The sequence below is a fragment of the Paralichthys olivaceus genome, chromosome 12, assembly GCF_024713975.1.
Source record: "Paralichthys olivaceus isolate ysfri-2021 chromosome 12, ASM2471397v2, whole genome shotgun sequence".
Classification (NCBI taxonomy): Eukaryota; Metazoa; Chordata; class Actinopteri; order Pleuronectiformes; family Paralichthyidae; genus Paralichthys; species Paralichthys olivaceus.
This window is the reverse complement of record NC_091104.1, coordinates 12,529,162-12,785,340: the sequence shown is the minus strand read 5'-3', so window position 1 is coordinate 12,785,340 and position 256,179 is coordinate 12,529,162. Positions and strand designations below refer to the sequence as shown.

Below are 256,179 nucleotides of genomic sequence, written 5' to 3'. Positions count from 1 at the left end.
AAGTAAAGTCGACAAGAGTAAATAAATGACACTGATGTAAACCACCAGAAACTAGGCCAAGCCAAAATCATCCCTCTGCAGCCGGAGCACCAGCAGTTTAAGACTGACAGCTATTGTCCAACCAGTGCCACCTATAGGCCTTCTTCACAGCATACATTTTGACCTGTCGTGACAGGAAAGGTGTCACTAATAACAGGACACTGTTTGCATCAAGTGTCCCAGTGAGTCCTGAGGTGTGACAGTGACTCAGCAGAACTATAACAGGATCCTGAAACAGAATCCAGCCATCACTCATGTCGAATTGAAGCCTGTGGCTTGTCTACGGTGATATGTCACAAAGTAACTGCAGCTTCAGATGTGGACACAGATGTTGTGCCACCACAAGGTAACATTTGTGCTGCACTGAGGTCAGGCGGAGCAGGAAGCTGATTTATTGCTTCTGCTATTTGAGCATGGGGTCTTTTGTGCAGTCGGGGGTTTAATTCACCCCCAAACAGCCAGTGTGCCGGCTGTGCTGACATTAGCCGTAGCTAACTAGCAATGTGTGCACCAACTGTGTGTGTGCTTGTGTTCAGCTCAGACAGACTGATCTCAGAACTAACTCAATTCTGTCTGTTATTTCCCTCCAGAGTCGCCTTCTTTCCTTTGCCTCTGTATGTTTATGAAATAAATTTATGAAGATCCAAGAGGAGAACAAAGTTACGAAACCATTTCAAATCACAGGATGTTTTAGCCTCTCTTCACACCACTTAGAGCAAATTTGCTTCTATTAGTGCCCACTTGTGACTTTCCTGTCTGTAAACACCCCACATCTTGAGTTAGCTTTGTGAAGTACACTTTTTGTCAGAGCATTTTCTCCGACATGTTTGCAGCATCCTTTGTGGCCATTTACTAAAAAAGCTGTTTTGTTGCAATTAAATTGTTAACAAGATGAGATGGTGTCGTCTGTAATATACCTACAACGGATCAGGTGTCTTTTTTTTTTTAGATTTGTCTCAGGCTGGTGCTTTTTTCCTGACGGACAGATATAAACTCCTCCAATGTTTATTTTTGTAACTTTATCATGAACCCTACAGCTACTGTACAGACATCGCAGTGCCAACACAGTGACTAAATGTATAGTGTGTCAGTATCAGTAACACCTTGTACTTCTCTCAGGATAGGATCTATTTGGCAACGCTTACAGATTCCAAATTCCTTCACTCAATTTAGAAATACCTCACAAGGGCAGTTGTATAGAAATTTGTTTAGCTTAACGGCTAGTTATTTGGTTTAGCTTGTCGTAGCCCTTAGCAGTCGTACTAGCTGCTCTGACGGTGAAAGGAAAAGTCCTGAGGTGTAACTCGGAAAAGTCTCTCGAGTGACTGGCAAGATAAAACAGATTGTTATAACATGTTAGTCCACCCCTCATTGGCCCGCCAGTTGCTGAGATACGAACAGCCCACAGGGCAGGCAAAAGCAGTTCATTCAAGTTGAGCATGAACACTAGTGCTCTTTGATTTAGATGGGGTCGTGGAAGGTGAAGCAGAGGATGGGAAAGAGGTAGATTTTTATCCTCTTTTCTATTCAGCGGCAAGGAGAGAGATATCAGTGACTTGAAAGAGAAAGAGCCAGCATTGAAACTTATCATAAATCTGTTTTCTGGGTTAGTGTTTATGATATTCCATCAGTTGTGGTCTCTGGAACCCTGCCATCTCAATAAGTAAGCAGCAGAAAAAGGGCTGTTTTCCCAGTTCTGCATTGTCCTCAGATGAACCTGGCGCTGCTGCCAAGAATCCAGCAACGTTTATAGGAGGTAAAAAGTAAGCAGGTTAGAATGCAACTCTGGTTTTTCAGCCACAACAACAAAAGAGTAATTCCTCAAAGCAAATTTAGGCACAGCAGGTGAGCCTTTTTTCCATCAAAGCACTTCTGTTTTCTTGCTGTGAGAGAGTAAAGAGGGTTTAGATAATAGAGTGTTAATACTGTTTCTGTGCGGCGGAGAGAAAAAATGGAAGGGTAGGGATTGGAGGAGGGCGAAACTGCCTCAAAGTGAAAGAACTGCAGGACACATTAAAAAAAGATAACGCACATGTTAAAATGTCTTCCGAAAAAATAAAATGGCAGAACCAGGAATGATGAGTCAGCTGTTGAACTCATTACAGCCACAACGTTCATCTCTCTGCCTCCCAATCTAAATGAGCTGCCCTCATAAAGAAACAGTCTGTCATCAAATGCACTAATGGTAATAATGAAGCAGACTCAAGCAACCTCATTTAATGTTGTGTAAAGCCAATGCTCACACATGCAAACACATTGCAACCAGCTGAAACATATTTAAATGTAAGCTTAGGGATTAGCTTTACAGAAAATTGTTTATTAAACATGAGAAGATTATGAAAAATTCTTTTGTCCAGAGTTTTGCCTGAGCTGACATCCTGAAATTGCTATGAGTAATAACAGTATGCAATTTCTCACATTTGATGCTAAATTAGATGATTAGATTAGACGCTAAATCAAGGGAAGGTTTGACATTTTAGTTTGATGAATGACTTCATAGATTTACCAATTTGCTGTTTCCAGATTTTTGTTTTCAGTTTCTGTCTCTCCGTTGACTCGTTGATTAACTGACTAATAGTTTCAGTAATAATGACTAATGAGACTAATGATACAAAAAGGAATCCTGACAAGTCTAATTTTAATCAATTTAGTGATTAGTAGTTTAAATTTTAATCTGATATTTCAGCGAAATTGGTAAAAGAAAATGTAAATGTATCTAATGTACGTTTATGAGAACATTAGGAGCTGGTTCATCAAGATAACACTGACGCTAATTATCCAGCAGGGTACAATCAGACCATTGAGGAGGAAGAGGACTGAAGAAAATTACATAATTAAAAGAGCAGCAGGAAAACTCAGAATAATTTTTTTTATACATCCTAATTTTTTTAATAGCTGCATGTCAATATATTATTTTGTAAACACACTTGCTTTCCTACCTTGGTCGAGAATTTTTTTTTTGTGTGCCTAATTTCAAGTTTTTTTCAAAGGTTAGCTTTTATAATGTGCTTAATAACCAGAAGATTAAAATGCACTAAATTATTATTAAAGTGATTTTTTAAAATCCAAAAGTAAATCAAAATGCAAAGAGAACTATAGGAAGTATAAAATAGAAAATAGAGCCTAAAAGTACGACCGCAATCTTTGTATAATTGTTTGACACATTGTTGACTAAAACATTCATGCTTGTTTTGGAGTATTGCATTACTGTAGTACTATGGGTAATCTATTCGTTTAATTCCGTGTTTTGGATACAGCTCGTAACTTCATCTGCAGGCAGATGAACCGAGACAAAAGTTTGACTGAGATATCACTTTACTGTGTAACTCCTCCCGTCGTCTGCTCTCTGAGTCATGGCATTGTGGGCTGCAGACGAGTGACATCTCCCCTACATGTCTTGCGGCCACCCTGCAGTCAAACATGACAAGGATTTACTGTAACAGGAGATTAGGGCTTAACCAATAAACTACAGTGTATGCTCACTAAACCTGGAATGCTTTTGTTGAATAGGCTCGACAGGCCAGTGAATGGCATTGAGCCAGTAATGTGCGGCCAGATGTAGCATCCCTGCTGAGCACAGACACAGACCCTGAACACAACACTGCAATACACAAGACCACAACCATGGATTTCTGAACATCAGTCTGTGTGTGCATGTGTGTGTAATGACGATATACTGCGTGTGTGCTACATGCAGTAACATCATTATCTAATGTGTAGCTTAGCCCTCCTCAGCAGTAATTGAAGTAATGACTATAATTTTCAGCTTTGGAGTTTTACTGTTATTTGATTATTATCATTTCAATTTGCAGATCTGATTCAGTTAGATTTGTTTTTATTTGCATTGAAGTCCTCACTTTTCTCTTCCTTTGGATTCTTCCACCCCCCCCCCACCCCTTTTTTTGCTCATCCGATTCGATGCTGTATCCAATTCATATCTTAAAGCCCCCTGAAGCAAGTTTGTGATATTGAGCTGTATAAATCAAACTGAGCTGAGATGTTTTAAAATTACCCTTTGTTTTGTTTTCCCGATCGTCTTGAGACTGTGAACTCTCACACTCAATCTAAAGAATAACGCAGTCCAAAGTGTTGACTTTGTAATTGTAATCAGAGATGCGTGAAAATACGCAATACAGTCAACACGCTACCGGCTGCCTGCGCTGTTGCACGTCAACACAACCAGCCTCAGGAAACCATAAAGGAATCATTTGGAGAGTAGAAGAATTTAACATGGAACAGAGCCATCATAAATACAATTAATACATGGTATGTGATGGATCTGACAAAAGTCGAGCTATAATGACTGTGGGGATAAAAAAAATAGAGTTTACTTTGAGAGAGGTGTGGCAAGACTTTATTTTTTGACTTTTAAGTCCTTGGGCGACAAAATGATTATGAAAGTAGTCCGTAATTGAAGCACTCTAGTCTCTGTGTTTTCAGACAGCTCACACAACGATAAAAAAACTGACTTGATCTCCGGTCTCAAAAGGCAAACGGCTCAGTGAGGTGTTTTTTTTTTAACATTTCTATGGTATATATCTTTAAAGTTAGTGTATACAGTCAATTTAATACAGTGGATGAATGGTTATCCTCCCAAGACAAACACAAGCGTTATTCACTTCCACCAGCCCTGTAGTGATAATGCCCCCCCCCCCCCCCCCCCCCCCCCCCCACCACCACCACCACCACCACCACCACCACCAACATATGAAGGAAGTGGTGTTATAATAAAAAGACTTTTGGCTTCAACAATCAGAGAGCATTTGTTTCTGGTTTCTGACAAACATCAACATCTGTCTCTGTTAACCATGATGACGATTGTTGACTAATTTTAACCCAAAATGTCTGTTTTCACCGCAGAATTATTCAGAACGCTCAGACAAGTTCAATCAATTCCAGAGAGATTCTAGAGAAATAAATGAGAATGATGACATTAAGTTTATTGTCAACAGAGAAATAGACGTGGATTCTTGGATCCCAGCAGGAAGTAGAACACCATAGAAGCAGTGCCTTACCTTAAGTGCCTCAGATATGAAGGCGGCCTCTCCCTGCAGCACAGACACTGGTGATGAGGAATGGAGCATGAAGTTGGGGGTGTCTCATAAAGAGCTTCTGATTGGACGGTTTGAAGGGAGATGACCTGGTGTCTAGAGTTGAGGTGGTGTAGGGGAGGAGGTGGGTCTCTCATTGATCGCAGCACAGAACTGACTGTTGAAAGTCAGGGGGGAGAACTTTTTAAACTCTTGACAGCTCAGAAGAGAGAGATTGTTAAAAACATGAGAGGAGGAGAAAGTCTGACAGAAGTTTGGCTTCGCTTCATTCAGCAGCCACGAGCCCTGACTAAATAAACCTAAAGACAACAGTGTGTTCTTGATGAAAACAAGGCACTTTAATGTATTTTCCTGAGATCACATTGTCAGTTTTATTCCTACATATGTTTCTATCTTGTCATATATTTGAGCAGTGATATTGGATGTTGTTGTCGCTGGCCTCACTGACTGAATAGCCGTTTTTCAGACATGTCCTGCGGGGGATCTCCAGAGATTTGAGTCTGGACTCACTCTGCAGTTTTTCGTTCACACATGCACACCGCAGCGAGAGATTCTCTGCTCAGAAGCGTTCACAGCAGCAACCGATCCTCAAGAGGATTCCGGTGAGGATTGGTTCCGCAGGCAGAGGCAGGATGTAACATATCAATTCCACAATGTTGTTTACATCACGTCGGCTATCATCACCACAACCTCTCTTGACATCTTCATCAGTGTCCTGTCTCCACCTGAGATATATATTCTTTTCTTTCTTTTTTTCATCTTTGCGTCTGTTGTGTGTTAGAAAAGTCATCAACTGCCCCCTCGCTCAAGGTGAATTCCACAGGGAACCCTCCGCTGTGTTCTCACATCAGAATCTGCGGACTTCATACTAGGTGGCCAGGCGGAGGAAGTCTGCACAAACTCCAGAGTTCAGTGCATGTCTGAAAGCAGCCTCACTGATATTATTAGATTGACATGGTGTTGCAGTTGTGGATGTGATCCATGTGGATGAGTTACTGATTTGCTCGGCATTGTTGTTCGTTAAATGCTGACTCATTTTGTACTGTTGACTGTTGTAGCTTTGCATATCCCATTTTGATCCATCATTTCTTTTCCTGCCATAATTATTTACTCTGACATGTACAGCATCACCCCAATACAATGTCTTAAGTTTCACATGAGGAAGGCTGTTTAAAAATGTCTTCACCATTTTTCGATACAAAGCGAAACTTGAAAATAAGCTTGTAGTTCTCAGATGAAGATAGCTCACATGATCGGATGTCAACGAGCCATTGATTATAGATTTTATAAAAAAATGTCAGAGAAATAAGAAGAGGATTTAACCAGTCTGGTGAAAAATGGTGCAATGATGTTTGCCTGTTTGTCATTTATCTTACCAATGAAGAAGAGAATGTTGTTGCAATCATGACCTGAAAAAGGTGGAGAAACGACGTTGCTGATGGTGTTGAGATTACGTTGAGTGTTTAACTAATCGGAGATTAGAGAAATATGTAACTCTCATTTGGAATACTGATAATGAACTTGTTATTATTAGAAACATTATCAATATATGAATTTTTAAGTCTCCTACAATCCCAAAAATAGAGATTACGCAACAATAACGTCACTGAATTGAATTTTTAAAAATTGGCTGTTTGGGTGAAGTACGAGGTGTCAAAAGTTTCGGCCAAGTAAAGTTCAACAACTCAGAAACGTTCAGCGCCTATGTACGATGTCTGAGATCACACCAAACCTCTGATGAACACTATAGACCCACAATGGAGACACAGGTGTTGGACACATGACGTACATGTCACGCTGGCCTGGGTTTGTTTCTCACACATGTGGCGTTCACATAAAATGCCAGGGTGTTGTAAAGTATGCTACACATGATTTAATGGAACAAACGCACACATGTACATGTAATCTACACACATGTACCACATCAACATACATGGCGTTATAGTTTGAGTCAGCTGAACTGGGAGTTAGCATCAAATGTATGAGGTGTCACATGATTTTATGAGGTGTCTAACGATTCAGCCAGCGCACACTATACCTTCCCTGCGTACCTACTGCACTGCTGAAGTACACGTGTACATGTTCTATGTTGAGCTGTAGCAAATGCCACATCAACACACAGTTTGATCGATATTACGGCAAAATCTGGGACATTTCTATTTCTTTTTTGCCCCAAATGTTTTTCGTACAGATTCATATCCTGAGGTGCTTGAGTGCTACATGAGCTGCTGCAGAGGACTGGTATTCCCTTACCCCAACAGGAAGCTTAGTGTGTCTGTGTGCGTGTTTTGGAGGATTTTTTTTAAATGTTACTTTAGTTGACACACCAGAGCACCTGAGGAAGAGGATTACGGCCACATGGGAAAAAAAATAGTTTAAGAGCTGAGATTAATTTGTAATCTGAGAACTCCCGATTCTAAGAAAGAAAATTTCTGACGTCACCAGAATTTATCCTGGTCGAAATAATTCCTTTTTACTTTCTCTCCAAGTTTAATTAAATGTGTCACTCCTGAACAGACCACACTGTCATGTAGTATTAATTATAAATGCGTTAAACATGAGTTTCGGCCTCTTTATATACAGTCTATGGTTTCGGCTCATGTAGATGTGATATAATTTGAGTTATACTGTATCTCTCACGTGAGCATTGTGGTTGATTAATGTGAAGTGGCATCAGGACAAACCATGTTGGTGACTGGATGAGTTGAGGACAATGAAACAGGCCAGTTCTTTAATTGGAGTAGATTACAAGAGTGGCAGCATCTGCTCAAATGTTCTGCACTCATTGTTGTTGCACCAGCACCAACTTTAGGCTCCTCTCACACATGACGCACAAGACATGGTTGAAAACTTTAACGACTTGATCACACCTCCATCATGAGAGTATAGTTTTAAAAAGTACAAATTTAACAGGGTCCTTGTTTAAAAAAAAACCTCATACCCGGCAGAGTCTAAACGACGCACTGCTGTGGCGCACCCTCGGCTTTTGGCTGTGACTCAAGAGCTGTGGAGTTGACAGAAGGTAATCCCCACCATGTGAGGCCTCGGCCCCAGTTTGGAGGCGGGGTGTGATTCATTCAAATCTGCCGGTGCTATAAAAAGAGGGGAAGTTGCAAGTAACCCAACTTAAACCCACAAGATCGTGCGCAGCGCAAGACCACTCGGGTTGTCAGTGTGGTGATAATGAATACTATCAAAGCTATTAAAAATGCCATAGTCTGCCTGGTGCTGCTGCCCCGGTTCCTGGTGGCAGCGGTCATGTTTTGGCTGCTTGACTTTATTTGCATTAGGAAAAGGGTTTTCTTCAGGATGAAGGAGCAGGAGGGCGATGCCATTGATCCTCCTCTCTGCATATCCGACTCCAATCGCCTGTTCAGCCTGGAGTCCCTCAAAGCCGTGTGGCACGGCCACAAGCTGGACTTTCTGAAGGCGGCGCACCTCGGACACGGAGCGCCCAACACCGAAGTTGTTCAGCTGCAGGATCAGCGGCGCAGCCGGATTCTCGATTACGCGAAGGACAAGAGACCGCTCATCCTCAACTTTGGCAGCTGCACCTGACCACCGTTCATGGCGCGTCTCAAGGCTTTCCAGGGAGTTGTGCAACAGAACGGAGACATCGCAGACTCTTTAGTTGTGTACATTGAGGAAGCGCACCCCTCCGATGGCTGGATGAGCACCGACGCGCCCTATCAGATCCCCAGGCACCGGTGTCTGGAGGACCGGCTGAACGCGGCGCAGCTGATGCGCCTGGAGGTGCCCGGCTGCCCGGTGGTCGTCGACAGCATGGAGAACTCATCCAATGCCGCGTATGGAGCTTATTTCGACAGACTTTATATTCTACAGGAGGGAAAGATAGTTTACCAGGGCGGGAGAGGACCTGAGGGCTACCGGATCTCAGAGCTCAGAGACTGGCTGGATCAATACAGAGGGAGGCTGGAGAAATCCAGTAATCTAGTTATTCATGTGTAGATTCATTTCCATCATTCCACAGATGCTGTGAGAAAACAGAAAGAAACAATGCTGCAGAATTTTCAGTATTATAACTCCAGATAGATAGACTGTCTCTTCATTAATGGTTTATTAAGTGTATTTATTTTTTATATGATTGGATCAAAGTAATTTGTTTAACATTGTCGGATGTACTAATGTAGGCTCCTTCATGTCGTGTTGGACACATGCATCCTGTTAGGATCCATTCAGAAAAAAAGCTTTGTTTAGACAATTTGTTTGTCTGTGAACAAAAGTATTTGTGTGTCAAAAGTTCTGTTTTTATTTCTTCTCCGTGTGTAAATGCGCCTTCATTGAATCCTCGGGATGGTGAGTCTTGCGCATCACTGTGCTCCTCAGTACTGTTGTGAAGTTCGGTTTTTAAACGGGCTGAGTCCAGAGAACCGATACTGATGTTTTTCATACTGGAGATCACAGTGAAGCTGCTGCTCTCAACTGTTTTGTACATATTGTTACGTTTTATGGATATATTTTTCATACAATAAAAAGCTTTGATCTACTCCAGCTTTTTTTTTTTTAATTTTTCATATAAAATATTCCCATTTTTATTGTCTGCGTGCAAGGGAGCTGCTGTGTTCTTTATTTTGTTGTTGTAATAAGAGCAATGCAGTGTATAGATTTCACAGTCTCATACATGTAGCAGAGGAACAGGGTGAATGTTTAATTTCCTGAACAGTAAAGGACAACTGACCTCCCCTGGGTTCCTGCAGAAAAATCCCCTTTTCAAATGCAGCATCTGAAATTTGTGCATGAAGCAGAACATATGAAATAACTTTAAAAATGAGAAATCCTCACTGAACCTTCAAACATATCAAAAGTATCGGGAAAACTTCAATTATAGCAATATTCTAACGCTGATTTGTGGCAAAATGAACATATTTTCAAAGGGAAGAGCAACAGAAATCTTTTTTTTCAACAGTATTGTCTTTTCATGTGACACAGTTTATTCTACTCAATGTCTTTTTCATTCACTGAGGTTTGTCTGAAACAAAAAATCTGGTTTGGTCCCTGCAATCAGGCTGAAGTGTGTCGTATCTAATTAGTGGTCAGCCTCTTTTAAAACTGTATAGATGGTGATTATAGGTCTCCGGTTAATGCTGCAGCGAAGAAGCCGCGCTTTGTTCACCACAGCCCCTTCCTAAGCCTTTGACCTCCTACAATTAAGTGAGGATAATCACACTTGATCCTATTATGCTGAGTGATATATCCACCTATAAGGGTCTAAACACACAAATGTTTTCACAGCTTAGCGCTCCAAGTGTTACGAGTGGAGGCGTTTAACTGTGTTCAGAATTCCCATGGAAACGAATGCATGTAACTGCAGTGATTTAATGCTGACCGATCGCTCCCATGAGACTTCATTATATCTGAAATCATACAATCAATACCATGAGTCACAACCCTCAGATAGGAGTCATGACACAGTGAAGACGCAGCAGGGAAGCAGCGCCTCAGAAACCAGATATGTGACACAAACACCGACACAACCTGTGTGTGGACCAACATCTCATCAGATGTTTTGGTCCCCCCCGCCTCCACATATGACATTATTCATGGTCGAGTCTGGTGCAGTTTACCCCCACCAAGGAGGCACATTCACAAATGGGGCATAAATCAGTGTAGACACAACACCACAGGGTTTTAAGACTCTCAAAGGATGCTCACTGTTAGTAAAGTGTTGGGTTTTTTCTTTTACCAGGAAAAACGCTGGGTATGAATCACAGCCTCGTCTGCTGCAAACTGGATGTCACGTGATGTCTGTAATGTTGGAAGGGAGAAGCTTCTCAGGTTTGGGTTGAAAAGGATCTCATCCTTCCAGTGTTCAATCCCTGATTGTCAGGAAATCTTATCTTCTGCTGCAGGTTCACACTCAACATTGGTGCTCGGTGAGGTAACATAACAGTATGTTTGAATAATGTTTAATAGCACAGCAATATAGAGTTATGACTTTAAACCTATGTCATTAATCACCTAGTCAGTCCATAAAAAGTATTTTGATTATCAATTCGTCTTTCAGTCGTCAATTATCAAGCAAAAATACCAAACATCTGATTCATCTTCTCAAATCTCATTATTCTTATTGATACACTGCATTTTGATGTTTCACTTTTGGTTGCTCAGGTAAGACCACCTCACCTTGTGTTTCACTATTTTCACTATGTTCTGATTATTTGTGTAATGATAACCATCTAAATGTAGATCAAAGTCAGTTGCTGGCCTAAGTGAGTCCATTTAAGAAAAGAAAGCAGAAATTCATGATGCACCACAAACCTATATGCATTTTGAGATATTTTCTTCAAATAAACTCTAATTTTCTGTATATTAAAAGTTAAATTATCTCTGTTATACTCAGACCAGGCTCTAACTGTATTCATATAAACAGGAAAAAGGAAAGAAGATTGCTTTGATGGACCTGATCATAAACAACAGATCTGCAGAATGCAATTGGTCACAAGGCAAAAAGACAGGGAACCAGTAAGAGAGTGTTGAAGTACATTGTCATCAGAGCTGTCTGGGTTTCACAGTGAGCTCATCTGGAACACATTAAACACATTGAACATATTGAACACACGAGCGCAGAGTGTTTGCTGTGTGTGGAGCTGACAGATTGACCGAGTGGTACCTGCCTCTGTGAAATGTTGTGAAACTTCCAGTTTGTCCAGTGTGCACCCCTGAAACCAAACCCTGACTGGAACATTTTGGATCTGGATTCTTTCCATATGTGATTTTCCATGGATATTAGGTCTCATCCGTCAGTGGTGAGGCGCACAGGAACTAAGGGTTAAAGGGTCTCAGGCTTCGGGGAGAGATTTCACTCTTTTTTTTTTCCTGATTATGTTTTATGACTCGAAGGGAACTCAATGGGTCTGCTGAGGTGTATTTTTTTATAGCTTCTCTGGTCAGCTTTGAAGGTGAGGGCCCTTTCCCTCCTCAGGGCCATAACTCCGCAAATGAATATCTAGTGGTGGGAACCCTGGGGCCTCAGCACAAAGTGAAACCTCATTTAGTTAATTTAAAAACTATGCAAACAATCATCTTTTTACTGGTATAAACAAACATAAGAAGACATTTTGAAAACCATGGACATTTTTTCCTGGAATTGAGAGAACTGTAGGTGTTCATCTGACAAAAGTTATTCAAAAACCTTTATTTGAAGTTCTGATTTAACCCTGAAATGAAGCTTTTAATGCCCAGTTACAGCATTTAGAAAAAGACTAATACATGCACTACCCATGCTGATTAAATACTAATACGCAGTCTAACATTGTAACTCCTTCTACCTATGTAACTGATCCCTGTTGTGCCGAGCTCCTCGACCACCAGAGATTTTTAAGGCTGCTTTTGAAGGTCAGGGACTTGCAGTAACGCAGCAGGAGTCCCAGAGACGTTTTCCAATAATGTTCAGTCTGGAGTGAGAAATGGTTTTATGTAGTGTGGCAGAAAACAAAAAAACCCACTAAAATGTCACTCGAACGCTGAACTGAAATAGCCCAGCAACTGATCCTCATCTCCTGTTACAGTTTTTGCATCATTGTACATAAGGAAAGCAGCAAAATTGGAAATGAGGAAATTGTTATCACATCAATTCAATTCAGCTGTTCCTCTCATACGTTATAATATCATATTTTTTTAACACATGATACTTGTAGAAAATAATAATCTGGAATTTGAATACAGCCTCTAGAAACCACAGTTGCTGCAATTGTGTGTGAAAACAGTCAATTAGTCACAATTAACTTCAAAATCCAGTGTTTCCACAGAAGTGACACATCACACCACAGCATTTCCTCCATCCTCTGTTGGATGGATGACACCTCGTGGTCACACTGAGCGATGACATGCATTTTCTAGACTTTTTAAATCGAGCCTGAAGCACAGCGGGCAGAAACCTACCTGCTGCAGCACTGCTCTCTGTTGGCTTCTTTGGAGAGTGACATGAAAGCAGAAGAGCTGACTCACTCGCTTCTGCTTTAAATAACATCGGTGAGATGCAGTTTATGGCAAACTGTGTTTTAAATGTAAAGGTTTCAGATTAAAGCACACACAAATAAAACCTCAAAAACTGTAGTTATTTCAATCAACAGCACTAAATTTGAATCTGGTCAATAGGCGATTTGCACAAAAACAAAAAAGTGACTGATATGAGTCATTAGTGCTTTAGTGTGGTACATATTTATCCTACAACAGCAGCCAGAGGAAACAAATATTCATGTTTTAAAGCCCCTGTGTTCCTGTTATCCACCCACACAGATGTTCTCACTGACGTTGCCTCATGGAGCTTCTTCTCAGGACAGCGTGGGTGCGTACAAACCAAACTCGATTAACATCCTCCTCAGCATTCTCTTGGTTTTGTTGCGCTCGACAGGACAAGACAAGTTAAAGGGGCCGTCACATCACAGTTCTGCTCAACAGTAGTGTGTTCTAACCACCTGACATCACCACAGATATCATCTGTCTTTCTCCATAGAGATGTTTGTGTGCTGCAGTTCTGTCGATGCACCGCAGATAACTCGCACCACAAGGTGGAGACAGAGACTGTTGTCCGAATCTGTATCTTCCACTTGGGGACAGTGGATGTGTAAACCTCAGATGTGTTAGCAGAACCAAATATCAGATTTTGTATTTTGTGTGGAGACAGCAGCAGAAGGAGATCAGTTTAAATCTGGTGGTCTTTAAGATGTTGATATCAATCAAAAACAAGACTAAAGTCACCTTCACAAAAGGGAATAGTTTTGTTATATATATATTTATTAAAAACGTAGAATAAACATCATACAATATTTGGCACAACAAGAATCGCAGACTTGGAAAAAATACAAAAAGGTTCTGCACAGTCTCCGCCCTCTGTAGAAATGCCACCTGTAAATGTTTTTTTGACCTAAGTCTTTTGATGCACAGTCCACAGGTTGATGAGCACAATGAAAAACACAACCTGAAATGTAACTCTGATGTTAACAGCACAAGATAAACAAAGCTCACCACATTATTTACAGTATCTGCTTGCAGGCTGAATGTGAGCTGAACATATGCCTCACAAATCCTCATATCACAGTACTGAATATTTTACAGTTTGAAAAGTGTGACACTTGTTTAACGACATATTTACTGGGTAACAGATGCATGGTGGTTTATCTGTGAAACTCTCAATCTCTAAGTAAGAAACAGTGTTGGAAAAATCTTACTAGAGCTGATGAAGAGATGAAGGCGTGAAGACGTTCATAGCAGGGATACAAACAGATTAATTAAGACAGGAAGTGGCATTTCTCCAGGAGCTGTGAAATATCTAATAAAACGATATCAACAATTCTTGCAATATCATCAATAGCAATATAACAAAAGGTCACTATATTTATGGATATATTGCTTTGTGCAAGCACAATGAGGAGGTATAACACATACTTCATCTGCCTCAGATTTGTAAAATGTTTTAAAGTGTTGGTCATTCTCTGCTCATAAAGAGTTTAAACCAAAACCTTCAAAATTCTTTGAACTTAAAATAAATAATAGGAAATTATTTTATAATTTTGGCCATATTGCTCAGTCCTACAAATAATCCATGTCTTTAACATCTACGTATATCCCTTTAAAACCAATATCTAAAGTGATGCATCTACAAAGCAAATTCAATAGTATATGGGGAATGACTTCCAGGTACATAAATACAGCAACACTGTTATTAGTGAGTTATTACATTCAGTATTTGAAAGTCAAGCTGTTTTTGGTGGAATGTAGTAATACACGTTTTTATTACACATATCTACAAACTCACTATGTGTATTAATGAAATGGAAAATTCACAGTATGTTGTATGGAGATTTGTTAGGACTGCAGGACATTTTAATTATTCAAATTGATTGTGGTTTTCTCAACTTGTGATTTTATCTCAGAAATAACAGAAAAAATTACATAAGTTCAGTCAAATATCCTACAGCCTATTGTGGTGTATTTTAAAGTCCAATACCAAAAGACATTCAGTTTCATCATCATAGCAGCAAATGTTTCACATTTTCACAAAAGACTGAAATTATTCATATATAATCAAAATAGTTGCCAGTTAATTTTCTGGAGGTCTACTCTGATCAATCATTGCAGCTCTAGAAATGGTAATAAAATCTGACCTTTCATTTGTGAACAAATGAAAAATCATTGGTATCATTACTTAGTTTAATTTGAAATACTGAAAGAAGTGTCATCCAGTTTACTTCCAACTCTACCTGTACATTCAGTTATATTCCACTGTCGTCCAGAATCTCTAACCTTACAAACACGACTGTACAGCATATTTCCTTTGTTGTTATTTTAACACATTCATATTAAGCTCCTTCCAGAGGGAGCAGGGAACAGACAATTCAATCAAATGGATGTGTAGTGTCTCCCAAAGCTTGTGAGTCTAATCTTCTCCGGCAGGATGATGTTCACTGAGTGCTCCGGCTCTTCCTGATTACCGCCGTTGTCCCTCAGCAGGTGTTCCCTTTGCTGCCGAACAAGCTGGTTGTACTTGGCGTTAGCCAGCCACGTCTCGCAGCGGCCAAAAAACACGATGCCCGTGGTACCCAGGATGACCAGGCAGGTGAGCAGGGCCAGTATGCCGAAGCAAATGAGCTGACCCTGGGTGACGAGCACACCGGGGGAGTGGACGGTCTCCTTCAGGGTGATCTTAAGCAGGTCTCTCTCAGGCGGTCTGAGGAGCCTGTGGAAGGCGTGAGCAGGAAGGGAGTAATGCTGCGGGGTCAGTGCAAACGCCTTGTGGTCCGCAGGCCTGGCAGGCTTAGGCTTAGGCTTGGCTTTCGGTCTGTGCTGCAGGGAACATGTGGGACCTGTAAACCGTTTCTGGCAAACACACCGGAAGGTTCCGTCAGGCTGACCAACACATGTGCTGCCGTTGGCACAGGGCTGGCCGGCGCAGGGCGACAGGCTGCTGGTGTTGTTACACGTAAAGCCGGTGAAGCCGTGCGGACAGAGACAGGTGAAGGCCAGGCCGTGATTTGTACAGTTGCCACCATTAAGGCAGGGGTTAGGCTGGCAGCTGTCAACGCTGATCTCGCAGAAGTCTCCGGAAAATCCAGGGGGACATAAACAGGAAGTGGAGGCTGCTGAACCGCTGGTGTCTGTACACGTGCCTCCGTTTTGACAAGGAGAGCTGAAGGACAGAGCAGCACAATATGAATGTACAACAGGGTTTTAGTAGTTTTAAATACAACTTTAAAACTGAGAATTTTACACTGTGGTCGTAAAGCATCCATGAAATGGGTTTGATCCTATTTTACAGTTAGATTTGAAAAAGAAGATGTTAGGGACGGAAGTCCTTAATTTGTGATTTGTGGGGTCCCCCAGGGGAGTTTCCTGAAGCCATTATTTTTTAAAGTGATCTTTTTTTAATGTGCCCAATCGATAATAACGATCAATAATGTGACCTCCATGAGAATCATGAATATATAACTATGGTGGTTTTGATTTATAGGGATGACTCTTACCGTCATTTAGGAAAAACTGAGGACAAAATGTATGGATTACTAAACAAGCTCAGGAAATATTGAGTTGTTAAATATGGCAGGTCAGGCTGTAATTGCACAAAAAGCTCCTGTTAATTATTCAGATTAATTTTTAGATTTCAGCGGTCACTGGTGGCCTTGGCTCACACACTTCATTTGTCAGGACTAGATTCATGCTCAGGAAGGCAGCCCTGCCACAGTAGATAGTGCAACATTAATATTTGTCGGGGACCAAGTTCAATCACACTGATTGCGGTGCCACGGTCTGCTTACACAGATCCCCAAAACTTATCAACATCAGAAGTCAGTATATTTATATTTCTGCTCTGTAAATATTGCAGTTCCTGGATAGTTTCCTGAGTGCTATGGGTAAAGTTTCACACTCAGGCCGGTACACTGCTGTTTTACAAAACAGGATCATTACAGCAACATTAGACTGAGACAGGTTTTATATTATGGTAAAGAAGTAGGTGCCAATAACATATGCCAAACATGTTTGTTTATTATTTCTCTAATAAGACCATGATGGAAATAATCGTTCAGCTTTCATCTGTTTTTACACGTGACTGTTGTACGTCATGTTTGCAGCATTGACTATATATAAGCCACCTGGTGGCTGGCTGCAGTATAGTCATAGACCCTGTCTTCTCCATGTTAGTGGATGGGACATGGGCCAATCTAAAAAACTAAAATACACGTCAAATAATCAAGAGCACCATCCATCATTATATACTATGGTCTGCAGTCTTATATCTTATATCATATATTTGATAGATAATACATATATTATCATACTTCCACTGGGTCACAGTAATTGAATTTAACATTAATAAGATTGAGTAAATGCTGAGGACAATTCTTAATTATTGTATTTTAAGCTTATATTCTTAATTCTTTCACATTTTCTGAATGGGCGGATGCTTTTATCCAAAGGGATTTTAAACTAAAGGACAACACTAAAGCTTCAGTACAGTAGGAGACCATGAAGATATGCGTGATAAAAATGTAGAAATAAAAAGTAAATGCCCATTTGAAACTGGAAAAGTGTTGTGCCTGACAAATTACTAACTACTAACAAACAATCAATGAATCCTCTGTTTGAGCTTTAGAACAATTCATTATTCTGGTATTGATTGTTTTCACGTCACCCAGATCTAATGAAAAACACTACAGCTCATTTTCTGCATATTCAAAATCTCTACCGGTAAAATGAATAATAATAATGATACAACTATTCTGATCTTTGCCTCTGTACCTGCAGCTGGTGATCAATGCGTCCAAGCGAGTGAGTGCACTGATAAAACCAATCAATGTCTCTAATAGTAGCTGATGTAATTATTCAACTTCTTCACTTCCTGTCTGATTAGAAGTCTAAAGACTGATATTATATTTTGTAGACGTCTCTGTTGGCTGATTGAGGAGCTGATTATAAAACCTTGAGCAGGCATTTTATTTAGGGTAGATCAAGTCCACTGGCGTACGAGTGAAGCTCCAGTCATCTCATCGTTGAAATAATAAGACTCAAAAGATCATATTTTTTTTCTGTGAGAGAGGAGATCTGTCAGTTCACTGACACTAAGCTGAAGGCTATTGAATTTTAGGTGTGTCGTTCAAGTCAATAACAAGGCTGCCTGACAGAACGAACATGGTGGGGGTGCGGTGTCTGGAGGGGCTGTGTCAGCTCGCTGCGTCTCCAGAGTCTTTCATATTCATCTGATGGGTAGAAGGAGGATCGCTTCATGGAGCAGCCCTGTCTGTAATCCAGTGGTGGGATTTGTTGTGGACATTTAGTCAATATTGAATCTAATCCGACAGCAAAAAGAAATCCAGATGATTCATTGGTCCTTTTTGAATTTCATTCAATACTGATACCAGCATCGGACATGCGGATATCGGACATTGGCGAGTATACCGATCCAATTCCATGTCTTTAAAGTATATTAGTTTTATCCAGATAAAACTGCAATTTTCTGTTCCTGGAAGTCACTTATTCTTTGCCACAGACCAGCAGCAGCCACTGTCAAGAGCTGTTTTGAGAGTGGCAAAAAGAAGTGATATCTAGTAGTGTACAGTTCCCAAGAGCTCGTTAGAATGTCAACGATTCTGCAATATTTCATGCCGGAGAGTCCAACAAGTAAAATAGTGGTTTCTGCTGTATGCAAGACTTGAGATTCATGGGATGGCACTAGTGTTTCCATTTACAACACTATCAATGAGCTATACACCAATAACAGCAATCATCCCTTCAATACAGGGTTAGTAGCATACGCCTTTTTTAAATAAGTTATTATTTTAAATGCACTGTTTAATGTGTGCAAATTCCAGGTATAGGTATTTGAAAGGGATAAGTTGGTATTAAAAAACATCTCTTTTTTATTAACTGTATTTTCATGCTCGAGCTGTGTGCCAATTCTAGCGAGACACTTTGAAGGAGGCGGCCCGTGACGGTGGGTCCTTTCAGATGTTCCTGAAGGCCTCACTGAGCCTGTGCCCCAGCCCTCCAGATGAGGACAGAGCTACTGGTGCGTTCAGGTTTTCACCATCATCTCATGAAGTCAAACATGGCGGGAAATGCCAACAGACAGGCGTGGTTTCCCTGGGAAAAATTAAATTGCGGTCTCCTGATTACAGATTGTTTTACATTATGTGCTTCAACCCTTCAATTCCACCCCACAGTGTAGAAATGGCTCATGATGATTACCAGTTAATGGTGACTTCAGTTTATCTCTGACGCTGGTAACACATCCAGGCTCTTAACACACATCAACAGTGTTATTTATTCCTTCAATCGTTTCCATCCTCCTCTGACATTTTACAATAATTGGTTCTGTTCATGTGATATATTTGTCAGTAAGTGATGAGCACTTGAAGGCAAATTCACAAGGACTACCTGAATGTATGATTAAACTACTGCCTAGGGGGCAGTGGATTGTGGGATATGTGAAGCACACATCAATCGTGTCCTACAAATCCCGACAAAGGACGTTTGATTTTCTTGTCATATACTTTATAGAGGAGAGTTTAAAAATGTGTCAGCCTTGTTGAGTGATTCAGTTTTGAAATCTTGACGTTCAGAGCATGCTTCCTCTGAACCGGTACGCAGCTTACAATGCTGCCCGGGTACACAGCGCTGGCTGCAATATAAAGGTGTCTGCTTGTCAACAATGAGGAGCACAAGAAACACGGCTCCCGCTGTATTTGTGACAAGAGGAAGCTGGGGAATGAATTTTCTGAAATTCATTCTTTCCACATCAGAGGATTCCTGTGCTCGGCGTGAAAGCAAAAAAATGTAAGCCTAGCACAAATCTTGTGTTTGTTTTGGGGGATGTAAGCACAGTTATGTCCCGTTCTGTTATAGCATCGTTTGCTACGGTATGTTTTACTGGTATAAAGAAAATATTGGCCTAAACATGCAGGAAGGTATTGTACATTTTATTGTAGGTTTCTACAGTAAACATATCTATTCTAACCACTTAAAATGGAGGTACCAACATACAGTTTGCTACAACTTTACTGCTTCGACTCCCTCTAAACGCTCTTTTGTCAGCACACATTAAGTCACTAAGACTCAGTACCGGCTCAGTGGACACCAGTTAATAACTCACTGGTGAGCATTAGTGGAGCATTAAGCAACTGAAGAGGAAGAGATTTCCCTCTGGAGTTCGTAGGAGAGTGAATATTAGATTTTCATTTTCCAGGTGGACAACATCACGACTCCTAATAAGTGCCAAAGTTGATTTGTAACTGCAGCTATTTTAATATGCTACCTCTATTAGAGCCCATTATTATCATCAGATGATGCTGGGTAACGGACAATATTTTGGGGCCTCCAGTTTAGACAGTTGAGCCATAAAGTCAAACGTCTTCTGTTCACCGTACAGTCCAACGAGTTCCAGGTTTCTCCACAAATCACAAACAGCGAATGTTTTTGTATGTGTTTTAGGTCCAGACGACATTTTGGCTCATCTCTCACTCTCATTGTGATGAAGAATTGTTACATATTATATCTTAAAGTTAATTCCAAGTTGCAGCAGGTGCTTGGATCTGATTTATATACATTGTAGGTGTAGATTTTATTGCTGTTCTCCACAGCATACACCGTGTTCTTCTTTGCCTTATTGGATTTCATAGAGACGTCAGTCGTAAAAATGAAAGTTGACTTTCTGACCATGATTAATGAGCCGAAGCTCCATTCAAGCTTCGTTCGCAGCCCTGGAAACTTGCCAGTTGTTCATTTTTAGTATGTTTTTTTAGTATGTGCGTGTTTGTGGGGGAGCTGTATCAAAGCCAGTGTTTCTCTTTGTCTAAAAAATACACAAACAACACACTGCCTATAACAAGTCACAACAGACTGTCTCATTTGTGCAAACCATTATTTCTCCCTCTAACTGCCGACCCTAACCAGCACACTAGTCACAGTGTGGGTGGTTTCGATTGGCTGCCCCGATGATACAGAGAGAGCTGACATAAATTGTACCATGTATTGATTATTGCTCCTAATGATGAAAAAGGAATTTAGGCTGTAAAGCCACTGATTTATTTTCTTAGCTTACAATATAAATGCAGATTAAAGATGCTGGTACCTGTTTGTCAGGCACGCTCCTCTCTTCAGGTGGCAGTTTTCTCCAGCGTAGCTGTGTGGACAGATGCACAGGTATCCGCCCTCTCCCGTCTCTATGCAGGTGGCATTACTGACACAAGGCCTGGATGAGCACAGGCGCGTATCTGTTGTTAAAGAAAAAAAAAGAAGCATGCTGTTTTTGGACCTTTCTTGTCTCTCTCTTGATGTGTGACTCTGTGTCTCTCTGCCTGTTTTTCCTCCCCCTCCTTTGTTTGCACTTTCTCACTCACACTCCCCCACCGCAGCATACTGTCACCAGAAGCAAAACCGAGAACATAACCATCGACATTTACACAGGCGAGCAGCTTATATGCTCCAACAGAATAAGAGATGCACAGAGAGGGAAGATAAGTAGGTGAATCTGAGCCACAAGCCAAAAAAAACCTTCCTCTTTCTTTCTGTCCTCCTTTGATTGAGAGGCAGCAAAACATTTCCATTCAATAATATTAACTGTAGATATTATAGGACTTATTACTCAAGTGCTACATTTAAATAGAGGCATCTACAGAAATGTGACTTTTGGAAAGCTTTAACATTTACATTCTCTCTGCCACAACACAAACCATTTGAGGTTTATTAAAATGTGTCTTCCTTAATTGGGAAGCAGGGGATGGCATTTTATAATGAGGATTATTTTGTGGCTGCAGCTTTCATTGTCCTAGATTCCTCCATCCTTTTTTCATCCTCCACTCTAACTTTCTCCATCTAAAAATAGAATGAAACCGTGTTACCCAGACTTCATTTGGTTGTGTGTGTGTGTGTGTGTCTTTGTTCCTGAGGCTCTGTGACTCACCCTCGCCACTGGTTTTGTCAGCGAGCGTTTAGAGGCAGACACAGATAGGAGTGCGTCTGAGAGCTTAATGACACTCACCTTGGTCACACAGGCTGCCCACCCAGCCCTCCTCACACAGGCACTGCCATGCCCTCTTGCATGTGCCGTGCAGACAGCCGGGGAACGGCAGGCACCGGTCACATTTGTCTCCTTGCCAGCCCGGTTTGCACCTGAAGGAGAGGAAAAGGGAACAATCCAAACCTATTAATACACCACGCACAGATCTTCTCAGGTGTGTGGCTGTCCCTGCTGTGGCTGCCTCCACAGCAAAGGTGAAACTGAACATTATCTTCCATTAAACAGTAATTGCTTAAATTCTTTTCCAATCATTTTGGCTCAGGAGTGCATAGCAGTAACCAAAAACACTTGATGTGTAACCAGAAGTATTTGAGCTGTATGTTAGGATAACAATGCTTTTTACTGTTCAAACAGATGTCTGATTTGGCATTTTGCACAATAGGAGGGCCAAACAGATCCAGAAAAGGCAGGGGGATCCAGCTGGCTGGATTGTTATTGCATTTCTCAGACATTAACAGCTCCAGCAATGTATGGAAAAGAGGCTCCATCGTCCACACAGGAATCTGAGGCGGTTTTGTAGTCATACCTGCACTTCCCCGGCTTCTCACAAAACCCATTTTCTGCGTTGCACCCTCTGCAATCCCAACCTGTGAGAGAGACAGAGAGACCGGGAATCAAAAATCAAAAAACAGCCAAAACTCAGAGCAATGAAATATTCATCTGTTATAGTTTCCTTCCGGGCAGAGAGTAAATCTCTTCAAAGGGAGAGTTAGTTTTTCAGATGTCTTCGTCGGTGCAATGATAAAAAAAAAAAAAAAACTCTGATTACCTTTGGCGATGCCTGTCACGGCCAGAATTAAGACCACCGCTGTGAGATGCATCGTGATTCCCAGCAAAGACCCTCTTTATCCTGCAACACACAAAGCGAGTAAAGTCGATAAAAAGGTGCGCTCAGTGTCTGCACGTAACTCTAAAGTTAATGGGACGAAAACAGCATCACAATGAGGATGGAGAAAGGTGCTTCCCAGATATGACACATTCTCTAAGGTGCATGGGGACGAAGACAAACATCTGTGAAATGATAACGTTATCAGAATGAAAACCACGCTGCAAGGTAAATCACTGTAATATTAGTGTCTATGGGAATATAATAGAATTGGCGCACCTGAGCCATATGCGTATGCCATTACGCACGGCCATAGAGTAAAAAACTAAGCCCTTATTCTCAAAATTACCAGAATGTTTGATTCAAAACATAATTAACTTAAATGATCTCGAGGCTTCTTCTGGAAAAAAATAGACCTTACCTTATGTGGCACCGGTGCTGTGTGTCCCAGCGTCTGCGCTCATATTAGATGCATTTGGATTGTTGTGTTAATCCGAGCGACGTGTCATGTAAGAGTGACTTCCAGGTGCGCCCGCGGTCCGGCTGCTGCTGCTGCTGCAGGTGGACCTGGAGGTTTGGACGGGACTGCAGCATCGAGCATCGTCCCAGTGCAACACGCTCCTCCCACCTGAGAGACAGAGAGGGAGAGAGTGAGCACCAAACTGAATGACCCCCCCGAGAGAGAGAGAGAGAGAGAGAGAGAGAGAGGGGGGCTGGATGGTACTGTACATTAACAAGCTACACCAGATCCCAGCAGGTCGTCCCAGCCTCAAACAGCTTGTTTCTGCCCATTCCCTCTGTCTGTGTCTCCTTCTCTCTTTCTTTTGCTTTTAATTCTTTATTCATGCATAATCATGTGTTTGTATGTACAAGTAAGTAGCTGTTGTTTTCAGTTAATGTAGTTCACCAAATTAAAAAAAAAACATTGTATCTCCCAATGTTAAAGTCAAGGTGTTCCTCCTTGATTTGAAGTTTGAAGAAAATTGATTTAGTAGTTTTTGTTTAATCCTGCTGAGACGAGCATAAACCAGATCTAACTAAGTAACTCTGTCCTCTTCATCGTTATAATTAGTGATTCCCTTTCACACACACTGTCTTCATGTCATCCATAGTAATGCCCTTCTCTATTCTTAGTGCACTTATTGCCATCCCCAATCTCCTTTTATCCCCCTCCAAGAGCAGCGATTGGTATTTTTCTTTCCACTAACAATACGAGTCTAATTCTCTTATTACGAGTTGCGCTTCTCGCAGACAACATAAGATCAGAAATAAAGATGTTGAAAATGGTGGCGAAGCAGCCATCAGGGAAAATGTACTCCACTTTCCTATTTATCACCTTCATTGTTTATCTCTTCTCGTGCACAATTGTAAGATGCGGCCCGCGTCTCATCCAGAAAGAAAAACGGCTTGAATATGTTGGCTCAATGACAAATGACAGATGAACACAGATAAACATGTATCATGCTGTCTGGAGGAGGCATTTCTGGATAAAGCAGGTGTGTGGGTTTGCAGTCAGGAGAGCAAGAGTAGAAGGGATACATATGCAAATGATCCGCAATTCTATTTCTTTTACTTGTCCCAGTCGCACGAGGCCAGAAAAGCTCCCTTTTGTTCTCACACTGGAACAAGGACACACACATTATAAACAGACAGGCCCGAGCAGATGGGAGGAGAACTGCCTCCTCTGATGTGATATAATCTTTTGAGAGGCCTCCAGTCTCATATCCCCTGGCTCGGCTTTTGCTTGCGTGTTTATTTTCGAGCCTCCAGAGACTGAGCTCAGAGTCCGAGCGTCGCATAACAGCAGTGATGTGATTCTCTCGCCCAAGATCCACATCAGTCAGTCCTCTTTAATGAAGTGTCTCAGGTTTGTATGAGCCTAAGGATCAAAGTGAAGGAGTCATTCATCGATTTAATTTCTTTTTCTTCCCGCTGCATTGATCTCATCTGGTCTTTGGGTTTTTTTGTTTTTTTACCTGCTCAGGTTGCTTCCTGTTTAAATCGTATCTTGTACGTACGTGTGTTTTGGTTTGAGCTCTTGGAGCTGAAGAGATTATTCGAGTGTATAGCTGAAGCTGATGTGAATGTCATAAACTAAAGTAGTAAAGTAATACTTCAGATTATTTTGTATATGAATTAACTAACACAATAAATTTGTGATTTTGTAGACTTCGCTGAGGATTCAGATGAAATTATTTCTAAGCTCTAGTGGACGTGAAATGAAATAATCTGCAGTGGTAACGTGTAGATCTAACAAGGCCTCTGTAACTCGTGCTGTCTCCTCACCTGTGTGTCTCATTTCATCTGAATCCTCAGCGAAGTCTACAAAATCACAAATGTAAAAAGAAACTCAGTATCAATCGGTCGGTCAGTCAAAACAAACACACTCAATTTATGAATAATCAAAATTTGAGGCTGACAGATTCATCGGTTTTTAATAATACTCCCTAAAATCGACATCGGTCCCCAAAAACCTACATGGTCCGACTTTGATGAAATGAATCAAGTTTCAGCTCCAGTCTGTGTGCATGTGATTGTGTGTGTGTTCCTGTACATGTGTTTGTGACCTCGGTGCAGTCAGACCTCATTTCCAGTAATTATGCATCTGCAGGGAGCGATCTCAATAACATACAAGTCTTACCTCTAATCTCCGTGAAGGTTCGTCCCACGCTGAGCAGAGGAGACACGCAGGTGAGGAGACAGCACGTGTTACAGAGGCCTTGTTAGATCTGCACGTTACCACTGCAGATTATTTCATTTCACGTCCACTAGAGCTTAGAAATAATTTCATCTGAATCCTCAGCGAGGTCTATCAGTGCACTCTAGAATCTGATTAAAGAAATCCCCCATTCTGTCGATATGCAGCCGCCATGCTGCGGGTTTGATACAGATCATTTCATTTCAAATCTCAGCTGGCAAACAGTGGCTCGCAGGAAATGAATCTCGAGTATTGAATTCTAAACACAATTAGCTGGATAATAACGCGTGGTGCGGCTGCTCGGGCGGCTCTATGGTGGATCATTAGACTGGATCAAGCCCGGTGGAGCGTGATGTGGTTCACTTACTGACATGGTACACAACAGTACATCTGCCATTACACAAGAAATATAGACAAACACACACATGCATACAAATGGTTTAATGGCTTTATTTCATTACAGGTCACAATATGTGGTTATACTTTGGATTAGAGCATGCACCAATGGAATGCTTGTGGGGCATCTTCCAGTGTAAATGGAAGAAGAAGGTCTGACTTAAGATTTAAATACCTGATGCATAGGTAAGTACGTGATTAATACCGTTATATGTTATTATGTCTTCTTGCGGTAGTTAGGTCATAGAAAATAAGTTGTCAAACTGCATCTTTTTCTCAGTCAAGAAAATTATTATTAAAAATGAATTGAAGTATCATGTATTGAGTTTTACTCTGTCCCTGAAAGCCTCACTACTTTTAACTGCATGCAGTAAATCTTGTTTATGAGCTGATGGTGTGACAGGACGGAAAGACTTGTCTTCATCTTAAGCAGTTTTTACTATGTGATAACTAAAAAATATATTACTGCAGTATCTTATAATCATTTTGAATCATTCACCCAACCCATTTATTACATTCTCATAGTGGTACATCTTTATTTCCATCACAATAGTGTATTCCATGTTAGTAATGATCATTTGAAGTATTTACATTTTGGTGTACATGATACCATATCTAATTTCATTGCAGTACTAGGACTTTTTTTGTCAGTACTTATAGTCCAACAATGATGTCACTGTTCGCTGTACATCTGTTCTCAGCTGATAGTCGATCAACAGCTGTTACGATGATCATATGATTTTTGAAGTCAAAGCAAAAATGGCCAAAATTAACAGTTTTAAATCTTTCAAATATGAAAAGTTCCGTCTAACTGTTTGACAAAACAAGACACTGGAAAACTTCATCAAGACATTTCCTGACAATCTCGATGAAAAGAATAGTCAAGAAAGAATTGTACACTGGATTTACAATGAAATAAATGTCAGTTGCAGCTCTGCTGGTGATTAACACTGATGTGGCAGCTCATCACTTAAAAAGACTGAATCATTCATCAGTTTAGTCTCTTGACAGACATTTTCGTCCTCACAAGGATTTCATAAAACCCCCTGACTGTAGCTAAGTGTCATTAGCTTCACTAATTCTCTCTCTGTGGGTGACAGGAAGAGGAGAAGAGCTGACTGCTATATGCCAAATCGGGGGCTAATTCTATTTTCTGGCTTTTCAACTTCCAAACGCAAGCCGTAATTAATCACAAAGGAGAGACCTGTGTGTGACTTTGGAGATGAGTGTTCTATTTAATTGGTGAAAGGTGAAAGATAAAATGGTGCTGTCATTTCCTCAGTGATTTGGCTCCTCACCTCTTTTCTCTTTGCTCTGTGTCTCGTTACATTGATTTCAACAGCTGGGATACCTGTGGTTATCGGAGAGGATGCAGGAGTCTCCGTCAATGAGGCGCTTAGGAAACTCTGCAGTTCTCATGAGCACAAAACGCCTTCAGCTCTGCATGAAAGATGCTTTTAGCAGCAAATCACGCTGCAGTCTGGGAGCATACGGACAAGACATCAGTCTCCTCATCCTCAGCGTGCTGACGAGCACTCCTGCATGAGTTTTCCTCGCGCTGTGCTAAGGGCGAAGAGCTCTGCCTCGGACTACGTATTGGCAGAACTTCAAGCACATCAGCTCAGGTGGTAGCACATCGTGCAAAATCTGCTCCAGAAAATCTTGTAATGAGAAAAGAGAAAAGTTATGAGGGAAACACTTGACACTCCTGAATGACAACTGGTGCAGTTGATGGTATTGGCGACTCACCGACAGCCAATGAGCCGTTTGATTGTTACACACAGGATGATTCATATCAGCCGTCACGTCCTTTGCCTCCTGACATACAGGTCAGACCTACTGTCTTGTTAATGGTTTGAGTCACCCCTGTGTACCGGACTTCAGCTTATTCTTCCTCTCTTTATTATTCCTGCAGGGTATGTTGTGGCCCATGCTACTGTTTTACACTGGTGTTACATCAACTCTGTGCAGAGGAGCGTGATTCTTTTTTTTGTAAATGTAAGTAGTTTTTTCCCCCCAGTGGCCTTTTTTCAGCCTCCCTCGGATCTAACTGTTCACACAGCTGCAAACTCAGGAAACTCTGTAGATGTAAAATGTAGATGAATTTTTCCTGCAACCCGCCCATTAATCTGCAGACGTTTAAAATGCAGAAAGTGGACGATCATCTGGCTTTTAAAATGTTAAAGGTACAGTGTGTGGAATTTTGTGATAGTGTTGAAATTGCATGTTGCAGCTGAACAGCCCTGACCTCACCCTCCCCTTCCAAACATGAAAGAGAACTTGTGGTAGCCTTTAGTTGTCATAAAAACTCAAAAGAGGGTTAGCTTGTCCAGTCTGGACTAATGTAAAAAACAAGACGACCTCCGTAGAGAGGACCCCCTCAATGTAAATATGCAGTATTTAAATATTCAGGGCCTTTTCTGGGCTAAAGAAAAATACAATTCATACAATTTAGATCCATACATATTGATGAAAACATCATGAGGATTATTCTACATTTAATATCTGATAATAATTCCTTTTCACCCAAACCTTACACACTGGACCTTTAAGGATGTATATAAGAGTGTTCCATTGATTCATGGTGTGTCCCTTAATCTATTCTGTTCACAGTGAACACATCAACATGATGTAGCAACACTGCTGTATTTGGAAAAGACTATTTAACCTCAGTCAAAATGGTGGTTATATAATAATAGTATAATAGTATTGTATTCGGGGGGGTTTTGATGTTGCATGGCCTAATTTATTGATTGCATAAAAACAGCAACATGACAATGTTTAAGTCCTCCAATCACATGTAGTATTGATACCTGCAGCTATTCAGTGCCTCTTCAGACGTTACGTAGCTGCTGAGCACAAACACTGCAGACGTGCCGAGGTAGAAACCTAAACCATATTTGTGGAATTTGCCATCTGCTCATTTTGTGAGCCAGAGTGTTGAGATGTTGACTTAATTTCATTAATGGAGCTAGTGTGCTTGTTATCTCCATGGCAACTGTAACCTCTCGTTGTCAGGAGAGCTCTAAGGTCGCGGAGGAAACAGATGGATGAGACTGATAGTTTACAAAAGCAAGGCAGAGGATGAAGACAGAGTTTGAGGCAGGAGGGAGAGGAAATGGAGGAGGAGGGAAATGGCAAGTGTACAGGAATGACTTCACCTGATGACAGTTATTCCTGTCCTGTTACCATGGGAAACAGGAGGAAGATGCTGTCTTTGTGCGTGTATGTTGCACACTGCTTTAGGCTTGCATCATCAAGATATAACAAGTAGATCACCTTTTCACCCTGAAAGTGTGATATCAAAAAGTGATCCAGACACAGAAGGCTATCAAAGTGTAAATTAGTACTGAATCAAATAACACAGACACCGCCGCTGCTGCCGCTGAGCCGCTCTGTGTGGGTTTTAGTCACGGTGCAAATTGATGGCCTGTTAGCAGTGATTTAATGCTTCACTGGCTCCAAGTTAAGAAACTGAATCCCAGGGTGAGCTGGAGCGCAGAGAGTTGGTTTTACCTTCTCCATCACACTTAATGCCTCCATTTGTTTTTAACCCTCATTGACTTAAGATAGTATGTATTTCATGACACTAGTGCAGTGACTGTTCTAAACCTGCCTGTTTGGAATGGGCTGTTTTCTTGGTCCGTGTTAAAGCCCTGTATTCTACTTCACAATTATTGCTGCCTGTAACAGTTCTACATCATACTGTCACTTTACATTGTCTGTGTGGTGGAAGTTGTCTGCAGAGCTTTTTACAATTAATCTGTGGTGCAGAATGAAGTTAGACAACTTTGCATTCATCCTACCAGGTTTATTTGCAATAAAGATTTTTCATAAAATGATAATGAATTAGTTTTTTTACTATTGAAATCTTTGCTTAACTGCTGTTATTTTTTTCAAACATTACGCAGTATGTCGGCTATTTCAGAAATCTGTTAAGCATTCGACGCAATCTTCAGACCCAAGTTAACAATTTAAAAAAATCAAATATCTGTAATTCAGATGAATATAAATTGCAGTGACAAATCACAAGCTGTGCTTTTACTTGTTCTGTGAGTGTTGTTGCCATGACGGAGATCATGGAATAATGGAGATATGGTCAAATGAAAATAATCAAATTCTCAAAATGACATGGCGGCAACCCGTGGTTTTTAGTTTGCAGAGCACCGCTGTAGTTTATCAGAGGACTTGGAAGAAACCATGCTCAACCCGGTCCACAGCCTTAAGGCATACTGCCCCTCCCCCACTGCTAGAACCTTAACGCTGGTCGCCTGTTTATTCAAAGCTTCAACAATAGTAAAAACTAGTTAAATCGTTAACTTCTCTCAAATGCTGCAACCTCTCTCTTGAAAGCCTCTTTTTCAGACAGGTTGGTGATTGTGTGCGTGTATATCTCTCTATGCCTGCGTTTCTGTGTACAGTCCATATGTGAGCGTTCTTTCAAAGGTGCATGTACGTTAAAGCGTGTATCTCTTCAACTGGTCCCCAAAGCCCTTTCTTGCTGACCTATCAAAAAACCCAAAGCCAAGAGCGAAAATTGCCCAGGCGCTGTAGAGAGCTGATAGCCGAGCACTGAAGTAAACAAATACCGGGACTGACACATAGAATAGGTAAGTAGTCCACAGCACTTGCTGACGGAGTGCGCCTGCTGGAAACTGGTTTTCCCCAGACACAGATTAAATGCAGCCCTTAAACCCAACCTCCAGCGGTACACGCTATGATTTATGTAGTTGATTTGTTGAGGTCAGTTAATTTGTTGTTGAATGCATTAAAACTTTTTATGACTCTTAGTGCAATAACATAACTCTTGCTCTGTCTATAAAGCTGGCACCCCTGTTTTTATTTTATTAAAGGAATCCTGTTTATGTGTCTCTGAGCTGCTCTGCTGCCGCTGTTGTGTCTATATGTTTGCCTCAGAATATAATCGAGATTAATGGTGTTGTTGTAGTGTTCTCTTTGTCCCCCAACCACTCTTTGTCATCAACTTCATCACCAACCTGCATCCTATTGTGCCACACGTACACCGAGTATTAAAAGACCGAGCAGAGTGGGAGGAAGGCAGCCAGACTGAGGGGGAGGATGCGCAAGACAACAACAGCAGGGAGCCTGCATTTATCCAACCTTTTCACCCGTTTACCTGCATGATTCATCTCTAATAAGCTGACACCTTTTCTCACACACAATTCAATGCAATTATTGCTCAGCCTGGCAAAGTCCATATTTCAGTTCAACACATCCTCAGGCATTAGAAGCGAGATCAACCCTGTTCCTCCTCAGAAAAACAACATGTCACGTGCGTCCTGTCCTCCTCTGTCACCTGATTGTTGGGGACCAGCACCTGTCACTCATCTTAATGAGGATGATGTCCTCTTTGCAGCTGCTTGACAGCGTCCTTAAAGCCACCTGCAAGTGTTGAAGCCAGCAGTAAATGAGGGCAATCAGGAATAAACTGAGATTGCACAGTTTATTCCTGATTGCCCTGGGTGAGTGAGGACTTAAAGAGCAGCAGTGGTTTGGTCTGTGAAGCTGATCAGAAGCAGCTTCAAGTGTAAATCTGAATCATTCAAAAATTCTGCATTTTTTTTTAACTCAAATGAAATAACAATCAAAACTAGAAGTATACAACATACTCTGCCAAGGCAGTCCCCTTTATCAAGCCACACCATATTACATACAATCCTAATTATTAGTCCCATAAATATTTTTTTTCATCACGATCCATGAATTGTTCCCTTGGTAAAATGTTTAAATGTCAAAAAACATAATAAACAAAATCCTGGATCTGCTGTTTGTCCAGATCTGCTCCGAAATTGGTCTTTTCTTGGTCCATGTGGCATCTTTCCATCAAGTTTCATGGAAATCCTTTCAGATGACAAACAAACCAACCAATACATAGATGGTGACAAAAACACAACCTCCTCATCAGAGGTAATAAAGATATGATAGTTGTGCTGTTATTCTAAATGACCATAGAAATCTCTGGTAACTAGCCTCTTCTACACAGCCAGTCTGTAATGTCTCTTCAACAAGCTTTTTAGGGCAAGTCATTGTAATCGTTGATCACTAATGCATTTTATTGGCTTTTTTCACAGATTGCCCTAAATCAATCAGCCTTCAAGTAGAAGTCATCAGAAGACAGAAAATAGAGCTCAAAGCCTTGATGAACAGATTGACTTAAGACATTTCCAGACATGAAAAGTGTGTTTGCCGTTCACAGACCTGTTCACAAGAACAGGAAAATATTTGTTCAGACAAGTGGTGGTGCCTGATTACAGCTGGAGGCAGGATTTGATGAATCAATTCTGCTGCCGACATCACATGTTTTTGTTCACAGCACATCGACACCTGCATCGGCCCTTATCGCCAAAAGACAATCTCTCTGTCTTTCCGAGTTGATGTCTTCATCTGAGTCTTCTACGTGTTGGAAACCTGAAATATTTGTATCCACATTTTACCAGGGATGGTAGCAGCAACTGACTGGGACATTTGCATTCTCTCATTAGCACTTCAGAGTTCAGAGTATGTCTGACAGCAGTGAATAAAACACCCAAAAAGGACAATAAGAAACTATATATTGTAACAAACATATTTAACAGTAGTAGGTTAAATGTTCAGTTGGAGCATAAACATCTCTGCTTTTTAATTGTTAAAACGTTCTCATGTTATCAGACAGGAATCACATTGTTATTTTTAATGTATTTAAGCACCACTGCAGTTAAATCAATCACACGATTCCACATTCCCATGTTGCTTGTGTGCTTCTCGTTGTGATGCACTTCAGAACATGCTCATTATTTATCATCGATTATCTGCTGCCACCGTAAACCCCTCACGATGGCCTCCTGTGCTCCGCTGAGCCGCGGGGGAGGAGGGTACATGCGAAGGATAAGATATGACTCACCTTTTCTAATTGAATTTGACTTTTCGACGGAAACCTGTGGCTGCCAGTCTCAAGGTTAAGACAGTGTTGATATTGCTTCTTCTCTGCTCCCTCTCAGTGACTACAGTCCCCAGCTATGAATTATTCACGCGCACAGCTGAAAAGAGGCCAACGCAAGGAAAGATAAACTCAGCCTCTTAGATCAAGCCACCATTTATAAAACATTCCTGAGAAGAACACATTCGCCCATAGCGCTCGTGGTGCATTCTGTGCTTTATGAGGCTGCTCCGCCAGCTCCACGACATACTGTACTTATGAATGAGACGACATCTGCTCCAGACAGTTACGTGTGAACCGCTCCGGTTCACTGACATTTAGAGATCATAGTCATAACCTTCTTGAAATTTTCCATCACTTTCCTCCTCACACAGACCGGCTCCAGATAATGAAAGTGTCAACGCTCCTCCAACTATGACTGACGTGATGGACCCAATTTCCTCTGTCATTTCCCATCTCCCGTGTTGCAACAGGGCAGCCATCCTGTCAGATTCTGAGCGAGGGTTATCATTTCAGCGTAAATGATACAAACCCTGCCCTGAATTCATTTTTTCAACATCACCTGTGCAGTGAGGATACTCAGCGTGAACAAATTACAAAATCTGTACAGTGAATATAAAGATTACAGTGGAAATAACATCATATATGAGAAGAGGAGACACATTCCACACACTGGATCAGGTTTATTCAGTGTCTCAGGGACACTGAATAAACCTGGGAAACAAGACCTTAAACATAAATTGCAAATCCAAGGAGAAAACTGCACTTAATTGACAGGAACCCACAAAGAGACGCATACAGATGTGCATAATAGTGAAGGCACAGTTCGACCTTGCTCTTTTTATTCTGATTTTGTCTTCTTGCTGTTTCTATCTCACTCCCATTTTTCTTTTCACTAACAATTTCTTTCACCACTGCTGAAAAGAGGAGAAGCATAGACAGACTGAAAATGGACTCCGGTGAATGGACCGAAGCTAAAAAAATGGGTTGAAAAGGTACAGGAGGAATTAGTTGTCTAACACCAGAGGGGCGGGATGTTAATGAGGAAATGAATATGATGAAAAGAAGGAGATGAATGGGAGCGAGGAAACAGAGAGCGAGGCTGCTGTTACTATAAGGCTTGTTTAGAGGAGAATGGTGAGAGCAAATAAAGAGTAGTCACAAATCCCCAGGCGGAAGAAAACTACACTATCACCACACTATAAGGGGCAACAACACAGGGGGGGGTCACTTCCAGTATGGATGTGAGCGAGGTAAACATGGTGTGCACAGAATGAACAAACACACCTCTTAACTCTCTCTATCTTGCTGATGCCGAGTGATTTTAAGATGATTCTATTAGAATTTGTATTGAGACCTGCAAAACAAATCTGAGCCTCAGGAAACAGTATCACCTTCAACAAATACTATAAATACTATAATCAAATACTGTGCAGCTTTTTTTGACATTAGATTTAGTGAAACTAACAGAAAAAACTATTTGCACGTGTTTTGGCTCTTCTCCCCTCAATCACAGCCCAATGTATTTAAAGTGTACTTTGACTTTTTAGTTTGGCATCTATCACAAGATGTAGCAGGTCATCCACCAACCAGAAGGTCGTTAGCTCAATCTCAAACTGCTCCAATATACATTATGTTTCGTCCTTGTGAAAGACTCTGTCCCTGTGCTGGAGTGGATGTGTAATAGAAAAAGCACAGCATATAATAATGCTTAATACGTGTGAATGGGTGATGTTGTGCGTACAATAAAACACTTTGAGTGTTAGAAAAGCTCTAAATTTACCATTTCACCAGTTGCATGACAGTTTGTATGTACTACTTAACATTTCTGCAGCTGACCTGCTGTGTGCTGATTAAAAGACTTTACTATACTAATCAAATACCAAAAATGACAAAATCAGAACTCAACCTATCACTGTCTCGTTATAACCATGACTACTGCCAGATGATGATGAATCTGATGAATTTATGGACAAACATATAAAAACAGCATGAAACTTTGGGAAATGTAAAAGAAAAAACATTTACCTCGGCAGGATAGAAACATGAATTGCATTTTTAATGGCATCTTTATTTTCTGTCACTCTCAAGAATAACTCACAGTCTTCACAGCTTTTAAAGTTTGAAACATTTTCTTTTTGTTACTCGAAACTACAGGGGGGAGAAAAATCCACTCAACGATGACTCATGCTGGGTTTGATGTTCATGCCAGCAGTCGTCTTTCCAGTGAAGAAGCCATCTTTTCCAAATGGCATTGGGAGTTTTGCAAACCTAATGTTCAGCTCATTTCTCCCTCATTATTGCTGAAGCTCCAGTGAGGCCTCATTGGTTATGAAGGAACGCACATCCATCAGGTGCTCGCTGAGCTTGTTGGTTTTCGTTTCTGTCTCTGCACTCGTGTTTTCCTCGCAGCGAGCAGTGCAAAGCTTTGGCAGTGCGCCTGCTGAGTGACCTTTGAGTGTTTCCTCAGTTCTGGAACAGAAATGCTGAAGAATCACTGACACTGCTGTATTTTTTAACAAATTCGTGTCATCGCACAACGTGTGGAAAACACGTTGCATTGTTTATATCTTGCCTGTAGATTGTATTGATAATCAGCAGAGAAAACACCCTGTTAGCAGCAGTAGTTGATGATATTAAACCAGATCTGAACCGTTTTCAGGATGAAAGCTGCTTTTCATCTCACCATGAAAGCAGGAACACAAAGTCCATCGCAGCAGTAACTCAGTCAGGATCCTTCTCCACTGTACCCAGCATGCTTCTTTCAATTTAAATTCTGCACACAGTTTGTAATCCTGCACTACACAACATTGGATTAATGTGATGATTGTCTTTCTATTAATCACAACTGAAGATGAAACACAGAGCTCAAGGCCAAATTAAGAAATCTTGAGTCAGCGTGTCATTTCCTTTGTTAAGTCCATGTGCTGCGATGGGAAGGAAAAGACTGGTTTGATTGACGTACAACCTAATTATAATTCCTGTAAAGTTGAAGCCGTATCACTTTGTTGCTTGGAAACAGCTAGCTCTGCAACCTAAGAATGCTTCCTCAGCTCTAATAACTGTATACAGTGGCAGAGATAATTGTGAAGGCTTTAAATTACACCTGTGTGAAAAGAGAAGGTGTCATAGTGGCAGCTCCACTGCATCTCATAAATATACTGTGAGGGTGGGAGTTTGCCCTCTCCTCAGTCAAGGAGCGCAAAAAAAAATCCATTGTTATTCACATGAGCGGTCCGTGGTGATTTACCTCGGAGCGTTTTATTTCTCAAGAAAAGGTGAGAAATTATTTGAAGTTGGTCAAAAGATTTAGATAAAGTTGTGCCTCAAGGAGAAATGTGTGAGAAACTCTACCTGCCAAGCTTCAAAGATTCAAAGCAGGTTTACCCTCACTGCTGAGACAACACATTGCAAACAGGTTCCACTGTCACAACATTAAAGTTAGTGATGCCAAGAAAAGGTTTCTTAGAAACACATGTATCAGATTACACCTTAATGCAGTTCGTCGCCTGCTCTCTGCTTCAGTGCTGCTGTTGTATTTGTGCGATTGAGTGTCACAGCACCGCTGCTTTGTAGCTGTTGCTCTGCACCTCTTGAGAATTTGAATCAAAGGGGAGTGATGTGGAATAAATGTCTCCATTCTTAATGGAAGTTCCTCCTGTTTCAGTGCTGAGGGACTGTATGGCACATTATAGTTATTTTTAAAGCTAAATCACTCCAGTAGAGAGGAGCAGGTTTATCCACTTTTATCTGAATTTGCATGCACACAGAATCAGTGTATTCAGTCCCATGAGGGGAGGGTGGCCTGTTTAAAAAGGCCACACCGCTCCTCGTGAATATCATAAATTGATCTTAGCTTTTAGAGTTCTACAGTTTCATTAGTGTCAGCAGAGGACACAGATGGATGATGACATCAGAAGATTGTCACATCTTTGTTCGTCGCAGTTGACATTCAGTGGGTGGAGTGTAATACCAACAATAGTGGGACAGCATCCAGTGATTTTCTTCTGTGGTTCCACAGAGAAGCGAGGTCCAGTTTGGGGGCAGCTCTCCTGAGTCCCGCCTGTCTGTCCCTCTAATAGACTGAATGCTCCTGCTCGCCCTTTCAGAGATTTCTTCACCAGGGCAGCATGTGCCTCCCTATCAGTCAGACAGCTACGACTATCAAACAGTAATAAAGTTGGCTTGCGAGGCCCCTGCCTCCCCCTGGCGCTCAGTGCCGGGTCAATTGCCTCTGCAAAGGACCTTATAGCCCAGAGGAGTCAAAGTTGTTAATTCTCTGATCCATCAAAGTCACGATGTATGTGCAGTGGTGGTGCGTCCATAGGCCTCTCAAGGAAAGAGTTCAGAGTGTGGCGGCTTTGATTTCATCTGAGGAGCATGAGGTTGATGATTTGCAGCAGGAATTCCCACCAGTTAACACGATTCTGATGGAGTTCATTCCTGCATCTATGAAATAGTCAGGAAGTCGGAAACCCCCTGCAGGTTGAGTTGAAAGCCGTTTTAAAACATGAACACCAGAAAATTGGGTCCTGACATTTTTAGAGTTCTTTCATATATGAAGAACGCAGCAGGAAATTGCACGAACCAGACATGCTCACAACAACAGGAAAAGGAGTGAGGGGGTGAGCCCTGGGTTTACCATGAAGGAACCAGGACCATCACGTGTTCATGTTAACAGTTCATCAACACCAACATCAGCCCTTATCACCAAAAGCTCTTAAACCTTGTTGTCTTTCCAAATTCATTGGTGTCTTCATTGGTATGTAGTTCTTCTGTTTCCTGCTGAGATATTTGCATTCTTTTGGGGATTTTGTTCAGTTTTACGTCCCTCGTGTGTTAGCAGTGTCGTCCACGCGGCCACTGGCTTGCTCTGCTGCGCTTACTTTCCCGCTGTATTCCCACACTCTGAACTTTTACTTGGTGTGATGGCAGGAAATGTTCCAGAAAATGTCTTGAGTAACTGACTTACATTACAGGAAAATATCTATATTCCAGTGCATGTGTGTAAGCAGTTGAAGAGGACACTTGAATATCACATGACAGCTGACAACAACTCACCACACGCTGTGTGTGTGTGTCCCTGACTCTGAGGGAAAAGCCTCACCCCAGCAGCAGCAGAGGATTTTCACACTGAGCCATGTCATCACTCTGGCCCCGGTCTTTTGTGTGCCACAATGAGCCGTCCAGATGCCCTCTAGGATAACAGCAAGGAGGTTGTCTCTAGGTGTTCCATTAACTCTGGTGAGCGAGTGTAGTCATCACAGTTATTCAAAGCTGAAGAAGTCGTTTATTTCTCATGTCCTGATTCTCTTACTGGGGCCTTGCTGTGGTAATAAATAAATATACCTAAATTTCCTCCAGATCTCAGCTGCAGCCCAGTCAGCCAATGGCTTCTGAACCAAACCATTAATTAATCTGTGCACTATGTTGTTCTAAAACAGCAGTTGTGCTGTTCTGCCACTGGCAAAACTGTGCCAATTAAAGGATGTGTTTTCTGGTAGCGTAGCATTAGCTAGAGAAAATGTCAGCAATATTTCAAGGCAAACAAGGAGGAACAGAAGCAGACGTTTTTTTTTAAAATCTTAGCCAGGCCAACAATGACAGCAATCATCACCTCCATACAGGGTTCGTAGCATTCAGCCGTTAAAATATGTTATTTAAATAGTTATTTATTTTAGTCCAGGAATTGGAATCAGGAAGTGAAAAAGAATATGTTATAGTACGTCTTCACAATTACATGTAAATTCAAGTAAAAGTCTAATTCTGGATTTCTAGTCACCACACAGTAGAAAAAGACTCCTGGGTTTAAAAGGACGGACTCAGCAGAACCCTGAGCTCTATTTGAAGAGTTGCAGGCCAGCAGATATTGCAGGAGTACATTGGTAACTTTAAGAGGCACCTACTCACTTAGTCTGGACAAGGACCTGCCGGGAAAAATGTACCTACTCTTTAAAATTAGTCTCATGTCTCAGGTTTTTAAAGAGCGACTGTCAAAATATGACAAGCAATTTTCCACAAAATGCCCATGGAGATAATTACACACACACACTTCCTCCTGAGTGTTTCCATTCATGTTCATCATGTTTCACCGACCAGTGTTAAATGAGGGTTGATTAGTGTCTGTTTGCTGAATGTAATGTTCTCTTACTAATGTACAGCCATGAATTTATTTTAGCTTTATTTGACCAGCACATGCAAATGACACAAAGAGTTGATTTTGATTAAGAAGAGAGAACATTTTGATGAACATTTTTTTGAATCAGGTCATTGACAGAAACATAATGAACCTCTTCTTTCAAGTACAACCCACTTCAGTTGTCTCGGTGACAAAGGCAGTGATTCAATTGCACCATTGCTTCCATCATGGTAATGGTCATTCACAGTCTGGTAGAGGAAATGAAGGAAAGAAAGAGGAATGATTATCTAAATGTTCATAATCTGCACGTACCTGAGAAAATGACATCGCTGCTACAGCTCACACTCGTGGTTGAATAGGTTGAAAATAACAACGCTAAACATTTGAGTAGAAGATAAATGCTTAATTCACTTGCTGTAGCACTATAGATCTAGTAATAGCATTGTTCAATGATTTTATTTATACTGAACCGATTGTACAACATGACGTAACTCGTGACAAACTCGGTTCATTCATGCTCCAATGAAGGACGGACACCTTCGTTCTAAACTACCATCCTCCATTTGTTCTCTGCATCATTCTCATTCCACTAACATCCTTACAATCTGCACAATTACAACTTATGACCTTCACTTTACATGTATCTGAGGCGCGGCGAGGAATATGGCGTACACCACCTTTATTCAGAGAGAGATAATTGGTCCCTCTGTGGCTTCACACCAGTCGTCACACTACATATGCACAGAGAGGATCGGCTGTAGCCATGGCAACCGGGAGATGCATTGATGTACCAATTTTATTTGAGCAAAAATACATTAATAAGATCATGAGGCTGCTAGATCTTTCCTTACAGCTCGCCCACTCACTGTGTCCGTCCTTCAAATTTTCCTCTCTTGTAGAGACTCCTGTTTAAAACATGTTTGTCCAACAACACAAAAAACACACTATGGAGGTTTGAGTTTAAATCTGGATATTAATGACTTGATGATGCAGGTTGCACCAACTGTGGAGTTGAAGGTCACTACTGAGAAAAATCCTCTAGTGAGATGAGCATTGTTTTTGAAAACAATAATTTTTTCTAAAATGGGCAGAAATCAATAAAAGTAATACAAATATATAAATGAATAAAAATGAAAAGAACATAAATTAGCCCAAGATAGAACCAGAAATCTGCAACAGAACAAAAACATTTTCTTGGCACCAGATGCTTCTAAATTAGAGAGAGAGAGTGCTCACTTACTGCCTTGTTTACTCCAGGTGAAACAGGACATAAAATTTACCACACTTTTTTTCTTAAACATAAAAAAATATGAAGTTAGAATATCAATGTGCTTTGTTGTGGCAATAAAAATATGCTGCGTACTTTTCTCTCCAGAAATCTAGAAGTTAGGGAACATTTTGATTTATGTTTCAGTCAGATCCATCTACATTATCATGCACAACCAGGATTTATGACCAACCAGCTCGTCTGGCGCTCTGAGTAAGGACAATGTAATTAAAAATCCAGTTACAAGGGATATTAGTGAAAACCTGAGCAGACACACGAGGATGTCTTCTCAGCTCCGGTGTCTTATTTGATCTTCAAACCATCATCATCATCACTTTACTGCGCTTAATGTGGAACACGTCCAGAATAAATGACAGAATGCTTGTGGAATATACTGCATATTATTCTAAAAACATAATATACAGGTTTCAACAGGTGTTAATCTACCTTTCTCATTACCCCCCCACTGAACATGTAAATCTCAACGACATGCAGATTGGGGATTAGGTTGACTGGAGACTCTGAATTGACTGTGTTAATGTGAGCGTGAATGGTTGTTTGTCTCTGTATGTCGTCCCTGTGATGGACTGGGGATCTGTCTACCCCACCGCTCAATGTCAGCTGGGATCGGTTCCGGTGTCCCCCGTGACCCGTAAAGGATAAAATTGTGTAGATATCGGATGGATGGACTGTTGTCATAATATAAAACCAAAAAAGGTTAAAATCTCCTGTAAAATCAAAATTATCAAAATGTTTATTCAAATGTAGAAGTCAAGTTTCTCTATTTGAATGGCACACTTCTAAAAAACTCTTATGAAGCACTGCCAGTTTAAATAACTTTTACTCTATAAGAATATAAAGGGAACATTATGATAATTATTTATGATCATTATTATTATTAATAATAATAATTCCTGCAGCTTTTATAAAACAATGATTCGTTAATGACTTGAGATCAATAACAACCTGTAAAAAACGGAATGTGGTGTTTGAGCTCTTCCTCATTTATGGTGGAATTTAATGACAACAACACACATAGAGAGTCTCATCCGCAGCTGCCTTCATTTTCCTCAGTCGTTTTGTCTCTTTAATGCAGATAATGATTATGAAGCTGAGCCCCTCAGAGGTGGTTATTAGTTAATTAGTGATAAACACACTCTCCCATTTCCTGCCCCCAGTGTGTAATTCACTCTTTGTAGTTGTGCCAGATGATTCCAGATGCCCCCAGGACTTGTTTACAAAATGGAATTCGCAGTAATATTCGAATCCAGTGAACTTTCATATCAAACCGTGAGATTAGAAGATAAAATGTCTCAAATCTAATCACAGAGTTGATAATAAATGAGGTAACCTAGTGGCCTTTAAACTTGGAATCTTAGCTGGAAACATGTTTTGAATTTTAACACTGAAATATCTTTATATTCAAATTGCTCAGCGTCACTCTCTCCAAACTAATTTTCTAATTAGTATTGTCTGATTGTCTGAGTCATTCGAGAAAGCATTAAAGATAGTATAAAGAAGGAAAGAGAAAATTCACAAGACCTTCTTTCATTTACAGCTCGTTGTTTTGGTGGAGGTTCTATAAGGAAATCACAAATACATTTTCATAAATCCAAACTTGAATTATTTCCTTTTGCACAGAATTAAACAGTGAACCTGATTCTTTTATAAATGAGGCCCCAGTGCAATTGACAGACTAATGAAATCATCCTTAATCTCAGTGCTCCCACGAGCATTCGGGCTTAACACTGTTTCCGTGCATAAAGTAACAATCTGTCCTCTTCAGATTGTCGTCCAAGCATTATCATTTTCTATCTCCACCGCTCTGATTTCTCCTGTGTGGTGGTAATGTGCTGCGTGTGGGTTCCTTGTTGATATTCATGAATCATGCTCAGACATATAAATTGACCATTAACGGCTGTGCAGATCTTATAGTTTTAAACTTTAAACTAAAACATATTGTGTTGTCTAATATGCATCCTGCAAACTACTAATTAAAGCAACATGATGGAGAAGGAGGAGTTAAAAATATCACATGAAGTGAGAATGCAGTGGGTTAGAGCTCCCCATGCTGTTGTGCATTTATCCTCCTACATTAGAACTGTTCATACATCCACATATACAATGTCACTATATGAGAATAAGTGTTGAATATTGTAAGCCTACTATATAATGGCAGAGCAGATAAATCATACTCATATGCACATACCTGCAGTTAAATGGCTATTCCCCATTTTTTGTCACATCCGACAACATATGAGATGAACTGCCACTATGGTAGAAACAGACAAACACACTTTAGATTATTTTATTGTATTTATCTATTATGAATAGAAATCAGTGGCACATTTTAAAAGGAGGGATATTTACAATAATCAGAGGTGTAAAATGAGTAAACAGATCTATTGAATTCGACCATAATTTCATAAGCAAACATAATATAGTTTATGCATTTTCAAAACTTTGGCAAATTTATTCTGTAAATTATTCCGTGGAGCATCTGGGAATCCATAACTGTCACTCACACACTTTTTATTCTGCTATCCATCAAAAAGTTGGTTCCCCTCAGACTTCAGTACTCAAAGTATTTCATTCTTTCAAAACCTCCAATGCCAAACCAATTAAAAGTCAGCCTATAATGTAAGAACAAGCCTTGTGGTAAGATTCTATTTATAGACCTTTTTAAATAGAATTTCACAGCATGAAATAGGGCACTGGCCACACAACTCTAATAGAAAATATTTAAACAACCAACCATAACTATATATTTGAATCATTCAAAAACTCTTTCTTATCACTGTTATCATGCAGCAGTTTTGCCCCCATCTGACTGTGTCTCCGTCAATGAGCAGTAGTACAGGTGGATGGGCAGAAGCTGAACAAAGATGATCTTATAATTCTGCTTTACCATCTGTAGTCACCAGAGAGCGCTGTTGCATACATAAACAATGGCCATGTCTAATAGATAAAGGAGGTACTCTGCACATGCACGGAGTGTTTTCAGTGAGCATGTGCATACACAAGTATGCGCAACAGTAAATTAATCTCATATCCAAAGCTTTCAGCGCAGTGTCATTCATTTCAATTGTCTTGTCTCACTTAAATGGAAAAGATGCATCACCACAGGGTTCGCCTTGACATGGAAATGAAAAATACTGCTCGGCATGGCTGTCAGACTCCATATCCTCCGTCAGACAGCCCTGCTGACATTTCCTATAGGTGTCTGTTTTATTGCCTTGGCATTTAGATGGAAAGCTGTACAGATCTCTACGGCTCATAGCGAGACATGGAAAAGATGCATCTGGATCACAATCACAGTTTCCATGACAACATCAATGTTGACACTAGAGGGAAGTGAGGGGGTCTGCCAGTTGTTTGAGTGTTCATTAATAAGAGGAGAAGAAAACAACATGTGGGTACCGACTGAAAGTGGCTCAACGACGTTACATTTCAACGAATGATCGTTGCTACGCTCACAATCTGCCATTTTTTCTCGGCGAGCATTTGGGGAGAATCGTCTCACGCTGAGTTGAGCAGACGGTCTTGATAGTATTAATGCACACAGGCCTGAATGTGTTTGCCAGGAGAGGGCTCACAGTGGGTCCTAATGCAGATTCCTGCAGGCTTCTGTAAACACGTCATAAAGCCAAAGCAAATTGCCACCTCTTGATTTTAGCTAAAAAAATAAACTGCCTTGTGTGAGTTATAATAACAGCAAACATATCCTGAGGATAAAATACTCCCTGACAAAAAATACAGGAAGATAACTCAAAACCATTTTCATGCTCAGCAACGGAATTAACTATTAATCACCCTAAAGGCAGGTTTGACTTGTAATAAACAAATTTCACAGGAAACACCAAATACTTATTTCCAGTGAAGAGTGAATCTAAAGTGTTAGCAAGATGGAGAAGCATATCAGGCAGCCGCTTGAGGGGATGAAGTGAAGAATCTTATCTTTTTGTTTTACTTCTAAAGGCTTTAGGGAATCAGGGCATAGTCAGAGGATATGGGAAGTCGGCAGAGATCTTATTAGCAACCAGTGTCTATTATTCAAAGAGCTGGGGGATGCTTGCGTTGCTGCATCTGATTTAAGTTTTATCATCCAAGTTCATTTTAGTTTTGACAACTAGCGGCAGGTGTTACATGTCAAGACGCAGCGGAGGAACAGAAATACTTCACTTAGGCTCAAAAGTGATGGAAGTGTTTCATTTGTTATAAGATGCCAATAGGCTGGAAATAATTGCGTTTTGTTTTTACAATGGTTAAAGACAAAATGTATAAAAAAATACACACTGTGGTCTTTTTTTTATATGGAACGTTTATTTATCCTCTTTAGGAGCATGAATATCTGTAGCAAATGCTGTTACACAAATATTCAGGAGTTACTGAGATAATTCAGCCTTGATTAAAGGGAGATCAACAGACCATTGCCATTCCTAGCATTTCTAAAAGTAGACATGAATTTTAAATAGAATACAAAATCCTCAATATCTCTCATCTTAGAAAAAAGCATTAGTCTCCAATCTTGCAGATTGTTTTCATTAAAGCGAAAACAATACTGGCTCAGCTACAAACATGCTGCAGAAGCTGTTTCTGTTTGGTGTGAAGGTTTGAAACAGGTTTTCACAGAGTAGTTGCTCTGTGTATTGGTGATAGTTTATTAGCAGATCTGGACTTATCCACTTATCAACTTCACTTTATATAATTTATTCCTACATGTTAACATGCTCCAAGGTTTACTTTGTTCCAGCCCAGGTTCTGTCTCTGCATCATCACTCAGCATGTCTCCTCTTTCAAATGCTCCTTTTTTACATTTTATTAAAAGTGGTACAGCTGTTGAGAGTAGTGTTTTCTTTAATACATCTGCCGTGTAGCTTCACACTGTTCACTCACAGCGAGCCAGTCCTCCACCTCCTCTTGTGGTGTAATCAAACCCACACAGTTTGTTAGAAACCATACACGTAAAACAATCACATGAAAATAGGGACAAACATGTTGTGTTCTTTATTTTTTGCCATAGCCATGATGCTAAGATACAAAACTAGAGGTACAGCAGATTCAGAAAATTCACAGATTGAGGGGCTCGGTCTGTTCTGTTATTAACTCTTTTTTTTGGTCTGTCCTTTTCTACTTTATTATTCTATGTCAATTTAGTTATTTCTGCTCTTTGTGCAAATCAAAGTTTTTGATAATAATTGTTTGGGAATAATTAATCATAACGGACGTGAGTATTGTTGAACGAGACTTCAGGGCATGATATGTTCATGGGGAAAATACTGTCATACTTCAAAGTGCAACCAACCTGTATTACCCTTTCAGCTGGAGAGCTGACACCTCTACTGGCCAGGTGTCTGGACAAGGAAACATCTGCTTGGGAGGCTCCTTTTCATCCAAGTAAGAGGCAACAGATGCTGCTCCTGCACCACCAACAGAGACATGTTCTACCTTTAGATGAAAGCAAATATGGAAGTGGCTAAATTAATAGAATGCCATTTTGGGACAATTAAAAAAATAAAGTTAATGAACATGGTATTTAGTATGCTTATCCATGCACCCCAGCATAACAAACACAAGCTAACTACCATGAGTACCATGTGTGACCAATCGATATGCAACCACTTTGCTTGCCTGCTACCAACAAAGCAGATTTCACGTGGTAGCCGTGGTCAATATCTCTGACCTGGATGCAGCTGCTTTCCAACACTATTCGTGTCAATACACAAATTCATTACAGATGATGCCCACAGACAAAGCACTGGGGATGCAGCTGTTAATCTATAAAGCTATCTTAAAAAGGAAAAAAATAGAACGGAGTGTCAGCATATGAATGGTAATGAATGTAGGTTGGTTGACATCCAAATGACTATCCGACTCTAACCTCTTTAGGATCGCATTGTGCGTTTTGCTGGCGCGGTGAAAGTGTGTCACACTGCAACAGCTGGGGTGCACTGTCAGTGGGCTGGACAACTAGGGCAGACAATTGAAATTGGGGACAGAAAAATCAGTTCTCCTGAGCCTGACATGGTCCACTTGTGTGTGTCCATTTCAAACGATGGTCTTAGGCTCGAGTCTGTACAGAGAGGATCACCGAAGACAGTGCGAAGGAGGGGAAGGAAGGCAATTGACATGGCAACTCTGCGGCGGCAACCAAGATCTAGAACATCCTCAACTCGGCAGGATCGTGGCTCATGTTCTTCCACTGCATCTTGCCCTGTTTTCTCTGGACCATACAGCGACCATGAAGAAGACCCGCCACTGCGTCGCCTCTCCTCTCCTCTACTTAAGGGTTCTTTTTCCAGTCTCCACAAGTCTGCCAGTCCAAGCTCCAAAGGTTCCCTATCAAGCTTACAAGGGTCTATTGCCTGCCTCCAAGGATCATTACCAAGTCTCCAAGGATCTTTGCCCAGTTTCCAGGGCACACCCAACCTGAGGGGATCAGTGTCTCGAATGAAGAGGCGATCTCTTGGCAGCCTTGACAACTCAACACCCAGCCCCACTGAGTGGAGTCCCAGCCCAAGCCTACAGAGTGGCAATGGCAGCTCCAGTGACGATGATGGAAGTTGGGACACAAATAGCTGGAGCTCAGGAGCTACCTGCCTGTTAAGGACGCCTGTTAAGCAAGATAGCCCTGAGTCCACAGGGGAATTGGATGGAAAGTCTTGCACCTCTAACCAGGAGTCCAATACTATGATTACTGAGCCTGAAATAATTTACCAAAATCTTATCTTCTCACATCCTGTCAATAAAGCTAAAAGCAAAGATGAATCTGTTCCAGAGAGGGCTTCCACAGCACAAAGGAAAGACACAGGAACGCCGAGTCTTTCCTCATCTTGTCTGAGTAAGAATATTGCCACAGTTTCATGTCATCACAGAGATGAGAAGACTGACAACAGACGCAAGTTTACACAGTTTCTGAATGAGGTTACCTGCAGGGTGCTAAAATCTAACGGTGGTTCTCAGCAGCAGAAATCTACCCTCCGACATCGCTTCCCATCTCCTCCACCACCACCACCATCAACCCCATCTCACCTGCCAATGACAACTGCGATGCATTCAACACCAATAAACCCACAACTACCACCATCTGCATCAGTATCAAACCTATGGTACAGCCCAACAAGCTCAAACCTCCACACCATCAAGGAGTATGATTCGAAGGACGTTACCACTTCCATCCAACAGTGGAGCAAGACATTGCCGAGCTGTAAAATCTTGGAACCTGGGGATGCATTGAGGAAAGTGAAAGGGGACAGTAACTCATACCAAGAGCATGACCTGGAGCTATGTACAAAGGTCCAGACTCAGCCCTCCACTGGGAGACTTTATTTAGAGACAGACATTGACAGAGTGAGGCAACTTGATGAAATGGTAGCTAATGGCACCCTGGGGAAAGAAAGGAATGAGAAAGGACTAGAGAAGGGTATAGGGAAAGGGATGGAGAGGGAAAACAGGATTACATGGGAGAGAAATGGAGGTGTGGGGATGGAGATAGGTAAGGAGGGTGAGAAAAAAAAAGATAGCCCCTGGGAGAGAGACAGAGGAGGTGAGAAACCAAAAGAAAGGGTTAAAGGGAGAGAAAAGCCTGGCTGGGAAGATAACCAAAGAACTGAAAGAGGGAGGGAGAAGGAGAAGAAAGTGGTACCTACGAGTTATGACCAGACTCCGTCTCAATCAGGATCCAGTGGATGGGGTGACCCCTGCCCTGTCTTCAGCTGGCCAGATGGATTTCCCAGAATGTCTTACAGGTCTACCTCACTGCCCAGACCTGTCAATATCCCTGTGAGTACCCTGAAGTGATGGTGAACCTAAATGTACAAAATACTTTTTTTTTTCCTTACCTAGAGCGGGGAAACAGTTTTGGTTGTATTTTTGAATCTAATTTAATTTGCTCACAGCAATAGAAAAGTAAATGTAAAAGTTTGACAGCTAAATTCCTTTAGGCAGCGTTCTTTTCCCATTGATAACAGAATTATCTAGACTGTGGACAATTTGACACAGTCAGATTTTTTTTACTGGTAGCAATGAGTTTTAAAATCCAAACTTGCAACATTACTGGCTTATTGACAGTGGAAAAGGGGCAAGCAGGGATGCATGCACATAAACGTGTTTAAAACTCTTTTCTCTAAGCCAGACACAGACATATTTACAGACTTAGTTTAGTTTCTTGAACAAAGTTAGAAGTTGGTCAACATCTACATTTGGATATTTAACCACATTTTAAAGAGTGTACTGGTTAGAAGGAGAGCTGCAGGCTGGTACTGCAGTTCCACTATAAATCTTCTCCATACATAATCAAACTGCAGCACATATGCACCACACGTAGCTGAGATTTTACTACATCATATGCAGTTATTACATCATGCACGGCTGCTTCATTATGTCTGATTGGGAGTGTAATTCTAAGAAATGATTTCAGAAAGAAACATACACTGTGCAGCTGTTTGTCATGTTTCCTGGTAATTCAGGAAGAGCAGATGTGAATTGCTGGAAATTAGGATCTAAATGAATAAGATTACAGAAGCCTCTGATGATTCCACTCAATCTTTATTCAAGGCTTTGAGATAGTCCATTGCCACACATTTCTCCTTGTTAGCTGAATATTGCTCTTCTCAGATTTATTAGACGTGAATCATTTATGTTTGGTGTTTTGCTTAATTGCATCTGACACATCACCCACTTGCCATACAAAATCAAATCTGCAAACATGATTATTCATTAACGTGCTGTGAATGGGGAACGAGAATTTATTGTGTGCTGTACATGCACAGAAATAAAAAGAAAAGTGTTTTATTTACATAGCACCTTTCAAAAGCAGAGATATAACAAAGTGATTCACAAAAGAAATAAAGAAGAATATAAATACATACAGATGAAGAGCATAATCACAAAAATTCTAATAAAAATGCAAATCTAAGCCTCAACATGTAGGTCTTGATCTGTTGGTGTCTGGAGTGTCTACTGCAACATTTACACCAAATTCCATTAAAATTAGTTCCAAAGTTTATGAGCATGTTTGGCAGGACCTTGACAGTATAGAGATCTATAGATGACCACAAGGACTTTGAATGGGATTCTGAATTTAATTTGGAGCTAGTAAAAAGCAAATAGAATCGGGGTCACATAAGATGTTTTGGAGAATCTGGTCCAGAGTCTATCAGCAGCATTTTGGACATTTGTGTTGCCCAGGTAGATAACAGAGAGTTGCATGGATTCCATCTCTACTGGAGACACAATGGACCTGAGTTCTGCAATGCTCAGCTGGAAAAAGAGCAAATCAAACACTTAAGATGATAGTGCAGAGTCAAAGCCTGGTATGTAGAAACACCCAGATTTCTTATGGATGATTTACCCAACAAGCTGAGAGAAGAAAGACCATTCATCATTTTAGGGACAATGCCAAGAGGTGCAGAAGTTAAGATTTCTGTATTTAAAGCATGTAGCTGTATGGCATTAGAGGCCATTCAGCCTTAAAGGTTGTAGACAGTTATTTAAAACATGCCTATAATAATCGATAATTGTCCTATTAACTGTTCAGAACCAAACAAATAGGACCAAGGATACCACAATACAGAGTTTCAGATGAGGAAGCGAAACTGCAAAACATCTATCAGAACTGCAAGAGGGAAACTTGTCAACAACATTTAAAAAAACAACGTAAAAATGGATCTATGTGGTTTTTGTTTGCATGAGCAGTGACACAAACATCTAAATGAACCGTTGATTGTGGAGTTTCAGGGCAGAACATATCCTCACTCTAACTTGTTCTATTTGTAGAACCTGTAAAGGTCTATTCACTTCTCATTTAAATGCATTAGCATCTTTCTGCCCTCCAACCAGCCAAATCCTAGATACCAAAGAGAAAGTATTGATCCCTTTGGCATGTCATATATTTAGAACACATCCTCCCTTGTTACTTTTAATTTACTCAGACCTGAGAGTAAAAGCAGAAGATGGCTTGGGTTTCAAACAAATATATATAATATATATATATATTAATAATTCAGACACTCTTCTCCACCTTTTTTATTTGTTATATTTGTATTTTATTTAAGAGCTCCAGGCTTAGAAATGCACACATTGTACTACCCTCTCACACCATGCTGCACTGCTTTACTAATACTGTGATAAATGGATGGACCTTGACCAGTGTCCAACAGTGAGGAAACAGAGAGGTGTTTGGGTGGAAGCTTCCTGATCAGAATAAATTCCCTGGCCGTCAGCTCCCTAGCAACTGTTGAGCTGTGTGTGCAGTGAAAGGAATATTTTTGATATCAATAGAGAAAACTGCATATGGCAGCTTTTCACACATTTAATAACTGGAGAGCGGGTCATTCAATAGACAAGAGGTGTGATTCTTTCAGGGAAGGAAGGAGGGAAAGAAAGAATGTTGTGCAGTAAGGATGTGTGCAGGCAAACTAGAGGACAGAAATGAAACACGTGTTTGTTTTATGTTGATAAATCCTATTCATTCACTAGTTTCAACATTTACCATGTCATCCATGCCCCTGCAGTGTTTACATTTTCAAATCAATTTTATTTGTATAGCACCAGTAATAAATATATATTTATATAACTGGCAGAAACCTCTAGCAGAACCTGACTCAGTGTGGGCGGCCATCTGCCTCGACCGGTTGGGTTCGAGTGGAGAAATGGGGACGAGAGGTGAGGTGGGTGGAAAAGAGGTAAAAGAAGAGACAGATCTAGGGGCAGAGTTGTATGTCTAATCCTAACCTGCCCCCCAGGTTGATAACCACTGTTGAGGTTTCACAACCTTGCAGCTCAGAACATGTCCAACATCACTGATGGGTGCGGTTGCCTTTGGTTGGTGCGATACCTTTCTGATAAATTCAGCAATATACAAGCCAACACTTCTCAGTGAATGAATGTACATATGTAGTAGGTGCGGCTGCAGTGTGTCATTCAGTGATGCCTTCCAGGAATGCCAATTCGCCTACTCCCTCTCTCTAGGCTTGCCCTCCACGCACAGAGGGATGGAGGGATGGACAGAGGGGATTACTGAGCGTTGTCTCATTCAGTAGCTGTATGAGTCATCCTGCTGTATCACTTGCACTGTTTGTAACACCCACACAACCACACAACACCACAAAGCCAAGCATGCACGTGCTCATAGCAAATACAAAATGCACTCTCACAAACAGCACATTGAAATCGAATTTGCAACTAAAAATCCAGAGGCTGGATAGAAACCAGACCTCCACCAGACACACTGAAACAATGTCTGACCCTCTGACATCTATGTAGTTCATGTTCAGATATGACCACTGCAGTGTCAGTAAACTGAACTTATTTTCATTCTTTGTTTGTTCGTTTTTTCGTTCGCTCTTCCACGTAGTCTGAACTCCAGAGACTGCACTGAGCAATTGGTTCTGCACCAAAGAATTAAGCCTAAGTGAAAATGTAAATGTAAATGGTAAATTCTCCTGAGAAATCCGAGTCATGAATAATGCATATGTAACCAACAAATGCAACGGGGACCCTTTCTCTGATTCATCTCCGTTTGAGTTTGCACATGAGACAGATGTGATGAAATATGTGTGTGTGTGTGTGTGTGTCATGTTGTTTGTCGACATTGTTGGAAACATGTTTCTGGTTTAACACAACTTTCACGTTTGTACCATAAACATGAAGCTAACACCAAAAGCCACTTAGCTTAGGTCAAGATAAAGACTGGACGCAGCTAGCTGCTACTCAGATATCCTTTTAAACTCGGATTATAATTTATACACTTCACTTTTTGCGAAGATTAAAAGAGAAGTTGTAATTAAGACTTGATGAAGTGGGAGGTTGCCTCTATTTAGTTTTTAAATTAACTTGTATGTCGACATTATGGAAAAGATTCAATTGGTTTTCTTGCCATCACACAGATGATAAGTTTCACACCACTCTCGTGTCTCTACGATAAATGGATGAATCTAATACCTGAAGCTACATAGCTTAGATTAGCATGAAGAGTGGAAACATGGGGATACGATTAGCTGCGACACAGAAACCCCCTGTAACACTCACTCTTTATTCTTTGGGAGGATTAAATGGAGAAGATGAAACATGATCATTCGTGAGCTCTTGCGGACGCTGCTCGGCAGATGTCCGATATCTTTGGACAGAGCCAAGCTAGCTGTGCCACCTTGTTCCCACTCTTCATGCTACGTCGTGACCGAAAACACCCAAGCAGCTGTGAGTGTGTATGTAATTGTCTCCAAACATCTCAGTTTCTGCTCGTCCAGACTAAAACGGGTCCAGCAGCGTTTCCACACTTCTCAGTTTCAGTGGCTCTAAATTCCGCAGTAATGTGGACGCCAAGTGTATCCATCAGAGAGCTGATGTATTTTCAAACAAAAAGGTAGTTCCTAGCTGCCTTTGCTAGCTTCATATTTACCATTAAACTGAACAAATCTTTCAAATTGACTTTCCCACATTGACTCTGTGTACTTTCTTACATTATTCAAGTTCTATCGTTCGACTTTTTCCATTTCCCTCACCAGCATTTCAACAACTACACTATGCGAATCTGCCTCTCTCCCCCTTGGGCTGTTTCTCTCCATTTCTGCAGTACGCAGCATTTTTCTGTACCTCTGCTAATCTGTCATTTCTTCTTCTGTCTTCCTCCTCTCTCTTTCCCTTAATGCTCTCAATACTGATATAGTACGTGTGCCGAGAGTGAGAAATAATGGATATATTTGTTTGCCGAGACATAGTCACTCTGAGAGCTCGTTAAACACTAGATAAGAGGCACTCCGCAGCGTGCAGTGGCAGCGGCGGCGCCAGATAAATCTGCTTGATGAATAAATCTAATCATTTCGCCCTCTCTCCTTCTTCTTCTTCTCTTCCCACCAGAACTCTGATGGAGAGATGCAGCATGACACGAGGTTTGCCACTTTCACTTTTACCTCATCTTCTTCTTCTTTTTCACTCCATCACTCCCATAACCCCTCCTCTTCCTATACACCTCCTCCTGCTCCATTCAATCCTCAGCTCCCTCTCTCTCTCTCTCTCTCTCTCCCCTTTGCTCTCTCGCTCTCTCTGCCTACCAGCTTGTCTCCAGTCAGAATTAGAGGAGCCTTTTTCTAAATGCATGCTGCTCTGAGGGGATGCACAGGCACATGAATATTGTGATCTTATCTGCTGAAAATGAGGCGAAAAGCATATAAACGGTAAGGCGAGAGAGAGGAGAAGTGCATGCCTGGTCCTATTAGCAGTTCTGTGATAAGTGTGTGTAGTGGCTTTGTCGCACTTGTGAAAATAATGACTGTTGTGAGTTCTCTTTTGTTGCTGTTGTGCCATTGTGTCCATATGTTGCATAGTCTGAGGGCTTTGGCACAAAGGGTTGGGCAGACAGTTGTGCATTCAACAGTACAGTATGTCAAGAAAATATCAATACATGTTGTTCTGTGTGTGTGTGAGTAAACTGTCAGTGTTATCTCTGCAGCAAAGATGTGCTCAAGACTCTGATTTAGTTTAGGTAAATCTGTGGTTTTCTTTTTACTCAGTCGATCCAATTGTCATTTGGATGTTACTGGTGTGGGAATAATGGGTTACCAAATGTTCAATGTGTTGTCTATTACTTGATGACTTGAGAAAAGTGATTGCTTTATAATTCAAATCATGACGTATTCTTGCATGTGATGCCTTTAGGTGGCTTTTTAATCTGCATGTCAGCATAACATTATCAGAACATCTGAAGTTAATTGCTTTCACCTCCGGTCTTAACCCCCCAGCAAGTGAGGCAACATTGATTTTTGGAGATGATCCCAGCATCTTGTTACCTAATTAAAGCAAACAGCACTTCGGATAAGATCCTGTCCAGAGGGAAACTTTGAGTTTCAAACTTCCTGCAGGACAGAAAGAGCTTTAGGTAATGTGGTGGGATACAAACAAAAGAAAACTGAACAATGGCTGCTAACCCTTTCAGCACTTTGAGTTATGTTGGATTGTAATGTATATGCTGAATTAAAACATAAAGTTGTGGTGAATGTGGAGGGTTTGGCATTTTAAGCTTTGGCTTCCATCTACTCCTTCCCCTCTGATTCAAGATAATATCACAATAAAGTGTTCAGTGTTAATCTTCCAAAGATAATAAATGTAAGATGAACTCCTATTCAGATCTAAGTATTTGACATAAAGATGTGTTCAGGTCTTAAAAAAAAGAATAACTCACTGTGCTTAAAATAACCAGCTATGATCATTTCCTGTTTTTTAAATATCATGTGTCAATAAAACCCATCATAAAAGTAATTATATGAATAATTCATTATGGGGTTTATTTTAGTGATTCAAACGAAAGCACCACAGACATACAGTATGTGACTACTTCAATGGCTAAATACTTCAAATGGATCCAAAGATGTGATATAATAAGTGTTGAAGGCTGTCCAAACAAATCATTAGCTCCATCAACCCCCAGCAGCACAGCACCGCTCCACCTCACTTCTCTGAAATGGTTCTTGTCATAGACAATAAGCCAGAGCTTTACACTGAGGGCTGTTTAGTTGATCGATGTAACAAAATTGAAATTATCACGCAGTGAAAAAACATTTCACATGCACTGTCTTCACATGAACAATACGTGACAGCGTAAAGTAATAAAAGTCAGATTTATGAGTTTTTGATAAATGTAGATAATTGAAACTTCATATTGATGCTCACATTTTCTACCTTGTGCTAATTTTCTGCTCCAAAGTTCCATGTAAGTTCTATTCTTCATTTATTTCTTAATGATTAATAGTAGGTGATTTGCTGAGTGTGTTCACCGATGCCAGTCACACAAAAGAAATGCTAAACTTTCCGAAGACTGCAATGCAAACATCACTGTCAAACAAAAATGTCAAGCTGTGACAAACCCAGTGAAGCACATTATGTACAGGGACATTGTGCGGTCCAAGGACAAAACTAAACAAATAATAGCAATAATAACTCTTAAGTTACATCTCTAGAATTTTTACAATTTCTGTAAACATCAACCCTTTCCCAAAAAGAAATCTAGACTTTTTCTGTGGGTCTGTCATACAGTGTGTAAAGACAGACGACATTACTGCTCATTACTTACCCCTGGCTGCAGTATAGGCCATAAAAATGTCATGATTGACAGCTGAGACTGACTCGTGATTGGTTGAGCACATGCTATCGTGGCTTTATCCCCTGATTGCTGCTGCACAGAGTGCAAGATTCTTATGTTTTGGTTACATTTCTGGACAAACGGAGGAAGTGGAGACAAGTAGTCTATATACAGTCCATGGTCCATGTCTAGTGGAATTGTCTGTGGGAACATATGAGTAAACAAGTGTACAGTCGTAGCTGCTGAGATTAGTTGTGGAAAAAACATGGACAGAAAAGTGATTAAAACAGTACAGTGAATTTGAAATTTGGAAAAACACATGGAAAAAAGAAAGTTGTTCTGGCTTCACTTGACTTCATGTGACTTTTAATTAGGTTTCTACAAATCTTTCATCCCACCTTCATCAGCTGCATCTTCCAATGATCCCTTTGCCTCCGGCACCAGCCGCTGGGAGACATCACTAGCCCACTCTGCTTCAGTCAGACTTTGAGGAATGTGCCTAAAGAGGCTTTGTTTGTTCATCTCTCATCTGTCCCTAAGCTAGGCATGTAGCATCCAAAAGCAGATGCTATACGAAGGCTCCCTTCAGGTTAGCCCGGAGCACTTTACCACCTCCCCGCTCGTCTAATTATTTCCAAGACAGTGAAATCAGAGATTTATGCAGGAGCCGTTTGTGAGGGTGGACTACTGTAGCATCTGGAGGTTGCTGTTGAGGGATCTGCCTTGGAGCTTACTCAAGGGGGTTGGCTTTGTCTTTGAGTGTCTACATGTGTCTGTACTCTCTAATTTAGACCCCTGTGAATCACATGTCTAAGTCCTAAGACTCTGTCTCTCCTTGACTTCCCACTTCACCACCCTCATGGCTTCTCGGACTGTTGGAGATACGCAACTCTGCCACAGAGCATTTCTACGGCTCTGTCAAAGCCAACAGGACAGGGTCAGCTGAGCAGCTTAAGCCTCTGGAATACACATACTGTAGACCTCTGGAGTCGTATAGCACAAAGTCCATGTGATGTATGTCAGAAGAGAAGAATGTGTATGGAATTTTAATGTCACATATAAAATAAGAGCTTTAACGTGATCTTGTTGTATCAGCGAAGGCCATTTTAGCTCTGAATAGTAATTTTTTAGTTTGCTAATGCAGCTCATTAGCTTCAGTCCTGATCTCTCTTGTTCAGTGTCATGGTTAAGAGACTGTTCCTATTATAGCAAAAATAATTTGTTGATACAGCCTCTGCTGTGTTGGGCTGAAGAAAACATGCTGTTTCAACAGACAAAAGCCTTTTTGTGAAACACATACAAACAAGCACACAGCGCTGTTACGAGCTACATGTTGAACAAACTGTGCAGCTATTGCACCCATTACACCTCAATAAATACTTTATTGCACCCTGGAGGGCCGTGCATGCCGCCGTATGTTCAGCCTACATGCACAGTCTCACTTACCACTGGTCCCCTCCCACAGAGTAAAGCATGGTGGATTTCCAGATGCCCAATCTGGGCTGTGTTGATAAAGAGAAAAAAGTAGGGATTCTTTTTTTCTCAATGTGGTCTTCATGGCCCTTTGTACCTCTTTTGATCTGCACTGCTGAGCTCAGCCACTGTTCAACATGTACTGTGCTCCACAGGAGGGAAGGTATCATATAAACTTTAATTTTCGATGCAGGGGTTGATGATTTTGATATATACAAAAAAGCAAAAGTGATTTTTTATACATATATATATATATATATAATGTTGTGCATAGATGCATATAGATAATTTTTTGTAGGTTCTATTTGCAGATGACGATGTGGGTTGAGTTGCTGTTTGGGAATTCCCCATTTAACCCAGTCATATAATTTTATAGCATTTTTGTGGACACTAGCAATGTCAGCAAAGACTTCTGTGTTTCTGCAAACAAACACAGACTGAATCCTCCTGGAACATACGTCTGGAATTTCATCGTTTTTTTGTTCAGTCCAAATTTGCCTGCAGCTGTTATCAGCAAAACGGCTCTAAATCCACTGTTCACTACCTGTTTGGCACCAAATGACACAGTTAGCATCTAGCTGGTGAACATAGTGAAACATGTGGCTGATAAATAGCCAGATATTTTCCTTTGGAGGTTGTGCAGAGCTAAATGGAGAGTGTTAGAGGAAGAGAATATTGAGCCTAACATTTATTATGCCACCAGAAACACCAGCAACTCCAAATGAATGCTAATGATGTTCTGTATCTGCTGAATGATACGCTGCCCATGAAATCTTAAAGGTGATCATACATCAAGGTTCACACCAAAATATACATATTTAACAATATCATAGGAGATCAACAACTTGATGTTTTGCTTCATTGCTGCTTTGTACTGTATATAGCTGTGTGCAGTGCTACTTAAAGTCATATTTGCTGCACCTTCACCCTTTCATCCATAAAGTTGTTAGCGTTCACACAGACAGTCAGACTGCATTTGTGCACATACCCACACCCGCAAGTGTTTACCAGTCACTTGGAATCTGTTCCTTTTGAGAGCTAATACCATAGATTGAATGAATTCTGAGGAAATGCTGGGTTTACCATCTTTAGAGTTAGCCATGTGTTAGCATGACAAAAATCAAGTATAAAGCCTTTTAATATAAACTGCACTTTATCACTGTGCTATACATTTACTATCCCATTAACTATATTCTGAATCTAATTCAATTTGGTGAATAATAGTTACCACTCTGTCAGAAACAACAATTTCTTTACAGCTTTTTTCTTCTCTCTCGTATTTTAACAGTCTGCGAGGCGAGCAACTCTGTTCCTCTGGCAGGCTGGGTACACAGGTATGTCACGACTGTGTTGTCGTGGCAACCTCAGAGAGGACTGAACCCATTCTCTTTTACAGAATTTTAACAATTGAGAAATCTTAACCCAGGCTGTGGTCTCGTAACACAAAAGTATAAATTGTGTGAATCATACTCTGAGTGCACTGCCTCTCTCTGGGTCTGATTATTGTCACTTGTTCGACAGGTTATGCAGGGGTGAAGGGCACAATGAAATGTGTCACTGTGTAGCTATGAAGACATTGTGATTTATGTCTGAAATCAGTTAGAAATATAGACAGAGAATATACAAACGCACATATATATACATATATATATATACAGCAATATAAAACACAAAGTCCTTCAGCTTTTCAAATTAATCCTTTGTTTTTACTACCAGGAAGATTTTGGGAAAATCAGGTTCATATTTGAAAGAGATCTCACGATTGTGTTCTTGTCTTTAAAAAAAAGGACTCCTTAATGAAAGAGTAAATCATCTTTAACTTCATTTGACCTGATAAATCTGAAGGCTATACTTGGCCAAGTTACTGCACAGAAGGTATTCTGAGAAATATGTATATATTTGCTTAGTTTTGCTTTGTCATCCTCAGCATATTCTGAAAAGCTTTTCATCCTTAAAGAATGACAGTGTTACTCCTTTATGTTACTGAAAAAAGGTAAAATCAGGACAAGCAAGTGGTTCAGCGGTACCGACATTGTCCAGCTATCCAATCCCCCTTGTTGTTTGTTGTGCATTCATTTTTTTTCACAGTCGTCTTTGTATTCTTAAGAATAAATTGAGAAAGATAATTGAAGAGGATGTTATTTTTTAAATAGGGCATACGCTCTCTCCAATTTCCTACTGACTTTAAATAAACTCAACAGAAGTTAAAAAATGAGGCATCGAGAACCTGGCCAAAACCTGACTAAACCAAACTGGTACTGCCAAAGTCGAGACTCAAAGAGACCCTGCAATCCCAAGATATTCTTTTATTTTTTTCATCCATTTCAGTTTCTCTTTCTGTCTTCCCACACATGCATTTCCCTTTGACATTGGCAGACTCAAAAAGAAAAATAGACATTTTTAAATAAATGAAAATAGTCAAACCCAAACAATAAAAATGTAACCAACAAAATCTGATCAATGTGAAAGTCAACTCTCCACAAACTGGCAGTCAACCTTTGAGTTAACCAGTTTTTTAAATCCCTTTCCCTTTAAAAGTTGAAACTCAGGTTTGGAAAACAAGTTTACTGAAGAAAGTTGCTCCAACAGTTTAGTATTTCATGGCTGAAAATAAAACTAAAAATGTCATGGGTGACTTGCAAGAGACAGAATAGAAACGTTTTTTATTCCTGGTATTGGTCAAGGTCTAAAAACACAAGAGTACCCACAATGCACCTACTGTGATAAGACTGTCCATGTTAAACAGAAATGTCTTCCAAACATTGTGCCCTTGATTTGTACTCCTTAAAAATTGTTGTACCTATCAGAAATTTGTGCTGTGACAGATGGAGATCCATTCAGTTCAGTTCACAGTGCACACACTCACCACAGCATTACATGAGAAAGATCCCCTGTAGTGACTCCTGCTGGGGCCCCCTGCTGTCATCTGATCTGATCAGGAAGAGTGTGAAAGCTGCCTACAAATTGTCATAATTGATTGACAATTCTCTGTTTCCTCTGAAGGTTGTTACACACATAAGATTCTACTCGCACAAATTAAACTTCCTGGCTCTGACTGACGTACCCTTTAAAGGAGGATACATCAAGGAGCTGGAGGGAGTTTGATGAGTCATAGTGCAGCAACGGAAACTATTCATTATCTGTTAATTTATCCCCATGAGCTTTTTTGTGTTGGAACATGGCATTATGGTTAAAAAGCAGTGGCCTTGGCCATGAAGTGTGTTTGACATCACCTACAACATGGTCAGGTTTGATACCTCTGTCTAATACTGTACATCAAGTTCTAGACTCATACTCTCATCACAACACAGTCCGTCAATCAATGCAAATGAAACCAGGGATGTTTAAAGTATTTCAATTCAACCTCTTGGGCTTTAGTTGTAAAACTGACACTTCAGGTGTTTGTACGAGCTCAGTGCCCACTCAAAATGTGCCTCTCAGGAGTGTTGGTATTGAATATTTCCCATAACATGAAAATACAGCATGTATGGGGGTATGGAGAACCCCTGGGGCTGGTGGGGAAAATAGATGTAAATGGTAAATGGAAGGACATCTATATAACGCTTTTCCAATCTCATTAACCACTCGGAGCGCTTTACAATACAAGTCACATTCACCCACACATTCATACAGCACTTTTAGATCAGTTATTCTATCACATGTCATTCAAACATGGTTGGCACAGCTGTCAGGGGCCATTTGGGGTTCAGTGTTTTCCCAAGGACACTTCAGAATGCAAAGTGGAGGTGCCAGGGATCGAACCACAGGCCTTCTGGTTACTGCACGACTCTCTCTAATTCCTGGCCCTGAGCCTACGCAGAAAATCTGTGTGTTTGAAAGCCGGGCTCTTGGATTCATAATCCATGCCCTCATATTTGTAAACACTGCCTGCAAATACATCTGCTCAAATATCTTGGAATTTGAAAAGCACATGAAAATACAAGGTAACCCAGTGAAAGAGGTGAGACGTTTGGTGCGCAACACATTATAGCACACAGCTGCGTTTCTTAAAACCCTGGTATGTGCATGAGTGTTGCACAAAGGCAACCAGAGCTACAGAGCAGGGCATCTGAGAGCAGCCTCACTGACAGGGGTACCTCACAGAGATGAAGCTTTCATCATATGAGTCAGTGGTAGCAATAGTGAGTCAATGAGTGAATTAAACAGTTGTCATGCAGTTGGTCTTGGGCATTTATTTAATGACCACAGCCAACACAGTACTTCTGCAGCTCCTCAGCAACACACCCGTAAAGTTTGAAGTCAATCGGATAAATGGTTGACTAAAAAATTGAAATATAAAATAGATGCACAGAGATTACTTAATTTCTGTCAGAAGTTAGCACTAGTGTATTGGTACTTGTATTTTTAGTTACTCTTATTTTCTGACACTATTGCATGTGAGTTGCTTGAGGTGCCTGGGATTTAAGATTTTCATTGCCGACATGTACGCTGTATCTGTTGTGCAGATGACAATAAAACCTTTTAACCTTGAAGTTAAAGTACTGTATAAGTTTTATAAGTTTCAAGGCAAATGAGTACTTCCTCTTAGACACTTAAGTTTGATTCTCTTTTGATATGCAGATAGAAATTAAAGGAGGGATAAACAGTGCGGTGATCATGCCACAGTTGACGTTCTTTTCTTCGGGCAGTAAAATGTGTTGACGAGTCATCATCATTGCTCTGGTGACTTAATCCACAGAGCTGTTTTTCTGGCCGCTGGTAGTGAAGCATGCACAAGAGACTGTTGTATTTCTGGAGTCTTGCATCAGAAGAGACACTCATACTCATGGCTCCTAAGCAAAGCTTCATCCACTGTGGTACAGCCTATCAAGGGAACACATTAAAAACCAAAAATAGTGTCACCACTTCTGCTTATGTTTGGTCACTTTTGGATTTTGTGCTTTCATTCTGAGTCGTGCAACCGAGGGAAAATTCTGGTTAATTAAAGCTCAGATCTTATTTTGTAGTTTTCGCCACCAGTAATTTAACATTTTATTCATCGTGTTAATTGCTGGGATCTGTGAATTGGGCAAGAAACATGGCAAGTCAGTTATTTGACAGAAAAAATAAATATAAATTGTAATTCTAACCACAGCTGTCACAGCTTATGACATGGTTCCACTTTGGTTTCCAATCTAATCACGCAATAGTCCCCATGTTTTGCTAATTGCTTTGATACTTTCTGTTGTTCCACTTTTTTCGACATTAATGAGAAAATGAGCTAGAGCTTGTTAATCATGGACCTTTAAATGTATAAAAAGGCAGATTAAGTTTTCTTCGGACAGAGCCATGCAGGCTAGCTATTTCTCCATCCTCTGTTCTAAGTTATGCAACTTGGCTGTTGGGTGTAGCCTTATTGTTACTGTACAGTAGACGTGAGAATAAATATTTTCGTCCTCAACAGGAAAGAGAAGAAGAGTAGAAGTGATTCGGAGAACTCGTTGAGAATATGGCCTGTTGCCTTATTTATCGTGGACCTCTCTGGTCTATTGCCCTGGCAGATTTCTCTGCAGCGATATCACTATTTTTCTTGAGCTCAGCAAGTACTTTGGTTAATACAGTGTCATCGTGTTCCATAGAGATTAGGGGCTAAAGCTTAATAATAATAATTATACCTGTATATGGAGTTATCTTCCAAACTGTAACATTAAGTGCTTATTGTTTACAGTAGATGGGTTGCTTAGGTCTCTGTGTGCCGTTCACTTAGTAGAAGATTTTGTAAGGGATGGCAACATGGCCGTTAAAGTATAATGCCCTTGTTTGATCACTGTGAATAGTTTATTTGTCAGGTAATACTTTTGTGTGAATAGTATATTTGGCAGGTAATACTTTTGTGCGAATAGTATATGTGGCAGGTAATACTTTTGTGCGAACAGTATATGTGGCAGGTAATACTTTTGTGTGAATAGTATATGTGGCAGCCTGTAGCTCTTCCCTACCTCCAATGGCTCATTACTAGTAAATCAACCAGCAACCACCACACAGGCTCCTTGTTGTAAATCTAAGATGGATGATGGCTGGTAGTGACCTTTAGTAGGTTTTACATTTATGTAATTTTTTTAATTAAATCTAAGTCACTTATTAGATTTAAGATTCAAGATGTTTATTTGTCATATACACAATAACAAACACAGCGGTTTATTATTGGGTAATGAAATTCTTATTTTGCAACTGCCCGATCAAAGAACTATGCTCACTAATATAAAAGGAAAAAAAGAAGAAATATATATAAAATACGAAATATAAAATATGAAGTGCATATGCAATTCAAAATATATATCAGTCTCATGAATGAGAAAAAGTATGGTGGTAGTTGGAAGCGTCGCCCAAAGTAGGTATAGTCTTTGTTGTGCTCCCTGTAGTGATCATAGTCTGTTTTTATGGCAAGTTTGAACTCTTGGGGAAAGTGTTTCATGTAAAGAAGGTTTATGTGTTTTCATCTTTAGACGTCTCTCAATACTTATGAGGGAACTCTGAAGAGACGAACGTGTGTTCGATTTACTTATCTTTTACTGTTTGGAGTTTCTCTGTGCGATGGAGAAACAGCAACTTTAGCGTATCATGAGGTTCTCTGAGGATTTCAGATTTTTTCCTTCATGTGTTCACCTTGCCCAACAACACCAGAGGCACTGAGATCTGCTGTTTATCCCCCTATAAGATGTTGTGATACAGTGAGGGTACAGTACTTCATAGCCACTGCAGGGTGTGTGTTTGTGCGTGTGCATGTGGGGATGGATTCAATACGGCTGCACTTCCTCACCAATTCAACAACTATTTCTGTCCTCGTTTCCCTCTCTGTGACTTGCAGATAAGAAAATGGCTGTAGCAACCATAACTGTGTTTTCAGAAACCACCATTGTTTCCTGAGCTAGTGTTGAAGGGAGATTAAAAATAATAAGCACCGGTGCCATTAGATATTGCAGCAGGCGACAAAACATTCATTCCAGTTTGTTGTTGAACTGCTACCCGGCCACTCTGCAGGGACTGATAAAAGTTACGCTGCAGGCAACCTGTCTGTATTTATGCATTTGTGCTTACTTAGCTATTAAGGATGGGATATGGTGGGCTTATAAAGCCAAACATGTGGACTTACTGAAATGTTTATAGTCCAGATATAGTTGGTGATATTTGGGGAAGATAGAGGGTGTGAATCTTACTCGATGGTATGATTCTATGTACCAAGTTAGATACACATCACGTATCTTCTCTAAACATGATGTAGGGGCAATATGGGTCTTTGACTTCACTCTGTATTTAAAAAACCAAACTATAGACTGTAGATTAAGATGGACCATATGCTAGCTCCAAAAAGTGAAGCAAAAAATGTTGATCGCCCCCTTGTGGTTGGCTGCAGTATAGATCATAAACTTCCTATGTGTCATGAGATGGGGCATGGACCAAATTAAAAAGTCCAAGTAAACGTCAATCGGTAGCTAATATGTGTTGAAGGTTATAAAGTAAAGTGCAGTGGCACAGGATGATTGCACGAGAGAGCAAAAAAAACATGTAATGAAAACAGTAAAAACAAGAGGAAATGATTGACAGCTGAGACTGGATCGCCATTGGTTGAGCACACATAACGGCAGGACCTCGACACAGTGGCTCCACACCACGATCACTACTGTGCAGACAGCACAAGATGGCGGCACCAGAGTCCGAGATATTTTAGTGTAATTTTTGTACAACAAGAGGGAGTGGAGCTGCATCATCCATCTTTATCCAACATACACATCCCAGTTAAACAGGCAGCAATCTTAAAAGTTGATGGACCAAATAGCAGACACGAAAAAAGACGAGATGTCAGATCAGATTGGTATTTTGTTTTCACGCTGTTTTGCTGTTTCTCTTCAACTAGAAAGCAGAGATTAGCAGAGTATTTGTTTTTTCAAACACGTTTTTCAACAGTACAAGAGGAAATATTTTCAGGGTTTCGCTGCTTCCTCTGGAGTGAAAACTTTCCCAAATCCAATAAAGAGCAGGGCAGAGACACAAGCCCAAACTCTGATAGCATCGTTGGATACCACAGGACTTCTTTTAATGTAGCCTGTATTGCACAATCACTGCTTGAGGATGGGCTTAGAGAACATGTGTCGCAATTATATCAATAAGACTTGTCAAATGCAGCCGCTGGAAGAGAGACGTGCACCTAGCTGGGTTTTATTTTGGCATTTTATGATTGCCTGTGGCAGGTTATTAAGTTGTTACGATGCAGGCGAGACCCGAGTTCAAGCCACAGCTCCACGAAGCAATGATGAAGGATGAAAATGGAAACGCACACCTATTCATCATAAGACTGATTTATCGAGCAGTAACCTCTGTGGTCAGCTGGTAAATACCTCTCTATTCTATAAGGTGCTGCAGTTTGTGGTGACCACGTTCAATTACTGTTCCCAACAAAGGAAAATTGATGTTTTTCTTTACAGTTTCCTTTAGGCAGTTATGTTTTAGAATTCAAATGAGCTTCTATTTTGGGATGATTGATTTAAAGGGAAAAATATCCTTTAATGGGAAGGGCAAAGTTTAACTGGAGATTCAATCATTCAAACAACCGCATACTATTTAAGTTTGTTTACAGAACTTATCTAATTGATCCCCCAGCTCTGCTCCACGCTGGCTTATTTTCTGAATGCATACGAAATCTGTGTTTTTTCTCTGGGAGTCAACAGAACTAAATGTGCTGCTAAATCTGTGGGACTTCAAAGCTGTTTTTCTCTGCTCTCTTGCCAGGGTCAACACAGATAGCCAACTCCTATCTGCCTCCCCAGGCAAGACTTAGAGCTTTGACTGTTGGTTTGTGGTTAGTGTTCAAACTTGGCTGCAACATTCAGCCGGCCAGCGTCAGCAGCAGCAGCAGCAGAGGCAACAACGATACACACATGAGAGCTGTGGCAGAGTGAAAAATATGAAAAAGATATATATTGGCAAAACTGCCCTCAAAACCCAGAGAAATGGTTGCAAACATCAGAAAAGAAGGTGAGTCAATCTGGGGATTTTCGTTTTAAAACATCAGCCTCATTATTGGGGAATTCATTACATTCAGTTTGACTAATGAAAATGGATTCTCATTGGGAGATCATGGCCATTAAAAAGCTATTTAAAACATAATGTGGCATGTATTCATTACCATCATTCATCTTCATATCAGTTGTCATGTATCAGCTGACATCTACATCAAAGTTAACTCCGCTCTGAATTTTAACGACAGTCTTGTGATACCCTAAAAAAAAAAAAAATCAATCCCTGTGTTCTCAAACTTAATTAAACTGGCTTTACTTAGTGATAAGAGCCCAGAGCAGTTTTCACATGCACGTACAACAGCTCCAACAGCTCTCTGGATCTCTGCCATGTGACTTTACAACATCATTTGCAGCAGTTAGACAACAGAGAGGCTGTAAAGATTTGGTTTAGTTGTAAAGTCAGGCGAGCAGAGTGCGCTGAAGCTGTAAGTATCTTTCCATCGAGCTTTCATCTAGAATGTTATCTGGATATCTGTCTAGAAATTGACCAGATTCTAGTATGACTGGGCAGGAATAGCAGAATAAATTGGCAGTTGTAAGCTTTGAGAAATAGAGGGTTGCACCAGCCACAGTTTTCTGGCCGAACCTGACCAAGCTCTTTCTGAGCCTGACAAACATTCTGACCAGACAACATTTTCACAGATTACAGGAACAGTGTGGTGTAAAGTAATGAAGTATGTAGCATGAATATCATTTTAACATTTTGGTTCACTCACATATACATACACATATTCAGTTTCTTGCTGACAGTTAGATGATTGATGTCTGGATTCTGTAAGAAATTAAACTAACAACCGGTGGAGATAGCTGGTGATCGTAGACTTCTGCCTTGAAAAGTGAAGTCAATGCGGAAGTGCGTGAAATTTCTCTGGAGTAACAGAGGCCTACTCCACTGGTTGCAAAAAGAAGTCTGTTTCTATGGAGGTCTATGAGAAAATGGGCCTGCTCCTCATTTGATAATAATAATTTTGTGAATGATGGTACCATTAGAGGATACCATGTTATTGGTGTAGTGCAGTCCAATGGTTGCAGGTGTAGGTGGGACCAGAGTCTATAAGTCTTCCTGTGGAAAACATTGCCTCCTTCTTTGGTGCCAGCTTCTTAATTGAGGCTCTGGGCTGAGGTGAACATGGAGGTGCTCTTGTTGTGCCTGCCAGACAGCAGCACTGACGCAGCCACGCATCCATCAGTCTGGCAAAATGCTAAATATCCCAGAGCGCACAATGCCCCTGCTCGCCATCTCTAGTCTTTCATTACCACATCCATTCTCTCAGTGTGTGTTCATCCCCCACACTCAAACATGCTTCAAACGCACAACAGAAATATAGCTCTGAGTGTGGTGAGTTGTTATTGATGATGGTGGTGTTGGTGAATCTGTCTTACTCTGGCCTCGCACACTTTCATCCTCTTTCTTTGCTTTTTCTCCCTCTGTTAACGCTCGCTCATACACAAAGATGTGGTTCATTCTCCCATTCTCATATTTCCACCTCTTCTTCAATGAATCACACACAGTCTGTATCTGGGAGCAAAAGAATCCTTTCCTTTTCTTTCACAGATTCGATGGGGAGGGCCGTATAAACCAATTCACCATTTCAGCGATGGGAGCTCCTCTCCCAGCTCTGCTCTCTCTGTGAATGGGACATGATTAGCATTCCTCCTCCATCCATCTCCTCCTCCCCATTGGCCCCACAGCCTTCCCCCTGCCTGGGACCTCTCTTGCTCCAAACAGAATTACACTCCAGCTACTTCATCCCTTTCCCTCACTCCCTCCCTCCCTCCCTCCCTCCCTCCCTACCTCACAAACACATGCACACTTCATTTTTCACTCTATTGCCTATTTGTTTTCTCCCTCCCTCTCTCTGCTCGGCTCTATAAGTCTGACAAACTTTGGTAACATCATCGATGTGATTGTGTCTTATCAAATCCTGTATTCTAAACTCTACCTTCTGTTCAGCTCATTCCACGACCACAAGGACGACCTCCGTAAGCGCCTGTCGTACACCACCCACAAACTAGAAATGGTGGAATCGGAGTTTGACTCAACTCGGCAGTACCTCGAGACGGAGCTGCGCCGGGCCCAGGAGGAACTGGAGAAGTTTACAGAGAAATTACGCAGGTGTGTGTGTGTGCGTTTACACATGACTCAATGGGCTGGTTTTGTATGCATGTGCTGTGAAGATGATCAGATATGTAAATCTCTAAAGTTGTGCTGTAATGTTAGTTACATTAGTTCGATCAGGTGAAAGATAAATGGTGGTTTCAAATGCTTTGACATTTAAAATATGCGACAGCTAAACAGCAACATTAATGCTGTTGTTTACTTGAAGCTAAATAGTTTGTTTTCCAACCACATTTAAAAGTGTTCATTAGAGACAACATGCCATCAGAGTAACTGCTAAAAAAGGGATGATGGTGCAGACAACCTGTACAGTGGCATTCATTGTGTTGTACTTGTTTTTATTCATGATAGGGAACAGAAATAGCTGCATGAGGAGAATTATAAGTTCTAATAAAGAGAAATAAATTATTCTCCCCTATGCGTCTGTGCTAGTGACCAGAGCCCAGAGGTATGTTTTTGGATTGTCCATCCGTCCATAAATGTGATCATGATATCTCATGAACGCCTTGAGGGTGTTTCCTGGAATTTAGTACAAACTTTCAGTTGTTCTCAAGGATGAACTGATTAGAATTTGATGGTGTCAAAGGTCAACGTCTCAGTGGCCTTGTGTTCATGTGAATGTGCTGTATCAGGAGCACCTGTTGGGAATTTCATTACATCTGGCACAAACATTGACTTGGACTCAAGGACGACCTGATGTGAACTGAGTAGTCAAAAGTCAAAGGTCAAGGTCGTGTTGACTCATTTGTGACTCGTTATCTTAAGAACGACAGAATCCTTTCAGATTTGGCAGAAATAATGCTCAAACTTTCATATTATCTAAATACATGTGGCTGGTCAGGGTGGCCATGTTATTGTAAAAATAAAGCATTATTATAATTATAGTCGTCTAAGGACATTACTACACTTTATGGCAATGACTGAAATGTGGCCTAATGCCAGTAATACTTTACGACAATATGTTTTTAAAGAAAAACTAATTCTGGCATCATCTTTGAAATAAATCTTCATTTATTATAGTAATAAATGGTTGGGTGGCCTCCAGATATGACTTTTAATTTAGTGTGATGATAACCTCACAGCAAATACTTAGAACTCTCTGGTCAGACAGACCCGTGCTCTCTCTGTGGTCATGTTATAAATAAATGTGATAATTCTAATGGTTAAATAAGCTTGAAACTGTTCTTTGAATCTTTGGAGAAAAACTTTGAAACTTAGAGAGCAGAAGTCTGGAGCATTTTTAGATTTGCCCACGAGACTTTCTCACCCTGAGATTGATCCTCTCAAGCTGTTTTTTTCCAAATCCCATCCCTCTCTTTTTCTGTTTTGATTGGCAGAGCCCAACCCCTGCTCGCTGCCTAATTTTAACCATCTGAATGAAATTGTTGTTCAACTGAAGCGCTGCTTTATTGGCGCTTATTTGCTCTTGAAGTAAAACATATGTTGTGATTTTAATTTTTTACAATTTCTTCCTTTCTTTTGGTTCTAGGATCCAGAGTAGTTATGCAGCTCTGCAGAGGATTAACCAGGATTTGGAGGACAAGATGCACAGGACGGTAAGAGAGTCTCGCTGAAGTGTTTACAGTTTTAAACATATCAGTGTCAAAATGCTGCCTGGCACAGACTCAACCAAACGTATGTCGTGATTTGTAAAGTGATGGTGCAGGGAAACAAAACAACTTTGAATTTGTTAAGTAATATTTTTATTTTTATCACAACAACTTCACAACCCCCCTTTTTACTCAAAAGTCCATGTGCTAATTTCAAACTAATTTATAGCAGGATAAAAGTAATAACATTTTATATTCAGAGTCAAAGGTCAACTTAACTGTTGAACACATTGCAATATAATGTGCACTCACATAAGCAAACATCATTTAATGACTGTATTAAATATTAGGAGCTGTGCTTAGAAGGAAGTTATCTGGTGTCAGACTGGAGACAGACAGAAAAACAAGATATCAATAAACACACACTCAGATTCTCAAATACAGTGATCGTAATAAACAATATGATGATGAGCTATGATCTCACACATGCCAGGAAATGTAAGAGCGATGATGACGTCTTCCTCTCCCTGCTCTCTCTTTTCATTTCTTGTCTGAGATATGAGAAATACACTGACATCGATCTGAACACACCTGTTTAGCAGCAGAACCACTCTCATCTCTCTCAGAGCAATTACATGATCACAGGCAGGGAGCACAATCAATGTCCAAAGTAATTGGTCTTTTCTGCCATGCAGCCCTGTTAGAAAACTATTACAACTAACTGCTGTTCTGATCACCTCAGCAGCGGCTGTCCAATCACATCAGGTTGAGAGGTTCCCTGAGAGTCCCCCCCACCCCTCTTACAGCCTCAGGTTTAGGACTCATCAGCCAGAATCAGTGAAGATGTGCCGGCTGTACAGCGACGGCCAACCTTATGACTTACACTATCTCGATGAAAGTGGATCGTAATCTCATCAGGAGTTTGATCCACGGAGCTTGTCGTCTCAACACACACACTGATGGAAGGAGACTGTGTGAAGATAATAGAGAACAAGCTGTCAGTTGCTCGAGTATTGACTCATTGTGCGATAAATGCATTTCTGTATTCAGCTGATTTTCATGGAGCCTATTACTTTCTTGTCTGTTTATATAAAACGCTGCAGGATATTTGCATATTTATATCTTAAATATGAATGTGTAACTACTTTATGAACAGTTTTTCCTGCTGGTTGCATTGCGACATTACAGTGCCTGTACAGTGCCTGTCTGTCTGGAATGGGCTGCTTGTTTGGCCTGTGGTGATGCTGGTTGCTGCTCTCTCTCTGAAACTGTATAAGTGACCTGCAGTAATTGAGTCGCATCACGTAAAGACCGACTGCACGACTCAGTCCACTGAACCATGAAGCTGCACCACTGCTGCTGCACAAAGAGCTGTTCACCTGTTTATTCAAAGTGCTGTGAAGCTTGGCTGAGTTCACTCAACCCTGAACGGAGGATTAGTTGTTGTTGCCGTTGTTGTGAATGATGACGTCACCTATGCTGCCATTGCTACAGAACACTGGTCGCCAGGTTTATTAACCTTCAACGTATCACATGTTGTAGTTGTGCTAAATGTGACGCTGTACTTCCTTAATACATTCAAACAGACAGAATTACTATAGTCATGACAAGACTAAGGAAACCAACATCAGACCCCCCACCAAGAAATACAACAAGTTACTCCATGAAACCTGCTTTTTTTGTCCTTTCCATTTTTTTCTCTTATGTTTTCTATACTATATAATTTCACACATTTCATAAAGCTGGAAATAGTTTTCTCTTTATTAAGCAAGGTGGAAAGGATGTGGAGGGGAAGGTGGTGGATAGGCAGATTCTCAAAGCAGTTTTTACTCTTCAGTCTTTTTGAACCCCCGAAGAGTTTATCGTCTCCATGGCAGCAATACACATTACAGGAAACATCTGTAGGTTAAACTTGGATTCTAAACTTTTAGTTCTGGCTACCTGTAAAGATAAACAATAGACAGCGATATAAACTTACAAGTCTACGATGACTATAAGAAATCTACAATGCGACTTCGTCTGCTTGTGCTGGTGTTTGGCTCTTTACGCAGAAAAACGTACTCTCAGGCCGGCACGATATTTTTAGAAATCTGGATATTTTTAGAATTCTTATACTGATCCCTAAGATATCGCTGTGAGTGATTGTTTGGCAGAAGCTGCTGTGAATACACATTTTGATTGTGGCAGATAATAGAGATTTTTGTTTGGATGGATTTTTTTCTGGGAACCTGTGCATGCTAGAGAACCAGTGAGGTGTGAAAAATGTAATAAATCAACCCGGACATGGAATTCAGTATTGTACATTCAGACGACAGCCATTCACAACACCATCTGTCTTACGGTATTTGCCGCCTATTATTTGTGATGTTCCAATGTAATCCTTCTTGCTTTGTCATATCATGGGCAGACTGAAAGCCTGGAATCCCCCCCCCCCACATGGCTCATTCCTCTCATATGCTACAAGCATACATCAATGTAAAAACTGGTAGCTTCTCAAAAGGGGATTGTCTGTCTAGCGGAGAGTCTCTGTGAAGCATGTCGGTCTTCATGGCTTCAGAAAATGTGCTTTTTTTACTTTTAGGAGGCAGGCCTCATTGGGATTGCCATTTCTTTTGATGTCATGTCATGCAATGGCATTTCAAGTGGAGGGCGGGGGTGTGTGTGTGGGGGGGTATGTTCCTTTGTAGAAGACAGTACAGTCAGTCAGGCAGCGACAAAGGCAGCTTCAATCAAGTTTGACGCGTAATTAAAGGTTCTGAGGGGCCTGGACCAGCAAGGTCAACGGGAAAACAGCGAAAGAATAAACCTGCTTCATAAAGAGCAAAGTCAGAGATTAACAACGGGAGGAGCTGACAAGATGCATGTTGTGATGACATTGAAGTACTCGCTGTCAGCATGGATCTGATCTGCAGATAAACTGTGCAGCAGAGGAAGCAGTTTGCACAGACAGAATAAAACCTTATCTGACTTTAGCTTGTAGCCTTTTGTTCCAAACAGACAGGAAACATCAAGGATTCACACTGAACACTGACTGAACACATAATTAACTACTAAAAATGTAATTTACAAATTCAACCTATACTTGTGATAGATTTAATATGACTCGTTTATGTTTGATGTTATCTTCATCTTTTTTTTAACAAGACGTTAACTGTAGTCCTTCTGCGGTGAGGGAGCTCTCCGTGGTGCTGAAAGCCTTTGTTTTTCTGAAGCCTAGTTGCAATCCGTCTTCCGCAGGGTCAGTGAACTAACTCCGCCCTGGAACAGGCAGGAAACCAGAGTCTGACCCGGGGACTGCCCTCCTAACAAGGATAATGTCCCGTTCACCAGCAGCTGTCCACCGCTAACCACAGACCTGTTGTTAATTTTCAGGGGTTGTTCTCAGTTACCTAGGCAACTGGACTTGGTTGTGTTTCTTGAAGGCTTTGATTCATTAACTTCAGTTTCATCTTTTTGTTTTCCATTACTTTTGGTGGGTTTTTATCTTTTTTGTAAATCTGGTAAATCCCATTCAGATTGATATAACTACATAATTTCTTCATTATAACTAAAATATTCACTAAGCCATAATAGAAGGAAAGATTTGCAAAAACAACACAATGATCAGAATAAACTAAATCGTAGCCTATTTTAAAATATTGAGATTTAAGACTTGTTCCTGTTCCTCTGGGGCTAGAAAGTGGAAACTGATGCTGAACTATTAGTCTGAATAAAGAAGCTATTTTAAGATACCACTCTGGACTCTAACTTGTGATGACGGGCATCTGTCGTTATTTTATCAATATTTTACAGACGAAATCATTTCTCATTTGAAAGACTGATCAATAGGATAATCAATTATGAAATATGACTGCTAGTGGCAGCCCTCCTCTAAGCATCCTTCAGTGCATTATATGATCCTGTTGTATGAATCTATCACCTGTCATAACCAACAGTGAATTATTTAGGTTTATTTATAAAGCACAAAGGCTCAGTCTAATCTCTGGGGCCTCTGATCTGTTCTTTTTATAAAAAAGCATTAAATGATTCATATTGTTCGATCCAGGATCAATGCATTTGAGCTGCTCAGTTTCATGGATGGTAGAATCGGTCCAGTAATTGTTTGTAAAGTGAGACATGAATACACTGGTGAGAAAAACAAAGGAGAAATAAACAGAATATGGAGGTTTACGGTCATAAATACTGTATGTGTCGTTCTGTTCCAAATATGTGGTCGGTGAAAAAGAGTAGTCATGGAAACCTGAGGCAGGGAGGCATTTGTTGTTGTTTTGAAGTCACAGATTCCCCAAAGAAGGACAGACCAAATAGCAAATGATCGTTCGTCCGTCTATGCTCATCTTTGTTTACCGGTGTGAGGTGTGTGAGGGGAAGAACAACCTTGGTGGGAAATGAGAAACATGTGAGAGGGTCGTCTGTGTTAATGTGTCGCTCTGTGATTGTACCTCCGCGTGTCGTTCACTGCTCTTCAGTGAGCAGCAGCGAGGCCAACCCGCGGCGCACTAATTACTTCCATTCACACTACAGTCGTAAATCATAACTCTTCAAGACGAGGTGAAAACTACAGACAGGACAGAAGCTGTGCTTCAAGTGAAACCAGGCCGATGTAAATGCACATAATTACCAACTCCCCGTTTTAATGTTGTATAATTTAGTATTTTACACACAACTGCGATAGCGATTTATCCTTTTATTTTAGTTCATGCTATAGCTGGTGTGGCAGTCAGTAGAACGCATACCTCCAACAAACCCCAACAGTCTCCTTAAATTCAATCAAGCTGCACCTTGTTTAGATCTGCACTCAAATGTAAGGGAATCTTTCTCGGCCAATATCCCACCGTTCTAACAAGTTTCAAGAAAATCAGTTCTGTAGTTTTTGTGTAATTGTGTTAAAACAGTGACAAATGAGACGTGAAGATAGATAGACATAGACTTTCAATTTCTTTCCAACCTCTTATTTTTTCTTTATGTCTCAGCCTCCTCATTCTCATCAAATGTCTCTGAATTATCATGAAGATAAAGACGGACAGGTTTATATATGTCGGCATTTTCACAGTCCGATTTTAATCTCATTTAATATTTCACCATGGGGTCGTTTTTTTTTTTATGAGCAGCACAAGACAAATCTGAGTTGTTGCAGTAAAATATGTAAAACGAGCAGAGCAGAGCAGCAACAACTTTATTTCTACATTCAAACAAACATGCTCATTCAACATGTTCTTTACCATAAGGTATTTTTACTAAAGTGTAATTACTGACACATAATCCCACTATATAATCCTCTACATTCTACATTTAAGTCCCAGTCAGTGAATTCAGACACAGACAGTCCATGTCCATGTCTGCAGCCGATGCTTTTTGGCAATAGAACATAATTTAAAAAATAATATACAACTACTATTGTCTGTGTTCACTCCTGCGTCATTTCCAACAATATCACTCACCTCAAGAAGAGGCCTCATCAGGTGAAGTACATATTGATCATGATCGATTACATATTGTGTAGCGAGGTTTACGTCTGTCCAGTTGATAATCATACTGATCCGAGAGCTTTCATTAAATTACAAACTCACATTGTGAGCATCACATGGGAAGTTATATATGGATAATACAATATAACGCTGTGTCTGAAAACTGCTGATAGTGATAAATGATAGTTATCATTTGCATATTCATTTCCCTGATGCTGTTCTCTTCACCAACTGATAAGAACGTCTTGGTGGCAGCCTGTGTATCCAACGCAATGTGACTGAAGGAGAAAAAAAGTCAGTGTGCACTGTGATTCCTCCGCTGTCCATATAACGCTGTATTTAGAATTACACTTCCTCGATCGTTATCATCTCATCAAGCCCATTTAAATTTCCCTCTGTTCATTTTTAATCTATAGGTCGACAGTTTTGCTTCTAATCATGTGCAAAAGAAGAATCAGCACGTTAGAGAATCCGAGCAATTACTTGATATTTGATATCAGAGTCAGAAGGTGGAAGGGAAAGATTTTTAGACTTGACTTCAAAGTGGTAGACATCAGTGTTTTCACATGTACATGTGTGGTCAGTTCCCACACATCACTTCATATTTGAAATATGTTTATCACAAGAGACATGTTAGGTGAATTTTGAGATGAAGAAGGAAACAGACACTGTCATGCTTGTTTCTCATATTCAAGCTACTCTAGTTAAAATTGATAAGATATATATTCCTACAACTGGTTTGAAAATGACCTCATTGTTGTTTTAATTTATGTGAATTAAAATGGCCAATGAACTCAAACATATATTCATACAAACATTAAGAGATTTTAAAGCTGCAACAATATTTTTTATAAATGCTAAATCAATGATGATGTGTGATATGAAAGAGCTTTGCCAGTAGGTTTGTGTGTGAATGTTGATGGTTGTTTGTCTTATTGCTTCTGAGCAATTCTGACTGGAAAGACAGAACAGGGAGCGATTACATATTTGAGCGTTAAAACATCCTGATGTGGACGTGTGCACAGTCAGCATCACAAAAATACAAATAGAAATCCGGAGTAATGAGCTGGAGAAGGAGCGCCACAGAGCCGCTTGTCTCCATGGCTGATTAATGAGACCCTAACAGAATTAGATTTGAATATCAAAGCTGGCCTACTGCTTAAAGTGACATTAATTGCCACCTATCAGATTAGCTATGTACCCCTGTATTTCAAAACAATCACCGCCATTGAGAGATTAGAAGGGAGAGGAGTGGGAGGCCAAGCCGTGTGTTCAGAGCTGTATCATTTGTCAGCTGCTGCCGTGTGGCAGGTTTCACAATTACTGTCGTTTGTGGGTGTGTGTGTGAGTGTGTGAGTGTGTGAGTGTGTGAGTGTGTGTGTGTGTGTGTGTGAGTGTGTGTGTGTGTGTGTGTGTGTGTGTGTGTGTGTGTGTGTGTGTGTGTGAGTGTGTGTGTGTGTGTGAGAGAGAGAGAGACTGTCTCTTTGCCAACAGAACCCATTACTGGCCCCTAGAGGCTGTAATTTCATCTGCAGAGTCCAGTATTAAGTAATAGGGAAAAACCATTTACAAACTAATGATAATAATTAACTCAAGGTCCACTTCCTCTGGAGCTTTCAACTGTGTCACACAGTCTTCTTCAGCAGTTAGAGTTTGCTGCCATATTACTTTGCATTGTAAATTGAATATCCATGATTCTTAGCATCTGTAAAGGACGATTATCAACGATATGTTTATCGAGACTTAAGTCTCATTATATTACAGAAACCAGATTTGAGAAAACTGTATTTGCCGTATTGACTTTGACTTTGTAGTTTGGTCCATGTCGTCCGTGTTCATAAGCAATTTATGGTCCTGTTTCACCTCCACATTTGGGCTGATTGTAGTGGATGAAAGGTCAGGGCCATCAAAATCATCACAGGAACGTTTGAGATAGATGTGGACACACAGAAAGACCGACCACCAGACGTCAACATCACCAGGCGCCGCTGTTGGTGGATCTAAAATGTCACTGCAGCACCATCACTTTACATTTCTTTGACAGAAATCACAAAAAAATGGAACAAGTTCTTCATTTGTCTTTTCTCTTCCCTCATGTTTCTCCCTCTTTTCTTTCTCTCCCCCTTAATTTTTCTTCCTCTTACATCCAGAGTAATTGATATGATATGAACTCTGGCAAGTGTAATCTTCTTTTAATTAAGACCTGCTGCTGGCACTGTCCTCAGACTGAGAGTAACTCACAGCTCTCTTCCTCTCATTTTTCTCCCCCCCTCTATATCATCCTATTTTTCCACCAACTCTTGCTCCCTCTTCCTTCTGTTGTTATCTCAACACTCAACTCTTTCCTCTAACCCTGTTCCCCTTTTCTTATCGTCTATTCTGTTTTCCTCTGTCATCCTTTGTTTTTATTTCTCTGACGTCTCCGCTCCCTTGCTGATTCTTTCTTTCTTTTTCTTTTTACTGCAGTCCCAGAACCATGAGGAGGAGAAGAGAGCCCTCAGCCGGGAGATCATCGTCCTCAACAACCACCTCATGGAGGCGAAGATCACCATTAATAAACTCAGAGAGGACAATGTGAGTTCTCAGGGCTGCGTCATATTTATCACTGTTTACCCGTTAGCTTCTTTTTCCCTTCCACTGTACTGGTCACTGGTAATGCATCCCGATTATTCATTGCTGTTTGCTGCACGTTGCTGAAGCTCTTCCGGTAAAGCGCAAGCAGTCATGAAGACAACTCCCATGATCCCACGCTGCTTCACGCCATCATCCAACAAGGTCTTTTGTTATTGTTGAGATGGAGACACCAAAATTACATATTGTATGCTTAAGCAGCAGCCTGGACCATTAAGGCTAGGGATGTTAATCCTGGAAAGCTAGCAAGAGCAGCTCACACTTTGAAAACGTGCAACCGACACATCCCACCTCCTCCCATCAGCCATTTCTTCAAAGCTACACCCTCAAAACACAGGAACGTGCACTGACTGACAACTACTGGAGGCCGAGTTTATTGCAAGAAATAAGATAAAAAACTGTTCAGAAAGAAACGACCAAACCTTTAATGGCTGCAGAAATCTGGGGCCTTGGGAAGCTGCTTTCCTTGCTTGGTTAGTAACCCGGCCCCATCCTCACCCAAACAACACTTGGCTCTCAAGTCTGAAGTAACAACTCTTCAAAAAGTTGTTTGTCCTGATAGAAACACGTTCTCCTGCCACATTGGCAGCAGCCTGTGTGAACCAAATCTTGCCAAAAGTCTCATATCGACCGTGTTTCTGCAACATCCTGGATATTTGTGCTTCAAGGAGCCCCAGCAGATAGAGGAATTAATTTTAAGCCACTGGGTGTTTTATCGTGATTATCCTGAAATCAATGGGCATCCTCAGGGCTGCCACAAGTTGGAGCCGGGCCTGTGTGGATCTGAGCTCAGGGGCCATGAGGCAATCTGGTGCCTCAATTTCTTTTCAGTGATTTTACTGATATTTCTACTGAGGGCTCCGGGTTAGGTTAGATTCTTGTCTCGTTAGGCTACGGTGCTTCTTAGCACTTCTGAGCTACTGAGTATTTTGACAATCCCTCCAGATCCATCCAGGCTGATTGGAGTCAAGGTTCATTTTGAGTGGGTGGAGAACTTGTCCCATCAGAGCGGGCAGAAATGAGACGGCGCGTTCTCCAGAGAGCAAGCTTTGATTTTTTTTTTTCTGCTTATAACATGAAGAAATCAAGTAACCTTTCATATGTGTTGAGCCTGAGATCCATGAGAAGTGAATACATCCTATCACATTACATGTAGGACATTTGTTTTACAAAAGACAATCAAAGACGACAAAGAGATTTATTCAAAAGACCAAAAGGAAACACAAACTGACAAAAATGTAAAACGACAAGAGAGAGATGCAAAACGACATAAAGGAAGTTATATCCTCATCTTCAGACGACAAAATAACCTGCTCGCCACAAAGCTGATGTGTTTCCCAGCAGAAACGCACACAACACAACTGACGCTAACTAAGACATCGCTGAGGACTCACAAGTCTATTTGAACCATCCACAGAAACTGCAGGGAGCAAGAATGTCCCCTGGCTACAGAGTGAAAAGAAATAAAGCGATTGAAAAAGTGGTCACTGTTAACTGGTGGGGGAGTTGAAACTGTCAAAGAGAAGGCTTTGATGTGATTGGAGGTATTGTCAGGAGGAGGCTAGCACTGACCTTTATATGTGCACGGATTGAACAAAGGAGAGAGAAGGAAAAGAAACCAGCTAAACCGGCTAACCACCCACACAAACACGTGCATGCACAGAGACACAGAAAACTACTAAAGTATCTGCCAGAAGAAATTTAACAAAAAAATCTAAAAATCATCCGTTATGGGAAGAAGGCGCGGAGAAAGAGATAAATGACGCTGCAGCAGCTTCGTAGACTGGAGGGTGGAGATAAGTGAGCGCACTGTTTCAGACGACTCTGTTAAAATTAGCACAGAGTGTGTAGACGGAAGATATATTACAAATGAAAAAGTCTGGTTATTAAGATGCAAAACCCTTGATGTCAACCGTGACGGTGTCGCCTAAGTGAAAAATACACGTTTACTAATTAATCTCGACCAGCTTCAATGGATGAATGTGTTCCGTTGATTTGACGGGCCACTAAATCTATGATTTTCTTTTTTCCAAGTTAGTTAACAATGTTTTCAGGAGAATTTGTCTTCCAAGAAACCTGTGTATTCCTTATACATTTATAAATCTCATATAATTGTTACCCCCGTCATGCCAGGTTCCTTTTTTGTCTCCTCATGACCCATAATTCATTTATAAGAACCTCATAAATAGTAAATTGATATGATTTATTTTTAGACCTATTGTTGCTACTGCTCAGTTGTAGCATTACAGTCCATGTTCCTGAAATAGTTTCCCCTACAAGTCCTACATTAGTACGCAATAATTAAACCACAATTAGAGGGGCTGTGCTATAAAGTGTTACAGATTTTTCCCAGGGGCTGCTCCGACAAAATCCCCTCGGTCAAAATCTTACTTTAACTTCTAGGTGCCAAAATAAACAAGTTTGCAAACCATGATTTTAGTGATTGATCTTTTTTCCTCTTGCAGGACCTGTACAGGAAAGACTGCAACCTGGCCGCCCAGCTGCTGCAGTGCTCCAAGTCTCACTACAGAGCACACAAGATGTCTGAGGTGAGCTCCCCTGCACTGCTGCATTAATGTGTCAGCTCAGATCTGTGCTGCAGCAACAAACCTTTGAATTGGGATTTAAAACCAAAATTCTCTGTTAAAACTTTTTGTTTTCATGTTAAACAAACTCATTCCAGAATGATTAGATTAGATCTATACTCACATCTGTGTTGAATAAAGAATAAATGGATAATAGTGTATAACAGAACATTTGTTTGATTTAAACAGATTAAAAAATCTGATGATACAATAGATTTATATTCCCAGCCCATCCAAGGTTCAGCATCTCTGCAGAATTTTATTTCTGACTGTTTGGAAAAAGGCTTTTAAAATTGTTAGGTTTGGAAATATAATTTATTAAAAATCACAGTTTTATGAAACCTATTCAAATAGTATAAAGTTTGATAGGGTGAGGTAACTATCTGAAGCTGGACTCAAGACCTCATTATTTGAAAAAAATCCTGGCTGAAGACCAGAATCGATAAAACCACATCTTCCATCACTGACCTTATGCTGCTTATAATAATGTATTATCCCTGTAATGGAGAGATGTTCCCTGCGTTGTATGGCTGTACCATTTAAAGCCTGGGCGAGTGGTTTTCACAATAAGACACAGTGCTCATGCCTCTTCAGTCAGACTGATGAAGGTCTGCTGTCTGAAGTACCATCTGTCTGCATCCTGGCTGTGCATATAATGAGAGAGCGGATGAATGGAGGCTGAACTGAAATGACACCTGATGCACAAAGGAAGAAAAGTTATGCTGTGAAACAGGGCTGATAATTGACTTGAGTATTGAATACAGACACAATCTGCATCGTTAAATTTCCAGTAGTTATCAACATGAGATAAATCAATTAGTTCAACTCGTTAGATGTACAAAGACATTATCTTTCATGTTTTTTTTATTATAATATGCATTTTTTTACTTATATATGAAATTGAAGACTCAAAACTTTTAAATGTGGAATGATAACTGCCACTGTGATAAATCTACCATGTTATCATGAAATACATATTGCAATGGTAACTGAAGCTGCTTTGGATATTTTCCTGATCTTCTCTGGAGCTTTTTCCTGCCAAACCCCAATAAAATGTAAACAAAATGTCCAAGTGAGCCCATGTGAGAATAGGAACATTTTCCAGAAAATTCCCAGTGGCCTTGTTGATGATGTTCCTGACACACAACGGTCGTGAAAGAGTAGAATCCTTTCAGAATGAAAAAGAGAGGCCATACTTACTTGAAGAAGATTCCGACAAAGATGTCAAGTTGGAAAGATGAGATTAGAGAACTTATAGTGATAAAAGTTGACACGATGCTCATGTAAATGTGGTGGAAACGAAAACACTTTCTGTAAACGTCATGTCCTGCCTCCTGCTGCTCTGCCCAGACACCACCCCTCGCCTGAATGTTTCCACATTTTCCTGTCGGCGTGAACATGTCTGACTCAGACTATCTCTGGAAAATGTCCTGACACAGTTTTCTGGATATGAAAACATCTTTAATGGGGATAGGCTTAGAACTGAGGGTCTGACTTGAGAGTGTGAAATGAACTCATTTGTAAGAGGATTCCTCTTTTCTGAAGTTACATAGTTTCACTGTGTTTAAAATGAAATGTAAAATTGCCTCTAATGTGTAAAGTATTTTGAACCTTTTACATTGAACCACTGGAACCCCTAAAATAGCAAACGCCAGTTCCATTATACACCATTAACCCACTTCCTTCAATCAGACCTGTGGACACTGTCACATGGATTAACTCTGCAGAACTATGTGACTGTTAATTAAGATTTGCCTCATATAGCAGCTAATGCTGAGCTAACTGACTTGACTTGTCTCCCCCCACAGCCTCACCTACTTTCCATCTCTAGTCCCTCGAGGAGGCAGCGGCTGCTAAAAATAGCCTGGACTTAAAAGATACAGGTTATTTTATGTTGAGGCGAACTTCTATTTCTTAACAAAGCCAAGTCAGTATTTTATGTGTTTTTTTCCTATTCCCAGCTGGAGACCCAGAGCACTGGTTTAATTTAAATCTAAGCCGTTCCCTGTGGAACTGATACGTGTTTGATGGTAAAAGAAGACGGAGGCACTGGAAAAAAGACAGGAAGAGAGAGGAAATGAGGGCTCTTTGGTTGAGAAGGCAAGAAGAGAGAGATGAAAGATAAAGAAGGGGAGGAGAGAAAAGCTCCCTCTGACCCCGACCAGCTTTAATAGGCACAAAGAGGCCGTCTGTAATTGACAGGAACAGTTTCCTCAAACGTGAGCCAATCAAACCAGATTATGTGTCTGTGTGAAGAAAGAGAGAAAGATAGCAGGAGAGGAAAAAGAGAGAGAGAGTCCTTGAAAGAGAAACAAGACAGGGAACATTTGAAAAGAGGAAATGTTTAAGTCAAGTAGAGATGTGACCGTTTTGTTGCATCATTAATCAATCTTCCTTTGTTCTGTTTTATGGAATGACAATTCTGAGATAAGTAAACAACAGAAAAAAACCATTAAAAATTTTAAATGCGATAGTGTCGGGAATAAGGCAAATAAATAAATGAACAAGTCATTTTCTGAAAGGTTTGTTACAGGGAATGAGTTGTGCATTTCCCCTGAGATACATGACCTGTCTGGACTCTGTGGGTGAAGGAAGAATTAATTATTTTCTAAACCATGACTATAGATTGAAATCCTTGAGGAACAGGTCACAGAATATGTTTGAGGAAGAGTTGATTGTAAAAATAACTAGAATGATGCTCAGAGAGCATTTACCTCTGCCAAGACCAAACATGAAACCCCCTCAAGATCCATAAAATCAATGAAAATGTTGAATCTCACAAAAAAAATCCAGATCCTCAACAAAATTTTATAAAGAAATGCAGAATAAAACTAAAACTTGATTTTTTTATCAAATCTGAAGACAGCATCCAAGATTCAACAACAAACCTCTGTGTAGATTTTCTTTGACTTCATTTCTTCATCAAGCTTCTTCTTTCTTCTGTCTTCTGTCTTCCAGCTGCCAGTTGATTTTCAGGAACGCATCAGTTCCCACATGGAGAAACATAATCGGGGCAGCGGCGCCACCATGGCAATGTGCCACACCAATTACACTGACGCCGTGCCCGCGGCTGTAATTGCCAAGGTCCTGGAGAAGCCAGAACCAGGAAGCAGTTGCCCTGTGACACGCTCGCCAAGTCCACTTCCGCCAGACGGAGTCTTTCTTACAGGATCGGGAAGCACTGATCACCTGAACCGTCGCATTTCATATAAATCCTCGGACTTGTACTGCAGCGATACTGCTCTCTACTGCCCCGAACGATGGCAGGATACGGAGCGCAGGCAGAGCGTTGACCTACATGGCACCGCGCTGCTTCAACTCCACGCCCAGAACTCCACTGACAGCAACCCGGAGGAAGAGGCGTACAACTCTGGAAGTTTCTCCCATGAACCTTCAGCCTCCTTCCACCACCATCACGAGTTTGGGACTGGTAGCCTCCCTGCTTCCAGTTCTTACTCCAGCTTCAGCCTGGCATCAGACGAGAAGGGTGGAGTGAGTGGTGGATGCGGGCGCACTGCCAGCAGCACTTTATCCTCCTCTCACCAGGGGCTCTACATGGACTGGCGAGATGGTGGCAGTGGTGACTATGAGCGCAAAAGCATGTCTTCCTATGACAAAGACAGCCCAAGTTTCCCAAAGTCCCACAGCATCCAGCACATGGCGGCCCCCAGGAGCCCGCAAAAGGGCACGTCACCAGCCTACACGAGGACGGCTTCTTGCTTCAGTGAACCATACCACTCCAGCTCCCTTCGACTGGCCTCTTCCCAGAGTATGGGATCTACAACCGGACTGGGCCCAGTTCGTGACCGAGTTATGGACAGTAGGGGTGACATCCAGGTCCCGGAGGACGACCTGAGCAGCCGTTGGAGACAGCTCAGTGTGGAAGACATCAACACCTTCTCATCTTCCTATCGTAACCTCACAGGGCGGGTCTCTCCGTACAGCTTCTCTGAGCGCCACTTTGCCATGGGCCCCTCCAGTAAGGTCAAGGGATCTCTCTACAGCAGCTTCCAAGATGGAGATGACGTCTTCCATAGCCACATGCTGGACCAGTGTTTTGCTGTGGGCCCCCCTTCGCCCAGCCGCAGTCCTAAACCGATGGAGCACCATAAGCCGGAGAAAACGTCTATGCTGTACAGAGCCAAGGACGACAGTCAGGACTCAGAGTGCAGTCTGTTCCTCTCAGGGAGCTCAAAAGACAAGGAGAGCAGCATGGGGGCCAGCAGCGCCAAGAAGGACTACGTAAATCTGAGCGCGGACAGCTCGGCCGAGTCCTTACATCACAGCTCCCTCGAGGCCTCGAGTCTTCAACACTACCCGAGCCCCCGACCCAGCGTCCGGCCTCGCCCGAGCTCCAGCTCCGCCCTCAGCGTCGGCCCCGCACTCCCAAAGAAGACCTCTCTAAGATACCAAAAATTTGGCAGCACGGGACTGACGAGGAAGGACAGTTTGACCAAGGCACAGCTGTACGGTACACTGCTGAACTGAACCCAGGAAGAGAGCTTTTCATTTTATGCATGACGATGATGATGATTCCTAACTTACTGTACTGTATGTCTCCCTGCAGCAAACATACTTGGTGTGATGGGATATTAAGATGTTGCTGTTTCATGTATCTCTTAGCCAAGGCACGTTTCATACAGCCTGCAACAATTTTTCTATTGTGTGTCACACGGTGTAGCTACCTGAGACCAGCTATTCAATGTTTTTAACTGAGGAGGATGATAAGAGCCTCTCGGATAAAGTTCACTGAGACATTCAACGCAGACCTGTGGACAATTTACTCTTATTTTGGTGTAAAGTACTGTTAGTAAAATCAGCAAAAGACCATTAACTCTTGCTCTAGTATACACAGAAAAGATAATAAATAAAGTGCATGTAATGGACGAACATTAATTACTCATGTTTGGGAGAGTTTATCTGATACATACCCTGCAAATAACCTGTTAAAAAGATTTATCCTAATTCTGTTAAAGATGCTGTACAATGCACATAGGTGAGATGAAAAAAAGTTTTTTAGCTAAATTGTTTCTCATGGGAACATTATCTGAAAGGGAAGGGTATGTTTCATGAATATTTTTCTAAATTGGCTGCTTAAAAGATATTACTAATGATGGAAAATAACACATAACAAGACACAAATTATACTAGTGTTAGATTTCACAGGTTGAAAGTTCAAAAACCCTAATTTAGTTTGTTAGAATAATAGATCTGAATATATATAAAGTCTATATATTAATTATAGTGTTGCCAGAAATGCACAAATAAAACAATGTACATTCAGTAGAAATGAAACCACATAAATTAAAGCATAATAGATCCAGATATGAGCTGCCAAGATTTTTAGCAAAACTCAGCTGTAATTTTTTTCTTATTTTTATATCAGAATAAGTTGAAATGTGAGACTGAAATTTCTCAGTAGTTACAAATATACAAATAAACCAGGACACTTGTGAAATTGCCTTAATCCTGTTCAGTGGACTGACTGGTCTCCTTTACAGCATCTAACAACTGTGCACATATGGTCTTTATCTGCTGTATTGTTAATGTACGTGTACAATTACTGCTACTGTTACTACATACAGCGTACGTTCTTCCTGTCAGATAACACACACGTCCAGTTTCTTGGAGGATTGAGTCTTGTTCGTAGACTGAGGGTATTTTTCAGCGGAGATCTCATCTGGAATCTGTTTCGTTTCAGAATGACGAGGATTAATTCCCGTCTACAATTCATGCAGCCGAGTTTCTGCAGACTCCTCGTCATCGTTGGCCCTGGTAACACAAAAACTAAAGTGCTGCTTCTTGTTTTCAGCAGAAATTACTAATAGGGAAAACTCACCAGGTAGATCTGCAAAGTCTGCATAAAAAGGAGCCGAGGAAACTGAACAGGTTGTTAAAAGAAAAAACTAAACAAAGCTTATTAAAGAGAATGTACAGTTGGTGTGTTGTTGTTACACCAGCATGCTCAGTTAGGCTATTTTAGAGAAAACACTGTGAAAATAGACAAAGCGTGTGTATCTACAGTTCGTACATAGAAAGTTTGCCCTGCTACTTCACAATAACGTCACTAGTCCCAATGGAGACAAAAGTACAATATTAAAAACAATATGTCAGTGCTGCCTCTTTCAGTGTGACAGGTGTTGAAGGTTTTCTTCCCGCCTGTGTAGCTCTACAGATCTGAGAGGAACGGTGACAGGAAGGAACTCAGCTTTGCCCTCGAGTGTTCTTTCTCTGAACGCCGCCGCGCTCCTACCTCTCCCGTTCCTGCAGATCTGGAAACTGGCTCGAGGTTGTTTATTCAGATTTCAGAACTGCTACTCTTCTCATTGATCTTGTGACATATATGAAGGTGAAACTGCAACACACAGGCCACTAACAGTCTCAGATAATATTTGGTTCACTGTAAAGGTTTGAATTGAATCACTGTACAGATAAGGGGGGTGAGGTGAGGATATATGGTATTTTTGTCGTGGACATAATGTATAAAAAGAGATGTAGATACTGCATACACAGTTATTACACTATGACTATTTTTATGCAGTTTTCAGTTGATGTTCTATTTATCGAATGTTCTGACCCTGAATGATGAGGCTGAAGTGTTTTTCTGTCCTGTCCTACCTCCAGCTCTGTTGCATGACAACAGGCCAGCTGTCCAAATGTCAACATGTGTGTCTGTCTGATGCATGGTTATATATTTTTTCTGTATGTTTATTTACTTAATAAAGACGGGTGTTGGGAAATACAGTGCACAGCTCCAAATATTATTTTATTTGTGTAATGTGATTTCAGGGTTCTAGTATTTACAGACCTAAAACCTTAACAATCTCTTTACTTTTTAAATAGATTTTATTTATCTACAACTCTTGAAATACTGATTATTACAAGAGTAACATAAAATGATTTCTGGACTTTATTTATTTATTTATAATAATCCAAAAACCTTGAAAGTCGGAAATCTAATAAAAAAATGTTTGCATGATTGAATCTAAGTTTTGAAGCAGTGCATAATGTTCAATAGGCTGAAAAACAATCTTAACTCTTAAAACATGATTTTGTGATTGAGTTTTCTTCTTTTTACACATTTTCAAAAATTCTAATTTTTACCAGTTTGAAACCTTGAAAACTCTCGATCTGAAAAAACTGGTTAGTACGTTAGAGGAAACTCGTTCTAAAGCGTTGAAACTTGAGTTTTGAAGGACAAATCAATATTTTGAATCTCTGTGGATGTTCGCCTGCTCTCCTGCAGTCTGAGTTTACACCCACTCAGAGATTTTTTGAAATTTTTGCCATTTTCCAAGGAAATAATTCATGGATCTTGATACAAAAAGTCAGGCACATTCAGGCCACTGATATCTAAGAGTGTCGTTTGGTGCAGCTTGATTGAATTTAAGGAACTACTCGGCCTTGGCAGAGGTTTCAAGGCCTTTTTTTTATTCTCTCCTGATATGTCTGATAAAAACATTTAACAAGGATCTTCTACTACATTTGCAAAGCAACTAAAACGCAGTAACTACTACATAAAAACTGCAGTTTCACAGTGGGAAATTTGCTAAGTCGTCCTTTACAGTGTTAATTTAACTCTTATTGACTAATAACAACTGCAGGGGCTGGGAAAGGGAAAAAAGTATTGAGCCATTAGAAGTTGCCTTTCCGCTTAACAGCTGTGTGTATTTTAAGGCCTATTCCACTTGACAGTGAAAAAAGATCATGAGCTTCTGTCTGCACAGCTCTGTTGTCGACTGGCAGGATTGTGGAAGAACCTGCCAGAGCTTTGACAGACATCAGCTTATTTTTTTTGCCTAAAGTTTTAAGATCTGTGGTGGTTCTCAGTGATTCTCTGAGCTGTCAGAGCGAAAGGAAGAAATCGTACCATGGCCGGGGAGAACAAACAGAGGAAGAGGGATTTGTACGCAGGATGCACAATAAAAAACACTTGTGATTAGAAAATGCCCAAAGACATGTTTTTCTTTTTGTTTTGACAAAAACTAGATGAACATAATAACGATGATGATGTCCCCTGGCTGTGTTTGGAGTGGAAAGCTGAGAATAAAAGCACTGACTTTGTGTGTGTGTGGCGAGACGGTTTTGCCATCGCCTACCACTTTAGATAAAACTCTAATAGTTCACTCTTTGAACTGTAAAGAAACTTCCTTTGATCTAATGCAGAGCGACTCTTCATGATTTCAGGATATTAAAACAATACAAGTTGGACCAAATATAAAAAAAACATGTAAACACAATAGTTTCATTTCATATCAATGGGAATGAGAGTGTGGGAGGTTTTAAAATACACAGTGTTAAAAAACTGTTTTCCAAAGGGAGTGGATAAGGTTCTTATCATCTTATACCAGGGGATTAAGGAGGATAAAGTCTCGAGGATGGATGTGCACATGAGTTTAATACAATCTTCATCTTGGCTAACCTGCTCCGTCTTAATTTTTTTTCTCCCCGCTTCATATTCTTGTGTCGTCAGTGCCAGATCTTGATCTCGCCGGCCCAGTCGCAGGTGGCAGCAGTTGCGGGCAGGACGGGATGCTGCGACACAGACAGACAGGGCTGGCTGTGTGCGTGGAGAGTGTGCAGCGCCCGGGCGTTGTGGTAGTCGTAGAAGTGAGCGGAGCCGGTGGCGCTCCCCGAGGCAAGGATGGTTCCATCCTGAGAAAACTCACACTGCACCGCATATCCCTCCACCTAGGGAACAAAAATATACACTATTTAGTTATAATTTATTAATACAAAATTGAATAAAATGTCAGCAGAATGGATTATAGCAGACATGTTGGAGAAATGAAGTGCATGTGATCAGACGTTTGTCAGTTCAATGCTTGATACTCTAGAATAAAAAGAGATTCACTTCCACATCCCTAATTATCACCTCTGGTGTGCCCTTGAGCAAGGTTCTTAAACCCCAACTACTTCAGTGGGTTGTGACAAGACTGTACACTTCAGATTCCTGGTGTGAATGTACTGGGAGCACGGTGTTCCTGGCATAAAGCACATGTGCTTAGTGAGTATTTCAAACACAAGTGGAACTACGCAGCAGTTTAATGGAGTGGAGGAGTGAGATGGTGTCGTTTTCTCTTCAGTGAAGCAGCAGCGAAGTAAAAACAGTCTGAAGAGGAAATTTGATCATGAGAAGATTTTTTGAAGATATCAACTTTATTTGTTGAACTCAATCAGCTGAAGCCGAAGATATTTGTTCTTGATCTGTGTCGCTGTATATAAAGAAAGAAATGATGCATGTAGAGAAGAGAAATATTACATGGAACTCTTTCATGAACCTATTTTATGTTTTCAGTTTTATTTTGTGGCAAATAAAAGAAAGAACAGGGGATTCAGTGCAAGATATTATTTTTGTTTACTGTTCATTTCTGGAATTTTCTAGAATCAACAATCTGGACTCCAGTGATGTTTATAATCTACAGATATATTCTGTTAAAATACTGTGTTTCTTTTGGGGTGAGGAGACTGAAAAGAAAACTCTGCAGACTGTGGATCTACATGAGCTGCAGATTACGATGAGTGTTTCTGTGCGTATACGTTGTTCTGCCTCTACTGTTTTGTGCTAAAGTTGTGTGTTTACATCCGATGGTGTTTTATTGATCAAGCCCCCACATGAATCCTCATCCCAGAGGCAACAGTCGTTACTGACCTTGTGTCCTTCGTATCGTCGCCTCTTGTTCATTCTATAGGGCTGCTGGGAGGAGAATGCCGCCATGTAGTTCCCATTGGTCTGGGCCACAAAGGAGTCCTCCAGCGGATGGAGAGCCAGGCTGGGGCACGTGTATCGCTCCTGATGGCAAAATGAGAGGAAGGGAAAAATCCAATGGGTGATTTTATTCATTGTTTGACCTTTTCTTGCTAATACAAATCATCGAGTCAGTCACATGTTAACTAGTCTATTAATCTGCGGAAGCCTTACGCTCTGAGGCACAGTGGACGAAACACTATCATGTAATTCAGTGAGGACACTGTTCTAATAGATTGAATTATATTGTGTTGCATGAATTTTCTGTTACTTCATGTGTCGACCTTCTTTATTTACAGTCTTTGATTCAGACTAGTTTGAAGAATTTAAGGTCGACTCAGACTTCATCTAACATACAATAAAATCTTAGTTCAGCTGCAGAAACACTGATTTAGAAATGTGAATTTATTCAACACGAATAGCAGAAAGGTTATTAAAAACATATTTAAAACAGGAGGCAGTTACTTCCTTCAACACTGTTGTAACTGTCAAAGTCTGCCAGCTCCTCATGCCTCATTACCAACACCAGGAGGTTCACACATTTTCAGGAATCTAGCTTAGAAGGAAAATGTGATTTGCTTGTTAAAATTCAAACAGTTTCTTAAAGGTACAGTGTGTAGAATTTTGAGATATCTAGTGTTGAAGTTGCATGTTGCAGCTGAACACCCCTCACCTCACCCTCTCCTTCCAAACATGAAAAAGAACCTGTTGCAGCCTTTAATTGTCATAAAAACTCAAAAGGTGTTTAGTTTGTCCAGACTGGACTAATGTAAAAAACATGGCAGCCTCCGTAGAGAGGGTCCCCTCAATGTAAATATAAGGTATTTAAATATAAAGGGTCTTTTCTGGGGTAAAGAAAACCACAATTCATACAATTTAGATGAAACGAACCAGTGAAAACATCATGAGGATTATTTTACATTAAATATCTGCAAATAATTCCCTTTCACCTAAATCTTACACACTGGACCTTTAAGTTTTTAAGCAGACCATTTTAATGTATTGTGCAAATCAGCACTGAATGTTTTCTTTCTCATTCACAGAGAGATTTCTCTTACATGGTAGATCTGATTGGAGAGCTTGGCTGCTGTCTGGTAGTCCCAGGCGATGAGGGTTCGGTCCGCAGAGTCTCTGCTCACACAGTCAGAAGTGGTTATGAAGTCCTGACCGCCTCTGAGAAACAGGATGTCCAATGTCTGCTGGATCCCTGCTTTGTACATTTTAACTATCTGGAAACACACACACACACAAAACACAAAAGAAATTAGCATTATCAATCAACAATGCAGTAGGAAGGGTTAAAAAGTTATTGTACCACTCTCAGTATATTTAGTCTAATTTAACAGAACATGTGCTGACAGTATTTTCTTAGTTTGAATGATGTCCATGACTCTCAGCTCAGAAAAAGCAATTAACAGAAAGAAGAGAAACTTCTGGACCAAACTAGAACCAAGTGTTTGTACTTCTTGCTTTGAAAGACTCACAATCACTTGACCTGATGTCACTTAAAAAATCAGTACAGTACATTAGTAGAACTAATGGTCTATCAGATGAGGTGAGTTGCTGCTGTACAGGTAATTAGTTACAAATATCACTTAGGACTTTTGTTGATTACAGATAAAAAACAGTAAGTTGTTCACAGACCTGTGATTCGCTGCCAGTGTCTTAGATTTTTTTCAGCAATTAATTCATATATAAGAAAGTCTTGTCTTGAGCATCTTAAAATGAACAACAAAAGCTTAAAGAGACTTAAAACCAATAAAGCAGCAGGAGAAACAATGTATGGTTCAACTGTAGTAAATGAGAGAAGACATCGAGGGAGAGTCGGTGTTGATGTAGAGAATGGTTTATTTACACCCGTCATTGCTCAGCCAGTCTTATCAGATCAGATTAACTCAGGGTGCTTGATCGGATTAGGTTTAATTTCAGAGCTGCAGAGCGAGTGGCAAGAAACTACATGGTACATTACACCATGATGACTCTTCAGCCCAAACTGTCTGCAGCTGCTCTAGTTCTGCTGTGTAACCTGAACTTAATAATCTTTGCTCTTTACAAAGAACTTCAACATGAACATCATGCATCCAGTTCATGAGGCTTTTTAGACAGACTGTTTAACGTTGTGTCTGTGAGTGAGCTGGTCAAGTTCTGTTTTGGGGACAGGGGTGAAAACATAACCTGTGCATGGTGCCAAAACATTTCTCTTAAAGAGAAAAAATATTTTCACAGCACGACAGAGGTAGCGTTAAATGAACTGACCTAATTTAGACCTAATATTTTAACATATACAGGATTTAAGGCCTAAAATTCAGATGACTGCATGTAACTTTTTAAGACCCCATGGAAAAGACCCTGCAGGGAATAATTCATGAAATGTGTGTATTTTCCACTGCTTGATTGAATTTAAGGCCCTCGGAGGAGATATGTGCACTTACTGAACAACATTCTAGATTATCTAGTGGGGGTAATTACACACACACACACACACACACACACACACACACACACACACACACACACACACACACAAACACACACAGGGCTAAGACCTCTTTATATACAGTCTATGGCTAAGACTGACAGGCAGCTCAGACTCTCCAGCATTAACAGCCTTGCTGAGCACAGGTCTGTGTGCACACTGCAATTCACACATACACAAACAGGCAGAGGCATTCCCTGCTGTATTAAACATAAAACCCTGCTGGGAGACGATTCAGTTTGCCACAGAGTAGAAATTACATGTGAGCCTTCAGATTCTGAGGAAGTAAATAGGATTAACATATAAAACAGTCCATTAGACTTAATAGCAATATTATGCTGCAGTTTCATAGGAACAATTTGAGAAATTTGCTTTGAATAATTAGTGCGATAACCTGCAGTGTTCCTCCTCTGTATGCAGCAGTATGATCCTCAAAGTGAAATATAGCACAGTTCATTGCACAGGGCCAAACGTGGACTACCTTGTTTGTACTGGTGTGTAACTGTCAGTGTGTGCAGGAGGGAGTTGTGAATGAGGAGCTTGTGTTAAAATATACAGCTCACATTTATAAAAGGTCAAACAACATTCGGTGAACCAGAGTCAATAAGAATGATAAACTGATAGCAGGTTAATAAGTTTGACCTTGCAGCTGCGAGAGTCCCAGGCCTTGACCACTGAACTGTGACCTCCGCACAGGAACACATCTGGGCTGCTGGGATGCAGGACCGCACACATCACCTTGAACTGGTTGTCAAATTTCACTTTCTGCTGCCCTGCACACATAGAAACAAGACGGGAGAATAAGATCGATGCTTCTTTGAAAGAATAAATCTTTCATCAGCACTGAACTTTTAGATGATGTACGACTAACTGAAGTATGGTTGGAATAAGACATACATCTTGTGATAACAGCGAAAATTCTTATGATTAAGAGTCGTTTACTAATTTTAACTCTGATAAACAATACCGCGGATTCAGAAAATAGTCAGATCCTTTTCAATTTTCCTGAAACAGGAAAAAGAAAGATCAACTGAAAGCAGAAAGATTACCACCGTACCGTTAATATTTATAACTCAGGAACACATCCTTCACTTGAGATTTAAAAAATCCAATGGACAGTATTAAATGAAATAATACTGTCTCCACTGTGTGATTATTTAGCTCCTGTAGGCACACATTTTGGATTTAATGTGTATCCAACCAGTCGAGGGTTATATATAAAACATATGAGACACCTTGTAAGTGAGTGTGTCTGTGAAGTGATTTCACCTGAGTGTGTTGCCTACTAAGCTAAGGAACAAATCTTTAGCTCAACTCTGACCCCTGGCTCTCCAGACTGAACTGTACACAACATATGTTTCAACTACATTTCCTCTGTGATACATATTCTTTTGAAACTTCTCTTTGTTTAGTTAACTGAGCTCGGTGTGAGGATACACACCGATACACTGCCTTTGCTGATAAAGAGAACGATTCAAAAACAAACTCACTAATAAAAAAAGATACAGTAAATCTGCTGCTGAAGATAGTGTTCTCAACTCAGAGCGATGCTTGAAATTCATGAAGGAATGAAATGAAACAAGGAGACGCCTTCTCTGATCATATCAGGTCAGAGGAAGGATCCGCTTGTTTAAAGGCTTCAGTTTCTGATCAAACATGTTCCTGTCACAAGAAGGAACTTTAGATGATTTCACACAAACCTGTGGAGAGTTTCTTGTGATAAAACACATCTTTTACTCTTTATCATTCGATGTCCGAGGTCTGTTCAGCAGCTGAACTGTGAGCCTAACTCTCTGATGATGGGAGGTAATAGGACTGACCGAGAGGACTGCATGGCTGTTGGTACTTAGTGTGCAGGTTGCATTATATGTGCCAGCGCCTGTCTGTGTTTTCCAGACAGAAGCACTTCATAGACGTCAGCGTCTGAAAAGCTGCTTGACTTTAACACTCAAGACAAAAAGATAATCTAAACTGACACAGTGACGTCGATAACTTAAACACAAAAACAATAAAATATCAAGCCTCAGTTACTTTTCTCTGTCTGTATTTGAAAATGACTTTTTTCGTTTTATGTATCTGTCCCAAAAAATCCACATCGGTTGGGATGTAACGATTGCACCTTTATATACAGTTTATTTTATTTTGCACACACACAATAACCTTTTAAACAAAGTACAATCAACCTACCCATCTTTTCCTTGATTATCTGAGCTTGTATAGTTTTATACTATATGTGGTTAATTAGCATTAAAACCAAAAAGTGTAAGCGACAAGAATCCTTTTTTTAGGAGTTGTGGGTGACAGCATCACTTCATGGACATCAGCGTCTGAAAAGCAACTTGATTCAAACTCAACTAAGATAATCTAAACTGACACAGCGACGTCGAAAAGAAGAAAACACTGTTTTGGCTACAGGCGGCTTTATCTAAATCAATTAAAGGATGGCACACTTAAAAACAAAACAAAAACAGTAAGGGGATTAAATATAATTAGGGCTGACAGGGTGCGACCAAAAAAGTGTTTTGTGGGAAACCACGAAGACAGCTACACGAGGAATCAGACGACGAGCCGGCAACTCTGTCGAAGGCTATGCAAAGCAGCACCCCTCAGGGCTCAACGGCTCCTCATTAATTCTCTGACGAAACAACCTCCAAAACAGGCTGAGGCCGCAACTGAAACGCTCTTTATTACACACGTGTTCCAGGATTTTCCAACAAAGTCTGGTTAAAAGGATGAAACCTAATGCAGGAGCAGCTCGCTCCCAGATTCAACTGCATTGATTCCAAGTTATTATGTGTAATTTCATCAGACTCATGCATCCCGCTTAATTGGCTTACCCCTAGCAATGACGGGGAAGATCTGTCATCAAGGGTTTAAACTCATGTTTGGCAAGATGACGAGGAACCAACAGTCCCCTCATAATAACTGGGGCCTAGTCGTGTTTTAATTAAGTAAGATTAATTAGTTGGCTTGAGAGGGGTGATAAGGGAAGACTGCAGTGATCTGTCCCTCCCTCGCTGTGGTCGACTTTGTAGTTGTGAAAGAGCTGTGATCGCACTGCAGAGCTGACACACAGCGGAGGAGGACAGAGACGAGGACATTAAGGGTGATTGGGACAGCAGGGATGAGCGTCTCAGAGCAGAGGGAAGCAGATGAAATGATATTCTGCCTCATTACCAGATCCCCCAACACACTGTGCTGTTGCAGTACAAGAGGAAAGGTTAGGAGCACATAACTTGGTATTTTTGAAAAGCAATTTGTATTTGTGTTTCACAATAAGTATGTGCAGAGTCATGGTAAACAAGAGGGTAAGAAATATTTTTTATGTGTTTGCATTCGAGAATGTTACAGAAGGTTTTATAAACCAAGGAAACTCCACAAATTTTGGCAACAGTGAGTTTTTTTATGGCTAATGATCACGACCATAGACTGTAGGTAAAGATGGACGATGCGGTTGCTCATCAAAAGTGAAGCCAAAGCATCTCAATCAGATGGAAGCATCTCTTTCTGATTATTTGAGCTTGAATAGTTTTCAAGTTTCATGAGCTTAATTAGATTCCATTCAAAACAAGCAAACAAAGTCTAAAAGTGTAAACAAGAGGAATCGTCACTCTTTTTTTCCCAGAGTTGTGGGTGACAGACGTGACTACTGACAGACTTATGTGCTGAATATAAAAAAGTCCTGGAGGCAGTAGGGAGACAGGACAGTTGAGAGGTAAAATGACATTAAAAAAATTGTATAAAGCTAAAAAATCACTGCATTCATAAACCTCTGAGAACCTCTTCTATTTCATGTTGGCTGCTTCTTAGATCACGTTTACTCTGTTGTCGATGATTGGCACTGATAGAAGTTATAAATGAACCCATCATCTTTTTGAAACAAGGGTCTGTTTCTATTTTCTGTCACATAACAGGGTAAAGGCTGTTTCAATCGAGCAGGTAACCATTGCAAAATGAAGCTTTCAAACTAGGTCACAATGCAGATCTGCTTTGCCGGTGGCATTTGGAGTAAAAGCTCCTGTGTGTGAGCTGCTGCTGCTGCTGCTGCATCGTCTCCGGGCGAGCTACGCTTAATTCTCCTGAGTCCATACAGCCAGAAGGTGGGGATAAGGCAAAATGAAAAATGTGTTTGAAAATGCATTCATTGTGCACACTGTATTGTTTCAGTGTTTATGAAAAGTATTGTTCAAACTTTATTGGCTGTGGAAAACAGTGGCTGCAAAAACTGAGTCAAGCTATTGACTCATTCTTTTAAATACAGGCGGCAGGTTTTGCAAACAAAAGTATCCAAAGATTGATGTTTTCCTGTTAACCTGATAAAATATTACACAATAAATGACTCAACTTATGTGCACACTTAAGAGAATTATATTGTACTAATATCTTAGTTAAGTTTGTGCAAGTTAAAATCACTTTATTGTAGCAATCTATAAATCTAAACGCTGCCTGTCCATATGTGGAATGCATATCTTAAGAACTGTTCCTCGTATCGACGTCACACTTGGAATGTGTATCGTTAAGGACCGGAGGAAGTCAAATGTTGAATTAAGTGGAATCTGGACACGTTGTTTGTTCAATAAACTTTAAAAGGATGACTAACAAGCACTGCAGTAGTAAAATACATAAAACTATGATGTATAAAATACTTTTTTACAGTGTTGCATCTGATGTAACTGCAGCAAAACCCTTACCCATTTATTAAACAAGAGGCCTATAACAAAAATACAGTGCAAAAACTAACTGAATATAAGTTTTACTGTGTAAAGGAATAAGGAACTCGTGGGTTGCACAGCCGGCTCAAACATATGTTTTAAACAAATCTTTTTCTGTGAAATGACCCCAGACTCAGCACCACACTGTGATTTATTGTTTTGCCCTTGTACAGCTGCCACGTGTAGCTCGTGGCTCATCTTTCAAAGTAATGCAGTGCAAGCTCCACCTCAGAACCTAACTATTGTTAAAGCCTTTAGCAACATTCATCAAATATGATTCAGCAGAGGCAAAGTGAGGTGAGGGCTAATGCCCACTCCAGCACTGCCACCATCTTTGTGTATTATTGTTTGTTTGGTTTTTTCTGAAAAAGCAAGGACAGTCTTCTATCTGCCAGCGCCTGGAGGGATCTGGACAGATGACTCGAGTCCTGCATACACATGCATGATCTGACACGCCAAACTGTGGGAGCCCGTGGGGGTATATGGGAATATTTTCCTATGCCAACCTCCACCAATCAGCTTTCCCAAGGACAGCAGGGAAAGCATTGGACAACAGCTGCCACTTCACACTAATGCCCTACAGATGAAATTCATTTATTCCACTCCCCAACTCCTACTCTCTGCGTCTCTCATTCTCTGGATTTATTCTGCCCCTTTTCATTTCTTCCTCCAGCATTCTTGCTCTCCTCTTCCATTCTCTCTTTCTCTGCATTATGCCTTTTAACCTACACTCCCTCCATATATCTTCCTCTCCCGCTACAATTGCTATTCAGCTGTGGCCCACGAGCAGTGGAAATAAGACTCTACAAACTAAAGCAGACACAGGGATAACTGCCGAGATGCCCACACACTATTCTGAATGCAATAGGTCTCAAATAATTGCAATTGTGTGTAAACATATAGAGCGCTGCAGCATTTAGTTGGGTACACTGGTGAAATAGGGGGTCAGGTGTCCTACAAGACTCCTGCTGATCATTAAAGGGCCTGCTGCCTCTAGTGAACAAGCTGTGTTCTTTGTTAGAGCTGAGAGACTCTACATTACTGTGAAGAGTGTAAAGATCACATTAACTCTGATTACACTCCGACATGGAAAACACTCAGCCCTCTCAGTGTCCCATCAAGCTTAGTAGAGAGAGTGATAGCACACCTGCTGCATCAATGTCGGGAGCTTCATCAAATTTTTAAATATCCATGATTATGCCAACACCTGAGTAGCCCGATCGTTTTTGTCAGGAATGTAAATCCTCTAAAAAGAAGAGATTCGCAGCTTTACCATGTTGTGATGAGGACCAGAGTTAGGCTGTATTTAAATTATTATGAGACAAATTATGCATCTAGCCTGGCCTCTGTGTTCTTTATACTCATCAAGTTTGATTGGTTTGTGTCAAAACATGACCTCCTCGGCAGAGTGAGGGAACAGGAGTATGAATAATAAAACGTCATTAAAATAAAGGACTGTGATTTACATGTGAGGGCTTTACTTTGTGACTTTACTTCAAAGCTGTAAGTCTGAACCTACTTGGACGTCCTACTGTGCTGAGCAAAGCACTGGCAGCTACCAAAGTGTAAAGTACCTAAAATAAACACTTGTTTGTTTATGGTTGTAGTAGGTGACGTTGCAGTATAAGGTCATAGTGGCTGCTCCTGTGGTGATGTATCCATTATTGATCTCCTTCCTGGAGCTGCCTGTGTGTTTAATGGGCTGGCCAAGCTATTATCCGTAGGCTTTATTGGCAGTATTGACAGACATGCTGAGAGGGGAAGTGCAAACGGCAGCAAGTCATCACAGCATCGTGTTGACCCTGGAGATGTAGATGCCACAGGGCTTCAAAACAAGGTCTGTTGTGTGCTGTTGGGCTCATTTTGTCCAGCTTCTCTGCGGTGGTTTTGAACTAACTGTCACCGTCACATGATGCACAAATACGAGGCTGTAAATTATTCCTTCAATCTGATCAATTTTGCAAATAATTCTTACACATATTTTGAATTCAGGTGTCTAGAATTCATTCTAGTTACTGAACAAGAATGTCTACGTGTTGTTGACTGTCGGAATGAAATGCTTCCATCCTAGCTTTGCATAATATAAGCTTTACCTTGAAAAAGCTTGGTATGATCACGCAGAAGCAAGAGCAAACATAATGAGCCTGTGGATTTGACTCCAAGTGGAGGTTGTGTGGACAAAAATGTCACAAAATAAATGTTTTCAGAAAGTTAAGTGTGGAGAAAGAGAGAGATGTGGCCCATTTAGCGTCCGTCTCCACTGAGGCACGTTGCTTCCATCCAACCTAATTTAGAGGCTTCTCCCTACATGAGACGGATGATTCCCTACAGTGTCACTGGATTTTTTTTTCAGGTCTTCACCGCACACAATGAAATGAAGAAATGAAAATACAATTGCAAGGTGTAAATATATATGCTCATCCAATCTTATCTTATCTTAAATATAGCAAATAACAATAATAAATGCCAATATTTGATGAGTATTTGATAATAAAATAAAATAATATTATTCTGTTAATGCTTAAACAGAATAATGTTAAACCGTTAAGATGCATTGTGATAAAGTACTGGCAAACATTACTATAGCTGCAAATGTTCAAAAGTGGCTGGGCTCAACAAGAATGGTGGCTTCATTTTCATTTAGAGGAAAGTATTTGTCATTTCTTGGCTGAGTCTTTGTGATGTATTCTCTTAAGAAATGTGGATTTAGAAAGTGGTGATGGATGAAATGGGTCATGGCTACAGAGAGAGAGAGCTTTGCAATTTATACAATAGGTTTAAACAGGTTTTGTGACCCAAGGCAATTTAAAGACAATCCACACATTAATTACTAAACTAACTTTAAATTTGCAGGAAGTCAAGTTTCCAAGGAGCTCTGCTTTCCCACAACAACAGCAATCTGCTCGGAGACTGTTTGTTCAAGCTGAGTTTAAATTAAATAAATGTAAATCGTTCATTATTTGAAGAATAAAGGCACATCACAGCTGTTCTGGTGAGAAGCAGAGGACTGTGGACAAATGCGTTGTTGTATCTGATGTCGAGTTCAGTTTAGGACAAAGTCACAATGACACACTTCAAAAAGTAAATCTAGTGCTTTGCTTCATTGTGTTCTCGAAACCTGCAGAAAGAAGAGTGATGCCGCTCACCCGTCTCCACGTCTGTGATCACAGTCGTGTTGTCAAATGACCCAGTGAGGAGGTGTCGCCCGCAGGGGGTCCAGCAGGCATCACGCACGGCTCCCGAATGGCAGGTGTAAACCCTGAGGCACCGTCCGCTCTCTGCTCCGTCCCACACCTGCCGGGCACAGACACATCGCATCGAGCCAGAGTCACAAACACAAATCGACAGCAGCAACAAAGTCATTTTTTTTCACTGACGGTGCACAAGCTGGAGTAGATTTTATTGTTCTGCTCCCACTGCATGGAGTCACAGCGTGTGCTTCAATGAAGAGAACTGGCGCTGCTAAACAATCCAATAATTCAAAGGATTATTTAAGTAATTTGTTCTAAGTCTTTGTAAGATACTTTTTACCAAGCACTGTCGTGTGAGAGGAAAGGTGCTTTCTGAAACAATGACACTGACCCTTGTTTCCTTTACAGCAAACCTGATGTTTGCAGTCTGACATAGAAGCAGTGGAAAAGAGCAGAAAAGTCAGACATGCTGTACTTTCCTCCTCAAAAAACAAGTGGAAAGGACTGTTGTGCCCTGGACGATTTTTCAAGGCAGTTTACACGCGGAGGTCAGACTTGGCCACTGCTCTCGCCTCTGAACAGAGACAAAATTGATGAATAAATCAAAATTTTCTACCGAGCTGTCACAAATGATGCAGGTAATGTGCACTCCAGCTCTGAAACTCTTTCCTGTGTGAACAAGAACTAGTGAATAGAGGCTGTCTGGTTTTCCATATGAGCCTTCCTCTCCTAAAGTCTACTGTTATTAAAGAAAATGAAAATACTGAGCAAAAGTGCTGCTGGATAAAATGACAGAATTGATAATGACTGTGATTACCCATGTTTACAGGGGCATTGCTTTTGACCAACCCAACGCACCATAGTTTTTCAGATTCTTAGCATTATCTAAATTTTATTATGTAGATTCTCAAGCTGCTGGATTATCCTATTTGATGTATTGTAAGGTATCTAATAAAAAGGATTTAAAAGCAAAAGAAAACTTTGTAATTAAGTATTTTGACTAATTTCATTTGAATATCCCCTTAAATCCATTTCGTGTGAGTGCTATGGCTTTAATGGTTTTACATACAAAGAGCAGAAGAGATCAATAACTCAATGTAATGCTGGTTGAAAGTGTGATATCATGGAGCCAATAAAGTGCAATAAGAAAAAAAGACCTTATTCAGCCACATTGATAGTTACTATAGTTACCTGCACCATAGAGGTTATTTTTTCACCACTGTCCACTTGTTTGTTAGTTACAAAATAAAATCAACTCAACCAATTTCGATTTTGACAGGGTTTTTTCCAAAATGTTTCAAAAACAATCATTTGGCAAACAAGCTGGTCAATATTGTGACATTTTTTCATTGAAGCCGTGTTGATATAGATGAAAGATTTTCTGTCAAGGCAGGTTAAAGCACAAAAGAGTCTCCCTGAAGCCTGGCCTGAAATTCAGTGGGTGGTCTGGTGCCCACTGTGGTGAGATGTGAGATTTTACACTAATGATGATTTTTTGCATCACAGAGGAACTTTGAAGATTTTTGCAACAGCTCCCTCTCTGCCTTTTTCTGTTTCATTATTAAAGATGACTCCTCCATACAGCATATGAAATACACAGAGCAGTGCTGTGGCTCCCACTGGAGTCTGACAGGGAAGAGAGATAGATGGAGGGGACAGTGACATATCAATCCAGCAGGCAGCGGTTTAACAAACAGAATGCCAGAGATGCCTCCAGGGTGAAAAAAAGAAGTAACAGAGACGAGAGTATAAACTTTTGCTATCTAAAAAGATAAATATCCATTAAAACTATTTCCATTCACTGTGGAACAAAAATTGAATCTCCATTGTGTGATCTTGGGGAAACGCTGCCACCTCAAGGTAATTTAAAAATCTGTTCAACAGCAACTGATGCTCAGATCTATTGTCACAAAACAAAACATTAAACTTTACACAGACTTGGTTGTTTTGACTACACAGTCTCCAGGCAGCTGTGAATGACGACATAAACGATATACACCCTTAACAACACTATTCAATGCACACACAATTGCAATAATTTCGTACAATGTGAGACCTGTGCATGGGTGTGAACGAGCGCTTGTTGATTTGCATCCCCTTTAATTTCACCGGCCACTTAACAGACACGCCGAGCGGATCCCCGGCGATGACTCATTGGGGTAATCTGCTTTCTCTTGCTTGCTTACTCTCTGTAATTAAAACTAAATTGGTATTTGTGTTATCAACCTAAAACCGCTGCCTTACACCTGCCGTAGCCATGGTAACATGAGGCTGCAAACAGGCTGGAATGATAATAGTCTGCCTCTGCCTCTGAGGGACTGACAGACAGGATGGAAGAAGAGGACTCTGAAGCCTGAAGGATGTCTGTGAAGAAGCACATGGGCGAGTGTGTAAAGATTTCATTGTGTGTGTGCCCCCCGCTCCTCTGAAAAGCTTGTGTGCTGAAATACATAATTAAAATCACTATGAAGAGATAGTAAAAGAATAATGTATGACAAGCTGTAATGAAGCAAGAAAACAATGTCACCGGAATTTCCCCTCATCAATTTATGTAAATAAATAATCATTAGCTGCACCCCTAAGATACTCTGGGTTGTGAGAAAATGTTAAGGACATTTTTATGGACGTTATTTGCTGCCTCACCAATAGGTTAATAAATGAATCTACAAATGATCAATAATACTGCTAATTGTTAGTTACACATATATATACATATAGTATAATATAGTAAAGTAAAGTATAGTATAGTGCATGGTTAGGTCCTATTAATAGTTTACTGGTTTCAACCATTGACTGTATATAAAGTTGGATGAGACGACTGCTCCAAAAAAGTGAAACCATAATGAATTGATTGCCCCCAGATGGCTGACAGCAGTACATGTCATTGGCCTGCCTCCTCCATGTTAGTGGATGGGACATTGACAAAACCAAAAAGTAAAAATACATGTGAAATAAAATGTTCTTAAGGACGGTTTCTGTCATTTATGTATGTCCAATTGTTCATTTTCTGGTCAATTTGGCTTTAATAAGTTATGTAATGCTATTAAAACAGGCTGAAACTTGATTGGTCGAGAATATGAATCAGCAGGCTCCACCCTCCCGCTGTTCAGACTCAAACAAAATGTGGAAAATGTCAGCGTCCAGGATACTTTGCCTTTATTTCTGAATAGTGGGAAAAAGTGAAAACGTGTTGTCCATCTTTATATACAGTCTATGGTTAACACAGTGAGAAGCTACAACATTGTTGCTATGGTAACCTGCACTTTCTTGTACTGTGTTTTCTGAGCTAAATGTGTTTTTTTTTTTTAAATCATTTTAGATCAAACATGTCAGATCTGAATCACATGGTGCTTTCATAACTGACACTTCACAGTCGGAGTGCATGGCACAGAGAAGTAAGAGCATATCACATGCACCTCTGTCCCCTGGTTTCACAGAGCACAGGTTCAGACAGAGAAGAAGACAAATCCCTGCATGCAAACAGTCTTTTCTCTCCCTCCCCTCTCTACGGGTCTCCACCATCTGCTCCAAACAGCCCTTTCCAGGTGGGAAAGAGGTGGCTGCCATGCTGCTGCTGCACTTGTATAGTTATGCAAATGACCTGATGAATATTTAAATTGTTAATTATTCAGATCCATCTCGGGATATGGGAGGGCTGGGAGATTTCGTACAGGGGGAGAAATATCTTGTCACAGGCAGACACCTGCACTGCTTGACCTTTACAGTTGGGAAATGAGGGATTACTTTTTCTGGTGTGAAATACAAAAAAGGGAAACAGGAAGTCCCACAGGTCTTGGCATACATTCAACTGACAATGACAGATATGATTCTAAAGAAAGTGGTTTATGGTGCACTTATAAATGGAGGCAGCAGGGCAGATATTATCCCCCTGCTTGTAACACCATGCCAATTAAAGTCAGGTAAAGTGATTATCCCCTCAGACCTCCCCGATGCACTTGGCACCTGCCTGGAACTGTGTTGATAGATGGATTTTCGTGCTCCAGACCACCACGCTCACATATTATGTAGCACGCAGCATGAGAAAGCATTTTATCACAAGAAAAAATACATCAGAGAGATCACTAAAACTTGAATTGCATAAGCCAGTTTGAATTAAGTAAGAATTGCGTGTGCAGACATAACAGCACAACAGAAAACCCTCTTTCTGGGCTTGCATCAGTCTAAGCAATCTTAAGTATCATTGCACAACATTTCTAAAGACAGTGATACCCTTGTTGCTGCTGTCATTACCTTGAAAGTCTTGTCCATGGAGGCAGAGAGCAGCAGATGACTGAGATGAGGCACAGGACACCACTGCACAGTGTTGACTGGGCCCTGGTGTCCTCCCAGACTCATCAGAAGCCTCCTCGGGATCCCTGCCGCGCCGGGTTTCTGAGCGAGATACGGCTCAACTCTTGCAGACACATCAAAGAGAACTTGGTTTTCCCCGGCCCGTATCCCTGGGACATGCTCTGCTGAATGCTTTGGGTCCTGAGTCTCAACTGAAGTGGCAAGTCTCTGTCTCTTAGGGATGTACGGTCTGATACCAGACGGGACACTGTGGTGTCTTTTGGCCTGGTTCAAACCATCACCAAAGCATTGTGGCATGTGAGGAAGAGACTGGAGTGGAGAGATCTTCTCCTGAGTTGCAGGTAAACTCAGAGGAGCTGCAGTATCTCCAACACGATTATGCTGTGCTGCCCTGCTTCTGGAATATTTCATCCCCTGATCAAAATGGGGTTGTGGGTGGGGGTGTAATGAGGAGCTGCTTCTTTCTGAGATGTTTCCATGATGTTCCAACAATGTCCAGTCAGGGTCTGGGTGAAAACCCTGAGCGCTGGGTGTCACCTTTGAGTTATTATACAACACAACGTCCTGGCTTTGTTCACAGGATCCAGTTTGTACAGAAGCAGGTGATTCATCCTCTGACTCTGAATCCTCGTAGGACACTAATGAAGACATCTTCTCATGACTCTGTCAAACACACAGGGACAACAGGTGAGAGGCACTTATTCCATCAGATACCCGAAGGTGACATCTAGTGGTGGCTTGGAGTCATGCACCAACAAGCAGCAGATTCACGAGTAACTTTAAAGTAGATTTGTTGACATAAACATGACCTGACCTGGAAGATTAACCAGCAATGTATAAATGTTTTATTTGAGTATTTATTGTCACTAGTGAGGTGAAATGTAAAACTTCCAGGCAGAGAAATGTCAAAAAGGAAAATCCACTATGTGATGTCATTGTGATCAAAATAATAACAATAAAGACAGGATCATTTTCTTGAGAGCCCGGAATTTAGAGTTACGCACATAACGCAGACAAACTGCGTAGTTCCCTTGCCAACAGACATAACAGCGTAAAATTAGCCAGCTAGGTCATTTTGTTAGCTTCATACAGAGCAAACAAACAGCTGCAGCTATCGTTGTTGTGTTTAGTGCAGTTAAACCACATTTAAACTCTGGACGCTGTCACTTCAAACCTTTGCTTTAACTTTAACAGCACGTTTACATTAGTGTTGCAAGTGCTACCAGTATAGCAAATTAAGCTAACGTTGTTCATAAGCTTCTCTGACTTCAAGTTTATTTAATGCTAAAAACAGAGTAAAGTTACCCGGTGAGTCTGTTTGTACCTGTTAGACCTGGAGTCCGTGATAACACCGACAATCTGTCCAACTTCGGAGTCCATCAGTAACACGCTGCTGAAAACATCCCGCAAAACCATCTGACCGCTTTCAACGTTTCAAAATAAAGCATTGTTTCCGTTTTGCCCACTCGCGTCTCAATCATTTGCCGCGTAAATACTTTTATTTTGAAAGTAACCGGTAGGAACACAATAACTGTCCCTCACTTCTGACACGTAACATCAGCTTTACTCACGTGGGATTCTAACTGTTTGGTTTCATCTGAAGGGAATATGATAAAATATGAGAAGTCCAATTTGTAATTAACGCAACTTTTGAAGTGGCGTTTGTTTGTTTTTTGGGTCAGTCAAATCCATAGCGGAACCATTGAGGGAGCCTGGGTTTCTCGGGAAGAATTTGATCCGAGTACTACCTCAGTCAGGCTGATGCAAGCTGTCAGTCAGTCTGTGTGGAGTTGATTTCACGGTAGGATTTTATTTACTGTTACGTCAGCCACCCAATAAGCTACAAGAGTTTCTCTCGCTGTGTCGTTTATGGGAACTATCGCGATAAGATAAATGTAAATGTAGATACTAAGCGCTTAGCTGCTGGGTAGCTAAAGTTAGCAGCTGTGTGAGTCTTCTCACACTCAGTCTCAGTGAAAACCTTACACCTGGATCTGTGTGCTTTTCAAATGTGTCTGTTTTACTTCACTGATCATTTCATGCGACCCCTCGGACAGTGAGCAGAAGATGACAGACAGTCCAATGGAGCTGTACGAGAAACTGACAGCTCAAGGAGAACAAGTCAGAGCCTTGAAAACAGCCAAAGCTGAGAAAGTAAGTAAAATAAACAGAATTAACCTGTGGGTAAAAAAAAGGATGATCCCACACATGTTGTATTTCTAGTGTGATGGTGTGTATGTGTCTGACCATGCACCGATCACTGACTGCTGTTCAACAACATTCTAATGAGTTAGTGATGTGTGACTCTTCAAGTCTTATCTCAGCAACGACCCAAAAACCAAAGAACAAAGTTTCTGGGGTCCTGATGACATTATAAACCAACTTTGGTGAAACCCATTTTTAAAATAGAGTTTTTTGTGCAATAAAATTTCAGTTTATAGATATGGAGCTGGAAAAGATCTGTAAATGATATGAAGACCACTTCTCCATGATCTGTATTAACGGAGATCTGGGATGGTGTAGCCTAAAATTGTGATGATCTGACATGAAATGAAAACAAAGTAAAAAAAAAACACATCTAGTACTTGCAATTGTAGTAATTAGGATTTTCCTTGACTACTCCACAAATTATAGTTCAGTTAATATTCACTGCAATAGGTTTGGAAGTGGGGGTGGGTGAACTGGTCCTTTTAAAGAGATATTTGATTCTGTTGGGCTTTGCTGCTTTTATTCGTTGGGTTCTTCTGACTGCAGTGTGTTTGTGTTCTCCAGGCTGAAATCGATGCTGCTGTCCAGATGCTGCTAAAGTTGAAAGTGGACTACAAACAGACGACGGGTCAGGATTACAAAGCAGGATGTCCGCCCTCAGAAAACTCTGCCGTCACTGACAATGGGCCAGCAGCAGATGGGGACGGTGGCGGCGACGACACAGTTGACCCGTGGAACGTTTCCACCACCAACGCTAAGGGGGTAGACTACGACAAACTCATAGGTGAGAATTTTTGGTGTGGCTCTCACCTAAAGAGCTGAATATGAATAATTCACACTGTGCCATGTCTGTCTTTAGTGAGGTTTGGCAGCAGTAAAATTGAAAAGGACCTGGTGGACAGAGTAGAAAAAGTCTCTGGACAGAAACCTCACCGCTTTCTAAGAAGAGGAATCTTCTTCTCACACAGGTCAGTTTTTTAGGAACTGGTAAATATTTAATCCCAGTACAGGCTTGGATGTATTGATTCTGAACCTAAACCTTCACATTATCGTTCAGGTCTTCTTGTATAGTTAATCAGATGGTGTCAGAATAAAGAGAGTTAGTGGGAAAACGACTCATCGATAAATCACTTTCCTCTTATTGCTGTTTTTTGGCAGAGACATGCATCAGGTGCTGGATGCTTATGAGAAACAAAAGTCCTTCTACCTTTACACCGGTAGAGGTCCGTCCTCTGAAGCCATGCATGTCGGCCATCTTATCCCCTTCATCTTCACCAAGTGAGTTCTCTTCTCCCAAATCCTCATTTTAGTCCTTCACTATTTTGCACCAGATTTTTTACTGATGGCTTCTCCCTTGTTCCAGGTGGCTTCAGGATGTATTTGACATCCCGCTGGTGATCCAGCTCACTGATGATGAAAAGTATCTGTGGAAGGATCTAACACTGGAAGACTGCCACCGCTTCGCTGTGGAGAACGCTAAGGACATAATCGCCTGTGGTTTTGATGTCAACAAGACATTCATCTTCTCTGACCTTGAATACATGGGGTAAAATGTGACAGGATACAATCTCACATTACTTTCTGGCTGACTTTGCTGCTGAGGCTTTTTAGGATGAATGTTTAGCCATTAAAGATCCCTCTTACTTGTTCATGTAACCTGAGTGAGCAAACAATGTCTAATTAAAGTGTTTTTTGTTTGTAATCTGTTAATTTCAATTTCTTTTCCACAGTGCCTCACCCGATTTCTACAGGAACGTGGTTAAGATCCAGAAGCATGTTACATTTAACCAGGTCAAAGGCATCTTTGGCTTCACTGACAGTGACTGCATTGGTAAGACAACTGAAAAGTGGCTTAAGAAAAACCAACCATATGACTTTGAACAGTCATTCAAATATTCTCACATCCCTTTGGAAAGAGGAAGTGACATGTAATAAACTGTTTAATTCAGGGATCACAGTTTCCATTCTGTCTTGTAGCTTCATGTTCCCATATTAAAGTGAAATGATAATTTTGTTTGTTACAGATAAATGAATTATATTTTGTTTAATGATTTAATCATAACTAGTTGGTTTTAACTTCATTCTGTCCTGATTCTGAAGTGTGATTGTAAGAATTCTTTGTTCATTTTAAATTATGTTTATAATTTTGTATCCATCCAGGAAAAATCAGCTTCCCGGCCATCCAGGCAGCCCCGTCGTTCAGTAACTCGTTCCCACAGATCTTTGGAGGCAGAAAGGACGTTCAGTGTCTCATCCCTTGTGCCATCGACCAGGTCAGAACAGCATTGCACTAATACGTGATAGTAATACTTGAGCCATTTTCAGACATGAACTCTGGAGAATGTCCTCACAATTGGGTCTGGACATTTTCCGGAGTTTGCCTTTCCCTCATAACCACTCAGGAAGAGATTCTGAGCTCAGATGTGTTTTTACTAGGGGGAAGGCAGGAGAACGTCCAGAGCATCTCAGAGGATGTCTAAAGGCAGCTTTACTGACATTCATGGTTTACAATGACATGATGTGTTTGGACCCGTCCTCTCTCTCTCATGCAGGACCCTTACTTCAGGATGACCCGTGACGTAGCGCCAAGGATCGGCTATCCCAAACCAGCTCTGCTGCACTCCACCTTCTTCCCAGCCCTGCAGGGCGCGCAGACCAAGATGAGCGCCAGTGATGCCAACTCCTCCATCTTCCTCACGGACACACCCAAGCAGATCAAAAACAAGGTGCTGCTGTTAGTAGTTATTACAAGTCTATAGTTATCAGTCAGATGATTATGGCCTATAGTTGATAATTTCCTGATCTGACCTGTGTACATTTTACTCACAGATCAACAAACATGCGTTCTCCGGAGGGAAAGACACAGTGGAAGAGCACAGGAAGTACGGTGGAAACGCAGAGGTAGACGTCTCCTTCATGTACTTGACCTTCTTCCTGGAGGATGATGAGCAACTGGAGAAGATCCGACAGGTGAGGGGGGAGAGAATTTCACTTCCTTTGCTAATCACACTCTTTTCTGTGATTTGTTTTCCCTCTTCTTTGTACAACAAGCTCTCTGTCTTTCATTTAACCCTTCATCTTGTTAATCATTACTCTCTGCTCATTCATCCTCCTCTTTTACTTCTTTTCTGCACACTCACCCCATCTCCTCTCGCTGCAGGACTACACAAGTGGAAATCTTCTCACGGGAGAACTGAAGAAGATTTTGATTGAGACCCTACAGCCAATGATCACGCAGCACCAAGAGAGACGCAAACAAGTCACAGATGAGACAGTCAAGCAGTTCATGACTCCGAGACCTTTAAATTTTAACTTCTAGCCTGGGTTAGCTTCCGAAATGTCAGGGATCTTCATCCTATGAATCTCAAGACAAGAACAAATAATGCATCCATCTGTTGCCCATTTAAAATCCACATCATTACTAAATGGAAGGTGGACATTTGCTCATAGTTTGCATCAGAACTGGAGAAAAAGTGTAAATGTAAATTACTGGAGATGATGTCCTCTGTGTTAAAACTAAGCATGGCATTGTCCACAGCTTCATGCTAAACGTTATGCCACTTGTTAATGTTCATGAAGTGTTTGTATTTTCGGTGCTGCTGTAACATCACGCGAGTCCTGCTCCTCGCATTGAAATCAGTTTGAATGGAAGATGATTAAAGTGAAGTACAAATGTTGTTGTGGCAAAATCTGCATTGTGATCTACAATAACACAGCTACACACCCACTTTTCATCATGGCAAGTATTTCATTCGGGATGAAAATAGATTCAGAACAATAGCTGTCATCACTGTGAGTATGAAAAAAGGTGTGTCATCAAAGATGATAATAAAGATTACGAAGAGTTAATCTCTTATGAGTTAGAGCACATACCAGTAAGTCTCCATCTCTCCTCAGAGAGAACAAAAGCAAAAGTGACTTCAGTCAAACCTTTTCATTGACTCAACATTAAACTGCACTTCAACAGAAACTCTCTCTTTTGAAAGCTAGTTGATATTTATGATTTCAACCATCAGATGAAAGGAATGTTTCAGTAATGCTCAGAGGGAATTTCATAACATCTGGGACAAATGTCCACTTGGACAGAAGAAAGACCTGATGAGATGTAGGTGTTCAAAGGTCCAAAAGACCAGTGGTTAAATTGTCACTGTGACATCATAATGTTTTACAAAATCAATATTTAACACCATAACTCAGGAACACAAGGGGATATTGTGAGGCGTACAAACACAAGGTGGTGATTCTAGTTTTCTTTCTATTTCTATGGTCGTACATTGAAAGTACCAATTTTTCCCACTATATCCCAAACATCAAATATATTAAAACATGTATTTAGTGATACAGTTGCTGCACAGGTGTGTTTGGATTGACCAGGTCAGGTCAGTCTTTGGACCTGACAGCTGTTTACAGATGATATGACAGCTAGTGTGAAAGGTTGGTACCTGAGCTCCTGTGTAGAGGAACAGCTTCTACATGGTGCACAGACAGTGGATGGGCCCAGAGTACTTTAGTTCAAGGCCTTCTGCTGGAAGCTCCAAAAGCTGAGGACACAAGTAAAACCTGAGAAAAAGAAAAGAAGGAACGAAAGCATCTGAGAATGAATCCACTTGAAAAACAAAGACAAGAAGTCAGAATAAATATGCAATAAAAACAATTTCTAGGATTACTACAAATTATACTGAACAGGTTTTTAGTGTGCACATGATTGTTGGAAATTGTCCTCCAGTCATTTAAAGCAGACACATATTAAAGTCTCTTTGCAGCCTCATGTCACCATGGCTACGGCAGGTGTAAGGCAACGGTTTTAGGTTGATAACACAAATACCAATTTAGTTTTAATTACAGAGTCATTTAGCCAGCAGATTACCCCAACGAGTCATCGTCAGGAAAATCATTCATCTATATCAGCACAGCTTCAACGAAAAAATGTCACAATATTGACCAGCTTGTTTGCCAAATGATTGTTTTTGAAACATTTTGGAAAAAACCCTGTCAAAATCGAAACACGGCCCTCAGTAGAGCACATACCTCTGAAACAAGGGTTTGGACTTTGAATTCAATCAAACTGTACCAAATTGCACACATCAGTCACATAAGTAGGCCTATTTTTATCCATACAGATCCAAGAATAAATGGCATCCCATTATTGAGAGGCATGACCAAAATATAATGGAGTCTTCCTTGGGGGGGTAATGCTCCACACCTCCACAAAATTTCATGTAAATCAGTTGAGTAGATTTTTTTTATTTTGTAACTAACAAACAAGTGGACAGTGGTGAAAAAATAACCTCTATGGTGCAGGTAACTATAGTAACTATCAATGTGGCTGAATAAGGTCTTTTTTCCTTATTGCACTTTATTGGCTCCATGATATCACACTTTCAACCAGCATTACATTGAGTTATTGATCTCTTCTGCTCTTTGTATGTAAAACCATTAAAGCCATAGCACTCACACGAAATGGATTTAAGGGGATATTCAAATGAAATTAGTCAAAATACTTAATTACAAAGTTTTCTTTTGCTTTTAAATCCTTTTTATTAGATACCTTACAATACATAAAATAGGATAATCCCGCATCTTGAAAATCTACATAATAAAATTTAGATAATTCTAAGAATCTGAAAAACTATGGCACAAGTTCCCTATTTTGAGAGTTGGTCAAAAGCAATGCCCCTGTAAACATGGGTACTCACAGTCATTATCAATACTGTCATTTTATCCAGCAGCACTTTTGCTCAGTATTTTCATTTTCTTTTATAACAGTAGACTTTAGGAGAGGAAGGCTCATATGGAATTAATTCCTTAATGATTAGGGAATAGGCTACGATCTGCAAGTACTTCTACTTTTAATGCTTAAAGTACATTTTAAAGGAAAGTAGTTAATTTTACTCAAGTAGAAACGTGATTGTGATACTTTTATTTTGTTCATTGTCTATTTATTTGTACTTTTACTTCAGTAAAATGTTAGAGTACCTACTCCACCACTGCTTCTTTATCACCTATGGATGCAAACGACTGTTTTACCACAGATATCTTTACATTCCATTTGTGCATTTTATATTTATATCGTGTGAAATAAAGAAATGAATCAATCTATCAAATTCGACCTTAGTGATGTGGAGTAAACCTGGATCCTCAGGAGGCCCTGGGTGGTCTCTCACTTCACTTGTGATCCAGTTCAATAAAAACCTCTTTATCAAATGATCTCTCCTCCAACTTGGTTTTAAAAGGTGTTCAGTGAATTGCACCACTCTGCACAGGGGTCCCTGGTGTTGTGACCTGAACTTGGCACAACTCTGTGCCATGGAAAGCGAAGTCGGTCTCTCGGTTGGACAGTGAGACAGTGACACATGCCGATGACGACCACCGCGATAACACTGTTGATTTTGACGATCGGCACCGGCCGAGTCCTCCGCGGCTCTGCCCGGCTGCAGCAGCCAATGGGCGCGGGGGGCGGACAGCCGCCGCTGGGTGTTGTCTTCCTCCGAGTGTCCCGATTGGGCTTCTTTAAAAAAGCCGAACACGCTCCTTCTTTTTCACCGGGAGCCCCCGCCTCCACCGCGGCGGGTACAGAAATAGAAAAGAGCTTGAGCAGTGGGAGACAGAGCGCGACACATCAGCGGAGAGTTACAAACCGGTTAGCCTGCTCCGAAGCTCCGAGTCCGGGTGATAATCCGCAGCCGACGGAGACCCTCTATCTTCCGCCTGCTTGGCACCAACAACGTCCGTAACCCAAAGAGAAAAAGAGAGGGAGGGTACCAGCTCGGCTCGAACACAAGCCGGGGGTTTGTCTTTCAAAAAAAAACCGCATCAGTCTGAAATCAAGACTTCCCTCTGCGGGTGAACCGAGCCACAGGTTGTCCACCGCCGAGTTAGCTCGACCCGTACCGGCCGTGAGGGTGTCTCTTGGGGGGGAATGGCATTGGACTTCGCCGCGGGCTGCTTGGGAGGTAAGTCGTTAGCCACGTTAGCAGCAGCCCCGGGTTAACAGATTGGAGGTAGCATTAGCATTAGCTGCCTCCTGTATTTTTCCACCCAAGTCAGTGAGTTGTGATCTGAACCGATCGATCGTTGTAACAGAAACGAAGAAACACGTCGGGTTAGTGGAGTGTGGGTGTTAGCAGCAGGTCTGAAGAACCAGGATCAGAGAGTTGAAGTTAAACTCCTCACCTCACACAGGGAGGGGTTTTCTCTGCATGAATGAAACCTGCAGGAACGCGTGTGTGTTAGCCACGTTCACTTCCGCAGAAAATATTTGGAAAAAAGTTTTTGGGTGTTAAAAAACTTATAACAAGATCAAACTGTTGCATCATTGTTTTCATAGTTATCACCTGTTTCGTTAAATCACTCTGGAAAGGAGAAGGAGTCAGTGTCTTCCTGTTTGAATGGTGGTTTCCAGTTTAATCTCAAACCCTTTGGGAAACTTGTCACCTGTTTTGTCTTTGCTCAAGGCCACATCATCCCAAACCAAAACTAGAGTATGCTACTCAAACCCAGGTTGTGATAGTATATATTCAGTATGATTAACCAGATCGCAGAGGTATGAGTGCACAAGATTGTAAACATGTGGATGAGATGGATTACAAAGCTGACATTTAACTTCATTTAACTGATAAATATATATATATATATATATATATACCTCAAAATCTGCCATCATGATAGATTATACAATGAAGAATTGGAGCTTCACGTGTGGAGAGATGCCTCTGATGATTCTGGGCTAATGTGACCTGATAACACTCTTTCTCAGATTGGTCAGGACACTGTGTTGCAGTGTATTGGAGTTCTGGCTCCCTGGAAAAGGTCAAGGACAGTCCACTGAGCTTTCATCCCTGCGTACAGTGACCAGCTGATTAGTCCCATGATGGGTGGGCTGTCGGCGGTTTCGAGATGATCCAGTTCACTAGATGATCATAAGATGTTTTCCTTCCCCAAAACCAAACCTCACTGTTTTGCAATGTTTCATTGTGACAGCTCGATAATCGCATGACATCGTGTGTGGTTTTAGATATGTATTGTACTGGTGTAGTGCTATCATCAGGTCAAACGGATAATAGCAGATCAGATTAAAAGTAAATATTTATGAATATATATTTTCCTTTCCACTAAGTAGGTTATGTTTTCATCTTTTAAAGCAAAATTACACAAAAAACCACTGAACTGATTTCCATGAGACGTGGTAGAAGGACGTGGTCTGGCTCAGAAAACTGTGGATCTGCAGCAGATCCAGAAAGTTTTTTTTCCCCACATTCTTTAACTTTGCCAGATTCAGGCATTTCTCAACACTTTGCTTTTTTCCCCAGAGAATAATCAAGGAGCTTAATTTAGGGAACTGATATCTATGAGTGTATTTAGTGCAGCTTGATTGAATTGAATGGGGCTGTTGGGTCTTGGCGGAGGAATTTGGGCCATTCCAGTCTGAATATGTTTTTAAATTGAGTCCCCTGTTCTTCAGGTGCTGCTGGTGTTTTGGTTGGACATCCATTTGACACTGTGAAGGTGGGTATTAAATATTTACTTCTGTTAGGCAACGACATGATCCAGTGCTGTGCTGTCAAAATGTTGTAAGTCCGCCCACTCTGTTGGCAGCCTGGATTAGCACCTAAAGCTACACCTAAAGTTACACAGTCAACAGGAGTGCCAGAGTTGAGCGAGAAGAATTAGTCGTCTGATCACTATAGCAACATCAGGACAAACATATTTGTAGAACTAAACTGTTAAATTCTGTACATGTAAATGTGTTTTAAGTTGTGTTTATATTTCTGTTTCTTTATGACGATCAAATCTATTTCTATAGTTTAGAGAGAAAGTAAAACCTCTTATTAGATACATGTTACTTAGCTATTTTTATTATTATTAAACATGCGTCCTCCATAGATTTTAGTGCCTTATCCAATGCTGACATCTCTTTCAACTAACTGCACCTCAAAGAAGGTGGCATTAAAGCTTTTTATTTAAGTCAAAAAGAAACATTACAGAAAGATTATCATTTTGGATTCCCTGTTTTTCACTCACTTGATTTGTTTTAAAAAGGCAGGGACATTTTAAATGTTTAAATATAGCATATGATTGTGCAAATCTGCAGCTTTCACTTTCTAAATGCACAAAGATGGTGAAGGGTTTGGTCATAGCTCTTGTATGCCTTGCTTTTAATATCATTTCTGCCTGAGCTGGTGTGTATGTGTGTGTGTGGGGGGGCCAGGGGCGGCTGTCTTTAACAGCAACAGTGTCACTGTGTTGTAGATGAGAGAGAGAAATAAACAACCTCTCCACGGAAATGTGACCTAGTAAGTATGGTCCAGGTCTTTCTTCTCTCACCCAATGTCCTGTCTTGAGCAATAGAAATGTAAAGAACAGAAAATAATTTATTTTTTAAACGTCATTTGTTCTTCTTCATATTGCACCCCCCCCCTTTAAGCATCCTATTTTTTAAACCCTAAACTGAAACCATTTCAAAACACTGTTGCCTGTTTGTTTCCCTTGTTAAAAATGTATGTGGCTTGTTGTCGGTCTCTTAGGCCTCTGTACTCCGTTGCACGACTCTAACTCGAGCGTTGTCATCAACAGGTACGGCTTCAAGTTCAAAATGTGGACAAACCTCTGTACCGTGGAACATATCACTGCTTCCAGTCCATCATACGCCAGGAGTCGGTAAGATCATACCCCTTGTGAATGCCTCCGGATGTCGTACCAGTCTGTTTCCTGGATTGCGTTTAGACCTGTTTGCAGCTTCCAACATGTGCTCTACTATGGGAGGGGTGGCTGCACTAATTAAAGTGTCCAGTTACTGTCCCATCAGCTCGACACCAGCCAGTGTTCCTAACATGGGATGTGAGGGGTGAAAGGGAGGGGCAGTGTGTCTGTTAGTCAGGGTCAGCGAGGACCTTATTCCTGCGTGGGCTAAATTAAGATTTGGACGTCGTGCCATTTAAGTGGTGTATGCTTGGTCTTGTTGGATTTCTCATGGAGGTGTCGGGTTGTCTTCCTCCCACAGGTACAATATACACATTTTTAAATTTGTGAATGGTTTCTTAAGTTAACTTGAAAGTTTGATGATTAAGGGATCAGGGCTTTGAGAAGTGATTTATTCATAATTTCTAGCATCTGTTACTGTAACTGCAACAAAAGCACTCTTAGTTTTCACTCTGAATACAAAACATTCAGCTTAGTCGAGAATAGTGTACTGTCATTTTCTAAACCAATACATTTTCCACGTCTTGGCCGATGTATAATGTCATTCCAATGAAGGACACCAGCTGAAGCTAGCAGCTAACGGTGTGGAAGTGATTTTAACTAGATATAATCAAAATAAAGAGTAAAAAATACAGAGGGGGCATTTGGAATAAATACGACACTAGTGGTTGGAGTTATTTGACTCCACCTTAACAGCTGCTAATATTTTACTAAAACCTCTTTTATACCAAAATGAGTATCAGTTACTAATTTGTGTACTTGAAAGATCACAAACAGTGATTTTGATTGACCTGCATGGATCTGCAGAGGTGTTGATCTGACTCTAAATGTTGGTGGTCCCAGTAACTTGTCTTTGTGTCTGTAGACGCTCGGTCTGTACAAAGGCATCGGCTCACCAATGATGGGTCTGACCTTCATCAACGCCATCGTCTTTGGTGTCCAGGGCAATGCCATGCGCAAGCTTGGCCGCGACACACCGCTCAACCAGTTCCTGGCCGGAGCCTCAGCTGGAACCATCCAGTGTGTCATCTGCTGCCCGATGGAGCTGGCCAAGACACGCATGCAAATGCAGGGGACTGGAGAGAAGAAGTCTAAGAGGAAGCTGTACAAGAACTCCCTCGACTGTCTGGTGAGAATCTACAGGAAGGAGGGAATCCGAGGTATCAACCGCGGCATGGTGACCACCTTGCTGCGCGAAACACCTGGTTTCGGTGTGTATTTTCTCACATACGACGTGTTGACACGTGCCCTGGGCTGCGAGCCAGAAGAACCGTACATGATCCCTAAGCTGCTGTTCGCTGGTGGAATGTCAGGCATTGCTTCCTGGATCTCCACCTATCCCGTGGACGTGATCAAGTCACGCCTCCAGGCAGACGGGGTCGGCGGAGTCAACCAGTACAGCGGCATCGTGGACTGTGTGAGACAGAGCTTGAAGAAGGAGGGGTGGAGGGTGTTCACACGTGGGCTCACGTCCACTTTGCTCCGCGCGTTTCCGGTGAATGCCACCACGTTTGCCACCGTGACTCTATTTTTAATGTACATGCGCGAGGGACAAGAGTGCAGCATTCAGGACCCTGAGCCACAGTCCGTCCAGCTGCAGCCTCTGCAGCCACAGGCACAGACGACCAGCATGTGAGCCACGTTTCATCCGTCAAATACAGATGGAACTTTCAGCTCCTCGCAGGTCTGATCCATCAGCTGGTTTCCATAATAACAAACATGAACTGATCCTGATTAAACATCTGTCCACTGGGCTCCTGCAAAGTGACCATGGAGTATTTAATAATATATAGTGTATTTTAAGATAAAATCCGCACTTGTAAATATGGCCTCTTTTTTAACATCCTTGGATTTTGTTGAGTCTTAGGAGTCAGGAACCTCAACAGTTACAGAGTTGTGCTTGCAGATGTCCCAAATATTTTGAGTCAAGGAAACACTGTCATTGATGCTGTTTTCAGGTCAAAACGAGTAATACCTGGAATTTAAATCAACAACTGGTCTAATATTCTCTCCATCTATTTTGTTCAGGTCAATAAGTCCCGATTACTCTTTATCCTCATATGAAACACAGCATTTTTACATTGTTTTGTAGTGGTTACAAGAACATAGAGAGCTTATACATGTACATTTATGTAGATATTCATTTTCTGAAATTACAACGGTTTATGTAGCTTAACTTTCCTATGAAACTAACGTTTTAGTCACCTACCGTCTTTTTACTTTGGTTCTTTGTCTACGATAATGTCTTTAAAATGGTTAATTGTTGGAAAATGATGGTTATAGGTTATAATCTTGTTGTTTTGGAGATTGTATTGAGTCCAAAGAAAGCACCTTATGGTATGACATCATTAAGCATACGGTTACATTTTTGCCAGTCACATTCTTTTTAATTTACACTCAGTCAAATGTGTTTGTTGTATTTACCACTAATGCAAGAATCTGTGTTCAGCAAAAGTGGTGACTTGTCAAGTAAAAGGGATTTTAAAGTACAAAATTATGTATAAAATTCCTGTGATGGGAGGTTTTGTTGTTTATCAGGCGCCATGTTGTCCACAAGAGGGTGATGTCTACAAACTAACCTGAGACAGAGAAAAGGCCCCTATAAGACTCGGAGCTGCAGATTTTCTGTCCTTGATCAAGCTTCTTATGTGATCTTTTTGAAAGTCTTACCACCTGTAAGCTAAATGAAACTGATCAAACACCTCCAGAGGAAATGAAATAGTCAAGTAGAAATACAACTCCTCATGAACTTGATTTTAATTATTTACTTCTGTCTGTAAATTGATGAACCTGTAACATTATGACATTCAACCCTTAGAGACTAAGTCACTTGACATTAACTTTGAATCTTCTGCCAAAAAAACTAAACGATTTAAGTCCAAATCTCTCTTCTAATGGTTCTGTTTTCTGTTAGCTTCTTCTTTTCTTTTTAATCAAAAAAGACCCGTCTGCTCTCCTCTCCATGTTAACCTACAGGACAAAGGGCACCCACAGTGTCTCTCAGTGCAGTGTGGATTCTGTCAACAGTTGCACTACTGAAAACCTCTTCGCAGGTTTAAAATATCAACTGAGACACAAGTAAAAGACAAGCAATCATCAACCTGCCTGCAGGTGGTGCCACACAGATGTTACAACTGTAGAAGCTGTTACTCTTCCTGCACATCTTCATGTTTTCACTGGGCCTGCAGAGTCACAAACTGCTCTGGAGTTGTTCAAGTAATGTACACACTGTGAATTTGGCTTTTTTTCTGTTCTCGTTTTTGTTCAACTTCAGGCTTTGATTTTATTTACACTTCTGTATTAAGACTAATGTGTATATATTCTGGGTTTGCCTGACTTTGTTGGTGGAGGATATGATTACAGATATTTTTGTGAAACGACTGCGTTAATTGTGTTCTGTACTGTATGTGCACGTCTTGTACCAAAGCAGCATGTTCTCTGTTGAATGTTGAAATAAAAGCCACTTTCCCCTTCACATTCTGAAACACACAGTTCTTGGTGCAGCTATAAAATTCAATGTTAATCCTTGGAAGTTTTTAGATCTCAGGAATAGAGAATTAATGGATGTTTGCAACATGCTCTGACCCACATGTTCCATTAAGTAAGTGAAGGGCACTCAAAGCGTATACTTCCACCCGGTCCCAACATTTAAATTCACTAGATCCAGATTTTTATTTGGATCTGCACCAAAGTGCACTCACTCATATCAGTCCTTTAAACATGACTTTTCTTTCATTAAGATGAATTCATTTTCTGAGAAATCAATAATGAAAAAATGTTTGGAAAGAAAGTGGAAATAAAATTGAATTGCCCCCTAATTCGGATCACCATGAAAATAAATTGGTTTATTTCCTGATATTTTCCTCATTCCACATCCTTCCACCAAGTTTCATGGAATTCCTTCTAATAGTTTTTACGTAATCCAGCTAAATAACAGATAAACAATCTAGAAGGGTGCTCAGAGAGTGTATACAACAAGACCGACATCCTCTTTCATGGAAAAGAAAGTGAAAACTAATTCCTGGATCTGCCCTGTGATCTAGAGTCCCTCCAAACTTTGATGGGTTCTTTTGGTCTTGCCCAACCCCTCCACAAAATTTCATGGAAATCAGTTCAGTTGTGCATAATCCTGCAAAAACAAAAAACAAACGGCAGAAAACACAACGTTCTTGGATGAGGTAACAAAGGGCTGGACTGTAGTGGTTGTAATATCACAGGTTTTACACAGTTTTGCTTTTTCATTCATATTTTAAGCATAAAAACAATCACGTACAAATATATCACTGTTTATTTTACAAATTCAACACAATATCTGTATGTGTCCATTATTTTAACATAAACAATAAGTTATTCAAGTGTCAGATGCAGATCTTGGTTCTTATGATCACAGTGTTGCTGACAGGATTACTCCCAGTACGACAACATAAATTAGACAGTAGGCTTTATGTATGTCCCATTGTGTTACATAAAGTATTAAGCTGAGCGGGGTTTCCCCTCAAGTTCTTGTGCAAAATGGTTGAGTCATTATCCTGAGGCTCTTCTCTCAATCAGACACAACAGCAGATTGTGCGGCCACCGTATGCAGCTGATCTACTGTCGTCCTCTGGTCCCTGGAGCGTAAATAAGGAAGGAAAAACAAAGGGCAGAGAAAAATGATGATACTGTGGCAGAAAGGAAAGATGATGGACGAAGTGGAGAAACAGGAAGAAATAAAAGGAGCTTGTTGGTGATTAATGATGGAGAGGGAGGAGTTCCCACAGTCTGCCTGCCCAGGCTGCTAACTGGTTTTTCCTGCTTTTGATGTGTTCATGAGGAAAGTGTCACAAGGGTAGCGCAGGAACCGGTAGATCTCCTCAGCTCTGGATGTGCTCATACAGCCTCCTTTCTGTATCGCTTCAATGGAGCTGCAATAAGAGGAGCTGTTATGATGAGTAAACAAGAAGGAAAAGACGGCATCATGATATGAAAACACGCTCTTCTTTTACCTGTTCATTAGTTCTGCGATGGACCTGAAGTTGTGGCTCATGTTCAGAGCGTGGACGAAGCTGACTGAAGGCAGGCTCAGGTACAGCTGCAGGGCTTGCTGCCTGTGCTGCCCTTTGACCTCCAGCGGAACACTGATGCCCTGACCTTTACGCTGCTCCAGCCGAGCCAGGTCCGCCAGCAAGCCGGCGCTCTCTTCGGCGCCGTTGCTCCACAGCAGGCGAACCCCGGTGCGCACCAGCCCCGCTAACGTGCCGTCATAGAAACGCGTGCGCTGAAACGGTCGTGATGCTTCACCTGAGAAAGTGACGGTTATCACATGGATGAGAAACAAACATTATCCCACACAGTGTTTCAGACAAAAAAACAGCATTAAACCTCCCATAACACCACAAACTGTCGCAACTACACCTGGGTATTTATACAGATGAACAAACAAGAGCTGAGCTTCATGTTTGGTCCAACAAAATGAGAGTTTTATCAATCTTTTCATCCTCCTCTCTGTAGAAAAGCATATAAACTAGTGCTTTTAATATTTACAAGAGTTGCCCATTATAAACCACGAATGAAAGAAGACAAGAAATGTCTGCGTGCCAGTTTTGGACACAGGCCCTTTCTAAGTGAGGTAATTCAAAATTTTGTGGTAGCCTCAGCTGACATTTCTTGTCTTGATTTTCGCTCCTGCCCAGCACTGAGTCTGTGGATGTACATGTTTTCCAATACTATCTCGAAAAAACATAAATAAAAGTCTTAAAATATAGATTTTATACAGTATTAAGATCCTTGACACAAACTGACCTGGTTTACTTCGGTCCTTCTCCACAATCAGACAAACGCGCTCAAACAATCCCTGTAAGCTGTTCACTCTTTCGACCAATCGCTTCCGGTTCTGCATTGCTGCCAGATCGGACTGGCTGTGCCTCTCCACCGCCATGCGGTTGCTGACGATGAAGTAGCTGCCGTCCAGGGAGCAGACGTGGACGGTGGCTGCGTGGCGCTGACGCAGGCTGGTCATCAACTCCACTCCGGTACTGATGCAGCGACTGTCCACAAGAATGCAAACAGGCCCAGGAGGAGGAGGGGCCTCGCTCACTGATGCACCCTGACAGACGGACTCCTGGGGCTGAGGCACTGAGGAGGGGGTGGGTGGGGCCTGGACAAAGGAAATCAAATGTATATGTTTACTTTGAAGTTTTTAAGAAATAGCTTCAGTGCACAGGTTCTAGCGATAATGCACCTGATAAAAAATGAATCAGCACAGTGTGTCTATGTACTGCATCTTTCTCTCCCACATGTACGGCACTGTGGACAGGTGTGTTAACCATAGACTGCTTATAAAGATGGACGACATGACAGCTCCGCTGCAGCGAAGCCAAAGGCGCTCACCATCTGTTTTGGATGGGACATGGACGAAACTAAAACATCAATGTACAAGTAAAATCAATTTTTCAGCCCATCGTTACTCCGCCTCCTCTGGCTCCAAATGCGCAAGATGGCAGCGATTTCATTCAGGATATTTTGGCTTCATTTCAAGATAGGGGGATGAAATGGAGACGCGTTGTCCATCTTTACACACAGTCTGTGGTGTGTACGTTCGTTTTGTTTGCTTTTACCTTGGGCGGATTCTTGGAGGTTATCTGCGACACTGACTTCTCAAAGTCGAGCTCATCAGAGAGGAGATGCTGATTTTCTAACCTCCGGCGACACCTGCAGGAGAACACAAACAATTCTCTAATAGCTGCTAACTGAAGATCTGTGCGACTATATGACAGTTTCCATACCTCTCATTTAGCTGTTCTTCACTCTCCGAGCTCCTTTGTCGTTTACTCAACAGTGAGACCTTGGTTGCGATGGTTGAAGATGAGGAGAAGGGGCCTTTCTGCTGCTGCTGATGTCTGCTGGGCTCCAGCTGTGCTGCCTTTTGCTGCGAGGTGACAGCAACACTGCCCCCTGTGGTAAGGCTTCTCTCTTCGCTAACTTCACCTGTCTCCTCATCACTGGAATCATTCACACGTATGATCCGGGTACGCTTGGTTTTCTCCTCAGCTCTCTGCTCTGAAGAAGCTTCGGCCCCGGTCTTAGCGCCGGGTCTGTCTCTCGCCCTGACGTTGTGCAGGAAAACACGCCGCCTGGTGGCATACTGCCTCCTACCATCTACGTACGAGTCCTCAGGCATGAGCTCGATGTCCTCAGCCTCTTCCACGCTGCTCTCCACCTCCTCCACCTCACTGCCGACCACAAAGCTGTCCTCGGCATACGTTTCATCCAACTCAGGCACCTGGGCATAAGAGGTCAGGCGGATAGATACATGTTTGTTCGGAGATTTTTCATCTGCATTGGGTAAAGAAATGCTTGGTATAAAATAGAAAGTATACCTGGGAAAAGATGTCAGTGCGATGGGTTCTGTAAGACATTTTGAATTTGCCGTGGACTGCAGGGCTTCTCACTGACTTCAGGTAAACCCCATGCATCTCTGAGTCTGACAGACAGGAAGCACAAGTCTAAGTGTCACTGCAGGACTACAGCTTCCTAAAGCACTCAAACACAGCTCAGGGAATCTGATTTGAATAATCCACTTATCCAGATATAGCATAAGCACATTCATTGGTGCTGTACCATTCAGTCCCTGAGAGAAGTGTGTGTTGTTGACCACAAATCCATCAAGAGACTGGTTCTGATCCTCTCCATCCTCTTCATCAGACGACACGTCTGCCCCCTCCTCATCCTCCGACAGCTCCGCTTCCTCCTGCAGGAACTGACGCACTTTGTGACACACGGCGTGCTGATAAAAGAAACAATGGAAAATGTCAACGCTGAAGGTGTCAACAGATATAAAAACATGGTCTGAAATTTTGCAGTGACTGTATTTTGAAAAAGACGAAGAGCTGAAAGAGGTCAGGGCTTAATAATGGAGCCAGAAAACCTGTCATTCCCTGCATGAAGCTACGAGTAAATGAAGAACTTCAGATTCTGATCACAGCTTCACACTGAGCAATCTGTTGCTGCACAGACCTTGGCTTCGGCCCGTTTGACTCGTTTCCTCTCGGCTCCCTGCGCTGGGGTTCTGTGTGCAATCACTTTCTCGTTCTGGAAATCATCATCAGAAACAGCTTCGCCCTCTGTTTCATCAGACTGGAGGACAACAAGCAGAGCAAATTAGTCCAATACTGTGCACCGTGAATGCTTTCTGATGCTGCACATGAGGACATGCAGAAAAAATTGACGAGGTAATATACTTTCGTACTAATCGAGAAATTCTCACAGTGTTAAGAGGAGCTGCCCGTTTCCTGTTCACAACCACCGGAGAGTCCACGTCACTGATCTTGGACTAACAGAGAAAAAACATTATCATACATACATACATAGATGTGTTTTCTTACTCAGGAACATTGTCTATTATAAGAATGCTTCTTTTTCTTCTTTAATGAGGATATTTCTTGCTGTGACATTTCATTCACATTACTTCTTGCAGACTGGTTGTCATGACAACCGCATGTACCTTTGGAAATGATGGACAGAGGCAACCGCAGTCGTCTGAATCAGAAATCTCCTATCTAGGCTGCTGTTTTTGTGGCATCACACAGATGTGTATCAATGTGTGACTGTGTTTTGTTGACAAGACTGAGCAAAACTCAAAAAGAGCCACAGTTTAATCTAAACTGTTAAAAATATAATAATTTTAGTTTAGTAGAAAACTGAATATCTTTGGGTTTTTAGACCAGGTCGGTTGGTCAGGGATTTAGAAAAAGAGGTCACACAATGCAGGATACAAGAATCTGATGGACATTTTTTCCGAATTTTATAGACCGAATAATAAATCAATTAACTGAGTGAACACAAATGACCTGAGACCTACCCACCTGGTCCAGGAAGCAGATTAATAAAATAAGATAAAATAAAAATCATTAGGCCTTGCTAACCACTTCTGGGGACGACAAAGTGTTGAACACATCCTGATGTCTTCTTTTAAGAACCACAACTTCCTCTTCACTGTCACTGTTGGACTGCTCTAAGAAAGGTGAGACAGAGAAAAGCAGGAACATTGACACCAGGTTTCCCCCAGTAAAAATCTAAAAGATTCAATATGAGGAAATCAACATTCACGATTCATATTTTTTAAGGGTAAACAAACCTGGATGAGGGGGTGAGTCAGAAACACAAACCGATTTCTGAAGTGACCTGTTCTCCGCACCTGACCCTCCCTTGACCTCGGCGGGGCAACCTGCTGGTCGTTTACATTTCGAGCTGGAGAGCAAAGAGGGTGTGTGCGGCCTGGCTGGACCTGGCATGAGCGTCCTCCTCACTCCCACTGATGTGATGGGAGAAGGGAGAGCACCACTCTTAAACATCCGAAAAGGCGACATTTCTCTGTTCCTCTGCTCTGAAAAAATTTGGGGTGTGGACAATTTAGATTCACGGCACTGTGCAGGGATTCTCTGTGCAGTGAAGCTGTTATAGGGAGTGGAGGAGTTAGAAACGGTCAGCAATGACACTGGGGAGTCAGCTTTCTGCTTTTTAGGCTCTGGAGAGGTCAACGTACACGAGGCAGGAACGGCCTCTACGTCTGCTTCGTCTCCTGAGTCCTCCAGGGAATAACCAAGGTCAAAGTTGACAGAGAAGTAGTCATGGGAACTATCACATGACTCAGCGTTTTGTTGCACTGTGGGAGATTTGCAGTGAGCTGAAATTATCTTATCTCCAGTGTTGCAAGCGGCTGCATCATGAGTTGTCTGCTTGGCATGCAGAGTTTGAGTTAGTTGCTTTGTGCATGCTAAATCATCCGTTTGCATTGTGTTTAATCTTTGTCTGCTGTCTGCTGTGTGCTCAGTGCTAAACGGTTGTGTTGTGTTCTGCATTTGTGACGTGTCAGACTTCCTTTTTATGCTGTTGGGAACGTTTCTGGCACAAGGGGACGTCCTGGGTGTGACTCCAGGAGTGGGGATGTCGGGGATAGTCATTTGCAGGAAGGCTTCGTCATCCCCAAACAGATCCATGCTGTCGTCCATGTGAGGGCTGCACCGAGAGGCCCTGTCGTCGTTCACACCTCCATCCGTCGAGTGTGGCGTTTCCTCAGTCCTCACATTATCCCAGCTGACCTTTTCCTCGCTCGTGTTGTCTGAGTTATTCTTTATTTTCTGGCTCTTCTCAGCTTCCTCGCCAATCTGTTGCTTCTTGAAGTTATTGTACAGTTCCTCGTCTGCCTCGATGTTGGCTTCTTCCTCCCCAAACACCTCATCCCAGGTTGGACTGTTGGCTGCTACACGAACAGGCAGATGCTCCTCATGCAGCAGATCACTACAGTTTTTACTGACCTCCTGACCCGCTGGAGGCTGGTTTGAGTCTGCCCTCTGGGAGGCATTGCCGGCGTTGCTCATCATCATTTCATCATCATCGTCTATGTCCAAGGTAAAGCTGACCTGAAATGGTTGATTAAGCTGCTGATGAAAGGGAGGAAGTGACGGAGTCGCCATATCAGCCTCTAACTCTGCAGGCGGCAATGAAGGAGATCGAGAGAGGAGCTCGGCCACGTGAGCCAGAATGACCTTCAGACTCTCACTTGTCCCCGGAAGGAGCTCAGCAGAGGAGGGAGGAGGAGCTGAATCCCACTTTGGAAGGTAGAACATGGCCTGAAGCTCAACATCTTCTTCCTCATCAACTTTTGTACTCAGCCGTGAGATAATGTCTGAATTTATGACACCTTCGTTAATATTGACACAGTCATCATCCATGTCTGCTTCTGGACAGTCATTTTTTGAAGGGAGAGGACAAATAGCCTCAAGCCCTGGGTGATCTGTGAAGTCGCTCTCAAGTTCCTCGATACACTCCAGATCAGACGATGTAGAATGAGAAGGTTTGAGTGTTTTAGCGCAGGTGTTTACGCTCTTCTGCTTCTTCTGTCCTTTCCTCATGTCGCCATCTTTGTCGGCTTTGTGGAGGTAAGGAAGAAGCTCCTGTTCGTAATGGCACTCCCCCTGAATACACACACACACACACACACACACACACACACACAAACAGAGGGAGTTGTATAAGAAAAGATCTCACAGCAGGAGGACCAAGGTAAAGGAGCTGCTATTAACTATGCCAGCCTGTTCTACGTCAGCTGTGATGTTGAGGCCGTCCAATTCGCCAATCAAACTCTAATATAATCAGAAGTGTCCGAGGAAGAGATGTCACATGGCAGCCACACATGGGGCACATACAAGTCTGATTGCCCAAATTAGTTTTGGTAAAGCATGGAAGAAGACAGACTTTGTCTTGTTACAATTAGCTGTTGTTCAAAGCTCCGCAGGAAAACAGTTTTAATAGACATTAAAACTAGCAATAAAGCTCCAACAGAATTACGTAATCTCTCTATCTCTGCGGATAAACAAGCGGATAAACATCGTTACCATCCAACAGACCATTTGACCTGGAAATGATTAATTGAGAGTGGTATCCTGCTTGGGCCAGCAGGGTGTCATCCAAACTGTGAGCACCAGGACGAAGACGCTCCATGAGTAAATAAGAGACCTTATGTGAAATGAGAGCGTGCTTGGAGAGCAAAATACAGGTTTTGTCTCAGAAGAGGGTGATAAAAAAGGACTGAGAGGAGCCCTTATGTCATGGTATTAAATAAAGCTTCATACTTGAGTGGGCATGGTTTAATGTGAACAAATGGCCCCTGGAGTTGCTAAAAATGAGAAACAGTGCGTAAAAGACCTTCTTGTGGTGAGGAAATGTATCCTAGGTCACACAAGAGAGAACTGTGGTCAAAGAATATCATATATCAATGACCTGCATTTCTCAATGTTTGCCCTCCAACATACTCTCCCTTGCTAAACCCTATAGAAGACTTTTTGAGCAGTGGAATGACAGATAATAGCAATGAGAAACTTAGCAAAAGGGGTTTTTGATTCCTCTTTTGTTTGTTTGTTTTTTAAAATTTACATTTGAAGAGTTTGTGTTTGTGCAGTTTAACTGGCATCAGCAGGTGGTTTTGGAATTCATACAAGAACGTTGGCCCAGTTTTCTGTATGAGGAATGAACTCAGTCAACTGTCTCACTTCCTGCTTCAACAGGTAGGAGATGGACAGACGTGTATTTCAGTCAGTGTTGGGAGGGAGATGCAGCCTTTACAGAGGCGTTAAACCAAATATACATTTGTTTAGAACAATAAACGCTATGTAAACTAGAATGGTGCTCAGTGGAGTGCATTGTACAAAGAAATAAAGGAAGTGTTCTCATAACCTAAATAAATTATGAACAACACCCATAATTGTATTTCTCTGCAGGGCCAGTTATTTTAATCCTTTAGTTAAATGATTTGTCTTAAGACAAACACTAAAACACTAAAACCCTGGAGGCGGGACAGCTGCAGCCAAAGCATGAGAGCTGTAGACGCTCAGCAGCTCCAGCAGAGGGCTGAATACTTTCCTCTGAAATATGTCATCTGATTCCTTAATACATTTCTATTTTATCAGTTTCTGAGGAAAAACACGAATTGTATTTTACTAATCCACTCAAAAATATAACATTTTTAAATTTCAGCATTTTTTTCACCAAGTGAATTACTCACATTTAAGAGTGAAATTACAGGTTAAATTTGGATTTTGGATTTTTCTTAGCTGATCAATGTGAAAGATATATGTCTGTTAACATTAACATTAAGTGTTTTACTTTTTTGATCACGTAAATTACAAAAATGTTAACACAGAAATTGTGTTTTCTTCAGAAGATGATTAAAAAAAAAGTTTTTTTACACCTGTTTGTCTTCGAGCATTACTTTTTTAATCAAGAGAAGCATCGGTAAATATACTAATAATAATTGATACCTATATTAACTGATGTATTTTAACATCTTTTTTCCGGTCAGACGTTCTGAATTTTGACACTGATGCTTCCTTTTGTTGACATCACACACTGTACACTGGCTTTCTGGGTCACTTAAATTATACAGAGCCCTCACAATGTTTCCAGGAACATGTTTGCTGTTTCACCTGCGTGACAAGTCTAAATGTCAATCAAGAAAATTGGCCTTAATTACTAGGAAAATATTGGATAATTACTGGGCTGCAACTCGCTGCAGTCAGTCAATACAGGCCGTAACACAGCCCTGAATGTGGAGAGGCGAGGTTTGAATGATGGAGCAAAAAATGTGAGTGCATGTCCTTGTAAAAGGTTTGTGTTGCAGGGTTGCCATCATAACTGGCTGTGTCTGATGGTCAAAGGAGTACATGGGTGTTGATAAGTCCAGAACTTCATTCAAAAACTCTCACAAAATGTCTCAGGCTCTCTCTGACGCATCCAGAATGCACTTGTAAAATATAGAGTTTACCCTACATCTTTTTTAGGGTAATCCATCTTTAAACCCATCCTTAAAACTCCCATGACCCTCAGACACAGCTTTGCTCCGAGCTGTCCACTCTGCACAAAGACCAAGTTCAATGCACGTACTTTAAACGTCAAAATCCCACTGAAAAATGGAACACAGGCTTTTAGGAATTCACAGATTAGAGACACTGAGCTTTTGAGGGAATCTATCAACATCGTCCTTTTCTTGAAGACATCGGAAAAAAAAGTTTCAACGCTGTTCATTGCTGAAAAAATGAACTAAATTCGCACTAATCTTAACCACACACAATTCATTAATGGTCAGATTAAGCCTCCAGATCTAGAGATGTGGCCGACCGAAATAAATTCAATGACGAGGGTAGGACGGAGGGAGTGTTTTCATGTTGTTCGGTCTGCATGAGAAGGAGGCAGCGAAGTGAACACTTCTCCTTGCTCATTATCTCATTGCATTAAAACAATTACACGGATTTGATGCTCATGCACACGTACAAAGAACGCCTCAGCCTTATTATCTGTCTGCATGAGTTTGTTTCAAAACATGCCCCAGCACAGGTCGACAATCACTTGCGTTTTCTTTGTCCTCAGATCGGCTGACACTAATTCAAACAATACTCCCCTGCAGACACTGAGGCATTTTAATAACAGTTGCTATGAAGACGCTACTCTGCAGAATCAGCTACATTTCCTTTCTGCACACAGTGTGAATTCACATACAAATTTCAGCTTTTTTAATGAGAACAAACCCTGGAATCTGAGTATAACTTAACAAATCTAAGAGGAAGGAGAAGACACGAGCAGAGGGAAAACTTTCAGCCAGTGAGTGACGAGATGACAATGACGCAACTTTCTAAGATGTGTTTTTTCTTTTTCTAGGGTAAAATAAATGAATTTTCTCAGCTGAATTTTCTGTTTTTGTTTAGCTCAATGTAAAACTGTGAATTATTCATTATTAAAAATTGCTTCTTTCATTCTTATCAAACTACTTTGTATTTGTCTGCCTCTACTATGTGTTTTATTTGTTTTACATCAGTCCCTGATCTGCGGCTCAGCCCTCGTCAGCCTTGCACACTTCACATCTATGTCATTACAGCCTGACCTACTTCCAGCTTCCTGGATTTATGTAACAGTTCAGAGAAGCGTTACATAATGGCAGGAGGAGGCGTGTCTGCCATGTGTCTCCACGTGTCTGACAGGCCGAGCGGCAGCACAATGAAAGACATGGCATGGTTTTGAACTCTCCTCGACATAAACAACCCTAAAATGAGGACGTGTGTAAGATAAAGTTAGGGCTTTGATTTAGCAACTTGAATTTTCTTCTTTTATTCCTTCTCTGAGGTTTTTGGAGGAAAAGGTCAGAACGCCTCTCGGCAAATACCGGTCGAGCTAGTAGAAGCTGTGATGTCCCTGATAGGGCGCAAATGAATATGGGACATGGCTGCTGCATAAAAGGCTTTAAATCAGCAATGAATGGAGAATGAATGTTCATCAAACCATGACTTACAATATGTTTTTAGCAGGATTGTGGATTTGTCAAATTTAGGGAAAAGACAATGAAGGAGAAGACAAATTTGTTTACTGTAATTGCTTTTCAAAGTTTTGAGACGAAAATCAACAGGCTTTAAAAAATACTGAAATAAAGAACAGACAAAGACCAAAACAGACTTGCTCATCTAATTCAAAAAGGGCTTTTGCCTGGAAATGTTGAATAATAATGACAATTTTAAACCATTTACCTTGTATACAAAAGTCTGTTTTGGTGATCTGTATTATTTAATCTTTGTATTTTTCTCTTATCTTTTAGTATTTCATCTTCGTGTCTCTTTGTTTACCAGCTTTCGAAATTTCCTCTTTGCAATTTTATGAGACTTACAATAGCATTTCCTCAGTTCCTGTCGTCATTGTTTTGGTCCTTGCCATGAGGGTGGGTGGAGTGGTGCGGACAAGATATATATTGTTTTTATAGCTTTTATTCTAGGAAGCGCTTTGTGTTACACTGTTTGTATTGAAAGTACTCTTCAAATAATGTGAGGAAATAACGTTAGGCCATGAATCATGGAGAAAAAGATTTCTATTGCAGAGCTGGATGCACGTATTTCAAATAAGGTTTCAGTTATGTTGTAAATTCAATTTATTTCAAATAATAAATTCCAACAAAATAAAAGGTTTCATGGGAAGAATCATATAATGTTGTTCTTGTTTTCTTACAGGTCAGCTGGACATGTAAAATGTGACGTCTCAACAAACAATTCAGCATTAACGAGGAATATGTTCTCCATAATATTTAATATAAAATATATTAATATATGTTTAGATGAAACAGTTTCTTTCCTGGAAATCCAACTAGAAGTATTAAACATAACTAACTGTATTAAAGGTTAAATTAAGTCTCAAAACTGTCAGAATTATTTTTCCTATAATTAGGCCAAAATAACTTAATTGTGATTTTCAGGAAACTTACAAGAAATTGTTAGGAAATAATGGACCTGTAAAATAAATGAAAACCAAGGTTTGTCAATGTTGTAAGATTTGCGCATCTTTTAAAAATATTTTTAGAAATGATGCTCAAACTACAGCTCACTTTAAATAGACAAATCATGAAAAAATATCTTTATATTTAAAAAAATCTAATTGATATATATATATATATATATATATATATATATATATAAATATTAAAAAAACACTACATTCAATATTATTAATATACATTTAGAAGCGTAGAAGTGGAGGTACAAGGATCATTTATTGCATATGTCAAATAGAGTGCAAAAGCTAAGTAGAAAAACTGCCTGGTGATGATGTATGATGTATGAACAGTCTGCACCTGAACAACTGCAGTTTGAAAATATTATTCTCATCATCCCGCTGCCATAAAACGAGCCTGGGCCCTGCACCGCCGCTGCCTAACGCCTCTGTGTTCTACGGCAAATTGTTGTTTTTACTTTCGGACACTGAGTAATGTTGTTTTTTCCATGTACAAGTGGATGATTGAAAGTTAACTCTGTTTGGTTCGCTGGTATATTCATGACCTGAATTAATCCACAGAGGCATGCAAGACGTTGGCTGTCATCTCGCCCTGTAATCCTGTTTTGTTTTTGAATGTGGGCTAATTCTCTCCTTCCCTTGTATGGTCAGACCCACAGTGGAAAAAACCAGGTAATAAGAACCCACTCGTATGTTCAGCCAATCATCAGTTTTACCATAATCTCAGACCCAATCCCAGACCCGAGGATTGGACCAATTCAAGGGTCTTACTGATAACAATCTTGTGAAGTAGCAGATGGTGAGACAAGGAGGCCTTGTGGTCAGATATTATTAAACCGCACCATAGCAACAGAGTTGTTGCACTGCTGGGACTACAGATCTGTTAACCTTGCTAATATAACAAATCATACAAACAACGACAAACACACAAGATGGCTGTCACACAGCGGCTAAGACCATGAACCAGGCTGCTATTAGGTAAGCACACAGAAAAAAGTACGAGATGAAAAAGAGGAGAAAGAAGAAGAAGAAGAAGAAAAACGAGTTAAGGTCTCTATAACTCTATAAACGTAAATGTAAGTTTGCCTCGAAAATGATCATTAATATGAAAAAAATATAAAGAGTTATTTGTTAAATTGAGTTTAAGAGGAAACTAGAGGAGAATCCGCTTGGAAGCACACAACTGAATACAAATAAACTTTTTTTTTTTTTACCAGGACTGCAATTTCACCATGGATCCTTTTTTTTTTATGCGAAGAATTTGCCTTCCAGGTCAAAATGATGAATGTAATAACTAAACACAAACCACAATCATATTTTCACATGCACCTCAGCTGACTCCTTTTAGTTGAGTGACTTTATTAGGTTTGGTTCTCCCTTGCATGAACATAAGTACTTTCTTTCTTTTAAAAAACCAAGCGAGAGATTTTGGAATATGTTTGAAGCCCTTTTTTTTTTTCAAACCATTTGGCAAACACCAGAGACCTTTGGTTAACTGATCTACACCCTTAACAAGTGCGTACACTGTCATCTGGTTAACTTATTAACTTGATGACGCACTGGAGGCTTAACTTCTGATATTTTTCCCTTCATGTCACACAGTTCATTCACTTCTGCCTCGATCCCTAATAACACAAACCAGCTGCTCCTCTGCTCACCTCGTTCTCCTCCTTCATGCCGTCTACGAGCTCCATCACCTGGATGAAGTGGCGACAGCGGAGGGAGTGATCGACGACATGGGTGGGCAACACTTTGTGCTGCCAGTGTCTCCATTCCCACAAAGACAGCTCTCTGGACGGGGGGCAGCTTTTGTCAAGTTCCTCCTTCAAGACATAAAATCACATACAAATAGAAGGTGTTAGAGAGTATTAGTGTTATTCTCCAGCCACTGAAATGACACAGAGGGGATGATGGCAGGGTTCCTGCACGTATTCTTCTTTTCAACTCCTGACTTTTCCATATGTAATTTTCCAACTTCGGGCAGGAGATTTTTCTCACTGAGGTAATGGCAAATTCAGGGGGCGGCCTTCACACACAGCTGAAAACTGGAACCACAGTATGATTGATTTAGGGATGCTTTATACGAAGGGTGCCAACAAACGCATATCCATCTTCCAGAAATCTCTGTCTGTGGCTCACATATCTCAAGAACCACTCATCTCATCGTCTTCACACTTGGCATGTGTATTGTTGAGGGCCCAAGGAAGTTCAGTGTTGAATCTGGTGCGATTTGGACACACGGTATGTTCAATATATTTGAATAAACAGGAAACCAGCGCTCTGTAGCAGTTTTACTTAATTCTTATCATCTACATCATGAGAACAGTTTTAAATGGAACCTCTTGGCTAACTGGTAACTATGGTACTATTTTTCAGTTTCCGTTTGCAATTTTGACTATTGGCCAATTGTTAGAATTATCAAAATGCCAACTAGTGGTAACCTCAAATCTAGTATGTTTCTCTTAAGTGTTTGTATACTAAGACAAAAAGTTAATTTCACTGTTTATTTTTTTGTACAAAAACATATTAAGTCTGCTTTATTTTCTTCTACATTGTCCTCCCTACCTCCAAGACAGAAACAAACAAACAGAAATTCAGACAGAATGATAACCTGAGGCGGTCGATCACTGGGTATGGACACAAAGTGTGACTGCTTCAGGGTCGGATGGGCGTCATCATCTTGCAGCCTCATGGTGGACGCCCACAGGGAATATTCCGCACTGCTCAGAAACCCGTCAGATGTTGACCTGCTCTGCTGAACTACAATATTGGACACACACAAACTCAGACACCAATTTTTCTCTATCTCCATTCTGAATAATCAAAATACTCTTCACTTCTTCCTTGCTGCTTACATAAGTTCTGAGGGTGGATGAGGGAGCTCCGTCTCTCACAGTGGGACCGTCGACCGCCGCCGGACGCCCTGCTGCTCTCCCTGATTTCAAACTGGCCACAGGTAATGTGCATCTTGTGCAGGGTGGGGTTCACTCCCTCTGGCAGCATGCGGGGACTGTTGGGATACATGTGGAAGCCACTCTTGTTGCCAGTGATGGACTTGTAAACACTGCGCTTGTTGCTCTGGCTCTGGTTGTACGTCTGAAGGTGAATGAAAAGTTCAAATTTAGGTCATTTTGTGCAATTGTTTGTGAGACGAGAAAATTCAATTCAAATTTAATTCAAGGATCACATGTTTTTTTTTTTTTAAACACTCACTCTCTCCTCGCGTCCTTCAGCCAGGATGACAACGATGCGTCCCTGCCTTTTACGGCCGGTACGTCCCATCCGCTGCACAAGGCGAATGGGATTCTTCTGCGCATCGAAGCAAATGATGAGGTCCACCTCTCCGATGTCCAGCCCCTCTTCCCCCACGCAGGTCGACACCAGCGTGTTGAAGCCTCCCTGACGAAACCTGTGCACCACCTAAAACGTGACAATATATACAAAGATATAAATATAGAGGCCTTTTTATAATGCAGTGTCTGGTCTATAATGCAGTGTCTGGTCTATATTAACACATAAAGTGTGTGCAGCAGTCAACAGTAGGCTATGTACATTTACATTATGAGCACCATTCCTGCATTATTTAGTCAGAGGAGGTTCCACGTACTGTCTGTACAGAGATATATATTTTTATATATATATTTTATTATATATTTATTTATTTTCTCTCTCTTTCATTACCAACTGAGCTGGCTAAAATTAGGAATTGGGATTCAATCAGGTTTTTGACTTTATATTAAGTTTATTTAGGTCATTCATGTGTTTCACTAAAGAATCTATGTTTAGAAACTCTTCGGCTACATCCACAATACAAGGTTTCGTTTGAAAACGCATCAACTCAGCTACAGAAATACCTGGCGTCCACACTACTCCAGAGTTTTAGAGCCGCTAAGACGGAGAAGTTTGGAAACGCTGCTGGCTCAGTTTTAGTTTGAAAATTACAGTGCTGCATTTTAGTCTGGGCGCCAGAAACTGAGATGTTTGGAAAAGATGAAGTAGGTGCTCACAACCACTGGCTGATTGTGTCTTTTTGGTCAGGACGTAGCCTTTGCTTGTTTGTCAGGCTCCTATCACATGACCCCCTTCTGAAAGAACGTTTTCAGGTATGTTATTAAAACACATGCAAATGTAGTAGTTTAGACGTAGCCTTAGTGCTGGCAAAGGTTATGGAATAGTTTCTACAGTTAAAACCAAATCCACAACACTGACAAATCACTTGCAGTTGCAGTTTTAGCAGCACAGTATACGTACCTCCAGCTGTTCCTTCTGGGTGAAGCCTTTGACCCCCTTCCCAGCCGAGGCCTGGCCCATAAAGGTCATGACCTTGATCATCGGAGCGTGGCGGTTCAAAATGTCGGCGATCTCCTGCACACTTTCCCGGAAAGATGAGAAGATCATCACCCGTGTGCTCTCCGCCCGAAGAGCTGAACCGGGACAATAATGACACAGAAACGGCTGATTTCTTATGGTGCTTGAACTTATAATATGTTGGATTCAGATGCTGGAATGATTTATAAAGCTCTAAGTGAACACAGTTTTATCAGAATTTGTTTTGGTAATATAACATATAAATACTCTATTAAGGATACATTCACTGCTTTTGCTTATTGAGAAGGACTCTGGACAAGGGGCTTGCACATATTTGAGGGAGGATGGACAACACAGTACTGTATATTTACCAGGAACAAAACAATCGAAACCCAAACTTTGCATCTATAATGCAAAAGAACAGGATTAAACTACAGTGCTGTATTAAGAGAATGAAGAGAATTACAAATTCAGATTTCAATCAGAACAATCATTCCGTACAGGAGTCACAGCCTGCGACTGCTATAACAAGTAAATCACCATCATTGTCTGCTGAGCTCTCAGCCCACTGTCTGAAATGCTGCAGCACCACCCCTTCCAGTTTCTCCAGTTTGGGGTGACTGTAAATGAACGGCTCATCTGGACCTGGAAATAATAATCATAGAGGATGCTAATCAAAAAGAGGCAGTGTATTCATAGATAAACTTTAGAGCAACATGTAAATTCAAACATTTTGTTTCTAGATTTGGAGGAACAGCATTCAGATTAAAGCACAAACGACACAGGCTCATCCATTCAGGAAAGTGCAAAACTATGACTGAGATGATATGAATAAGTGCTCAGGTACCAGCAGACGGCTTCACAAACATCACTTCCATCTCATGGTAGAGGTCCATGAAGGTGGGAGTCCTCTGCAGCTCATTCCTCGCCCTGGACATCTCTGAAACAAGGATCGCAAACATGTTTTACAAATCATACACTGTATATTATTTTGTGCTTATGCTGCTGGTGGCGAGGATTAAAAAAAATCAGGGTTATCAAAAACTTTGGTGGAAATCTGTTACAGTGCAAAATGACCCCAGAAATAAATTCACCGACCTCTGGATCCGTCCACAATTCCCTGGATGTAAAAAAAGAGCGATCGCAGCCCCATCTGCATCAGCAGCTCGTATCCGTGGTACATGCTGATGCAGAGGGCAAAGTCGCCCTCCAGCATCCCCTGCTGTGGACCCTGTGGAGAGCAAGAGGTCAGGGGAGTCCATGTCACCACTGTGAGGCCGAGGTCAAAAATGTGCTGGAGAAATAAACTATTCAAGTTATAGGAGCTGTGCATGCATCAGCTGTAACAATAACATCCTTGATCCCGTTTCTACTGTCTTTAAAAATGCAGTCAAATTTAAATTTCTATTTGCAATTAAGATGTTATATAATATTTAAATTATTCTATCATCTTTTGTAAGTTAAATTAAATCTGTAAATTTGTACTTAAAACAGCCTACCAGTGATACTTAAAGACACATACTGAAGCTGTGTAACACACAGTTTGTAACATTAACACTGGCCAATCACAGAGCAGACACGAGTCCGTGCCTTGAGATGCGGTGGTGGGTTTTTGCGGAACTGGTCTCTGGCGAGGATGAGCTGGTATTTGCTGAGAGTCCTCAGGTCCTTGTGAGCCATCACCCGGTTCTGCACCAGACGAGACATGAATTTCTCCAGCACCTGTCAGGAAGAGCAACACACACACATACGTCAATAATTGGCCATTTCCTGTGTTAAGGGTTAATGCATCAGACTGAGCAGCTAGCACCTTACTACATAAGACTGCAACAGTGCGCGCGCGCGCGCGCGCGCGCGCGCGCGCGCGCGCACACACACACACACACACACACACACACACACACACACACACACACACACACACACACACACACACACACCAAAAATTGGCCATTTCCTGTGTTAAGGGTTAATGCATCAGACTGAGTAGCTAGTACCTTACTACATAAAACTGAAAAAGACACACACACAACACACCCAGGTGTTCCTTTCTTAGTAAACGGACAAGGACAGACTTGAATAGATGTCTTACTTCAGCCAGAGACATAGAATAATGCTATTATGTGTTGGATTCTTTCTTTTATTCTTTTCCTCTCCCTGTCCTCATTTCCACATAATGGCAGGAGAGATGGAGCAGTTTATCATACACACAATTTTGGCAATATCTATTCATCCTTACAACCACAGAATGGAAGGACAGGTCATTACAATTTCGATTTGGGGCCGTCTGGAAGTGCTGCTGTATAAGTAGAGAGAATAAAAGGCTGCTCTGAAAGAAGAAGTAGTCTGACAGGCTATTTAGTTGTTTTGATTTCTAAATGATGATCGTCTTATGAAATGAACTCAAAACGTAATTATGGTATGATCTGCAAAGTAGGCTAAATTATGTTAGCCTTAAAACTGACTGAATAACAGGAGAGAGACAGAGTTGAAGAAGAAGGTGAAGAGCGATGAGGTGGAGGAGGGAAAAAAAGGAGAAGGTGCAGAAGAAGAGGAAAAAGAAGCAGGAGAGGAAGAGAAGAAAGAAGAAGACAAAGACAGAGAGTTAGAGGAAAAAGAAAATTAAGCAGAAAAGGAAAAAGAAGAGGAAGAAGAAAAAAAGGAGAAGAAGAAATTAGAGAATGAGAAGAAGGGGAGAAGAGGAAAACAGACATACAAGTTAGAAATGGTCTAATATAACCAGTGTAAATAGAAATGAGTAATTTGAGTGAAAGGTTGTTGTAATGATAAAAGGTGCTGTCGTTATCCTCACATCTGTTTGTCACAACACATTTCTTACAGTTGACATCTTCACAACCACCAGTGGAACTGCAAATGACAATAATCAATAGTAGACTCAGATCAAAAAAATCACGAGTTTTTCCTGCTGAAGTGTCGATTGTGTTTCTCCGAGGTGAAATGGGAGTTTGCCTCACAGAGCTTACGAAGACAAAAGCCAGGAGTTATATAACAACCTTTAATTCCACTGACCTTTCAGACAACATCAACAGCTATATCACCTAGGCCTAAATGTTCTGCGTAGCTCAGCCTTTCATTACACATGATATGGTTTAAGCCTGAAGACAGATCGCTTGAGGCGATTGGAGATTTATTGAATAAGTGTGAGACTGACGAAAGCTCATGAAGTCTACAGGAATAATGTTATTATTCAAAATATTTCAAGGTAATTTTCATTCATACAGTTTTCAATGGAGTATATTCACTAACTTAAATAGCACAGTGAAGCTTTAAGAATATAAAACTGAAAAAAGAGGATTATTTGACCAAATGGGGATTTTTTTTTTTTTTTTTAATATTAACCAAAATGTTACTGACAGAGAAATTGTTACCCTGTAAAGAACTTGCAACAGTTCTTTACAAAATGGATATTAGAAAACCAAGAGCTATAACGAGAAATACTTTCAATAGGCATGTAAGCAGTGCTGCGTTTTTTTTTCTCCCCAATATCAACATTGTCTTCTCTTAATCCATGTTTTCATTTTATCTATTTTTCTATTCTTTAATTTTCCATCTCTTTCTAGGCCAATTAAAACACAGTAACTACGTGATGAATCAGTCATAAGCTGTTTTTTTAGACATAAACTCTGGAAAATGTCGTTTTGCCTTTCACATATGAAGAATGCAGCAGGAGACGTGTTCACAACCACAGGAAGGAGTGGTGTCTGGGTTGGGCATGCAGGTGGCATGATGTAAAAATTCCACTCTGGAAAGAACGTGTTTTTGTTTACACAAACACTGGCGTCGTCCTTTATCACCAAAAGTTCATTGTGTTTCCAAGAAACACTGCAGGTCTGTAAAAAGGGCTACAGACAAAGATCAGAAATGGAGGACGGCTCAAAATGAAATCAAACTATATTTTGAAAAAGCTGGAATTCTGTTACGTTTAATAGTGGTTACGTTTGAGTGGGGCGGCTGAGAGGGCAAAATGAGGCTAGAGGTGGAAATTCAAACCTGTGGCGCAACAAGCACATGCACCTCAGCCTGTGATGAGATAAACCGTGTTCCTATGAACAGATACTGTTCCACATTTCCTACTGCTGAAAGGAAACGTATCTCACTGCCTCTTCATCGCTGAATCAATGTGATGAATTACCTCTTCTGCAAAATTATGAGCTGAATCTAAATTAGCTGGACTGAAGTCATGAGGATTTCAGACAGTGCATGAACACTGCAGGTTTAATGTCTTCAACTACATGCTCACCCTAGTTCTCCAATATATTTGAAGTGGTTTCATTTGAGCCTCACTGGCAGCCTGGTACTAGAGACAGCACTGTAATGTGGGTAATTTATCTTTCATCCAACACTTTGGTTCAGACTTAACTTCTTGATGAATTGCAATGAAATCAGGATAATAAATAGAGCGGAACAGCGACCAGCCTCTTTTAGAATGGCGCTGGTTCAAGAAGTAAAAGTCCCATTTATTTTTTCCGTTGACATTTCAGACAATCCTTATAAAAAGTCTTTAAAGCCTGGAACCAGACCGACCAGCTACAAGATGAATTGTGACCATAAACATTTGATTTGAGGTGAAATATTTGAAAGTGTAAAAAAGGCAAAGATACCAAACTGTGTATGAAGGAACTACACATCCAATAAACTGTGACCCTGCGACCCTTTTCTAATGACTTCCAGGACACATCTTCTTCAGTTTAACTTGATTGTTAATATACTGTTGCAATGTGTTGTAGTTTGTGTCTTACATGTAAGTATATAGCTTTTCATTTTGTGTATAGTGCCGATTGTAGCCGCATGAATTTTGTGGTTATGGTTAACATTTCCATGGTGAGAGGAGAAAAAAAAAACAAAGTACAAAGTGCATGGTGGTCCGAAAAAATTCAACTAACACAAAGTAACCCTCATCCCTCTCTCGCTAGTTAATTGACAGGTGGTGCCCAATGCGGGAACGTGCTTACAGCGCTCTGCTCAGGGCCAGATTATAAGATTATACACAACCAGATTAGTGAGGTCGCTGTTTTTTCTAATTGGAGTGAAATTACAAAATGTGCAAACCCAAAACTGTGCACTGCTACAACTACAATTTCTTTCTGTACTTGTATTAACTTGTTGCTGACACTTGTCCTGGGAAGATTTTGTACCTCCTCTTGCTTGTAAATCGTTGGCCTTCATCTACCAGTACTGTCAGGAAAATGTGTTTACTTCCTTTATTCACCTTAAATAAGGGGTAGTTTCTAAATTATTATTTCTTACCAGTGAATAATCACTTTAAATACCTTAGACATAATCACTATATATACTTCATTATTTAAGATAATGCAAAATTGTTCTTGAGGGGGATAAAACAAAAAAAAACATCCAGCACCTTGAGCTGCAGAGAGAGACTGGGTGTCTCCTTCACAGAAGCCTGAAGAAGTGTGTCTTAGTGTTACAGCTAACCTGGTTTTCTCATCAGAAATAGGATCAAATAATAATAAGTGATGATTACGACAGAGAAAGTGAAGAAAAAGGTGAAAAAACGACCGCATGGTTACCACCTACTCAATCTTTAAATACAGCAAACAATGAGCAGATGAGTGATGGCAAAAATAGAACACAGCACTTCAGGTCAGATGTGGCAGGAAAAATGCTGAATTAATACAAAGCAGAACCAGTTACTGCTTTAATGGAAAAAACAGGCAAAGAGTCAGTGTCAATTTAGTGAAAATCGAGGTGATGAGTATCAGGCCTGGCAGAATGGAAGGAGGAGAAAGAGGGGAAAAAAAACACTCACGGAAACAATACCATGAAAAATACTACATGGATAGATCATTTTAAGTTAACACTTATAATGGTAATGTAAAAATAATGATAATAGACTGGTTTTGTAAAAGTGGAGCGCAGTAAGGTGAGGTATGATGTGGGCTGGGAATAAATGAAGGAGAGGAGAGGAGAGGAGAGGAGAGGAGAGGAGAGGAGAGGAGAGGAGAGGAGAGGAAAGGAGAGGAGAGGAAAGGAGAGGAAAGGAGAGGACAGATGACAACACGGTCGACTTGAGCATGCTCAGCAGGGGCCAGCATCTGATTGGTTGAGGGGCATGGAGCTAAGTGACGTGGTGAATCAGTGAAAAAGCTTGTAGGCAGCTATTAATAACTGAAAGTACACTAAGCTGAACTCTCCCTCCTGTATGTCAACAATAGACAGAACTTGGTGCATGAGTGAACTTGTGCATGTATCTGTGGTGGGCGGGTAAGCTTGCCTTGCCGTCAGGATACGGGTACAGGCAGACAAGCAGCTTGCTTTGCTCAAATGAAGGGTCTCAGTTTGAATCTCAAATCTTATCACGTTAAATCATGTGATAAAACATTTGCTGCTGCAAGGTTGCTGCAGTGAATGAAAATGGAATCGCTGTCTGTCTGTCTGTGTGGATTTATAGGGAATAAACATGAGGACTAAGACAACCCCAGCGGTGATAGGTAGATAGATAGAGCCATGCAGGGGGCCATTAGGTCCACCTCCCTGTAGAGTATTGCCTAGTTTGTGTTTGCATGTGTGCATACATAGGAGACTCCCACACACACACACACACACAGACACATACATACATACACAAACACAAACAGGATTATGTAACAGCCTCGTATACGTGCATGTTGAAGGGTGCAACATGGTGGTTGGCTGTTGCAGTGACACAGATCAGACCAGTCTGTCCCCTAGAGGACAAGTTCAGGTTGTTTCAGTATTGTCTGTCTGGAAAATGTTTATTTATCTTCATCCACATTAGGATACTATTTATGAAAGATGATTTTTTTTTTTTAAAGCTTTTCCAAAGCAAAGAAAAGAAGAAATGTTTTGAAAAGAAAGAAAGAAATTTTGTATTTTACAGTATTTTGCTGTTGGTGTCCATGCATACAGTCTATGGTACATGCACATGCACCCCCGACTCATTCCTCACCAAAGAGCCCAGATACAGAAATATAAAATGTTGATTTTATTTGTAAAGGGTCAAATCATAATACACATTCGCTCAAGGCACTTTACATAGAAGGTTGGGTAATTTATCAACTTATGATCAACACACTCCTGGGGAAAAGTAAGGGTGTTTTAATGGTCAAACATTAATTGATATCATCTTTAAATGTAAATGTAAATAAGAATAAAATGGCAACACTGTGAGTGTACTCAACTCACTAATTGTAATGGTGAGAAAAGGGTAAAAACAAGAGGAAGTAAAACGTTATGAAATCATTCAAATATTCGGTAAGATCAGCTGTTGACGAGAGAGATATGAAAGAGGATAAGGAGTTTACCACATGGATCTCCTCAGGGAGATTGTTCCCACTACGATTTATGAATTAATCATAGGAGAAACAACTAATCGTGAAAACAGAATTATAGCTGCTGTGGCACAATACAAAGGGGTCGGACACAAACAATAAGGTGTTCATTACTACTGGGCTCTTGTTATTGCTGCCATTTTGGCTCAGCCTGCTGAATGTCTGCCTCTGTACCAGGGTTATTATAGTTAACGAAAACTAAGACTAAAACTAGCAATGAAAAAATAATTTAGTTAACTGAAATAAAAATAAAAACGAAAATTACAAAAAAAACGAAAACTAAATAAAAACTACAATGAACAATGAAAAACTAACTAAAACTAAACTGAATTGCAGATAAATTCAGCTTCGTTTTTGTTGTCGTTTCGTTTTCTCCCTCGATTACTGCCTGTCCTGCAGGTGATGGTTAAAGAATGAAATTAAAGGACTTGATAAACCATATTTGGTGTCACACATTGTTTCATCCTTTTTCAGCTTCTACAAGTCAAGGCTTTCTCTTAATACCTGGAAAAACTAAAACTAAGACTAAAACTAAATAAAAACTAAACTGAAATTAGTCGATTCCTCAAAATAAAAACTAAACTAAAACTAAAAAAATCACTTGTTGAACTAACTAAAACTAAACTGAAATAAAAAGCAAACTGAAAAACTAAATAAAAATAAAAACTATTGAAAATTTCAAAACTATAACAACCTTGCTCTGTACCTGGATGGTGTTGATGGTGATGGAGGTATTGATGGAGGGGTATTGATGGAGGTGGTGGGGGTGTAGGTGAAGAAGGTGGGGGGATTGATGGAGGTGGAGGTGGTGGGGGTATAGGTGGAGGTGATGGGGTATATAGGTGGAGGTGGTGGGGGTATTGATGGAGGTGGAAGTATGGAGGAGGTGGGGGTATTGATGGAGGTTGTGGTGGTATAGGTGGAGGTGGTGAAGGTGATGGAGGTATTGATGGAAGTGGTGGGGGTATAGGTGGAGGTGGTGGGGGTATTGATGGAGGTTGTGGTGGTGGGGGTATTGATGGAGGTGGAAGTATGGAGGAGGTGGGGGTACTGATGGAGGAGCATAGACTGTAGTGGAGGAGCAGGGGAGGAGCGGGGGAGGCCGCAGCGTCACGTGCTCCGCCCTCCCCTCCTATAAAGATCGCAGGCACCTCCGGCTGCAGCCGCCCGAGCGACGAGCTGCCCCGCGCAGGCGAGGGGAGTCGACCTCTTGTTGTTCGGTTAGTTTTCAAACGCCTCTAAAGTCCCGCGGCAGGAGGAGCATGGCTCGCTCGGGTTGAACACAACGCGGCGAAGGCGAACATGGCTGAACAGGTCGGGGACAGCGTCGCTCAGCCCGCTTGCTTGACCAGAACGTAACGGTTGCGCGACCGACGTCCGCAAAAACAAGAGCGTGAATCCAGCTCACGCGCTGGGTAGTTTTTTTTTTAGCCAAGTGTTTTGAAGTTTGAGGCTCAGTTCGTGTTCGTCTCACGGGTGAGAATGGACCGAGGTGGCTGCCAGATGAGCGGCGGCGGTGGAGGCGGCGGCGGCAGTGTGGCTGACGGGCCCGACCGAGGCGGGATGATCTCCCTGGAGGACCTGGAGTCTTTCTCCGAGGACCAGCTGTCAGACTCGCACAGCCTGGAGGACGACGCGGAGGTCATGGAGGAGGACGAGAATTCGGACCGGCTGCTGCAATACTGGCAGGACATAGCCAGGGGACACCAAGTGGACGTTTCTCAAGGTAAAGAAACAAAACAACAACAACAAGCTAAACACGGACGAAGTGGTTAGCCTGCTAACGTAGCTAACAGGAGGTGTCACATGTAATCCCAGCTTTCTTCTTTGAGATATTATCACACCGACACTGAATAAAGTGACTGTAAAAAACAAACACCGAGCTTCTGACTGGGCTTTGTGCTGCTTTAGCTCCTCAAAGCACACCACCGTACACACTGACCTAGATTCCAGCGAGGGACACGGCGAGACTGTCTCCAGTCAGGTCAACACATCCAGGGAGTAACAGGCTTCCGCGTATTTCTACTTTACAACTGCGAGCTTATTCATGTACTGAACACGAGGCGACAACTTCCGAGCACACAGACAGAAAATGACCTGAAGCATCTACACAGGCTGTAATTTAAAGAGTCGCACAATAACCACAAGGTACACAAGCTGTAAATACATTATTACAAAGGTGTGCACAGTCAGGTTAGTCTGCAGAGCTGTGCTGTACTCTCTCAGGTAGTGGTTCCATATTTTTACAACAACAAAGATGTTAGTTTCTTTGGCTCACTTTTAGAAATAGGGGTTTTATTGTCAGTTGCATGTACTTTTTGGAACCTCAAGTAGAATAGGTCTCTGTCCTGGAAAACACTGTTGCACAGAAAGTATGAGATCACAAGTGCATTGTGGGACATGCGTTGAGTTTGCATGTGAGCTAGAATTTCACTCGTGAGATACAATTCTCAAATAGAACAGCACAGTATCAGAGACATTATGATATTACAGTAGTACTATTACTGTAGAAGTATAGGAAATCTCTCCCCCCAGCCATAACTGCCCTTCATGTTTTAATTCATGTTTTTTTAAACATATTGAGATACAATATCTCTTCGAGCAGCATTGAAAGAAAAAAGAGCTTAAAATATAAATACATGCAGGGGATAATTACAACCAAAAACTACTGAAACACAGGGAGCAAATTAGAAACAACACATACATAGAAGCATATTTAAATTGTTTGCTTAAACAAATTACACAAAATAGAAAGCATTCAAGCAATGACATGGTCTCTGAAAAGATTTATAAACATGCCAAGAGACGGCTGAAGATTCAGACTGCAAGTATAGAATCAACAATCAAATTTGATTTAACAAACCAAGTTTCGAGTTCTATTTCTAGTATGTATATTCAAGGTTTCACAACATGAACCTCTTTTTCTGATCAATCCAGAGTGCCCTGACGTGATGCCCTCAGCTTATCCCACCAGATCACTTGAACACATGTGCGATGAACACTTTTTGAGCTTAATACAGGACAATAACACCATCATTGGCGTTAGCACAGATCTACAATGTGTAAGGTAACATTGACTGAAAGATTGAAACTCACCCTCCCATGATGGCGGGCTCTGTTTGACTACCTTTGGGATAACGTTGGTTTGTTTCCTTCAGTCTAGGGCTGCAGCTTCAGGGGCTGAATGAGGTTCAGCTGGATGAGGTTTTAGGGCTGGTTTTAGGGCTGGATGAGGTTTTTGTTATTTTTAATTAACTGGATTTGTAACTTCAAAAGGTTAAATTGTTGCTCTGGGAGCTGTTCGCAGATCTGATTACTACATTATCTAAAATATTTTTAAAAAACTAGAAAGGTGGATCAGTCTGTGCTTGATCTACTCATTCATGTGGATGACACAGGGATCACTAAGGAATGCAAAGATATTTAGCGTGATGTATGCTCCATACACACCTATGTCACTGTGAAGACGGTGGTGTGTGTGTCAGAGTGCATGTGTGTTCTATTAATTGCAGGCTGACTGGAATGTGGTAAGGGCTTCACAACTGCTTTTGAAACTCTGAACGGAAAAGAAAAGATGGCCACTAGTCTGGTCCAGCGTCTGATTTCAGCATGCTGTTGAGCCTCAGGCGTCACTGTCTCTCTATTTCCACTTCAGACAACAGTTTTATTTGAAGTGTTTTTTAAAGCAATAAACAGTAAATCTTTATCCTGAAACTACAAAAACAAGAGCAGAGCTGATTCGCTCACTGATATTTTAAAGTCTGGAACCATTCCAGCATTTTCTCTGCAAACTTTTTGACAAAAATACTTCCAAAGTATCTGAACTCAAATGTAGATTTTCTTTCACTCAAAGATCGATTTTGTTTGACGGTTAACTTCAGTAGTATGACTTCACCACACTAATCCGGACGTTGTGCACAGCTGGAGTCTGCATCAGCAGTTGTTTTGACTCTGGAACCTTCCTTATCTAATTAGTGACTGCTTATCACAGATCTCAGGCACACAGACCTGGACAATGGACCCATTGAGATAAGCTAAGCCTCCACAGTTTAATTTGCTATCCACATCAATAAAATACAGTTTTTAAAACACATGTAGATATTAGATTAGTCACATATTACAAAGAAAATCAATATCAAAGCCTAATTTATCAGTTCAACATAAATGTTAATTGTAATAGCCATGGTTCTCCATCCTTTTTTGGCTCACCTTAACATGAAGCACGATCCAAATGTAACCTCGGTCACTAGTTTACATGTCAAAGAATAACTGTTGCTTCAATAATTCCTGAAATTGTTTGGTTTTAATACTTTTTAGATGTTTGAAATAAAAAATATTTTTTAAATGTGAAGACATCTGTTTGTTATTCTCTCCTATCAAATATAGGCGGGGTAATCTATCTGGTATTGGAAGTCCAGCTCTGCCCAATGGGATCTCACTAACACACACTGACACACCCCCCGCCCTCAGACCACAGCACTAATTAATATCTTAGTATAAAATCACTTGCTGGGGCTTTGTCACTCAGTGGGGGGGATTAGCTACCTCGCCTGAACTGGCACTGAGGTTGCTGCCGTTAAGTCCTGTGCCACAATACTGTAACTCTGGACGGGGACCTGGGCTACAGTAAACTCCCTAATTGGGATGCAGTCAGGTGGAGCTGCAAGCTGCTGATGCATGGTGCTGTGTGAGCTGCATTAACAACTTCTTTTTACAGTCATATACTTTATAACACCACCTTTGTTCATTTGGTATCCACGGCAACAAGTATCGTCATGACAGCAAATCAAAGGACACTTAAAAGCCACCGCTACTATATTTGACTCTTGAGGTGCAAACTATTGGTACTGTATGAAAAGTCCTCAGCAGATTACGATTTCCATGCCCTCTCATTTAAGCTGTTTATTGGAAACAAAGACGATTTTATTTGCTGGGGATATCCACAATGGTTCTTTGTAAAGTAAAAGGAGGTCAAAGGAGCAGATATCAACTGATGTGGGGGCATAAAGGCCTCGTAGCTTGAAAACGAGATGGAATTCACCGCTCCAAAAATTCAGGCCAAGAGTGCTCACAAATGTTTTATTTTAATTTCACATCAGTGAACACCAAATGTACACTTGATGCACCAAACTGACCTTGGCTAACTAATACGTGCCTCAGTACACCATAGAAACGACAGACAAATTAAAGAGCTGTATCCTCATGTCAAATGACAAACACAACTCGGCTGCATGCTGATCCTGATCCATTTTGTCCTTGTGTTTGAGACATTAATTCAAAAGATGTCACTGCATGGAGCTCGTCTACACAGCAATGTATTTAAAGTTGGTACGTGGGGGTGTATGTGTTAATTGACAGCTCTTAAATAATTTCCTACTTCCACACACTTTTCTAACTGTTGTGCATAACACTGCATGACATGACACAATTTCACACATAAAAAAAAAGCCACAAATTAAATACACACTCATCACGTATTGTGGAGAGTTCACCAATGCGTCGTTTTTAGAAATATAATTTTATCGATATAAAACAGATCAGTGGAACAGGATCCAGACTGTAAGGTTACGTGGCTTCAGGCCTGTATTGATTTGAAAGCCCAGGTACAAAAACAAGTGCATGTGTCAACTTGGGCGTGCTGACCGTTCTGAGCACTAAGCTGCTCTCGGGGTGCTGCTTGCTCATGCATGTGCAGTAAGTGCCTGCGACTTTGTCAATCTCAGTGAAGGTAAACGCACGCTAACAAGAACCTAATGTTTTACTGTACAAGCTTATTTAACCACCCTGAGAAACTCCCTCAATCAATAGTTTGCACTGCAACCTTGATTTAATGAGATGCTGCCAAGCAAATTCAGATAAACACCCTCGCACCACAACTCTCAGCTTGTGATCAAAATATTGATAACCCAAACACCACAGATTCCTCTGTGCCAGATGTCCTCCATTTTATTGAGCTCACACTGTGATTGAATTGGGTTTACCTTGAGTGCCCTGTGTTTTTCAGTTCAACAACAGGACAGATTGCTGGTGTTTCATGTTATTTAATCGAAAACTCCTCTAAATGCCTTGTGGTTGGAGAATGAGCTACATTGCAGAAAAAATTAAATACAGCACAGCTATGACTGGCTGCTGCTGTGGTACCACTCTGTTAATGCCAGTCTATATCTGGCCTTGGGCAGCTTTTTTCAGTGTTCACTCCATCAGCTTTAATAAACATTACTCTCTGCTACATCCTGGAACAGTGCTCTGCCCAACCATCTGGCAGCCTTTTCTCACACAAACTACAGACCTCACCTGCCAGCAGATTACTGGAAGTGAGGGTGTTTAGACTAGAGATGTGGGACTCCAAGTGTACTGTACATATCATGTGAGTGGGACTGAGTTGTATGGGACTAAAAGCAATGTTCTGAAAACATGTGAAAACTGTGCGAGAGGTGGGGCATAGCTTTTGCTTTAATACATGAGCATGTCTTAATATTCAAGCCCAAAAAACCCAGTTTCTTTAATTATTTCGTGGGAAATAGGTGAAAATGTAAAAAAAATTCTTGCAACGTTAAAGAAGGTGGGGAAAAAAATCCTGGTTACGTACCCACCAAAATTTAAAAGGGAATTTTCTGACCCATCAAGTGTCGTGAAAATCTGTGAAATCTGTGTGTGAGGTAACAGAGAGGCATAATTGCATTGTCGTCATGTCTGAAAACATCTGCTCTCACTCTCCCGCTGCCATTCATAACAAATGGTTTTGGCTGCCCTAGTCAAACACAAACACATCATGATGTCAGTAAACAGACAAAGACACAGAGTATTTTTTCACATCGAGAATAGAAATGCTTTTTTTTCACATCAACAATCCTTTCTTTTTGTCCCATAGCTTAAACTGACCAAGTACTGGTTGTCTCTCTGTCGACAGACATGGCAGAACCCATTCAGCAGCTGACCAGCAACAATGACGGACGCAGCACCAGAGAACACATCCCATTCACTCTGCTCGCACGGAGAGAAAAGGTATCTGACTTTTACTGCTTTACCCGTGACAGGTTAATTGTCTACTCCGCACAATTTGTACACATTGTCATGTTCTATATGGAAAGAAAAAAGATCAGACAACTATACTTGCACTCAGGGCTAGATCTGCAAATTAAGCCCTTGCATAAAAAGCCAATCTTTGAAGAGCAGGAGTTGAAAACCTTCATCTCCCTGACTAGAATACTAGAACAATCAACTGCTGGATGTAAGAAGCTCTCGGCAATGCATTATATCCAAAATGCAGTAGCCCATTAAATCAACTTTGAGCTACATGAGTCAAACAGTGTACAGAAATAATGTTATGAGATTAAATATTTTTCCCACTCGTTTTTCTGCCATTCCAGTTAAATTTGATTGAACTTGGTGTTGGTTTGTTTTACGTCGTACACATACATGAAATAGATCAGGCCTCTTGATTAGAACATTAGAACAAGGACATGACCTGCATCTGTCAGCCCAAGATCAACACAGAAGTCCTCTGTCTGTGCATGGCTCAGCTATTTATTTTTGACAAGATGGTCATGTGACTCAACACAAAGCCTTTAAAACTCCTTAGGGGACTGTATAAATAAAGAGGGCTAATTGGTTTAACTTGAGTTAATTAGTTCATTAAAAGTTGGATGGACACCCCAGTAGAAAGGACAATCATGGCACTCTATTCTTAGAGCGGGTCTCAGTGCTTTGTAAATGGAAAGGCACGTGATTGGTAAATGGTACAGAAACAGTGGGTCATACACCTGAGCTGCAGTTGTCACAATGCATGGGAAAAATAACCGAATAAAGCACATAGCAAAATACTTCTATGCTAATACTATTCATATATCATCATTTTATGTACACACCTACAGTATATAATATCAATATCACAGTGCGGACTGTTGACCAACAAAATGTTCACGTTATTCAGTAGAATATCCTCAGTACGTAAAACTTGCTACTGTCAATACTTAAAACCAGATTTTAAAAACGGGAACAATTTTACAGAAATACACGTCCTAATAACATTACACCACTTGTGTAATTCATTTTGTACAAATAGAGTTTGGTCAATCTGTGGGGAAACTCACACATATATGGCAAGTCACTTCCTGAATATGCTCAAAAGTCACAATTTGCCAACTTCCATAGTCACACTTTCACAATCTTATTATTTAGCCGAGAGAGACCACCATCATATTTTCAATTTGGTGAAAATGGCAGTAGAGGAGGGAGGATATGTAATTGGGAAATACGCTGGGCATAATTAGCATGTTGATGTGCAAAGGAACATTTGCTAAGAAGTAAAATTTTCAACATAGGTGAGAAAGCTTTGGTTGGGCAACAATCACAGGTACCTGTTGAAATTGTTATTTCCAGTGAGTGCACAACAGCCAACAGTTTATTTTTGAGAAGACAAATTAAGACTCCGTCATTAAGCCTTTTGAATATGCACTGGATGCAGGGTACTACATTTGAGTGTGCTACTACTTGAAGGATCTGTTATTTTATTTGCCAATTAGTCAGAACATCTGATGGCATTTACAAAACACATTCTCTTCTTAGAACAGAACAATTTGCAAAATGTTACAGTAAACCTGTTTCATAAAGATACTTAATTCAAATCAACCCAGTTTTCATCAAGTGTTTACGTTGTAACTGTATCATTTGTACCTTTTCAGTGCGGAAAACTGCTCTACGAGAAACGGCACTATGAAAAGGGTCAATGGGCTTGTATAACAATGCGTGAGGACACTTACGAACAGAGCATCTGTTATGGTTTTATGAGGATAATGAGATACATCTGCAAGGAGAATTCTGTAGGTAAGTCCATGACCAAGGGACTGTTCAACTCATGCAATCAGCGTCCGGCCTTTTGAATCCTAGCTTTCCTGTTTACATTTATGTACATTACAAAACCAACACTTTTTCAAGCCATCTCCAATAATTATAAATAACAGCTGCTATTTTCTTCATATAGGCAACTACCTGGGCATGACGCTCCCCATCGTGACGATAGTACGCACAAATGAGAACCACTCTGTGATCTCCCATGGCGTCACCGTGGCATACTACCTTCCTGTTGAGCATCAGGCCCAGCCCCCACAACCTACTGACAGCGAGATCATCATAGAGAACTGGCCCACCACTGTGGTGTTCACAAGGTCAGCAAAGAGTGAAATAAAAATGACCAGTCCCTCCTCATGTTAATCAGCTATGACATGTAAATGGGGTGAGAATTAAGGGTTAGCTTGTGTTCTTTGCTTCCAGGCCCTTCACTGGTCCCACCAATGAAGTGACCATCATTGAACAGATCAACGCTATGGCAGAGGTGCTAGACTCTCCCAGCGTGTGTGTCAATGACTCATTCATTGTGGCCGGCTACACCAACCCTGCTCACAGCGACCGTCAAAATGAGATCTGGTTCCTTGAGCGACGCTGAGGGACGGGCGACGTAGCAGCATCCTTGTATCTGTGACCTTGAGCCTAATAAAGACTCCTTCAACACTGCCCCAACCCAGCTACAGCCTCAGGTGCAAAATCCCCTCTGTAATCAGCCACTGCTACGTGAAACCACCACCAGCCCATCACACCCCTCAGCATTTCAGTCTTGATTAAAAAAAACAAACAACTCATACATTACTCAAACCTCAGTGAATTTTCATTCACGTTCATTTAGCTATATCCTTATCTTACCTCTAACAGCTGAACAAAACCACTGCCATTCACTCATGGACACAACCCAACCGCTTAGGTGAAGTGTAGCGTTATTCTCCCGCTCTCACACCGAGATGACCAGAACCTTTCCTGAGCACAGCGTTCTCTCGTTAAAGTCGTTTTAACAGTTTTAACTCTTAGCACTCCGGGACATAGTAACCATCGAGTCAGAAAGATGTAACAGCAGCAGGTCTTTATGCAGCCTTATTACTCCCCCCTTTCTACGATGTCTTGTCATGTGGGCTGAAGTTCAATTCAAACTGTTTCTCTGTCGTTCTCAAGCTTTCTGAATTGATTTCAACCCTGACACTATTGATCCACTACAGACATAAACTGACTACACTCTGTGATGCCAATCACACTGCATATTTTTGCTTTAACAATAAGTGCAATACTTACCAGACAACCAGCAACAACAAGCCAGTAACAACAGTTCCTGAGCCGCTGACGTGTTCAGTCGCAGGTATTGTGGGTGGGGAACAGTAGCGCAACACAACCTGACAAACAACATCCAATCCAGAACCAGTGGATTAAACCAGAGATACACTATACACACAATAAGGAGACAACAATGTAGACGACGAACACACGTGAATGTAACGTGGTCATGTGTGTTAGTGCATGAATGTATAGCTACAGGGAGAGAGGGTGAGGACAAACAGAACACTTCTAGAAACCAAACGCTGAAAAACTCACTGATCCTACTGCTGAATGACAATCATAGAGTACTTATTATATGTACATTCTTTTCTTCAGAGAAAACAATGTAACGAAACCAATGCATTCCTCATGGTTCAAGGCACATTCACACACAGGAATAAGTATGTACCTCTTTATCATGCTCTTTCTATTGCTACTCTGTGTCAATGTTAGTGAGTATGCATTCACTACTGTATCGCAAACGCCACTGCTTCTGAGTAGGAACAGCGTAACAAAGAAAATTAGAGCACAAAGAAATACCTCTACTGTGATTATACTCTTATTACATAGACAGCAATTGAATTCTGTTCTTAGTTCAAGCTGTATTTAATGTTCTATCACCAGTATAAGAAGTCAAAATGAAAGATGTATGTTTAGCTTTGCTATGTTTGAAATAAAACATACCAGTACCATGCAAAAAACCAAGCAAAGCATCAACCCAACTCCACCTACTACACGGTAATATAGGAATGTTTCTGCTTCGGAAATTAATTTACTGCTTGGGTGCAAGTAAAATAAAACTGGAAGTCAATTACATCCAAATCACAACTGCGAGCATTTCAAAAAAAAAAAGAGAAAAAGAAATATTATAAAAATGTGTCAAATAAATCTGCTCAAATTGAGAGAAATCATGTTTTTATCTAATTTAAACCACAGAAGTGTACATTGACAGAGAAGAAAGTTTATACTGGAGTTGAGAAGGTTTCTCATTCTTTTAAAGTCCAAAACAGAAGAATTTATTTTTGATGTACTGATCATGACTGACTATGTCACTCTCCGTAGTGTGCAAACACTTACAAAGCCATGATACATGTAGGTTTGTTTTGCTTTTAAGAGCCTGGTTATATGGGAACATCAACTGTAAGGATGTAATTTGTTTTCCCTTTTTTGCTTTTTTTAGTGTTTTGCAAACGTGTGCAGTACTGTGAACGTTCAAGTGCAACAACAAGAGCTACTGTGGTTTTCTTTGTTCAATAAAATGTGCTTGTCTCCTGTCTTTCGAAAATCTACTGTGATCCTGGATTTTATTGGATTTATTTACACAACACATGTTCTGAACAATGCCGGTGGCATTGCTCCTAAAAACAAGCGGTTTCAGCTTCAAACTCTTTACCTTCTGGGGTCGAAGAGCATTTATTAAATACGTCTTCTTAAATTTGTCTTTTACAGGCGCTTGCTTATAACATGATACAATACCCATGTTTTTTTAATCCTTCTTTTCAGGACAATCAAAACTTTGTCTATACTGAGGCTCAAATTTGACTCTCTAGTAAAAAAAAAAAATAGACTTTTACTCAATTAAAAATTAGTTTCCCAAAGCCCTAGTCCTTTGCGTAAAGCAGCCTGCAAGTTTCACAGTAAAAATAAAGAGCAAACCCATAAAAAGAAACAAACAAAAAAAACCTCCAGCAACACATTATACTATATATATATATATATATATATATATATATATATATACACACACACACACAATGTATATATTTTTTAGGGTTTGGGTGCTTGTGACTGGCTCGCAGTGATGCCTTTTCACAGAGAAAGTGTACTTAATCTACATCATTCGTGTGCAACAAGTGGAAAACATTTTATTGTTATTAAAAAAACAATTTTTGAATGAATATGATCATGAGTATGATTTGATTATAATCATAAAGATAATGCTTTAAACTAGCAGATTTGAGATTAATAAAGGTTTTAATTATGTACAATAGCTTGTTCTATGAATATTTCTATCTATATATTATGACCCCCAAATAGTACATGAATATAAAATACATTTTATAAAAACCCTTTTTTAGTAGAAGTGTTGTCATTGACGCTATTTTCACCAAACATAAAAAGGACTGAGATAAAATGGTTGTGTTTCAGACCGATCCGTGTGTAGGGATGGGATCTAATGTGTCAACCAATAAGGGGACACACCCTCCTTTGTTCAGAGACATGTTGTGCTACCCATGTCACAAGAAGAGCCAGTGCTCAATTACTGGAGCACAGAAACATGAGGACCTCTCATGATCAACACACACACTCTCTACAGTGGTGCTCATTGTACAGGACATTGTATACAGTGTCTGATGAAGAGACTAGAGGACAACAGAAGGAAATAATTAGCATTAATATAGTACGTATGTGTTAAAACATGTTTTGTTTCGATACACGTGGATACAGCTACCTTAAGCTCCAAGTTACAACATCTGTTTCCATTACAACACAGCACGGTGTTAAATGAATGATACCTCAGTACATGGTGGACACATTTGACCTAGTTGCAGGTAGAATACATTTTCTCCTTCCCGATATCAACTTTGACTAGATTTGCGTAGTTGACCCGGGATTTAAGGTATCAGCAGTATCTGAGGCTTTTCAAATGTTGGTATTGGTATATGTCTAGTTGCTCACTGACATTACAAGCATTTTCTATCAAATCTCAATCTACGCTCAATCAAAAGCACAATGTTGAGGCTTCTTAAGTGGTTTCACGCGCAGATACTGGTTCCTCTATATTGGCTGTAATAAAATGGGCCACAAACTGGAGGAAAAACACACATCTAATCCCAAATAACCTCTCTGCATGAATGGCTCATTTTTCCAATTTTCTCAACGATCATTAATTTCCACCTGAATAACGACAGTAATGCTCATTTTACACCTGAGCACTGCGTTATATCTGTGTTGTGAGCTGTCTGGTGGAATTAAGGGAGGGCAGAGAGACATGAAGGTTAACGAGCAGGGCGCAGACACCTTCCAGTCTGGAGGTAACATGAAGAGAAGGTGTAAAAACGAAAACACAGAGTGACCGCCGAGTAAAAGGACGAGCTCCGACTATTATTACAAAACCATCCGAGAGGAATCAGACAGGGGGGAAGAATGTAAAGCAGGTCTAAACTCTCAAATGCAGGCGTCACATTCCAGCTGTCCAACCAATAGAGACAGATTCAAAATGTAGCTGCACGTTTATGGTCTACCCCTGGAGGAGGGAGAGAGAGGGAGAGAGAGGGAGAGAGAGGGAGAGAGAGGGAGAGAGGGAGGGAGAGAGAGGGAGAGAGAGGGAGAGAGGGAGGGAGAGAGAGAGAGAGAGACTGCAGGGTCCATTAATAATCCAGAACGTCTAATAACACAGACAGCCACAACACCAAGTGTAACAGGACGTCGGTACAAGACAAATCAATTCATTGGGATTAACTGACCCAGTTCACAGTATATGACCAAATAATTGAGAGGAAAGACGTGTAAAACAGGGAAAAGGATTTTTCAGAGCAGAAGCCAGCAAACACTAACCACACGGTGGCAGCACAGCACCAAAAAACTTCTTAACAGGGGAACGTCTGAATCATGGAGTTTACTCAAGGCTTGAATATGAATTCTTGCTGTTTCTTGGCACTATCTTCTCTAAACTCGGACTGATACGTCAGGTGTTTTTTTATTTTATTTTTCTACATCTGAGGCTTCAAGGTGCGGGCCTACCTGAAGGTAGCGTGCCTGCTGAGCAGAGAGGGCCTGTCCCAACGGAACCACCACTTTCTCCACGCTGCGCTGGTGGGAGTGGGCCCGGATGTCGGGGCTTTCCTCCGAACGCAGCTCGATGTGGGAGATGAGCAAATTAGAGATCACCGACTGCACCGACTGCAGGGATGGAAGAAAAGAGGAATGGTGAAGTCAATACTTTGTAAATTATTTTTTACAGCACATTAGACCAGAGAGACAAAAAATAACTGTAGATTCTAGTTACCTTTGCATCTCCCCCTGGAGTTGCGCTCAGGGCCAGGATGCGGAATTGCACAGTCTGGCTGCCGAGCTGTCTGATCACCTGAGTGTCAGAGAGAAGAGTGAGTAGAGGACATTCCCAGCATCCTTTATAAATAGACAGAAGATTTAATAATCTAAGTGTTCGAATGCAAACAAAGTGAAGATAATTAGCATCTTTGGGTTTTGATCTTAGCACTGTGTCATGGCATGAAGGTTCCTCCTTGAGAACCTGGCTCGGTCTGGGTCTTTTCTGTGAGGAGTTTGCATGCTCTCCCCATTTCTGCCTGGATTTTCACCAGCTTTCTCCCACAAGTTAACATATTAAGGTTAGGTTTATTGTAGGCTGCAGCTTCCCCACTGTGAAAATCAGGATATTAAGAAGTAAAGATAATTGATGGGTTATTAAAATCTGCTCCATGAGTCTGACTTCAGCCTCCACAGATGTTTGACAACATTTAAAGTTCAAGAGTGTTGTTTACTTGATGAAGAACTATCACTTCAAAACTAGTTTATTGCAGGTTCACTATGAGGATTGGCCTTTGAGAGTAAAATACAACAATAATATAGTCAGCACTGACATGAAAGTATACAGAAAGAAAAGCTGTGCTCATCAGTGGAAAGTGTGTGTACCTGACAGTAAGCGTGGTTGCCCAGCGCCTTGTGGGCTTCATCGATCACCACACACTTGACCTGCTGAGCTGGGCAGGTGCCTCTGGACAAATCGTTCACCATCACCTGAGGGGTGAGGAAGAAGACGCGCTTGGACCTCCACACCTCCTGTCTCTGCTTTGCTGCTGTGCTGCCTGTGAGTAGGAAGAGCTTGTCCTGTTAGTATTACCTTAAAGGGGTAGTTCATCCAAAAATGAAAATTCACTCATGATCTACTCACCACTATGCTGATGGAGGTGAAGTGTTTCAGTCCACAAAACACTTTTGGAGTTTCAGGGGTAAACAGTGAAATAGTGAAACTTCAAATGTGTTTTGGGGACTCGAACACTTCACCTTCACTTAGGTGAACTATCCCTTTAAAGGTGATTTTTGTCACATGTTATACATATAAATTCTACCTGTCAGCTCAGCCATGTGGGTCTGAGGGGTCCCCATCACTTTATAACAGGCTTCGATCTGCTGCGCCACCAGGGGTTTGGTGGGGGCCATGAACACGATCTTCCCCGATGGATACCAGCGGTAGAAGTTGTACATGACCACAGAGGCTATGAAGGTTTTTCCCAGACCGGTGGGCAGACACACCAGTGTGTTGTGGAACAGAGCCGCCTCTGAGATCTTCAGCTGGTACTCCCTGATGGGGTAGTTGGTGGGGTAGATCCACACTTTAGCCGAGGAGCTGTCAAAGCCGGGGAGGTCCGGGTATGTCTGCCCAGCTGATGGGGCTGGAGACCGGGCACTGACCTCTGCTCCTGCAGGGTTGTCATCTCGGGGACAGTTCGCACTGTCAAGTCTCTTTTCAGCTTCGTAGACAGCAACCACCATGAGATCATCATCGTCATCTTCATCTCCACAGGGCTCCTCTGTCCTCGCTGAGTGTGAGGACCCCTGACCTATCTCAGTCCACAGGGGGTTAGGAGGAGGAAGTGTTGCGGGTACCTGAGCAGAGTTGCTCGGGGTTGTCCTGCGCCGTCCAGCGGCTCTCTCGCCATCTTGCCTCGGTGGAGCGGATTTGTTTCGGGGCACGGCGGAGCCCCACGTCTGGAACAGAGTCCTCTGGTTTGAACCGCCGCTCATGTTTTCTAACTTGAGGCATAAAACTTAAAACTTAAAGCGACACGTGACGCGCAGCAACATCACAGACCGACTATACAACAAACCAGGGGTCACTTCCGCTAATTGTTTTCCAAAATAAAGCACCACGTACATGACGACAGTCCTATCCAGGCGTCATTTCGGTCAATTAGATACAGGTTTTATCGTAAATCTGTAATTTAACCGTGTACACGGTGGAAGAATTAGCTAAATACTCAACCGGTTCACGCGCGTGGTTAAATTCCACAAAGACGTGCTTTTATTTTTTTGATTTGACACCGGAACTAAATCAGAAGTTTGACTTCTTCTCCCGCTTTCCGTAGTACGCGTTCCTCCTCGTTACCATAGCAATGGAGAGGAGGAAGTGGGAGAAGACACTCACACATTTTCAGGTAATAACGTCAACTACGTAAAATAATTCACCTGCTTTAAAGTCGTAAACCATCGAGTTTCATCTTTGAACCTGCAGACATCTTGCTGCACCTAGCTACTTAAGCTAGCATGCGAAAGCAGCTGCTGGTGTTAGCTCCAGTTTTAGCATCAGGTTTCTGTAGTTATCAATCGTCAATCGATCATTTCTGTACAGCGCATATTCACAACACAACACCCGGGGGGAAACTTAGAAACCTCAGAGAGTCTCAATCACCATCAAGATCCACGTAGTTATGTATGTTCATATGTAGTTTGTGATTCCTCTATGTTGCATGTAGTTCACGATAAGCACGGGTGCTTTTGCCCAAGTGAAGTTGCAAACGTTTAAATAAAGTTACTTGAATTGAATAGAATTCGCTTTACTGATACGTACTCTCCCCTGCTCTTCTCTTTAGGCGCGTGCACGTGGATACCTGGTGAGACAGGAAGTAGGTCGTGCACGTGAAGACTTTGAGGACATAGTGAAAGAGATTGATGGAGGTCTGAAGCACCTGCAGTGGAGGAGCTCGGTTATCCCCATCCCTCACTTCACAGACGCTGTAAGTAACATTTTATGATGAGAGGGGCATTAATCAGCTTTTTGATGAGTGTCTCATACTATCAATGTCCGTGTATCATCAGGACGACCCGTTTCTACGACCTAGAAGTGATGCCAGCGAGGGTTCAGATCCAGGACTAGATGTCTGCACCTGTCCTCTGAGATCTACAGCAGCACCATCGCAGGACAGAGAGGAAGATCTCCTTTCGCAGAAGATAGAGGCTGAGAAAGATGAGTCAGGGACCAAAGGCCAAGCCCATCTCCCCAGTGACTGTGATGGAGATGTGGAGGGCCCTGGACAAAGGGAGCAGGAGGGAGATAAACATGGAGAGGCAGGGGAGAGCATAGGAGACTCCACCACCCTCTGGAGCAGTTTGGAGCTGGATGTGAACCACAGTCACTGTCAGCAGGGTGAGAGTTGGGCACATATTACTATTGATCACTGCTTGTTTTGTGTCTATTAATTGTTTTACAGGTTTCAGAAATCATTTCATTTATCAAGCCTGTCTGTCATTAAGAGGAGACACAATTTGGTGCCTTGTACATCATTATTTTCATAATCTTATAACATATTAAAATGTGTGAGGAAAAAGCATATCACAGTTTTCAAGAGCTCAATGGGATGTCTACATATTGCCAACAGAACATAAACCAAAGATATGCAATGTACAAAGATATAAAAGTGAAAAGCTCAAAACTTTTATTTTTTTAGAAACTAGAAAAAGTGAAAAAAAGTCTATTGACTAATAAATTGATAAAGTTTCAACACAAATCTTGTGTAAGCACTGGAAAAATAGATGTTGTTTACTTTGCAGTAGATGAGTCAGTGAAATGTCTACAGTTTTTAATGGCCTCAAGAAAATTGACCAAACAAGCGAAAAAGTATTGTCAACAAGTTAGGACGTCTCAGCATAATGTGATGTTTTTCGGTTTTTAAGTGGGGAGAAAAAAACCATAATGACCATAATCATTAACTTTATGTTATGATTAGTTTCACATCTGGTTTTGTGAGAAGACCTTACCAGTCATTTTGAATTTCCCATCTCCTGTTCAGGTCCCCGGCAGTACTGCTTGGCTCAGGATGTGCCACAGACACCGCAGGCCCTGCGTCTCCATAGAAACACGCTGACCATGGAGCTGGTCTGGCTTCAACAGGCCATTGAAAGCAGGAAAAAGGTGAGACGGAGAAAGGGAGAGATGTAGTGTTTCCTTACGGTCATTCAGCAGTGGCAGTCTCCTGCTGAAAGAAAATTGCCTCGACTGTGCAAGACAGAATTTATTCAGTGGCCCCAGAAGATAAGTCAGTACAAAAGGTCGAAGAAGTAGCATTAATTTGGTTAATACTTTCCCCAGTGTGTGCGTTCACAAACTGTCGGGTTGCCGCATGTCCTCTCTCCTCATTCCCCCACTGACATGCACTAACTTTACACCATCAATAATCAGAAGTTATTAGAACCCGCACAGGACTTGATTCGCTCTGGAGTTTATCAAATACTTATTTAAACACAAAGACATTTATTGAAAGCTACATTTGGAGTTGCTTGTCGATGTATGTAATGATTTGAACTGTAAACTCCAAAGCCTATATAGATTTGTGGTCATGCATTTTGAGTGTTTTGCTCACCCATCTATAACTTAACAGAACACAAATGTTTGTTTTTTTTGTTTAGCTTTATTTCAGACTCAATTTATTAATCTTTTTCCAAATAAATTACAAATTACAGAAGAAAATATAGAAATCATCACACTCATCAACTCAATCATCAACAAATCCATAGGGCTTAGAAACTGATTTCCGAGAACAAGATGAGTATAGTCATAGTTAGTGTCCTTATGATCACATTTTTTGAATCAGTTAATCAAAGCAAAAATATATACATTTAGTCCTCAACACAGCACAAAAGGTGGGGACTTTACGGTTTAATGATCATCTTCCCTTCTTCTTTTTCTCCTCCAGTACTTATCACTGAAGGACAGACTGACCATATCCTGACAGCACAAGTCATCTGTATGAACTTCAGAATATGGGACAATAGGCCTGACATCTGTCCATCAACAGAAGTCACTCTGACATCAACATTAAACTGTTTTTACAATTATTTGAAGAAATGATCTCAGTTTGTCATGTGCTTGATGAAACATGTTTGTTGTGAATGTAAAAAAATAAATAAATGTATTTTTTTTTAAATGTTTCTCTTTGGTGTTTTTATTTGTTTTGTTGTCAGTGCACTAGTTTCTCTTATATTGTCCTCGTAGCATGCATTGCGAGAGGGTGAGGTAGTTAACTATTGTGTAGGAAGAAGCTCTATTGAAAGGAGCTCATGGGAGGATCTGTGGCTCTAAACTAGTTTGTGTTGAGTCTCAGAGAAGCTCAAATTTCCCATGTGGACGGTCGGCTCCAATGAATGAGCGCCTCACTCATCACAGGGCGTTCATTCACACCAGAGTCTCCTGTTAAACTGCTGTTGTCATATGCTATTAGTGTCACTAAGGGTTAAAAATATATCACAAAATGCCCTTTCCTCCAAAAAAAGCCTTATTTTTATTGTTATAACTAAAAAGGCTTCTGAGCAGTTTTCAAAATAAAAGTAATGGCTCTGTCACCTCCTGGTTCTTGCTCCTGCTTGTTAATGCTGATGTCCATGATATATTCTTATTGAAGTGAGCTTACAACGCAGCCACCCACCCATTCTCCCCTCCTCTATCTGTGTCTTTTGTTGTGGTTGCTGCCGATGGTTTGACCCGCAAAGCCAGTCATTGCTGGCCACGCTGCCATAGCAACCAGGAAATACTCACCACCATCAGTGGAGTAGTGAGTGAGTGTCTGTTAGAGGGAACAGCGGCGAGCAGAACGTGGTGAGTGGGAGTCCAGACACACCACAACAACCGGAGGGGACAGATTTTCACCTTTGCCTGCTATCCTGCAATCTCCCTGCCTCATCTACCACCTTCATCTTCACTGGTTTGTGACTGACTGAGCCGCGCTTGTACGGATCAGAGATCATGTGTTTGTATTGATGTGTGGTTGATGAACAAGTGTGACCCAAAAACAAATGAGTGTGAGTGTAACTGATGTGTGGTAATGGTCAATGAATGCAACTCTGGAAATGACTTAATAATCATGTGTGTGAACTCAAAAATACTAAGCAGCCTTAAATGTGTGTGTGTGTGTTTGTGTCACAGCTGCCTCAGAGATGGCTGGCAGCTCTGCAGCCACCACAGCCCTCCTGCCTCCCGTGAAGAACGTGGTGGTGTACAGGAATGGTGACCCCTTCTACAGTGGACGGAGGTTTGTGGTCAACCAGCGACAAGTGGGAAGCATGGAGGCTTTTCTGAACGAGGTGACCCAGAACATAGGTGCCCAGCTTGCCATTAGGACCCTGTACACCCCGAGGCAGGGCCACAGGGTCGAAGACCTCCAGGACCTTCGGACGGGAGCCCAGTACGTCGCTGCTGGATTTGAGAGGTTCAAGAAACTGGAGTGAGTACTGACACCAAGGCAATTTCCTGTATGTGCAAACATACTTGGCAAATAAAAGAATTCTGATTCTGATTCTGATTCTGAAGACATTGACACAGCTGATATTGGAGGTCATTAGGGTGTTCAGTTTCTCCAGTAGAAAGTGTGCAGTCTTTAAACCAGAGGTTTTGTTGTTTGGAAAAGAGATGAAGTATTGTTGTGGTCTTTTCTTTATATCTGTTGTTTTCATGCACAGCTACCTGAACGTAGGAGCAAAAAAACAGCCTGCCACCCGTGAAGAACCCCAGGTAGGTTTTTATTTTCTCATATGGGCCACAGTCGATCACTCATTAATCCCAGTCTAACCAGGAGGAATGCACCACCGGGCTGCACTGTGCTCATATCATGACGATTCATTTGAACGCCTGCCAAGTCAAATATAGAATTGACTGCAGGATTTTCCATTATGGAGAAAAGTTCATAATTGCCTGTAAACGTGACAACACGTTGTTGTGTTGGTGTTTCTGTGTGGTAGATGTTCTTTGTGCGTGTTCATAGGTCACTCTTTGCTCGTCACGCCCCCCTGATGTCAGAGGCTGTCATGTGAATTAGCATTAATAATAGGCTAAAGATTGTTCTGTCCACGGTGGCCTTTCAAACCTCTTATGTGAAATTAAACCAAGAAATTACAGTCGGATATCGTCAGAGATCAGATCCCAGAGATTATCAGTGGTTGATTAAACCCACCGACACACACTCAAAGATATCAGTCCCACAAATGTGCCTGATTTCTTTCATTAATATGCATGAATTATTCCCTGAGAAAATGGTGAGAATGTCAAAAAATCTCATGAAAGTGATGAATTTGGACTCATGGCACTCAGAGTGCATACCTCTGCATAACAGTCCCCTTAAATTCAATCTACCTGCAACAAGGTGCACACACTGTTTCCATCAGTTCCCTAAATGGGCCTGATTTCAAGAGTCATGAATTATTCACAGGGAAATTGGTGAAAATGACTTCGCAACAACATCTCACAATGTTAAAGAAAGTCAATCCATTCATTGTCTTCCCCTTATCCGGGCTCAGGTTGCAGAGGTAGCTGGCCAGGAACAATACCCAAGACGTTCCTCTAACTTGCCACATTTCTCAGCACTTCCTGGGGCATCCCCTGGCGTTCCTAGGATAGATTGGATATGTAGTTAAAAACAAATTCCTGAATAAATCTGGAATCATGCCGAAATGTAATGGGTTCTTAGACCTTACACTAAGTTTCACAGAAATCCATTTTGTAGTTTTTGCGTAATCCTGCTGACAAACATACAAACCAACCAAGAAACTAAAATAGCACTTAGTAGAGCGCATTTATCCACCAAGGCCCAACATGAAACCACATTAAAACTCACTAAATCCAGATTTCTATTTGGATCTGCATTATCAAGATCCATGAATTATTTTCTGTGAAAACATGGAAAAATGATGAAAAAAATCACCAGTGTATCCGGATCTGCAAAAAAAATGTAATGGGTAGTCAGGTGCCCACGCCTGCATGCACAACATTTGATGGAAATCAGTTGAGTAGTTTTTGAGTTATCCTGCTTATAATCAAACAAACCAATCAACCAACAAACACCTGGACAAGGGCAAAAGCCTAACATTCTTTCTGGAGGAAATGATGAGGATGTAGCATTACAGGAGTAAGCTCTCTTAAAATTCAAATTGATTTCAAAGCAACACACACAAGAACACACTCAGAGCCACTCATGCCCACAAGTGCTCGCTTTGTATTCTGACCAGCTGGCAGCAACGCCCGCCTGGTTCTTCAGACGCAGATTGTGTTCTCAGTCTTAAGCCGTCAGTGTTACTTTTCTGCAGAACATAAAAGAGTACAGAGTAATTGTGTGTGCCTTGGGTGTCTGCCATGTGGAAAGCAGATTTGTTTTATCTGGAGTCCAGGGGTTTTAAAGTCTTACATGCCTGCGTTGCGGTTGCTGTGGAGCAATGCAGCAGGAAGCGTGTCCGTATAAGTGAGCGTCTGATCCTGCCGGCGAAACAAAGAGTTAATGCTTCCGGACAATGTTATCAGGCCGCATGCATGTCTGGGCAGGCCTCTCTGCTCAGAGACACTGTAAATGCATTAAGTGTCTGCCCCTTCAAAGCAAAAACAATAAGGGAAGATTATCAATGACGAGTTTTGCTCTGAGTTAATTTGTTCCAGCTATTCTGGCTAAGCAGACACGGATATTGGCAGCAGATTTCATTGATATGAGACAACGTTTCGAGCGGAGCCTGAGAGGATCAGATACGCTTTGTTAAAGTCTCATTGCAGAAGTGACTGCATGACGTCAGTTTCCATGGCTGCAGCTTTCGTGCTGACATGAGCAGAATAGTTAGTCAGTCATTACACTTTTGGGTTAAGTGATTTTGCAGTGATGGACGTTCGGTGTAATTGATGTGCAGGACATGGATGATGTAAATCTAATGAGGGAATGTTCAATATTGCTGAGGAAATTACAACATTATGATGTTGAGCTGTACCATGCATCTGATTTCGCCTCCAGGTTAAAGCAGCCCAGAGGCCAAATGTTTCAGCTAAATGGAGGAAGTTTATAGCTGTGCCCTGCATTATACAGTGAGTTGGACAAACACACACATAATGATCATTAGCACACCTCAGACTGACTGTCTTTACAGGTTCAAAGTTTTTAAAGTAGCATTTCCAAGTTTAGTGGAAGATGCATCATAAAATTCAAATGACCTGATGGTAGTGATAGAGAAAAGGTCTGAGGGTCACCATTGTTTATATAGATCATCCTTCAGGGAACATGAATACAAGAAACAAGAATACAAGATTTCATGGCAATTCATATAATAGTTGTCAAGATATTTATCTCAGATTCACAAATGTCAACCCCATGGTGGAACTAAAGGAAAAGCCAGAGGCTCAACCAACAAAGTCATAACCTGCCATCCTCTGAGGACCATGAATGTGTCAGGTAACTGACCCAGGGATGAACAAGTCAGCAGATCAAAGTCACTGGATTTATCCCCTGTAGAGTATGGATACCCAACCTGAGCCTGTAGGGGCCAATCGGGAATAACATTGGTGACCATCCGACCTTTCCTTTAGCGCCATCATTAGCTCATGTTTGGCTGGACTTTCATGACTAAAACAGAACGATAGATTTTGCTCCCTATATCTTGCAAACTGAAATAACAATTGGAAGACATCTCATTGTGGCCAATACAGACATGAAGAATTACAGTGAGCAAAAACTCTTCCTGTGTCCTGTTTTCAAAGAACAACTGAAAACTTCTGCTTTGATGCTTGTGTTCAGTGTTTTCCGTAATGGAGATATCCTGTGTCCGCCATTTCGGTTCATCATTCCTCGGAGCATGCAGCAGGATCTGGAGCAGGTCCTGAGTCTAGTCACAGAGAAGGTCTGTCTGCGAACAGGAGCCGTGCGCAGGTCTGTGACACTGACAGATATATAAATATACGCCTGTAGAAATGCAATAAATAAAAGCTTTCTACTGCTTGTTTAGGTTGTGTTCTTTGGAGGGAGTGACTGTGACCTCAGCTGGGGAGCTGGAGACCGGCCATTGCTACGTTGCCGTGGGAACTGAGAAGTTTAAGAAACTTCCATATGTTGAGCTGCTGGTTTCAAAAGCTGCAGACAGGTATTGTTATGCAGGGTCCACTCTATGAGTCCTTGTAAGCATTTATGTTTATGTGAATCATTGTATACGAATATGAACAAAAAGATAATATGTACTCTTATCTCTTACTTTTTTCACACTTCATTTTGTAGATATTACCCAGGAAAGAGAAGACTGATGAGACGAGCTGAGGTAAAGTGAATAAATACTATAAAGCACTTAACTTATATATTATTTTTATTGTAATTATATTTTCTTTGAACCGTCTTTTAATATTTTTACAACAATTGTCTATTCATTTTTATAATTTAATTTGTTTTAAATTGTGTAATGTGAAGCACATTGTTGTCTGAATTTTGAAAACTGCCCATTAATAAAGATTATTTCTTAAAATACAGTCTATGCAATATGTTTGTATGCATATTATATTTTTCTTTCAGAACAGGAAAGCAGGAAGTGGTCCAGCAGACCAGTACAGCGACTCTGCTCTCCTTGACTCCCCTGAAGTAAAAACAATTAAATCCTTCTGTGTATTGCATTGACACCAGAGGATCTATATCGGGACTGTTAATTGGTTTGGTGTATATGAATACACAAGTGAGGAGGCCTTTTTTTTATGTGTAATACTCAGTCAGATGGTCGGAGGGTGAAGTCAACAGGAGATGAAGCTGCACCTCCGCAAGCTACAGAGCAGAGGAGCAGGAGACAGGGAGCAGATGAGATGTCTGCATTCTTTGCCAGGCCGGTGAAGATCCGCAAGAACAGAGGTCAGACAAGACTACCGCCAAGTTATGGCCCCATCTTAACTAAATATATAGTTTCCATATTGAAAATAAGTATAAAATGAGTCATATCGATGTCTGTCTATCACAGTCCAGCCCAGCATCTTTAAAAGAGCAGCACGGAAGAGGAGAGAGGAGGTGCGAGGAGCTGAGGAGGTGCAGGAGGATGAGAATACAGCTACAGAGCTTCCTGTTGACCAGGTTAACATTCATATCTGTGTGCTGCAGTTAAAAGATAGAAAATATTGCACAAGGGAAAAAATGTAACACTGAAAGATGTGAACAAAAATCTATCCCTCGTGTCCTTCCACAGAGAGTGGCAGAAATAGTGGAGGATGAAGAACTGAGCCACACAGACGGTCCTCTACACAGCACACAGCAGGTTAGCATCAAGTAGTAATTTTCATTTTGCTCAAAATCACTGTTTTTTACAATCATTCACTCTCAATAATAGTGTGGGGCAATTTTTTGACACAGTTATAATTTAGAAAATGATCAATTCCATGAGATGGACTCATGATGATGGAGAATTTGTGCAATTGTGCTATTGCTAGATTATATTTGCAGCGTTCATATTTGATAACAATATTTGACATATTTTCATCTTTAAATGGAAAAGCAAAAAACCTCAAAGAGAGCACCCACACAAACAGAATGGAGAACAGGTGCAATATGTACAAGTTGGTAGTTACGTTTGCAGGACACACTTAATGAACAGGTTCAGGTAACTTATTCTGTGTAAATATACAATATATATTTTTTCCTCAAGAAGACAGAGTCATCTCAACAAAATGGTGTAGAAGTGACAGAGAACTGGAGGGAGAAGTCTGCTGAAATACAGGTACACAGAGAAGCACACACTTGAAGCAACCATCATGCCACTCAGTGGAGGGCATAGTCCCCTTGAATTCAATTGCACCAAATTGCACACACTCATAGATATTACTCCTCTAAATATGTCTGATTCCTTTTCCTGGGAAATCTCTCACAATGTTAAAAATAAATGAAAGACAAATCCTTTGATCTGCCCCTTTGTCCACATCCACCTCAAATTTGAATGGATCCTTCTTTGCACATGGTCCGTCCTTCCAACTAACTAACAAAGGGACAGGTGCTGAATATAACTGCTGTGGCAGAGGTTATAATAAACTGCTTATATTTATTTGTACACGGACACAAAAAGTCAGCAGGCACTGTGTATTTCGTTTCTCTGATGTATTGTGTGTTACGGTTCTCTTGTTGTACCTTGTACTTGTGAAGCACTTTGGCCAACCAAGTTGTTTTAAATGTGCTATGTAAATAAAATTGACATTGACATTGACATAAAGGAACCTGAGCTGAAGCGCACACCTCCCAGACCCTCATCATCCACTTCTCAGGGAAAGAACAGGGAAGAAAAGGCAAGTTTACCCACCTCACAACGTAATCACATGACATCACCACGACCAGGTCGAGTGAAGATGCATTCACTGTTTTAATGAATTGTTCTAACAGGTTAACCCACAGGATGTCCCATCAAACACAGCAGAACAGAAACACCATGGGGACAACTAGTGAATGAGGAGCATGGAGGATTCAAGGTCACGTCAGCATAACGCCCCCTGAACCACAGCAGATAACCAGGCAATGACTGCTTCTACAGGACCTATGCAGCTGAATGAATGTTATAGTTGGTAGTTCTTAAACTGTGGTGATGAGCCCAGTAACAATAATTTGTTGTTTTGTTTTAGAAAACTCAAAGACAAGAATGTGACTTTGCTCAGACATAATTAGAACAAACGCAACAGGAAGTGGAGACAATATCAGAAACTCTTGTACAATACATTTGCAAATGATCAAACAGTGAAATCATAGACTGTAAATAACGATGGATGTCACATCTCTATTTCCTCCTACTATCCACAAATGAAGCTATGAACGCTGCCATCTTGTGCATTTGAAGGCAGAATGTGCAGTTGTGATCGGAGGATAGAGGTAGCAAGGTCCAACTCAACCAGCTGTCAGCCATGTTGTTTTTATAGCATCAAATAACTATTTAAAACCAAACTTACCATTATAACGTGCACTCGAACTGTAATGATAGAAACCATCTAACATATTTCAGTATTTCGATAGTTTTTTTTTTCCGGATGCCAGATTTTTGACCTGTACTCCAGCCAGCCACCAGGTGGCGATTGAGACGCTTTGGCTTTACTTCAGGGGAGCAGTCATGTCGTCCCTCTTCATATTCAGGTATTTTATTATCATGTAACTATCTGACTTTATGTTTTGATCTAATCTTAAATAATGAATTAAATTGTCGTCTCCAGAGCCACATTATTCTCATGGCTCATAAAAAAGTTAACATCATAAACTTCACCTGGGTTGTATTTGTTGCAGGGATTCAATTTGATTGCATTATATTGTAGAGAGTAAATGATATTGTGTCCACAATGTTTTACAGGGATAATTCTGATGCAGATGTGAGTAGATGGCATTCATTTACGATGTGTACATAAGAAACAATATTTTGTGACATTTGAAGTCTAACTGTGTCTGATTTGTGAAGAACAAACATGAAAATGATGTTTTGCTAACATTTTTTTTAAAATTCAGCTAAATGACAAGCTGAGTAGATGCAACAAAGTCATCTGTACAGTGCTCTGTGTCAATTTAAAAACACTGTGAAAATAAAAACATATTAAGATACGTGTGAATTCTTTCTGAATCCTGTTGAAAGAAAAAACAAGGTCCCTCACAGTCACAGTATTTAGTTGTGCTTTATTACTGCTACACAAAGAACTCGAGACAGTTACAGCGGTACCTCTACCTCAGTATTACATCATATATACATTACAAAACTGTATTATCCCCTTGCTAAGCAGTTAATGTCCCAGTTAGACCAGGAGATGACATCTCCTTGGTCCATTTTAAAACACCAGCTTTATTTGAATTTGTTCTCTATTTTTATGCAGATGCCAGTCCCATGGCGGGGCAGCAGGGTGCCTACACGTAAAAGTTAACAACCACCAACCACCGATTTCTATGTGAGCACCATAAATCTAACCCAGCTCCAGGGTGAACTCTGCATGAACTAACTTCCCCTTCCAACTCGGTGTGAGAGTCTCTGACCAGGTCTCCTGAAGCTCACGCTGAGTTCACTTAGGCACAATTCAGCACAACTGTTGCTCCGAGGAGACGTTGTCTGAATCTAAATTGGCCCCTTCAGTCCCGCTGTAGCGTCTAAAGCCTTCTTAACTTCCTGCCGAGGAAACATTTGAAGGTACGGAAGAATTTGCTCCAATTCCGATGTCCGTTAGAGCACAGACTGGGTGATATTCTGCTGCCCTGCGTCTTTGTCCTCGATGGAACTTATAACACACATGGTGATTCCAGCCATGGTGAGAAACATCCCGGCAACACCCTCTGCAGAGTGAGGTGAGGGGGAGGATTGACAGAACATAAAAGTAAAAAAAAAAGAAGACATAACACAACCAGAGCAGTAAAGCTGCTTTCACACATGCTCTGAACTACCAAACATTTGCCTGAAATTCTCCAGATGGGCTGTATCTGAGAAAGAACATTTTTGAGTTTATCGCTCCAGACATTTTACACAACTGGCCGAGTGTAACTGGAAAACAAGCTTCTGTATCAGTATCAGCAACATTTCAGACTTACGTTTGCCTCCAAACTCTTCACCCAGTAACTTGCCAGTGAGCAGAGTGCAAAGGAATGTGAGCGAGTTGGCCACAGGGACAACGAGAGATAACTCTGGGTAAAGAGTGAGCGAATATTAGATACAACATTGTCCAAACAAAAGAATTTCAACTTCAAGTTGATAAATATATCTAATTTAGTAATGAGGAGCTGCATGGAAAAGAAAAACAATATGCACACTAACAACTATAGTTCAATGGAATTAAACTGTAATTTAAAGGATATGCTGTTATACTGTTAATGCAGTATCTTCTATCCATGTACAATACGACTTGAATGCAGTGATTCCTTGTGACAGTGAATACATTCACATGGACACTAATATTCTGAATAAGACATTACTCAAATTATGGTGTTTACATTAATTGCTAAAAGAATATTCCATTCATAGTCCCCTTTACATGTTACAGAGCCTGATTAGGACTCACGTCAACATTTCATGTCTTTTTTTCAAAGCAGACATTTTGACTTGTCACAGCAGGAGAGGCCCAGGTGTTCATGATAATAACATTAAAAATATATCTGTCCCTATAATTAATTTGATCATTTACAACTGTTCCTCTCCTACTGTGACATGTCAAAACGTCTGCTGTTAGGAAAAAGGGCCTGTAACAGAGGAAACCATCAGACTGTGATGTAATTCACTTCATCACAGTCTGATGGTCTCCCCACCTGGAGTGTCTGGCTCACCTGAGGTGGAGAGTGTATAGTAGTAGACTAAAGAGCCACACTGGTTCAGGAGGAAAGGGACCAGGTACTGATGGAGAAGGCAGAGAGAGTTCAGTTAATCCAATTATAAGGAAAAGCAATGATATCACACATGTGACAGATAGATTGTACCAGCTAAGAACCATGGCTAAATTAAATTCGTCCACAAAAAGATCTAGAAACATTTCCTGCTTTTATCAGCTCTACTTCCTGACTCAACATTCATTGCAATACAATGAAAAACACAGCTGCTAATAATAAAAAGCAACACGTCACAGACCTACTCTGGATATCAATTACATATAGATAGATTGATTTTGAAATGTTGTTTTTGTTTACAAAGCCCTTAATGGTCTAGTTCTCATGGTCACTAATAGGCAGACAGCTGTCTGAAATCCAGACCCAGTCCTATCTGGACTCACACCAATCCTTTGCAGCACTGCTTCAGCAGCCCAGGAAACTCTAAAAAGGTAATTGAGTCTGTTAAGTGAAAATTAATTGACAAACAAAAACCTAATTCACACTTTTTATTTTTTAATTTCTTAACTCAAGCACTTTTTCAAAAATAAAAGGCTTCTGTTCTCTTTCTATTATTGTAATAACTTTCTTTGATTTGACAGTCAGTTGTTGACTACACATAGACAGACATTGATATATCTAATATTTCAATAAATAATTATTTTTTTGAATCACACACTAGAGAGATATGATGACATCCCAGACCTTTGCTTGAGGAAAATGTCTTTCTCTAATCCTCTCTGGTTCCACATTCTGCCCCCAGCTCACTGAGGTCCTCACAACAACTCCAACCTTTTCAATCTTGGTTTTAATTCGGCTTGAGTCTGTTTTATGATTCTGATCATGCTTATCATTATGTAGGTTTAAGGGGCGGCTGTGGCTCAGAGGTTAGAGCGGTCATCCTCTAACAGTCCTCTGCACGCTGAAGTGTCCTTAGGCAAGATACTGAACCGCAGATTGCTGCACATAGATGCACTGTGTGAATGTGTGTGTGAATCTGTGAAGGTAATACTGCACTGTAAACTGTATATATAAATACAGACCATTTAACATATCTTTTCAGCCTTTTACTGTTTTCCCCTCATCTACAACTTTTCATTTCTAGCATTGTACATGTTATATTTTCTCCAAGTTGTGTTGCTTTGCCAGAACTGTAAAGCACTTTGCCTCAACACCTGTTATGGATCACTACAGTATCTATCCACCTGATTTCACTGTGCCATATAGATCAATCGGAGTTGTGCAGTGTACAGTATTGAAGTGGGACCTGGTGTCAGGTTGTACCTTGGTGTTGAGGAACAGGAACTTGACCTCCGCCAGCAGCTGGGTCAGTCTGCCGGACCCCTTAACATCCTCTATCCCCGCGGTGCCCCTCTTCAGGAACGGGTTGGTGCAGCCCCACAGCACCGACACCAGCAGGAGATTGAGCAGGTCCACTGCCAGTGAACACACTTCAGTCACCACTAACATCCCCTGCTACTGATGTCATGTAGCACATCTGTTTAACATTAGCTTAGCCGTGCGGGATAACAGTAAATACAGTCTATAGTAAACAAAAACACTGCGGTTAGCATCTGGGCTACAAACGTTAGCAAGAGTTGGCTAACTTCCTTAGCATGAATGAACTTTCTTCCTCGGCATAGTGTTAGCCACTGCTGGGTTAGTGATGCGTTGTTAAGCCTGTTAATGAAGCGAACACTTGTCTATATCACAACACACACACGTGGTTTAAAGATAATAGTGAATATGAGGATAAATAGCTTGCTAGCTTGTTAGCTTCACTCACCGACAGTCACCATCGTAAACAGCCGCTGTGGAGTCGCATTCAAGAGCGCTCCGTATTTGTGAGTCAACATCAACGTTCGTATAATGAATAGCCTCAATTATATTCTTATATAATATATACATATTTCACTTTATATCTGATGTTATACAAATAATACATTAAATTAAATGTGCATACAAAACTTATTTTGCTGTAGTTCTCGTTCGGAAATGTAACATTTTGCAACGTCTAGTTGTCTTGAATGCAGCCTCGCAACTTTTCAAAGTAGGAGGACGAAAAGGTAACAGGAAAAATAATATCAATAATTATAAAAATAACTATTACTATAATAACTTATTCAAATATATATTTTCTTTTATTTTCCTCTCTTTTTTAAACTTCTTTCCCCCTGTTCTCACTTCATCGTCACCACCACTTTTACATCCGCACAAATTACAAGCAGCCACATTTAAGAAACATGACATTTTTAATTTCATCTTTTCTTTCACTAAAGAGCCACAAACAATACAAACACAGAGAACAATGAAAATAAAGTGCAAAGTCCTTTGGTGTCAAGTTTGAAAAAAGAGAATTCACATCAGGGTGTTCAGCTACTTCTCTGTGGTCTCTTCATTCTACATAGTAAAAATAAAATACATTGACATTTGAGAGATTCATTAAAGTAAAACTAATCTGAGAGAATCTGTGGGCAGAAGACAAAGACAGTGCGATGCCAGGTGAACCAGATTTATCAAGGAATATTGTTTATTGATATAAATCTGCCCTGAATAATGCTGGCAACCATTATCATCCAGCACACTGTCTTTATTTTCTGTTATACTAATTCTACATTTACTTATGAAAATATAGAGTTCTCCTTTATGCAGAAATGTACACACTTATGACCAACTACACATTTTCTTCTTTGTATTAGTAGTGACGGAACATCAACGAACAGTACAAACAGTAAGAAACTTAATGGAGTCTATACTCTAAACATGCTTTCTTCATGCAACATCCTTCATGTGATCCATTGCATCTGTGTCTGGTACCATTTTGTTCATCGTGTGTGTTTTTGTACACCAAAATGACGTACATCCATGTAGTGACCAGCAGTGGCTCAGTTGGTGAAGATTGACAGTGATAAATCTGACGTCACGTGGTTGAGTGTCCACAGGATTCAGTCAACACCATAGACTGTATATAAAGGTCAACACGCACCGTGTGTGGTCACGGACGAGGCCAACGCATCAGTCAATGCCTGTTGTGAGACTAGAGCGCAGTCTTGGTGCTATGTGTTCCCTAATGATGGAGTTTCATGTATGGTGACCACGGTGGAGCTACTGGTGGTGCTGAAATGCTCTATGTGGTTCTCCTCCACGCTGGTCAGCTCCGCTCTGGGCAGATGGAAGCTGTTATCTGAGACCGGGTTGGAATTTGCGAAGGTGCCCGACACGGAGTTGACTCCCAGAGTGCTTAGCGGCATGCTGCTCTGAACTGTGGACTGTGACGTCTTTGGACGAGGTTTGGTGCTCCCTCCCAGGACTCTGGATGCATGCGTCCACCTGGAAACAATAAGACCAAATTAAAATAGATCTCACATTGCTCATGTCTTGCAGGACATTATTTTTTAATATATAGCAGCCTTCTAGTCTGATTTTGCTAGTAGACCTTTTACTTCAGTGGAAAACTTACAAAAAAGGAAAAGGAAGTGAAATAGGAAAGAAAACAACGGTAAAACAAAACTGAATAAAACAATCCATATTTTATAAAAATGTTTTGGCTTGTGTTGCCCTAATATGAATCTTAACATACACGTTACTGTATTCTATTCTCATTTATCATTTTGTGACCCTTAGATTAATGATACGACCGCTTGGGGGGTCTCAACCCACCCCCCAGCTTTACAATGGCAAAACATTACAGAGCACATTTATTTACATTTGTTGTACCCACAGTAAAAACAGACACGAGGTACTTTTATGAGCATTCTTTCATTTTGTGAAACATAATGATTGACAGCTGTAGTTAATCTTTACTTTTCACTTTAAAACTTCACACACAACACAACTTTCATCTTTTCGTATATAAGGAATTTTTATGACTTACACTAACAAAGATAATAGAAAGCAGATATAACCAGCTGAAGTACACGATAAGAGGCTTAATAATAAAATAATTATTATGATAATAGTTTAAGTTCAAGATAATAGTTCAAGATAAAATTAATCACAGAAATGAACTGACCAGGTTTATTCTACTAATGACTTCATGGTTGAAGTTCATTTTGCATATAATATTCAAAAACATTTCTGCCATCTGTGCAGACTTCTAACATCTGCACTTCTCTCAGACTTTATTTATAGAGTCCAAAGTGTCCAGCTAGCCGGTCAATACAACCCAAGGTGTCATGAGATAAATCCGAGGGGTTGGAGGAACAAAACAACAGAAACATGTGCCTCTGACTTTTCTCTAAACTTTCAGACTAAACAGTCTAAAAGGGGAACAGCCCTCTTTGGTTGTACAGTTTTCATGTGATGGGTGTGAAGAAGACTGTGTCATTTTAAAAAGGTTACACATCAAAACTCAGCATGAATCAATATAATGGAGTGAATATGAATTTAATGACATGGGTGATGGTTTTTTCTTTTGTCTCACAGATGGAGCCTAATGAAAAGATAAAAATAAAAGAAGGTGTCTATTGTTCCTCTGATAAAAATAGCATGGCTGTTGTTGTACGGCTAATGACACTCAGAGTGCAGGAATTGTGGTGTCAAACTGGAATGTGGCTTTACCTGTTGTACGTCTTCAGGATGATCAGTAGAATGGCGAGAATGATGATGATACCTATGACGATGACAGCGATCATAGCCCCAGAACCTGACAGACACAGAAAAAGGAAGAATGAATCATTTAAGACTTTGTATTTTGTCCCTTCTCAAATTTGCATTTTACATTTCATAACTGCTCCACGTGATACAACTTATGTTGTGTGCACTCCCAAGTTATTTCGCGATGTTTAGCAATGAGATTACTCACAGGCAAAGGGAACATTAAATTATGTTTAATGTTCTATTAAATCCACAAGTGCCGCTCCCATACAGGACTGCATGATGCAATATGTTATTTAAGAGGCTTGGCTTATATAAAATGTTTTTTAATCTGAAGTTCCGGGAGAGGACACAGCTCTGATGGTTGACATAAACACTTCACATAGATGTCTTATCAATATGCAACTGAAGAAGACAAAACACAAACATGAAGGAGGTATCCTTACTCTGGATGAGGATTTGTTCTTTGGACTTCGTGACGGTGGTGTTTGAAGTTACAGTAGGGTTGGTCACAGGTGAAACAGTTGAAGCTTGCATCTTCAGCAATAACCTACAAAGACAAAAAAGAAAGAAGCCACTTTAATCAAATAAATAAAGTTAAACGTGAGGATCAAGGACCAACAACGAATTCTACGGTCATACTACAGATTAAACAAGAAAATAAATCTAGAACTAGAATGGCACTCTTATGAAAGCACAGTTAAATTCACTTGATTTTTATTTGGATCTGCACCAAATTTTTCACACTCATACATGTGAATATCAGTCCTTGATATGTCGAATGTTTTTCACCCTATCCTGTAATAACAGAGAAAGTGAAAGAAAATCCTAGATCATGATACAGATCTGCACCAAGTTGTAATGGGTTCTTCCCTGACCCATACCACAGCCCTCCACCAAGTTTCGTGGGAGACTGTAGAGTAGTATTTGTGTAATCCAGCCCAATATCAGACACACTCAAATACATAACCTCCTTGGCAGAGGAAATGACGAAACAAGGATATTTAAGTTGAGGACAAAAATATCTGTGCGACACGACTCTGATGCGTAGCAGAGGGAGAGGCACCAATGAATGAAGGTTAAATAGAAACCACAGGAATGAGGAGCCTCACCAGAACATATGAAACAATAATCAGTGCGAACATCATCACCAAAGAGCAGATGTGCAGGCCAAATTACAGCTGGCGTTCCAGTTCATAATGCAGACTAGGAAGGGGTTATTAATAGGTTTGTGGCCTAAGGTAGAAGGAGATGAATCATGCAGCTCTCGTTACTTGCACATGAAGTTCAACTCTAGTGATTATGCAGAAAGTTTGAAGTAAGCACCTTTGTGGAATTTCTAGGTCAGGTGATTGAATATTTTAAGTCAGCGCTCTGTGTCATCGGCTACAGAGGTCCACGAGAACATGTTGGCTCCTTCAAACAGCTGGATGAAGAATTCTGCAACTGTATTCAACATGACAGAGTAAGCCTGGAAAATGATTCCCCCCCCCCCCCCCCCCCGGCCTGGATAAGCCGGTCAGGTTTGGGCTGGTCACAGGGCTGATAATATGTTAAACGGATGACTCATAAAATTATCCATTTTGAACAATGCAACGTGTTCTGTGATGTTTTAATCTGGATCGACATCTAATCTGCTGTGTTGCAATTGTTATGAGTCATGCGGGTATCCTCTCACGTTAAGGAGGATCCCTGATAAGAGCTGCAGGTCAGGGCTGTCCCCGTAACTGATACTTTCCCTGAGTCAGGATAATGTTCCTTTGCATGCAAAGAGATGGAGGTTATGCAAACTTCCCATTAAATAAATATACAGACAGACACTTTGTGTTCGATGTCTACGTGTGATTGTATTTAGATTTCCACTGAGTCTAGAAACGTCAGTGGCCATTTTCTAATTTACCAGAACTTAACGAGCGTCATCATGGGAGTTCCTCAACCTCTTTTTCAAACAACGTGACGTAAAACGAAGTGCAAAGTCAAATTATAATGATGGTACACATAATTATATTTAATTATACGACCTGATTCCTCAGCATGGAATCACAGAGAAGGACAGCTTTGTACAGTTCTTATTTTTATTTTAATTTTCTTCGTGTTCATTACTCATTTAAAAACTTCATTGACTAACCCTGAAATCATGCAGGGTGTAAACTTGGTGCTGTCAGAGAAATGACAGGCTTTGCATTTATGGTGGACGTCTCATTTGGTCACTAGGATTTAAAACACATTACAATTAAAAAAGACTTTGCTTCCTTCCAACAGAGCAGTTTCCCCCTTTACTTATGTATTTATGCTTAGCTTAGCTTAGCTAACCTGCTTGCATGTTGAACAATTCTTCTAAAATCATGCTTTCCTTTGTAGCAAATGCTTATAAATATCCTTTGCACCAGAAAATACAGTTTTAGTTTTAATCACACGAAACACATATTCTGAGATTATATTTCTTTTTCCGACTCCTCATTCAATGATTATTCCGATATTGTGTTTTAACATGTAATGGACTCAGCCATTAATGGAGCGTAAAGGTTTACATTTCACCTATAGACTGTCATTGTGAAGGGACCTCTTTACAACCTCATCCATGGATTTTGACTGGACAATTAAAGCCAGTACCCGCACCTTATGTGTAATGCACGTCTTATCCATCTTCCTGCTCTATGGCAAATATTACAGAACCAACTCTCCCCGTGTTGACACACTATTAAGCAGAGAAATTAGTACTGACATATGCCAGGTTTGCTGTTTGCAGAGGTGACAGCTCCTGATAAGTGGCCAAGTGATCTGAATGAGGTTGATAACACCATTGCTTTTGTTACTGCGTGCTGGTGATGTGGGCAATGCTATGCTTAAAGGGCTTTGTTCAATACGGACAATATGGTGCGAAGTGATGTGTGTTCATTTACTATACACTTATCAGCTTAAATGCACCAAATGTACAGTCGGTTAATGTGAACATTTATGGTTGAAATGTCTAGTTACCACATTAAAGAGACCTGATGAGACCCCATGAGATGGACTCTGTACCTTTGTGCTGTCACATTAAAGTGCACGAGATATATATTACATTTATTTATGTTGGATAGTACTGTAAGCTACTTGTCTTTAGCAACTTTCAAGCTGATGGGGCCGATCAAAGATGATATCATCATATACATGTTTATCAGTTTTAATCAGCTTTCTGCCAAACCTTTGGTTATGTAGGCTGTAGGTGGATGAAAGAACCATTTTGTGCTTCAATGCACATCACATGACGTCAACTGGAAACTGTATCAATCCAACAAACTGAGATTGTGTGTATCACTGGCATCTCCAAATAAAAACTGTCTTGTGCAGCGCAGCATGATTCTGACAGGGATTATGTGTGTGTGCCAGTCAGGTGAGGGCATGATCGGAGGGACATTCCTTTCCAAAGCCTACCCACGTTCAAACAAAACCAACTGCTGCAGGAGCTTGAGATAAAATGTCAAATATTTAATAGCTTCTTTGACTGAGATGCTCTCGTTAGAAAATGGTTGAGATGTATGTAACTGTAGCCCTGGCAAAGGCAGACATTAAATTAGGGACGGGTGGGTGTGTCGACTCCTACAGAACAGAGTGTTCCGACAGAAGTGGGTAATTCATCCGATTGATTGTAGGTCATATTGATGCGTAGGTTTGGTGTGGCACACTTCACATAAGGATCTGGTTACCCTTACCTTACCTCACCTCCAGTACAGTTAACACACTTCATACTCCAATAAGTAATGCCACAGATTCAAATATAGAGAATAGAGAATCTGCTCACTTTGCTGGCAAACTACATATGAAGTATTTCTACTGGTGAGCAAAGGTGGGCATCTATACTTTCTCGCCTAAATCTACACACCACGGAGGGACCGTTGGTGTATCAACTGTTGGTGTCTAGTCTTATTTAATTTCACTCCACAAATTGCTTTAAAAAGAATGACACCCTCGATAGTGTGTTACAAATGTTACACGGCACCTGACTCAATAGTTAGTTTGCATATAAACAGTTTTGTTTACTGACTGAAGTAGCTCCAGGAAGCTGTAGAGTCACATTCTTTATTGTCACAGAGAGGGCAAATGTATCAGGGAAGTTGAAATATGACTGACAGTAAAGCTTGATGGCTTTGTTGATAATGGCAGGTAGTAACTTCAAAAGGTGAGAAAGAACTGATACCAACATGGATACGGTAAATTCAGATTTAAACACAGGATACTGATACCGTAACGTAAAAAAACAAAAAGTCAGACATATCGATTATTAATTGGCAGTATTGGACACAAGAAGAATATTGTAGATTCTATATATGTGTAATTGCTTTGTTATTATCAGAGTAGGATTTATGCAGTCGGACTTTATATATGTATTCATTTTTTTATATGTATGTTTATTTAGATGATATACATATTGACATTTATACATAAATATACATATTTATATATAATCTATTGGAACTTCTGGGTAAGTTATGATTTGAATAAATTATTATTTTCTAATTTAGCTGTAGTTTTTGGTGGAAAGGGGATTTGTAGCTCAAAGTAATCTGATGACTTCTCTCTGATGTCAGTATCTTCTTCACTGTAATAACGTCTGTTTGTTGTTCTACCAAACACAGCTCTTCACCTGCGCTGCAGATTCAATATCCTTTCTTCCACCCTCAGTAAACAAATCATTTATTGGTCTGTTGAGAGAAGCGAGAGAGCAGGAACAATTTAGTTTCCTCTTTTTCTTCTCTCTATGTGAGGAAACACCAGACAAAGCTCGTAAGCGGCTCAACTATTTCCCCCCTCCGTGCGTTTTCATCCACACATCAGGAACAACACGGTCTCCTGTTCATAAACACGTTCATAGCGTGACCTTCGCCAAATTATGTTTGGAGTCAATATTTGAAACAGGTTAATAAGATACAGATGGGATAATTAGTTCAGCTCTGCCTGGGAGAACAAACACGCATGCAGAGAGGTTGTCTGTATCACATCAGATGCAAACATCCCATATACTAAGACTTGTTTTCCAGATGTCACATTAAAGGGACATTTAAGTACGTCGTTTATCGACCTCAGTCACTGAGGAATCTGCAGCAGCACTCACAGTGCTTGCACGACATGCATTGGCCTGTGTTAGATGTGAATGATGGCGTGAGGTCAGAGATTAATTAAAAAAGGCATGTGTTGTAAAACTGTGATAAATCACAACTGAAATTCAGCTCATGAGAGTGAGTTTTGGCAGAAGTACTGTGGATTCTTGGACTAAACTCAACATGTAGCATTAAATTAAACACTGCATTGCCCCTGATAGATTTACAAATATCCTGATGGTGATTTTAAAGTACAACTTTCAACAATAATCAAACACCAAACTCAATTCCAACTAAAATGGCACATACCTTCAACCAAGGCAGTCCCCTTATGAATCCACATTTGAATTCACTTGATTTTTATTTGGATAGAAAAGTGGTAGGACAGGCATTCTTCAGGGGCCTAGTGCCCCCTGTTCCCACCACTGGATTTGTCCCTGGATAAAAACATAACCTCCCTGTTGGAGGTAAATTGTATGAATTTTAAAAATGAAATAGGACTGACGAGTGTGTTTGCACAGCAGCTTAGGTTAGAATGTATTCCTCTTGTGGTTATGGATGACAAATGGATATTTATAGAAAAGACAACTAAAAGAAAAATACAGTGGTTAGATGGGACAAACGTGCCATCCTTCATGTCAGTAACTGTCATTGTCTAATATGGCTGGGTGTTAAACAGAGTGACAAGCGTCTGTTGTGACACAGAAGAGGAGAAAAAAGTTGGTATGCTGGTATGTGTGGTGCAAAGGGATTTCTAAAGCTTGCATATTTTCAAACAATGCTTATCAGAGTAAAAATGATAACATAAGAAGCTTTGTGTTTACCAAATACTGAGGGAGCCAGAAGATTAATTTCTTTTTCATGGGAAGGTTTTCATTCGAATGTCTCAGACAGGGTTGGGCTGTGATGAACACTATGATGGAAACATGTGGTGGCTTACAAAACCTTTGAAGGAATAATTTTATCATTAAAATGAGATCATATCATATCATTAAACCTGCATAGAGGAAGTAGCTTGTTTATTGAACTACACCAGTGTAATTTTAGATTCTTTAAAGGTTCAGTGTGTAGAATTTTGTGATATCTAGTGTTGAAGTTGCATGTTGCAGCTGAAAACCCCTCACCTCACCCTCTCCTTCCAAACATGAAAAAGAACCTGTGGTAGCCTTTAATTGTCATAAAAACTCAAAAGGTGTTTAGTTTGTCCAGGACTAATGTAAAAAACATGGCGGCCTCCGTAGAGAGGGTCCCCTCCATGTAAACATATAAGGTATTTAAATATAAAGGGTCTTTTCTGGGGTAAAGAAAACTACAATTCATACAATTTAGATGAAATAAACTGGTGAAAACATCATGAGGATTATTCTACATTCAATTTCTGCCGATAGTTCCCTTTCACCTAAATCTTACACACTGTCCCTTTAAGTTTTTATTGTTTGGAGGGTTTCCTTTTTCTTCTTACATTTGTCAGACTTGCACCCCAGACAATGTCTAAGAACAGAGCAGGAGATTGTTTTACTAGGGTGCTGACAGAAGTAGAAAAAATGTCCAGGGCAATGATTCGGACATTTGCAAGTGCAAGTCTGAAAACAGGTCACAGTGACCTTCACCTCTAACCACCAAAGTCTAATCAGTTCATCCTGGAAACTGCCGGGTTTCTCTACCATTTTTAACGTCTCATTCAGATAATGTATGCTATGATTTGACAATATACAATTCAAATTTAATTGAGTTGAACTTATACAATTAGATGAGTGTATAAAATTAAAATAACAACATATTACTTTATCTAACTAAAACTGACATTTTACAGTGATCCAAATTGTATTTTTAGCCACATTTCTGAGCATTTGTTCAGCTCAATGAGTCACTATAGCCTAATTTCATGAGTGAAGAGAAGTAAGACACATTAAAGAACAAATATTTGTTCTATTCTACACAGACAAAGCTGGCAATAGTCAGTAATCAGCTTTAACAAAGCTAAGAACCTAAAACCATCATCTTTCTTCCTATGCTCCATGCAGACTGACACTGTTGAGCTTTGAATTACAGCAGCAGCACTGTACAAACAGTTGTCATATTTCTATATAATATGGCTCCTGATGATATAGATGATAAGAGCAACCGGTCCATCAGACCGTCTCTTATCATTAAGAGACACACACAGACACACACACACACACACACAGAGATACTGCTGGGATCTAGAATTCACTAAATCTCTGTCGGTCCACATGGTTCAGTGGTAGGAAGAGATTTATTAATCCGGGGGCTGTTTGGAATGTAAACTATTCCCTTTCACCTGCGACTCACCTGTTGTCTCGCCATGTTGTCTGGAGGAGCAAACGTTCTCACACACGCACACACACACACCCTGATACAACCACAGTGCAGTCCCACACACTCAAAGGCAACTCTGAAAAGTGACTCAAGTTTAGAGGGAAACTCACATAAGCAGTGATGAACCTTGTGACTTACCGAACCGTCTCCTCTCTGATTTCAGCTCAAGCCTTCTCCAGATGGGACCCTGAGCGGCGCGGCGCCCCCCTCCCTCAGCTGAATGAAGGGGGCATAGTCCACTGGTGGGGGGGCTGACAGTGTGTGAGCTGCTCCAGGGGAGGAATGTAAAGTCCCAGGTGCTGCTGAAGTCCCACAGGTAAAAAAACAGATGAAACCAAAGGACAAAAACAAGCAGGGAATCCTCTGTATCTGTGTATGTGTGTGTGGTTTCTGTGGGAATCAGAGTGTTTATGTGAAGAGGAGTAGGAGGAGGTTGAGGAGGAAGAGGAGGAGGCTCCACGTTCGTTCACTCGCTGTTTCTCACTGAGAGTAATGATCTCAGGCAGCTGGTTTTTCAGGTCCTTCCGCCAGGCCCTTAGGCGTGCCACACGGCCGCCGATCAAAAGAGCTGCTTGCACCGCTCGGCCTCTCACCATGACTACTGCCTCTCAAAATCCGTTCGTCTGCATCTGATAGGATGTCTCACATGGAATCACAGGGTGTGTCACTCTGTCAAAAAAGATTGATCCAACTCCAAAAAATAATAAAATCCAGTAGATATGCTACACTTCTGGGTGTGTGTGCCAAATGAAAAACTATCCAGTCATTACCTCTGATTGATGGAGATGAATAATGTGTGTGCATGTTTTGTTTTGTTGTGTATATAAAGTATGTGGTTTCAATGTTATCACAAATCCCATCATGTTTGCAAAAATGTGTTTTATCCTTGTGGTTGATGATTAACTGTACATTACAGTGCACTCGTTCAAAGGGCGCTGGGTGTGTTTATAGAAAAGATACAGTTGGAAGTAAAAGCTCCAGTCAAACACTTGGCAACATTTGTGTGAAAGTTTTCCCCCTGAACAAACACAAACGTTCTCGCTGGAAATATTTTGCTCATCTCTCCAACTGTGCTTCTATCCGTGCCTTTCTTCTTCTGCAGCAGCCAGGCTCCTCTGTCACACTTGCCCTGGAAGTCTTTCCCCACACAGTGCGAACAAGTCGTCAGGATCGGGCCTCATGTTACCTCCCGGGGCTGGGTGGTGCCCACGACCACAAAGCAAGTCAGTGTTGTGGCTTTGTGAGAAAGTGTAACCAAACTTCATGTGTTTAGAGACACACATTGCCCAGCTTTGCCCAATGAGCTGAGAGCGCTGTTTACAGGCTTCGCACTTGCAAAGGAACTGGTGTCCCCATGCTTGTCCCTGTGGGTCCTTGTCCCTGTGGTGGCAGACCATTGCTTCAGTCTGAATGCTGAGATTCAGGTTTCGTAAAGAAGAATACATGTTTCATAATGCCCTCCTGGCATTGTGTTCGTTTGTGAACAGTGAACAACCCGTGTGCTAAAATTCCCAGTGAGGATTAAACAACAGGTGGTTTACCCTATTACTTTTTAAATTCACCAAAGAATTTATGTTTGCGTCTGAGTTTGTCTGGGATTTTTAATATGATTACCCAAAAACTACTGAATAAATTACCACTAAACTTGGTGGAGGGATGAGGTACGGGTCGGGGAAGAACCCATTAAAATTAAATTTTCTTGACTTTGCAAGATAGTCACAAGATATTTGTGTTTGTTGGTTCAGATCCAAATAAAACCCCAGATCCTGTGAGTTTAAATGTGGTTTCATAAGAAAACCGGTAGTCCTTGACGAAGCTATGAACTCTCTGAGCACCCTTCTAGTTTATTTGATGAATAAATAAATATTTTTCCTTAAAGATTTCATTTTGTATTAATGAGTCTGTTACCTTCAAAACATTACTCATAAAACACTTGTTCAGAACTGCTTTTAATGTGTGATTAATGATTTGTACTGTATATTTGTAGTCATTTATTTCCCTTTCTTGTTATGTGAGGTTAATGTGTTGTTATTGGTTTTAACTTATATTAAATGTCTTTGAGCATAGTGATATATGAATAAAATCTATCCATCCCTACATGGTCTATACCACTTATCCTTTGAGGGTCATAGGGGCTGTAGCGGAGCCAAATTATTATAATCATTATTATTAGTAGTAGTAGTAGTATTTGGTTTTGTTCATCCTATCTGGCTTTAGATTATTTCATTGTCATTTTCTAGATTTATTTTCTTTGGCAAGCTTGGTTAATTTAACTCTGGGTTACACTGTGAGGGGTGAGAGGTTCCCCTTAGTAAAGATGGAAAAGTATCAGCATTTCTGTTTGCATGTCTTATCTGAAAATAAGACAAGAGTTTACTCTGCAAACATCTGTTTTATCAACAATCATGTTACATTTAATTGTAAAAGTAACGGAGCAATAGTCTAAAAGTAATCATATATTGTAATATTTTGAATTAATGAGGTGTAAGGTTTGAGTCTACACAAATCATATGTACAATTTATATTTCTTACCTGTTGGGTTAAATGATTCTGAGATCAGCTGTGTGAAGCTTTATCTAAGTACAGCATATGTTGATTCAACTATACGTGTATGCTTTTAACGATCCACTTTACTAAGGAACTGTTTTGTTAGCTCGAGAATAATGTGTCCCTTTAAATTCCTGCGAGACGTTGGTGCTGTGTAATCCTGGAGAGAAAGGAATCTGGCACTGGCCTCATTAACACCCTCGAGGACCACGAGAACGTGATCTGCTACCCTGAGGTGCACACGTATCGTCACGTTCAACAGTGAGGGGCATTGTGAGGAGGAATTCCCCCATCTGCTCTCCAGGAAGAGAGAGCTTTTTGTGTCATGGAATAGAAGGCACAGGGTGATACGGAGCAGGCGTCATCTCACAGCCATTAATCAGTCCTCTCTACCTGAAATACACTGACAGTGGTCCATTGTTCTTACCTCTGTAGACCATTAAGTAAGTGAACAGTGACACAGCTAATATTTATGATCATGGATCATGTTGAACACACAACATCATTTAGATCCCCTTACAAAAATTAGAAGCTGAAAGTTGAAACCAAGGTTATGTGTTTTTATTTTTCAGCATGTAGACAGATACCTTTTCCTTTGTGGGCGAACCTGTGCTTGCAAAACATCTTTTTGTGCAATCTGAGCCACTGTTTTGTCTTTGTATTTCTTTCCTCACGCGATAATGAAATGCAGCTTGTCAGAGGGAAATTGATGAGACAAATCTATTGTTACAGGAATCTTGAGCAGTTGTCGGTTCTGTATGACTGACACGTGGAAACTGAAGCACTGAAACTCAAAAGGCGGCTGAAATGCAGGTCAGTTTCGTGTGAACTCACAGACACCTCATTTTAAATAAATCTCATCGGTTCAGTGTAAACAAGTGCAACATAGCAGCATCCCTGGTTAATAGAGGCTATTAACTTAACCTTGCTGTCATTTGGCTTTACCACTGAAACAAGACCGGACAAAATAACTTGAAGTCCTTGGGGCTAATATGAGGAGCCAACTTCAAGTGCCACTCCTCTACTTAGCATTATATTCAATTCAATGTCATTGCAGTGGTGAATAGTTTGTATCGCTTTGTCAGCAACACATTGAAACGGATAAAACACTTTTTAAGGAGGAATGAGAGGTAAATGGTTGGAAATGTCTGTGATGGTCACCTGCTTTAGCACATGCTAGTTTTATGACTGGGCTGATGTAAAGCTTTACTCAAGCACGCTAACATTTAAGTTGAGCCAAGCTAGCTAGCGCAAACAAAGATGGCAGCTGGAAGTTATTTCTGCTTTTATAATACAACATTCTAAGTATAAAAGGTTTAATGAAAATATTAAATAGTGGAAAATAACATACATTCATTCACAACAGATTTAGATACAACCGGATGTTAAAGCCTATAGCAACAAGTTTATAATTGTATAACTTCAGAAGACAAAAGGATTCTGGAAATGGTTCAAAAGAGCTTTGAGTGTTTTAAAGAACCTCTGATATGAAAAAAAGATCAATTTCTTGGTAAATATGGATTTTGTTACGCAATCACAACATAACTTGTAGGCTAATGATTCTAAATTTAAAGCCAATTTGACATTTTTGCTTGAGATTTTGTTCCCTCTTGTGTGTTTGTTCTCGAAAGGCCTAAAATAAACAACACAAAACATGGCTTTTAAGAATAAGTCTTTATGTATATTGTATGTGAAACAAAGGACTATTATACTACACAAATAGAAGCAGATACTGTAAGAGACAGAGACCATCTCTGAGAAGTAAGTACAGACCATGAAAATACAGATACCGGTATTATAGAACTGTAAATTATTGCTTGTTTTGCTACTTTGTTTTCTGGAATCCTACAATACAAGATACAATATTCATATTTCAACAGAAACAGTACAACAGTGACAAAGTGTATTATTGACCTTTTTAGTAGACGTTCCCCAAAAGTAACAGAAACCTTTAAACAGAGTCCATGTCGAACTGTTGAACACAACACAATGACAGTTGGTTTTGATCGAGCAGGACTTACTGTTACACTTATTTGTAATATTTTTTTCCCGTTACAACATTGCAAAGAGAAGCCGTAACAAACTGCACACTGGGACTGGCCTCAGCAACAAAAAAAAACTTGGCATATGTACATAAATATACATTTTCATTTCATCTGTGACCAAAATGCACCCAGTTTCAAACACCATGACCAGAGTAAAAAAACCTCCACAAGTGTTCCACTGCTTCCACTTTATCATAATCCACCTCAGCAGCTCCACCAATCTGCCGTCTGCTTCAGTAACCACGACAGCTTTACTGTAGTGCCAATAAAACTGCACTCTGCCAACACGATGAATTTCAAACAACTGTTTAACTCTCTCAGAAGATAAGATTATGTTTTCTTGCAGACAAACACAAAAACAAAGACATTGATTTTGTTCTGCAGTGTCATCCTGCCTCATTTTCAACCTCCTACTGTGCTACGTCTCTGCACGTTTTCCAGTAGCACACTTTCATATATATATCCAAAAAGGCCTGAAATTCTCCAAGGTTCACGCTAGCAAAAAGGAAGTGTTTTCACTCACTGCAATATGCTGGTGAAAAGGCTAACCAGGTGTTCAGCTTGAGATAAAAAGAAAAAACACGAAAGAAACAGAAGAAATTCAATGTGCTTCCTACTTTGTCTCAAGAAAGACAATTTATGTCAAGGAAACAAAACACTGACAATAAAGTGCTCACATGCAGATGGACTTTTGCAAAATAAAACAGCAAAGAAGTTAGATTTCATGTTGCGTCATGACAAACAAGGTTTAGACTCACTGCTGACACCCAAAAATCCCTGTTAGAAACATTTGTTCCTGTTGCTTCTAAAGCACAGAACGATTTCATTAAATGAGTAGTTAAGCACGCTAATCTGATAAAGGACTGTCGGGAGAATTGCACAATAAAGAAGAAAAAGAAGTAAGAAAGTAATGGTTTTTGAGGAGAACTAGTTCGAGTTTGCCCCAAACAACATAAAAAGTGGAAATGATTTTTCGGTATAAAATAAAGATGCAATAAAGTAATTGCAGTTGTGTTGGGAAAATATGATTTCTCTCAGATTAACAAATATACATCACTATGTGAGGTGAGCAGATGCTTTGGTTGATATCTCATGAGGCTACCCTAATATTCCCTTTTCTCAGCAAAATGCTTCCAGGTAAACTACAAAATCTAAAAGGACTATTTCCACAAATCTACACTACACCCAGCTATTTACAGAGAAAAGCAGCGCAGTAGTAATCAGGCGCGCAGCAGTAGACGCTTGACAGCCCTGCAATTGCTTGGAGATATCAAGAGATACTCAGTGCAAAAGAAGCAGTAGGTTTTAGATGAAAAACCTGACACATAGAAAGTGGGTTTGATCAAACGACATAACCAAAACATTAAAGATATGAAATACAAACGGAATCAGAGAGAAAAATAAAACAACCTCCCTAAAACCCTTGAAGGAAATGAGGGGGGGGGATTAACTGTCTCTGATCCATCAAATCCCCAAAAAGCGACAAATGCAAATTTGCCTTCAAGCCAAAGACTGAACCGTCAATCATACAAAAAAACCCATTAAGCTTTTTCCCCCAAAGACGTCACTTTTAAACTCTGCGTGGGGATATGCACTTGCGTCAGAAGCGTCACACCATTTATTTCCCTGTCATCACAAACGACAATTAAAATAAAAAACACCTCAGCTCCTCATCTACGGAAATAACTAAGCATGCAAAAAGTGTTGGGGTATAAAATACATAGTAAGAATACACATCTAGTAGTTTAGCAAAAAACAACACCTCTCCAAATTAAAAAAAAGACAAAAAGCGAAAACGAGCGACAAAAGAAAAAAGTCAAACAACCACCACAACTTTGTTAGTCACATATGGCGCTTCGTGCTGTGTGATGTTAAATAGGTTCCTTTTTCTCGATATATCTTGTAGTACTTGTGTTTCTGTAAGTATTTTTTTCTAATATAGTATATACATGCAGACGAGTGGGAACATCACACACTCAATCTCGATGTAAGCTGAAGAGACAAACCAGATATGAAAATGGATGAAAAAGAAAAATAACAGAAACACGTGTATGCATTTTATATATATATTAAACACACAGATATATATATATATATAAAACACAATTTATTTTAAAAACAAAAACTAAGGGAGAGGTACATCTTGCAAGCTAACTAACCAGCAAGCTGCTGAGCAGGACTATCAATGAGAGCTGAGTGTGTGTGATAAGTGACAGGTGCCTACAGTGGGACAGGTATTTCGACCCCTCTTGTTGAAGACGAGGAGGGTTGGTGGGGTGGAGGCAAGCGTGCCCGCCACCCCCCACGCTGTCCGCAGAATGTGATGAGTGTGTGTGTGATTCTCATCCATCCCCTTCAGGCCGCCTCATTCCATCGCCACGCTCCCCACAAACACCGTTGTTGAGCAATGTTTGTTGGTTTTGTTTTTGCTTGTAGTTGAACTGAAATGAGGGGCATCGACGCTCTCCGTGAGTGCAGAGACAAGAGAGAGAGGGCAGGTGTGTCGCGGGTTTCAAGGGGCGGTCAGGGAGGCCTCTCTAGTTGAAGACTTTTGGGGGCTCGTCGGGACGTCTGGTCTGGACGATCTGCTGCTTTGGCCGCGCCGCCTCGTCCTCCTCCGTCTCGCTCTCGCAAACGTGGACGACCACGCTGGGGGTGGACTCTGTCCCCGCGTGAAGCTCATACTTCTCACCTGTAGGAGGGGAGGTCAGGGATGGAAAGAGGGAAAGGAAGAGCGAGAGTTACAAAGGAAATATTTCTAAATTAACACATGGGTATAAACAATAACTAGAATGGCACTCAGTAGTGTGCATATCTTGGTTATGTTTTTGTACTTCCCCCCAAGGCCCAGCAGTCTCCTTATAACACCGCATATAAATTCACTGATCCAAAATTTAATTTGGTTTGCACCAAATTTCACACACTCCTGAATATCAGGGGACTGTTATCCCCTAAACAGGAGAAAACTTTCCATCGAGATCCATGAAATATTAAGAAATCAACAAAAATGTGGAAAATGGCTCACAATGTTAAAGTAAAAGAATTCCTGACGCAGATCTGCACCAAAATGTAATATTAATGTCTTTTTCCTGACCCATAATGCATCTCACCAAATTCGTGGTAATCCCACGAGTAGTGTTTGCATAATCTTACTAACTAACAGAGAGACTAACTAACAAACAAACAAACAGATGACCTACTTGGCTGAGGTAAAAATACTGTTACTGTGTTAAAAAAACATGGTATATTCAAACGGTACGACAGGCTGGAGCTGCTGTATTTGAAAAAATATGAATATGCAATTTAGTGTTTACTACAGAGAATTTCATTCAGATAATTTTTACAGGTCAAAATAATCTGCTGTATTTTCTCTGTCTGCTCAGTCATGCTTTAACTCTCAGGTGGAAAGACATGAATTCAAGAGAAAACTAAAAAGGCTCTTCCTCAGTATAGTGCTGCCATTTGTCCAGATGCCAAACTCAGCGGACTTGGACCGAAAACATACACTTGAGAGATTGTATCTCAGTTGCCATGGAGATGAGATCAGACAGCTGGCAGACAGCAGGAAATTGGTCGAGTGGCTTTTTCACAGCGCTGCCAAACACAGAGACGAACGGTGAATAGAGTCCTGCTGTTACCACAGGGAGTTGATAGAGGGAGTCAGCGCACTGTGCTGCAGCCCAGAGCTGATCTGATTTCAGATGCCAGGATTTAAGCCGAACAACAAAGCCATTTCCTGATGCCTTGTGTTGCTATGGTAACAACAGAACCTGACGAGCCTGGTCCACTGGGCTCGACTGTGTGTGTGTGTGTGTGTGTGTGTATGCAGAAAGTTAAATCGTGTTTTTGATGATAGTGTTTAAGTGAATACAGACTTAACATTACTTTCCATTCCATCAGCATCAGCGTGTCCACATACACAAACACGGGAAGACATTGTGGACACACCCGTCTGTGTGTGCTGGGTGACATTTCATAAAGGTTGCTGCAATCTAAAATCTTGTCGACAAAGGCAGACAGAGGCGCCATTACTGAGCAGAAAAGCTGGAGCCGGAGAACAAGGCAGTAGGGGAAGATGTTGAAATTTTCCAAATCTAACAGCGTTGGGCCGAGCTGCCTACACATTAAAAACACTTGCTAAAATTGTAATGGGGCATGAACTGCAAAATGATCCATCTGTGGTGCAGAGAAACTGATCTGCAATCATTTATTTGTGCTGTCGTGCTTCTTCGTTGCCTTCTTCATAGAGATGGCAGTCCCCTCGCACACTGTTTACTCATTATATTAGTACATTTAGTCAGTGAACCTCGCAGTTATCTCAGAAACAATATGTCCTTGATTTCATACATGGGTCAACAAAAAAAAATGGTTTTAATTTCTTGCCTGGATCCAATTGTTTTCCAGATAAAAACAAAACATCTGTTGCTTGATGAGTTAATAAGTTGTAGCTGTATGTAGCAGACTCATGCATCTTAAGAATAGAATCTTATATAACAAAGGGCCTGAGATATACATGCAATTGCTACATGCTGTACATAATATTATACTAAACATCAGTCTTATGCTAACAGTTCCACAAAAAAATGTCCATGAAGATGACATAAAAGAAACTACTACGAATTGTTTTGAGTTTGAATAAACAATGTTATCTGAGTGTAAACCATCCCAAAAGTTAGCTGTCATGCTAAAGATTGTGTCTTAAGTTGGAGAAAACAAAAACACACAGTTCAACCAATTCCTTACTTTGGCTCATGTGGTTTGGATGTAAAAACTCTTTAAACACCAGCATACAAACCATTTTTCACATGTGGAGAAAACAATTACCTATTGTTCTGATTATTAATCAATCGCTGTTTGACAGAGGGACTTAATGAATGGTGAATTATATTTTGCAGCACCACACATAGTGGCTTTGATGCGTATTTCCTTTGAGATGTCAGACTGCAGTAAGTCTGGGTTAAGCACCCTGGACACTGACGTATGGTGGCAAGCACAGTGGATATGATTTATGGGCTTCAAGCTGCTTTTTGTCTGACCAGGATCTCATGCACAGTAACACTGGAGAAGGGAATTCTATGATCAAAGCCCATTTCACTTAAAGAAATTGATTTCAAAATTGCCTATAATGAAATGATAAAGGCGTCTGATAGCAGAAAAATACTTTTGTGGTGAGGTAAATTAGATGTAAGGCTGATTCACAAGCTGAAAAAAGTCAAGAATGAATCAGCGACAATTTGACAAGGTTCTGGCTGATTCCTTTGTCCTAATTGCTTCCTACGAACATCATATTTCTTTAACACCCTGCTGAGGAGTGAGAAATAATTTCCTGTTTGTATCTGGGTTGCTGCTCTGAGATGAATCACTCAAATTACCTCAGTGTTGTACCTGCTGGTGCACAAGGCAGTGTTTTAAATGTGTGAACATACTGCACAAGCTTATTGAGCTTAAATTACTGACCAGGTCCAAGCTTGGCTACTGCACACAGCAGGTCGTAGTTGATGACGGGTGTCGCGTCCTCGCTCTGACTCCAGCCCACGGGTGGCGAGGCAGGCGGTGAGATCAGAAACTGTTTGACAGGCTGGGGAGGGGCCAGGTACGACTTGTCAATGTCCTCATCGCCATTCTGGACCTATTGGAGAGAAGTTGACAATTGATGTAAATTGGTGATCAAGTGAATGTAGCCATATATTCAACTGGAAGAACATTGCATGTATTTGATCTTTCCTCTGAGCATCAGTTTCACTCATTCAGTATAATGGATAGTGGAAATTGCTGCAAGATAAATTCAAGCCTGTACAAAGGGACAATATCCTGGATCTCTGTATAAGAAGATAACAGTTCTTACCTTTTAAAAAACTAGCAAATTGGCTCTGATTGGATGAGGGTATTTTTTATAAATGTAAGCCTGATACTTTGGAGCAAGAAAAGCACATTAGGCTTTGTAGTCCTGGAATGAGTCTTTTAGTCTGAAATGGTACGCTCCTTCCTTCCTGTGAGGAGATTTTGACTTTTGATAGCTGCCAATTGCCATAATTATCTTCCTGAGCTGGAAAATCTTTAATCCTCTTATATAAAAAGTACAGAGGTGGAATCAATTATAAGATGACTCGTGGCAATTTGACATTTACTGCCTGGGCAAAAAACAGGTTCAATTGGGTTAGAGCACATAATGGTTAATAACTTTTTAAGTGATTTTCAGTCACACAATGTCGTCATTTTTTTTTGCTACACATTGAACTGTACCCATTTAACTGCTGTCGAATCACTGGCTATATGGAACCAGGTTATATTGGCATTTTAACCAAAGGAAGTCGTCAGGTGTGGGATCCAAAAAATAGAGAAGGAGTGTCACTCTCTTCCTTGGAGTTTTTGTCCTTGTTCTGTGTGTGCACGTTGGACAGAATGATGCACAAGGCCTTAACTGTCTATGTAAATAAGCAGTGCTCTTATGGTCCGTGTCTCAGGCCCCCTGCCTGCCCTTTCCCAGACCTCTTAGCTCACACTCACTTGGGCAAAGTAGAGTTTCAGCTTCTTGCCGTTGAACTCTGATTCGTGCAGCTCAATGCGAGCGCGGGCAGCGGCCTCTGGGGTGCCGAAGTTGATCCGGACTCTCCGGAAGCTTTTGAACATCTGGAAGGTTGTCTGTTCGTCGTAGATCCTAAACAACGCCTCAAACCTCTCCTGCAGAAGACAAAGACAAATGTACACATGTGATTGGAGATTAATATCTATCTATTATGAATAAACATGATACCTTGCAACCCATCTATTTATTATCTTTTCACTGCTCATACTTTGAAGGTCTCGAGGGGAGCTGGAACCAATACTGGCTCATGTTGGGCCAGTGAATAGAGACAACCATTCACAACTCACATTCAAATCTACTGTCTAAGAGTGTCCAATCAACCTCAAGTCAACCAACATGTCTTTGGACTGTGGTGTACTTGGACAAAATGCACACAGACACAGGGAGAACATATAAACTCCACACAGAACCAAGAACCTCCTATTCTAGATACTGTCGGAGAGAAATCTCTTCTACCTGCTCGAGGTAAAACTTTGAGGGAATAATAATGTAAAATGGTATCAATATATTTTGATTATCTACATTGAAAATTGTCAAGAAAATATTGACAAATGTCCATTGCAACAAAATGTCTTTAGTTTCCCTGTTTTGTCGGGTTAACTTTTCAAAAAGTTCAAATTTAAGATGATTAATCTTAATTGATCTACTTTACGTTGATCTTCTAATCAAATCATCAATTGTTTCAACAGTAGCTCCACAGAAATTCCCTGCAGCAGACATGACTAACTGCTCTACAACCAATTCATTTGCAATAGAGTGATATTGGGGGAAATCTGATTTACAGCTTCCTGTCATTTTCCTGCAATCTTCTCTCATGCTGCCGGTCTCACTCCTCCTCCTTTTTTAATCTTCACCTAATTCTCCCCTGTCTCTCTCTGCTCCTCACGCATCAGACTTTGTTTTTAACTGCACCCGTATGACATATTCTCACATTTCCTACGTGTTTTAGTCGGCCCTCTCTGTGGACAACAAATTGGCCTCCTCAGCTGTGAACTCAATCAAGCGGCTCGGTAGGAGGGTGGACGGAAAAGGAAACAGACCGCCAGGAGAGATGTTTTCTTAATAATCTGGTGTGCTATATTCTTTGTCTCCTTGCCGACCATCTCCCAGAAACATGACTATGAAGCTGCTTTTCAAGAATCGAGATGGATGATTGGTTGAATGTGGCAGGAGAGAGGGAGGACGAGACCTGATTTGACTGCTGCAACTTTCACAGGTGCTTCCTAAGTGTGCAGTCAAATCATTTATTCGGTTTTTGATCCAGGTTCAGATCAGACTATCACATTATCACAGTTTCACAGTATCCCTTACCCTATTATCATTCTAGATATTTTGATGTTATTAATATATCCTCAGCGACGTATATGCAGTCAGTGTCATCAATGTTGAATCAGTCCCACATTGTACTTCTGCCTGACACCTTCTATATCTGAATATACTTTCTTTTCTAGAGCAGGCGGCAGGAGACAGAAATGTGAAATCCTCCCACAACACGTCCCTTGTTCAGCTGACACAGCACCTCTCACCAGGAGAGGAAGTGTGCCTGTTACCTGAAGGTACAGGCAGCACGTCGGCTGTGAGACTAGTGACAGCAACGTGATGGAAGAAAGCAGGTAACTGTAAACTCAGCACATTGTTGGAGTGTCCTGTCAGTCCTGTGTCCTTTTGATAAATCCTTAAAATACTCTCTCATGTATACATCTGGTTTCAGCACTAGATTTTTGTTATTCAAGAACTCTTTTTAGAGTTGTTAAATTCATTGCTTGGTTTGTGTGGTACATTATGGAAATAATGTGGGCGTGCTTATAAGATACGTTATTAGTTGATCTACAGGCAAATAAGTGTTAAGGAAGCAAAGGGGATAAAAATAAAACACCAATAAATAATCACACTATTATAAACATAGCAATACTATACACAGTGGAAACAGATTATATTATATATACATACACATACACACACACACATTTTTATATACAGTGTGAAGGGGATTGCACATGTAAGATGCTGAAATTTCACAGACATAACAATGTCTATGAACCAAACTGAAAGTTATATTCTAATCAAAAACACGCTTTACTGTCTAACCACGACTATTTCAATTATTAAGTAATGTTTCAATTCTTTTTCAATGGATTAACTGTTTAGGCTACAAAACGTCAGAAAACAGTGACAAATCTGAGTTTCTGTTTTTTTGTTGTGATTGAGTTCATAAAACAAGCTGAATATCCTGATGAACAATCAAATACTTGAAATGTCTTAATGGAAAATTAATCAGATATACACTTGATTAATAAACCATTAACTCTACACTGCTATATTTTACATCAGGACTGGAAAGTTTTTATTTCCTTAAAAATAAGTCTAGTGTTGGAATACAGCTGTGTAATGATCTAAATCACTTTAATTAAAACAAATCACATTTTCTACTGTTTAGGAAATAATATACAAACAGATTTCTATATTAAATACCTTTTAAAAGCCTTGAGCATTATTTGTAAAATAATTTGTAAAATTTTTATCGGGTTCTTTATGAACCGATATTACATCAGCCCACCGAGTTTCTTTTTAATCTGTCGAGTACGGTAGTTTTCATGTGATGTAATGAAATCAACAACAAAGCAAAAACCAAAACATAACTGAGGTAATACTGTGTTTTTCTCTACTGTTGAGAATTTGTGGCAAAAAGACAGGATGCACATCATCACCCTGTCTGACACATGCCGAGTTGTTACTGATTCAGCAATCTGTGAACCGCAGGTCTGATGCCTTGTGCTGTACACTGTGGCAAAACATTGCAATGTAAGAATACGCAGATATCAGAATCAGAATCAGATAAACAGCTTTACTCATGTCACTACCTCGTTCCCTGCTTTATTTCCAGTTTTTCTCCGCATGGAAATACATCTGGCCTTTCATCGCTAAAAGCCTCTGAGTATCTGGCTACAATTCAGAGCTGACTTCACCTTCGGGCTCCGTGATACCATTTTTAGTCCGGTTTGTAGTTCACCATACAAGGTGCATTCTTGGGAAAAGAGGTCAAGTCAGGAATGTGTAAATGTCTCCTTTTATGCATTCAGAGGAGAAGACTGGTTTAACAATTGGAATACAAAATCCTCCACAAAACCAGAGGAGAGGGAAGAGGGTGAGTCACCACAATACAGGGACAGCCAAGTGTTAAGTGTGCTCATTTAAAATTAATTCTGTCATTCCCACAGACAACACAGCCGACTGCAAAACTGCAGTTATCCAAATATAATCCTCCCTGTAATTGGGTATAAACAGCAGAAAGAACAATATGTCACAATATTTTATTCAGGAGGTGAAAGAGTCGCCCTCTGCGACACTGTTCTGTGTTTTAATCCTTCTTTTGTGAGTGCCTTGTTTTTATCTCGATGTGTTGAGCCCTTGTTAAAGCCGGAGAAACCAGGACAAGGCCTGTGTCAAAACTGTTCATAAGAGGATTTCAGGTGAGCACAACATTTTTCAGTGACCTGATAAGACCTGGACACGGAGCAACAGTACGATTCATTTGCAGTTGTGTTCCTGGACATCTGATTAATGTTAACGTCAATATTCAATCACTTTTTAATCTGTTTTGGCCTCCTCCTCCTTCTCCCCATGTCCCATCCACTAACATGGAGGAGGCAGAGTCATGACCTGTACCTCAGCCAGCCCACCAGGTGTGACATAATTTGTCGTCACTTTTGGGGAGCAGTCATGTCGTCCATCTTCATGTACAGACTATGGTCCCGCCACCATTTTATATAATCTCATAACACCATTAAAGGTGTCAGTTTAGCTGTGTGCTGCACAATCCCTGCGTATATCCGTTTTCAGACATGACCTGTGGGTAAAATCCAGAGAATTGGCTCGTGCAGAGTTTACACAGCAGGAGGTTCTCTGCACAGACGCGTACACAACAGCAACAAACCCTCCGCATTATTCAGAGGCAGGAAGTGACATATTAATTCTGCTGGATAGATCACGTGATTTTCCACACAGACCATTGTCAGCTCCAAACTCTGTTGACATCTTCGTTGGTGTCTTCTATGTATGTGTCAGCGCTTTTTTACTGAAAAGTATTTGTTTCGTTTTTTTTGCATCTGTTGCATGTTAGAAGCGTCATCATGAGCAGAGAAGTGGGGGAAGCTCCAAGATCATGTTCCATAATAGCACGTACTGTTTGTTTTTACCCCACATACACACTGACGTCGATACACCCGCAGCTGATCGGCGAGTAACAAGTGAGCGTGCTGATCACTAATTGATGTGGTCTTTATGAGCGGACATCCTGAGCGAACAAGAGCGCGAAGAGGAGGGGGAAAAGAGGAAGAGGAGAGGGGTGTTGAGTTACACACGGATGAAAAGTGGCCTGCTCATCTGCTATCACAATGCTCCCTGCTGTGACCCACTCCCTTTGTTCTCTTTCTGTGTGTGTGTGTGTGGGTGTGGGTGAGTGAAACCTGTGAGTGAGCATGTGTGCAATGTGGACAACATGTCCACAATTTTACACCCCCCCACACACGCATACACATTCTCACACACACACACACACACACACAGGGGGTCGGTGTGCATGGTCACATAATGTGGCAGGTAGCACCATTAGTATCCAAGCACAGCTGAAGGACGACCGTTTGACTGTCAGCAGATATAGACTGCTTTATTGGTAACACACACACACACACACACGAGCGTGCGCACACACACACACAGACGCGTGCGCACACACAGCTTGATCCAGCACCTGCTTCTCCTGCCTTTGCAGTGAGCGAGTGAGGCTATAGGACAACAGGTGAGAGAGGAGAAGGGAACAGCATGTTCTTGTTTTTCAATCTCAACATGGCAGACAACATTTATTGTAGAAGCAGGACGAAAATATGATTTGTTTCCAATCCAGTAGCTAGGTTACAGGAAACAAGAGGACACCTATGAACGCTATGAACAAGAAACAACAGTGGTGAAAAGTAAAATGAGGGAATTATTTTCTCGGAGCAATGATGAGGTGGAGCTAGAGATGTTTTGCCTTCCCCGCTGGTGGACGAGTCGTGACAGATAAGACCCAATCAATCATCACCCACTGATCCCTGAAGTTTTCAACCTGAAACGGGGCCAACAGCATTTCCAAATGTTTCTGTTTTAGGTGCTAAAAAACTCTAGTATTATTGTGGATGGAAGGTGTGAACACAGCTTCAGTGATGTGGTTGAAAACATCAACATATTGGTGTGGATGTAGCCGAGATGTGAAAGGAAATTTGGCAGAAATAACGACTTAATGAGCAGCTGCTAGTAAGCCACAGTGCCTGTACATGAAAACACTGCAGTGGTTGAACTGAAAATTTTATTTTTATTATCAAAATAATAAAAATGCAAATGAATCAATTTTTGAGCGTAAAAAAATAAAACCAAGAGACAAAGCAAAGCAGCACAATAAAACTCCTATGTGAAGAAATGTGAAGCTGGAACAGTGAACTGCAGCCACTCCACTGGTGGCTGCAGGACTATCCTTTAGCAGATTGCCTCTTGGGTAATGAGGCAGTTATGTTCCTGACGGTAATGGAAATGCTGTCATCACAGAGACAGCGGGACATGACTGCGGGCGTGACACAATCGAGCGACCTGGAGAGGCGGCACGCACGGAGCCGGTGAGCGGTCCTGACAACACAACCATCTGAACAAAAGATCAGCGGGCTTAGGGAGAAGGCGCAGGGGTTTTAGTGGGTGATGTCGACATGATTTCATCTGGAGCAAAGTCAGGGGGCAGAAAAATAAACAGCATGTGAGTGACCGAGCGCTGCAGAGGCACAGGACAGGAGAGAAATACAGTGCGTCTACTTCATACCTCTTTCAGGTAATGAATCAGTCAAGTGGTGGAATTAGGTGTAACCGCGTGACACATGGCTGTGACTCAAGTGTTTTCCTCATGTAAAGGCTGGGTTGTGTTTCTTGCAGGGATCACTGCTGACAATTAGCAGAGCCGCAGGTTGTGCTCTGTTAGCGCGGTACACACAATCATATATTACAGACACCATGCCTTCCACATATGAGGAACACAGCAGGAGAATGTGGGTCAGACGGGTTCACAGAGCGTAGTGTTGCCAGGTACTTTAATATCACCCTCTGTACAATGTACAATAAATAATGCAAAAATTACCATAACGTGGTATGGACCATGTATATGGTGACTAGGCACTGGCGTAGGATGTAGGAGACGCAGGCAGTGACTCAGAGCTGGAGCTCTGTGTCTCCTACATCCTATTGTTTTCTTAGATGTGACTCCTGTATGATAACTTCTTCAAAACATGATCATTTCAAGCCTGAATGTCCAAACTTCAGTGAGAGCAGCTTTTTAAACATGACTCAAGCTTCAGGGGCGCTAAAGATTTCCCCTTGAGGTCCAGATTCTTAATAAATCCTCAGCAACTCGTGTCTGAACTGCGATGTTCCAGATAAGCTCCTACATGCTGTCGACTCTCATCGTTGTCTTTGTCGGTCGCAGTTTGAGGAGTTAAATTAGGCTCACAGCCTCACATGGGACATATTCAGCTGTTTGTTCCCTGTCACTGGTGACAGTGACCGAGTCACATCAGCTGAAGCTTACTGACATGTTCCCTCCTTCTGATCGTCCTCGTTCATACAGCACATAGAAATAACAAACATTGAATAAAAAGATGAAACAAGGAGTTGGTCAATTCATTAACGTAAAACAAATAAATTCATTTTTCATTTAAGGAAAAAATTGCCAATTTTCACAGGTTTTGGCATATATGTAAATATTTTCATCTTTTATGAGAGTAAACTGAATATCTTTGGGTTTTTGGGTCGTTGTTTGCACAAACCATGCATTTTAAATACTTCAGCAGAAAATCTGTTAGTGAAGTAAGGAAAGATTAAGTCATTCATCCAGAAAATGACCGGCAGATTAATCAGAATAAGCACTAGTCTCAGTCCTGATGAATTATCTACAAACGTGTGCATCTGAAACGTTGTAATTCACTGACGGAGCTACAATTGACTATTTCGATCTGGTTTCTTATTCAACCCTGTACAGTGCTTGTGTCAGACACCACAATCCACGCCAGTAATCCACAATCTAGTTCAATGCTAAATTGAACGACACTATGTTTGGGAACAAAATGAAAAGATTAACCGAGCCTAATTGGGATGTAAAGATGGGTTATTCTGTGTTTTTCTGTTGTTTTTTTTCCTCTGGTGAATCACTCATCTTTCTGTGTGACACGTGCTTGGCTTTAGCACAGCCTAATCCAAACCCTCGTGCTTGAATGGGATTTGGGTGAAAACCAACAATCCAGGCCACGGAGCCTCTGGGTGAGTCAGGGACAGTTTTACACTAAAAATAGAGCATTGTTGGAATAATTAAGAAAATTCATTTCTTTTAGTGTATGGACCACCATTCTTTAATTACTGTTCCTCCCTAAAGGGTCACACTGGAAGCGGTCTAATGAGGTGGAAATGCAGCGGGCAGATTGTGGAGATAACAGATGAGAGCCGGGTGAAAAATACCTGCATACACGTCTGTTCCAGCACATTTTTGCTTATCACATTCCATATTGTTTCCATGACTGTTCCATAAACCAGAGCCAACTTTCCACTGCAGTTACGAATATGACTTGTGACATAAAAAACATATTGTGTTTAAAACACGGCAGACCTTTTTTTAAGCTGCTAAACGGTACTATGAACAATGTCTGAAGAAAAGAAAACACTTCAAATATGAAGATGTTTCCATTACGTTATTCAGGGTTTTTTTTAGCCTCGTTTTACAGAAACACACAAAACTATCAACATGTTTCCCAGAGGTTATAACCTCTGCTGTTACAGCTTCATAACACTTTAACTGAGATTGTTATATTCAGGATTCAGTCAGAGCTGTGACTGAGTAAAGCACTTGACCTAGACAGATACTAGGGCTGTGCAATATGAGAACATAAACATATCATGTGGCCAAAAGAAAAACGTGTATCATTTCATACCATGCCCTTATTTTGTTGTGCCAAACCTCCCACTATTTACAGCAGTACTTTTGGACAGGACTTTGAATTCTTCCACAAGTGATGGATGCAGGCAGGAAATGATCATTAAAGCCAAAACAAACAATTACGGAGGACAGTGAACATGACACGGGACGAGGTCATTCCGAACAGAAGGACTCAGAGCAGCCAAGAAAAAGCTTGATGATTGGGTGTGAATATTCTGACATGGACCTGAAAACTGTCTTTATAATGATATGCTGCAGATCGGTCCCCACAACAGACCTGATCCCCACTGATCGCTTTTATGCAAGAATCATGTCACATAGAACGGAGACAGCCTGATATCTAGTGTTGAAATGTCATGTTGCAGCTGAGCACCCTTCACCTCACCCTCTCCTTCCAAACATGAAAAAGAAACTTTGGTTGCCTTCAGTTGTCATAAAAACTCAAAAGGTGTTTAGTTTGTCCAGTCTGGACTACTGTAATATTTACATCAAGGGGGTCCTCTATATAATATTTAAGTATTTAAATATAAAGGGTATTTTCTGCAATTCATACAATTTAGATAAAAAGAACCAGTGAAAACCTCATGAGGATTATTCTACATAAAATTTCTGTCAATAGATCCCTTTCTCCTAAATCTTACACACTGGACCTTTCATGAGTTCTTCCTCGGGTCATGCGGGTCAGTAGTTTTTGCGTTATCCTGCTTAAATACAAACAAACAAACAAACAAACAAACAAACAGAGACGAAAACATAACCTCCTTAGCAGAGGTATTCTGGAAGCAGGAATATTTTATACATTACATAAAAATATTAAACACAATGTTATAACATCAACCGGTAATAAGTTACCAACAACTGTCTCCATTTTGAATTTCTGCACAAAACAACCACTTAAGGTATTAAGTTGCTACAAGTTGGTATTAATATTTATCTTACTTGGCAATGAGTAAATACGACCATCATTTTGACACGTATACTCACACAGGCCTGACACTAAGGCTGCGAGTTCAGCAGCAGGAAAGACTCCAAACCGCAGTGAACTTGCTGAGACTGGATAAACTCTGAGATTGTGTGTGTGTGTGTGTGTGGTGACCCAACACTGACACATACGCAATCACGGCCTCTGTCGAAGCAGCACTTACTATCAGCATAGCAGCAAATCCTCAGTGTTACAAAACAACAAAAACAACTCATGATTAAATGGCTGTGTGTGTACTGTGCGGGCTACATAGGCACCGGTGGGGTGGACGGACGTGAATGGGGCAAGTGTGAGATTACAGTGTGATCGATCCCTGGAGTGGGGAGCAGTATTGACGGGGGCCGGCTGCTGCTGTGCTGCACTGCCGCTTCCTCTGGGACAGCGAGTCCACAGCAGGGGAGACTGAAATCAGTTTACAGTATGTGAGGACACATTAATCCCATTACCACCAATGTGGACATTACGCTTTTTATTGGGGCAGAAGCTTTTCCTCGTCAGCAGCACTTAGGCCGGGTTCAAACTCACACACTCTCACACACACACACACATACACACACGCACACACACACGCGCGCGCACACGCACACGCACACGCACACACACACACACACACACACACACACACACACACACACCTAACATGAAGTATGTCCACACAGGCTGCTAATCCATAGAGTTCCACGTTACATAAGGCAGCTAAGAGATGCTACACTAACAGCTCTCACTTCATGCCCCTGCAGCATATGGACAGATGAACTCTTTTTCTTCACGCTCCATCATCCGGCCTCCTCCTTCACTGCTTCACCTTGATAATGATGCAGCAAAAAGCTCAGGTATTATGATAATCAAGTATAGCAGATGCTGAAGTATGTCTTTTGCAAATGTGACGCATGTCGTATTCCGAAAGTAACCAGGTACATTTGCACAACTGATGTATTTTATTTAAGTATTTCTATTACGATGCACTTCTACATTTTGAAAAGGAAACATTATAGCATGTTTTTAACAAGACCACATATTTTAAACCGTTCATTATCTTGCAAATTCAGATTAAACTAAATATAATCAATAGCAAAGTAACAAGGTTTAATATATATTGATATAATGTCAAACCCAAAAAGAAAAGTTTAAAACGACACCCTTTACTCCTGAGCAAAAATCAGTATTCAAACTCTAAATAAATATTAATGTAAAGTACTGAAAATGTACTGCATATTGATGAGAATACTCAAATTACTGCATTTATGCAAAAATAATTATACAATAATATAATTTTGTTCTGAAGTGAGAAATCCTGCATAATGAATTTGCATTTTGATATTTTGATACTTTCCTATGTTAAGTCAATTTCTTTTAGATGTAACAGTAATTTTATAAACTGTGACAAATGAGATTTACAAATGTCCTTTGTCAGGAAACATTATTAAAGTTCACCTTTAGCTTGCGGGAGGCTGCCGGCACAATGTCTATCTTTAGGTAATAGGTTAGACTTTGCTATTTTAAGGACCACCTTGTCTTTCCAGAGTCGTTTGTGTTGGACTGGAAATCCCATTGGAAATTCTGACCGCAAAATAATGTTGCAGCCACAAAGGTCAATCATTGTATGACACAGTTCCTCAGTCTTTTTCATTGTGGTCCTCTACATTCCACTCCGAGGCCTTTTATTTTGCTTCTAATCTTATCGCTTCATACTTTTGGTGTGTTCACCACATAGTAACCGGATACTGCGCCCAGGAGACAGTCCTTTTGTTCTACGTCACCCTAACGGACACAGCGCTAACCTTTAGCTGACACCTGAGCCACCGCTCTCCTCTAGGATTTCAGGCCAATGTGAGCTGCCCATCTCCACCTGCCTACAGTGCCCAGACTGGGGGAGCAGGCACACCTGAGCCCACTGCTCTGGACCAGGATCGCTCAACCTTGCCAAGGTGCAGATCTGGTTTCCAACCAGCTCAGAACATGATCCCGTCACCGTCGACATCCATCCTGTCTGTCCGGCCGCTGCTCCTCTGCCTCTCGCCTTCACCCCAACAACTAATCGGAGTGCATCACAGCAGCGTTTTTTAAAATGCAAGTCTGGGTTCACCTTAATGTTAAGCTCAAATTTGTGGTTGATGAGTATGAGGCCGTGTCCTTTCTCCAAAGAATAAAGCAACAAGCAGATGTTTAGAAACCTCACTTTGCAGCTTAGAAGCTCAAAATAACCATCACAAAATAAAGGGAATGACAACTTGTTATGTAAGGTTGTATATCCAAAAAAGACTGTGGGAAAGAATGAAAGCATCATCGACGTTAGCAAATCAGCCCAGCTCTCTGAATAACAGATAACTCATCAAATATCTCTTGCTTCCTCAAAACATGTATAATTTTTGTTATGATAAAGCCTGAGAACAGACATATGATACAAGTGGGAGATAAACAGGCAGAGAGGAGGACGGACGGAAAGAGACACAGGTGGACGGAAACTTCAGCAGGCGTCCTCGGCGAGGTGTGGTGTGTGTGTTTGCTGACAGAGGTGTTTGTGGGTCTGTGAGTCCGCTGACTCACTGTTGGGGTTGGAGTGTGTGACTGTGTCAGTGTTACTATGCTCGTCTGTGTGTGTGTGGGAGGGCAAGATTAAGTTGATTGTAGTTTGTCCTTCGTAGCTTCAAATGCTGCCTCTGTTGTGATTGTATAACAGGTTTCACAAAAAGAAACTGGTAAAAAGTCATGATGTCCATATCTCGTCTTCATGCCAAATCTTGACCACTTATATGCTTTGTAAAATTCTATGTATTCTGATACCAGCGTCGGCAATGCCTCCAGTGCTGCTGTAAATGTCGGGTCGGGCATCAGCGATTAGGCAAATCTTTGTGCCGATACGATACAGCATCTTTAAGTAGTAGTAGTAATAGTAGTTTCACTCAGGTGAAAACTGAACTTTTTCTTTTCACGGAAAAAAATTCTTCACCGCTCCAAAACATCAGCTTGATGATGTCATAAAGCAGTGTGGGATCATGGGAGATGTTGTCTTCAGCACTATTTCTTGTTCCTGGGTCGCTCGGTTGGACTGTGCCCCGCTTTACTGAGAGAGATTTATTGATTTGAAATGTTTTTTATGTCATGACTGTCAAACTAGACAGAAGATTTATGACATTAATTCTTGGTCATTCAGTTTGTCAAAGGCTTAAACCTGAGTAAGGCCAAACCAAAAAAATGTTAGCAATCATCACCTCCTTACAGGCTTAGTAAAATATGTGGGAAGAGAAAAATGGTATTCTAACATCTCTAATTAAAATGACAGACTGAAGCCAGAGAGGCACTTACTAAGAGAAAGAACAGGTTGATAGGATGATTAATTATTCAGACATTACTCTATTTAAAGGTGCAAATAATGCGAACGAGCAAATAAATTGGATGTAAATGCCAGCGTTGACTCCAGCGTGAGGTTAACTGTGATGTAGTGCCTCACGTGCTGCTCAGTAATACGTTCACCTGCCAATGTGCTGTGACCTTCACCGTGTGTCCTGTGATATAATCTGCTGATGCCGGTAGATTTTCCAGGTAGTGGCAGTGTTGTGCACATATTACAGCGTCAAACGACAGCTCTGGCTTCGCAAAACCCCACGACCGCGATGGTGCCTCTTGTTTTTAGGTCACTTTGGAATAAAAGAGTCTACTGTCTCACCAGCTCTGCCATTATTACAACAACAATCTGCCCCGTCCACAGCCTCTGTGTTTGGCTCATTAATGATGTAACCAGCAGGGATTGAGCCAAGGCGTGGGCAAGCCATCCCAACCGTGTCAAAACAATGCCTCCAAAACTTCACAAAGCCTCTCCTCTGATTAAAAAACTACAGTTTGCTTATTTTTTACATGCCACCCATTCGAGCACCATTGCAACAGCCCAATCTCTCTGTGAAATGTCTATAAATAGCAGCAATCCACATATTAGTTCAGTGATTTGCAGCAAAACAGGAGTCGGATTACTGTTCCTCGTCTTCAGATCTGGAGATATTAATAAAAACAGGAGACTCAGACGTGCTCAAATCTTGTTGAATGAAAATAAAAAGCAGTTGGACGGGGAGGTGAGCTCAATCCAGAGGCTGCTCCTCCACAATGTCCTGCTTTTATCTGCCCCTCTTCTTCTCCTCTTGTGCTCTCCGTCGCTTTCAAGGCACCACAAACCAGGATTACTGGTGTTCTTTTGTGCTATTCAAAAGTCACCTTCCCCGTCTCCTCGTTTAATTTTGCACAGACACCCCCTTTTCTTTGGGAGAGCGCAGGAGCCGGGGACTGATAAGAGCTGCTCGACAGGAGGCTCAGGTGAAGACTGATCAGGCTGTCCTGCCCGTGGCTGTGTCATGTCTGTCTGAAGTGGGCGGCTAATCCAACAGCGCCAGCAAGGTTTCATTAACAAAAGTTTTTCACTCTGAAATGAATGACATCTAACACAACATGCAAGCACTAGCAAAAGTCCCGGGTGGTAAATTAAAAGACGGTCACAATATGTAAATATCAGGACAATTATTCTGCTGAAACTCCCCACGATCAACGTGTCTCTCAACTCCCAGTCATTAGGGAACCGCCATCCTATAATTACAGGACAACTGCAGGGTGACACATTAGTGTCTTTCACCTTGGCTGATCTGCAATGGATAGAAAGTGTAATGAGAGTTGGGAGCGAACACAGCAGCTGCCTGGCTCACTGGAGGTGCGCACATCCCAGGGTGGATCAGAGGCTGAAATACACTGTTCATTGTGTGTTCATATGTGGACGCTATTTTTCAGTAACATGCAGTTCTTAAAGTGCAAATCCCACCAACCAAGACAAAAGATATATATATATAAATATATATATTCCCACAGGCAGCTTGTGTAAGGTTTGTGCAAACATAGAGTTGCAAAAAAAGTGATCACGCAAGGCTGACCAAGTTGCCGTGGGGACGAGGGTGACATGGCTGGGTGGCAAAAACCTGCAACTGCTGCTTTTGCTCGCAAGAAAAAGCAGAATTCAGCCTTTGTCCAATCTCAAAGCCTCTGGGAGCAACAGCCAATATTTTGATACTTCTGGTCCAAACAACGGAAAACTGGGCCAAGATTCCGTCCTCTGTTCGTCGTACACTGTGTGCAGTCTGACTAGCAATGTGAGACCCAAGAAATGGAGAGATACTTTTTGTTTGATGCGGAAAGCAGATAAATTAGACAGCAGATATGCATTTTGGTTAAAGTGTTCTGCCTCTTTTGCTCTCCAAGTGGGATGTTTACCTGCGAGCAACCAAAGCTTGCTCAAATGTGATTGGTCAAACCGCAAACCGAAACCAGAAGGGTTCCGGCTTCAAAAAGCAGAATGTGGACATTAGCTTTCATTACATCTGAGCACGTCCACACTGAAGGGCAAGTGTCACAGATGAAGAGAAGTACCAGCACCTATACACTGACTGCATCTGATGTGCGTTTATGCCACTGCACAAACTGTTCGAGCCTCATGAGCTGCACTCTCGCCCAGTTCAGTGCAGCTCCTGTCTCTCTGGTGATGAGTCAAATCAGACGAGCAGCCAGCAGGTGAGGGAACATATTCTGACATGGAATTTCCAAAGGGTTAAGAGGGTGAGCGAAGCGCTGGCAGACCATCTGTGTGGCCCTTTAAGCCTCAAAACTGGCACATTTCGGTGCCAAGGTGGGATCCCGCGGCTCACTTTGAATGGATACAAAGTGCAACTGCTTCCCTGTAATGTGACTGACAGGCAGCACATCAAATACCTGTACCTGCCCTCAGCATAAATCAATAAAATATCACTGTAGTTTAGGCTGAGCTTGTAATAACCTAAATGTACCCAAAGTCAATATTAAAGAGGGTAAAGACTCATTTATGCTCAACGTTAGATATGGAAAAGGACAGAGCCTTTTGTCCGAACTTTGTCTGTTTTTGTGCACGTCTTCTGAAATCTTACGGATACAAACTTAACAGACAAAATGGAGCAGTACCACCGGAAATCATAGGGGGGCAGTGTAGCCAACAGTTCAAGCCAGACGACAATGACAAAACTTTGTGAGGAGAGACTGGCGTCTCTTTCTTCTCTCGTCCACCATCGCCATGTTTATTATTGTCGGAAACTTTTGACTCTGCGCAGCCCTCTAGTGGTTGCGGATATGTGTTCTTGTATGTAATGGCAGCCTTTAGATGTTTGCGATGTTTGCTTCTTCCCATCTAATCTAATGTTCCCGCAGTTTTGACGGGATGAGGTGAGACCAGAGGAAAGAGGAGGCTGTGACCAACACTGCGTCTAAACACTGCCTGGCTTCTCTTTTCCCCTGCATGTGCCTTGAATGGACAATTCACTCATCACACCCTCATCCCATCCAACCTGCGCGTCATCTCCAAGACCTCGCGATATAAACTTACATAATGATACAACAATTGGTGCATTAAGCGCATTCCACGTATATATGTGTGTGTGTGTGTGTGTGTGTGTGTGTGTGTGTGTGTGTGTGTGTGTGTGTGTGTGTGTGTGTGTGTGTGTGTGTGTGTGCCCCATTCTTGCATAGTGTAGTCTTTCTGAAATTCATCCAACGTCAATCATTGTCCGTGCGCGCGGCACGAGACTGCAATCGGCGGCTCCCATTGATAAAAATCCTCTCCAGAAAAAGAGAGAGAGAGAGAGAGAGAGAGAGCTGCATTCAACGTCACCAGGTCATATGCACATGTACAGGGCAGCATGCACAGACCTGAATGCTAAACTGCTGCACAATCACACAACGGGCGCGCACAATCCACGTGCGTAAAACCGTACCTGCATTTTGTCTGACGTAAACACCTCGAGGTCCACTTCACAGGCGATGATGGTCACCATCTCCAGTTTCATATTTATCGATGGCATTCCCTTTCGTGATTGGAGGAGGAGGAAAAAAACGAGTGAAAGTCTTTCTCTTCCTCGAAAAGAAAGAAAGAGTGAGAGAGCGTCTCTTTTCGTCCTGGAGGAACTGGAGGTAAAGTCCGGAGCTGAGCTGTGGTTGCTAAACTCAGCGGTGAGAGTTCGCTGCTGGACTCCTCTCTGCACTGACGCGCTGTTCACAGTGATGCTGCAGCACAAACTCTCTCTCTCTCTCCCTCCCTCACCCATCCTCCCTCTCCCTCCACCCTCCACTGGCTCCAGATTGACGTCATCACCATCCTCACGTTCGTCGGGGTTTTACGCCACTACAGCGGTTGACGAACCATGCAGAGGGGGCCACTGCAGAATTCACGGTCCGGTTTATTCCGCTTTCTCTTGTATTGTAGTGGTGTTATATATTTAACAGAGCTGCTGCAGCTGCGGCAGGAATAAAAGATGTGTCACAAGCTATACGAAAAATGACGTTAATCTGGTAAATGAACGTGGTTCATCAAGTAAATCAGCCTCAGTGTCACGACTGAAACCTCTGCATGCCCACAGACAGCCTGATGATGCGTTTATATACTGAACACAACACCAGGGGTTGGAAATCTTAAGTGTATTTGTTAAGATAATATGTGCTTCATTCAAATGTTATGTAAAAGCTCTATAATAAATGTGCCTTTGGTGTTTCTGAATTTGGGCACTGTATTTCAGAGATGCAGAGGCAATTTTAAGGGTCATAGTTTGAAGTGATAAGTGTAAAAAATTATAACGAACCTTACCTTCTACACATTTGTTACAGTTTTGACTAGAAGTGCCTCCCTGTGGTTGTGTGACTCCGCCAACCAGCATAGTCTACATATGTTCTTTTTCTCAAGTGAGATTAATGTAACCTTTAATGACTCATTTCATCTTTGAGTCCAATGACCACTGGTCAAAATATCCACCCTGACCTTTTACCGCCCAAATCTAATCAGTTCATCTGTGAGTCTACATGAACATTGTGCCAAATCTGAAAGGGTTCTCTCTGGGTTTTCTTAAAATAATGTGTTCACGAGACAAAAAAGGGTTTTGCAATGTTACACTGACCTTTGACTACCAAATGTAATCAGTTTATCTTTGAATCCAAATTTGAAGAGATTTTCTCAAGGCGTTCTTGAGATATACATATGTACAGTCGGTCAACCCAAAAAACATGAATGTCCTCTGCCAAATAACATGTCTCTGTGGTTGTGGCAGCACAGGCTCCCAACATGCCATGAGATGATTCCTGGGATAAATCATAATACTGCTAAGTAAAATGATTTTTCCTACTTTTCTATAATCTTTGATTTTCACATTTGTGAATACAATTAAGTTTTGAGTCCTGACTTGGATCCTAAACCAACCATAAACTGCAACATTCTTGGTTTGCATCAAGGCCGGTGATTGATATCATATCTTGTCATGTCTCTATTTGACTATTCAATAAAGAAAAATATTATAAAACATCTAAAATATCTTCTGGCCTCACAAAAGTATTAAAATCATGCTTTATATTAACATGCAAAAATGGTACGACCCACTGCATTAGACTGTCTAATGTCTACCCCCCCAACATCACAAGCAGCATGTAAGATTAAGAGCTCTAGTTTACTAATGATATAAAATCACAGGAGCTACGACATGTCTGAGCTGTAACCAAATACCACTGAATACTGCTTTGTATTGAACATGAACTCAAATGACTGGCTATAGCCACAGCACTGTGCGTCAAAACTACGCTGTCCACTGAAAGCAACTCCTACACTTTTTTCCCTGTCATGTCACAATTGCATAACAGAGTTTGTCAGCTGAAAGCTCTGGAGTTAACGCTGCCTTCAGTCGAGATGGACTGTGGCGTCGTGGGCTTAAGAGTATAACAAACAACATGGTTATGCGGCGGCCGCTCATACTGATGCGTCATGTCCTTACTTGCTGTTAACAGATGCAGAAAATGAATAGACACTATCATTTGGACATTAGAGTCTTCAGTGCGGACTCCTTGTTGATCCCCTTAAGTGTCGGATATTAAAATTTGAAAATAACTTTTGTGGCGACTTGATTTAAGATCAACCCGTACTGCTGCTGCCACTGCTCCTTTTCTCTTACACTTTCAAAGTACATCAGTCATTTAAAAAAATTCCCACAAACATTAAGATATTGCATAATATCCTAACACACACAGTCTTCTTTCCATCACTGAGATCATCCCTCTCTCTCTCTCCCACCCTCTGTTTCATAATAATAATTGCCATGCCGACCGAGACAGCTAAGTCCCCTATAAGCCATTAATATTAAGGCTCTAGGCGGTGAGGGCTATTTATGTCCACTTGTAAAGCATTGTCCACGAGGTGCAGACGGAGAACATGAGAAAGACGTGTGAGGATGACTGTGACATTCTTCTAGCAGACGGTACCCAGTCAGTCATCCAGTCTGGAACAATTTGTCTCCAAATGCCAAAAATGCCACAAATCAGACACTGTCACATGCACGTTGGCCTGAGCCTGAACAGCCTCGTCAGCCGGGAGTGAATCAGCTTTATTCTTTCGAGTCACAGTAGTAGGGAGCAGAAGATGTTACTTGACAGGTTTTGATATATTTTCAAATTCAGCCCTGCTGCTCATTAATCACAAGCTGCGGAGTGATAAAGCCGAGCGTCTTTGTTGACTTTTTCTTTGAATCTGCTCTGTTTTCTGAGCTCTAATTTCGTCTCAGCTTGCCAAAGGTTGTGATCTTTTATTTATGCCTTGTCTCTTTCCACTTGCCCCTATTTAAAAAGCCTTGTATCAACAGAAGATATGCAGGGACTCAATGTCTTGCTCAACCTGAACAGATGCTTCACTGATATATGTAGAGATTTGGAACAGGGTTCTTAAAGCCATACTATTTGTATTCAACTACACTTTTGAGGCCCGATCCATAGACTGTAGTCTCACGACTGACAGCTGAGAACGACTTGCGATTGGTCAAACGCATGTATCAACCACAGACTGTATATAAAGAGGTATCAACGGGACTTGCTTCCATGGCTCCATCCCTTGATGGCTACGGTGCAGCCTCTAGTCCCTAAATGCACAAGATGGCAGCATTCATATCCTGGATATGTTGGCATAATTTTTGGGATAGTGGAAGGAAATGGAGACACTTGGTCCATCTTTATATATGGCCTATGGTCCTCTGCTGCTCCTGGCACAGTTGTCATGTGTCTTTGCTAGATTCAGAATGATGCAGTTGTCATTTTCCTGTCAAGCATCCCCATTAATCAACAGCAAAAACAGCAGCTGAGTGTCCATGAGTTTGTTGGTCTCAATATGATGTGTGTTCAGGTGCCTAGTTAACCTGAAGCAGCAGAAAGTGTTCTGACTATAAGTTGCACTTTTTGAACCTTGCGCCTGGTGCAGCAGCCTTTTTTATCCCACCATTAAACAAGTAACATTATTTCAATATGCACTGAATGCACATGCGCCATGCACTTCAAATCATGTTAAACTCGAAATCAATCCCTTAGTCTTGACATGAGCTCATCTGACCCATTCCACTGTGTCACTGCTGAAGAAGCAATTTCCAACCAGGAGTGACTGCACACAACCCCAAGTAGTTAGCCAGAGGATTTAAAATATTCAGCAAAAATAATGGACAAATGAAATAGCTAAAATCAATGGATAAATCTATCTTTTGCTGCTACAAGTGCTGGTAGTACAATGTAAACTTAACCAAAACTGTTTTTGGATCTCAAGGCACGGTGCTGATGCACTCCTCTGATCCCTTTTGTCACTGCTGATAAGAACGATGGAAGGCTGAGGATGATGAAGCACTTTTCTTCCTCTCTGGCCTGATTCTGCAGCTCTGCTCCCCCTTCTCCTCATTCTGAATTCTCTGCTCCTCATTCACAATTCCTTCTCTCAGATCTCAGTACGCCTTGAACCAAACTCCTCGCAGGAAAACATGAAGCTCAAACACATTTTTTATACATCTGAAATGAGACTAGGAGCGGCTGCTCATTTCGAACTAAAGCTGGATGATTATGAGTTTTCAAATGATGCATTCATACATCATTTAAAAAAAGCAGCATTATCAAATTATAAATGATAATGCCATTTCTTATTTGAATGGCAGAAATCTAATTTCCAGAATAAACCTATACTCTCACAACATGTAATGCAGTATATTGTATGAATCAGTTATGTTAGTTAAATAAAGTTGGGTCCAAGGGTCTGAGAACACCTTGGGATTTTACAGTCAAACCTGTAAATGCATCATTACATGCAAATCAGATTTAGCTTAATCCTAAAATGTAAGAAATGTAAATCTTCCATCTGATCTTTTCTTAAACTACCTCTTCATGTGCCTGCAAGAAGAAATAAATATACTGCATATGCATTGACAGAAAAGGCACATGGTTAATGGAATAGTGAAAATCCAGTTATCGCAGGGTCTCTCAGGTGCACGATGTACTCTATAAGAGATGAGGAGGGGAGGAGGCAGAGCGGCAGCGGAAATGCTCAAAAGGTTGAGACGGCGTGCCTCAGACTCACTGACGAGCAGAATTTGTATTCTGAAGAGGAGCTCTGCAGAGGAGCAGGAGGGAGGAAATCAGGGCAGTGGATCATCACGGTGGGCTGACACACACACACACTCACCATACACACTTGAATGTTAATGCACAACCGCACCACACACAAGAACCCAACAATACAGCGCAAGATAAAAATACAGCTGTACGGTTAATATGTTTCACTTCGCAGCTGAAACATATTTTGCATACAGTTGTGTTTTTTAAGGAAAAAGCCAAAATAACCAAAAGTAGAAATATGTGAATGTATGTTCTCAAAGATGACAAGTGAGAGAGTGAGAGAGACCAACAAAGAAAGAGAGAGAGAGACAGAGACCAACAGAGTGAGAGAGACAGAGACCGACTGCAGGCATGCTGCACTATCCTCATCTTCTTCACACACTGGATGTAAACACACACACACACACACACACACACACACACACACACGCATACGCATGCACACAAATACACACACAAACAAACGTTATTACAATTGTACTATTTGATACAATCTGATACATTTCAAAAATGTTGCTGTTTTATGTTTTTAACTGATGTTCTCAGATAAAACACTTCAATCAAAACTTCAAAGAGATATATCACAACAAAGAGGACGGCCATGTTGTCAGGGTATAAAAGCAGAGCTTTGATGGACAGTGTTTACTCCACCATTTGCAGTTGGAGAGAGACGCACAAAGTCCAGAGATCGATTCTCAGTCTTCTCTGCCACATTTTATTGAACTGCAAATAGTTGACCTTAATAATGTCATCGTGGGAAAGTTCAGGTTCCTCTGCTGCCTCAGGTAAAACTCAGAACACAGAGGAAATTAAGATGAAGCTGAATGTATTGGCTGTGAAATACAGCATGGACACAAATTTGTGGAGAACTGATGCTTAAAGGGGTCGTTAACCAAAAAAATTAAATGCACTCATACTCAACACCATGCAGACAGAGGGGTGGGTGGAGTGTTTCAGTCTACAAATCACTTTAGGAGTCTCAGGGGTAAACAGTGTTGCAACCAAATCCAATACAATTGAAGTAACTGGTGACTCCTTCTTCAGACTTAATAAAACAACAGAAGAAAACACAACATGCCTCCACGCTGCTATGATCGCATCCCAAGTCTAACTGGGGACGGAGATCCAGCCGTAAGAGTTCATCCTGCACAGTAACTGTTTAGCCACATAATTTTCTCTGCTCTGAAAACATTCCAACAGATTTTTTATCTTTGGCTCTTGTCTTTCCCTCTCATGGCTCCCAAAACGTCACTTGGCCTCCCACTCACTGAAGCCATCGATGTGTGGGGGTTGGGTGCGTACTGGCGTTCCTGTACCTGGCCCAAAACCTCAAATGGTATGTATCATCTAACCAAATGGATTTTTATTTATGTTTCATATTCATAGAGAATGTAAGCAGATGTGATTCTCATTTATTCTGTCTGCAGATGAAATGCATGGTTGCAGTGCTGTTGCAGGGAAGACTAGTAAGAGACCACGTGTCGTTTCACACTGGAACTAAAATACACATCAGGTTGCAGAACTGATGGCTTTAATTATTTGACACTGACTAATTTATTAATTGATTGTCATCCAGTCTGACCACCTCCAAAACTGCAATGAGGGTCAACCCAACTGAGGACAGGGTCCACTCTGCAGCCCCAGGCAGTGGTTACGAACACAGAACCCTCTGGTTCCATGGATTACGTCTCCTGGTGTTCTGACGACACTCTAGACTCCTCGAGTGCCACCTGGTCGTCTTTCAGAGTCGGTAACACCAGTGAAGCAGTCTCCTGGTGTTCTGAACTAATAATTGTCTCCACAGACACCACCTGGTCGTCACTTGGAGTCAATAACACCAGCAGTCTCCTGGTGTTCTGACGAGGCTGCGTCACCGCTGCAGCCACAGCTTCTTCTGGCAGCAAGAGAAAACTGCTGAGGAGAATTAATAAATTCTTCTCAAGCCTCACAAGTTGCCCAAAAGTGGAGAACTGAATTACTATTTATTTATTCTTTGGTGTTTTTCTATACTATATTAATATATGTTTTACAACTATTTAATACCTTTAATGTTTTATTTATACTGTTTGCTACATTTGAATAGATTTAATGGTTTTAATCATGTGAAATATTGTTGATTTTCTATAGTTTATTGTTTCATTTTAAGACCTTGAATAATGTTTCTCCGTTACAGTTTGTAAATAAAATGTTATGATTGTATTTCAGTAAAGGGCCTCAGACGACCATTATTTTACAAAGTCAACTAAAAATTGTGGCCTTAGTGAGCGAACAGGGATTAAAACTGATCCAGAGCCAAAATGCTCTTTACTAACACTCCTCTTTCTTAGTCTCCAACAACTTACTGAATCTCAGCAGGCCTTCAGACTGTGTTCATGAGGCACAAGCAGATCCAAACCATATTCTCCTAATGAGTCCCTTCAGCTCCACCAGGTCCTTTAGAATGAACACACTCATCATTAAAGCTAATGTGACCTCCAATGGAAGCAGTCAGCGTGCGTTTCACCTACTGTATAGAGAGATATCACTTGAAGGTGACAGATGAACTGTTAATCCTCGGAACAGGAGATTATGAGTGAGAAAGGTGCTGTGTGTCTGTCTGCAACCTGGGGCCACAGGTAAAAGAGAAAACACGCTTTTCTCTCTGCACATTCTGATTATTGAGTTATCAGTTTTTCTGCCACAGATTCAGTGTTTTTGGGAAAGAGGCACCTGGATGTACTGTGGTCAGTTTACACAACACACATGCACACACACACACACACCATCCCTTCAATGCCAGCCTCTCGATACACCAAGGCTACCTCACTTGGCCCATGCAGTCAAACCAAGCCGTGGTGCCAGCGCCAATGCAGCTGCTGTAATCTAGGCCAAGCTATTTATAAAGCAAGCAGCCAAGTACAGGCGCAGGGAGCCAGGGGGAGACAGAGAGATGAGAGGATGAAAGAGTGTCTAGAGGGCAGAGAGACAGATCCACAGAGTGTAGGTGAGAGAGCATGAGAGGAGGAGAGAAACACACACGGACGACGGAATAAAAGCAGCTAGATAGTGATTAAAAATAGAAAGTGACAGAGAGAGAGAGAGAGAGAGAGAGAGAGCGCGGTCACGTCAGGGGTAGAGAACGGCATGGATACCTGAGCATGAGTGGACACCATCTGCTGTGATGACAAACACAACGAACACTCAGCATCGAAGCTCAAACATGTTTCACGCGGTGGTTTGAGTTCTGTGCAGGACGAGATAGGAGGAAATGTGAGGGAGGGACCATGGCTGTGGCTGGGTTGAGTCATTTGGATGTAAAACATGCTGATGGAGTTTTACATGACTTTAAGCAATGGAGTTTTAATTAAAAGTGATCCACGACTCCCAGAGGACATCTCTGACTGCAACTCTTTTCTCCTAACTTACTAAAATTTGTCCGCTATTTAACGTAAGAGCATTCTGATGATTTTGGAAATTACTTATAAAGTTGAAGTGAATTAAAAAAGGATGAACTAATCATTGGCCGAGGGGCAGGGTACAACCTGGACAGGTCACCAGCGTATCTGAGTCAACACAAAGAGTCAATCAACAATTCCCACTCACATTCACACGAGTGAAGAATCTCCAAGCCCAAAGTCTTTGGACTGTTGGAGGAACCCAGAGAAAACCAATGTAGACACAGGCAGAACATGCAAACTCCACACACAAAGACCTTGGCCAAATCAGGATTTAAGCCTAGAACCATGTTGATTTGAGGCAAAAGTGCTAACACTGCTCCAACGTGGATTTTGAGTCAGATCCTGGTATTTGTTTTGCTTTCTTTGTTGGGAGGACGTTTTCTGAATTTCTCCAGAAATAGTGCAGAGATATTTACGGAAAAAAATTACATATGTAGAGCGCAAGCATGAAGCGGTGAAATTTGGTGCAGATCTGGATGTACCTGATCACAATACATATATACACAATATGCTGATTAAGAATCTGTGTGAGTGACCTTCTAGTTTGTTTTTTTTACTGTTTTCTACCCCAGTGGATGATGATGGATGATTTTGGAGCCCCATCCATATTACATGGAACAACAACAGAGAGTAGGTGGGATGGCTTTTCAGTAGTATTGTGGGAAATATATGCTTTTTTAAAGGATCTTCCTTGAGAAAACCTTTTAATCATATGAATGTACCAATGCTTGAATAAATAAAATTAGAAAAGCTGCTCTGGGTTCAGAGCACAGCTTTTACAAATAGTCCAAACTGTCCAAACAGCAGCAATAGTATGTATTTGGATCACAGGCCACATCTGGTGGGCCACCAGCAGCTGTTCAGCATTTTAACCCAGTCCAACAGAAGCTTAGGCTGAGCTGCCATATATCTGTGTGTGAGCAGAGACAGAGGCAGAGGGTGAGGAGGAGGAGGAGGAGGAAGCACAGAGAGCGACACGTGCCGATGGTTCCACTGATTGCTTTGCTTTGAAATCAGGTCAAATCTTTGGATGGGTTAGGTGGACTCTCTGACCCACATTCAGTCCTGCGGCTAGAAAACCAGACACAACAAATAAGGAATTAAAAAAGGGAGGCGAAGACTGAAGGCGTTCTCAGAGACAAAACGTTGATCTGAGAAGTGGGGGCCATTTTCTGCAGGTAAACAAAGACAGAGGACAGGAAGAACTTTGTATTCCTTCACTTTAATCAGGTCTGAGCCTAAGACATGGGATCCTTGTGGCAACTTATGAGCACAGCTGGTGAACTGGTGCTGAGACAGAAAACTTTGAAGCCGGCCTATGAGCAAATTACATGAAAAGCAAAACCAGATCAGTTTCAGTCTATATAACTATTTTTTTCACAAACTCCTATCAGGTCTCTGTGAACTTTGACCTTTGATCTCTAAAATCAAATCAGTTAATCTTTGAGTTCTAATGACAACTGGTGAAACTTCCATTCGACGCAGATTCAAGATGCCAAAGACTTGTTTTGTGAATGTGACCTGACCTGTGAGTCTGACTGAACATTTGTGCCGAGAGGATTCGCTAAAGTTGTTAACGTAGTCACAAGGCAAGAAAGGGTTTTGTGACCTTGACGTTTGACCTCTAAATTCAAATCATTAGCCATGTCCCAATTCATGTGGACCACAAAGGCCACATCGAAATAAGATGATCGGTGTCAACAACTTGTCAACAGAACTGAAGTTGGAAACAACAGGAAGTTTTGATTCTTCTTGGCTTTTTAACTTGTGTAAGGTTAGTGCTGAAGCCTGAGATAGATGGGTCGGGAGGGATCCACCCGTTGGAGCCTTTGTTTCTAAGGGATGAAAGGACGCATTTGTCGGCCACATTTGAAGGAGCCTTCTAAATAAGTCTGTTTGAGCTGTCGTGATGCATCAGTCTTCAATGCAGCCTCTGAAGGAGGCAGCCCCTGATTTGAGACACAGCTCTTAAGCTCAAGTGATTATTTGTGCCAGAAGTAATGAAATTATTTACCGGTGTTCCAGACATAGCATGTTCACAAGACCATGAGGTCACAGTGATTTGAACTTTGACTACCAAGTTTTAATCAGCTCATCTTCAATTCCAACCAAATTTTAATGAATTCCCTCACGGCATACTTGAGATATCATGCTCACAAGACAGTGGTTGTCGCTGGTGCAGGGCATAAAAAGGGTTATTCTATCTCTTCCACTTGAAAATTAGCCCCCACTGTACAACTCACAGACACAGACGGACCCGCAGGTCTCATTAACTTTAAACCGTGAAAGTGAGATACAGACAGAGAAAGACGACAAAGAAAGAAACTCCTGAGAGAAATGAGCACAGAGAGAAACAGTGATAAACAAGAAGCAAAGTCCACAGTGTAAGCTTTTCATTTTTAAAATAAATAAAATCGAAATAGAATATAGATAAATATAGACTCCTATTCATTTATTTTCTGCAATTAGCTTAACTTTCTGTCGGCTGTGGGCTCATTTCAGCTCCTTAATTTCACACATCCAAGCCTGAAAGCGATCATCTGCAGAACATTATCTATTTCACGGAATGTTTGATTGCAGTTACGTCTCGATTCACGGGAGTCCGTTTAGACTTGGCATCCGTTAAATGACACATCATACTCATACGTTGTTGTTTTGTGAACCACCATTCTTGAGCGCGCCCACGGAGAGCTTCTTTTTTTAGGCCGAACCAGAAAATAATCTTGATTTAAATAGAAACAGGAGCAAGACCAAGAACAAATAACACACCAGCTTACACAACGTTTAAATACTTGTCGTTTCATAACCGGCCTGTGTGGTGGGCGAGGGCGGGGCTGCAGAAGAGGAGCCGTCGTTTTATTTAAATCAAAGCAACCGTGCTCAGAACCAATCAGCATCACCTATCAGAGAACAAACATTTATTTCCCTGAAGCTTTGGTACAAGTGACTGAAATAAAACAATTTCGTCAAGATGAGAAGATCTTTGACTTTAGAGTCGGTGAAGAATGACAGGATGACATCACTGACTTTTATAACTGTCTTTGATTTGTTGTGTGATATGAGTTTTCATTTACAATCTATTCAAGGGATATTCTGACAGGGTTTGTTGGAAATATGCTCAGCCTTGGTTGGATACTTCAAACTGATCAATATCATTTTAAAATATAACATTTTAGGGGTCGATGTCGATATGAGCGAGATGTCGTTATTAAACCCTTGTGACAAAAGATTATTAAGGCTTGATATTTTACAGTTTTAACATAATTTATTATAATTATAAATAAGCAAACACAAATACAACCAGATATTAAGAAGTTGCATTAAGAAAATAAAAATTGTTCTCATTTAATATATATATATATATGCAAATGAGAGAGAGAGAGAAGGAGAGGGGCAAGAAGGGGATGAGCAATTCAATTGGTTGTGCACAGCTCTACTGTGAAATAAGATTTTACTCATTTGAAACGGTTATTTAATAGTCTCTTTACTGGCCAATGCTGATATTGCAACACAAATAAATCAATCTGAAAATTTTTATGATAATAATAGAATATTGTTAAATGTGTCAATCAAGAAAAGTGTGTAAAGAGCAAAAGTAGAAAACTGTCATCGCAGAAGATAATAACTGTCATCACGCTCTGAGAGCCATAAAAGCTTGATTGAGCCAAACTGCTTCTCCGCTGCACTATCTCCTTTTCTTAACTTGCTTCCTGCTTTCTTCTGCTTGGTAAATGAAGGCAAAACAAACACACCGGGTCGGTGAGTCGACCCCGGCCAGCGCAGCAGAATAATATCCAGGTCGCAGCAGGAGCAGGAGGCCGACCGGCGGCGCTTCGCTCAGGCTGCACTGCATCATGTCTGACCTTCAGCCCGCAAAGCACCCGCTCCCTCACGTTCACCCCTCCCCCCGAGACACGCACCCAAAAATAGTCTGTAGTCTGACACATGTGAACAGGTCAATAACGAGAGTGTCGGTTATAGTAGCCCGCCAAAAAACAGCAGACTGCTCATTTACAGCACAGCAGAGGAGAGGGTGATGCTTGCTGACTCCACTGAGGGCGTGTGTGAGAGAGGAAGACAGAAGCGTTACAGTGAAGCATGACTGAGGCCTGACACACGGCCTACATTGTGTGGCATATTCTGAACGTCTTGGTTTCAACATTTTTTGATAACATGTTTGAGCATCTCGACCTTTGTGCAGTTCTCACCAAAAATAGCCATGGAAAGGATCTACTGAAATCATCATACTCACACTTAAATTCTGTAAAAAGAAACTCAAAAACTCGCACACACAAAGAAAAAATAATTTCGAACAAATGTTGGGTTTTTGCCCAAACGTCGTTATTGACAATGCAGGGCCTAGCTCTGACTACTTTTTACAATAATTTTGGTCGCTATGATCTTTACAAGTGATAAGGGCGGAGGGAGAGCAGGGAAGACAAAGGGCTGGGTCAGAAGTGAACGTTCGGTCGCTGCAGCAAAGTTGTGAGGTGTTGTGAAACCAAAACAATAAACTCAAAGACTAAAACTGAGTGGAACTGCAGAATCATCTCATAACTCCCTGTGGATTCATCGCTGTGGGCAAACCACTAACATTATACAATTAGATTATATAATTTGACCTACATTTAATATAAAGATTTAGTTCAACTTTAAGCTGACACAATTCATTTAGTATAATCCTGTGACAACACAAACATCTGACATGGTGTTGGTCTGTAGCTGGTGCAAGTTTGGTTCATGTACTCAGTCTGACAGCAGCAGCAATAAAAGCTTTGCTCTGCTGATTAGACCTGATATACACTGACCACTATGAGGGGCCGTTTATAATGGCTCCTCTGACCTTTCCCTTGACAAGCACAGAAGAAACCACCTTGCTCGTTACTTGGCTTGCACTCACTCACACACACACACACACACACACACACACACACACACACACACACACACACACACACACACACACACACACACACACACACACACACAGTACCTCTGTCTCTAACTCCTCCACTTCTTGTACAAAGGGTTTTCTATTGGAGCTAATACATCGTACAGCAGCGATGGAAACAACTCTAGTTGGAGGATGGTTGAAGTTTTTTTGATAAAATGATCCACATTATAAACCCATACATTAAATACATCCCATTTCAGAAATGATAGAAAAATCAATTCTTAGAGTTATTGTTTTTTTCTGTCACAGGTTTCAACAGAGGACCAAATGCAGACTTGGTAGGTGAAAGATAGTTTAAGAAAAATAAAAACTAAACTTTCGAGGAAACGAAACAAGATGAGGCCAGACTTTATACACAAGGAGGCATGTGACTGAACACAGGTGGAACACATTAAGAACAAAGGCAGGAAATAAAGCCAGAGGCACATAAGGAGTGAGATTTCAAAATATTACAGGAAATGGAAAACTCAGTGAACAACCAAACAGAACACAAATCCAAACCATGCCACACAAATTAAAGTCAGGTCCAAAAACAGTCTTTCAATAGTTCCCAGACTTCAGGGCCAAGAATCATGATGATTAGAAAACTGAACCATTTCTACAAATCAAATTAATCCAGAGATCTCTGTTTATATTTGGAACCCATATCTAAAGAACCAGCATCCTGTGGGCTTCACACTATGTGTATTGTTAAGAGCCACAGGAAGTGCAGTGTCCAACTTGGTGCGATTTGGACACGGGATATGTTCAATGATAAAAAACTTTGAATGAACAGGTGACCAGCGCTCTGCAGCAGCAGGGGCAGGGACTCGTCAACATAAGTGACCTTGTCAATCACAACAACAGCGAGTTCACAACAGCGACGAGCTCTTCTCCAGTTTAGAGTTCAGCGTTCTGAGTCGAGCTTCACTGAACTTTGAATAAACAGGTGAACAGCTCTTTGTGCAGCAGCAGTGTCACAGCTTCAGGGTGCGGAGTCTTGCAGTCAGTCAGTACTCACCACGACTCAATTACTGCAGGTCACTTTTACAATTTTAAAAAGAAAACTGCAAGCAGCATTTCCACAGGCCAAGCAAACAGCCCACTCCAAACAGGCAGGTTTAGAACAGCAACTGCACCAGTGAAATATAAAGATGTAGGTCTATTCAATGTTAAATGTTTCTAATGAATATTAAATTATTTTTTTTTCCATTTTAAACACATTTCTCAGGGAATGATCTTCACGGCGTAGTTACTGTTTTCATACACGACTTTTTTAGTGCAGATCATATTCATCCATATACTGCATTTCAGCGCTTTTTCCATCAAACAGAATTCACATACTGTCGCCACAGCCATCAGGGGCAATATTGGGCTTCAGTATCTTACCCAAAGACACTGGAGGAGATGGGGATCAAACCAAAGACCCTCTGGTTAGTGGACGACCCTCTCTAACTCCTGTGCCATGGCGACATCCAAAGCCGCCTCTAAAGCAAATTCTGATTTTCATTAATTGCAAATGGAAAACATGTTCATGAATTTAAAGTGCTTTTTTTTTTTTAAAAACCACAAACATTTGAGGTTTGATAAAGTGTCACTACTCTGTCCATGCATGTCTCTGGAATAATGACACATGCTCAGTGATAAGCAGAGATATATCATTGACTAAGTTTGGATATTGAAATGTTGTAGATCACTGAGACAGGATTCAAATCATCACGTGTTGAGCTGAAGTCATTTTAATCATATTATTACTGAATGAATCATAACACACAAAGAGTTGTAGTCTGAACAGACCTCAGCTGAACTTTGTGAGGGAACAGTGAGCACTTTTCACAGCGTCTCTCCTGTTTACTTAAAATCTGTTCAGGGAAACAAAATACTGCAGAGAAAAGAGTTTTTTCTCTTGCTGTATGCTGTTTTTTTAACTTTCTTTTGAGTAATGTAGAAGAAAGGAAAAGGCTTTCATAGCCCACTAAGAGCTTGTTATAAATATGGGGGCTCACGTCTCCCTCTGTCCCTCCCTCTCGCAGTGTGATTACATGAACATCCAATCCTCTAAACAGCCCTCCCGCATACAGGCCTTTGAGAGCAGAGACAGAAGGTAATGTCGGTGCTGGGAGGGAGCCAAGAGCCCAAAGACACAGAAATGTAGGTTGCCATGTCCCTGTACTTCACCCATAATGAAGACACTGAGGTTGGAGATGTCAGGTTTATAGCTGTCAGCAAACAGTCACAATTGTACAACTGCAGAACAAAGTTACACACTGCATGAATGTGTGTGTGTGTGTGTGTGTGTGTGTGTGTGTGTGTGTGTGTGTGTGTGTGTGTGTGGTCCAGGTAATACTGGGGACCTTAATATGTTTAAACAGTCACATTATGGGATATCGTTTTCTCTACGATAACAAAAATCAAGTCCCCATAACATAATCTTTACATTTTAGATTTAAGACATGTTTTAAGTTCAGGTTAAGTTTAGGTTAGGGTTTAGCCAAGGTTAACATTAGGGAAGGTTAGGTTTAGGTTAAGTTAAGTTATGTTAAGTTAGGCTAGGCTACAGATAGGTTAGGCCAGGTTAGGTTTGGGATATGATAGGTTATAGGTTAGGTTAGGCTATGTCAAGTTAAGTTTTAGATAAGATTAAGTTAAATTCAGTTCAGTAACATTAGGGTAAGGGTTAGCCTAGTAATAACTCTGGTTAAGGTTAGATTAATGTCCTCTGAAGTCATGGAGACACAACTGTGTGTGTGTGTGTGTGTGTGTGTGTGTCCTTGCACCGCAGCTTTGAAGACTCTGTGGCACGGCTACAAGCCAAACACAACCTCAAGTCCTTGTTCAAGCTTTGACAATATCACAACTTGTTTTTCTTATTTCATACCTCATCCCTTCCTGTCCTCGTTTTCAAAGTTTAAATAAATGATACAGAAAGTGTATTTTTAGCCGTGCTCATTTAATTGAGCTGTATGGAGAACAATCTATTGACACGCTGTGACTGAAGGGTGTGTGGGTGGCATTTCCACTTAAAAGCCAGAATGTGAATCATAATGAAGCGAGGAGGCAAAAAAAAAAAAAGGGAGGGAGGGGAGAGGGGGGCGGACTCCACCACTCGGAGCGATGGGTTTACAAACAGCTAACTCACAAAGCAGGAGTGATTCATTTAAAGGGATTTTGTGCATGCTCCAGATTTAGCCTCACCGCTTTGCATTTACATACACGGAGAGGATAAATAAAGAACGCTTCAGAGAGAGAGAGAGACAGGAGGGGAATATTAAAACTCATCAGAGAGAGAGAGAGGAGGAAACTTAATGCGGAGGATGAGGAGGGTGGATTTTAGAAACGTACAGTAGAGAGAAATGGATGGATAGGTTTGATGGAGAATGAAAGACTAAGAGAGCGAGAGAGAGAGGTGTGGAGCATGCCAGCTGGAAGGATGGAGGAAAGTATTCTCTTTGTATCCTCCTCCAGCAAACAGGAGCTGTGATCTGAGTATTCCTGCTCTATAATGAGTCTGAAGCTGCTTTCAGACATGCACTGAAGTCCGCACATTTTCCTAAAATTATCTGGAAGGGGGAGAGAATGCAGAATTTAGAGCCAGATGCTCCTGAGTCTGTGTAACAAAACTGTAGGAAAATATCTGAATAATGCACAGCGATTATGTGAGAGTGTTGATGAGGTTTCTAACATGTGATGGGCGCAAAACTGAACACAAACATCTTAGGATGCCACACACATAGAAGTCACGGACGTCAACTTGGGAAGAGAACGAGATTCAAGAGCTTCTGGTGATTAAAAACATTGATGATTTCCGTGTGTGTGTGTGTGTGTGTGTGTGTGGGCTTCTGTTTTACTTTTGAGCACAATAACACACTGAGTACGTTGATGATCAAATAATGTGCATGGGCACATGGATGAAGGCAGAGTATGACTCATGATTCTGTCATATTGTAATCCACTGCCCTGCATTCACACTGCCTGGAAAATAAATAACAGCATCAGGCTTGTGTGTGTGTGTGTGTGTGTGTGTGTGTGTGTGTGTGTGTTGATCTGGAGTAATGCAGCTTGAGACCATGACTGGACTGGAGCAAAAGCAGCGGATGACATCATGCACGTGCTGCTGGGCTTTGAATCTTTAATGCGTTGACACATTCGTCTGGATGAGTCAAACACACACAGACTGATGCAACAACATACAAAACACACACACAGCTAGGATATGACCCAGAAAGTGAGTTTGCTCCGTCTCACCCTGTGCACATCCTCCTCGAACACACTTTCATGGACACTGCATGCAAAGAGCGCCGTGGGCAGGTCGCTCAGATCCATCAGCTCCTCCGCTATGCCGTTCTGATCGTTCTCCCCGAACACCATACCCTCCTCCTCCTCCTCCTCCTCATCTTCCTCTGGGTCGCTGCTGTAGGCCTCGGAGCCGTTGCTCCACGCCTTCGAGCTCTCTCGCAGCATGTCGAAGCCTTTTCAATAGACCGGGAGGCAGGGATCACAGAGACGGGAACTGGAAGAGGTGAGGTTGACAGATTAGAAGGTTGGAGATAAATGAATGTAAAGACTGGATGTTTGATGACAAGTGAGGACACAATGAGGGGAAACACTGGAGCACGAAGACTAGGAATGCAAAGAGGTTCCAGCAAGGGGTGGAAAGAATAGTAAAAATACAAATATAACATTTTATTTGATGGTAATAATGATATATAATAACACTATCAAATGAAAGCACATCTTTAGGCTACCAGATGTAGATTTATTGGTATTTGAATGAATAAGGTCCCAGAAATGCAACGAAACCACCAGTAAGTTACACTCCGACACTTTTCATCACCAGCAGGAGGGTGTTTTGACTTAAAAGATCACGAAACAAGAGAACGATGAACAGGAGCAAAGTAGAGGCTAAAAAAACAACATATGATTCCATTATATCTGGGTGTTGGCTACTGACATAGAGAAAAACTTTTACCTGCTCCCATTGCAAAGACTTCAGTAAACCAGCTTTCACAGTCACAGTTTAAAAAAATAAATATTTCAAATCTAATAATTGTATGAGCTCTACAGGGAAGCAATGTGTTGTCAAAACAGATAAAACATATATCATATAAAATCCTATCACATAAAAATATATTGACAAATGAAGCAAAGTCTGACCCTAACATGGGAAACATGTACTGGTGACAGAGCGCCATCTAGAGGTAGACAGGATCGAATGACACGTCCTCAATATTTAAATCAAACCAACATCCAGTAAAACCCAGTTAAACTGTTAAATAATGAGAAGAAATAAACTGTAGTTTTTAAATATAGACAAAAACACTTCACGTGCGGCTGTCCACTCTGTGAAAGAGACGAGCGGACAGAGGGGGGAGGGAACGACAGCGTCACACCACATGTTTACAACAGAAATGGCCGGTGATGATCGTGACACCAAAATGTGCGTCCGAGGAAAACACGTGATGTGACGTTAGAGGCTCGTGCAAAAGAAAACAAAAGCTGCACGAGCGAACGGTGATGTGAAAGCAGATGTTTGTGACGCCAGATGTTTTCACGGAGGAGACTGAAGTTACCACAGAGTCGTGGCTCATGATGAAGTTGCTGCCGCCTCAGATGAAAATATATAAACCACTCACCTCACTTGTGTCAGTGAACGCAGCACGAGCAGCCCATTGCAGGAGGATGGAAACCAGGATGTCCTGCAGGGGACTTGTTGGATGAGTTGTGATGGGGCTGCTGTGATGCGTTTTTGTGTGTGTCTGTTATCCTAATGATGATGATGATGATGATGAGGCAGCCTACTCCAGCAGGTGCGACCAATGACGAGCCGCCGGAGAACGTCACCGACCAATCAGGCTGCAGCAGGAGGGAGGATGCTGCTGCTGCTCCAAGCTTGGTGGCAGCAGCAGCAGAGTTTGATCCAATGTGATGGTGGACGTTTAATCAGTTAGTGTGCGGATCAATCAGCTGACTCATCCCAGCCGGGTGGAGACATCTCCTCTCTGCACACGTCATGTTTCTGAGTTGCACGCCTGCATCGTTCACTGCATCCACCTGTTGCGCGCGCGCACATGCACACACTTGCTTCATCAGGTTTGTGCAATGGTTTAAAGTTTAAATTCGGTTCCTCAGTTTTTAACATAACAAAACGACAATTTATCAAGTCACATGCTTTAAGATTCAAAAATATTATTGGTCTCATGCAGAAGGTCAGAAATGGGCTCCTACATGAAAACCAACAAAAGCTGTTAACATTAATATCAAATGATGAGGATCCTAGAAGGGAGTTCAGAGGTCCATAAGGACACATTACATTGAAACAGTGTTTCTGTTTAGTGATGAAACTGTATTTCTCAAAATGTTTTCAAATGTTGCTCAAATATTAATTTAAGAAATGTTTTGTGTTGTACTTGTACTACACTAATACTTCGTATATATTGTATTACTCTGAAATGAATGAACTTCATGCAAACCAGGAAGAAACATAGTAACTGAGCATCAACTTACTCTGATTTTTATTTCTAAATTTGTCAGCAGGAATATTTAACTTCCAGAACTTAAAAAGTATATTTGTCAATAGACTACTTTATTACACTAACATATCTAACTATTTGTACACTATTTTCATTATTCATATTCTTGCACTTCTCTTCTTTTTCAGTTCTCAAAAGCATCACCACTTTTCTTTCTTAAAGGTTTCAGGTGTTTATTTTTATTCTGACAGACACTGTCACAGGTTATAGTTGCTTTAGAATAACTGAGCACAGTGACGAATCACTCACCTACATGGTTTATGTTGAGTACCACCTTACAGTAATGTCCAGTGTAAAGCTACTTTTCAAGGCACATTAAAAGAAACAAATAATAAATAAAATAAGTTAAAAGAATTGCACCCGTTGTTTGGTCACATTAGAAAAAGTAGAAATTAAATTCTTCGAACAAGAAAAGTGGAGAGAAAACCGCTCAAATAAGAGAGACAGACAGAGGCAGACATTAAAAGTCAAAATGTTCATTGGCAAAAGTTCTGAAAGTCTGCAGCTACATTACAAGGTTGTAGGAACCTGGAAATCAGGGAGGAACTTCACAGTCCTCGATGGAAGAACAGATTACTGTATGGTGCCCAGTATGTTCTCACTAACAAGTAAATGAGAACAAAACTGCAACAAAACAGTTGTGGAAGTGAGTCTTTAGGGTAAATATCAAAGGGAAATGCAGGATAAAAAGCAGTAAACTTCAAGGTGAAACTTCTCTGCCGTCATGTTTCGAAAACATCCAGGAGCTTCAAGTTTCTTCTCTTCATTTTTGCAATTAATACAATCGTCTTCTTCTCAGGAAAAAAAAAAGCTTCTTAGGTCATGTTTTGGTTTAGAGATTCAAAAATGGAAAGAACGTGGAGAGGAGTGTGCAGTGATGAGGGAACGTTAAAAACACCAAGTGGACACTTCCTACTGGGATGGACGCTCGTCTTGTGTGTTTGTGAAAAGACCTGACTGTAACCCACTCGGTCTTCAAAGTCCCTGAATGTGTTTTGGAGTAAAGGGAAATAAGAAAACTTTGGTTCTAATCTTTCTTCAGTTCAGGCAGGTCCAGGGATGCCTTAGCGGATTCAAAGCCGACTGGCGGCTGCTCCAGGTTGGCGACTGGCAGAGTTGCAGGAGCCATTCCATCGTTGTTGACCAGAGCCCCGTAGGTGAAAGAGCCAGTGAAGTCTGGCTGACTACTCAGGCCTTTGTCATGAATGGTCGGGACACCTGAGGATGGAGGTAAGGTCCTCAGCAAAAACTTAGAATAAGCAACTGCACAGTTAAAATCTTCTGGAGAACATAGAGCTTGACTAATATAAAGGTTGGCTGATAGTATCGGCCAATATAAGCCTCCCATAGAAATATCCGCTCCATATCTTTCACTGTTTCTGTACTTTGTGTTTTAAGGAACATTAGATAAGATAAGATAGAACTTTATTGATCCACACATCAGGGACATTCACATTAGCTAGGTTTAGTAACAGGAAACCCATTCACAAGTTTGAGACGTGATTAAGATCGCTTCCTGTTTTAGCTTTCAATTTGTGATGTGATTAAAAAGACAAAGCTTCCTCTCCATAAAAATCTTGCTGAGTAGCTTTAAATGTAAACAGATCCCTGTACAATGTTCAGTATTTAAGAGAAGTTCATACAAACCATTGGTCACATCCATAGTGACGTACGGCTCAAAGGTTTTGGTCTTTTTCCTGTTTTTGGTGAGGAGAAAGACGCCCAGGAAACACAACGCAGTTCTGTACAAACAAGAAAATAATCAGTTACAACTTTTAAGCAAAAGAAAATGAAGTTCAACAGCTTTCAAAAAGTAAATCGTTACATATTCTCAGCAAATATTTTCTATTTTAATTACCCTGTGCGACAATTTAACTCAACAATGCATTGATGGATTTTCACCAAGCAGTAAAATCACTGTAGATGTTATCTCCACATGGAGTCAATCTAAAGCTTATACTGGTCAGACCATTATTCCCCATCATATGACATCATATGATTAATGATGTCATAGAGAAGTTAGAAAGTGACATCATGCCTAATTTAAAAAACAATTTTCAAGGTATGTGTGCATTCTATAAAAAGCATTGACAGCGTGACATTGAGTCAGCATGCGTAACACCCGGAGCCTGAAACAGAGGCAGTCAAACAGAATTCACTTTTCCAACTGTGACGTGTCAGAATATGTTCTGTGAACCTCTCACCCCAACAGAAACATGCAGATGTGCAGGACGTCTTCGTTCTTAAATTCAAAGTAGAACACAGCGCCTAAACCCAGGAATGAGAAAAACCACTCATGACTTCCATGTTGTGACTCTTGACAAAGCCTTCATAGGTTTATAATATTACTACTTTTACTACTTATTACCTCCTGAGCCACAATAAGTAGTAAATGGGTCTGTGGAGATTAACAGGCAAATCCAGGAGTCTTTTTTTTTTTTTTTTTTTTCACTTTCTTGACAATCACATGTTGGATTGTTCAGCCTTGGGGGAGGTATGAACTCACCTAAGTGCCATTCTGGCTACAATGGAAATCTGTCAAAATAATGTGGGCAAACACAAACCAGAGAAACAGCATAACTCACCTGCTACAATAGCAAAGGAGGTTGAAAGGATGTAATTGACACTGGCAATCAGAGAAGAGTCGTGCAGCTTACAAGCCTGGGAGAGAAATCTAAAAAAAAAAAAGGATTCAATGACTGTTGAAGAAAACTTAATGAAAGAACTTGACGCAAGAAAATAAAATAATAATAATAAAACTTGAATATTAAGCCACTGTATGTATCTCTCTTTATGAACACAACAACAGTGAATCCATCATACATTCATTCTTTCATCGTTTCTCACCTGGCTTGGAAGACGACTGAAGCCAGCATGCACACAAACAGGACACTGAAGATCGGGTCGTCGAGCTGCATGGTGCCCTCGGCCGAGAGTACCAACATGCCCGACACCGCCTTCACTGTGATCACTGTGACGGATCCTGTGTAAAAATACAACTAAAACTTGTTTCACCACACCTCAGGGGCCTTCTTGAATTCTCAAAATGTGGTGATGTATTCCAGTAAAATATGGTAACAGCTTGATATTGACAGACTTTAATGCTGCAGACTCACCCAGCAGAGCGACCAGCATCAGAATAACAACGACATGGTTAGCGCTGCGCTGTTTGTAGAAGTATAGGAGCAGGCAGAACGTGATGATCTCCAGGAGCTGTCAGTGAGGAATACAGCAACAATAAACACAAAACGACTTTCAAATGAACACAACAGGAAGTGCTGGAAAGTTCTATCAGTCAAGAGATAAACGTTTATGCTGAATAATAACATGGGTCAAGAAGACTGGGGATGTCGCTGCCAAAAAAAGGGAATGATAAAAATCTAAGACAGAAACACGACATAGAAGCTTTGTGGAATCGGTAGTACATTTGAATAATTTTGCTTTTGTTTAATTTTTTCATATGAGTTGTTTTAACCCAGTGGTTTCTGGGTTAACTGCAGTTGTTCAGTGTTTGGTGTAATGTATGTCCTTTACCACTTGCCAGTGGCTGGCTGCTGTATAGGTCATAAACCTCACCTAAAGTACATTTTTAATTATTTTTTCTCAAAGATAGTGTGGTGGAAATTTATCTCAAGATGTGAAATAAAGAGTTTCTCAGACCGGAATTATCTTTGGGTCTTTAATAGAAAGCTCTGCGGAGTGTTTCACATTCATGAGTGCTCAGAGAGGAACACCCTCGAATAGTGAAAGAAGAAGGTTTTTATACAGTCGGGTAAACAGGAAACATAAGACAACTGTTTCTGAGTAATAGCATGAAAGCTGAAGCCACCTGTAGTCTGGTTTAAACAGGAAGCTGTCTGATCTTGCTTCTGCGCGAAAGAAGAAGTTTGCTAGCTGCACAGATCGGGTCAACAAGAGGATCATCATCAAGTAAGAACATGAACTCTGAGGTCACATCTGCCAAGTGCATAGCAACACTCAGGGCATTTGTTAGTTAAAGGTAAAAAAGAAATAAAGGTATCTGTCTAGTTTCGAATTGTCCGTCTGCACGTAGGCCAGACAGTTCCTCCCTTTCTATATGAGTTACTGTTGAACACAGCACACAAGCATTGATCAGAGATAGGAAAGAGTTCAAGCTAAGGTCATATTACAATTGTTTCTGTCATTTTAGGGAGTTCATGTCACAATGTTTGTTCAAGTGCTCATTTACTGGGTAAATGTAGTTTGATGCTATAAAAACAGGGTTAAACATCGTGAATTTCAGCTGAGAAGTTGCAGACTTTGACTCATGCTCGGTTAAAAGCGCTTAATTCTTATACAACTAGAGTCAGTGTTTTTTTGTGTTGTCCATCTTTATGAACAGGCTTTGGTTACAACCTGTAATTAAGGACCTTACCCCACATTGACTGAATGTCGCAGGATGTTTGCATACTAAGATGAGAAACTTTACGGCCTGAATTTAATCACTGAGTTGAATAAACACTTCAAATCATCTCGGCGAAAAAAGGTATACTGGTGGAACATAAATGATGGGTAAAATAGGTGCGGGGAGGGTACAGGAATAATATTTGTAACAATACTAGAACTGTATGAGGATTCTGTGGTTTAGCTGTATATGACGCTATTTAGCCATGACATACATCGTTTGTTTACTGAGTATGGGTTGAAAATGAAGCACAGTGGAGTAAGTGGACAACAAATGTGAAATGTTTTTAGAGACTTGTGTTTCTGAACTTCTTCAGTGAATGAAAACATCTTACCAGATACAAGAGAACAGGCCATCCTACAAGGTGCCTCACAATGTTCTCCGCGTTGAGTTTTTCATGAGAGTTTGGTCCAAATGCTACAAAGAGGTATGTTCCTCCTATGGTTAAGATGCAGCCCAGGAAGGACAGCGCATAACGCTCTGAAATATTTTAGGATATCAAGACAAAGTAGAGTGAATTTCAGATATAATAGTGAAAACCTAAGATAAAGTGCTGTGGTCAAACATTTTAACTGTGTAATCTCAGTTATCACACTAGCTGATGAGGACAGAATATAGTCTGCAGAGTGCCATGAAGGCTTTGTAATAATTTCCATACAATGTCACAACTTCCATGATATTTGCATTTGAGCGTTGGTGCAATTGTACATCTTCAGTCACTCACACACAGGCTGAACTTACTTGTAAAGACGCTTGGCTTAGATTTCTCTCGCAGAAAAATAAGCCCCAAAATGGAGCTTGCTGAGAAAGAAAATGCATAAAGCAAGATTTTATACAATTTCCAGTCAACATGTGTTAATTGAGCAGTGAAATTAGGGCATTTCAGTGAGTAGCGACTTTGGGGTTATAGTGATTCTTTATCTCCAAACTTCACCACCAACACATTACAGTGGTACTGTGGTTTTAATCATACTCACTCAGAACTGACACAGCATTAAGAGGTGCGATGACAGCCAGGGGGGCAAAGGCGTAAGAGACAAAGTTTGCTCCCTCCCCGAGACACGTCAGCACAAACCCACACCACCAGGTTTTAGTGCGATAGAAGGCCCGCGGGTCCTTCGTCCCGGCTAATGTCACATGGCTGAATTTCTGCAATTATTCAGGTAAAACACAGTGGTGACTGGCAGAATGTAAACAGGCAGTATTATACCTGGATTAGACAAAGCAAACATCTAAAGCTGGTTTTGCAGTGGAGAAATTGCCGACATTTCACAGTTACTGTGCATTAGAAGGGATTGGCAGTAGGACTAAAAAATGACGGTTACTCTCACAAGATGAGCCTCCAGCTGTTTACACAGAGCACTGACATATGGGTACATGACACAGAAAGTACAGCTCAATATCTACTCCACATGTTGGACATAATATCATATATATTATTAGGATGTTTGGACGGCACAGCAGACAATAAAATAAGTATATTTAAGATATGATAGGATCCGATAGATAAGCTTTATTAATTCCATGCTAGTCGCAGATAATCAGAAGTAGGTACACAGGAAAACACATAACAGTAGAAAATATATTTCTATTTTCTACAGGCAATAAAACCAAAAATAAAAAAGACTTAATCAAATACACAATATACACCTAGAGAAAAAAGTGCTTGAGGATATATACTGTATTGTGAATTATGTTTAAGGAAATACTGACATATACATATAAGTGCAAGTATGTATTGTATAAGTATATAGACATGTATGTGTATTCTGCATGAATAAACAGGTATAAATCCAATAAACAGTCATATGATGAGAATAATGAGTGGGTATAAGTATATACATGTAAAGAGATCATTTCACAATGTTATACTTTAAGACACGAATATAAGGTTTATATATATATATATAAATGGAAGAGGCTCTGTACCTGAATACTTAAGGAGATGCTGACAAGCACGTTTCCAAAAATAGCGAGTAACGTCCCGATGAGATTATCCTGCGAAATGAAAACAGTTTTTGAAATCGATCAGGTTCAATTCAATGTGTTGGTATTTGCACTTTGAAGTCGTTCTGTTGGACTTCTGCAGTATTTAGAGCTCGAGCTGCAAAACTTTGTGTGAAATCTGAACTTTGAGACGCGACAACACTTTTGACAACGCTTCTTAAAACACAAAGAGGGACAGCAGAGTACTGACAGGCGTTTGAAAAGTACTTTGTGTCTCACCGTGTAGGATCCTGCTTCGTGTCTGAAGATATCCATCCCGTTCAGAGGCAGTTTATCATTTCTATTTGATGGTCACACATTCAGGCATGTTGTCGATGGGACATTGTGTCTTTGTCGCTCACTGAATCGTGTATTTCTGCCTCTACGATGAGAAACACCGCAGCTTCTGCTCCATGGTCGAGACTCACTCTCACTTCCGCATTGACTTCTCCTGCTGTGGGCTGCGCGATGACGTGGACGCGCGGTACGCTTGCGTCACGATCGATTCGATTTGTATTTATTTATAAGTTGATTAATGTATTTATTGTAAGTATATTTCATTCATCTACCAAACCAAATTTCATATTTGCCTGTTTGCTGACGTCATTACCTAGAAAACAATTAACATTATTTTGCAATAAGCTCTTAAAATAGTTGCTTCTAATATGAACTTGTCAAATGTTTTGTTAAACTTCCCTTTCTTTCTTCTCTCACAACCACCTGACACCATTTAGGCGACACAGATGCTTTTATGATTATCCTGCATCTGTTTTGAACGATTGATTCTTTGTTGTTATACAAGTATTGGAACGAGGTGAGTGTTGTTTAATGCATGCAACGCAGATTTGACTGCAGGTTGCAGTAACACTTTAGGACACCAGGCTGCGTCATTGAGCTGTTACTGATCTGCTAGTATTTGCAGCTGAGGAGGATATTGATGAGCTTAACTGGTCCTCAAATGGCAGTAAATCCTGTGATCTGATTTAGAGCTCTGCCCTGGTGTCATTAGCCAGACTCAAATCCAAGCCTAATGAGATTTTATCCATCTGTTTCATATCCATGACAACCACAGCTACATTTCCATGAAGTATGTGACACACCAGCCATTTCATCACTCTGATCTCTAAATCAGTGGCAACCCCCTGTGTGTGATCACAGTGTCGGCATCACATCAAGCACTTTTCTTTTCCTTTTGTCACTTAGAGAAGGGACACGGTACAGCACGTCAGCAACAGTGTTATTATAACCACAGCTGTGGAAATACAAAGGTAGGTCAATGAAGGGTGTGAGACACTGTTATAAAAGACAAAGATCATGAGAGCAATTGATGACTCACTGCACCTGCTTGAAAATATACGAATAAGTACAGTAGCAGTGATAATACTATTGAGATGGTTTAACAAAGTCTGACAAGTGTTTTTTCAAGATTTAAATGAAGTTTGCAAGAAAAAAAACACTTTAAAATTGAATGACATCACACTGACTCTTCAAATTTAATTTGCCAACAAGCAGAGGGAGTGAAACACCACATCTGAGAATAACAATAATGCCCAAATCAAAAACTAAACCCTATGCAAATTCGTTTTGATTAGCATTTAACTTTAACTCCTTTCAGTTTCAATCTGACTCTGTAATTACCTGAATGCATGACAGCAATACAAGAAATAATATATGTTTCCTCCTTTTCTGTTGTGTTGCAAGAGCTTGTCTTCATCAGTTATTTGCTCAGAGCCATGGACTGTGAAATAAGATGGACGATGCATCTCCACTTCCTCCCACTATTCGGAAATGAAGCCAATATATCCCGGATACAAACGTTGCCATCTTGTGTAATTTGAAGCCAGAAGTACCCAAAATTACAGAAAACATCAATGAATGATTTTAAATCTAAATTAATTCCTTTTCGTCATAAACTGATTAATCGTTCTTCCTTAAGACTATTTATAGTTTCTAGCATTGGGACAGTTACACAATCTTGTATCTTTAGCCGAGCCAGAACTCACTGTGCATGTTATTCAAATGGATAGCAGTTACACCTTGCATGTATAATATATGGTATACATATCTAAATGCATTGTAAGGGCTGGTTCAGCTCTATAGCAGTGTACAATAAAACATCCCCTTCCACACTACAAAGTCCCTCTCGCCTGCCACACCTGTTCCAGCTTAGTGCCCTTTACAACTAGTTGGAATGAGAAGTGGTGTTGGTGGCCGTAGATATTTATCACAGCTCAGACTCTGTATGAGTGTGTGTGTGTGTGTGTGTGTGTGTGTGTGTGTGTGTGTGTGTGTTGGGGGGGGGGGGGGGTGCTTCATCCTCAGGGTGTTAACAAGTGCGTGAAGGTATGTAGGCGGATGGCATTTTCCACTGCCTTGTACGGAGTGTCCAAGATGAGCCAACCTTGCAATTCACTTGACAATTAAAGTCTGAAGGATATAATCACAGTGTGATTTCAGTTAAAGTTTGTTATCATTTCACTTTTTATGAGATAATTGATTGATTATTTAATGGAGAATTTGTGGCAAAGTCTTTTCTTTGAAATTAGTTTTTTGTGGAGTTCAGTTTAGTTTTGAATAAATACAGTTACAGCTGGTTTGGTTCACTGTACTGTAGTTTGTTTTATATACTTCAGTTTAACTGCAGAGCTTTACACAGATTGATGACTGTAGTGATGAATACAAATTTCAAAAAGAAGAACAAAAGAAGAAAGACACTGGAACTTGACGATGACAAAAACAATTATTTCATTATTAAAATAAAATTAACATAAGAAAATCTAAGTTAGAATGATTAAATACAAACAAACATTTTTTAAAACAGTATAGAAAGGTGCTGGAGAGTAAAATGTAAAAACACAATTGCTAGGTATGTGTTATAATTTCACTTTATGATGTTTGTTATGCGATGCAGTGCTTCATCACAACAACATTAAAAAAGAGAAACAGAGTAAGAGTTTTGAGCAGGAGGGTCAGACGTCCTGTGTGTCCCCTCCTCAGGGTGTTAGGTCATAATGCGACCTGTGTGTGTGTGTGTGTGTGTGTGTGTGTGTGTGTGTGTGTGTGTGTGTGTGTGTGTGTGTGTGTCCGCACTATAGCTTTGAAGATTCTGTGGAAGAAGGGATTGACCGGCTATAGATACATTTTTCACTTTTCTGCTTAAAAAAGGTTTTAAGTTTTAAAAATGTTCCCAGCTCTCGTCCAATAAGCTACAACCTTCCTTCCTTCCTTCCCTCCCTGTGCGTGTTGCCGGGTAGAGGTCCAAGTAGAGAAAACCAAGTTTCTATTTTTTTTTTCTTCAGGTTACAGATTCTTTGACATCTTGTGAGTTTGTTGAAATGTTACACCTCTGGTGCCCAGTGGAGAAACCTGTGTGCTTTTAAAAGCATTTCACTCTAATTTACAACAGACAGTAAACTTTCTTCTTTCTTTTGTCAAACTCATTCCTATAAATTTCATTTCTTTCTTTGTCGACTCCTTTTGTCAAACCAGACGATGAATATTTGTCTCTACGCCGTAAAAGATGACATTTTACAACCGCTTCATTTTCACCATCAACAGAATATAATTGGTTTCCAACACTCGGGCCAGTTCCTTGCGGTGCGTGGGCGAAGGCCACTAGGAATGCGTGAACGTTGGTGACAGGCATGGTAGTGTGTATTTAATAACTGCCAGGCCTGTTTTAAAAACCAGCATCCCTTTGTAATGTCGGAAGAATGTGTGTACGTTAGATAGGAGAGTGGAAGGAACGGGACGTATTCATCAAATGCAACAGGAAGTCATTTCTCCACGAGTGGTTCTCCGTCTTGTGGAGGAATGTTAACACGTTATAAAGTTGCGGTGGAAGAGCAGGCTTTTCCTAAATCCTCTGCAGGTCCAGACTTGTCACTTACATTTCTAGAAATGATTCCCGAGTGACAGTGACAAGATCATTAAGAATGCTGCTTTCAGTATTTGAGTTTAGTCGAGCTGTGACTGTGGGTGTAATCGTGATGGTGTCAAACAAAGCAACTTTTTACTATTATGATTTTGGGCGTCTCTCAGGAATACTGGTTTCGGTGATATTGCATGAACTTTTAAGCAACAGGATGAAGAAATATGTGACAAAAGAATCAACTATTAGTCACAATGATGGAACGGAAATAAACAGGAATATTTATCAGAACATTTGACACAATGAGAAAAGCTTGTTCTCTCATCAGGATCATCAGGGGCTTATTCCTGCCAACTGTCGGTTTCTGTATTGGACTGAACGCTGATAAATCATTTCAGTTTTACCAGAGGAGTCACATTTTTTCAAAACAATTTGACAGATTTTTTATTCTTGTGCACAAGAATACTAATATAATACTGTGCACACATTAGGTCGAGCAAACAGCCCATTCCAAACAGGCACAACTGGCAAATATTCTTCTTCATCTTCATCTTCTCTCAGACAATCTCTCATGACAAACATCATCCTCTTTTATATCAGCCTATTTCCAGAGATCTCTCAGTTTCCATCTTGGCTAAAAAAATCCCTGTGATTATCACCTTGAGCCTTTTTTAATTACCTCGAACTCTATTGAATGTGCAGACACACTAATGGAAGCGTTCAGTGAAACCTCTGCTTACTGCTGAGATAATAAACCAAACAACAAAGCGGTGTCCGTCTCACCTCCCAGTGGCCTTGTGTTCCCTGCTCCGCTGCAGCCTGTTGTTGAGTGTGTCATACCTTGTTATTATGTGTGAGAGAAGAATTACAGTCTGCTAATCTCTGTCATTAGAGAGGGTTTTCTGTATGAGCACAGGTGAGAGGTTCAGAGAGGATGCAAATGACATTTCAACTTCAACTCCATTAAAGACAGGAGCGTTTAAGATGGAGAAGAATAATACAAGTGTAGATTAAACATAAATATATAGTCATTATAAACATTAGGCCATCAAAGATACGACTTATTCCAAAATGAGAGAAAATATCCAAGTAAAAAATGGATCTAGTTAAATTTAAATTTAATTTGGCGTAATGTCCTGTGCTAGTTTATATTTATAGATATTACAGAAAAGAATCCAACTGATGGTTATTACTTCACATGGATGTATCACTGTTTGAGAAAATAAATCTTTACAGAACATAAGGTGGTCACATTTTAAGCAGGTGTTCAATTTTCTCATATTTCTGACTTTTCATTTTTGTCTCATTTGTCATATAAAGTTTGACTTTTTCCACATTATTCATTTCATACAGATTTTCTCACAATTACAAATAAACTGACACGAACAACTGCATCATTTGTGCTTCAATACATTAATGACTTACATAATTATTTATTTTTTTATCATACATCAATATGACTCAAAGCTTCAGTTGTAGATGCAAGTAGTTTAACAAGCTCTTCATAGTTTCATAGCAGAGTCATTGTACTCCATGATGATCAGATGATCCGGTTCCTTCTGATCACCTCATAGCACCTTATAGATTAACAGATAAACTGAAAAGCCTAGATTATGATGTTGTATTCGCACATTCAGATAATCAAGAATGTAAATTACAGGACTATTATCATACATTTGCTATTGTGCTGCATCTGTAAACAGTGTGTGAAAAATCTAAGAGACGCTGTTGTGAGAGCCCTCATTCAACACAGCTCATGGCTGACAGCCTTTTTCTTTCTCTCACCTGCAGTTATGACTAGTGTAAGATGATACCTTGTGTTAACTGTTGACCCCGACATACTGTTCATGTCACACATCTCAGAGTGTCGCTGTGAATGATATGAGTGTGTGTTTGTATGTCAGGGTGCGTGAGGTAATAATTTATTTTTATGTTTTGGGCAAAAACTATTATGAGCAATTCGTTTGATTCTGATGTAAATCTTGCCCTTTCAGTATGTATGCAGTATTTTTATTTATATCTTTGTGGCATTGTTTTTATTAATAATAATGATAATAACAAAAACTAATATTGTCATTCATGCACATATACAGTGAAAAGAAAATATAGTATATAGTAGTGTAGTAAACAGTGGAACAGTGGAATAGTGGAACGTGAATTGCGTTGGATCAGTGTAATACTATTTCCTACTTCTGAGAGACACAGTACATACACTTAAAAAGACATATTGAAAAATCACAGAAAAAGACCAGTGCTATGCTCACAAGTGCGATTGAAGGACTGAGTTGATTTCTTTTAAATCATATGAAAAAAGAATAAAAGCAAAACTGCAAAAAATGATAAAACTGCAGTTTGTTTGTTTTGTGTAAACTCAAGTTTATTTGCTCAAGTTCTGTTTTCCTATACAGTTTTTAATGCACATTTGCATTTAAACAACTCTGTAACCCAGCTGCAACATGAAAATGCTGCTCGTAAATCAATGCACCATAACTAGAATGTCTCATTAGAGTGAAAACCTCCGCAGGGCCCAACAGAACCCTTAAATATAATCAAGCTGCACCAACTTGCACTCATAGATATCAGTCCCCTAAATGTGCCTGATTTTTTCATCAAGATCCGAGAATTATTCCCCAGGAGTGAAAACACAACCTCCTTGGCCGAGGTAATAACCTTGGAAATTGAAAACACGAATGCATGAATATGTTTTCTTTGGTGGATACAATTTAAATATTTGTTTCTGATGCATTTTAATATAAGGAAATATCTAGAATATGTATTAGAGTGTGGTATTGTTACTTCTTCCACCATTGCCTCTTTGATCTGACATGTTTTGCAGACCTGTGTTTGTCTGTGCATGGAAATTTGACTGCAACCTGACTTGGAGAGTGTGTGTATGTGTGTGTGTGTGTGTGTGTGTGTGTGTGTGTGTGTGAGAGAGAGAGAGAGAGAGAGAGAGAGAGAGAGAGAGAGAGAGAGAGTGTGTCATGACCTTACAGATGCTACCTGCATGATTCACTCCAGCATGACCTGAGTCACAGGTGATTGCACGCAACTTTATCCCGTCTGCAGCATCTCTTTCCAGGCCTTTGAAAAAACAAAGCCAACTGGGGGGGAGCGGAGGGTTTGTCTGTTTGTGTGTTTGTGTCGGTGATAGAGAGACACACACACTCACACACTCACACACACACACACACACACACACACACAAAGTGAGAGAACTCTCATCTGTCTGAAACCTGAGGAGAGAGAGGAGACCAGAGTGAACAAAAGCCTGTGTTTAATTTTCAGTTTTTTTTCTGTTGTCTTTGGTTGTTCCTTCATATTTTCAGCACCCTGCAATCACGGCATCTTGTTAGCTTTGGATTCAGGTTAAACTTGTTGCAGGAGACGACAACTCCCTCCCTCCCTCTCTCCTTCTCCTCCTTCCTCCTCCACCCCTTGTCTTTCTGTCTCTTCCACTCCCTTCTCATCTCCACCTCACATCTTCTCCACTCTTCCATTCACACTTATGCCTCAATTTGCATTTTCTTTTAAACGGGTGACAAACCGCATTTGTCTAGAAGGCATTACGGCCCCCCCCCCTTCCTCTCCCTCCCTCTCCCTCTTCACCCTCCTTTGCACTGGCAGGTGAATTCTTCTCTCAGGAGAAGCTACACTCACACAGCAGCAGGTGCATGTTTTCCGGATCTGACTCAAAGAATCTGTTTTTGTGACCTGAAATAATCCAATTCATAGCCTGATTAAAAGATGTGATGTGATTTAAACTATTTTGTCTTGTGTACTCTGCTTCCACTTACACACCACTGATGACTGAGTTTACCTTAAAGCACCCAGGAGTATTCGCTTGACGTTACTGTTGCTGCCATTTCCAGCCCATTAACGTAAGTTCAGTGCATTATGTATTCAATCTTTTATCCTTTGGGACGTGCTCACTGCTACATCACTGCATCTACACTTTACTACACTAAGTTTGTGAATTTTCAAACTTAATATTTTTATATATTCTACCTTGGGCCATTTTTATGATGTGATTTTAGGTATTCAGAAAATGTTCCAGTGGAAGTGTCATATTCATAGTGTTGTGTTCAAATGAAAACAATTGTGCCCTGAAGCTGCTGCTATTGCACATCACCATTTCTGAAAGTGTTTCATTTTATCTTTGGCTCAAATCCCTCTTCTGCCATAATCACATTTCCTTCTTTGCATCTTCCTTCTGGAATATTGTCTTTAATTGTCTCAGCAATAATTTATCTGCAATTTGAGAGAATGAATGAATGTAAATGTTGAAGAAATAAGAGATGCTACTCTGCAGGAGCAGATGACAGATGTCAAACAGGTGGAGAGCAGATTAGAAAAGGCCTCTTTTGGGTCAATATAACACCAACTGTATAGTGGACTGGATTGTTTTGACACATTTTTTTAATATTCTATATAAGATAATATAACATCCTTTTTATAATTTATAGCTTCTTTCTTTTAATTTATATAAGCTTCTTCATTAGTTGGTGCTGATTATTAATAGAATAAATCTCTTATTTAGTACAACCAGGACATTTGTGACCGTAGAGAAGAATAGGTATTTTGCAAGGACTTCAACAAATCAATAAAGGTTAAATTTGAAAAATAAGTTCAAATAATATATTTCATCAAAAGATGTGAATTTTATGTCATTGAGGCTGATAAGAATGTTTCAGTAATAAACCACCACTTATATGAGTGAAAAACAGAATAATTTATCACCATGGAAACTGATTCCGGATGTAGACGAAGCTCAGAGGTCACAGGGATTGTTCACCCGTACGTCAACCCACCCTTGTTCCCTGATGTGCGGCACGGGGCGCACCCTCCTGCGGCCCTTGAGCAGGGCACGCTGTCATTGTTCCAGAGGATTGAGGAGAAAAGGAGTGTGTGGTTCTTCTAATTCTCTGACGAGCCCAGACATGTAGACTGAAACTGGGCGCGAGGCGAAGAAAGGAAAAGGGAGGGAGAGAGAGAGAAATAGATTATGGGGTAGTATCATAGGAGAAAGTGGAAATGTTTTTCTTTCTCTAAACTATAGTTTGAAAATAACTTGAAAAAAACACCAAATATGTTTTTTTCTTTGTTGAGGTTAAAAGATGAGGCAGTTGTTATAAAGACAATATTAAAAAGTTGATATTTTATCCACATATCTATGTCGGGTTATCAATTTCAACATCAAATCAATAGACAAGCAGGTGAAGGACATTAGAGACGTGATGAATAAAGGGAATGTTTGTATAAGGAGGGCATGACAGCAGAAAACATGAGTTTCTGTCAAAGGGTTTCTTCACTGGAGCCAGGGAGAGGTGGTCTGAACATGTTCCCTGCTTTATTTGGGAAGGTGAAGCAACAGTCCCTGGAAAACTCTCCTCCTCCACTATCCCACGGGAACAACCGCACTCATCCATAGAGGGAGAGGGACAGAGAGGGATGATGGGTGGATGAGGAGGAGAGGCCGAAGGAGGGAGGGCGGGAAAGGAAAGAGGTGATGGGAGCGCAGAAGAGAGAGATGTTTATCGTCAGGGTAAAGAAATCGCGTAGAGAAGGTTCCTGCTTCAGTGGAGAGTGATAATTGATCGAACCCTGCACGCATGTGTGTGATTGAGTGTCTCTTCCCACGAGCGTGTTTTTCTCCGCGCTGCCCTCATCTTCTTCAATTTCCACTTGACTTTGACTGAGTGAACTTGCATGCCTGACATGTAACGGGTTGCATGTAACAAGTATGAATGTGTCGCAACTACACACACTCCCAGAAAATTCATAATCATGCATCCACGTTTGACTCATACAAACGTTAAACAACATTTGCCTCTTAATTGCCCCACTGTCGCTGTCTGTTAAAGATAAAGAGCAGATTGTTGCAACGGCAGCCGATGATATCACGTCTCCTGTTGGAGAATATGAGCTGTGTTGTATCTGCTGTGAACCCACACCGCCTGCGTGTTCTGTTACAGCCTGCAGGACATTTTAACCAAAATATCAGCCTCGGCTTTCTCTCCAGGGTGTCGAGGGCCCGAGGAGATGGGGACATCTCACGTGCAGAAGCTCACTCTGCTCAGTGATGTGATGTGTGTTGCTTTGTACAGTGGGATACACGTTAGGTTTATCCAATTCAAAATTCTCAACCAATTGTACTGGACGCCCTCAGCTTCACAGATTACTGCCTAAAGGTTTCTAGGTGTCAGGTCCCAGACTCAGAACGTACCTTAAACTCATATGTGGGAGTGCTCAGTGGTGCAAGAGTTTTGGAAAAGGGTCTACAAAAGAACTTTTTGCAACAATCCAACTGAATCCAATCAAGTGTAAACTTGCATCATGATCCGAAGACAGGTTTTGAAGAGGGAGCCAGTCATAGAACAAAAAATACATTGAAAAATGATATGATTTAATTCCCCTTGACCTTTAAAATCTGGGGGAAAAAAGTATAAATTATAGAAGCATAACACTCCAGATGTGCTGCTGCATTTTGAGGCCATTTTCCAGTGTTTTCAGTCCATGCTTTACAACTAATAAATCAGCACGTAGAATGGTGACACTTGCTTCAGGTGGATAATCCATCAATGTGTAAATTATGATATGACAACTGGCCGTAGCTTCGAATAAAGTCAGGAAATAGCTAAAGTTTGTGTAACGTCTCTGCTGGTTGTCAAATCTGCTCGTAGCCAACTAGTTATTTTCCCATATCCAACGCTACGTTAAATAGCTAACTGACAGCGTCAACATATTTGTCAAGGATTTCACTTGCAAGCATCAATTATGCACATTTCAAAGTATTGATGAGCTGCTGCAGATCAGAGTGTGAACAGTGAAGCCAGAGGGTCCAGAATGAAACCTGATATGGAGATGAGCCCTGTGCCGGCTCTCTGTTTGGGTGGGACCAACGTCTGTGGCCTAGACACCATAAATGAACTGTGTGTGTGTGTGTGTGTGTGTGTGTGGCAATCAAGCTTCTCTATCATATGCATTTAGTTTCAGTTCTCTTTCTTGATAATGTGAACCAACACTGACTGTGAGTGTGTGTGTGAGTGTGTGTGTGTGTGTGTGTGTGTGTGTGTGTGTGTGTGTGCGTGTGCGTTACATCTGACAGTGTAGGTGTGAGTTACATCTTAAGTCGACCTATCTTAAATCTGTAAATAAACTCTCACAGCTCTAATATTCCTGTGCAGCTATTATCCAGTTCCTGATATCAGACAGTGCGAGTCTCAGCTTCTAAATGAATTATCTAACGATGGTTGTGTTTCTTCAAATGTTGACATACCTGTTTGTGGGCAGATGTTCTTTTTCTCTGCGTTGCATCACCTTATTAATATGTCTGTTTATCACAGTGGAGAGTGACAGAGGATGCTGATATGTGGCTTGTGGTACAGACGAGATTATCACATGTCTGTATTTTCCACGGATGTTTGTGTGTGTGTGTGTGTCTGTTGCTGTGCATTTGTGTGTGTGTGTGTGTGTGTGTGTGTTTTTGGAGAAAGAGAAAGTTTGCATGTGTGATTAATTGTGCATGTATGTGCATGGGAGTATGTGTGTGTACATTTTCAGCGTGGATCTGCCACTCCACAGCTGTTGTTATCTGACCGTCTCCATCTGTTGTGTTCATACCAAAGCGGAGTGTGACACAGAAAGAGGAATGAGTGTATTCAAACTCAACACAGACCTCAAATACCAACAGAGCTTCCATTATCTTAAACAAACTGTTCTTGTACGAATGATTGGAATGAGCACAGTGCATCTCACTGGAGAAGCAACATCATATAGTGCTGTGGAAGGAATGTGTGAATGGATGCAGGAGTAACACAAAGTTAATGAAAGCACATTGAGTTCTCACATCAAGAGACATTATGTATGTGAACTTTATTTTGCGGTTTGCGGCTCTGTGCTCCCCCAGTGTTTTCCCTGATGTGGGACAGCCCTCCACCTCACCTGCAGCTCATTGATCACCTGCAGGATATCTACCCTGGTCGTGCTCCCACTCATCGCCAGTGTGTCCACAATATCACAGTGGTAGTTACTTGTTCTTGGCTGCTCTTGTTAGTTTGTTTAGGGTTTATTTCCCTTGGTTCCTGCTTATCTGACATTAGTTCTCCTTGTGTCTTCCACTCTCCAGTTCTCCTGTCTTCCTTCCTCGTGGACTGGAATTCGTGTTGAACTTTCCATTCAGACTAGTGCTCTGTGTTTCTGTCTCTGCGCTGGGGTCCAAAGACACACTGATTACACTTGGGAGCCAACATTTTGTTTTCTAAACTACGTTGCAAGTTTGTGCTCATCTCATGAAACTACTTTTCTTTATAAAATGTGCAAACTGACAATGCATTTGGAAATGATTGATTTGAGAAGCTCAGCTAATTTTTAGGATCCAAACAAATGTTAATAGCATTTGATTTTAGGCTGCACACATTTTGGTTTAGGTTGAGCTAATTAAAAGTTTTTGTGATTTGGAATTTCAACAAAACTAAATTATATACCTCAAAACTAAAAATCACTGACTGTACATATGGTCTTGTATCCACGTAATCGATACCTAGATTATCAGTTGAAGAAAAATGATGTGAAACTAAAGCTAAACTACCTTCATGAAATTGCAGGAAGGTATGCTTCTTATGTTGTTGCCCGTAAAACCCCCTTGCAGTGCTGCAGTTACCCTGGAGCAGGGCTCAGGGAGAAATGTAGTCTTATTGAGCAGTGCAGCCGTTGTATTCTCCACTGCATTCATCCCCTGCCTCAGGCGTAGAGCGTCCTATCACCTCATAGCCTAACATGCAAATGCCAGAGCGCTGAAACTTTGAAGAGGCTGCGGAGCTCCCTCCAGTCAGCTGCACATTTTAATTTTCTCCCCTATATTTCTTACTGACACCTCGTCAGTTCTTAATTTTACCCTGTCTTACCCTGCGTTAACCACCCCCACCGCCCCCCCGACCCCCCCGGTCCTGATCCCTCACTCGGGGCAGTGTGGAGTTTCTGGGAGTGGCTGCTGCTGGCTAATAGGAGGAATAGCAGAAAGGAGAGGGGCTGATGAGGTGTTGGTGGAGGTGGTGGTGGTGGTGGGGTCAGAGAGTCTCTCCAGACTCTTGGAGCCTCTCTAGTCCAGACTAAACAAAGGGACAGCAGCACTCTGCTGAAACAAGGGTCTCCCCATTCACCTTAGTATCACAGGTCCGAGGAGGTCAGAGTGCCTGGCCAAGGTCAGCAGTTACAAGCAAATACACACACACACACACACACACACACATACACACACACACACACACACAGTCCTAAGTAGATTCTTGGACTAAAAAGCAACTATTGACCAACAAAGCTTAAATGGTATAAGACCTGCATGAACACTGGGCCTTGGTATCAGCACTTATGTATTTGCATAAAGAAATATCACAATAAAAGTCCATCAGTCTTTATCATGGTACTTCCACTGACTGGAAGAGATGTTTGCACAAAAAGCAAACAAGCTAAAGGAGCTACAATGACATCTCAGACTATATTTCGATATTTTATTCTTTCTAATAAGAAAGTAGAGGATAATAGATTTGAAGTGGGAGTCTCAGTAGAAGCATTGGTCTTTAAACCAGTGTCATGATTTCCTAATAGAAAGAAAAAGTCAAGTACATTCCCTGGCTGTATGTAAGTAACACTGAGAGCAATGACAGATTCCTTATGTGTTTTCATACTTGGTCAAAAAGCTGATTCTGATGACACACCCTGATGCCCAGCATTGTACATGCAGCACAGACATGTCACTGTCTCTGAGCCTGAAAGCAGCGTGTGGTGATAAGATCAGGATGAGACAGTGCAACAGAAGAGGCATGAAAGACATTAAATTTAGGCCGAGATGGAAACCAGTGAATAATTTGATGCTGTGATAGTGTTTGGACAAGACCATGAGATATTATAGTTTGAGCCCTGTCAGATTTTATCATGTCAAACTTTACATACATGTATTGGAGGTTCTCATACTACAGAGGGTAAAAGGAAGAAAGTCAACGCTTGAAGACAAGGTGGAGTTTAATAGAAAAGGAGAAGCTGAAGTAAACATGTCAGGGATTTACGGTAACAGGTGCACTAGTTTCCCAGTGTGAGCAGCAGAGCAACACGCCCCGGGCTCCTTATATCTCTGTCAACCCTCAGCACACATTCCTCCATGACAAACCAGGTATTGGAGCAGATGAAGAGATATAGAAAGAGAAAGAGATGGTGAGATATGTATTGTGAGTGTGAGTTGATGAGAAGGATCGGTCGCAGGACAAAAGAATTGCCCTCTGAGTTTCTCCGACTTTGCATAATCTTTACATTTTTAAGGTCCTGTGTTGAAATTGTTCTCGAGCTGGAGGAGGTTGAGATTCACTGGTCAAACAGTCATACGGGAAAGGGGGAACAGGGAACCTTTATGAGAAAGGAAGAGTGAGTGGGAGACAGGAAAAAGGAGAAAGAGAGATATAAATGTGGGAGGAGAGACGTGGTGAGAGATCTGCCTCTCAGCGGCACTGGTGCGTAGAGCCAGCCCTGACGTCTGTTTGTATGCTACCATGCATGGGTGCAGGCACACACACAGACACACACAAAAAACAGTCACACAAACGGACCAAAAAGCACCAGGACGCTTGGATCTTGGTTTCTCCATGTGTGAGTTTCAAGGCATGAAAGGCAGTTGCTCGAACATCTTGTGACGTTCATCCATCTTAGCTTGTCAGTTAAAGTCCACAGGTTTTATTCCTGAAGGTGGTTGTTCGGAAATGGGACTTCCATTGTTGAGTCGGCATCCCCTCTTTCTTACAATCCTCAGGGTTTTTAAGGGTTTAAAGGGTTAACATATCTATAAACACTTTAAAAAATAACGAAATTTGTGGGTAGGACGTGCAGGAAGCAGGAAGTGATGTGTCAATTCCACTGCAGGAACCATATGTTTTTGTTTACAGCACATTTACACCGACGTCAGCCCTTATCACTAAAATCTCTGGAATATTGTTTTTTGCCAGATTGACGTTTGTCTGCGTCTTTTTCGTGTATGTCCCCTCGTTTATAAAGATATTTATCAACTGGCTTTCTTCCAGAATTGTCCTGCTGTATTCTCATGTGGCCTTGCTCGAACATTTTCTGGATAGTTTAACAGGGGGTTGGCAGGAAAAGTTCTTGAAAATGTCTGGAGTAACTGACTTGTTCATTTGATCAATATCTGATTATTATTTAAAATGTGTCTTGGGCTCTTAACCCATGCTGCAGCCATAAAAATACACATAAACATGAACTAATCCCCGTCATACATCAAACACATAGGAATCACCCTAAAGATGTGTTGATACATAACATGGTACTACAGTGCGTACCGGACTATATTACAAATACATCTGTGTATACATGTACAATGATTCAAATGAATACATTCAGCAAAATTCTGCAACAATAAATAAATTATATCCAAGATTTACCCTCCTTGAAAAAACTGCGTCAAATAAATCCAAGAAAATCAGATCTTAATTATTGGAAACTTCATTATTAGAAAATGTATGATAACCATTGTCATATACCATTTAGATCAAAAACTGTGTCTTGCATGAATAACTTTGTGTATACATACACAACATTAATATTAATATTATAAATTATTAATTTACTTATAAGCAGTTAAGCATTCAACAGTTGCTCCTTATAGCCTATCTTGTATTGCTCATCTTTGAGACATCAAACTGGGGTGTATGTGTTTAGATGTGTGCATCGGGGCCTTGTAGGATTTCTGCTGAAAGTTAAGCTGCACAAAAGAAAAGGTGACAGTGATACAGGGAGGATAAAAGAGCTCAGCAGTTGGACGTGTTAATGTCACAGCACTAATGAGGAACAGATAGAGAACATGTAAGAAAAAGACTGGTGAGAGAGAAAGAAACCAAAGACGAGAGAAGCCGTTCACACCTCCAAATAGCTGATGACATGCGACGAGAGAAGATCGTCACTTTGTGGAAAAGACTCACTTCCATGTTACAGCACCACAGTTTCTACACTTTATGTCTGAATGAGATATCTGGTCAAACATTTACGTACAAACTGCAGGTGATGGTGCACAGAAACAAATAGTTTTCACTTTATTGCATTTGGAGACCTTTAGCTTGAATTAATTTAATTAACTTTAATTGCACTTTCAGACCAAACATGGTGGAGTGATGAAGGTGTGTCGGGCACAGAAGGTTTTTTTTCTTTCCCTTTCGCTTTTGGGTCGGTGCCAATTCGCCCCTAGAGCTCTGTGTCTACATGTGTATGTGTACGTGTGTGTGTGTTTGTGTGTGTGTGTGTGTGTGTGTGTGGTTTTGAGTGTGAGGGCAGCACGCACCCTTGTGTGTTACATGCCATATTCCCTCAAGTGTCTGCTGCACAAACACAAATGCACACATGAACAGCTACTTATAATTACACACGCACCTTTCTGTGTGTGTATCAGTGTGTGTGTGTGTGTGTGTGTGTGTGTCAGTGTGTGGGTGGAAGATAATATCCCTGACTGAACTGAAGACTTTGTAGTGCTTACTCACTGCTCTTGGACTCCTTGTACAGATGCTGTGAGCGTCTTTTCTTTGGAAGTGTGTGTTTTGCTGTGTCTCTGGGAACGTTTCACCTCGTAGTAGTGAAACAACAAAAGTTGTAGTCAAAGTTGTAAAATCTGTGCAACGTGCAAAGACAATTTATTATTATTTATTTATTATTCCCTGGATTACATGTTGGTCCGAACAGGTACATTGTTAATACTTTGGTAGAGAGTGTAAAATAGTTTTGCTCATACTTAAATCGTGGTTTAGACAAAGAAAGCCAGGACGTGCATTAAGAGCTGCACTTTTAATAATTTTGATTTGACTCCACTGTATTTCATTGGGAAACATTTCAGCATTAACTCCATTGCATAATTACGGCTATGGTTAGTTAAAAAAGATCTTTCTTCCCCACAAAAACCCTTTTATAAGTATAAAAAGTATAAGTTTTGATGATAGTGTACAAGTGAAATTGCTATACACAGAAAAAGAAAATTGTTTACCAACTTAAAACCTATTTAAATTGGTCAGGGGTTAGGGTTTGCACAGCACAAGCAATTTTTTTCAAATTCATTCTAACAAATTTTATAACAACAGAAACAAACTAAATTAATTTGTGTCACATGTATGTAAGTATTTTTGAGTAACTTGGTAAAGTAAGCATCAAATTATTTCTCTTCATCAATAACAATAATAAAACTGTAATAATAGGCCTTTCGTATGTATATATTTATATATGATCATTAAAACCTCTAAAAGATATTGATCTCCACAATCAGTGCTTCTACTATTAATACTTATGTGTTACACTTAACATATTTTTCAACCCATTTAAAATATATTGAAACAAAAGCAAAACTTTACAATGCATTAGTCAAAATTCAGAAAAAAAATATTTCTATTAAAATCCTGAATACAGTGAAGTTTTAAATCTTGTAACTGACCCAGAAAAAACTGTTTTAACTGCAGCGGTTGATCTTTTATTTTTGCACCATGATCCCTAGAAAGTAAGGAAACCAAAACCTGTGTATGACATCACATTACATTACTCTTAGGTGAAAGTGTGAAAAATACTGAAAATAGAAAAAAAACCTAATTTAATTGGTAACACACAAATTAATTAAGTTTGTTCAAATCAAAGTTAAAGTTAGCAAGTTATATATACAACTTAAATTTTAAAAAAGGTTATTACTTTGCGTGTTACAAATTTAAGTATTTTTTGCAATTTCAGTTTTTCAGTGTATATTAAGTAGGTCAGATTGCAACTTATTCCACATGTCAGTACATGAATAGTTATAATAATATAATGTAAATATGTGATTTTAAACGACTCTTCACTATATTATTTTGAAAAACTTTTCAATCCTGTCTTTAAAAATTCTATTCTTTTAAACCAGCTTCCCTTAAGCCCACCTCTCCTCAGCAGTTTTAATCACAACAGTAAATCTTCCATGTTTACATCAATGATCCTCAGGAAATAAAGAGACCAAAACCTGTGTATGACATGGAAATAAAGGGGCAGTGAAAAATG

General features: G+C 40.8%; 14 protein-coding genes and 2 long non-coding RNA genes across 21 annotated transcripts; 8 read left to right on the top strand and 8 right to left on the bottom strand.

Annotated features, from left to right (window-relative positions):
• The first annotated feature begins 8,195 nt into the window (after positions 1-8,195).
• Positions 8,196-9,598, top strand: dio3a (iodothyronine deiodinase 3a). The gene has a single exon (XM_020084813.2). The coding sequence runs from the start codon at positions 8,274-8,276 to the stop codon at positions 9,057-9,059; it is 786 nt and encodes a 261-aa protein (XP_019940372.1). The 5' UTR covers positions 8,196-8,273; the 3' UTR covers positions 9,060-9,598.
• Positions 9,599-13,826: 4,228 nt separating this feature from the next.
• LOC109627988 (protein delta homolog 1) lies at positions 13,827-23,581 on the bottom strand. Its single transcript, XM_020084831.2, has 6 exons — positions 23,370-23,581; positions 22,892-22,972; positions 22,649-22,709; positions 22,084-22,214; positions 21,175-21,316; positions 13,827-16,239 (listed from the first exon to the last, which is right to left on the bottom strand). Exons 2-6 carry the CDS (start codon positions 22,941-22,943, stop codon positions 15,453-15,455), a joined length of 1,173 nt encoding a protein of 390 aa, XP_019940390.2. The 5' UTR covers positions 22,944-22,972; positions 23,370-23,581; the 3' UTR covers positions 13,827-15,452.
• A 22,697-nt stretch (positions 23,582-46,278) lies between these two features.
• On the top strand, positions 46,279-88,504 carry LOC109627987 (brain-enriched guanylate kinase-associated protein). Of its 3 annotated transcripts, none has more exons than XM_069536032.1 (7): positions 46,279-48,167; positions 53,244-53,275; positions 67,906-68,067; positions 69,560-69,626; positions 77,555-77,662; positions 80,185-80,268; positions 83,263-88,504. In XM_069536032.1, exons 1-7 carry the CDS (start codon positions 46,410-46,412, stop codon positions 84,790-84,792), a joined length of 3,741 nt encoding a protein of 1,246 aa, XP_069392133.1. In that variant the 5' UTR covers positions 46,279-46,409; the 3' UTR covers positions 84,793-88,504. The 3 variants fall into 3 exon arrangements, with proteins under 3 accessions (XP_069392133.1, XP_069392134.1, XP_019940389.1); XM_069536033.1 differs by lacking the exon at positions 46,279-48,167 and adding an exon at positions 65,662-65,907; XM_020084830.2 differs by lacking the exons at positions 46,279-48,167; positions 53,244-53,275 and adding exons at positions 53,404-53,560; positions 65,662-65,907.
• Positions 88,241-106,215, bottom strand: wdr25 (WD repeat domain 25). Its single transcript, XM_020084550.2, has 7 exons — positions 106,067-106,215; positions 104,683-105,405; positions 100,387-100,534; positions 93,171-93,301; positions 91,111-91,281; positions 89,957-90,097; positions 88,241-88,995 (listed from the first exon to the last, which is right to left on the bottom strand). Exons 2-7 carry the CDS (start codon positions 105,391-105,393, stop codon positions 88,774-88,776), a joined length of 1,524 nt encoding a protein of 507 aa, XP_019940109.1. The 5' UTR covers positions 105,394-105,405; positions 106,067-106,215; the 3' UTR covers positions 88,241-88,773.
• A 50-nt stretch (positions 106,216-106,265) lies between these two features.
• Positions 106,266-110,627, top strand: wars1 (tryptophanyl-tRNA synthetase 1). Its single transcript, XM_020085270.2, has 11 exons — positions 106,266-106,543; positions 106,800-106,896; positions 107,515-107,734; positions 107,810-107,918; positions 108,109-108,228; positions 108,314-108,496; positions 108,681-108,781; positions 109,111-109,223; positions 109,503-109,676; positions 109,780-109,920; positions 110,111-110,627. The coding sequence occupies exons 2-11, from the start codon at positions 106,810-106,812 to the stop codon at positions 110,267-110,269; spliced, it is 1,407 nt and encodes a 468-aa protein (XP_019940829.1). The 5' UTR covers positions 106,266-106,543; positions 106,800-106,809; the 3' UTR covers positions 110,270-110,627.
• On the bottom strand, positions 108,873-114,282 carry LOC138412338 (uncharacterized). Its single transcript, XR_011244777.1, has 2 exons — positions 113,061-114,282; positions 108,873-111,510 (listed from the first exon to the last, which is right to left on the bottom strand). It is a non-coding gene; the product is annotated as an uncharacterized lncRNA (long non-coding RNA).
• Positions 113,332-120,124, top strand: slc25a29l (solute carrier family 25 member 29-like). Its single transcript, XM_020085148.2, has 4 exons — positions 113,332-113,903; positions 115,412-115,455; positions 116,524-116,607; positions 117,515-120,124. Exons 1-4 carry the CDS (start codon positions 113,870-113,872, stop codon positions 118,283-118,285), a joined length of 933 nt encoding a protein of 310 aa, XP_019940707.1. The 5' UTR covers positions 113,332-113,869; the 3' UTR covers positions 118,286-120,124.
• Positions 120,125-120,919: 795 nt separating this feature from the next.
• fancm (FA complementation group M) lies at positions 120,920-160,142 on the bottom strand. Of its 2 annotated transcripts, XM_069536031.1 has the most exons (24): positions 159,323-160,142; positions 158,886-159,058; positions 158,239-158,316; positions 157,974-158,132; positions 138,349-138,480; positions 137,857-137,989; positions 137,606-137,698; positions 137,299-137,403; positions 136,702-136,874; positions 135,664-135,870; positions 135,306-135,546; positions 135,062-135,210; positions 134,109-134,273; positions 125,765-127,604; positions 125,553-125,641; positions 124,895-124,960; positions 124,645-124,764; positions 124,249-124,414; positions 124,008-124,111; positions 123,414-123,910; positions 123,246-123,339; positions 122,431-122,785; positions 121,635-121,929; positions 120,920-121,553 (listed from the first exon to the last, which is right to left on the bottom strand). In XM_069536031.1, exons 1-24 carry the CDS (start codon positions 159,996-159,998, stop codon positions 121,427-121,429), a joined length of 6,237 nt encoding a protein of 2,078 aa, XP_069392132.1. In that variant the 5' UTR covers positions 159,999-160,142; the 3' UTR covers positions 120,920-121,426. The 2 variants fall into 2 exon arrangements, 1 of the variants encoding a protein (XP_069392132.1); XR_011244776.1 differs by lacking the exons at positions 120,920-121,553; positions 121,635-121,929; positions 122,431-122,785; ... (3 more) ...; positions 124,249-124,414; positions 124,645-124,764 and having other exon boundaries at positions 125,553-125,636.
• Positions 145,231-155,514, top strand: soul3 (heme-binding protein soul3). The gene is made up of 5 exons (XM_020084985.2): positions 145,231-145,815; positions 151,000-151,094; positions 152,774-152,915; positions 153,073-153,256; positions 153,363-155,514. Exons 1-5 carry the CDS (start codon positions 145,572-145,574, stop codon positions 153,532-153,534), a joined length of 837 nt encoding a protein of 278 aa, XP_019940544.2. The 5' UTR covers positions 145,231-145,571; the 3' UTR covers positions 153,535-155,514.
• A 133-nt stretch (positions 160,143-160,275) lies between the features above and the next one.
• Positions 160,276-163,174, top strand: iqcc (IQ motif containing C). Its single transcript, XM_020084986.2, has 5 exons — positions 160,276-160,408; positions 160,844-160,987; positions 161,070-161,397; positions 162,041-162,162; positions 162,944-163,174. Exons 1-5 carry the CDS (start codon positions 160,367-160,369, stop codon positions 162,977-162,979), a joined length of 672 nt encoding a protein of 223 aa, XP_019940545.1. The 5' UTR covers positions 160,276-160,366; the 3' UTR covers positions 162,980-163,174.
• Positions 163,175-163,600: 426 nt separating this feature from the next.
• On the top strand, positions 163,601-171,577 carry dcdc2b (doublecortin domain containing 2B). Of its 2 annotated transcripts, none has more exons than XM_069536035.1 (14): positions 163,601-163,948; positions 164,170-164,467; positions 164,703-164,754; positions 167,009-167,079; positions 167,786-167,917; positions 167,994-168,128; positions 168,260-168,299; positions 168,548-168,613; positions 168,739-168,874; positions 168,981-169,090; positions 169,203-169,271; positions 169,662-169,730; positions 170,218-170,289; positions 170,384-171,577. In XM_069536035.1, the coding sequence occupies exons 2-14, from the start codon at positions 164,181-164,183 to the stop codon at positions 170,441-170,443; spliced, it is 1,299 nt and encodes a 432-aa protein (XP_069392136.1). In that variant the 5' UTR covers positions 163,601-163,948; positions 164,170-164,180; the 3' UTR covers positions 170,444-171,577. The 2 variants fall into 2 exon arrangements, with proteins under 2 accessions (XP_069392136.1, XP_069392135.1); XM_069536034.1 differs by having other exon boundaries at positions 163,602-163,948; positions 169,659-169,730.
• Positions 171,578-171,629: 52 nt separating this feature from the next.
• Positions 171,630-175,216, bottom strand: tmem234 (transmembrane protein 234). The gene is made up of 5 exons (XM_020084638.2): positions 175,098-175,216; positions 174,596-174,747; positions 173,276-173,342; positions 172,547-172,639; positions 171,630-172,294 (listed from the first exon to the last, which is right to left on the bottom strand). The coding sequence occupies exons 1-5, from the start codon at positions 175,165-175,167 to the stop codon at positions 172,185-172,187; spliced, it is 492 nt and encodes a 163-aa protein (XP_019940197.2). The 5' UTR covers positions 175,168-175,216; the 3' UTR covers positions 171,630-172,184.
• A 332-nt stretch (positions 175,217-175,548) lies between these two features.
• On the bottom strand, positions 175,549-185,734 carry ncmap (non-compact myelin associated protein). The gene is made up of 4 exons (XM_020084873.2): positions 185,467-185,734; positions 178,354-178,457; positions 177,872-177,956; positions 175,549-176,641 (listed from the first exon to the last, which is right to left on the bottom strand). The coding sequence occupies exons 2-4, from the start codon at positions 178,442-178,444 to the stop codon at positions 176,368-176,370; spliced, it is 450 nt and encodes a 149-aa protein (XP_019940432.1). The 5' UTR covers positions 178,445-178,457; positions 185,467-185,734; the 3' UTR covers positions 175,549-176,367.
• Positions 185,735-189,530: 3,796 nt separating this feature from the next.
• rcan3 (regulator of calcineurin 3) lies at positions 189,531-231,092 on the bottom strand. 2 transcript variants are annotated; one of them, XM_020084565.2, is made up of 5 exons: positions 230,945-231,092; positions 229,557-229,821; positions 196,428-196,601; positions 195,378-195,549; positions 189,531-192,612 (listed from the first exon to the last, which is right to left on the bottom strand). In XM_020084565.2, the coding sequence occupies exons 2-5, from the start codon at positions 229,770-229,772 to the stop codon at positions 192,458-192,460; spliced, it is 717 nt and encodes a 238-aa protein (XP_019940124.2). In that variant the 5' UTR covers positions 229,773-229,821; positions 230,945-231,092; the 3' UTR covers positions 189,531-192,457. The 2 variants fall into 2 exon arrangements, with proteins under 2 accessions (XP_019940124.2, XP_019940126.1); XM_020084567.2 differs by lacking the exons at positions 229,557-229,821; positions 230,945-231,092 and adding an exon at positions 212,264-212,572 and having other exon boundaries at positions 192,309-192,612.
• On the top strand, positions 218,141-218,658 carry LOC138412195 (uncharacterized). The gene is made up of 3 exons (XR_011244679.1): positions 218,141-218,277; positions 218,369-218,407; positions 218,518-218,658. It is a non-coding gene; the product is annotated as an uncharacterized lncRNA (long non-coding RNA).
• Positions 231,093-231,988: 896 nt separating the features above from the next.
• On the bottom strand, positions 231,989-238,718 carry nipal3 (NIPA like domain containing 3). Its single transcript, XM_020085279.2, has 11 exons — positions 238,494-238,718; positions 238,197-238,265; positions 237,245-237,416; positions 237,009-237,068; positions 236,602-236,747; positions 234,958-235,054; positions 234,689-234,824; positions 234,427-234,515; positions 234,046-234,109; positions 233,489-233,583; positions 231,989-233,059 (listed from the first exon to the last, which is right to left on the bottom strand). The coding sequence occupies exons 1-11, from the start codon at positions 238,527-238,529 to the stop codon at positions 232,869-232,871; spliced, it is 1,155 nt and encodes a 384-aa protein (XP_019940838.1). The 5' UTR covers positions 238,530-238,718; the 3' UTR covers positions 231,989-232,868.
• Positions 238,719-256,179: the final 17,461 nt, after the last annotated feature.

What these genes read in the sequence shown, in the direction of transcription:
- LOC109627988 (XM_020084831.2), bottom strand. Translation starts at nt 22,943, where the DNA reads ATGCATCTCACAGCGGTGGTCTTAATTCTGGCCGTGACAGGCATCGCC. An exon ending in CGTGACAGGCATCGCCAAAG is followed by an intron (nt 22,710 to 22,891) that starts GTAATCAGAGTT and finishes TCTCTCTCACAG; the next exon opens with GTTGGGATTGCAGAGGGTGC. An exon ending in GGAGCGTGCCTGACAAACAG is followed by an intron (nt 16,240 to 21,174) that starts GTACCAGCATCT and finishes TCTGTCCTTCAG; the next exon opens with CTCTCCTTGTCAAAACGGAG.
- LOC109627987 (XM_069536032.1), top strand. Translation starts at nt 46,410, where the DNA reads ATGGTCCACTTGTGTGTGTCCATTTCAAACGATGGTCTTAGGCTCGAG. An exon ending in CCAGACCTGTCAATATCCCT is followed by an intron (nt 48,168 to 53,243) that starts GTGAGTACCCTG and finishes TCTTCCCACCAG; the next exon opens with AACTCTGATGGAGAGATGCA. An exon ending in GAGATGCAGCATGACACGAG is followed by an intron (nt 53,276 to 67,905) that starts GTTTGCCACTTT and finishes CCTTCTGTTCAG; the next exon opens with CTCATTCCACGACCACAAGG.
- wdr25 (XM_020084550.2), bottom strand. Translation starts at nt 105,393, where the DNA reads ATGTCTTCATTAGTGTCCTACGAGGATTCAGAGTCAGAGGATGAATCA. An exon ending in CCATGGACAAGACTTTCAAG is followed by an intron (nt 100,535 to 104,682) that starts GTAATGACAGCA and finishes TGTGCCCGGCAG; the next exon opens with GTGTGGGACGGAGCAGAGAG. An exon ending in TCTCCAATCAGATCTACCAT is followed by an intron (nt 90,098 to 91,110) that starts GTAAGAGAAATC and finishes TTTTGCCATCAG; the next exon opens with GAGCGATACACGTGCCCCAG.
- wars1 (XM_020085270.2), top strand. Translation starts at nt 106,810, where the DNA reads ATGACAGACAGTCCAATGGAGCTGTACGAGAAACTGACAGCTCAAGGA. An exon ending in AAACAGCCAAAGCTGAGAAA is followed by an intron (nt 106,897 to 107,514) that starts GTAAGTAAAATA and finishes TGTGTTCTCCAG; the next exon opens with GCTGAAATCGATGCTGCTGT. An exon ending in CACTGACAGTGACTGCATTG is followed by an intron (nt 108,782 to 109,110) that starts GTAAGACAACTG and finishes GTATCCATCCAG; the next exon opens with GAAAAATCAGCTTCCCGGCC.
- slc25a29l (XM_020085148.2), top strand. Translation starts at nt 113,870, where the DNA reads ATGGCATTGGACTTCGCCGCGGGCTGCTTGGGAG. An exon ending in CGCCGCGGGCTGCTTGGGAG is followed by an intron (nt 113,904 to 115,411) that starts GTAAGTCGTTAG and finishes CCTGTTCTTCAG; the next exon opens with GTGCTGCTGGTGTTTTGGTT. An exon ending in ATCCATTTGACACTGTGAAG is followed by an intron (nt 115,456 to 116,523) that starts GTGGGTATTAAA and finishes TGTCATCAACAG; the next exon opens with GTACGGCTTCAAGTTCAAAA.
- soul3 (XM_020084985.2), top strand. Translation starts at nt 145,572, where the DNA reads ATGGACCGAGGTGGCTGCCAGATGAGCGGCGGCGGTGGAGGCGGCGGC. An exon ending in TGCTCGCACGGAGAGAAAAG is followed by an intron (nt 151,095 to 152,773) that starts GTATCTGACTTT and finishes GTACCTTTTCAG; the next exon opens with TGCGGAAAACTGCTCTACGA. An exon ending in CTGCAAGGAGAATTCTGTAG is followed by an intron (nt 152,916 to 153,072) that starts GTAAGTCCATGA and finishes TTCTTCATATAG; the next exon opens with GCAACTACCTGGGCATGACG.
- fancm (XM_069536031.1), bottom strand. Translation starts at nt 159,998, where the DNA reads ATGAGCGGCGGTTCAAACCAGAGGACTCTGTTCCAGACGTGGGGCTCC. An exon ending in GAAGGACCGAAGTAAACCAG is followed by an intron (nt 121,930 to 122,430) that starts GTCAGTTTGTGT and finishes TCACTTTCTCAG; the next exon opens with GTGAAGCATCACGACCGTTT. An exon ending in ATCGCAGAACTAATGAACAG is followed by an intron (nt 121,554 to 121,634) that starts GTAAAAGAAGAG and finishes CTCTTATTGCAG; the next exon opens with CTCCATTGAAGCGATACAGA.
- iqcc (XM_020084986.2), top strand. Translation starts at nt 160,367, where the DNA reads ATGGAGAGGAGGAAGTGGGAGAAGACACTCACACATTTTCAG. An exon ending in TCCCTCACTTCACAGACGCT is followed by an intron (nt 160,988 to 161,069) that starts GTAAGTAACATT and finishes GTGTATCATCAG; the next exon opens with GACGACCCGTTTCTACGACC. An exon ending in CCACAGTCACTGTCAGCAGG is followed by an intron (nt 161,398 to 162,040) that starts GTGAGAGTTGGG and finishes TCTCCTGTTCAG; the next exon opens with GTCCCCGGCAGTACTGCTTG.
- dcdc2b (XM_069536034.1), top strand. Translation starts at nt 164,181, where the DNA reads ATGGCTGGCAGCTCTGCAGCCACCACAGCCCTCCTGCCTCCCGTGAAG. An exon ending in CCACCCGTGAAGAACCCCAG is followed by an intron (nt 164,755 to 167,008) that starts GTAGGTTTTTAT and finishes TTTCGCCTCCAG; the next exon opens with GTTAAAGCAGCCCAGAGGCC. An exon ending in AGAAGTCTGCTGAAATACAG is followed by an intron (nt 169,731 to 170,217) that starts GTACACAGAGAA and finishes ATTGACATAAAG; the next exon opens with GAACCTGAGCTGAAGCGCAC.
- tmem234 (XM_020084638.2), bottom strand. Translation starts at nt 175,167, where the DNA reads ATGTTGACTCACAAATACGGAGCGCTCTTGAATGCGACTCCACAGCGG. An exon ending in GTTTACGATGGTGACTGTCG is followed by an intron (nt 174,748 to 175,097) that starts GTGAGTGAAGCT and finishes GTTCACTGGCAG; the next exon opens with TGGACCTGCTCAATCTCCTG. An exon ending in CTATACACTCTCCACCTCAG is followed by an intron (nt 172,640 to 173,275) that starts GTGAGCCAGACA and finishes CTCTTTACCCAG; the next exon opens with AGTTATCTCTCGTTGTCCCT.
- ncmap (XM_020084873.2), bottom strand. Translation starts at nt 178,444, where the DNA reads ATGCAAGCTTCAACTGTTTCACCTGTGACCAACCCTACTGTAACTTCA. An exon ending in AGAACAAATCCTCATCCAGA is followed by an intron (nt 177,957 to 178,353) that starts GTAAGGATACCT and finishes TGTGTCTGTCAG; the next exon opens with GTTCTGGGGCTATGATCGCT. An exon ending in ATCCTGAAGACGTACAACAG is followed by an intron (nt 176,642 to 177,871) that starts GTAAAGCCACAT and finishes TATTGTTTCCAG; the next exon opens with GTGGACGCATGCATCCAGAG.
- rcan3 (XM_020084565.2), bottom strand. Translation starts at nt 229,772, where the DNA reads ATGCTGCGAGAGAGCTCGAAGGCGTGGAGCAACGGCTCCGAGGCCTAC. An exon ending in TCGAGGAGGATGTGCACAGG is followed by an intron (nt 196,602 to 229,556) that starts GTGAGACGGAGC and finishes TGTCTTCTGCAG; the next exon opens with GAGAGGTTTGAGGCGTTGTT. An exon ending in TGAAACTCTACTTTGCCCAA is followed by an intron (nt 195,550 to 196,427) that starts GTGAGTGTGAGC and finishes TCTCTCCAATAG; the next exon opens with GTCCAGAATGGCGATGAGGA.
- nipal3 (XM_020085279.2), bottom strand. Translation starts at nt 238,529, where the DNA reads ATGGATATCTTCAGACACGAAGCAGGATCCTACACG. An exon ending in TAAGCCAAGCGTCTTTACAA is followed by an intron (nt 236,748 to 237,008) that starts GTAAGTTCAGCC and finishes AAAATATTTCAG; the next exon opens with AGCGTTATGCGCTGTCCTTC. An exon ending in CACTATGGATGTGACCAATG is followed by an intron (nt 233,060 to 233,488) that starts GTTTGTATGAAC and finishes CTCCATCCTCAG; the next exon opens with GTGTCCCGACCATTCATGAC.